The sequence below is a fragment of the Catharus ustulatus genome, chromosome 5, assembly GCF_009819885.2.
Source record: "Catharus ustulatus isolate bCatUst1 chromosome 5, bCatUst1.pri.v2, whole genome shotgun sequence".
In the NCBI taxonomy this organism is placed as follows: Eukaryota; Metazoa; Chordata; class Aves; order Passeriformes; family Turdidae; genus Catharus; species Catharus ustulatus.
The window spans coordinates 35,349,990-35,638,347 of record NC_046225.1 but is presented as its reverse complement, the minus strand read 5'-3'; the positions used below and the strand labels follow the sequence as shown (position 1 = coordinate 35,638,347).

The 288,358-nt window shown below is 39.6% G+C and overlaps 1 protein-coding gene across 4 annotated transcripts; it reads left to right on the top strand.

Annotated features, from left to right (window-relative positions):
• The first annotated feature begins 75,997 nt into the window (after positions 1–75,997).
• On the top strand, positions 75,998–264,930 carry SPOCK3 (SPARC (osteonectin), cwcv and kazal like domains proteoglycan 3). Of its 4 annotated transcripts, none has more exons than XM_033059612.1 (12): positions 75,998–76,062; positions 76,219–76,389; positions 152,227–152,235; positions 152,327–152,372; positions 164,691–164,805; positions 193,398–193,524; positions 206,456–206,570; positions 244,703–244,822; positions 256,501–256,722; positions 260,563–260,625; positions 261,768–261,905; positions 262,908–264,930. In XM_033059612.1, the coding sequence occupies exons 2-12, from the start codon at positions 76,219–76,221 to the stop codon at positions 263,078–263,080; spliced, it is 1,299 nt and encodes a 432-aa protein (XP_032915503.1). In that variant the 5' UTR covers positions 75,998–76,062; the 3' UTR covers positions 263,081–264,930. The 4 variants fall into 4 exon arrangements, with proteins under 4 accessions (XP_032915503.1, XP_032915505.1, XP_032915504.1 ...); XM_033059614.2 differs by having other exon boundaries at positions 262,316–262,988; XM_033059613.1 differs by lacking the exon at positions 152,227–152,235.
• The last annotated feature ends 23,428 nt before the right edge of the window (positions 264,931–288,358 follow it).

Below are 288,358 nucleotides of genomic sequence, written 5' to 3'. Positions count from 1 at the left end.
TCCCAAAATACTGTCAGACTAAGGTATATTATCTTATATATCATCCATGGACAGTTCAAGATTAATTAGCCTTTCACCCATTTTAAAGATACCATCTATATCCTGAAGGCAGAGTATGGTATTTGGCAACCTCTTCAATCATTTCAAATTCTTCTCTGTGTACTGTATAAATAATCTGTGGAAAAATTGCGCAGTTCTGTGAATAGAATAGCTAAAGGTGGCATATTCTGTAAAATTCCACAGCCTGAATCCATACAGATTACTCTATTCGAACATTATACGAAGGATTAGAAATATTTTTTACGTGTCCTATAATCCTACCACAAATCTGACATACTAGCATTCATTCTGTCATTTTAGGGCTTCATGCATTTTTTATTTACCTAGTAAATGCTATTAAGTGCATGCGTATGCTCGTTATTGAAGGCACCTGGTGGGAGGGTATACTCCGAAGTTTTTCTCCCTGAGAACTTCTGTGAGTTGATGGGACCAATCAGAGGCTGGTTTGGTTATTGACAGCCTGAGAAACCAATTGGTAAAGTTAGTTCTCTTCAGTGAACCCACGTTTTGAAGCAAGTAAAGCCCGGCAAAAGCCCTCTTTGGTTTCTGGCCTCTCACAAGGTGAGACCGAGCGGCCCGGGCCCCCTCCCATGCTGCCAGGGCCAGGCAGGGGTGGGCTTGGGAAGCCACCAGGCCCCGATAGCCAGGAGGAGGATAGGCCCATTGCTAAGATCCTAGCACTCCCTCCCTCGCTTCCGGCATGCCCACTGCTTGGCAAAACCTTGCCCTGCCACCGGCTTGGAGCAGCCGTGGTGTGGCTGAGCCCACCCAGCTGCCCTCACGGCCTGGGGCAGGCGGCTGGGCCCCGTTTTGGCGGAGACCCTGCATGCCCTTGCTTGCTGGGCAAGGTGGAAAGAGGATCCCTGGCCTGCTGGGTGCTGTCGGCGCTGCAGGGCAGCTGTGGAGCCAGAGACTTGTCACCATTTTTTTTTTCCCTGGCTGGACTTTGCAGCTTTCATCCAGGCCCCGGAAGCACGGCCTGGGTGGCCTGAGATCCTAACACAGTTCCAGCATGGCCTGGCCTAGCCCCTGCATCTTTTATGTGAGATTTTAACCTATCCAATGCTCAGATAAGACTTGCAGACCTTCAGTTCTCCCTTGAGTGAGAGGAAAAAGAATGGAGAGGATACACCAAAGTAGGTGAAACAGGAGCCAAGTTCTAGATGGCTCTAGATGGAAGGAGAATGAGGAGACGCCGTGAATTCAGGCTGAAAATCTTTTGTGGGCTATAGGGATGGGCTGTACTACACTAAAAATTCCTATAAACCTCGGAGAAAGAAATGGGGGCGTTGAAGTGTTCGGAATATCCTTTACCCCAAGGGATAAAGGGGATCTCTCTTCCTGGGAATGAATTATGAACAGAGGGAAGAGTGATGAAGAGAACTTTTGTTTTTGAACAGTTCATTTTTAAAAGTAAATATCCCATGAGTTTAACATGGCCCATAAACACAGTTTGGGAGAGCTGTGAAGATGGGAGGAGTTAGTGGAAAATAAAGCCACGAGAGAATGGTGTTTCTTTCTTCTTCTGGAAAAAATCCCTATACCCGAAGAAGAAGAGACTCCTCTCCCTAGAGTGAACTGAGGAAGATTATTTAAGTTGGGAACTGACTGAAGTGTTTATGTTGTTAAGAAGGTGTGGAAGGGAGGAGGAGGGGGTGGTGTAAAGGTCTTATTCTGAATTTATTATTTTCTTTGTGTTGTTAATAAAGTTTTTCTGTACACCCTTCTTCAGTTTTAGGCTTGCCTTGCTTTTGCTACTAATTCTATGTCACAACAGAAAATGAATACATTGAAATTGGCAAACATAAACTATAACATTTATTGCTGCATTGGCTGGAAAATCAGACTAAACCAAGACAATGTGGAAAAAATGGGAGAGCAAATGATAATTGGTTGCAGTGACGATGTCTGGGTGCCTTACCTGTATGAGGATTATTAGCTACTGTTGTAAGCAGATTTAATAATCTGCTTGTTTACTTCCTGAAATTCCATCTTATTAGTTCTATTTCTTGTGAATTTAAATATCTGCTCAATATCCACAAATATGAAAATATGCTGTTTGCTGTAATGGTTGTGTCTGCAGTCTGAAAGTACACAGAACACTTTATCTAATGACTTCAGTTTCGTCTATCACTTGTTTGTGATGTTGAGATTTTACCTCCCTTAACAGCCAACAGCGTACAGGGAGCAAAATGGAGACATGCTTTTTTCCTGTGTAATGCACTGGCACCTTATTATCTCACTGTACACTAGGATAAGACCTATATTGGGCTTAGCTGTTTACATTAAACATTGGTAACCATTGCCTGAGGGAAAAATTGTCAGTAAAAGCCTCAGAGATCAGTAAAATCTGGAGCAAAATGCTGAAAGGAAGAAAACGGTGACTACAGAAATGTTTTAAGACTAGTGATTCTGGGAGAAGTCTTTACCACAAAGGTGCATTTTACAACCTCATCTGACACCATAAGGGTTGGATTTAACCTCATTTCTGTCTTGGCCCTTGTGTGTGCAGGATTTTCTGCCAGGATGTGCTGTGACCCCAGCGTCTGTGAGTCAACTGGTTGTTGCTGCCTGACAATACTGCAGTTGGTAGAATCGAAACTGTCACTTATAAATAAATAAAGAGGCTTCCTGCATTGCAAAACCAGCATTCATAATGTGAACTGATGTACCACTTTCTCGATAAACTGCCTTTGTGAAAAATCTTTGTGAGCCAAACAGTAGAATACTCAAAGTATGAGCTTAATTACTTTATGTTTCAATATTGCTCTTACTTCAAAGCTATTTAAACAAGTTATACTATTATGCAAAAAAATGTTATTTTTTCCCAAATGACTTGTACATTAGTCAGAATGTCTTGGCCCAGTAAAGAAATGGAATACATGACTTAGTGCATATTCTCTATTCTTAATGACTAAGAACTATTGTTGGAATCACTAGGAAGAACAGAACTTACTTCTTTGTTACTTTACTTCTATATTTTTGGTTAAAGCATACCTAGGTTCTTCTCTGAGGTCAATGTAAAACCAGCTAACATCCAATACTTTTCTGTTATTCTCTTACAGAAATTGTTTTACTTAATTTCCATCATATTTGGACATTTTTTTCTGTTCTGCTGTGATTCAATCAATACCATTTTTAAAGTGAGGTCATGAGGCAGTCTGAATTTTTTTTTACATGTAAATGAGTTTTGAGCCTCCCTGCCTTTTTAATATCCATTTTAAAGATGAGATTGTGAACTATCTTGGAGCTTTATATAGTGACATTGATATATTCAGCACAACTTTTCTTTGCATTGATGCAAATATTATAAAACTGTCTTAAAGTTATGCATGAGAGAAGTGGTTGAAACCTTTCGAGAATATACCAAGAAACAAAGGAGACATTTATATTAATAAGTCCCAAGAATACAAGCATACATACCTTTCATCCTGGATTGGATTATTTTTAAAACTCCTGGTGAAAACTCACTGAACAGAAAACAGGAAATTTACCTGCACCCACTGTGGAGATCACAGCCTTTGAGTTAGTGTGTCCATGCATTTCAACTGTGTCTCTTCTCCCAGCAAGCTGAGATAACAGCTGGTAAGATTACTCAACCTAAGGTTTGTAGCTCTCAGTTTTCCTGACTATTTCTGCTGGAAGTGAATGGCCACATGTGAGTATACTGGGGTGAAAGCAACAGAAGGTCATCTCGTTGCACAGTGCACAACTCTCATTTCAGGGGAATATAAAATTCAGTCGTGTGGATTTGGACACTTTCCACAAAACTACCAGAAGAAGGCCATGGCCTTTAATGATCACCAGCATCTATGCTCAATTGATTGTGACTAGATGAAACAAGAATTCAAGCTGAGTCTATTCAGTGAATTGTCTGCTGATTAAGGTGTAGGTCAGTGAGAGTAAAATGGTCCCATGAGAACAAACTTCTCTTGAAAAACCAAGTGGAAAACCTGATTTGAGGCTAGGAAGTATTTTCTGGACAGGCTATGATGCAGAATTCTGATAAAGATGGAAGGGAGAGTGATAACAAAATGCTTGTTTACAGTTACTATTTTTTTAGAAAGAAATATATGCATCACTTGTTTATACAAGCCCCCTCCCCCCAAGTTTTCAGTTTATTTCTTTTCCTATGCAGATATATTCTGTATAATCTGCACATAGAACTCATGAAAATTCCCATAACTCATGTTGCTCAGACTTTAAATATTCCTTTTGTAAGATGTTTCAGATTAGCAACTGGCACCTTGTGTTGAATTAAAGAGCAGCTTTCAAGTCACACAGTCAGCATTGCTAACTTCGCTAGGCACCTTATTGGGTGAGAATTGGCAGAATTTCCCTTAATTTCTACCTTTCTGTTATTCTATATTAGATCATAAAATATTAGAAAATATATCAGGGAATAAAAAGAAAAAAAGAGCCACATGAGGAGAGTTTATTTTACAGTAAAGGAAAATTCCCCAAAGAGACCATCTCTGTTTACGCAGAGAGAAAAATACTGTCTACCTAAAACAGCATAGCACATTCAAGCCTCTGCAAACCAGCTTCTCACAGACTGAGAAAGGGCCTCAGAAAAGGATGAGCTTTTGGGGTGAATGATGATCTGTTCTGAAGTTCCTTCCACACAAGGAAAATTCTTAGACCCAGTCATTTCCCTCATCACCCCAAATCAGAGGTGTTTGGGAGAGAGCCTGTTTGACATGAATGATGTCTGCAATGGTTTTTTTACTTTTCTAGCCGAAATATTGCCAGCAATTTTCTAGATCAATTTAACAATAATTTTTTTAAGAAGTCTGACCATTCCAATTCTTTTTTGAGTATGGATGCTTCTGAGTAAAAATCTATTGGAATTCTATCTGCCTTTCTTTTTTTGTAATGAGCATATTGTAAATGTGTAAGTGTCTGCCCTGAAGTATGCAAGAGATAAATGCAGACAGAGCATAGGTAATGAGAATGGTTTGTCATAGCCTTATAGTCTTCAGGGGCCTAGTATAAATCAAGAGCTAACTCATCCCAGGGGTCTTGTAATTTTTAGAGTATAGTTTTATTTTCCATTTGTATTCTGATAACAAGTCATACTTATTATGATCTTGCTAATGGCACATCTTCACTCAAGTATTAAAGAATATATAATGCACAGGTGTCTAGAATTGAAAATAAATAGGCCCTGAAGAATATCATCCCTATATCATTACTCAAACCATTTTAATGAAAAAATGTACATTTCGATGAGAAAAATAAAAAAGATGCAAATTAAGACAGGGGGATTGAAAATTTACAGCACACAAACAATATTTGCATACAGGCAACCAACTTATAGGTGATTTACATTTTTTTTCAGAAATTATAACAGAAAAATTGTACAGTTTTTTTCAAACAGTTAATTACCTAACTATACAGCAAGTGGTTTTATTATTATATTAAGTCATTTAAAGGTTGTCTGCTACACAAGTGATATATATTTGGATTAAACCCAGTTTTAAATCAAGGTTAAACTGCACAGTGGATGCCAGCTGAAACTGTATCAAGAGCTTTAATCTGGAAAATGTACTTTTGGAAAAGTAAATACCTGAGCTGGGAAGAACCAGTCAGTTGTCCAGGCCAGCATTAAGGCTTCAGAGGAAAGGAATATGACTTTGTACATAAAGCCAATTATCCTTCCATATTTGGTTTATAATAGCATTAAGTCCCACAGCAGCAGATTCAGTACTGCTCTGCAAAGTTCAACAATAATCTTGACAATGCTGTAGTGTCCTGTAAAAATTACTGTGAAGCCCTTAAGTTGCAACACTTAGATGGTGCAAGGCTATTTTTTATTTCAGTTGCACTCTGCTCCAATTGCTTTTGTACACTCTAAGGTAGGATCAAGTTCAAACCTCAGACATAAACCTGCAAACTCAAAAAAATTGTTTATAAAAACTGTATTATTCCCATGCTTCACTCAAATTTCTGCAAATGGCAGCCCCATTTCATTTGGGTCCCAGGGCTGAGATTCTGAGATGTTTCGCCCTAAACTAGGGTTAGTAGAAGGAAAGTTGTGATGCTACTACTGCTACTACACCTACAACTACGACTACGATACTACTACTACTACTTTTACTAGTGATTACAAGAAAGAAGTGCATTTGTTCAGATTATATGACTCAGAACTTTCCTAGGGATGTTTATCTATCTGTAACCTATTCATACTGCCATTTTTTCCTGATGGAGGAGATTACTGCTATGGTATGAAACATTTTAGTACAAATGCCTTCTAAAATAAAACATGCAATACTGGTTGAGAAGTATTTCTAGTAATTCATCAACTTTTTATAAGGAGTGCTGAATATGTAACTCTTTCTTCATGCCAGCAGACCTAAGTGTCTTTCTAAACAAAAATGATGATTTTCAGATTAAAAAAATAAATGTTTTTCTGTGACTCATGAATATTTATATCCATAAGATAATTAGTCTAATGGGCTGTCATTCACATTGCTAATATTCTTAATATATGTTTGAATGTTCAGGAATTTCCTCAACAGTGCAAATATTTCTTATAATCATGATGAACATTTACTTTAAAAGAAAATAATATGTAGTCAGTAAATTTGTTCCATTCTAAAAATTCAGAGAACACTTTCTAATTCACAACTGAATTTGTACTTATATATGGTGAAATAAGTGCATAAGACTAAACACATAGATACATTTTAAGAAATACACCTTTTTGTAGTATTCCACAGTTTTTCTTGTTCTTGCAAGCAGAATTAAATTGCCTTTCTTGTAGGCAGCACACACTGTATATTTTAAATCTCAAATATAATATATAATTCCCAGAAGCATAAAGAACATTCAGTTGTAATACACTATCCCAGTTAACATCTGCTCTAGAGGATTACCAAAACCTGATATAACTGCATCTTGGAAATATTTGTTCACATTTGTCTATTTACATATATATATATATTCTCATCTACCATGCTCACACACATTTATTGCTCACTTTTACCAAATATTTATTCAGCTGGATCTCTTAAATGTACAGGACAACATGTTCATTGAATCAAAGTCGATTTGACGCTGTTGTCAGCAAATACGAGGCCTTACCACACACATTGTGTTGGACTAAAACTGGGTAGGAGTTGAGAGAATAGCCGTGAGACACATGTAGAACTGTCAGTTTGCATGAATTTACATTCATCTGTCCTCACTCATAAAATTCTGTTATCTATTCCTGTAGTTTTCTTTTTCTTTTGCCTCTTCTGCTTATTTTTCTTGATTTTTTTATGGTGAAATTTTCCTTTCCACTCTAATATTTTTTAGAAGTTTTTATTTTTTACTGTTAAAGTGAAGTTTGTACCAAATAGAATGTTACATAAATGCAAAAGCAAATAATGGTCTTTTGCCATTAATGACTCATTGAAGTTATTTATGATAATTAAGCAGAGTCCTTGTATTGATTTTTATGCTAATTAGTTCCCCTGGAGAAGATAGGGGATTGTCATGCTCTTAGTGGAGACCCTGTATCTATTGGAAGCATTTCACAGGAAGGTCACAGCAGAAGAAATTACAGCTAAATGACAGGGTTAGAGATAAGCTTCTGCTTTTCAGTTTTAGTCTTTTTGCATATCTAAATCACAGACTTCCCTAATTGAATGTCTTAACCTTGCTAACCAAAGTTTACTGTAACCGAGGATGGGCTCTTCATTCTTTAAGCTTGTGAATCTGTTGGAGTGATAGAACGCTGTGCCATCCTCTAGGAGTATTTCAAGTGGAAGACACCAAAATGTCACAACTGGACTCCAGAAGACTGAGACATGACTTCAGTGTCTCTTCAGCAACTCTCTATCATGTTGGCTGTGTGTGTGTGTTGGATAAGAACTATAAAAATGATTGCTGTTTAAAGAGACTTGGAGATTTCTTTCTCCCCACAGATGGAAGACATCGACGGATGATCCGAGGACGTCCCATCTGTTGGTAGCTGTTCCCCTCATTCTCTCTCTCTCTCTCTACTTCATCACGTTTATCTCTCTTCCTCTTACCACTACCCCAAAACTGAGTTGTTGACCCTCAATAAACTGCTTTGCTGCTTCTTGCTGAACAAAACCTTAGTCTCTTGCTGTTGTCTTTTGCACCCTGTGGTCAAACAAACGATCATAACCCCCATGCATGTTGTGCGGACTGTGACACAAGGGTAGCTGTGGGGGAAGTGGGACAGCAGGGCCTGCACCTCTGTGGGTAACCTGCATTTCCTCCGAAGTGAGAGGTGCTGCCAGGAGGGAGCCCTTGTTACCTTGCCTGAGCATTGCTCCAATGAGCCTTACACTGAAGAAGCCAAACTTTCTGATGGAGCACATTAACAATTGAACATTATGGATGTGTTTTGGTTGCTTTCCTCCCCTGGCTGTTACCCCCTGAAAAGTAGCATCTCCCTGAAAAGTAGGATCTTGATAACTGAACAAAACTCAAGACATCTTAAACAGAGGGTGAAAATGAATCATGTTTTTAGTGCCATAAGGTGTTAAAAAACATCTGTCTGTGGATATTCTTGTATGTAACACAGTGAGTAGGGATCAGAAAAGATCTAGTGGGTTGGGGGGTAGGTCTCTGTTCATCTAGTGCAGGATTGTTTCTCATTAAACATTTCTTAAAAATACATTCTTGTTTTGCTTGCTCAGGAGTCTCATGCAGTAGGAAATAAAGAGAAACAGCATTTGAAAGGCTAATTGGCAACTTGATTTTTATGAATCAGGAAAGTTTGTATAATGGGATTTTTAACTCTCTCCTTTCTTAAGAATATTTGGTGCATCATACGAAAAATTTTTCATACTGTGTTGCACATCCTCCTTTAGATACTCACAGGGTCTTCCTACTAACCATCAGCTATTGCCAGAGTTTCACAGCCAAGGGTTCTATTTGCCATGGTAGGGACACAATACTCTGGCTTCCTTAACCTCATTTGGAAAAAGATCATTTTAAAGGTGAGTGAGCAGGTCAAGTTCCTTTATTCTTCCATCTTTGCTTTCTTTCCTAAGGGTGAAATTTGACTTCCCATAAACATTGGCATCTAGTGATTGTTTAGATATAATAAAGCATCTTGCCTCCCCTCCAGTCACCGCTGCAAAGTAGTGCAGGTCTCCCCTGCCCTATTTACTTATGCTGTATGGGTCATTGTTCCCCAAGGATGTATCAGAAAAGAATAGATAGCTAAATAAGAATCAAAATATCTGGAGTAGAGATGGACAATACTATGAAACAACACACTTAAAATTTAGTAAAATTTTTTAAAATTTAGTGTTAAGGACAGTGATTCAGAAGTATCCATTTGGAGCAATAGCTGATGGTAACCAGTGAAGACCCAGTAAGTATGCTAATTCAGAGACATCTAATTGGCTAGGGAAAAGAAAAAAGCATTAAATGTGGAAGTCCAGACTAACTATGCCCTGCCCCCACCCCCTCTCCCCCTTCTCCTCTTCTCCCCCCTCTCCCCTTCACCTCAATTTCTATGGGTCAGTTTTGACCCATATGTGTCCTTTCAAGTGCAAAATTTAGTGATTTCTGTTACCCATCTATGGATTATAATTCACTTCATAATTACTATTAATAACAAGTGTTAGCATTCATTTGGATAAGTTCAGGTAAAGACAGTATTTGAAGAAGTGTCATGGCTATTGATAATAGCATTAAAACCTAAATTTTACAAAAAAGTGAAATTAACCTGTATCTTGTAGGAAATCTTGTAAGACAATTGAAATGACAAAAATAGTATTCTTTAGCTCAATACTGAATTGAAAGCATGTCCCCCAATAAAAGTGTTCATGCCAATCGATACATTAATGTAGCAATTTTACCCCCTGTGGTAATTATTTTTTTGTTCTGCAAATCATACCAAATCATTAATTTGATATAAAATAGTGCTGATGGGGAAAAATAAGAAATTATATCCCTGCACTACTGAATAGTAGGATCAACACTTTTTCCACTTTTGCTGTAAATTTGACAGCTATATCTTTGCAAAAACCAAACTAATAAGGTCAAAGTAAAACATCTGTGAAAAGAAAACTGCTAGTCCAGCAATATTTCATGGTGCTGACAAAGCTATGAGGTACCTTTTCAGCTTGCTTAGTGCATATATCATTTTCTATTGATACTGATATTATTTTGTTACCTTTTTTTAGTTATACTGCTTTTCTCACATTTTGCCTGCATTTAATTTTGATGGTAACCAACAGTATGCTTTATATATGTGGGATATTATTAGAACCTATTATTTTTCTCTTCAAAACTATTGTCTATTTGTTATAAACTTTCCACTGAAGCAACTATTTCATCCAAGTATTTTTTCTAAAACAGTTGGCACAGTTACACCTATCTATCCACTGAAAAATGCCAGCAATACTCTACAATAATACAAATATTGTTTATTATTTTCTTCAGGAGCTATTAGTGTCTCCCTCAAAACATAAAAGGCTATGAGTTCCCTGTACTGAAAGAGTTGATTCAATTGCAGTAATTTCACAAATACAAGCTGCACGGAGTATAAGCCGCACTTCCGGTGCGTTGACAATGTTGATATCTTTGTCAATAAATAAACCGCACCCGAATATTAGCCGCACTTTCGTTCGCGGCGAACTTGCACAAAGTCATTGTTTAGTAACACAATCGCAGATCGCTGGGGCTTACTGGTTTACTGCCGACCTTGGAAACATTGTTTCCAAGTGAAAAAAGACACGGACAATAGCTGTGGCACCGTTCCCTGCAAGTTTTATTTACAAGTCGAAAAAGACATGAACAATAGCGTGGTCATTTTGCGAGCATTCCCAATGGATCCGCGTTGCCTTTAAACAGCTTCTCAGCCGTGTGGGCTGGCAGCCAAGCACCGAGCGGAGCCACATCTCCCCCCGCTCATCTGTGCGAGCCCAGGGCCCCGCCCCTCCTGTGAGCTCAGCGCCGCCCGCCCCTCCTGTGAGCTCAGCGCCAGCCCCTCCTGTGAGCTCAGCGCCGCCCGCCCCTCCTGTGAGCTCGCCACCCGCCCCCACTGTGAGCTCGTCGCCCGCCCCTCCTGTGAGCTCGCCTCCCGAACTCAGCGCCCCCCCAACCCCGCGCGAGCCCAGCTAGCCGCGCAGCCGCTCAAGGAGGGCCAACCGCGCAGCCATACAAGATTGAAAACACTTAAAAAATACAGAAAAATATCACACACTTTTATTAAACTTTTAAACATCTTCATTTTTCATTCATCAGCTGCTTCATCAGTGGCTTCATCTTCCATGAAACCTTCAAAGTCCTCGTCCTCCGTATCGGAAACCAGCAGTTGGGCAATGGTGGGATCCAGCGAACCTGAGCCAGTATCGACCGTACCTTCACCGTCAGAGTTACCACTTTCGGTACTCGCGATGGCATTGCTGGTAAGTCCTGGAATGATGTCAGCTTTGGCGAACCCTCAGATGATAGTTGTGGCAGTTACTTTACCCCAGGCATCTAGTATCCACTGACAGACTGTAGCGTAAGTTGCTCTGTGCAGCCTCCCGGTGTTGGTGTAGGAATGCTCGCCTTCCATCATCCACTTTTCCCACAGAAATCGCACTTTAGCCTTGAAGGAATGAATAATACCTATGTCCAGAGGCTGCAGTTCTTTGGTCAAACCACCCGGTATTACAACAAGTTCCGACTTCTTCATTTTCACGATTTCTTTCACGCTTTCCGTTGTGTGGGCACGCATGGAATCCAAAATTAGCAGTCCCGGTAACTGATTAAAGAACCTATGCAGTGTGCCACCATAAACTTCCGTTAGCCAAATCTGCATTGCGTCTTCATCCATCCAGCCTTTTGAATTAACGGCAACCTTTACTCCATTTGGAAATCTGTCTTTAGGGAGGGTTTTTCTTTTAAAAATTACCATGGGGCATAATTTCTGCCCAGTTGACGAAACGCTGAGGATGACCGTAAATGATGTCTTTTCGTTCCCTGTGGTTCTTATTGGTACCGTCGGTGTTCCAGTGTGCTCCACGGTCCTCGTCAACGGCATATTGAATGTGAGGGGTACTTCGTCCATGTTAATTATACAATGCGGCTGTATATTTTTTTCAGAGATCTTGTTTTTGCAGTAACTCCGGAAGCTGGCTACCTTTTCCTTGTAGTCCGCCGGCAACTGCTGACACACCATGGTCCTTGTACGAATGGAGAGCTGCTGTCGCTTCATAAAACAGAAGCACCAAGTCGCTCCTGCTTTAAATTCTTCTATATGCAATTGATTTGCAATTGCTTTGACTTGTATCCAAATGGCGACAGTTGATAAGCTTCGGCCAGCTGCCCTTCGCTCAGAAATCCAGTGGTAAAGTCTGTCTTCCAGCTCTGGCCATCTTGCTTTACGGCCACGGAAACTTTTCTTTGTCTTTCTTGTAAGACGAAGTTCATACTCCTGCTGTCTCCATCTGTGTACCATGCATTCATTAATGCTGAATGCTCTAACTGCAGGTCTATTCCCATGTTCTTTTGCATAGTTAATCGCTTTCAATTTAAACTCCGCGTCGTACGCTACTCTCTTCTCCGCAGCCATGCTGAGGAAAGAACTCGCCGAGAAGAGAACGCGTCGAGAAGAGAACGTGCCGTGGGAACTCACCCTGATAAAATACCCCCCGCCCCTCAGTAAAGCCGTCATCCACAAGCAGGCAATAAGCTGTTGTCTGATTGGTTCATCGTCGGAACAACGGGAAACCATGGATTTCAAACTGTTTTGGCTCGGGACCAGACCGGCACGGTACTAAGTAAGGGCTAATATCACATTTTTGTTCATAAATTAGCCGCTCCCGAGTATTAGCCGCACTTCCAGGTTTCCACCAAAATTTTGTTCAAAACGCTGTGGCTTGTATTCATGAAATTACTGTAATTTCTGGCAATAACAACTTTGTAATAAAAAGGAATTGCAACTTAGGAACATAAGAAGTAAAATAACCATTGAAATACTCTTGTACAATATTTTTATTGTATAGAAATATCGTTGAATTTTAAAATCCCCTGCTTTCTTCAGTACTTGAACTTTAGTCTCTTGGTTTTTGTTTTTATTTTTTTCCTCAAAGAAATACAATAATATTTTTAATTTCCTTGATGGTATATTGAGAATGTTACTGAAAGTCTACTAAAAATGTTGTTCATAATGCTGTTGAACAGCTAAAATAGCCCTGATCTTGTGATAGGCACACACAGTACAAAACATAAAGAAAATATTGCTTCTAGTGTTTGAGGAAAGGGGAAATATATCAGCTGAACATATACAAAGCACTGACAAAGCTTATGCAGTAATTCAATACTGTTCCTTGAAAGACAAACTCAATGACAGTTGAAAAAATCTATGTGATTCACTTGTTTCCACTGAAACTGTAGGCTGAGGAACACCACTTTTCAGACACTTGTGGACAACTTCATTAGAAAAGGAACAAGCAGCTGATTAGAGTGTCTGGTGTCCAAAAAGTGGTGCTTGTTAACAAGGAGAGTTTAAATAGGTACGGTAGAAGTCATTCCTGCATTTCTGTTTCCATCATGGTGTGTTAGCTGGTAATGCTGGCAGAGCAAAAAATGGAACTGTGGTTAAAGCACAGCTTCTTCACGTCCAGGTTTTCCTTACTGTGTGCGTTCATCTCACTGCAATGTCTGGGTAACTTTGGAAATGGGTCATTGACCTCTTTTCTGGAGGTGTGTCGACCCATAGGGGTTTCTGAAGCTAGTCAATACTTTTCCTCTTTAAAGATCATAAAGAAAAGGTTAAGGGATGTACTGAAACTATGGTGAAAGTTAGTTGCTAAAAAAAGGGGTGCATTTTTTGTAATTTCTCAAACATGTTCTTTTTGTCTGAAAGACAAATCAATCTATTGCAATAGAATCACTGGGGAACTGTAATAATACAATTATTTTAAGAGGAAAAGGATTGTGAAAACTGACTCGGATAAAAAAGTATTTCAATACATGTTCTTATCTAATTAGTCATAAGTTCTGTTTTTATAATTACGTGAATGGCCATCTTTTGTGGATCTGTTGAAGCTTAGACTCTGTTGGAAAAAGTTACATCCTGAAAAAATTCAGATGACTACTGCATATACAAATGCCTGGATAATCTAAAAGGGAGATGTGTTCCTCTACGGCACTCCACAAAAACCTGCTTCCGAGCTATTAAAATGCAAATTGCCCACCAGATTTCTAGCTTAATATGTGATATCTTTATTGAGCACACAAAATCACAAGAATTAGATTCCAAGAAGTGAGTACACTTTTTTTAATTGAAATCCTCCAAATAATTACAATATAACTTCCACTCCAATTAATATTTTTCTCTTATATTTTAATTAAGTAAAATCAAGCTCAATTTTGTTCTCTTTGCAGTCTGTGTACTTCCCCAAGGAAGCATCATCATCTTTACAACAACTGAAAATTAAATGTCTGTCATTCTACCTTTCAAAGATAAAACCTTAGATTATTATCTTCAAACTCATAATCACCTCAAATTTTCTGATTAACATAATGTCTAGACCCAGTACTAAAACAGTACCAGAATATTAGACTGTGCAGGTGAAAAATTCTACTCATCATCAAAATGGGCTAAGAATCTGCTCAGTGCTTTGTCAAACACCAGCACTTTCTGAAAAAAAAAAAAAAAAAAAAAAAAAAAAGGTCAATCTGATGATGTTTGGACTGAGAAAGGGTCAAAAATTGAGATGAATTGACTTCAAGGCACTCATGGTTTTAACATTCGCCACAAAATGCACACATGGAATGCCGGGTATGTTTTGGAATGAACTCCTGTCCTATATATCTGAATGCCTGAAATTTGTCAGGTGGAGATAGAGCTGTGGATCAGAAGTTGAAAAAATGTGGTCTGGTCTTCTTTCCTGGCAAGCACCTGCTTCTGTAAGTCTTTGTTACTTTATATTTATGAAAGTCAAATTTACAGAAATATATTGTCTTATACTCTTGTACATCAACAATGACATACAATGATTCTAGCAGAGTAAGATAAGCTTGTCTTTAGAGCACTTCATCTCACTGATTGTTTCAACCTTCAAACTCTGTTTTGGAAGGATTGTTGATTTTGGCTTAAGACTCTCATCTTGCATTCTTGATTTTCCACACTGGCCAAGAAGGCAATGATCTGGTGGTGACTGCTCTGAACATGTAAATTCATTGGTGGAAGCAAGGGTGTTTACTGAGATGGGGGTTCAGTGAAAGCAGACATCCTGTTGACCTGATTTTAGTATGTTTGCACCCTTTATCATACTTGTATTTTGAAAGTGATCATTATATAAGAAATTATTATGCATTTAAAGTTAATCTGTAGACTATTTGCAAAAAGTCTGTTAGATATAGATTCTTTTCCCACAATATTATTTTCCCATGCAATTTTCTGATCCCTCTCTGATTATTACTTTTTGTTCAGCTGATAGAACATTCCCCATGTCCAGAAACATAAAAAATACTTCATATTGATATTCATGCTTTTATTGTTTGTATATGAGGTTTTATAGCTTTTGGCCAAATTATGCTCTTGCTTATACTGCAGACAAACTTTGAACTAGATATGAAAACCCATAAATGCTTCTTAGTGATTTTTTTCCCCTAAGAATTTTTCTGAATAGTAATAGATCATTTTGTTTCTGTCATGTTTGTGGAAGATGTCATAGTCATTCGCATGGATTAGAAGAGCATATTAGAAGAGTGATATTCAATAAAGCAATACAGAAGGTGTATCTCCAAATTTGTCTTCCAGAGTTCTGAAATGGTTGTGCCTCAGCCACCTGCCTTGCATAATTTAGTGAAACAACATGGCACTGGTATTTTTGACTTCTGAAAAAGCATTATTTAGGATGAGTTGTATTTATCACTAAGTCAATGTATTTTTCAATATATTTTCAGCTTTTTCCAGTTCTAAGATCATTCTCTTTACATTTGAATGTATGTAATTTATGTTGGTAGCAAGTTTACTTTGGAGAAATATGATATTCTTAAAATAGAGAGAGTTGTAAAATCCACATCAAATATGTAATTTCTTTAAGCTTAGTGATGCCACAAGGAGAGAAATGCTGAAGAATAAGGCCTGTAAATACTAAATGTTTGTACTTTTATTGTGACTGGAAAAACCTACATCAGGAGTGAAACTGTGGCCTGTCTGTAATGCCTGGAGTTTCTACCACTAGCTTCAAGCAGTCAGAAGTTCACATAAGAAGTCAGGAGCTAATGGATTAAAAGCATCACATGTTCTTAACAGTGTCACTTCCAAAGATGCTTTTGAAAGTCCTGCTCTCCTTCATTATGTCAGTTGTATAACAGCAATGCACTCAAGCATATTTTTCATTAAAAAATAACCATTCCGAACTCCTTGATTTGCCATGTGTTCATTAAAAAAGAATAAACTGCTTTCATATTGTGCAAGACATGCTTGAATGAAAAAATTAAGGGTTTTAAAGTGAGCTGCAACTGTCGATGACCCCAGCCAAAGGACACAATTGTCACCTGCTAATTCACACTTGCCACAGGTGAAGTTTAGGGACCCTGACTGTAGGTGACAGCCAAAAAGCAGCTAAAAGCAAACCTGTGCATGATGCAGGGTTCAAATCTCAGCTGTGTTACTGCTGCCTGACAAGATCTTGTTTGTCTCATTTAGACTACAGGAACAGGCTGCATGAATTTCCTTCAGCTGTCTCAGCTGCAGAGTGAAGCAGGCTAACTGAAATTCAGGTTAAGGAAGTCTCAGCTTTGCAATTTGACAGCCAGTGGAGCAGCTCAGGGGACACAGACCTACCACTCAGCTTGGGAACACTGTTTCTCTTTATAGTGGACCACTCTGGCAGTCTGCTGTAAACATAAAAGAGCATTGTCAGGAAATACTCTTTTTGTGCCAACTCTACTTCCTCATATTCTTCCACAAGAGAACCCCAGTCTTCCTAGTCAGATAACTAAAGCAGTAGATCACAGAAATTTGCCCTTTACACTTAAAAAACCTAACATAGTGAAATAAATTGGTTTCTTCCTAAGCTGTTACAAGTGTTAAATAGCATTCTAGTTGTATTTTCATGCAATTATCTCACTCAGGCCTGCCTGGGAACAAAAAGGGAATTCAAAAGAGATGTTTACTACTAATTTCCTGATTTTTCTCATACTGAAGACTAGGTTTTAAAGTTATAAAACTACAACTTTGTTCTAAATATATTATCATTTTATTATGACAGCTGATTAACTTAGTGCTTTTTGATGACAATTATTAAAAACTATTTTATACAAAACCTGCAAAAAATACCACTGTTTCTGAACACTTACTCAGCGGTTTATTTACTGTCCCTTCCCTTGAGTACTACAAATGATAATGACAGATTTTTCTCTTAGAAATCATTCATCATTGCCTTGAGTTTGTCAAGATGAATAAGGCTGTGCCCTGCTCTTCTATAGTGGCAATCATATTTTTAAAGCCAAAGATTTCACAAAGATAAGTCTCTTGGAGGTAGAGAAATTTGATCATATTTTTTGAAATGTGTAAAATCACTCCTTAACTACATATGTTAACTCTAGAAACACAATTGTTGTAATTTCTAATAGCTCCTAAAGAAGAGTTTAATGTTACTTATTACTTTCTTTTAGAATGGCATAGTAAGTAAATCTCAGTTATCGATACTGTGAAATGACAATAGGTAAAATATGCCCTTTTAGCTGCTTTTTAGTCTTTGAATTTTATACCAAATTCATTTTCATATTTATGTTGAATCTAGAGATGCAACATGACAAATCAGAATTCTGAGGAAGAGACGATCATAGATGACAAAGTATATTAAGAATAATGTAATTGTTCATTGAGGATGTTTGGGCATGGAGCCAGTGCATAGGCATTCCCTGTAACAGTGATGGCCATGCAGGGCCCCATATTATTGCTGAGTGTTCAGCCGCGGGGAGACCAGAATCCACTTCACCGTACTCCTCTCCCATGACAAATCTGTCCACATGCTGAATATGAATGGAGTGGGTAGCTTTGCCCTGTTCATGTGAGGTCTCAGACCCATAGACTGAAGATTTGGTTCTCTGCATTAAACAAAACAGGCAGGGAGTACATGGTTTGCTTAGATTTCCAGTGGGTATCAGCATCAATAAACAGCATGCATCTTACTTCTTATGTAACCTTCATTAAGAGGCAATTTATGCTGGAAATCGGGAAATCAGGTAACCTTATTTGGTAAAGATATACAGCTAAGAACCTGAAACAGTTCCTCTTGGGTTTCAAAAACATAAATAGCTTTATGGGAACAGCAGCAGCTGGCTGTGCGTGAGGTTGTTCCAAGTAATAAGAGCCGTTCCTGGGGAGGAGACAACAGGTCAGCAGCCACCAGATCACTCAGTTCTAGACTGGTCCTTCCTTTCTGTCTCTAGCAGAGAAAAAATGATCCCAGAATACTGTGAGCACATTAGATAAGGCTCTCTAAGTTGCATCTAGGTGTCATGTTGCATTCCATTACATAAAATTTTTCCTTTTTCTCTGACAGATATGAATTCACTCAGATGGAAAACCCCTCAGAGTCTGAGGTATGTGTGTTCATGGCAGGCATTGCACTTGCTCCAGATGGCTACAGCTGTAGGTTTGTAACGTTTTTTAGGAGTTCTTTTTTGAGTTCTTTGAATATGTCTCCACATTTTTGAGAACATGTACTAATATAGAGCAATGATATCAGCCAGCAGGCAGAGCCCCTCCGTCCTCCCGACCCCAAAACACTTAATTTCACATTATTTATTTAAACATAAAAGAATGGAATTGAAGAACGGATGCTTTTGAAAGAGTGAAAATAGAATGAATGAAATCTATAAGTACAGCATATGATACAGACAGGAGAGAAATGAGAGTGTTACAGAAAAGGTAATATTTTAGTCTATTTCTAGTAGTTTTACAGATGCCATTTTTCCTATTGGGAATAAAGTAAACAAATTATCAACACCACCATGGTTTTTAAAAGTGGAATTCAAAGACAATTCTGTGATTATCTCCATTAATGTGTTTATAAATACAGATGATAGAACCACTTATCATCTGTACACTCTTTACCAATATAATATCTAAACCCGTCAGCCTTTAATATACTGTAGTACTAACATTCCTGTCAAGTTTGAAAATGTGATTTTTGCCATGTAACAAATGAGAAACTGAGGCACAGAAGGACAAAAATTTTGTCAGTTACAGATACAACACTGAGGTTGGTAGAGAACAGATTAAGTATACCCTTACAAGGAGGAGAATATAAAGTAAAGGAATATTTGTTTTAGAGAATGTCTGGAGGCAACAAGGCTTATGTATTTTCAATGAAAGATTTTGAGAAAGAAATTAATTTTCCAGGTGTCTTAAAAATGCCTTCTGACTAATGGGAATCTGGGCTATTTATCAACTGTAAATTCCTCCTTATTTTCATCTTTTGTCTTTTGAGCTACCTAGATAAGCCCCAGTAGTGACCCTGCATTTACTGGCTCCAGAGAGTTTTGGTCCTCCACGTAATGTTTTTCACCATTTGATATAATTTGGCTTAAATTTTTACTTTATCCTTTTCCTCTTTGCCTACAAGAATTGTAGTAGCTCTTTTGTACATATCCACAAAAGCAGACTTTAAGTGGTTTTAGGTAAGGCAGGAGACCCTTAGCTAATTTGAATTATTTTCACCTTGCTAATTCCTTCTCCCTGCTCAACCTCAATCTATCTGCCTAGGGAGCTTTTTAGGTTTTTACACTTGAATTTTGTCTGGAGATATATGCTTTACTTAAGATCTTTAGGTTAAAAATATATATATATATATGCATACAATATTAATACTTAGTTCATAGAATCACAGAATCACAAAGTGGTAAGTTGGGATGGGTCACCTGGATGTCTTCTAGTCCAGTCTCCCTGCACAGGGAGCCTGGCTCCTCTCCACAATTTTTTCTCATCGAGTGCTTGTGCACACTGAGATACCCCATGAGCCTTCTCTTTTCCAGGCTGAATGGTACCAGCCCATGTGAGAGATGCTCCAGTCTCTTAATCATCTTTGTAGTCCTGTATTGCCCTCACACAAAAAAGTCCATGTCTTGCTTCTACTCAGAAGCCCAGAACTGGACTCAGCACTTGAGATGTGGACTCATCTTTACCAAGAAGAGAGGAAGAATCACCTGAGAGGAAGGAACCTTGTGCAGCTGGGGATGCTTTTTGCCTCAAGGGTGTACTACTGGCTTCTATAGTTGTTCCCCAGGACTCTGAGGCCCTTCTTAGGAAAGCTGCTTTCCAGCTGGTGAGCCCACAGGATATACAGGTGCTTGAGGATATACAGGTGCTTGAGGATATTCCTCCCTGTGTCCAGGGCCCTGCATTTCTTCTTGAACTGCATGGTCTTCCCCTCAGCCACTCTCTGGCTTGTCCTCTGAAAGATGACACAACTATCTGGTGCACCAGCTACTCCTTCCTGTTTTGTATCCTCTGTGAACTTGCTGAGGCTTTCTCTGCCCCACTGTCCAGGCCATCAGTGATGATATTGAACAGCCCTGGCCCATTAGTGAGCCCTGAGATGCAGCACTCAGGACTTGCCTTTAGTTGGACCAAGGTCCCAATAAAATTGTGCTAAGCAACATCCCCAGCTCTCCTCTCATCCACCAGCCTCCGCATTGTAGAAGGTTATCAGGTTGGTCAAGTGGGATTTCCTCTTACTGAATTCAAGCTGACTATTCCCAATCGGTTTCTTGAGCTTCATGTGTTTGGAAATACTTCTCAGGAGTATTTTTTGCTGTAAAAGAGGAGTTAACAAGGCAGATTTTATCTGTGTTATTCTCTTCTGCATATTTCGCATATGAAGTCATAAGGTCAGAAAGTAGGTTTCTATTAAAGGGTGGCTTTTCTTGTATCAGAACATGACAGAAAATAATAGTTATTTTTTCCAGTGTTCTGTAGTTGAAGATATTACCAGACAATAGCTACAACATTATGGGCAAGAAGAAGGAACAGAAAAATACAGATACTTTTCAATCAAAGCCTCAATATTTATTTTAAAATGTCATTACCAAGATTAAACAACACGATTATCTCAAATTGCTGTGCTCTGTAGAGCCATCACTTTGGACATATTTTAGTTTGGGGGCAATCTGTCAGGCATGACCACACTGTTCTCTCTGCAAGTGTGTGTGGTTGTAGTTCATAACAACTTGAAAAGCAAAGAGGAAAATTGATGTGGCTGATTGTTGCAGAGGTAATGTTAAGCACTTGTCTGGGCTGTCTAAATTAAGAGTTACTAATTTGTGTAGCCTTTCTGTCGAGAGAGAAAAAAGAAAAATAAGCATCTTCAGAGGGTATTTTTGATCCCAGACTAACTCTTTTTCTTCCTTTGCAACCTTTCTCTCAGCAGACGATAAGAGCCATGAAGGGTCTCCATGTGGAGGTGGAGTTCTCAAAAACCTAGAAGAAGGAAGGAGAAAAATAAAGGCTCTGCTCAAATGAGAGACATAAATGTTAAAAGTGTTAAACATGTGGCTTCAGGCACATCATTGTCACACCACTGCCTCACAGGCCCGCAAACATCCTCACTTATTCAGTAAGGCTTTACTGCTGTGTGTTGGGATGCCTGTGTGAAAACTGAGTGACCTCAGAGCATCTCTGTGTAAGTCTGCAGCAGAGCTGGCTGCAGAATTAGGGGGGAAGGGGACTCAAACTTTGCAAGTGGAAAACAGAATCAATTAGGGCCCCCAACAATAATGTGCTTCTTCCAGGAGTGCTGAATTGAGAAAGAGCATGTTCAGTAATGGTGTGAAAAATGGAACAACTTTAAAGAAATAGAACACCTGTGACGATCTATAACAGAAGCTTTATTTTCTACCTATTGAACTGACCATTAGATATCCATTTGAAGTACAAAAAAAAAATTTGCTTTAAGTCTCTTCTACTTTGCCACAATCTAAAAGGGTCTATTTACTGTCTGCATTAGAGTTGACTAATTAGCAGCGCCAAGATTTTAACAGTATGTATCAGGTGGAGCCAATATAACCTCAAGCCTTCAAATATCACAGTTCTCCTTGGAATATCTAGAACACTTCAGTTTCTTTATCAATAACTGGGAACTTATTCTAGCCTCAAATTTCGGCAACATGTTTTTATATGTTTAATATTTTTTAATAAACTCTGAAACAGATATAGATTGTGGTGGTGTCCTTTCCTGCTCACATGGAGAACAGATATTTGTTTTTAGGATGTCTGGGTTTTATAATATACAGTAAATGACTGATAAGTGCTCTACAAAAATAAGTTGACAAAAGGTTTATGTCATAGACATAAATATTATGTCGTTCGCTAGTTTTCATGAGATGACCGAATAAATGAATTTCCTGTCATGGAAATCCACTTAGACCACATTCCTCAAGAAGGGACCTCAATCAGTCTTCTGTACAGGCACATTTCTGTATAATATGAGACATACTGTGGTTTTGGCTTAGCCAACCCAGTAAAACCTGTATCTTTTGCTATGCCTACTAATTCTATAGCTCAGTTTCATTCCTATGAACTTTAAGATTCTGAGCAGAATGTTTAAGTTGAGAACGAAAATGTTCTCTGCTTCTTCTGTACACTTTGGTGATGCAGCACTCGGGGAGTGACTCCCATAGAGGCAGGTGATGTTGGTGCTCCTTTGGTGACAGAGTCTGGGTAGCTACACTCAGTTCAAGGCACTTAATTAGATGTGGGTTGGAAATTATTAGCTAAATGCTAATTGATTGATAGAGATGACTAATTTAAATCTGCCGGTCTTAAACTCCTTGCAGTGTTTTATCATGATTTTGGTAGAAGTGTCCTTGGACTAGGACAACTGGTAGTTTGGGCTGAGGACCCTGACAGCAGCTTTCAGCCCTTCTGGTTCAATTCACATTTTTTCTTTTTTTTTTTTTTTTTTTTTTTTTGGTTTGGTATTTATTTTTTCTGTGAATTCTTTAACTACTGAAGACAAAATGGTGAGGTAGGTGAATAGAAGTACCTGTTTTCTATTTCATTTTGTTTTCTTGATTTTTTTTCTCTATTTAAAAAGATGTGTGCTGACAAGCCCATTCATACAGAGGGGCTCTTTCCTATAAATCAATGCCTAAACTTGGGAAAGGGTAGCATTACAGGTACATTCCTCTTTCTAGCTTCCTTTACTGGCCCATTCAGACAGCTTCCAGGTAAAATTTTGTAGAATGTAGGAAATCAACCATAAATTTAGTTATGAGTAACAAAGAAGGAAAAAAACGAAAAATAGAAATTACACAGAGTTCTTGCCCAGGGCTGTGGTGTCCCTTTTGGCAATGTGGCAATGATGGAAAAGCAGTTCTGAGCTGCCTTACTCTCTCACCTCTCAATTTCTTTGAACAGCTGTGGATATTGGCAAAAGAAGAGATGTGGCAGGTCATATCCTTTGTATCTCCAGAACATCATCTCAATTTCAAATCAATGAAGCAATGTGGGGTCCTTATTCCCTTCTTATATGACTAAAAGTGCCAAAGTAAAAGGGTTTGGTCATGCCAAATGTGTAACTTGATACCACACCGGTGCAAAGGATTTGTTGCTGGTTTAATGGTGCACAATACAGAGCTCTTGCTTTTAAGGTTAAAAACCCAAGAGGGCTTGGTTATGTCCAAATCTTGAGTGCTGCTTTTCAAAACAATACGCTGTTCAAATCACTGCCTCTTTGCTTTTTCTTATAATTACCAAAGTTTATGTTGGGTAAAGTTTCTGGAAATAAAATCACTGTAAATCTGTGGATTTTTAAGTCAAATTTTGCAGCTTTAAGAGCCTAAAGTTACTGTTTCTAAGGACAACCTATTCTCTCTTCCCTTTTTTTTTTTTTTAAATACACCTTTCCCCAGTTGTTTTGCCATAAATGTGGGTAGTGGGAGAATCTCATTTCAGCTTGCTTTGCCAATGCACTGCTTTGAATTTTTAATGATGACAACTAAATAATAAGCTTTCCCCAAAGGTAAAAAAATCACAGTAACATTCTGATGACTTCTCTGTAGTCTGCTTTGGAAACAAACATCTGTGAAAGATGATTTTCTTTAATGCTTCCTGACGGAGATGACCTTTAGAGTTATCACAAAAACAATGCTTTAACCACCTGCAGAGGAATAAAAAGGCAGATATTTGCATGGTAAATATTTTAACTACTGCTGGGAAAAATATCCAAAAAATTATTTAGGTAAGTCATCAAATGATATAAGAGTTGGAAATTGGGCATTAGGAGTTTCTCCAAAGCTAAATTGTTACAATTTGTGTTCATGTTTAGTAAGTTATAACAACACAAAGGAATAACTCAAAAAGTGCCAAATACATAGGATTTTAAATAGGCACACACAGTATTTTATCTGCAAATTGGGAGAGAACAGCATTTAAAAAATTAAATATTAATTTTAAAGTTACCAAGACTTTGTTAAGCTGTGCAAAGTAATGACTGCAGTATGGACTAAAGGAACCTGTGCCAGAGCAGCTCCAGGCTAGCAACTGGAAGTACACTAAGTGATGGTGATATGGGCTGATGCAAACAGCAAACGCCTTCTGAAAAATTTCCTGGGTTAACTTGAAATGCGAAGCAGAGTTTGCAGAAGACTTCCACAAAACACAGTGCAGAATAGAATTTGACATTTCCAATGTTCAGAACTGTAGATCAGTATGCTTTGAGTATATGAGAGTTTCATTGTTTCAAGGGGAAAAATTTTAAAAGACTTAAAATTAAGTTTGTATAGATCTTTACCAAAATCCAGTTACATTTGCACATAGGCAAAGTTATGCTGACATAACAACATAATTCCACGTAATATTCATAGAACATAATGGGTTGGAAGAAACCTTTAAGGTCACCTAGTCCCAACTCCCTCTGCAATGGGCAGGACGCCTCCCACTACACCAGGTTGCTCAAGGCTTTATCCAGCCTGACCTTGAGAAATATATTTACTTGACGTGCAGGAACAAAACCCACAAATTATTGATTTTATTGTGAGATTTAATTGTAATTTTCTACTAAATTATAATTTTCCTAAATCCACCATTCCACACACCTACAGTCAGAATTATTTTTGTTCTTTGAAAAAGTTTATACTCCCAGAAATGCATTTCTTCCAACATTAGTGGAGTTATTGATTAATTTGGCCTTGAAAACAATATGAGCCAAAAGTAAAGACTCAAGAGTTACTACATGTTGAGCTATTAACATTACTGGGAAATCTCTCCCTTCATGTTCTTGCTCATGTTGTTAGAAGGGATTGAGTCACAAAACATGACTCAATGGCTATCTTTGCTTCTTGAGGTTTTTTTGGGGGTTTTTTGGTGGGTTTTTTGTGTTGTTGTTTTTGGGGTTTTTTTGTTGGTGTTTTTTTTGTTTGTGGTTTTGTTGGGTTTTTTTCTTTTGTGTGGTATGTTTGGGTTTGGGTTTTTCGTCCTGTTTATTTCCCATCCAGATGGGACTGATTCCAAGTGAAGAGATGTAACAATCTCTAAAGTATCTGAGATATTTTCTAGTTTGGTTACGTTTTTCCCTATTAGCATATAGATTTGACTTTCACGAAGTGATCTTTAATACTTAAGGGACTATATTCTCAGCACAATATGTGGGGAGAATCCCTGTAATTATATAGAATAAAAAGAAATAAAAAATCTAAAAGGATGAAAACATATCTTTATTTTTCCCAGACATTTATTTAATGACTGGAAAAGAGGTAAATTTGATTTTTTGGGGGGTTTTATTGTTTGTTTTTTTCAGAGAAAAGCAATTATCAAAGTTGGTTAACTGTTAGCTGCAGGATTTAATAAACCTTAAATGATCCAGACAGAAGATAAAGCATTAAACTCAGCCTTTAATTATGAAGGCTGGGCACTTCTGGTAGGAGTTCATGCAAAATATCATCTCTATACAAATAGTGTAGATCTTTTTCTTTTAATATATCAAGTATGCTGTCAGATTTTGACAATGGTTTGCTTAGACTCATTGTAGGCAGATTAATATTAGTGGAGTTTTTATAAGGTTTCTTTTTGAGATATTCTTTCCTATCTCATAATTCAAACTGAGTTTAAATGATCTTGTCTGTGATTTTCCTGACCTGAGTTTTTACCAGTTTACAGTTTCTTTCAGCTGAGTTCATGGATAAAATTTTTCTGATATGCATGCAGCCCATTTAAATCTTGGTTCTACAGGGAATACATACTACAAGATCACCCATCTTCCCTCATAAGCTGTTCTAAATTTTGAGAGATAATTTCTGGATTTGCATGGACTCATTCTCAGAAAAGAAATAACTTCCTCTTTTTCGAAAGTTTTGAGAAGTGACTACTTGTATGATATTTGAATTTCAGTTTGAGTTACCCTGGAAGTGGTCTGGGTAGGTAAATAAAAGTTTCCTTTCAAGAGCCTAAAGTGAAGTAATTTAAGATCACTGGTATCTGTAGGTACGGGTTAATCCAGTCTCCAGACTAGAGACACTCTTTGCTTATGGGTAGCTTATGCTCATGAGAAGACTTTGGGGTTAAGATGAAATGTGTTACTCTGAGTTGCCAGAAATGAAGTGTTGCAGCTAATGTCAGAGGAATTTTAGAAAGTAAAAATTTCAAGTGCATCACATTATGTGGCAGATAATTGAAGCATGCTCTCAGCTTCTACCTTAATCATAAAACTAATAAAATTCAATTATCAGTTATCAGAAGCAAGAATGTGTGAAGTGTCTTCTTTAGGGATCAATCTAAATTTTAATGAAGGATTACATTTGGGACTTTGAAAACAATATAAAGCTCTGTCTGTTGGTCTATGGTGAGAAAAATCATGAGGGCTGAAATATTTGATGATTCAAGGATTTGGTGTTTAAGCAGTTTGTCTATACTGAAATTGTTTTACAAGAACTTCATTCAAATTCTGTTTGAACAGCTAAAGGAGAGAAATAGCATTGCTAAACCCATTTTCTTGTAGTAGGACTATTATATTATGATCCACTTTAATTGAAGCATTTAACCTGTTTAGGTCTGGGACATAGGCCCATATCCACAAGGCTATTTGAGAACCTAATTCTTATTTGACTACTTAATTGTCACTGATTTTGAGAGACCAGAGTTGCCAGAATGGGAGTTGAGTGCCTAAATACCTTGGAATAGCTGATCAGTAACTCTTTTCTTCAGAGCTGTAGTTTATCCAGGCACCTATGTTATAATTTTTGTTCAAACTTGGCAATACCTTTCTAACCTTTTCTATTCAAACAATACGTACCCACAAATTGCAGTCTGACACGGTTAAACAGGAAGGCTTTTATCACTTATTGTTGTCTACATTGATGCAGAAATATAAAAACTAGAAATTTATGTAAGCAAAGAATGCCTTGCCAGTCCATTTCTTCAGTATGCTTTGACTTTGTAGTTGTTAATGCTCTCTCTCTCTCTGAAATGTTGATACCAACAGCTAAATGAAGCTCTTGTGAATAAGCCGAGGATTTTTCTTAGCTGGAAGTGCAATATTCAGCCAGCAGAGCCACCTGATTAATTAATATCTTTATGTTTATGTAGCTTTACTCACTTCCATGTAATTGGGCTGCTACTATTAGTAGAAACCATCCAACCTTTATTAAACATATTTGTAAACCTAATTTTCATTAAATATGTGACATCTGCATTTTTGTCTGCTGGGTTCTGCCTTCCTACCTGAAACAATCAAAAGTATACACATTATACATCTGTCATCTTTCATAATCTAGACTGCCTCAAGCAGGAACAATACATTTATATTTTCTAATGAAAAGAAAGTCTCCGAATGCCAACTAGTACACACAAAAGATTATCTTTCTATTTGCCAGGCTCTGATTGTCAGACATTAAATTTTTTTAACAGCCACTTCCACTGAATTATTGATGTTCTCACTATTTAGAAAATGGATCACATCACTAGAGTAATTAGCACCCTGCCACTTCTGGCTATCATATTTAATGTGTCGCAAGAGAAGGCTGTGTTGAGCTATTTCCTTTTTAGTGAATGACTAGCATGGTTTCTCATCATTGCCCTGTTGCAAATCATCCAACTAGCATAGAGGTATGGTTTCCATAGGGTCAGAAGCCAACATGCATATGTGGCTTCCATTTAGTATAAGTATACATGTTTCTTGTCAGAATTTAATGACACGGATTTTTCCTCAGGAATAATTTCTACATGCAAGACAGATTGGATGCCTTCTGCAAGTGCTGAAGTTGCAGTAAAGGTAGTAATTGAGGTGTGTGCAAATTCATATAACAGAATGTTATCTCTTATATGCAAGATAACTCACTTCAGGACATCTAAATATTTAGAAATAATAATGATTAGCAGATTTTTATTCTTTCAAATGAATAAAACAGAATGCTGTATTGAGCTTTATATTCAACAAATAACACTTTGTGAAGAATTGTCTAGGTTCAAATGAAAAAAATCCCAAAGCCCTCAACAAAAATATAGAATCTCATCAGAGTAAAAGTTGCTTGCTGTGATTTTCTATCCTTTAGCAAAATTAAAATGCAATATTGGTGGTTTTGATTTATTCCTGATTTCTATACATCTATGCATTTTGGAATTTATGTGTTAGTCATCTGTTTCTTCCCAAGACCCTGCTAGAAATGTCTGAAAACAGAGCTAAATGTGTACCAGCAAAGTAATTTTATCAGGCCAGTAATTGATAAACATACTGCATGTTACTTAGAAATACAAAATTTAGAGCATATCTGGAATTGCATATTTGCATTTAACTGAGCACTCAATTATTCTCTGAATTTTATTTTCTGTATATCAATACCTGATACTTGGGAAAGCAGTAATAATAATGGAGGTACTTAAGAAAATAAGGAAGTGGGAAAAAAAATCTCATAGAGCTCATGCTTAGCAATTTTTTTTTTTTAATCAGTGTGTACCTAAATAAGAGACTGCTGAAAGAGAAACTGGCCTCATTCAGGTATTTAAATGGACAAGGGCATTGATCAACATAATTAGATGCTTAACTGGATGTGCTTAGTCCATGGATTTGAATGTGTAACTATGATACACAGGCAAGTTATTGAAGGTGTTCTGTTTCAAAGGATTTTGTTTTCTGGTTTCAGGCTATTTATATTACTGAAGAATGTAGATTATGTAACAAGGACAGTAGGGGCAAAAAAACACAGACACAAACAAGAATCTTCCACAGAATACATAAAAAAAAGCTGAAAAATAAAACTAAAACTAAGCAATCATAAACAGAGTAAACATAATGACCTCCTGGCATCTCTCTAAGATAGCTTTTTTTGTCAGTGATAGATATGCATTTAAATTGTGTCCTGCAATTGGAAAGTGAAATTTCATCCTTATTTCCAAGTTTAAGTGGATTTTTCTTGAAGAAATGAAGAAGCTGAAGAAATGGAAACTTTCCCTCTTGACATCTAGCACATTTGGGGCGGAAGAACTACCAGGCAATTCCTGAGATCACCTGGAAGGAATCTCCAATTTGAATGAATTAAGCCTTAGGACACATTTCATGCACTAAGGGAGGATAGAATCATAGAATCACTTAGGTTGGAAAAGACCTCTAAGAATATCGAGTCCCAGTGTGTTACCCAGCACTGCCACAGCCACCACAAACCATGGCTCTAGGTGCCCTCTCTATGTCTTTTAAACATCAGCAGGGATGGTGACTATACCACGGGGCAGCCTTCTCCAATACTTGATTGCCCTTTCAGTGAAAAAAATATCCCTTCCTAATATCTCATCTAAACCTTCCCTGACTAGGGGCCCTTTGCTCTTCTCCTGCCACTTCTTATCTCGAAGAAGAAACCAAGCCCCACCTGGCTACACCTTTCAGGCAGTTGTAGAGAGCAATGAGCTCTCCCCAGAGCCTTGTTTCTTCCAGGCTAAACCTCCCCAGCTCCCTCAGCTGCTTCTCAAGGGACTTGTGCTCCAGAGCCTTCCCCAGTTCCTTTGCACTCCAGTAGCTCAATGTATTTCTTGTGGTGAGGGAACCAGAACTGGCCACAGTATTTGAGGTGTAGCCTCACCAGTGCCAAGTGAAAAAAATGGGAAAATCCCTGCCCTGGTCCTGCTGCCCACACTATTGCTGATACAGGCTAGAATACCATTGGTCTTGTTTGCCATCTGGGCACAGCTGACTCATGTATTCTGATGCAACTGAGTTTATGGGTTGTGAAGCACTTGTAGTAGAAAAGCAGAGTATTTGATTTCTATGCATAAGGGAAAATACAGTAAATTCACGAATACAAGCCGCACTGAGTATAAGCCACATCACTGGGTGTTGGCAAACATTTTGGTTTTTGTCCATAGATAAGCCGCACCCGAATATAAGCCGCTTTGTCGTTCGCAGCGAGGACCCGCGTGCAATTAGTAACAGAACCGCGGGAGGGCGGGGTTTACTGGCTGAGCTAAGGCTGTGCAGGCTCGGCCCGCTAGGGGCCGCTGACGGGGCCAGGTGGCCCAGCACGGTGCTGCAGCTCGGGGCCGGCCGCCGCTGCCCCTGGGCTCGGTCACCCCGGGTCGGCGCTGCCCCGCGGTGGCAGGCAGGGACGGAGTTTCCCCGCTCCTGCCACGGCGGCGGCGGGCGGGGACAAAGCACCCCGTCGGCTCCCCGAGCCGTGGCAATGGCTGCGCGGGGCTCCCGTCGGCTCCCCGGGCCACAACAATGGCTTGCGCGGGGCTCCTGTCGGCTCCCCGGGCCGCAGCAATGGCGGCGCGGGCTTCCCCCCCCCTCCCCGAGCCGCAGCAATGGCGGCGCGGGCTTCCACCCCCTCCCCGGGCCGCAGCAATGGCGGCGCGGGCTTCCCCCCCCCTCCCCGGGCCGCAGTAGGGGCGGCCCGGGTCCCCCCTCTCCTCCCCGGGCCGCGGCAATGGCGGCGCCGGGCCTCCCCCGTCTCTCCCCTGGGCTGTGGCAGAGGAGGAAAGAGAGCTCTCCCGCCTCTCTCCCCGCCCCCCGTGCTGCCTGCAGGGAGCCAGGCTCCACCCGCGGTGCAACAGAGTAGCGATTTGTAACAATCGCAAAATGCCGACTTTACAGCTGCTCGGCTCAGCACTCTGGCAGGCACTTCTGAGGTTGTATTAGCCGCTCCTGATTATTAGCCGCATTTCCGGTTTAGGAGCAAAATCTTAGTCAAATTGGTGCGGCTTGTATTAGTGAAATTACTGTAAGTGGTAAACTGTATGTACACTGGCTGGTATCAGAGACAGATTGAGATATTTAATTGGGTAAGTCACTTGGCCTCTTTATCTTTCTCCCTTTCCTATTGTCCTTGCCCATACACTCTGTCATATGTACTAAATTTTCCTGAGCAGATCAGATTCAGTTTCTGCACCATGCTAAAAATCTCACCGTTCTGGATACCTTGTGCTTCCTGATTCTGTGGCTGAGCCTCTTGCTTGCTGACTCTCAGATCATTGCAGAGAAAAGTTTGCCTTCTGTTGTAGACTCAGTTTCTGGATTAAGATCTGAAAGTTCTCCTTTTCTTCCAGAAGTTGTAGCGTTGGCTACCAAACCAGAAAATAATTGGTACTTCCCACAAGGAAGTACCAATTGTTTTACAAATGTTTTACATTTCCTGTTTGTTTCAGAGTTCACAATTCAAAGCTGAAGTTCTTCTCCGGTAGCAAACTTCAGTAAGAAAGGAAAAAAAAAATTGAAATGTAGTGTATCTGAACTTCATGGTCTGCACTCCTGCAGGTAGCAACAGCAGGCTTATAGCACTGCAGTGGAATCTCCAATCAGTGGAGATCACAGAACAGGAGTCGCTTTGTGAGCTGTCGGTTGCTACACGCAGAACTTGGTTTATGTTCCAAAGTATGTACTACCAATACTTGCATACCATTTGAAATTCAGTCTGTAGGAGAAAAGGACTACTATTCCATAATAGCATAATCTCAGAATACAAATTGGAAAGTTCCAGAAGCAAAAATTAATATGTGTATGTGCTAAAAAATAGTTTGAATTATCTTAGGTTTATACTGTTGTTTGTGTAATTAGCTTGGATGTACTTCAAAGAACAATTGTGGTTTACAAATCCTTTTTCCCTAAGTACAGCCAAATAATAATGAACAAAAGATGTGTAGGAAAAATAATTTTAAAATTACTTCTGTTGCTTTTAAAAAGTAATTATATACACAGAAAAAAAAAAGTGACATTGCAGACTAATAATTGAATTTATTATTTTCATTTATCTTGGATAGTTGCAATAATCCAGAAGACTACTTAACTTCTCTTTCTATTAGGATTATAAAACTCATGTAACATTGTGTTTTTACTCACCTAATTTCAATATGAACTTCTTGTATCTCTCTGCTGTAAAAATCTTGCTGTGGTATTTGACTTAAATAATTACCTCACACCGTCTAATGGAAATAACAATAAAGAAAAAAGTACTTTGGTGACTCAGGACTTCCTTCTCATTGACTTTCAATAATACACAGGCGTCTGCAAGTCTTACTGAGTCATACAGAAAGACATTGAACATTAAAAAGTAATTTAAACAGACTTCAAACCCATACTTCTGTAAAAAAGTCCCATTTAGCAGTCACCTTCCCCTAAAACTCAATGCCTCCTCCTTATCTGATGTGGCATTTGCATTGCCTCTTATTTGATATAGCCATGCAGCTGCCCTAGTCTGACTCATACCTAAGCTTTGCAAAGATCTAGAAATTAGGGCAGGTGATGCTTTAGTCCTTTGGAGGACTTTTCTGGCACTTCTGCTCTAGTGGTGCCCCGCTGGCCTGAAACACTGGCTAGGCATGGCACCCTTTTTTAAATTTTTTTTTCTTTCTTTTATTTTTTTTCCACCTGTCAGACAACTTAGCTGCCTTTGGGAGAGCACCTCAGGGTAGAAGCTTCAGATGGCTTCTATAGTTTCAATGGTGAAAAAGCAATGGGAGGCTGTTAAATAGTGGCTTCCAATCTGAGTCCTCTAGGTCTCCCTGAACTCTCTTTAAAAAAGACTCCAAAAAAAGTAAATGTAAATTTAGCCTATTAGCCTACTCCTGCAGAAAAACAACAACAAAAAACCCAACAAAACAAAAACATGAAAAATAATTTATTTGCATCAATCTCACTTCTCTATGGACTTGATTATGAACTTAGATTTTTGGGTGGTCTTAAATGCCTCATCTCTTTAAGATCACAGTGAGAGATAAGGTATTTAGGGATAAACAGAGATCCTCTAACAGCACATCTAAATCCTACATGTAAGGACTCAAACCAGTGTATTTGGATCCTGAAATGCTATTTATGTGCTAAAGGATCATTTTGAGCTTTAAAATAGAGGACTAGAAAGACTATCAACATCCTGCAACATTAAAAGATGGCTTCCATGCATACCTGCAGTCATGCTTAGGAGCCTAACTTGCAGCTTTGCCTGTGTTCTCTGAGTGCAGACACAAACCTATGAAGATATCATATCCTGAAATAATGTTTAGTAAGTAATACAGACACTTTCCCTGCAAAACTGAATGAAAATAATGCTTGTGTTTTTCTCTTTTATAAACTTCCTGTGAAACAATGAGGATAAAATGTGTGTTTTCTGTGATAGGCTGCCAGGAGGGTAATGAAAAGATCTGAGTGTATAAAGCTGCTCAATTATTTCTGGATTTTGTGCACTGTACTTCTGCACCCATATGTTTATTGCTTTACATGGCTTATGTTCAAATGAAAACTATGTATGTGTGTGCTAAAATACTCGGCCTGGGGAATTCCAGTACAGAAACTAATTATTTCTTCAAACTGATCCGACCCCATTGTGGTGAGCTAGAAAGTTCACTCAGAAGACGTCGTTATGCACGAGGAGTTAGACCCCGCCCTCTCCATGCTGTTGGCCAATCAGAGCTGTATCGAAGTTACTTAAGCCCGTGTTTGCCGAGAAATAAACGCATTTCACCGTCGACTGCATCAGTGTAGCGAGTGATTTGTCCGGCGACTGGGATTGTAAGAGTATATGTGTGTGTGTTCGCCGTGGCCCGCTCTAGCCAGGTCGCCACTTGCCTTCGTTTCTCCCCCAACGAAGGCAGCATAGTGGTGCCGAAACCCGGGATCGCCCCCAGGTGTTCGGGTGAGGGAATAGCCCCTGATACACGCGACTGAGGGCGATCCGGGTGACGGGACTCGCGCTGGAGGAGGTGGGCGGTCGAGGCAGCTGGATCTGACCCCGACGGTGAGGACGCTCACGTACCGCCAAGAAATGGATGCGCTTGGCAAGGTAGTTTCCCCAATTGCTTAGGCAATGTGGCATCCAATGCAAATCAAGGAATTTTGATTACGTAATCATGCAGTTGTTAAAATCGAGGGCGATAGACCGTACCACAGACACCCTGCATTCAGGGTGCTGGAGGGAGTGTACTAACGCCTGTGCTAACAACGTGATTGTCTCCAGCTCTGGTAAACTTTTGGAGAGCTGGGGAGGAGTTGTGAGGACTCTGGAGGGAGCGTGGTTAAAACGGGAAACTTGGAGAGTGGCCCGGGACCGTTTGGAAATCACACCGAGGGTGGAGGTGGCCGCCACTCAGTCTGCGTCTGGTGATCGTGCGGGGTTGAAAACTGACAACCGCTCGTGGCCCCAGTCCCTTGTCTCAACCCCCGATCCAGCTACTAATTGGTCGCCAGACTGCAAGAGAATATGCGAGCCTCGGGGCATCTTTGGAGAGGCGAGCCCTGAAGAGGTTTTAAAAAAAAAAAAAAAAAAACAAAAAAAAACCCGCTGCTCTGCGCGTCGCAAGATGGCGCCGAGCCTGGGGGCGAAGGGCGGGGCCAACAGCTTTCTCGCGCCTCACACACGGGCAGTAACGAACATGAGGGGCCGTGGCGGAGCCGCGGGTGGAGGCTGTGGAAGCGCTGCTGCGGGAGCCGCTGAGGGAAGAGGCGCCGTCCCGCATTGCCGCCCTCGCCGAGGAGCTGTTCCAGGCGGCGGAGGGCATCTCTGAAGAGGATGGGAAGGTGGCGGAGGGAGAGTCCCCGCTCCCAGCCCGTCGGGAGGAACGGGGGATGCCTCACACCCCACAACCCTGGCCCAGGTTGGTGCCACAACTCCGTAAACACGAGCTGCTGCTGCTTCCCACCCTTCGCAGTGAAGCCAAACCTGTACCACTACTGAAACGTAAAGAAAAGAATTTCTATTTCTTCATCGTTCGCCCCAATAGCGTGGAAGTTCAAAATAAAGTGGGCAATGTTATTTTTAAATGTAAAAAAAAAAAAAAAAAAAAAAAAAAAAACACAGGGAAAAGAAGCAGGGAGAAAGACAGGAGACATCTGGGCATCGAACCAACCAGTCACAGAAGAAGAACATCTAGCTCCTATCCACGCAGCAGTCCCTCCATCAGCTTCTTCTCGCACCAGGACTGCAGGCGCTCCTCCTGGAGGGGCACCGGGTCCCCATCCAGCAGTCCAGGCAGGAGCGTGCCCACACATGCGAGAATTCCTCTGCCAGTGCCCTGGTGCACGGACTCAGTTGCAGGTAACAGGCAAGAGAAGAGGAAGAAATTCAGCCGAACTGGGTGTTACTGTGGAGGATGCACTGCTAAGACAGTGCCAGAGACTAGAAAGAATGTGAGTGATGACACCACAGCAAGTGAACTGGAGCTAACCTCTGAAACAGTGACTGCTCTGGAGACAGCAGAAGCTTCCTGCACTAAAGAAACGATGGAAGCTAGTTGTAATGGGCAGGAAAAAAAATGATGATGTCATCAAGTGGTGCCCATTAAAATCCATAAAGCCCATGCTGTCTAACAAAACCAATGAAACTAACGAAATCTCTTGAGTTTCTTTTGACAGGTTCGCTGCCGTGATCCATCTCATTAGCCTTGCGTTCCATCTTCGTGCTTCGGTGTCCTGTTGTTGCCAAACCCGCTTCATCGGCCAAGCGAACAACTCGAAGACAAGTTCCAGCGTCACGGCAAAATGCTCCAACAATGAAATCAGTTCGATTCCCCTGTTTATCCAACAGCCCTGTTTACCACCCATGTGTTCACCCTAGTGGGACTAGTTGCAGTTGTTGTACCCGTGTTAATGTTCGGTTCCCTTTTCATTGTTGGACTAGATAAGTTATAACCAAGTTGCGATTGCATTTAGACGTTTAAAATAGTTCGCGTGTTGTTACTAATATGTTTCACGAGTTGTTACTAACATCAGTTTAGCACACCTGCGAAGGCTTAATCGGTCATGGAGAGGGGGGAAATGTGGTGAGCTAGAAAGTTCGCTCAGAAGACGTCGTTATGCACGAGGAGTTAGACCCCGCCCTCTCCATGCTGTTGGCCAATCAGAGCTGTATCGAAGTTACTTAAGCCCGTGTTTGCCGAGAAATAAACGCATTTCACCGTCGACTGCATCAGTGTAGCGAGTGATTTGTCCGGCGACTGGGATTGTAAGAGTATATGTGTGTGTGTTCGCCGTGGCCCGCTCTAGCCAGGTCGCCACTTGCCTTCGTTTCTCCCCCAACGAAGGCAGCACCCCATGCACAATTGATACTGATGGTTGATGATATAATTTTCTTGTGACTAAACTGATTGTAAAAGTAGTGGTGTTTGTTAGTGGGTGAGGGTAGCTTGACGCTGTAATTGAGTGATGGCCATAAACTCATTTTCATGTGTAGTTGTTTGTTATCTGTTCACAATAAGATACTATTGGACTTAAAGTTCGATAGCAATTGATTTTTCTCTTTAACGTGCTGCCAAGCAGATACAAATTCTGGTTGTATTAACATGCCTACATTTCCAGGCAGTTGTGGTAAAATCATGTTGTCCATGTGGAAGCTAGGTCTGATATAACAACAGAGCCTTTTTTTCCATGGTTTTGATTATAAGTGCAAGCCTAATAGCAGTGGTGTGAGGGACAGAGAGCAGTGTATTTAGGATATGTTGCTGTCACCCTGAACATTCATAGATTTATTTATTTTTGCATTTAAATGGAGACAAGGGGGAAAAAAAGAGACCCTGAAATAACATAATCGTATATCTATTTTATCCTGATATAAGCTTCATTTTTCTTTCCTGTCAGCCATAGGTCTGCTACTGCACTGGCTCTGTAATACTTTTTTTTGGGTCTTTGTATGTCTGGAAGGTAATAGTATTGCATTTGGTTTATTTACATATTTTGGATTCAAGGGGAAATCTCTGCCCTTTGGGAAAATGCAAGGGTAGAGGATGAGGAGAAGAGCATCATAAAAATGTATTAGGAGGCAGACTGGCTTCCCTGCCATAGTTATGGCCTAACTTGTAGCCTTTGTAAGGAATTTAATATTATTTCTAGAATTGCAAAGTCAAATACCTCAGAATGGTTACTGCAAGGATCATTTCAACATTGTCATTTTGAACATATGAGTAGCAATGACCTTAATGTGGTTACACACTGCTCCCTTAACCCCTCTAGGTCCCTAGACTTATTCAATGTGCCTTGCAATTAAAAGGTAAGAACCATTAGTTAACCTCTTAATCTTATTGCTCAGTATATGGCACTCAAATTTACTGTTTGTTATTCTAACCTTCCCGGAGATATAAAATTATTTTACCCATATGCTTTTCTGTAAATCTTCATTATCCTATCCAAATGCATAAACTAATTTTCATTGTACTGAGAAAAGGGATATTTTTCCATTAACTCCATTTCCCAGATAGAGGACCTGGGACATCAAACAGCATCAATACTGGAACAGATTTTAGCTTTCTTTGGAAGATCTTGCTTTGGAAACTTCATGCCTTGAAAGCACAGTTCTGATCAGCTTCAGACACAGTTGTAACTATTTAGTGACACAAACTCCAGAGTCTCAAGATGCATCAGTATATCAGTAGAAAATATATTGGTATCCAGCAGTGAAGCTTAATATCAATGACTGTGAAAGCATCACATCAGCTTGAATCAGTGACCGAGTGGCCAGCAGGACCAGGGCAGTGATTGTCCCCCTGTCATTGTCCACACCTCGAGTGCTGTGTCCAGTTCTGGCCCCTCACTACAGGAAACACACTGAAGTGCTGGAGCCTGTCCAGAGAAGGGCAATGGAGTTGGTGAAGGGTCTGGAGCACAAGTCCTGTGAGGAGCAGCTGAGGTAGGTGGGGTTGTTTAGCCTGGAAAAAAAGGAAGTTTGGGAGAGATCTTGTTGCTGTCTGCAGCTGCCTGAAAGGAATGATGATGCAGAGGGGTCGATCTCTTCTCACAGCTCACAGGTGACAGGACAAGAGAAAAGGGCCTCAAGGTGTGTGAGAGGAGGCTTAGATTGGATCTTAGGAAACATTTCTTCACTGAAAGGAGGGTTTTGAAGCATTGGAACTACCAAGTGGTAGAATCACCATCCCTGGAGATATTTAAGATATATATATATAGCATTTAGGGGCATGGTTTTGTAGTGGCCTTGGGGGCACTGGGTTAATGGTCAGACTAGATGATCTTAGAGGCCATTTTTCAACTTAAATAATCCTATGATCCTGTGATTCTATCACATTAGTGTATTGCTGCAGAGTTTTATCTCTCTGCTTACGCGTAGAGTTCAGCATCTGTATTAGGATGTCATTCCCTCTTTGTCTGCTTTGTTTAGCCTCAGTGGAGCCAAGCACAATGCTGTGCTGTGGTCATAGATCCTGCCAGATGGAGCAATAGCATCCAGCTCAGCATTGTGCTTTTTGTGTCCTTGTTCACAGGAGCAGCTTCTGCCTCTGGGAAAGCCCTTGTCTTTATTCACTACACATGTTCTAAATCCCTGAAACCATGTAATATTTGGTAGAAAACAGGTCCACTGGTATATTTAAAGCCACATGGAGAAAACTAGTGCAAAACGAGGTCTTGGAAGATTTTACTTTTGTGCATTTGTGTGAGGTTCTTGGTTTAAAAAGCTTGACTTTATTCAGTGTCGTTTCTAGGAAAAAGCACTCTAGGGACTTCTGATACCACTTTCCTGATTTATTCCATATTTTCATCCTCTTCTTACAAAAATGTATTTGCTCTGCGGCTTACTGTGGCAATGCCATCTTGCTCACAATATTTTCTTTCTGTGTAAATCTCATGTGATCCTGTCTCTTTTCAAACAGTTGCCCCCACTTCCTAACAGGCTAGAACAAATCAATTTCTCTAAATGGATGCAAAATGGTAGACCTTTCCAATGCATTTTAAAATACTAATTTCCCTACTTTGACAATTTTAATTGAAAGTATCATACTTTAAAAATAATTACAACACAAGCATCAAGCTGTATTTTGGATTTGTGTTTGATGGTTGGGCTTATTAGTTATACTTTGTTTGGTTTTGTTTTCATTCCAATACATTTATTTGATCCTATAAACCCACCTTTGGCAATTCTGGTGCAGCTCTGTTCAGGACTCTGACAACTCATCAAACACTAGGAGGCCAGTGCTCAGTCCTGGCAAACAGCGGGGATCAGATGAGGACTGAATTGCAACTCACTTATTGCTTAACATCAGAGAGGAAGTAGCTTCTCTCATTCCTATTTGTGGGGTATCTCACATCTCCCTTTCCCTTAATTTGTGTCAGCTTCACCTCCCTATCTGGGAGCAAAAATGATACTCTGTCTGTTGCAGAAGTCTTTTGGTTCACATACGAAGTGCCTGGCATTCCCCCACACACAGATCAACAGAAAACCTTCTTTGCTTCCTCATGAGGACATGTGGCCTGGCCTGTATCCCAGTCACCAGCTTCTGTTTGCTTCAGCTCTGCTCTTACCTCACAAGATAGTGCTGGGATCTTTTGTTGTTCCTCCTTCTTTTCTTATGTGTTTTTTCAGTGATATTCAGGTTATGCTCTTATCAGATGCTTCTGAAACACTAAAGTATGCAATATTTTCACATGGCTGCTGTACTGGTAAGATCTTAAAAAATTTCCCGCACATCACTTATGACATTTAGCTCTTACATTCATGTTTGGTCTCTGTTAGAGCATGTTTTTCATTCACTGTGCAATATATCCTTTATACTAAATCTGATATTAATATGTCTATAGCTGTTCTTCCTCCTTTAGTAGTGTTCAGCTACTTTATAATTACACTGAACCTGTTTTTATACTGTAAATATGACATTATCCTTCTAAGAACAGTTTCTTAAAACTCTATCTTCTGTCATTTATGGGAGGGTGGCATTATATTTTATACAAAGAGAATCTTAACATATGGGATGTGAGCTTGTGCTATTAAATGCCTCAAACCTCCATTTACTTCTCTGCCAAATTAATAGTATGGAAAAATCAATACTAAAGGTTCAAGGTAAGAAAATCTAGCTACCAAGCTTTTCTCCCTCTGTTTTTTCTTCAAGCCAGACTATGGGTTGTATGTATCTGCTCTGCAACCATTAGACTTCCAGAAGTCAGAAGTTCTGTTGCCGTAATCTACTGATCAGTGGATGCACCAAATTTACCAGGGTAAATTAAGCTTATACCATGACAGCACAGGAGGCTTCTGGATTTTGTGCTCTGCTGTCAGGGAGATTACAAGTGCACATCTATTGTGGTATTTCAGGTAGTGCTAGAAGGTTCATTCTCCAGAAAGTTTTTCTTTTTCCTGGCTGTGAATTAAGAGGGTGCCATGATAGTTTTGTTTCGGACTGGGTAAAACCACCAGAGTCTCTTCTATGGCTATTTTCTGAGTAGTTGCAATGTTCTAATATTTTTCAGGCTTTTGATTAGTGTGACAAAAAAACTTTCTTCATTTCCATCTTCATTTCCTTCCAGTCTCTTAGCGATGTATCGCTAGACAGAGTACTTTGTCTATTTTAATACATGACTAATCTTTTCAGACCCATTTCCATTACTATCTGTGCACTACAATTGCTAAGTGTATTATACCATTCAATATGTTGCACAGCAGTCCATCAATTCTCTTTCTTCATCTAAAGGCAGAAAATATATAGTAATTGCTTAATAAATCTGCCATTCCTTTATCTTGGTCTCCCAATTCCCCATTTGCATTTTTAGTACTTTTATCTTTAGGGCTGGCTGGTCATCTAACCAAGACAGGACAATAGCTGACTTTTATAGTACAGAAAGCAATAGGATTCTATGGTGAATTAACATTTTTTTTTTATTAATAACAGATACTAAATCTTGATGGAATAGTTAGTGTCATGCATAGTTCCCAACCCCTGCAGAAATTGTCTTGGGTACCTGGGATGGATAATATTCTCTTCATTTGCCTCAGGCTTGTAATGCAAAGAGGTTTCCTGCATTTTCGTACAACTAATTTGAAAGCAAATTCAGGGCTGAATTCCAGCAAGATCAGCTCTTCTTGTATTCTTATCAATTATTCTTTTCAAGAGGATTACCACATTTTTAATGAAAATAGTAGCACTTTGTTGTTACAAGGAATTTTTTTTTTGTTTCTTGCTGAGCAGTGACATGCTCACCAGGTTTGATCTTATTTTTCTGCTACAGTATCAGAGATATCATATTAGTTGAAGCTATTAATGATTTCATTTTTTTAATGTATATAGTTATTTATGAATTGACAAGAATTGTTTGCCATGAAGATATCTAAAATTTCAGGCTAAGAAAAAGAAAGGAAAAGTACAAAGGGTTTCAGTTAGAATATTAACCACACTCATGTTTTACACCTCATTCTGTGCTGCACTGAAGCGTGAGAACACTCCATTCCCTAAGTTTAATTTTCAATTAATTGTTTGGCTTTTGAACTTTGAGCTGTCTGATAGGGAGGATGTGGAAGGAGGCATTTATCACTGGTGTTGATTATATATATGTATACTTCTTGCCATTTCTGAACTGAAGCTTTTGTTGTGCAAACCTTCTGATTTGACAGTAAAAAATTTCAGCATTTAGGAAACATGAACTTCTGCACACTCATAAAGCATATCTCATCAGCAAAACAGCTTTTTGTAAACATCTTTGAACCATCCCATCCTTCCTGTTCTTCAGGCTTAGGTCAGAAAGTGAAAGCAAGTTCAAGATCTCTGTCTTCATCCTGAGGGAACTCCATAAGATAAATCTTCAGATATCTTAATTTTTTAAATTTGAGAAATTACAGCATAAAACTTATTTTGGAAAACTGGCATGATGAACCATCCTACTTAGGATTAAATTTTATTTCTGATGACAGTGAAACTCTTAAATGCTCTGCTTAAGACTATGGATTAAACAGGCAATTTTGACAAATGCAAATCTCGCATCTCTTCTCTTTAAACTATGCCCTTGCTAGAATAAATACCTAGCAATAGATAGAAATGAAGAAAAAAATCCCCAAACCAAACACTTTTAAAAGCAAATTGGAGAAGTCACTAAGTCAAGACATTGACTGCCTGTGCTTCTGAGGGAGTATTAAACATAACCTTTGGAGGATTTCCATAGAACTGCCAAAATGTATTGCTGCTTGCTACTATTACAACCTACATCAACATTCAGGAGCAATATAAAATCCCTCATTTATTTTGAATTGAGTGCCAAAGTAATAGGAATAAGCAATTTTGAAATAAGTTAAGTACAATAATGTCACACACAGCTCTGGCTTTATGCTTCAAGGAACCAAGGAGTTTTTATTTCTGGGGGAGTAGAAGTACATAAGGGAGTATACAGTGGAAGAATTACTGCTTTAATGTTTACATTTTAAATATAATGGGAAAAATAAAAAGAGAAAAACTTTCATAGTTAAGCTGAACAAATATTTTCTCATGGAACCTTCTAGTGTAATTTTCTTTCACATATAGAATGGACCAAATAGTAAGTATGTGACATGAATCAGGCTTCATATGGCATTTGGTCCAACACATCTCAAATTAACATTTGAGACTATCTCAAATTTTAAAAGAAAATATTTTAATGCTAACAAATGAGCACAGCAAGAGACAGAACTGTTTTTTATGGAACAGAGTGTAGATCTTAAAAAGTAGTTGCAAGAACACTTAATCCAGACTCACTATATAATTCCTTCTTAAAGGTGGGATAGCCACATCCAGTTAATTTTCTGACTTTTAAAGAACTACATATGCATACTATAATCAAAGATCTTCCGGCAGTGAGATTGCTCTGTGTGTGTGAACATCTCTCTTTTCTCCCCTCCTACAATGAAGAGGTGACCTATTTCTTATTCCTCCGTCTACTTCTTATTCACCTAGGAATTTTAAATTTCTTTCAATTTTTCAGAGTATTCCATATTTAAAACTATTCTCATTGCTTCTATTGTTCTTGATTATTCAACTATACCTGATAAAATTGGTCTTTGTTGCCCTATTTTCTTTGAATTTCACCTTGGGTGAATTTCAGTTATCTTCTATTCTTGTTCTCCTTGCAAGTTTTGATCCTATTTTCTTAGACTAATTTACATTTTTAAAGATACTTATATTTTAAAAATAGCCTTTTTTTCATAGTGGATTTTTTGGTAATTTTTTTCTTTCTTGGATGTTATATTGAATGGCACTGCTTTATGGAAGTATTCTCTAATATTAAATTCACCTGCTTTACTTTTTCCCATTTGGCATATGAGTTCATGGGCAGCTTTTTCCACATTGCCTGGTCAGGAAAGTATCAATCTCACTCCTTTTTAAAGCCAGTGGCAGAAATCCTTCTGATTTATCTAAGGAGAAAATTGAGGCTTCTTGTAAATATTCCTAGAAATGTCTCCATTTGTTCCAAATGTGCAGTTCTTCTCCCAAACAATACCCTTGCATTTTTTACAGGTCTCATGAAACCTTTCTACAGACATTCAGCAGTATACATCATTCATCTAACAGTCAAAATGAACAGGGTAACTTCCCTGTATTTCTTGCCATCTATCATTCTTTACCTTTACAACTGACCTTTTTCCTGCCCTGCTTTTCTCTACATGTTTGATAAAATGTGCATTCTTGTATTTTTTCTTCCATACAATGTTTGTTCTTCAGTCAACCTTTGATATATTAGAGTGAGTAGAATATGTGGAAAAAAGGGCATGTTTAGGGTTTTTTCTTTCTTTTTTTTTTTTTCCTCTTTTTTTTTTAAGTAATCAGTGTTTTCTAAATGTCTTCATGTAGGTAAAAAGGAAGCCAGCCCTTGCTATCTGTGTAACTCTTGGATATCACGGCTTATACCTGTAGCTAAAGCACAGATGACTTCACTAAATAAAATCTCTGAAGTTTGTTTTAAATGGCTATGCTTCTGCAATGATAATGTCAGTAAAAGCTTGGAACTGCTATGAATAAAGCAAATACAAAATTGAATAATTTCTTTTTCTGTCCTGTAACAGAAAGCTATTTCTGGGAAAAAGAAAGTTAAAATTGTTCTGTGTCAGCAATTTATATGAAGTTGGCTTCTGTATTCAGGAGGGCAAAAGAAGACTGGAAGGCAGAAGGCAAAATAATAAAGTAGTATTTTGAATTATTGTTCTACATGACATGTCTATGAGCTACTTAATTCTGTATCTGCGTGAGATTTTAAAAAAAAAGGACCCACAAAACAATGAGAGAACTTGAGATTTGAATCATAAATTAGTTCAGAGATTTCTACAGAAATTGCCAGTGTATATACTTGGAAAAACCATTGTGCAGGATGTAGCTTGCTTTGGCTGATCAGCTACATAAATGCAAGATGTTTCAAGTAGAGACTCAATGGGGACAGAAGAGTTCTGATCCTAGTGAAGTGCTAAACTTTAACAGATCTCAGCAGAGCTCAGGTTTCACCTGAGGAGTCAGGAGACATTCCTAGTTGTCCTGGTTGCAGGCTTGGAGCTGAGGGTAGGTGAGATTAGTATGAACTGTACTAAGCTGCTGCAGATAGCGACACACAGTGATAGCAATAAACTTTCAATGATTTATTTTACTGTGTGGAGAGGGAATGCAGCAGGGAATGCATGTTCTCTCTTTCTCTCTACCCTGCATCACACCCCTCTTTCTCTCCTCCCAAACTGTCTTTTGTAGTGACCATAGGGGTACTATACTTATAAATAAATTTAAATTCTGATTTTAGAAAGAGCTGTTTCCCCAGCAGCTTCAGAAATGTTATTCCACTTTCCTAATCTTATTGTTGGAAGAGTAAGTTAATTTCTAAGGCATCAGGAAACATGTTATTTGGTATGGGGATTCTCTGAAGGTCTGGGAACAACAATTCTCCAAGAGGGAAGGATCCACTTGCTAACTAACTGTTCAGTGTCATCCCTGTAAAGTTTTTGCTTCTTGACAATGAGCAACAGCAGAAGGGTTCAGATCAGAAATCAGGCTGCACCCTTAGGTCATAGGTGATTTAAAAACCTAATGTCTATGGTCAGATATACCAGGCAAAGAACAGAATAGGACAACTATGAACCATAACCTGCTTTTGAACTATTTTGTAAACCCAGCATGGATATAAAATATTCTACCCTATAATGATACAGTATATATATATATAATGAAACAAAACATCCATCTAGATCATCTTTGTTTTGTTTAAACTGTTTTCAGTTTGGGCAAACGGGAATCTGGAAATCACTTTACTGTTGTCAGTGCATAATACTGTTCCTGGTTTTATTATATTTCCTTTACAGCTGTGATTTGTGACCATTTGCATTTTTGCTGACAGGTACTAAGGGTAAGTCAATATTTATAGCATACTTTTTCCTATGCCTTCCTTTTACTAGAGACTTTCCTGATTGTAATGAGCTCTTTTTTCAGAAAGTGAAATACAATTTGGGTGCACATGCCAACAATAATTGTACTTGTCAAAAGAAGCTGATAACATTATAACTGCCTGAAATTTAATAATAAGAAATGCGATAATTCATATGGGAAATCATATTTTATTCAATTTCTTTCTTTCCATGAGGTTTAGCATAGTTAAGGGAAAAAAAATTATTCTGTTTAGGCCAAGCATGCAGAATGGCATAGAAAGGCAATTTAATGCAAAGCTTTTCAAATATGTTGGTATTTCCTGCCAACAGAAACATACCTGAGACTACAACAATAAAAAACACCATATAAGAAGTTGGAAAAAAGTAATTATATTTAATACTTGTATAATATGCTTACTTGCATTTAATTTTGAATTTTAAGGTTTTTCTTTTAAAATTTTGGCAGTGCTACTGGGAGCAATTATATTGTAGTATATATAATAACATTTCAGCTGTGAAGTGTGAGATCTAGTTCTGTCATTAGTGTAACTGGGCTTACTTGTTACATCAGATTTGTTCCATATTGATAGCCATATAAGTGAAACTGGAATCTGGGCCAGATCTTGTATACTAAAATCCACTATAATTGAAAATTCTACTTTACAATAACAACAATCAAATTACTTTTTAACAGTATCAGCCCATTGCTCTAAAAACAAAGAACAAAAAACCCACACACAAATCACAAACTCAATACCTATCAACCAGTAAAACACAGCTAATTGATCAAAAAGTTATTAACAAAAGATTTTTTCATTTTTGCATTTTAATTATGTTTTCATATCAACCAAGATGTGTTCTTACTATGTTACTTGGAGAACCTCATAACCAGAATTTTTAGAGACACGCTTTAAATGTGTGAGCCTGGTTCGAGGGAAGAGCAGGGAGCTCCTGTCTGTGGTTACCCGACAGAAAGTCTAGCTAGAGTTCCAGCTAGGGTCAGGAACGATAGTTTAGCACTGAGTCTTGATTTGAATGTTCAGCTCCTCCCGGTGAATGTCTTTGTCATTTGTCATCTTCTGGTAGTATTTTGATAACTTGTGAGGTCCCTTTTTACTGGAGACGTCTTGGTTAGCAGAGGGAGTGGCTGATTCACTTGAGAGGCGTTTACAAACTTTAGAAAGAATGTGTAAAAGTGCAGTCATTACTCAGATATGTATCCAGCTTTTGCACGAATACAGTTGAGGGTTTGTACTCATTTGGGCACATGTATGTGTGTGTGTGTTTTCTTGGTTTGGTTTGGTTTTTGTCAGTGTTCTGCAAAGCAGTACTCCCATTGCACAGTCCAAATTAAACATAGGAGAAGAGTCAGTAAGTTGTTTATCATAGTGTTCCTCTCAGAAGCACAAAAAAAATGAATATGTCTTTTTGCCCTGGAATGATTTCCTTGAATTTGGTCAATGAGTAATAGGTAGTCCATATGGCTTGGAACTGTGACTCTGCCTACTTTGCTTGATTTGTCCTGCAAAAGGGGAAACTTAGCAATTCAACAATCTCTTGAAGTTTATATCATTGTGATGTTCCCTGCCTAGAAATGGAGTTCTGGAGTGGAGTGTGGAAATGAACAACAACAAGAAGCTTTAATGAAAACAGGCCATGGCAAAGAAAAGTAGGAAATTTAGAATGAAGATGATTTTAAATCCAGTTCAGAATAATGATTGTATATTTTTCATTAAGACTGATAGAGATTTCTTTGCCCAGCTAGGAAAATTATCAATAGTGCAATGCAGTAATCATGGCAGGTGATTCTTTGTACTCAATACTTGCTAATATGTAAAGAAAAAATAATGGCTTGTAGGCTAAGTCTTACCATACTGTGCTATAAATTCTTGGTTTTGTTCAACACTAAAAAAACACAGAAGATTCAGACTGAGATTTTTTTAATACTTCCATTTTTATTGTTAGATATAAAATATGAACAGTTCTACGTGAAAACCATTCTATAAATTGATGAATTTGAGTGTTGGTATGACCATAGTAACCCACCAAAGTTTATATTTCAAGGGAACTTTTCTAAGAAAAAAGTTTCCTGCTTTAGAAAGAAGGTCACAAGCAGTATACGGTGACTTGGAGTTGATATGCTAATATATCCCTAAAGGATCCAGCAAATAATTCTGAAGAAACCAGCTATTTATATTGCAATCTCATGAAGCAAGACCTCTGGAGATATAATCTAAGAGTTTTGAGCTCTGTACAAGTACTAATCACCAGAAGAGCTTGACGGCTCTGTAATTTTTCTTTCTGTGGGTTCCCACAGTATATTAGTAAGGTGATTCATAAAACAAGTCAGCTACAGATTGAGGAATATAAATATGAGCTAAAAGAGAACATAATAATTTTCCTCTGTATTTATATGTAGCTTTATTTACTATTGAATTTGAGGAACATATACCTAGAGAACAGTATCTCCTGTAAAACAGGCAATCTGATTTATCAGCAATAAATTTCCATTGTTGCAGAAGTTATATTACAATGTAGTTTTAAGTGAAGGCAAAGTGAAACCTCCTTCAGCCATCAAAAGTGCATAGAAAGTGGATATAAAGATTAAGCTTTTGCCATTTTGTCATGCTTTGGGTTCTTGAGCTTTATTGCTACGACCTTATTTTTAAGAGATGTCCACAGTGCTCTGTGATCTATTCATCATTATATGCAGCATTTAAGATATCACTAACTTTTACTTTGTCACGTGGTTATTACTTTTTCTTTCATAATTTTTGCTTCTATTAGTGACTCCTGAATTACTTGAAAGTGATGCCTCTTATGTTATCACTCCATTGGCAGTATTCATCTTCTGTCATGTTGGATGTAGACATGTTGGTTGTAATAATACTTTATGAGCGAAAAGAAGTTAAGAAATGTGAGAGAGTGTGTGTGTGTGTGTGTGTGTGTGCGCGCGTGCGTGTGTGTGTGTGTGTGATTTATAAATGCATCATTTGCATCCTGAACCATGCCCTGTGCATTTTAAATAGTGACACTTATTTCTAGCCAGCTGGTATGGAATATAAAGAAATCCACAAATGAAAGAATTTCTATTAGAAATTTCTCCTTCCATACCAAAATGAGAAAAAGCTTGCTGTTCCAACTGTTTCCCAGGTGGTTTGGGAGAGCAAATAAGAAGTGCTAGGGCTTAGGCAGGTATCAAAATTGATTTTTAAGCTATCTCGACAGTTTGAAAATACATTTAACTGGATCACTAGGAAACGAAATTCATTTGGGACATCAGTAAGTCCATTAAAATTTCTATATTGATTACATAAAGCAACAGGGAGCAAGAGCATCTAATTTAGACCCACATATTCCAAATTCAGCAATAAAAAGTGAAACACCTTTTTTCCATTTCTAATGCCTGTTGGAAGTAGATAAGGGAGAGACTCATGTGCTTTCCATCCATTTGTATTCCTTCCTCCTATTACCTCTGAGTTGCTTTAGTACTTCAGGATGCTGTGTTCCAATAAACAGTAGGTCTTTCCACTGTATGGCCTCCGCAGGGGTTAGTTACACAGTGCTTTTCAGCCTCTTTCATAGGTGGACTGGAATAAAAGAAAAGAGATCTTTCTCTGGAGATCAGCATACTACTACATGGGAGTATGAACTTCTCCCCAGGGAGTTGAAGTAGGTGAAAGAAGTGCAGTGCTTGACAGGAACAATTGGCATATGGAACTGGAGAAGTGAGGAAGGAGACTTGAGTCTGGTTGGTTTTGTGTATGAGGGTCAATGGAGTTTATTTAACTTACTTGAAAAATAAAAATACACTATGTTTTCCCCTCCATGAAATAAAGATCGGTCAAAGAAAGTGGGGAAGAAAGCAAGGTGGAAATTTTAAGCAAGTGAGACATGTGTGTGAAAGGTCGGCCATCAGCTATGTGTGTATGCATACAGGTAGGGAAGTTTTCCCTGCAGCACTTGGGAGATGGTGGATGTTACTTAAAGAAACCTTTTAGCCTGAATATGTCATGGATAACTTTTGATATCTTTCAATTACAGATGTTTAGAATAAAACTGAAGGTCCAAATATCCTGGTTCAATTTAGAAATTCAGAACTGAATCTAATGCAATTTAGTACTAAGACTTTCACCTGTCCTTAATTGCCTGATCAGCTCTAATGAAAAATTTCTTAATTTATATTATTAATTAATGTAGTAAAGACCAAATCTCTTTCCAACTATGTAAAAATTAATCAAATACATACAAATAATTTTGGTAGAATATACATTTATTGAGCAAATTATTAAAGAACTTTGCAATAAAATTTAAAATAATTGGAAAATTAAATAACAAACAAAATCCCTGAAGAAATAAGGGAAAACTAATTTTTCAGGACTGTGATTTCAACATGTCCTTTCAGTGATGGAAAGCTGCAAGGAAGATAAAGCAAATTTTATGGCAACTTCTGTGATAAATTCTTTGCAATCAGATAAACCCAGATGAAGAAGAGCCATATGCAATTTTAATTTGGTGTTTAATGCTGGGATGAGCCACCTACCTCAACAGAGTATGACAGAAGCAGTGCACAACATTACAATGCTAACATGCTATGATGATAAGTGACTGGAGATACCAGACACTGACTCTGAGCAAGGTCTTCTGACTAGAGCTTCTTCAGTAGAGCTGAGTAGAGTTTTGGTGCCAGAACTGTGTGAAATGTCGATTGTATTTGAAAAGCAAAGCATATCTCTTAGGTCTGCACTGATCCAGGCCAATTAAGACTGATGTCCAGGTGACAGTGGATTGTTCCATGCTCATGAACCATTTGCTAATGGGATATATGTTAATGGATACTCCTCTCTTCACAATGCAGGGAACCAATACTGTTGTCTCCCAGCTCAGCTATTGTGAGAAAATATTTTTTTTAATTTAAAAACTTCATGTCATATTTTGATGCTAACTTACATATATATTTAAAGAGAGAAAGAAAGAAAGAAAGAAAGAAAGAGAAAGAAAGAAAGAAAGAAAGAAAGAAAGAAAGAAAGAAAGAAAGAAAGAAAGAAAGAAAGAAAGAAAGAAAGAAAGAAAGAAAGAAAGAAAGAAAGAAAGAAAGAAAGAAAGAAAGAAAGAAAGAAAGAGGTTGTTTGGTGCTTGGATAAGTATAGAAATATTTCAGTGTTCAACTTCAAGTGTGGAGTTACCAGATATTCAGTTTTTTAACTTTGCTCACCTTTCTTTAGAATGAGTTTTACACATTATTCACAGTAACTCTCTACTTCAACTATTTTTTCCTTTTGATGTAGAAAGAAGTGATGAAATGCTATCTGATTACTTCAGAGAGCTATTTTTCTTAGTTTCCCTTATCTATATTAACAGTTACATGTTCAAAGAATTTGAAGAAGAATGGGGTACCTGTTCATTCTGAACTCATCTTTGAACATGTTAGTTTTTTTCAGTTTCCAGTCATTACCAAAGCCATAGTTTCCTTTCTAAGAAATTCCCTAAAATTGATAGAAAACTTGTAGGTTTATGGATTCATCTGTCTTTACACAGTCAAAACCCAGTGCAATTGCATGGCATTTTCTCCCTCATCTTCAGTCCCTTTGCTGCACAACAGCCTTACTAAAGGAAATGCAAAATATGAAATCCCTCAAATACAAGGAAGCATAGTGAACGATTTCCCCTTGGAAGACATTTTTCAGATAATCTGCTGGTCTGATTTAATATCTCTGAAACTTCTCAAACTATTCAGTAAAGTATGCTTTGTTCTGCTAAGTATATTTCTGTGCTCAATGTCTGCTGCTTTAAAATTTTTGCCATCGAGTAGAAATCTTTTTCATCCTTACTCCCCTAGCATGATAGTCTAAGAATGGCAAAAATTAAAATTTAGAATTATATTTTCAGAGTGAACCTTCTGTTCATGTTGTTGGGGTTTTTTTCTGCTCTAATAAACTCACCTTTTTGGTAGTTGTTCAGTATTTATGGGGAATCTCTGAAATGGCACCCCTGCACCGGTTGGTGCCTGTAGCAATGAGTACATACATATACACCATCCCTAGCACCATGCTCCAGCCTGATAATTTAGATAAGGGAATAGATAAGCTCTTTTATTTTAAAAGCTACCAATTATTATTGGCTGCACACAAACTCTTTATGTTTTGGGGTATTTTTTTCAGATATAAGGTTTAATAAATCAGGACTATAATTCTGACATTACTGTGACGGTGATCAGTGCTAAGGACCAATGCCCCAGGTAGCAACACCATTATAACATCTGTGAACTAGCAGAAATTTTGTGTAACTTCATATGCATCCTAGTCCTTTTCACTTTATTCCATATCCATAGAATAGTGATGCTAGTTAAGTCATAGGCTTCAGGTTTCAAATTGGATATTTTTCTTAATCGTGACATAATCTAATGGGTAAAACACTTTTTCCCCCCTTTAAGATACCTTTTAATTGAATTTATGGCATTTACTCGGGAATCATTCAGGTATAAATGATAACTTTAAACATCTTCCTCTTTTCTCAGGATTCCCTTGCCACCTCCAGAAGCATCTAAAAAAGTAAAACCTTCTGTATCTTGTCTTCATATCATATAAGAGTCCCTTATCTCCTCCTAACATGCACAATAGTGAGAAATTATTCACTTGGAGTAGAAAACTAAATCGGATTGTTGATATCTTAGGCACACTCTCTTCTCTGCAAAGGCTCAGTTAACACCAGTGAGTCACAGAAACAGCAGAGAAGGGAAGAAGTCAATTTTGCCATGGAAAGAGGAGGTAGAAACCAGGCCATCAAGGAAATGACGTCAGACGCCAGACCAGGGAAATATCAGCACTTCACCGGAGCAGCTTGTGGTGTTCAGAAGTTTTTTTCTATATATCTGTCTGCTAAGGTTAGAGAAGGAATTTAGAGACTTTATATAAAAGCTATATGAATTTAAATTTTAGAAATACTAGTGCCTTAAGAACTTTTAAAAATATAAAATGCATTAATTCTCAGGTTTATTTAATTGGCAATGCTAGAGCTGATGAATAGTTATTTAGAAGCTTAATCTTAATTTCACAGTCTTTTTGAATATAGATTTTTTTTTTGCTTTCTTAAAGTAACCTTTCCCTCCCCTCTCCCTCACCTCAGTGCAGCCTTCCTTTGAAGATTTTTAGGATGAGATAGCTTAAAAATGGATATTGAATGTGTATGAGTAAATGATGATTGGTTGTCATCATCAGTGCTGTGTGTTAGATGCTGTTATATCCTGGGTTAAAAGAGGGATTTGCCAATTTCAGGTACTAAAAGTGGAGAGGTAAGGCCAGAATAAGATGGACTAAGAGATGCCATTTGTCTTTCAAATAGATCAGTTTAAAGCATACGTAGATTCACTGACTGAGTTAGACAGTTCCACTTACATGTACAATAATGTAAGGAACAAGAATCAGGAGTCAAATGTCTTTTACACTCTTGGGAAATTTTCTTATTTTTTTAGAGACAGAAGCAAAAAAGTCACAAGTAGACCAAGACAAAGTAAAAAGAGGAAGCATAAATTAAATATAAAATTTTATTAAACAGTATACACTATCATCTTTTCATTGTTCTGTTGTAAGAAAGAAACTAAGCAAAGAAAACTAAACTGTTTAAAAGGAGGAAGAAAAATTGTCTTGAGTTACAATACAGAGTGTGATAAAAGGTATCTATTCTATCACCATCTGTTGAAATAGGGGCAGTGATCCTTATCTCCGTGGGAGATATTCTGCTAATGAGCCATCCATTGAAACCAGACAAGACATTGTTCTTTATCTTTTCACAACCCATCCTTCCTTCAGGGAGTCATTTTCTGCTAATCGCCCATTGAGTCCCACTGTGGGACTGATAAAATTTCTTCATCCCATTGGAAGTTCCCCCCCAGCCAGGGGGAAGAGTCCAACATTTCTTACCAAGATAAAACAGAGGTTTTGGGACACTAAAGTAGCCCCTTTCTCCACTGGACTCCTGAGGAAAATCAGATTTCTCCACATCACCACTGGATCTCTGGAGGGAAACTGCACCTTCTACAGGAGCACTGCTTCAACTGAATCACGTCTGTCACTGCAGGAGGATGCAGCCACCATTGAATGAGACTGCTACCAACACCCTGCCTGATGGGGTGTCAGGTTGTACTCTGACTTTGTCAGGGTTTGGGGTTTGTTTCTTTGTAGCACTGTATTTCTATTTTAATTTCCCTAGTAAAGAACTGTTATTCCTAATTCCCATATTTTTGCCTGAAAGCCCCTTGATTTCAAAATTATAGTAATTTGGAGGGAGCGGGTTTATATCATTTCAAAGAGAGGCTCCTGCCTTTCTTAGCAGACACCTGTCCTCTAGGACAGGACAAAAATATTTTTGTCCACTAGGACAAAAATAAAGTCAGAATATTGTGGCTTATAAAGAGCTAGTGCAGATAGACAGGTACCTTTCCACATTGGAAAATGCTACACAATATCTCTTTTCAGTTGTTTTATTTCCGAACTTTGTGATTAACATCCCTGTACAGAACATCATTCCACAGCTATTTATTAAACAAAACCTTTAGGATCAAATTGTTAGCTTATATTTTATAATGAATGGAGAAAGATGGGAGTATTTACTCTGCAAATCATAGTTATTTCCCTAGCTGCCTTCTAGTTCCTGGAAGGAAAGTTAATTGCTTTGGATCTAGATTGCCTCAGTGTCTTGAGTGGGCCAATTCAGACTGATTTACTGATTTATTTGCTAGTTTGTTCTCTTTGGCTAAGCATAATGCTTGCTTGCTTTGCTGAAAAATTCCGCATTCTTTCTCCTTCAGACTTTCAGGCACTATAACCTACTCACCAGGCATTCCAAGAACTATCTCAAAATGAATTTTCCAGTTGTGCATCAGATAGCAGTACTTGTTGTTTGCCATGCACAGCCTCCTCTCTGAAAAATCCATTTTGAATTGAGCTAATGGCCATTCAGCTGTGAAAAGAAATACAGCATAGAGCAATGCTAGAATTGATTGGACCATGGGATATCATCACAACCCGCACAACAATAAACAAAAATGTTCAACAAGCAGCATGACTTAAAGTCTGACCTACATTCACCACAACTTGGGAGAAAAAATCTGGAACTGTACAATCTGACTATGAGACAATTCACTGAAACTTTTAAAAAATAACTTTCTCAGAATATTTTGATCCTTTCCAAAATGGTACTATTTCTCTACTCAGCTGTCCCATTTTTCATTTTAAGAGTTCATTTACCCAGAAATGCAGGGAAGGTTCTTCCTATGACATCGTGCATATTCTGAATGTTTCATTAGGTACTTCAAAAACTCAACATGCAATAAACTTTCTCAAGGAGCATATTGAAGAAAAAAATATTGATTCTCTTTATTTCCTTTTAAATTCTGAATAATGCATTTTCTGCTTACATTGTGTTTCTCTTGCAGTGTTGCTTCACAGATTCACTATAGAATATTTAAGACTGACAAAGTACTCATATTCTCTTAGTAGATCCTGTGAATGCTTGGAGCCCCTTCAGTCGGTTTTGCTGTTGGCTGGGTTTTTGTCATTCTGATTGGGTTTCTTTTATTTTAATGACTGAAATAAGTTTTAATTCTGAATTATGTCTTCCCTTTTTCCTTCATTGTCTCTTCTGAATTGATACAGGTTCCTAGAATAATTTTTATCTTGGATTTCTCAAGCTTTCATAAGTCCCTTTTGTTACGTGTACACGTGGAGTATCTGAATACATAGAGTATAACAAAACATGTATCTGATGAAAAAGTACAGGTGAAATCAATGATAAATGTAGTCTTTAAAGTACCTTTTGTTTGAATGCAATGTCAGAGCCAGAGATGACTGAAGTCAGTAGAAAACACTGTCATTCAGGGACTAGGGTTTTTTTTCTACAATGTTTTAAAGGAAAATATATTTCTTTATTTTTAAACATTAAATTGATTTTACCAAGCTATAGTCTAAAAGATATATTGAAAATTAATTTCTGCTTTTCACAAGTATTCTTCTAAAAATTATAGGATTTCCAAAGTAAGTGAAGTGAGGTTGTTGACAGCTGTAACTTGTTTTATTATTACTGAAAAACTGCAAGATTTGAACAGCAGAATACCTGATGTGATAAACATCTCTGTGAAATCGATATACAAACACTAGATTAAAAAATATTAAGAAGCATTACAGTACAATGAAAAATATGAAAAGGAATAATTTTTGTATTGTAAGATCCCACTGATTTTATGCTGAAAATTATTGTATTTTTTTAAAGTCTATTTTGACAGGAAAAAGCATGCAGCATGGATTTTAGTAATGTTGTGTGGAAAACCTGAGCATCTTTTCAATAATATGCATGTTTTGTCTGTACATTATTGACTTTGGATTGAGTTACGCATTTGAAATGTCTGAATCTGTTTTGGACTCTGACTATGAAATTACTTTACATTGTTAATATAGATGTCATAATAAGTTTTGAAACATTAAATACTGACACTGAAGGAGGAAATTTGACTGAATTAGGAAATAAAACTGGTTAACCATGTTTATGTTAGGTTTAAGGCATTTCCAAATTGTGTAAGGAAAAAATGAACGTTGTCATTACATTTAAATAATAGTCATTGCAGTGTAATGCTGTTAACTCTCTTACCATCTGAGAGTTAATTTTTCCAGTTACAGTAACTAAAATAATCAAATGTCTAATTTCTGCTGACAGCTTTCAGACCTCTTCCATCTCTGTCACAGTGTCTTAAGACTTGCAAAGTCCTTACCTTATAGATGACTTTGTTGTCTCAAGAAATGAGGCTATCTATGAGAGACCGCTCCTCTTTAATTGGATGGTGGGATTGGAATTCATCTTAAAATGAGAGCATTTCAGAGGAAAGAAAAAGTAATCAAACCAATGGCAAAGAAGACAGAGAGAATGACAAGAGATTAAATTATGAATAATCCTTAAAAATGAAGCAGTGTAACTTCCTCTAAGATTGCACAGTATCTTTTTCCCCTTTTTTACAATCTTGATAAAGCATACCATGGCTGACAATCAGGAGCAAGGAACTCCTTGGAGGCCAAGTCTTTGAGTGCTGAAAATGACCTTACTGAGGGGCTAATGGAAAGAAAGCTAAAAAATCCTGTGGTGAATGAGCACTTTTTGAGATTTACTGCTTTTCAGTTCTGCTAGGTCAATTTCAGAACCATCAGTTAAACCATTAAGGTCGTGCTTAATGGAAAGCTTTGATGATCTTGTACTTTAGCACAAACATAGTGTAATATTTCTTCAAAATTCTTTAATTCACCTACATCTCTCAGACAGAAAACTGTCTGAGAGAAGGTCTTATTGTTCACAAACAATAATGCCCTTCAGACTTTTGTTAATGTTCATTTGCAAGGGGTGTTTGTAAAGCTCAATCAATGAAGACTGCATTAGGTGAGACACTGAAGGGATTAGGGGAACAGAGGGAAGTATGTATAGCACAGCTTATCTGGGAGGAAAAAAGCAGCTTAGTACTGCTGATGTACTTTTTCCACTCTCCAGAAGTTGTTTGAGACCAATAGCTGTGGACAGAAGTTCAACAAGAGGCCAACATTTTGGAAATGTGCCTCAGTGGAAGAACCCAGGTCCACTCAAACTGATTGCATTGCAAGTGACTTTCTGGAAGGTAAGCTGAGTCTGCTATGCACTGTTTCCTGTATTGTGTTCTGGGAGGATGGAGCTTCTTATTTCATTGCTTAATACTGCATCCACAATATGCAGAAGCTAAATTTAGCAATGCCAATTTGAACTCTTGGGTTTGGTTTGTTTGGTGTATTTTATTGACAAGAAAGAAAAACAGGGTAAAAATGTGTACCTTAAAAATAGTATTGCATTTGCAGAATCATAGTCTATTTTACAAACAATTTATTGAATTTCTGAAAATGCTATGTTCTTCTCCAAAGGCAAAATATAGAATATTTTGTGCAGCAAAAATAAATTGCACACTTGTGGTATGTTTTGCATTTTGTGATTGCATTGAGGGAACATCTGTTCTATGTGGACTATTCAAACTTTTTAAATGTCCTGTTAAAATCTTAGAGACTCTGAAGCATGTTATTCTTGAGCCAAAGAATGGGGTGAGGGAGGAAGAACTCGTTGCCTCTTTTAGTCGTGTTACTGTCCAGTGGCACTTGGGAAAAATATGTCCTGATATAAAGTCACTGACTATGTGGAAGAGGCATTACTTTAATGTAAGGAAACTGATGGACAGGCAAGTCCTTTCAAAAGTTGCATACTATTCTGGCAGCATGGAGGACAAAGTAAAGTGCCAATACAAGAAAAAAGGAAAGAAAGAGTTTTAGACTGCCATTTTACATTTAAGCAAAATTTGCTATACTAACTGCTTTTGTGATAGAAGTCCATAGTTTAAAAATAAATAAAGAAAAAAAGAACAAGTTCATGCACAGTACAACAGAACATAGTATCTATAAACTTCCTATTACCTCTGTCAAAATCTATGCTCTTCAGCCAGGGAAAGACAAACAGGAATCCGGGAAGATCCCCAAGGTTCTAAAAAGGCTCCTGCAGTTACAGTCACATCTGTACTGGGAAATTCTGCCAGTAAAGAGATAACAACAGCAGGTGCTGATCTAGCTGTTGTATTTATCTCCTTGTTAAAAATATCCTCCTCAAGAAAAATTCTGTCAGGAGATTTCTGTGCCTCCCATACCTTCACCTAGTTCACTGTCAGGTAGAAACACTTGACCTGAAAAATTCAGGGTGTTCTAATCCAAGGAGATATAGCTCCTTTTTCTGTTACAGTCTTATCCCATATCATCTAGGCCTTTCCTCTCATGGTCCCCTGTGACTGCCCTTTACCTTCACTATTCTCTCAAAGGTAGATCCTGTGCAGCTCAAAGTGTTCCCATCTCCATTTTAGAAACAAGATGTGTGGTTTCTACACCATTTCCATTACGAAACCATATGGATTTGCTTGGGAATGAGAAATTTGAAGATGGAGAAAACCTGCAACTGTTTCAGGTTCTATCAGACACTTGGCTACTCCTTCTGCACACTGTGAACTGGTGCTTCTAAATTTTTTAAAAACAGCTTGGCAGTATTAGGAAGTATTAACAATGTAATTACCTGTGTATGTGCAAATCTTTTAAGTGTGGAGCTTCCCTCATCTGAGACTCTTAAGGATGGAAACACTAAAAGGTGTAAAGGAAACTGGAGGCTCTGTACTGGTATGTGTCAGTGCCCAAGTGGTTTCAACTGGGATGAGAGTTGTGCAGATGGAGATACTGAGTCCTATAGAAAGGTGTTTCTAAACAATGCAGAAAATGCTAGAAAACAAGAGCATCCCAAGGCACAGGACCTGTGTTTATGGATACATTCAGCATGTCAATACGTTTGTGCGTATAAAGTATTTTTGCGAGTACAAGTGAAGCACTGAGAAATCTGGCTGATAATAATACTGCCTTTATGGACCTTGTCTGCTGTTCCACAAATGGGGAATATGATATTGCTATAAAGAAAAAAAAGATTAAAAGGTTAAGTGGAAAGAATAAATATAAAGCTGAGAGTGAGCTGCTCCTTCAACAGCTAGACAGAAGTTACCAAATCCTTTCACTTAGTGTGCTTGACTGAGGGTGACTTAAAAGAATGCTTTAGAGTGCCAGGCATCCCTCATGTATTGTGATGCAGCTCTAGCAGAGTCAAAAATGGGTAATCATTGTAATTGTTTGCTGTACTTGGCTCAAGCATGCATGGTAAATGATTTGCAAAAGCCCATTTTTGATTAGAGTTCTGATGCAGTATATCATTACACACAATAACATTGCCCAGGCACATTAACAGTAACAGTCAAAGCTTATGAAAAGTAGTCTTACATAAATTTCTTATTTTAAAAAAATTGACTGCGAGCTTTTTGCTTAACCTTATACTATATTTGAACTCAGTCCCGTTCTCTAAATGGTAGAGTTAGTGATCTGACTGTTGTCTTGGTTGGGGTGGATGGCTTTGCTGCTTTGAAATATATTTCCTAGGCAGCTCAAGTGTAAACATTTCCACAGATGTGGAGGTTTTGTGGGTGTCTTTGCAGAACTTGTCTTTGCTGTCTGAAAATGACAAACCATCCTGGTGCACTTCTCATTACATCTCTGGGCTGGGCTTCTTTCTCCAGAAATAATTTCTTTTGATCTTGCCTCTTTTGCTATGTCAGAATTATGACCTGTACATAAATTTTCCTTTTGTATTCCTTAAAGTGGATTTATTATTAACAATTAATTTGCTTTCCTTAAATCTTTCCCACAAAATATTATCTGTATGAAATAATATTAAAAAATGTTCAGTAATTTTCCATTAAACGGTCAACAACATTAACATAGCAATTGATTATATGACCTGTATATTTTCTTCATGAACAAGAGGCAGCCTTCCTCTTACCATATAATCTGGTTTGCTACACACACCTACATAGATCTATTAAGTTGTGACAGACTTACACTTTGAAAAATTGTTATATTTCCTTGGTGTCCATGGAGTAATTGCAGATGCTTTTCAAGAGCCTTAAGAAGATAAGCTGCTATCACAGTGCTTTAATTCCAGCTTCTGTTGTCTGCTAAGGAAGCACAGACTTGCAGGGAAGACTATTGGACTGGGTCTGCCATCATGTTACTGCAGGGTGGTAGCACTGCTTGCCAGCTTGCTGCACTGCTGTAGCAGGAAAATGTCATGCTGAGAGGAAACACAGCTGATTCTAAAGACAGATCTACAGAGTAGACTTCTATGGACATTAAAATGCTGGTGATTACAAGAATCTGCTACATGGTTCTTACTGATGCTCTTGCATTAGCTTTTCAAAAAACAGCAGTCCTAAAACATGTCTGCAGTCACACTGGGGTGCCAGAAAACCTTAGGATAATTCTAAAGGCACGGGTTCTGGTATCTGGAAACAAGGCTTTCAGGATCAAGAATTTTTATAGTTATAGCTAGTTATGGTGTAAGGGAGAAACAGAAACAGCCAGAAACACAAATAATATCCGGCTTCTCTAAATAAATAATTAGGAATTAAATTATATATTATATTTTTAATACGAGGAATGGAAAGAATTATTGCTAGAACGGCGAGCAAGTAGCAGAGTTATAATTACTCGGCTTTTATCCCCATCTCCACTGAGAGTCAATGGAATAAATGCGGTTCCCCGCCGCCACCGGGGGACGATCCTCTCCCAAGTACTTCGGAAAACTGGCACAAATTTCACATTTCGGGCTGTCCCGGTGAGATGTCAGCATGAGCATGGGTCTATTTAAAGAGGTTTCTGGAAGTAAATTTTAAAAGGTAAGAATATTTTTGCAGCTAACTTTTACTCACATTCCCAGAATTCTTGAACCTTGACTAAATTAAATTTAAAAATTAATTTAGAAATTAGTGTGTTTTAAGGAACTGGAATGTTTAATATATTCTCCTTGATTTCAGTTAATGCAGATTATTATTAAATATCTTATTCCTGCTTAGACCTCAAAGATACTCTCAGAAGTCGATCATGTTCTTAATTTTCATTGTCAGTTGTTACCATTAACCTAACATCAGCTAATACTTCCCTATTTATTATCTATATACTTTTGAAGAAATTTGCAATTTGCTACTCTTTGACTTAAAGGAACAAAAGATAAAAGCCTTCCAAATGTTCAGAGTATAGTATAACTCAGTATAGTATAGTATAGTATATAGTATAGTATAGTATAGTATAGTATAGTATAGTATAGTATAGTATAGTATAGTATAGTATAGTATTGTTAACCACTACTGTTCTTCAGACCTTTAACCCAGACCTGTATTTCATTCCCTGTGAGTGCGTTGGCATTGTATACGGGATGAAACAATTTCATTTCCAGCTGCATAAAGTGGTTGGCTAGTGAGTATCTGAGTAGGATCAAAGAAATGGAGAAATGAAAAGGGAAATACCTGTCATTCAAAAAATAATTAAAAAGGGAGTAGTAGCACTATAAAACACAAATTTGTTATAAATTAAAACCCCAAGTATTTAGCCATTTAGCTTTCAGTTTCATTTACTGTAACCTCTTAAAAACCTCACTCGAAAAATCCAATAAGAGATTAGAAAAATGGGCATTTTAATCTATATGTACACACACTTTTTCAGATTGGTAAAAACACTTTGAACAAGTTATGGAAAGGACAATTATATTTTAAATACCCGGTTTCTTATTAAGAGAAAAGCATTCATTACATGCTTTATAACCCTCTGTCTTTTTATATTGGCTGTGTACATGGCCTAGGTTCAGGAATAATCAGGTTCAAACACAATTTCAAGTCTTTAGCGATTAGTTCAACTTCTGGCATTCATAATGCAACTTGGTGTATATTGATCAATGCAGCCTATTCAATTAATGTGAAAGATACAATTTGCTTCTGTTGTTCCGATTCTATGCACATTTTCAGAACAATCTCTGACAGGAGGTATCAAGATGATTTCCCAGGCACAAGTTTTATGACACAGTCTAAAAATGTCTGTGCCAAGTCTCAAATTATTTATTATCTATCCCCGTAGCTTCTGTTTTGGTCTGAGAACTATGGTCTGTCTTGGAGCTAATTTTCATACTACTGACGTAGTTACAGGTTGATGTCAAAAATCAGAAAGCTATATGTCATTCAGTCATTGCTGGTTTTTGAAATTTTCTTTGTGCATGATTCTCTCCCTCTTGCAGGGGCACTTTAGGGGAAAATGTAATTGATTATTGTGAGTCTCTCTCAAAGAGAAACCCCAGTGTTATGACTGATATGTGGTCACCAATACAAAAGTTACAGAGTGGGGACATTCCTCCACCTTGGTTAAAAGGAAGTCTTCTATTATATGGCTAAACCAGCTCCTGTTCTGCAACTCTGAATCTGATCAGTGTCAGATGTTATTAGAATTAGGGGTTTCTTTGATATTGTTCTGATAAACATGGGGCTGGATGCTGTGCAGGATTTTGGAAAAACTTGGACATTGGTTTCCTACGATTAGTCTGGATTTGCATCCCCTAATGAATGCAATGCAACCCCTACTTCAAAGGTGTTAACATTGTGGGGTTTGGATTCTCTAAGATGCTGGGAAACTTCAGTTCCTATGTCCTTGACTCTCCTTTCTGCTACAGAGTGTATCATTCAGAGTTATACATGAAAGTTAAATTTCTGTATAAAATCCAGATCTGCACTTGCACAAAAGAGTAAAAAAATCTTGAAAGGACTAGCCTTCTTTTTCTCTTACAATTTAAGATATAGTCTCTCCAAATAACAAATATAAGTCATCACTTATAGTATTAGGGGTTTCTCTGAAAACCTTGTACTTATAGGTATTAGGGGTTTCTCTGAAACATAAGCAGCCTCCTTCAAATGAATCCTGGAGCAAGGAAGGAGCACTCTAGGTTATTATCTGTAATATGGGGAAATTATGTTACTCGTACAATGTTTGAAGATAAAAGGAAATTTGGAATCCTTTGTGTTTACCTTGATGATATGGAGGAGAGGAGAGCTATAAAAAATAAAAAAGCAAATCAAACAAAGAAAATCCCATAACAAATAGCAGTGAAAGATCAGAATTTCTTACTGTTGTACTCTTCTCAGTTGGTATGGTTAGGGTGGGTGTGATATATATTGCTATAATAAAAATATAAATCATAATAATTTATTATGGTGACATAGATATAATTATTTTCTTTTAATGCAAAGTATTATGTTATGTTTTTACATACCATTATCATACTCTAATAAAGTGGCAAACTACTGGACACATAATGTTTTAAGCTAACAAAATACCCCAACAATTATTCTTTGAAGAGCTATTACTGAAGGTCAACTTATGGTCTAGTATGCACATACAAAGTGAGAGAAAGGGAATAAGAAGTTTCATCAGCTGGGTCAATACATTTCTGCATTTCTGTTGAGCTCAATAAGAGTCTCTGGAGTACTGCTGAATCTAGGGGGTAGCTCAGTGGATTACTATCAGACTGACAGCATCTGCACTGCTGTCCAGAAAGACAACATAGGATAAGAAGATACACTGTGTAAAAACACTCATGATCCCTGTTTAAGAACAGAAAATTTAAGTAGAAATGTTAAACCTGTGACCTAACAAATCTATTTAAACCTAGCTGGATTAAATTCTGGGTAAATAACAGATGTTCAGAGCCCTACACTTGTCAAGGTAAATGGAAGAGATTGGGCAATGTCTTCTCCCCGCTTTCCTCTGTATGCACAGCCATTTGGCATGCTCTGTGTCTGTGCTAGGGAGAAAATGCTTTCTATGGATGCAGAAAAACTGCCATCTCAGAGGGATTTAGATTTGATATTGGAATTATGGTAATTCTCCCCACGGTGTCTTATGCCCTTAGAAACAAATCATCCTAATGGAAAATCATCTTAAAGTAAGGGGCATGCAAGTTTCCAATAGATTTATAAATTGCTTTCCAGACTCCTCACAATGTGTACAATATTTCATTCCTTTCACATTTTCCTCCATGTCAAATTGAGAGGAAATGTCAATGTCCTAAAACTATTTGTAGAATCCTAACTTTTAAAAGGATTTTTTATTTAATTTCAGTGTTTTAATTGCCTTGAATTGAAAAATTAATTTTAATTGAATGTCAAATTTCATCTACTGGTATCTCTAAATGACTTCTTTATTGTCTAAACACTATGTTCTTATTGTCTCTGTGGTATACCTAAGAAGTCAAATGGTTAGAAATTTCCAGGTCTTTGACCAGGCTCTGTGACAAAACTTCATCATCTGCAATTTGTTACGGTCTCCTTTGAGGTTTAGACATATCTGGCCCACAGAGTCTAAGACTCAGAAATTTAGTCTTTGAAATACAGAAACTACAAAGTGCAGCCAATTAATTATGATGGAAACTACTTTTTAGTAGGTCACTTAAATTTTGACAAAATTAAATCTTTCAATGTGGTTGGATAAATTGTTAAATTTTGCTGTGTGAAAATGCCCACAGAATAAGTAAAATTAGCTTCCTACAGGAAGAATTTATTTTGCACTAGTACATTTCAACTGTTTATGTGGATTATTTGTTGATTGGAATGCCATGGAAGTAGAGTTCCTTTCCTGTGTTCCTTGGGTTATTTTCTGGTGGTTTGTGGTTTATTTTGCTTGTTTGTGAGGTTTTTGTTTGATTGCTTTAGAACTTTCCCCCCTGATTTTTAATGTACAGTAATTTCACGACTATAAGGCGCACCCTTTTGACTAAAATTTTCCCCTGAACCCAGAAGTGCACCTTGTAGTCCAGTGCGCCTTATATAATGGACAAAATTGCGAAATTTGCCAACCCGGAAGTGCGAGCCTGCAGCAGTCCCGAGCCGAGCAGAGCCTGCCCCGAGGCAGCATTGGGCCAGCGCCGGGCCAGGGTGAGCTCGGCGGCATCAAGGCAGCACTGGTGCGGGGGGAAAGCAGGCGGCGGCGGAGCAGCCAGGGCATGGGAGGGAAAGCCTGGCGGCGCAGCCTGGGCAGGGGGGGAAAGCTGCTGGCATCGGGGCAGCGGTGGCATGGTGCGAGCCCGCTGACATTGGGACACTCGGAGCGCCGGAGCAGCGCGGGGCTCCTGGAGTGCCAGAGGGGCACGAGACTCCGGGAGTGCCAGGGGACTCCCAGAGCGCCCGGGCAGCACAGGACTCCCGGAGAGCCAGGGGACCCCCGGAGTGCCCAGGCAGCGCGGGACTCCTGGAGTGCCAGGGGACTCCCAGAGTGCCTGGGCAGTGCAGGACTCCCGGAATGCCGGGGGACTCCTGGAGCACCAGGGGGGCATCGGACCCCTGGAGCACCAGGGGACTCCTGGAGTGCCAGGGGGGCGCGGGGCTCCCGGAGCACCAGGGGGGCGTGGGACTCCCAGAGCGCCAGCGGGCTGCCGGAGTGCTGGGGCGGTGCGGGGAGGGAGGGAGCAGGCTGCTGCAGAAGCCACGAGCCGTGGTGGTGGCCCCGAAGTGCCACGAGCCGCCGCCGGCCCAAGCCCCACCTCGCCAGCTGGGGGTGGGCGGGAGTGCAGGGCCCCGCATATGGGGAGGGCGCTTGGCGCTGCATTTAAATGCTACACCAATCTGTGAAAAATGTTTGCATATTGAGCACCTACCAGTAAACTCCACGATCGCGGGATTCCATTACTAATTAGTTACTTTGTTGCGTGCGGCACGGATCTTCACGGCAAAAAAGAAGTGCGCCTTATAGTCCAGTGCGCCTCATATAATGTACAAAGTTGCGAAATTTGCTGACTCCCAGAGGTGCGCCTTATCGTCCGGTGCACCTTATGGTTGTGAAATTACTGTATGAAAGGTGATAAACAAAATCAAAATAGTTACAAGAATGATCATATGGTAAAAATATTTAGTTCCTAGATGTACCGATTAAGACAAGCTGCCAATTGTGAAACACTGCTGCCAATTCAAAATGTCCAGGTCAATACAAAGAGATTAGGCTGGAAACTGCAATAATCTATAAATCAGTACCAATCTACTCCCAATAGCTTCATCAATCCTGGTAATCTGGAAGGCCAACTCTACTCTAGAGCAGTCCTGTTTGTGGCTGTGATCTCCTTGTTCCACATCAATTTTCCATTTCTGAAATAGACCATACATATAACTGAAGAAAGTGAAAGAACAAAGGAGAGATGAAAAAAGATGAAAAGGAATAGACAAAAAAAGAAACCATGTACCTCTGTTCTGAAAACCGCAGAAAAGGAAATGAATTTGAAAGAAGTGATTTTGAAAGACAGGAAGTGGCAGAAAGATGAAATTGATATTGGTTGTTTTAATCAATGAAATTTACATGAAGATGTAAATTGAAGAATTGTAATAAATGATAAAATAAATAAATAAATACTATGCAATAAAATGAAAAATTGTGTCATTTTGAGTTTTTTTCCTGCAGTAAATTTGATATTTTCATATTTAAATGTTGGGTTGAAATGTGCAGAGGCTCTTCTGAGTTATATCCTAGAAATTCTATCTTGTTTTTTTGCAAGATTTATGATCAATTTAACTTACTTTAAAATTATAAAGATGGTTTAATGATTACAGCACATTCAAAAGAAAAAAAGAAATGTCATTTCAGAGACCTCAACTTTATGTGGAGGTTATTTGTAAAGAAATTGTACTTAATTGTGTAGCCTCCTCTCTCTTCTGAGTGAATTGGTAACAAGGTAAGACATACAGCATGTGTGATAATGCCTACAGGCCCGAAACAAATTAACGTAATGGGCACAAATGTGTACTCCTGTCAAATTACGTATTTGATTAGGAATGGACTTGGTTTCAACTGTGTATGTGGTTTTGCAGAAGAAAAATAAGCCAGTTAACCAATGGAATTCTGAAACGTCTTACACAGGTCTAGAAACAGAATAGATATGGTTGGTGATGAACTGTAAAACTGACTAAGATTCCTCTTCTGTTGAAATATGTATTCCTTTAATGCTTACACTACTCCAAAATCTATCATGTTAACTAAATAAAGCTTGAATTTTACGGCAAAAGTCTTCTGAATATGTGCAGTACTCCAGATTAACATCAAGTTGGGTGGGAGTGTTAATCTGCTGGAGGGTTGTGAGCTCTACAAAGGGATCTGAACTGGCTGAGTCAATGAGATGAGGCCAATTGTCTGAGGCTCAATAAGGCCAAGTACTGGGTCCTGCACTTCAGCCACAACCTCATGCAGCACTGCAGGCTTGGGGAAGAGCAGCTGGAAAGCTGCTGTTGGAAAAGGACCTGGGGTGCTGGTTGACCAGCAGTGTGCCCAGGTGGCCAAGAAGGCCATCCTGGCTTGTATCAGAAATAACGGCATCAGATTGTATCAGCAGGACTGTGGCAGTGATTGTCCCCCACTGGTGATGCCACACCTCAAATCCTGTGTTCAGTTCTGGGCCACTCACACAGAAAGGAGATTAGATGCTGGAGCAGGTCCAGAGAAGGGCAACGGAGCTGGTGAAGGGTCTTGAGCACAAATCTAATGAGGAGCAGCTGAGGTAATTGAGCCTGGAGAAGAGGAGACTCAGGGGAAACTTTATTGTTCTCTACAGCAGCCTGAGAGGCAGCTGTAGCCAGGTATGTGTTGCTCACCTCTCCCAGCTTCAAGCTGCACCAGGGGAGTTTAGACTGGATAGTAGGAAAAATTTCTTCATGGGAAGGGTCGTCAAGCAGTGGAACAGGCTGCTCAGGGAAGCATTGAGTCACCATCCCTGGAGGTATTTAAGACATGTAGATGTGGCACTTACAGCCATGGTTTGGGATGGGCTTGGCAGTGCTGGTTAATGACTGGACTTGATGACTTAAATGCTTTTTCTATGCTAAATGAGTCTATGATTCTGTAGTAAAGAGAGGTTTTAGGTGGAGGTGGCATGGTGAGTTCAACCAAACTCTAAGTAACGACTATCTCTGGCTAGTTCCACAGGTTAATTCATCAACCTGCAGTTAGTCAATAAAGTATTGCATGTAAACCTGTCATCGCTATAAAATACAGGATACATGTGGGGAAAGGCCTTTGCCCAATTTCTGACAGAAGAAAAGACAAGATGGTTCTATTTGACCAGCTTAGCTATTGCTTTTGTGAAGACTACTGTGAGGATGTTGGTCCTCTTTTAAGTTGTAAAGACTTACATCTTTCCGAGACACGACATTAGGCTGAATTTGTAGCTGCCCATCTTTGATGTCTAAAAACATGGACATTGCTTCTTTTATTTCTCACATAAAACATTTTGATAAAGGAAAGCTTTCTTCATAAATGACACCTTATTGTGAACATTTTTAGACATTATTAGAAATATTTAGATTTTATTAAATTCTCTGTAACAGTCTTGATGCCAATGAATACATTAGAAGTGTCTCATAATATGTGCCTTATTAAGAAGATAAAGCTTGATAGGATATTTGATATGCAATAACCAATATATATCCAATACATGTCCAGTGTATTTTAACCAGATACGTTATATTGTATCCAATTGCTTTGGACGTCATGCATAAAACATTTTACAGGAAATCATTGGTTTCTTAATAAGTAAGATTCAAAAAAGTCTGAAATAGGAACTAATATAAAGGAGAATGTTTCTGTATTGGATAAATTGGATTTAATTAGTTTAAGTGTTTGAGTAAACCTTGCCATTTTGATTGGTACTTTGGCAAAACAGAAAAAAACTAACCCCGGTTTTGCACAAAAAAACCAAAGTTTTTTTGTTTTGTGCAAACAAAGAAAAGCAAAGTCTTGTAATGCGTTTAAAAAAAAAAAAAACATTAAACCAGTCTCAAGGTTAGAAATTTATCATTAAATAATTTTTTTGCTTGCTACATTATGTATAGGCTAGAGCTATTGTTAAGAGAAGCATTCAAGAATTTCAAGGACCCTGTCTCTTCAAAATAAGATGTAAGAGCAGACAATGGCTTGTGGTCAGGGAGAGTAAATATTTGGAAGGAGATTAATTAGCATGCCAAAAGAACTCTACTAAGATGAGGAGGCTACAATGGGGCTGAAAATCTCCAGCTGTGCAGAACTCTTGGGAAGGAGGAGAAAGTGGTAAATGAAGAATCAAAAAGGGTCCCCTACCAGTTTAATCAACCATAATGATTAGAATAATTAATGCTTTTTCAAACTGTGTAGCAGAGACATTTCTTAAAAGATGCTGGTGATCTACATAGAAAAGAAAAAATAAGAGTGTGTTTCAGACAGAAAATTTAAAAAAAATACCCCAAACGCTTCTGCTATGTAATATGCATTTTTTCATGTTATTTTCATTCTTATTCAAAAGAATGAAGAGCTGAAAGTTTAATTACATACTTCATCTTCTAGTTTTGTCTGCACTAGAATTACTTGCCCAGATAAGTTATACAAGTGGATTAGCAAAATTTTTCTTATAATTTACTTCAGGCTTGAAAATCCACAGTGAAATAAGGTTACCCCAACCAAATATATCTTTCATACAATACTACCACCTACAGTACCTTTTGTTAAGCATAACTCAAATTGTACATCTATATTTCTGACCAACATATTTGAGCAAACAGAAAAATTTCAGTGGGTAAAAATAGGAGCAGTATTACATCCTCCTTGCTTACCCTTATTTCTCATATTTGCCAGAGAACAAAAAACGTGTGGAAGACCTTCTTCAGTCACATACTTTGGAAAATGTAAGCTATAGGGGGTATGAATTGGAAAACTCTTACCTACTCCATAAATTTCTGGAATACTTAATTATAGAAAACAGTGAGAAAGGCGAGAAAGAAATTTAGAGAAGTCAAAGCTCACAAAGGGTACCTATGTCCCACCCAACTTCTAAATTGCTTCTATTGAGATTTTATGGTGTGAGATGGTTAAAACACATCAACATCCAATACACAAATGTTAACTTGATACCCAACATTTTTTGGTGCTTAAATAAAGCCAGATCTGAAAATTCAGCCACAGCTCTTGAGGTTGAGTACTTCTGTATAAAGAACATGTGAAATAGAGATGCTTAAACTAGGAAAATATCTTCTCAAGGAGATTGTGAATAACACAGGAAGGTCTTAATAGGCAGTGGTTTAGAAGCTCCATCAATCTTATGATTTTACGACTGTTTTGTTCACAGAAAATCTACTGCATACAGTGTTTGATTTCAAAGGGTGCGTCTGGGACTAGGACACAAGGAGATATTTGCCTTTTTCCGGAAGCTGAGATGTGTGCCATATAAAACTCTGGGATATGAAAAGTTTCAGATTTTTTATGTCTACTGAGAACAGTCATGAGAAGAGTTCCCAATTTATAATTAATAAACTGTATCTAAAAGAACTGATATGTAGAGATAGAATATTGTCCTTGGAATCAAGGCTCTGCTTATTACTGTGTTGTAAATTTTACCATATAGTTTAAATTATTCACAGAAAAAAAAAGAGTCTTGAATTTTTGACCATCAGCAAATACAAACATTCATTGCATGCTTTCTAGAGACATAAACTTAATTTTGACAATGTCAGCTTAAAATATTCCATAGTCAATGTGAAAAATTAAGATTTTATCGCTAGACAAGGTACTTTTCTTGAATATGATTGATCAAACCTATGTTCCTGAGTTTGGTTAGGGAAGTTCTTCACTTTGTGTTATATAATAAGCCAGATCTTTCTGTGTTTAACAAATTTGGATGAAGAAGAAACTCTTATTTTTGAAGGCCTGAGTTCCAGGATTTATCTTTGTGAATTCTTGTTGCATCTGTTGTGGTTGTTGAGGCTATATAGAACATCAGAAAGATTAGATGCAATGTCAGGCAGAGATGTCACACCATTAAGATGTTTTCTGTTTCAGTTGTAAGCTTGAGAGGACTTTGCTTACACCTGTCTTGAGATGGTCTTCTGCCTCTGATCTTGGACAGGTCCACATAACAATGTCTTATTCTGAAGTAAATGTAAGCTGTCCATAAAAACAGATGGATGTGCCCTTAATGCTGACCATCTAAGCTATCATGCTTTCTGGATCTTTGTGGTTTCTGCCTTTGGGACAGCACTTGTATTAGCAGAGATCCACAGGTGTTTAGCAATCTAATCAAATTAATGAAGAATGAGAAATATGAGCACCTTGAAGCACCCAACAGGAAAAATATTGGCAATTAAATTGCAGTAATAGCAGAAGAATAGGGAAAGGCATAGAAGACAAATACATTAAATCTGAAGTCTGCAGTGGCCTGAAGTAGAAGATGAAAGTCAAAGAAGAATGAAAGATGAATACTTCAAAGCAGTTCAAGACACAAGTAGCAAACGTCAAGGAGAAGGTGAGACGCAGCTAGCATAATAGATCAAGGTTAATAAGAAATAAGTGCAAACATAGTATTACTATAAAGAAAATGAAAGGAAAGGATGAGTCCCATTGTGGAGGAAGAATGCAGCAAGGAGTGAAATGTAAGAAAAAGTAATTTAAAACCTATGCATCAATCATTAATGGCATGTAGTTGGTTAACTTAGTCATCACAGCAATTACAAGGAAAAAAAGGGCTTGGATAAGCTTTGTCTGTAATGAATCTATTTTGTAATTTTTGTAAAAATGAGATTGTTGTAATAATCTTATGAACTCTGCCCTAAATATTAACTGAATTGTTTGAAAGGGTCTCAGAATTGTTAGTCATCGCTTTTGGGAAACTGTAGAGAACAAGTAGGTACCAGATGACTGTAAAAAACCAAAGCAAATTAAAGGGTTCCTTTAAAAAAGGGACCTTCAAAAAAGTGGGTGAGAAAGGGTCAGAAAATGAAACACTTGTCGTTCTGCCTTCAGTTTCTGGAAAATACAGGGACAGGTAATTCAGTACACTATGTCTAAATGTCTGGAAGATACTAAAGAAGATGCTAATCCTATCAAACCAAAATCATATATATTTATGAAGTAAATCCTATCCTCTGTTCAATGGTGTTTTAGTGTTCTAGACATTGACAATGGAAAAAGCTTATAGCCCAATTCAGTGGGATAATAAAGTGATCAGAGATCTCAAAATAATGGTATAAGATAAAAAGAACAGGGTAAAAAATACGATAAAAAACATATCACTGAGATGAAATAGAGAGTGGGGTCACAATAGTTTCTGATATGGGAAAGACTGCTGATCAGAGGAAAAGAGTCATTTTTTCATGCTATTCATGTTCTTCATTAATAGGATTCACCATAAATTATAAGCCTTAATTGCAGCAAGATCAACTTGCTCAGGTACTGGAAACCTCTTCTAAAATTAGTCTAGTAAAACCCACTGACACACATCAGTGTGGAGTTTCTACGACTGACTCCACCAATGGTGATTATAGAAGTAGATTTGGACCAACATCTGACGGCAGTGACAAGGTGTATCTGGCTTCACCTGTGGGCAGTGGGATACCTTGATGTTCACTTGGGATTCCCTTCAACACAAGATTATTCAAATATAATAACATAGCCCTTACAGTTAAAACAGTTAAAAAAAAACCTTAATACTTAATTGCCTTAAATGAATATATTCTTCATTTGCAGGAAGTGAGTAAAGCACTTTTGTGACACAGTGTTCAGGGTATAAATTCCCTTGCATTTCCTAATAATTTTTCAGCATGTCCCTTCTGTTCCATCAATAACCTATGCATACAAACTTTTCCAATATATATCTCCTTACACATGTTACATAATTCCAATGCTCCTTCATATAATACACAGATGTGTACACAAAATACATATTTAAATGCATGCTCCCTCTTTTTTTCTCTTTCCATCCTTTTCCTTGTGCAATAACCATATTACTCATGCCACTATTGTAACTTTCAAGTATATTACCAGCTACACCATCTTCATTGCTACCTCCCTGTAGGATGCATCAGCTACTCAGACGGGAAGACACCTGTGCAGTTATTATTCTAAATTAGGAAGTCTTAATATTGAAATATTTGTCACCAAGAATTTGCAAAATAAATAATATTTTGGAATCAAGGAGAAAGAATTTTTTTTGTTAACAACAGTGCTTCTTGACTGGACAGTGATGAAGAGCTATGAGGCAGAGTTTTTAAACTCTCAGTACAAAATTATGTTCCTGTTACCATTAGTTTTACTCTCTTACCCCTGCTACAGTAACAGATTCCCTGTCACATCTTAAGGATGCTATTGTTAAAAACACATCAGTATGTAACAATACAGTTACATTTTCTGAAAGAAATGTATGCACATTTAAAATAAAGTGTATTTCACAAGGTACATAAGTTTAATCTTTGAGAAGAAGTGAAATTATTGAGGAAAAAAAAGAGAAAACTTCTTAGTTTTATATCTTCAAAATGTCATTTCAATCAAGTATCATCGTGTGCTTTAATAAAATGGAATTACCAACTTGTGTAAAGTCCTTCATCAGAATGAGGCTCTTAAACCAATTATGTGGAGATCAGAGGGCTTAAAATTATAAGGAATACATTTAGAATTATTAAAGGCTTCAAATAGCTTGGTTCAGGCAAAATTACATATAATTGATCATTAGTATATGTTGTCAGTAGAAACTGCAGTCATAGGTGTTGAAGATCACTTTTTAGACAAATTGCAGTGAAACTTTTATGAAACTCAAACCATAAGAGATTTCCCCTTTCTAAGGATTTTTACTGAATGCAAGTCTTAGCCACTTTTATTGCTCTTCTTTAAGTATGAAAAGATAAACAATAACTTAAAAGTACTAGCTAATATTATCTGGATGAAAATGTAAAACACAGATGAAGCAAACCAAAACAAAAACAGATCACCTTCAATGCTAGGAAAGTAAATACATTGGGGCACTGTCAAAAAAAGTTCAAGTAAGTAATTCTTAAAAAAAAACCCCAAAACCCCAACACATTAGTTTTGTAGAGAAATTTCTTTGCCAAAGGGCAAAGCAATTTGTAGGAAATCAACATTAAGACTGACAAATACCAACTGGATTGTCAGAGAGTGATTCTATAAAGCATTGACTCTATAACCCACCCTGAGAATAACGACTGTTTTATTGATTCTTATTTAGCCTCTATGCAGTCCTTCTATCGCTTTGCTTTGCATTTTATGATTCATTTGTTACAGAATATTGTATCATTCTGAATAGGTAGCATTTTTACAGTCAGGCACATAAATCCTAATCTGGCAATCATCCTCTCTGTCATACGGGTGAAAGAATTTTCATTGATTTTAGTGATACAAGTTTAGGAACAAAATGGCATGTATTATGTACTGTATGATGTAGGTTATTTTATTTAATTAATACTTTCTATCTGTCTGCAGTTACAGTTTATGATCAAAATCAAACCTTGCTAAAATTAGTGGCAATCTCATAATCACTTCTCTTTTTGCATGAAGTGGCGTTTTTCTGCCATCAGAGAATCTCTTGATGGACTTGACCCTGGTTCCAAATCTGAAAGTAACTCATATTTTTCCACAGAAAATATTTTCAGCAACTACACTGAGAGTGTTGTGTACTTGACATGCTTGGCTACCTCGTGGTGGGTTAGTCTTGGCTAACAGCCAAATGCTCACCCAGCTGCTCACAGCCCCTCACCCCAGCAGGACAAGTATAGGAAGACTGGAGTGGGAGGGCATGATAATGGGTTAATATAAAATCAGGAATACTGTTTACCGATTACTGTTGCAGACAAACGCGACTGGGAGAAGATTTATTGCCAATTAAAATAAAAATGTAGTAGCTAGTTTGAATAGTTGGAAAGAAGATGTGCGTTAAAATAACTTTTCTCCCCTCTTTTCTCAGGCTCGGCTTCATTCCAGGCTCGTCTCTCCCTGACCAGCACATGGAGAACTGAGGGCACAGTCAGCATTTAACAATTTCTCTTCACTGCTCATTCCTTCTCACACTTTTCCTCTGCTCTGGCTTTCCCATTGGCTGGATTTCTTCAGGAAAATGAGCTCTGGTCTGGGCTTGCCACAGTTTCTCTGGGGATATCGCTCTGCTCTGGCATGAGTCTTCCAGGGTCTGCAGCCTCTGCCATGGAGAGCACCTTCTCATCTCTCTCTGGCCGCGGCGTTCGTCTTGTTTCCTCACCGTTTCTGTTCCCACTTCCTCTCTCGCACAGCATTTTCTGCCCTTTCTTAGCTCTGCTTTCACAGAGGCACCGCCAGCTTTGCCGAAGGGCTTAGCTGTGGCCGCAATGTCTCCGCTGTGGAGCAGGTAGGAGCCAGCTGTTCCCAAAATGGGAGAGTCCCATACCTCTTCCCACAGGGGCCACCCCGCAGACCCTGCCCCGCTCCCTCCACAGAAACCTTGTAACACGCAGCTAACACGAACCTAAAAAGCAAAGTGTTACTCTAGAGAATAAAGCTAACATTAAAAATTAGATTAATTAGGTCAACAGCATGGCACATAGAACTTAAATATGGAGGTGGCTGTGCTGGAAAGGTAATTGAACTATTTATGCACCTTGCTCAATTCTAAATTAAATTTAACTAATTCGGGAAAGCAACCAAATGTCATTGAAGACTTTGAGTTAAGACGCTGTTACTGTTTAAAAGACAAAAGCCAGAAATAGAGGGAAGAGGGCACGATCCTTACAAAAGGGATAACACGGGCAGGCGGCATCACAACGTGCCTCCATCAGCGCTCAGGGCGATCTGCCAGCTTGTGTCTCTCCTTGTCCCGAAGGCGCGGGACGTTCTATCTTGACATGACTGGCTTTTGAAGGACCATGTCCGCCTAGGGGCTTCGGCCGATCTTACTCGGGGTGCGAGGCGCCAACGCAGCTGTGGCGAAGTTCCAGCGGCACCGCGGGGCTGCTGCGGGCTCGGGCGGGGCTCGGCGGAGCTGTGCCGGGGTTGTGCGGGGCTCTCGGCCCCGCGCGGTTCCCGGGGTGCCCGGCTCCGGGCGGGAGCGGCGGGCGCGCGCCCCTCCCGATGCGGCGCGAGGCGCGCGGCGCGGGGCGGGGGCGGGGCGGAGCGAGGGGCGGGCGGTGCGCGCGGTGCGCGCGGCGCGGGAGCGGGGCGGACGGACGGGCGGCCGCAGACGGCGGCGCGTGCGGGGAGCGAGCGGGCGCGGGGCCGCCTTTCCGGCCGCGGCGAGGAGCGCGGGTGCGGGGCTCGCAGCAAGGTGACGGGCTGGGCTGCCTCCCCTTCCCCTTTCCCCCGCCGGTCTCAGGCGGGCGAGGGCGCCCGCCGCGGGCGGCTGCCCTGTCCTCCGCCGGCAGCCCCTGGCCGGTTCGGCTCCGCTGTGGGTAACCCCCTGCCCGTGTCTCCTCTCGCCCAGATGCTCGCGGCAGCGGCAGCCTTGGTGTGCGTGTGTGCGGCAGCCTGGTGCAGCCCGGCGGCGGCGGCCGGGGGCAGACCGGACAGCGGCAATTTTCTGGACGATAAACAATGGCTCACGACCGTCTCTCAGTACGACAAGGAGGTCGGGCAGTGGAACAAATTCCGAGACGTAAGTTCAGCCCTTCGACCCTGCCAGCCGCGCCCAGCCCGCTCCCGCTGGTTCAGTTCCTGCAGGGTGTAGGGCATCCCTTGGGGAGCGGGGGCTGGGGTACAACCTCACTTTCCCCCTTCTCCCCGAATATTAATTCTTAATTAATTGCCTGCGGCGGCTCGGCGAGGAGGATGGGGGTCCCGCCGGCAGCTCCCGGTGCGCTGCCGCCGCGAGCGGCCAGGACCGCCCGGCCCGCACCTTCGGGGCCCACGGGCCGGGCCGCGGGAGCCGCTTCTCGCCCTGCGGGGCGCCAGGCGGTGGAGGGGGAGCGCCGCGTTTGTCCTGCCTCCTCCCGTTTCCCGCCCCGCTGCGGGAAGGGATGCTTTGGGGGCGCGAGGCCGGGGCGGGGGTTCGCCCGCCGCCGCTCCGCCAGTGCCGCCCGGGACAGAACCCCCTCCCCTCCTCCTCCCCGGGCACCTGGCAGCGGCACCGGGCTGCACGGCCGCGTCTCGCCGTGCCCTGTCAGAAGAGCGGTCAGGGAGGGCGGGGGAGAAGGGCAGCGCTCACGGCCGGGGTTGCGGTGTCAGGCGCGGGGCTCCAGCGCGGCGGTGCTCGGTGTCCGAGCGCCTGCTCGGAGCCCGGGAGCGGCAACCCCAGCCTGACCCGAATCTCCTCAGTTACGAAACCTGCCGCTGTAAGGTGGCTCTGTCCTCAACGTACTTCGTCTGTGCGCCTAGTTCGGGCTGCATTTGCTGCAAGTTGAGTGAAAGACAACCTATTTTCAAAAGACGCTCACATTTCTTTCAGTGGAAAAGATTTTCTTTGATCATCCAGTGTCCTGCGTCCCTTGGCGTCTCTTTTAAAAATCCGAATTCCATACATGCAAAATAATTTTCTGTTTTCTTTACTGTTTAACCTACTGGATTTGTTTGATTTGATGTAAAGCATTGATTTGGTTTGCAGCTTCAGAGGCAACAGGTTTGTTCTTGTTCTACAGCCTGCTGGTGACTGCAGTTTGCTGTAGCAAACTGAAGTAAATGTCTCCAAGAAGTCTCTTATTTTTCTGAGACCTGCAGTGTCTTGTGATGCATGTGTTTTCTAGCTTTATGTCTGTGTTGCATGTGGGATGCAAACTTGGCTATTTATCTTAACCAACTAGGAAAGACCTACTAGAGTTGTGGGAGAACTTATTTTCCCCAATAGTTTTTATTAAACAGAGTAATTCTGGTGTTTGGGAGCACTTCCAATCAGTAGTCAGATATTTTTGTTTGCCTTGAATATCTTAAAAGAAAGAGTTTAGGTTCATGTGAAAAATACCTGTTCAGTATGCTGTGCATTGGGACCTGTGAGTTTGGAAAGAAAAAGGACAAGTAAAAATCTGGTGCCACAGAAATGTTCTAGGATTAAAGGCTGCTGCTAGAAAACTCCAAAATACGTACATCAGTTATGTTTTGTAATTGGGCAAAGTCATTTATGTAAGGACTAACCTGCAAGGCTGAGGAAGCTAAGTGCACTCTTATGCCTGTCTCCTGGGTGCCCACTGACATGTACTGTAATATTGGATATTAGCCAGATAATTTATTCTGTGGCAAGTAGGTGTCCCCAGGGGTTTGAAGAGTGACTGCTTTGAGGAAGTACTGCATACTGATTCTTCTGAGGCAATTTGCAAATATACTGGCTTATTTTTACTCTGTGTAAGTTTTATAAGGCTGGTGCTTCGGTGAAGAGTATGCTTTTATTTCTTGTGCAGAATGCTTATGTGCTATTGATTGGTACCCGGTCTGGAATATTTATTTAATTTTACAAGGCTCTCCTTTTAAAGCATAGGTAGTTTAACTGTAAGAACCCCCCCAAAATTGTGTTAATCTAGCTATACAAGAATGCATTACAAAAATACCTTGTAAGAACACTTATCAATTATCATATTTAAATATAACATGGTGGAGAAGTTTTACTATCCTACATTTTTTATATAATTAGTAAATTTACTTGCATGACTGTAATTTGTTGGTTTTGAAATTATGATTAGCAATGTGATCAGTGATTCAGACGTGGCATCCTGTTAAGGAACAGGACAGTGGCATTTGAAACATATGTAGGGGTAGCTGTCTTGTAGAGATAAAATCAAGGAGTGCAAGGCCTGTGTTTGTAATTTAATTCCCTGGTCAGAGTAGGGTATTTTTTGCAGGCTTAAATACCCTACAGATGTTAGGGTGAGATGGAATTCTGGTGTGAAAATAAGTATTTAAAGGCTTAACTTAAGACTTAACTGACAGGACTGATTAATGTGAAAGATAATGACCCTGACTTCTGGCTCATTGACTCAGTTTCTTAAGAGTTTTAGATCACAGTAAGAAAGAACGCAGTCATTCAGCAAGGGAACCCTTACAAACCTGATAAACCAGGATATGATACTTTATTTATAAAAAACCAAAAAAACCAAGCCAACCCTCAAACCTATCTCCCTTAAGATCCTCTAAAATGTCAGTTTTGTCAGCAATTGTTACTAATATGAGATTATTAGCTAAGATTTTTTCAGTACTTTTTACAGGCAGAACTGTAACTGACTCTTCAATTATTTTGAAAGGTCTTGATCATGCTCACAAATCTGTTGGAATTAATGCAGTAGGTCTAGGTGCCTTAACATGTAACAGTAGGGAAACTACATGTGTGTTTGAGGCTACCTACCTTCCCATTTCTTTTTCTTGTGCAAAAATTGAGAATGGTCTTGTTTTTAAATAGGACACTTTCCGTCTAAAAGGTAGGGGATGGGATTTGTCAAATATCAACTCCCTTAAGTTGTATGTGCAAGTCAAACATTTTGAGTTCTATACTAGGGTACGTTTATTTTTTGCCTGAAGTGTGGGGGAGGAAGAGTTTTCCACCCCGTCTTAGTGCTGCTGCAGTCCAGTTGCTGAGCAGCTGTAACTATTCACATCTGTCACTAAAATAAGACTCAGGGTTGATGCGTTTGTTAAGGTTTTCCAAGTTGCCTGGTTAGGCTGCTTCAGCAGCCAGTGGTGTCACGATGCTGGGAGATTCTAGCCCATGGGAATGTATCCTCTTTATTTCAGGCTTGGGAGCTGAGGCTTTTCAGTAGATGCTGTTAGGGGTATCTTCTTCATTCATATTTTGTTATATTGGTGATGTTTCGTGTTAATGGTTTTATCTATGATGATAGCACTAAACATTTGATATATATACATATACCACAATTTGTCTGAAATAAAGAGTATCCTTTTTTGAAAAATGTGATCAAGAAATGGCATTATAGTAATTTCACAATTATAAGCCGCACTGAGTATAAGCCGCATCTCTGGGTGCCAGCAACTTTTCGTTCTTTGTCCATATATAAGCCGCACCTGATTATAAGCCCCACGTTACAATACAGAGTGTGATAAAAGGTATCTATGCTATCACTATCTGTTGAGGGTGGGGGCAGTGATCCTGGTCTCCGTGGGAGATACTCTGCTAATGGGCCATCCGTTGAAACCAGGTGGGGCATTGTTCTTTATCTTTTCACAACCCATCCTTCCTCCAGCGAGTCATTTTCTACTAATGGCCCATTGAGTCCCACTGTGTGACTGATAAAATTACTTCATCCCATTGGAAGTTGCTCCAGCCAGGGGGAAGAGCCCAACATTTCTTACCAAGATAAAACAGAGGTTTTGGGACACTAAGGGAGCCCCTTTCTCCACTGGACTCCAGAGGAAAACTGGATTTCTCCACATCACCACTGGACCTCCGGAGGGAAACTGCACCTTCTGCAGAACCACTGCTTCAACTGAACCACATCTGTCACTACAGGAGGATGCAGCCACCATTTAATGGGACTGCTACCAACACCCTGCCTGATGGGGGTGTCAGGTTGTACTCTGACTTTGTCAGGGTTTGGAGTTTGTTTCTTTGTAGCACTGTATTTCTATTTTAATTTCCCTAGAAAAGAACTGTTCTTCTTAATTCCCATATTTTTGCCTGAAAACCCATTGATTTCAAAATTATAATAATTTGGAGGGAGGGGGTTTACATTCTCCATTTCAAAGAGAAGCTCCTGCCTTTCTCAGCAGACACCTGTCCTCCAAACTAAAACAGCAACATTTTGTTCTTTGTCCGTATATAAACCGCACCTGATTATAAGCCGCACTTTGGGTTCGGACCAGAATTTTAGTCAAAATGGTGCGGCTTATAATCGTGAAATTACTGTACATTTATACCCTCCTAGTCTGAACATCCTAAATCTTATCTAGCAAACCTTCATTACTCATAATGCTGTAAATGTGTTGAGAAAAACAGAGTACCAGAATATAGGAATTATTTTTTCTTTCTGATTACTTTCCAAATAGTGGTGATGTTTTTAATCCTAGAGCAAAATACAGTGCCTTTTTAATTTAAAATAATTTTGTCTTTTTATATCATCTTTATAGTCAGTTGGACAAAATTGTATACAACCATAGTTGTCTGCTGTATTACTATCTGAAAATCTTTCAGACTTTCTTTTCTTTTCTTTAAAGTGAAGCAGGATTCTATAGTGTAGCTTATTTTAGTAATTGATATTTGTAAAGTGTATTGTGCATTTGTGCTCATTAAAAAGACTGTATTTTATATGGCAAATTTTATTTGCTGCTGGAAGAGAGATTTTGGGTTCTAACTTGCTTGTTGGTGATGCATACTTTTTCTTTTCAGAGGTCATAATTTAAGTGATTGCTGTATTTTCAAATTAAGGTTGATAAATGAACGCCGCAACTCAACTGTCTCATAGCATTGCTATGAAATAATAGGGTTGTTTGATCATTGTAACCAGCTGCATCATACTACAGTGTTAGCTATCATCTCACCATATTAATATAGTTATCAAGGGTAAAGATGGTAGAAGAAAATTGAAAAGACAGTAAAACAGGAAGTTTGCACTGGTAGTGCACTCCTTTTTACTCTGCTTTACTGTGAAGTGTCTCACACTGACTGTCAAATGTATTGCCTTCTACAAGATGTGACAAGTTTGGGCAGCTTGTGTTGGCTTCCCAGAGGAGTCTTTTGGAAGTATTCAAAGAGTGTGTTTTTTCAATGTTAGTGAAGACTAAAACTCTGTGTTTGGAAAGGAGATAAATCGAATATTAGGTCTCCATACCCATTCATTAAGAGCCAGCATTAATTATTTCCTAATTATTAAGGCTTCTCAAAAACAAGTATGGCCCCTCAGTTAAGCTCCATGCCAACTGTCATTACTGTTGTGAGCAGATCGTCTCTGTGTGAATCACAACTCCATCTTTGCTCAATTGAGCAAGCCAAAGGCTCTTTTAAAAGGGATTCATTACAAGTTCTTTGCACTTCATTGTGCGATTACCATGTAAATATTCGCAAGGTTTTCATGCTTCCAGAGTGGAGTACCAGTAGCTTTACTGGGGGAGGAAGAGGACTTCTGTTCAAAGCGATTTTTGCAATGGACAAGAAGCCCTCCTAATTTATGGAGGATCCTAAATGTGCTTTAGAGAAAGTCACTATTTAGGGTTGGATAGTGTAGCACTCATGGTCTTTTTTCCAACTCATGTTAACTCATTAGTTGTGAAAAAGGTTTGGTGGTCTTATTTCTCCAGTACTTTTTATGGTTCAGGGAAAACAACCTTATTATTGGGTATGGCAGCTCTCTTCCAACATACTTATGTCATGATCATGACGTCAGGAGAAAAAGGAATTGCAAAACATGGAAGATGAGCTGCTTCTTTATGTTGCCTTAAGCCTAAATTAAACGAAGGTCATGTAATAACGTAAAGTTACTTTTGCAAATAGGGCTTTGAATCTTTTCCACATGCCAGTCTGTTAACTGAAACTAGCAGGCCCTTCCGAAGTAGTGTAAGTCACTTTTTTCCATCACTTACTTTGTATGAACTGAGTTTTATTAATGTGATGGAGGAAAAATTTTGAAGAATAGGAGGTCAGACAGAAATAATAAATATTTTGTACCTTCACCTGTAATTACTGCCTTTGAAATGAAAGTAATAAGGACTTGACTGCTCTTTTTTAAACTGTAAAATATGGGAAAATGTTAGAAATTAGTATTAATTTTAATTAATTAAAGACTTTTAAGAAGCTATTGAATTGTTCATAACTTCTAGATTGAATGCTAATAATATGTAATGGGAAAGAGTAATGTAAATCTTAATTTTTCCTGTCTTCTGTACTATAGACAAAGGCTCCTAATTTTTATATTTGCTTTTAATTAATTCTCAAGTATGGATTCCTTTTTTTCTTTCACATGATTACTTTTCCTATAGTCTGTTTTTGCTGCCTGTTTCTAGTGCCAAATACTTTTTTCTCAGAAAAGGCCAGGTCTATGAATCTCAAACTATTGTTAACACTGAACTCTTAAATGTCTCTTGGAAGGCATTAACTTGGAAGCTCTTTATATAGCTACCATTTAGAAGTTAAGTAAATGGTAATGTGCTTTTCCTTAGACTGCCCTCATAATCTAAAGTAAAGCTGATAACATTGTTTCATCTTATCTTTATCTCCTTTCTCTGAAGAATAATCTTTATTTTATATGGTGTAGGTTATTTAGTGGATATGGATACCCAGTCTTCTCTTGTCTTTCCATTAAATCTTATTGAGATTGACTTTAGCCATCTGTGCTTATTATAGTGTAGTATAAATAGCTTTGTAATACACAAATAGATGGTAACAGTAACAGAAGCTGCATGGACTATCTTGGCTTTACCATCAGAATGGAAAGATGCCTAAGAGGTTTTGTAAGGGGTGGCAGAATGTAGAAAGCAGTGGATTGAGCAGAATTAGAATATTTTTAGACTGATGCCATTAATCCTTTCTTCCTCTCTTCTCTGCTTCTATTAGTTCGTGATAATTGAAGCATTTGATGTAACTGTCTGCAGAAAAGAGAAATAATAGCTTGGATTAGGATGTTTGCAAGTGTTGACCAGTTGCTGAGTGTGACTCTTACGACTGAGTTGAAGCAGTCGTGTGTTTCTGTGTTATGTCCATGTTGTCATGACTCCTGGTGTGCCTGTGTTGTCCCTCCTCCCTTCCCCGGAAGATATGCTGAAGGAAATAAGAAAATCTTTCAGCAGCTGGTTACTTTTTTTGGAGCCTAGCTTTAGAGCAACTCCCATGGATTCCAGCATAGGAAGCTTTTATTCTAACTGAGGTATTTCTATCACTTTTCTGTCAGTATTGAAAAAGTACTTTAGTAAAATAGCTGTAGTTTTGTTTCGTATTAATACTTCTAATGTAGACATTTTTAGAATTTTTGATAATGAGTTTGGAATGGTGTTTCTTCCATTGCTTCTTTTTCTATTATCCTGTTTGTCTTGACATATTTAAATGTCTTAGTAACCATAGAGCATTTCTTTTTCTGCATCTGTAAGTCCCACTATGCTTAATGCTAAAAATCTTGCCTGTTTGCTTTAGAAACAGGTACTATGGAGGCAATACTTGTAAATGCTGCCATAGGGGATTGCATTAAAAGTTTTTGTAATTTTCATATTTATTGAAATTTGATTTCTGAAAGAGAAAAGTTAGTGACTAGTTATATCAGTGATCACTTCACTGGGCATTCTTACCTAATTTGAACAGTCTTCAGTTATTTGTTAGATTTTTTTTTTTAGTCGTTTTTCACTTCTTTCCTATTTCACACTGATAGATGACAGTAGGGAAAATTATGTAGGAATGAATGATGTACCTAAAAAAGGTGGTGAAGTTTAAGGTAGCAACCTTGGACACAAGGAGAGATAGAATGAAATTATAACCCATGAAAAACTTTCACGTTACGATGGAAATGTGATTTCACTGTTCTGTTACTATCTGCTTTAACAGAACTGAATAGGAGAATGGGTTTAAAAGATTGAAATAATTCAAACTTTTTGGTATTTTACCACTTCCAAAAAGTTTTACTATTATTTTGCTGCAGAAAATTCTTACGAACTAATTTTTTATTTTCTCATGTGATACACAGTCATTGATTCAGAAGACTGTCAGTTTGCATCTTACTCAGTTCTCTCTCTAAAAAAGCCTGCAAGTCGTCAAACAATTTTATGTACTGCACTTACACCGGGTCCTACATGCAACTGAAAACAAACTCCTTTGACACTTTTGACCTTAGTCTTGATGATGAAGTTCATTCCAGTTGTTAAATCTTTGTAGCATAGCAGTGAGAAGTACAGAATTTACAGTAATTTCATGAATACAAACCGCAGCAATTTGACAAAAATTTTGGTGGAAACCCGGAAGTGCGGCTAATAGTCGGGGGCGGCTAATATGTGAATAATTTTCTGACATTTACAACCCCAGACGTGCCAGCCAGGGCACCGAGCCAAGCACTGGCCAGTAAAAGCCGGCATTCCACGATTGTTACAGTGTTACTGTGTTGCCCTGGCTCCCTGCAGGCAGCACGGGGGGCGGGGAGAGAGGCGGGAGAGCTCTCTTTCCTCCTCTGCCGCGGTTCGGGGAGGACGGGGGGAGGGGCGCGCTGCCATTGCCGCAGCCCGGGGAGCCGATGGGGGCCCTGTGCCGCCATTGCCGCGGCCCAGGGAGCCGACGGGGGCCCTGCGCCGCCATTGCCGCGGCCCGGGGAGGACGTGGGGAGGGCGCCGCCATTGCCGCGGCCTGGGGATGACAGGGGGGGGGCGCGCCGCCATTGCCACGGCCCGGGGAGGACCGGGGGGGGGGGGGCGGGCCGCCATTGCCGCGGCTCTGGGAGCCGACGGGAGCCCCGCGCAGCCATTGCCGCGGCCCGGGGAGGATGGGGGGGGGGGCGCCGCCATTGCCGCGGCTCGGGGACGACGGGGGGGGGTGCGCCGCCATTGCCACGGCCCGGGGAGGATGGGGGGGGGGGGCGCGCCGCCATTGCCGCGGCTCCGGGAGCCGACGGGAGCCCCGCGCAGCCATTGCCACGGCCTGGGGTGGGGGGGTAAGTGCGCACCGCCATTGCCGTGGCCCGGGGAGCCGACGTGGGGGGAGGCGCCGCCATTACCGCGGCCTGAGGAGGACGGGGGGTGGGGCGCGCCGCCATTGCCGCGGCCCGGGGAGCCAACGCGGGCCCTGCGCCGGCATTGCCGCGGCCCGGGGAGGACGTGGGGGGGGCGCCGCCATTGCCGCGGCTCCGGGAGCCGACGGGAGCCCCGCGCCGCCATTGCTGCGGCCCGCGGTGGGGGGGGAAGTGCACGCAGCCATTGCCGCGGCTCGGGGAGGAGGCGGGGTGCTTTGTCCGCGCCCGCCGCCGGCGCCACGGGCGCGGGAAAGGTCCGTCCCTGCCCGCCGCCACTGCCGTAGGAGCGGGGGAAGCTCCGTCCCTGCCTGCCACCGCGGGGCAGCACCGACCCGGGGTGACCGAGCCCAGTGGCAGCGACGGCCGGCCCTGAGCGGCAGCACTGGGCTGGGCCACTTGGCCCCGTCGGCAGCCCCTAGCGGGCTGAGCCTGCACAGCCGTAGCTCAGCCAGTAAACCCCGCCCTCCCGCGGTTCTGTTACTAATTGCACGCGGGTCCTCGCTGCGAACGACAGAGCGGCTTATATTCGGGTGCGGCTTATTTATGGACAAAAACCGAAATGTTTACCAACACCCAGAGATGCGGCTTATACTCAGTGCGGCTTGTGTTCGTGAATTTACTGTACTCCTTGTTATATGCTACTGCATGTGAAAAACGGTCTGTGTTTCACCAGCCATTCATTAAACCAGAGGGAAGCTATTAATATGAAGAGTGTGGGGATCGATATTTAATGGTGCATATGTGTTTGAGGATTTTGCAAGACTTGTGTTGGTGACTGGAACATCACTTTAGAAGAAAACCCAAGCAATGGTTCTTAGAAGTGAAAACAATTGATTGGTAGGTAGAGGAGCATTGACAAGAATCCATTGTAAAAAGTGGCCTTCTAGCCTTTTGCAAACAGAGTAAGTTAACCACTTTGGTCAGATTTAGAAAGTCCATGTCAAATTCTGAGAACTCTTTGTATTCATAAAGTTTAGGGCCAGAGTTGACCATGGGATTTGACAAGATACTTGCCTGTGTACAGTGTCTTATTTATATCCTGACAGATTATATTATGCCCAAAAATTCTACTTTGGCAAAAGCATTTCACGTTTCGGGAATCTTTGTGTGCTACTGGCACAGATTAAGGTTTGCTCTCTAAGGCCTGCACTGTGAGGAAATTAATTAGCTGCAGTATTTCCAGATCATCTAGGCAAAAGATTTATGCTGTTTTGCAGAAGAATAAGGAAGAATACCATTTAAATTCATATTGGTCTGATCGGGAGGTGTTTTCTTCTTTGGCCCGAATATGAAATGACTGAAATGAGTGCTTGATTTTTCTTATGCTAATTTGCTGTTTAAAAGGATTTCTGTTTACCGTCTTCATAGAATCTTCTTGTGTGTGTTGTCAATAAAAACCAATTGCTTTTATTTGAAAAATCACAGCTGATGTTGGAACGCAAGCCAATTCAAATCTTAAACAAGATAGATAAATGGCTTCAGAATTTTCATTAAGATAATCACCAGGATACATACTTGTTGTCTTAATCTGGTATTCAAGTCTTTCAGTGTATTAAGAAATAGGTAGGCAGTCTTGTTTCCAATATCTGGGAACAAAAAACACGAATGTGAAGAGCTCCTACTTTACAAAGCCAGCAAAGCACTGTCAGATTGCTCACTGTATTAGTGCACGATATTTCATATGTGAACTGGATTAAAGCACACTAAGTGTATAACTATTTTTCTAAATCTTAATCTAGCATTTCCCTCATAAACTGTTAAACTTCAGTTTTTCATACATGTGCTTCCTTTTACAGGTGTATCTACTTAACTTTAGTCAGGACTTCTTGGTAGGCAGTTACAAGGTCCTGTTTTGGTGAGCTCTGGTGCTTGAGGCATGAATGGACAGAATTTCTTTACACTGTTAAGAAAAAAACTGTTACGTTAGCAAAAAAGGCAATTGGTTCCACCTGTGAAGTCTGCTGATATTCGTGGGCTCCTCTCACGGCATGCAGGGATATATGCCCAAAACTGCCTTGTAGTTACTGTAAGTAATGTCTTAGCCAAGTTAAGTGTAACATGATTATGAATCACAAGGTTTCTCTGAGATCTGCCGGTGTAGTCTCAGTAAGATGGAGAGGGAGGGATATGCAGAAGTAGAATTAACTATGTAGGTTCATACTAAGTGAATAATATAGACATATAAAACCTCAAGACATTTCAGTGCTCTTCTCTGGGACTGATTGTGGATTTATAAACTGGGTTCTACACAGTGGTGGAACTGTGGTTTTGACAAAAGCTACCATACTCTTCTGTATTTGCATGCTTTTTACATATGCTGAATGTTTACAATTCCTCTCTTTCCTTTTTTTCATTCTTAAATAAAAATGATAGTTTCTTAGGGTGTATGAAACTATGTTTTTTTCTCCAAGTTTTCTAGATTTGGGTTGTAGCACAGCTTCTGTAAATAGAAGACATTTTTGAGTAACATAACTCATTGGAAGACAACATTTTTCCCACAAAAGGTTTTAAAGTACTAATATTATAGAGTATTTGATGTCTAGCACATGGAAAAGTTGAGCTGCTTGGTTTGTTGTTGTTGGTGTTTTTTGTTTTTTTTTTTAATAAGTGAATGAGGCTGTGTGTGTGAGGGCACACACATGCTTATGCTAACTGGTACCTCAGATCAATAAAAATGTAAAGTGATTTTGTGCTGTCCCTCATTCTGAGGAGCAAAATGCTTCACAGAATATAAGAAGTATTTTATTGCTCTAACCTTACCATGTCTGCAGTTTATCTTACCATTTGATATCCCGTTGAGCGCAGATGATTTTTGGATATATACTGAAGTTGCCATGAATTTAACAATGTGGTGTGCAGAATGAAATAATAATTCTGAATTCATGTCTCAGGTTTGTGAGGCAGTTACATGCAATAGTTTCAGCTCACTGACTGGAAGAACTACACCTTCTTTTTTACATTCCTATAAATATCATATAAGAACAAGGCGAGTATTGCTACAAACATGTAGAGATTGTCAAGAAAATGTTTGTTTGAACTCCAGCTTCTCCAGGAAATGTGGGAGAAGTTCTAAAAATAATACCTAAAGAAAATGTGAGAAATTATTCTGTGAAGCAAAGCTGATGTTTGATTCTAACAGTGCTTATCTGATTGTAAAATGTGATGGCATCTTACATAGTTAAGGTTTTAAAAAGATCTTTCTTGTCAAACAGATACTCGTTTAGCTGGAAAGTAAGGGGATCTTGAATTTTTTAAAAATTGGACTGTGGCTTTCTAGCCCAATTTGAGTGTAGTTGGACTATTCAACACCATAAATGTTAGGAAATCTTTTCCCTAAAATATTGTTAATTGCTGTCAAACATTATTAATAATAAAAAATTAATCTGGTTAGTAATATCTGTTTAGTGCTGCTGCTTCTACAGACATCTATGGTTTTTATTCTAATGGAGATAAAGGTTAGTAATTTGTACATGCCTAATTCCCACACACGCAGAACCTATTCTTGCTTAGTTATATCAGAAAGATGGTTTCTTGAATTACTGGGAAAAGTACTAGTTGAAGCCAAAATTTCTAGAGCTGTAAATTTTTTCACAGTATTTATGCAACTGAGTTAAAATATGCCAATGTGCATCATTCATTTATACTGCAATAAAACAAATTAAATTTGAAAATGAATTAGATGTATTTTCAGATTTGACAGAGTTTTTCAGTTGTTTTGACTAATGTAGCTGTTGCCAAACAGCTTGCTCATTAGACCAAAAAACCTGCCAAGAGTAATCAAACATAGGGATGAAACAAAAGATATGGTATGTATTATTTTATGTCCCGTGTTGATCAAGAGAAGTGGTTGATTGAAGGAAAAAGAAGGGAAAAGAAGAAAATAATCTTCATAATGCTGAATTAATTATAATTTCAAAGTGATGTGTAGTCAGTCAACCCTATAACGTCTGAATTGTTAAAGTTGTTCAAATAGTGTATTTTTAAGGAGTTTTTTGCTTGAAGATTTAGGATTACTTTTTCCACTTTATCAAATCTTCACTATAGGTTTCTCTGGGATGATGCTGTATTAGACTGGATCTGAACCTGGTTTGCAGCGAGTCTTGTGTAATTGAGGTCATTGAGGATAATTCACTGATGTTTGCGAGAAGTGGAATTATGCCAGTCTGCTTATTTTCAATCATCATTTGACCATTAAGTCTACAAAACAGACTTCTGGATATATATTGTGTCTTTGAAAGATGGAAAGAAAACAAACTTGAACTGGAGAACAAACTAAGTCATCCATCCAATAACTTCTTTTCATTGGAAAAAGCTCTCAACTGGTGAAAATGCTCTCTAGTGGTGTAAAGTGTTTTGGTTTTTTTGTTGTTCTTTTTTTTGTTTCTTTTTTTTCTTTTTGCTTTATTAGGTATAGGAGAATTACAAGTTCTTTGCAACTTATGGAGTACAATGAAAATATGTTTTCTTTATTTTTTTAAGTTACTACATTTGACTGGAGATTTTATTTTCATTTTCAATAAATTATTTTCCTGAATAAGTTGTTATTCTGCAACTCTTCCCCCTGCCTCCCCTCTTCAGCTATTTTTGAGGTGCGGGTACAGAATAATCTTTGGTTTCACTGACCTGGATCAAAGTATTTCATTTTGGCTTCATCTTGAAGGATATCTGTTTGTGTATTTAAAGTCTGTCTGATTCATTCACTGCGTTGCTTCATGGAGTTGTAAGGTAGGTGCCTCTGTGCTGCCTTTGCATGCCCAGCTCCTACAGTGAATTGCAGATTGCATGATCACTCTGCTTTCCCCTTTCGCTGCACTGTGCAAAACAGAACAGAAAGTCAAGTGAATTGGAGGGTGACAATAATGAAGTAGAAGCAAATGAAGTCAGACAAGCAATAAAAAAGCTTCACAGTGTATAGGAAGAAAATATTTCTGAGGCAAGACTTTCATCCTGTATCAGAAAGGCCATTTATATAGATAATAATATTGTTAAAAACTAAAGCTAAGTAACCTGTGTTGTCAGAGGTATTAAAGCATCTGTTGCATAGCTTAATTCTGTGGGAAATCGCAGGGTTGATGGCAAAACAAAGTACTGGGATGGATTTATACAGTAGTTGTTTCTTTCATCTGGTGCTAGCGTAGATTTATCATCTGGCATTATTAATTCTCAAATGTCCCAAGTAAGGTACAAATCTGTAGGTAGAAAAAGTCAAAACCAAGTTTGGGTAAGATATACCATTGTATAAATAGAACTAATTTTTTTGAAGTGTGTGTTTAATCTCTCTTCATATTATGGTATATTCTGCTTATTTTGCTCATCTTAAGTGAAGTTCTGTTATAGCTGTCTGAGATTTATTTTCTTAAAAAATTACTCAGTTATTTGATGTTCCTAACATTTGTATTTTTCCTCATCTTTATTTAGAAATCCGCAAAGCTATTTGTTATTTCCCTTGAATAGGCAACACAAAGGGTTGTTCATGTTTAAATATTTTCACTGAAATCAAAGTATTTTATGTCCCTTTCCTTTTATGACATTCACCAGAAAATTAAAAATGAGGGTAGGATGAGATGGAAGTAAAAAATTTATTGCTGTTATGTCAGCTGTAGGGATTTGCAGCAAGTACATTATGCATGTAGATATTTCTTTGACATTGGTCGCGGTGATAAATATCCCTTTCTATTCAACCTTTACACCAGGTTCAAGTCCCTGGTCAATCCCATAAACATCTCAAGTGTTAGTGTTGCTTGGACTCTCCAGGCGAGAACCAGTGATTTTATGCCTTTTCTACGCCAGTTTATTTTTAGGTATTTGGTATGACAGAATTGGAAAAATGGGTGAAGAAAACTTCCTCCTTTTTCAACCTGGAACTAAATCATCAAGATCACTTCTGTTTTAAACAGTTAAGTGCACGAGACTATAAACTCTGAAACTGAAGGTCAACAGTACCAGCCGTCCTTGGAGGGGTAGAGTTAGTGAGCGTGTAAACTCCCTGCCCTCCCTGAACCTAGATTAGTGGGAAGCTGGGCAGTACAGTTGCATTGTATCAGAAATAGAACATCTTACCTAAAAAACTTGAATATCAATTCAGATCAGAATTCCAGATCTTACCACTTAGGTCATGAATTTAGAAGAATGTTTCTGATTGTATTTTTGTCCTTTCTTCCAAGTAGACTGTGTTAAGTCTGGAAGTCCTCCTTCTTTCCTTTAAGAAAGTTTAAGTTTCTTGAAGAAGGATATGAGTGAATGGTGTGCTTGCTGAAGTTAAATATCTGTAACAAGAATCTGTTACACTTTTGTGTTTGTTCTGTGAAATTTGACTGTGACTCTAAGATAATGCCTTCTTGTTTTTCAAAATACAGGTGTTTTCATATTTTTGTTATTTGGTGAGGTTTTTTTTGTTTTATTTTTAATTTAGAAGGAATTACATCCTAATTTTTGTTACAAACCAGGGCAGTTTGGCACAGAAAATGTCCTATAAAATGTGTAGATTGTTCACTGGGAAAAAGATTCAAGAAGTAATCATGTTATAGAGGATTAAAAGGAGGTTAAGAGTTTCACTCCAACAGCATAAAATTATTTAAGGACATCATATTGTCCTTTTGCTCTCTATTGCTGTTCTGAGCTGTTTTTTGGCTTGAGGTGTTACAAACAGGTATTTTTAATGACTGGCTTCCAAGTAGATTTGTAGGACAGGGAAGAATCCTGAAATCTTCAAACATTGCATATTAGCTTTCTGAGAAAAGTTTCAGGAAAATATGTGAAGTTTTATGAAACATCAGAATACTTAAGCCTTTTGCTAAATATGAAGTAGTATTGCACCACCCTGCTAACTTTTGCTTTAAAGTTAAACAACCCCACAGATATGAAATAATTATTCCATATTGTCCTTTGATTTATTGTTTCTCACCTAACTTATTGTCACTGCTCAATTTATGTTGTTTTTTCTCTATTTAGTTTCTTGCACACAGCAATTAAATCAGTATTCTTGGGAGAAAACTTAAGAGCAATTCAGAAGGTTTCTAAAGAAAAATTGCTGGTTTATAAATCACATGAGTGTTGTTTCCTGATTTCTTCTGAGAATGGAGCAGCACAATTTGTGAGCAAATATTCATCCAAAGGCGTTTAAGTACCCAGAGTTCTTACCTCATGGATTTCTAGTTACCCTCTGTAGGCAGCCTACTGTGTGTGTTTGTTTGGAGAAGTGGAATTTATCTGATTCTTTTACTAGATGAGATTCCCAGTTAATTTCTAGGAGTCTGTATTTTACTACACTAAAAATAGCTTGCTTGTTTTCTTAAATCTTAGTAAGGTGATGAAAGTAAGAATGACTGCCAAGTCTTAATTTTCATAACAACCATTGATGTTTGAACATGTTAAGTGTATCCTGAAATATCAGTGATGAAATGGTCAGGTTTAATGATTTGTTAATATAGCATTTAACTCTGAAGATTCAATTTTAGTCCAGTACCATTGACCAATGCTTGGATAGGTTGATATCAGTCTTAGAGGGGATCTGACACTGGATTTCTCACTTGAACCAAACTGACAGTGTAGTTATCCTAGTTAATCACTACTGGGACTGATTTCTACCTACTGAATTTGAATTTCTCAAATCTTGATTGCTCTGTGTTCTGTCCAGCAAAGAGTTTAGGCCTGTGGCTAACGCAAACCTGTGAACCAGCTTCCTGTGAAATCACTTGTGATTCCGTTAAGTAAGATTATTAATTTGTGTTAAGGTCATTGCTACCTGGCCAGTTTCATTTTTTGCTGTTCATTCCAATAGTGTGGGGCTGTTTTTTAATAGATAAAATGGTTGAATTGTTTGCTTCTGGCATAGATAATGCCTTACTGGTGGGCTTGCTACGACGGTATTACTTGGACATTTCAGAAAGTTAAGCTCTGCCACTTTGGAAAGAATAATTGTTGCACCAGTTACTTTGACAGCCTAATTCACATTTCAGACACACAAAAAAAGGAAATATGATAAACTGTCAAACTACTGTAGTGTTGTAAATGATTTGGTTCTTTTTAAAGAAAATGTTAAAACCACTGGGTTTTTTGGCCACTGAGACTTGCAACCTTCCTTTAAATTAAGTTTCTCATTATTAATGTAGTATAAGTATCCAAAGCATAGAATTTGTGGAGGGATCTGCTGTGCAGGAGTAAATAATGTTAGTGCCAGCAAATATCAGATCAGGTGTGTAAAAACATGTAGATTAATTTCTCGAATGTTATTTTCAGATATAACTATCCTGAGAAAACATTATCCTTTCCAATATTTTAAAATTTATTCAAGAGGTATATACATCAAGAAACCCAAAATATATTAAGTAGTTAATGTACAGTAATTTCATGATTATAAGCCGCACCTGATTATAAGCCGCACTTCGGGGTGTCGGCAGCTTTTTGTTCTTTGTCCGTATATAAGCCACACCTGATTATTAGCCAAACGTCTGGGTGTTGGCAACTGTCTTGGGTTATGATACATAGTGTAATTAAAAGGTATCTATTCTATCACCATCTGTTGAGGGTGGGGGCAGTGATCCTTATCTCTGCGGGAGATATTCTGTTAATGGGCCATCCATTGAAACCAGGTGGGGCATTGTTCTTTATCTTTTTACAACCCGTCCTTCCTCCAGGGAGTAATTTTCTGCTAATGACCTATTGAGTCCCACTGTGTGACTGAGAAAATCACTTCATCCCATTGGAAGTTCCCCCCCAGCCAGGGGGAAGAGCCCAACATTTCTTACCAAGATAAAAACAGAGGTTTTGGGATACTAAGGGAGCCCTTTTCTCCACTGGACTCCAGAGGAAAACTGTATTTCTCCACATCACCACTGGACCTCCGGAGGGAAACTGTACCTTCTACAGGAGCACTGCTTCAACTGAATCACATCTGTCACTGTAAGAGCACTGCAACCACCATTTAATGGGACTGCTACCAACACCCTGCCTGACGGGGTGTCAGGTTGTAGTCTGACTTTGTCAGGGTTTGGAGTTTGTTTCTTTGTAGTACTGTGTTTCTATTTTAACTTCCCTAGAAAAGAACTGTTGTTCCTAATTCCCATATCTTTGCCTGAGAGCCCCTTGATTTCAAAATTACAATACACGATTACAAGCCGCACCTGACTAAAAGCCACACGTCCAGGTGTTGGCAACATTTAGGTCTTTGTCCATGTATAAGCCGCACCAGATTATAAACTGCATACTGGTTTACGGTATGTTAATTGTAGAAACTTGCCTTGTTTGTAAACTTGTTCTTCTGAAGATGTGTTTTTGTTGTAGATCTTTCACAATAATTTGCTGAAGAATAAGCAATAAATAATCAAGAACAGCAGAAATCAAGAGCATGACCTCAATTTTTTATATCCTGGGGGAGCACTTACTATATGAAATGTAACTTGAATATCATGAACTATGGGCCAGGTGTCTTTTGGCAGCCAACTCCCACAGTTTATGTGCTTGCATTCAGCTAGAGCTGTAGTTTGAAAACACTATCCTAAAATAGATTTGTATTTTTTTTTAGTATCTAGGGAAAGCTTTGTGTTAATAAGAAATTGTTTCAAGTTCTGTAGGACTATTGATGATTTCAGCAGAAGATGAAAGTAGCTTTTGCAGTAATTTCATGACCATAAGGCGCACCGGACTATAAGGCACACCCCCCGCGAGTCGGCAAATTTCTCAACTTTGTAGATCATATAAGGCGTACCGGACTATAAAGTGCACTTTTTTTTTGCTGTGAAGATCCATGTCACGCGCAACAAAGTAACGAATTGGTAACGGAATCCCACGATCGTGGAGTTTTACTGGCATGTGCTCAAATTGGAAACATTTTAACAGATTGGTGTAGCATTTAAACACAGCCCCAAGCACCCTTCCTGTGCGCGGGCAGGCCCCGGCACTCCCACCCACCCCTGGCTGGTGAGGCGGGGCCTCGGGGCGGCCACGGCTCGCAGCTGCTGCGGTTTGGGGTGGCCACGGCTCACACCTCGGGGTTGCTGCGGTTCAGAGCGGCTCGGGGCTGCTTGCGGCTCGGGGCAGTGCAGTGCTGCCCGCTCCCTCTCTCTCTGTGTGGCTCCTGCTGGCTGGGGGCTGCCCGCTCCTGCCCCCCCTCGCGGCTCAGTGCTCCCATGGTGCCACCCCCCCTCGTGGCTAGGCTCATGGCTCGCACTTTTTTTTTTGCAGTGAGGAGCTGCACCGCATGCAACAAAGTAACGAATTACTGGCAGGTACTCAGTTTGCAAACATTTTTCACAGATTGGCGTAGCCTTTAAACACAGCCACAGGTGCCCTCCCCGTGCCACGGGTCCTGGCTTCCCCTGCCCGGCACTGGCTGGATCAGCTCGGCTTGCGACTCGGCTGCCACGACCGCTGGCAGATCCTTCCCCCTACGACCGGGCTGCGGCCGCTGGTGACTCCTCGTTTACCCCGGGCCAGGGCCAGTGCCGCCGCCGCCCAGTGGCTTCTCATTCCCCCCATGCCTGGCGCTGCCCGATGGCTCCTCGATCCCCCTGTGCCCGGGCTGCGGCCGCCGCCACCCAGCGGCTCCTCATTCTCCCTGCGCTCGGCGCCGCCCGGCGGCTTCTTGTTTCCCGCACCCCAGAGCCGGGGCAGGGGGGCAGCTCCCTCCCTCCCCGCACAGCTCCTGCTGGCTGCAGCTGCCCGCTCCCGCCCCCGCTTGCGACTCAGCACTCCTGCGGCACTGCCCCCCCATTGCGGCTCACAGTTCCGGGTTTGCGAATTTCACAACTTTGTCCATTATATAAGGCGCACCAGACTATAAGGCGCACTTCTGGGTTCGGGGAAAAATTTTAGTCAAAAGGGTGCACCTTATAGTCGTGAAATTACTGTAAATTGAACATACAGAGAAAGCACTCAGTTTGTAGATAGAAAATAGCTTTATGTAGTGGGATTTCTGTATAGTTTTCTTATAAAATGTGGACTGTTTAATGTAAAATTAATTATTTTCAGCATCTGATCTGATGATTTTTGCTGAAATGTTTGAAACTGTAAACAGTCAATTGTCTTCATTCAGTCTTTTTTTGTAGGAAGTGAAGTTAGAGAAATGTGGTATGGAAAGTTAGTTGCGTGCTCATGGACTTGTGGTATTAACTGTTACACAGCAGTACCTGTGAGGAAAAAAAAATCACCAGAAGTACTGCTTCTATGTGAAAGATTCTCATGGGTTTTAGTGAGTTCAAGATAGAGCACACCATTTTTCTTCTCAATCAGACTATCAAAAAAAACCCTCTAAAATACCTGATGAGAACTAAATGTGCAGTATATTGCTGCGATGTATGAGTGCTGTTAGGCACTTCCAATTTTTACAGTTGTTTCACAATACTGCAATTTATTTGTGGTTAGTGCATTTCTTGGTAGTTTCTGTCAGTGCCTTGCTACCCCTTATCACTGATTTAGAACCAAAGTGATACTGCAGTGTGGTTTCATAGTAGGCATCGTATTTCTTGCTGGATTTTGGTGATTGATTATATCTAGAGATGTATGTGATTCTTATCTTCTATTTTAAAAATGCCCAAATGAACCCAATTTACTACATGAAATTTAGTTTTCTTGTTTTTAAGTTACCATTTAGATTTGGTTGCTTGGTGAATAATGCTTTATCTTTAGCATACATAGTCTATTTAAAAGGAGAAAGTAACTATGCTTAATGTTTCCTTTCTGGTTTAAGGAGTAGTTTCATACACTTTACATCTTCACATATTTTCCTGTTTGTTTTTATTGGTCTGCAATAATGTTTTTCATATCTTTGTGTCTTGTGTTTACGTTCATGTTGCTTTATTAGATAACTAATGGAACAAAAGAAACTGAATGCTTCTCTAGGGGAAACAGGAAAATAAAATGTTGATATATATGCAACAAGCACTAGAAGGATATTCTCACTGACGTAAAAAATTATAGCAACAGTATGCTAATCTCTTCATAGCTGGATTTTTAAAGCCAATGTTAGGTGTTCTAGATTTATTTAGGCACAAAACAGCAGTGGCTGTTTGCAGGAGGAACAGATTTTTTTTTAAATGTGTGCGTACATATTCACATGGTGGAATTTTTTGGTATACAATTCCTTGGACTGTTTACTATAGGACTGATTCATGAATATACTTCTCGTTTTTTTAGAGTACAAGAAGAAAAAGATGAGGCCGGATGCTCATTTTACAGTAATTTCATGAATACAAGCCGCAGTAATTTGACAAAAATTTTGGTGGAAACCCGGAAGTGCGGCTAATACTCGGGGGCGGCTAATATGTGAACAATTTTCTGACATTTACAACCCCAGACGTGCCAACCAGGGTGCCGAGCCAAGCACCTGCCGGCATTTCGTGATTGTTACAAAGTGTTACTCTGTTGCCCTGGCTCCCTGCAGGCAGCATGGGGGGGCGGGGAGAGAGGCAGGAGAGCTCTCTTCTTCCCTCCTCTGCTGCAGCCCGGGGGAGAGACAGGGGGACCCCGCGCCGCCATTGCCGCGGCTCGGGGAGGAGGGGGGGAGCCCGCGCCGCCATTGCCGCGGCTCGGGGAGGAGGGGGGGAGCCTGCGCTGCCATTGCCGCGGCTCGGGGAGGAGGTGGGGGGGCCCGCGCCGCCATTGCCGTGGCTCGGGGAGGGGAGGGGGGGCTCTATCCCCGCCCTCCGCCGCCGTGGCGGGAGCAGGGGGTGCTCCGTGCCTGGCCGACGCTGCGGCGTGAGCGGGGCGCGCTCTCCGTGCCCAGCCAGCGCCGCGGCAGGAGCGGGGCCAGGGCGAGCGAACCCAGAGGCGGCGGCCAGCCCCGAGCGGCACCACCGAGCTGGGCCACCTGACCCCGTCAGCAGCCCCTAGCGGGCCGAGCCTGCACAGCCTTAGTTGAGCCAGTAAACCCCCCGCCCTGCCGTGGTTCTGTTAGTATTTGGCAACTTTGTTGCACGTGGGTCCTCGCTGCGAACGACAGAACGACTTATATTCAGGTGCGGCTTATTTATGGACAAAGAACGAAATATTTGCCAACACCCAGAGATGCGGCTTATACTCAGTGCGGCTTGTATTCGTGAATTTACTGTATATCTTCTGTAATCTAATTATAGAGCTAAGCTTGAGGAAAGAGTGGTGTAGGTTCTTTTTATTGTATACCTTGCCATATATGATGTAGCATAAATTAAGTTAGTAGGAAAATGAAAAACTTTCTTATTTGTTTGGTTTTGTTGGGTTTTTTCTTTCTCTTGCAGTCAAAAATTATAAGTTTGCATTATTTTGCTTGAAAAGCACTCTAGCAAAATTACTGACTTATTAATTTTGTCATGTACAATTGAAACCTTTTGTCTCATATGGAAATACTTCATTTAAGTTAAGAATGTTAGGAAGACTTAGATCAGTTTGGGATAAATCAATAGCATATTATCCTTGCTGTATCAATTATAGCAAGTAAAGAGTGAACCTTGGAACAACTTTTCTCTCCAAATGAAAATGGAAGATCTTACTTTTAAATCAAATAATAAAGAATTTTAGTATTTGTCATCAGGGCATCTATCACTCCTATGGGTATTCATTTCTACTGAGCACTTTTTCTATTGGTGATGGAAATACATCTTTGACTTTCTTGTTGAAGCATTACGGAAACAGGTAGTATTTTTCTGAAGTAGGAGCAATCTTGTGACTTGAGTCCTGATTACAAAATTGCTATCAACAACTGATACATGTATATGATGATTAATGTAAAATAAGTAGGTATAGAGAGCAAATGCTTTAGCTGTTCCTTCTGGTATCTCCCTGTGGAGAGACTAAAGGTGCATCTGTGTGACAAAATGCTCTCAAGAGATGTGTAACAAGTGAGTAATAATATAGAAATAGCATAGCTCTAGTAATGCAGGGCATTAGGCAAGCAAGTTTATCCTCTTTCTGAGCGATGCCTAAAAAAGCAATATATGCTCACACTTTTAATGGTTTTGTTATTTGTATTTGTGCAGAGAGGATTTGAATGGATCTGTGTTTTACACATTTTGTATAAAAGTGCTTATGTGCCTTTGTATGAAGTAGCTTAGTATAAACCTCATTTTTAACACCTCCAAGTGAAAACTTAGTGCGGAACAGTTGACCAGCTTGCTTGTAGGCAGGAGTTGGTCCATTGAGCTTATTTTTGAACAACAACCACTAAACAATTGTGTGTATTGTGGCTAGCAGGATATGTATTACTGCTGCTTTCTGAAACCAAAAAATGTTCACTGGCAATGTTGTAAAAATAAGTTGTAAAAGACCGAAAATCACTGCTATTGTCAAAAAGGTTCATAATATATTTAGCTTATTTATTTTTAAATCTGAAACTTAAAAAAATATTTCAGTATTGGTGTTCTAATTTTTTTGACTTGGTAACTAAATTTTAATTCAAATGAAAAAGGGAGGTTTTTTTAAAGAATGTATTTGACACATTTCAGGTTTTTTTTTTTAGTAATGCTTCAGAGCTCTCCAAATGCTTATGAGTATCAAAGAACCCATGCAGATCAGGGACTCTGTTTCTTAATGCTGTTCATAAATCAACTATACTGCTGCAGAGATTTTGATATTTCGGCTGGGACTTAATTCAGGAGCCCCTAAAAGTTAGAATTGGCTATTTTTTGATTTTCACAGTACACATTTTCTTTGACTCATTTTTATTCTGAAGTAGGCATGGGAGAAGGAAAGAGTCCTTAATCTGTGGAGGAAAATTTGGTTAAGTATGTTTTTGGCCATTGTTAACCTCACTTCTGAGGTAAAAAATCAAAAGCAAAGAGAAGGATTAAACTGAGAGAGGAAAATAAGTGTACATACCCCAAAACCTTGAAAATAGAAGAGAGAGATGGGTTTTTCTTTGTCTGTTTCTGACAGTGATTGGAGAGAGATTAAAACTTCAAACTGAGTGAAAGCATTATTTGAGATGTTCATATCCTCTGCTATGTATGCACATGATATTGAAATAATTTGCCTGTTGAGCATCAAAATAGGAGCAGCATCTTCCTATTGATATATTTCTTCAAGGTTCTCAAAGATAAAAGCAGCCTAAGGGAAAAGAGACGTGTTCAAATACTATTAGAGGTGTAATTTAATTTGCTTGAGGCTATTGCATCTCCCCTTTTCTGGTAAGGATAGATGAGGAGCTTGACCTCAAAGTACCAAAATAAAAGAGCACAGTTAGGGAAAAGTACATGGTTGAGATTGGGTATTGTTATCTCTGTTCCATGACAGTTTATGATTAAAAGAGCATTTAAGACAAGCTTAAGACTCCTCAAGTGTGTATATAATAGTCTTGATATAATTTATGTTAAAATAGGAGGTATTAGTTAATATTACATTAGCCTTTCTACTTTGTTAACTGTTTCTGTACATTAGACTCTGTTTTCTGTTTTTCATTGTGAACTGGAAATGGAGGAACTAGTGAGACATTTTTAAGCCTTTTAAGCCTTTCAGCATTGATTAGTGTGACAGTTGGAGAGGGAGAAATTTTGCTAAAGCTTTATCTCCTGAAAGGTCATCCCTTTTCCACATAGTTTGAGCTGTAATTAAAAGGAAGGGTTGTTTAAAAGAGGAATGAACTTAATGGACACTATACTTGTTTGAAAGGGCAAATCTTCTGTGAGTAAAAATTCTGCTTCCCAAGTACCTGAGTTTCTTTCTCAAGAGGTGTTTCTTCGCTTTTCCTCCTTGCATGAGCCTTTTAAAACTATACTCGAGTTTCTTCCTCCATCCAAATCACTAAGGATACAGTCTAGGCAGGAGTAAATTGCTAACATTATCATCAGAGAAATAAAAAGACTTCAAGCTCTAGATGACCATCTTATTTTTACTGACTGGCTGTTACCCATCTGTGCCTTATATCAGATCATGTGGTATGTGCAAGGTCTGTGCTCTGTACCTTCACATCTCTAACCACGGTATCTTGGCCTCAAAGTGTACACATCATACAGCTACAAATAGTAAATATTTGACTTACTTTTACTATACCAAGATATGAAGATTTGACCAATGTTTCTGTCTTTCTTGCTCTTGTATTTCTTTCCTGTTTCCCTCCCCATCTCTTGCATGTCGATTTTTTTTTTTTGTCATTTACATGATCACACATGGCAGTGGTCAGTTGGCAGAATTATGTCGTGTCAAATTTTCCAGTGCTGAATAATTCTTGCTAGGATTGCTCTAGATTATTACTCTACAATAATTTGTTATCTTTCTTCATAGTTATGAATGTAGTCCCGGGGCAGTTTTGCTTTGATCTGAATATCAAGAGAGTTTCATGCATTTCTTTGTGCTAGGATGGAAGAAAGAGTCCTGTGATAAAGCAAGAGGAGATTTTAATTTTTATTTCAGAAAAGTTTTGGTAGAAGAAATAGAAGTGAAGAAAAAAAGCTATTTTCTATAACCCATTATGACTTCTGTCATAATTTGTGTCTTTGCCATTGGGATACAAATCCTTAAGCTGAGAAAAGAACCAGTTCAAGAAAAGTTTTGGTAACAAGAATGTTACTTCTCAAGGATGTTGGGATATTATGCAGTTCCTCATGGGTAGATACATATATCACTCTAATAGTGGAAAGATTTTGAGAATTTTCTTTGTATAATTCCCATTTCTTTATGTATTATTTTTTCTGTTAAAATTATTGCTGGGCAAGAAATAAAATTAGGATATAAATTCCATGGCTTTTATTGAACTAAGAAGGCTATTCAGTGCCAGGACACTTACCTTGGTTGCTTAAACAACCAGGAATTTCTTTCCCCTTATTTTCCTTACCTGATTTCTATCCTTATATTTCAGCTATTTCTCATTTTAAGTCTTGTAAATTATGAATATTATTTTCACCTGCACCTGAGGTTAGACATTAATTTGTCTTTCCTTAGGAATGGAATGTAAATTAGGTATTACTGTGTTACAAGTGGAGATAATGAACTGTTTTGCCTAAAAAAAATCAACATTAAAGATTTTTCAACATTTTTTTTCAGAGAAAAAATCCCAGATGGAAAGGAACAATTTTTGCTAGCTTGCAGAAAACCAATTCTGATGGAGATTGAATAAACTGTGATAGCAATTTATTTTTGTCACGTGGAGTTGCTTACTTTTCCAGCCTAAAACTGCTACCTAGATTTAAAATGCCACGGTACTGCAACTGGAAAGGAAGAAAAATGTGCTAACAAAAAGTATTTTTTCTTTTCCATTTCTTCTGAAATAGCCACTTTTGGGAAAGTAGTATTGTCTTTTTGGGTAACTTTTGCGAAAAAGAAAAACTTTTGTAAATCGTCCAGGTAAAGCACTGCTGGGTTTGTGCGTTGGGTGATAAATCAGGGTTTCCTTGCTTGACCAACTACAGTAATTTCACGAATACAAGCCGCACCAATTTGACTAAGATTTTGCTCCTAAACTGGAAATGCGGCTAATATTCAGGAGCAGCTAATATGTGAATAATTTTCTGACATTTACAACCTCAGAAGTGTCAGCCAGAGTGCCGAGCCAAGCTGCTGCAAAGTCGGCATTTTGCGATTGTTACAAATTGCTACTCTGTTGCACCGCGGGTGGAGCCTGGCGGCCTGCAGGCAGCACGGGGGGCGGGGAGAGAGGCGGGAGAGGTCCCTCCTTCCCTCCTCTACCACAGCCCGGGGTACAGACGGGGGGGCCCCGCGCCGCCATTGCCACAGCTCGGGGAGGCGGCGGGGGACCCGGGCCGCCCCTGCTGCGGCTCTGGGAGGCGGCGGGGGACCCGGGCCGCCCCTGCCGCAGCTCTGGGAGGCGGCGGGGGACCCGGGCCGCCCCTGCCGCGGCTCTGGGAGGCGGCGGGGGACCCGGACCGCCCCTGCCGCGGCTCTGGGAGGCGGCGGGGGGCTCCATCCCCATCCGCCGTCGCCGCCGCCACGGGAGCGAGGGGGGCTCCGTCCCTGCCTACCACAGGGCAGCACCGGGCTGTGGTGACTGAGCCCAGTGGCAGCGGCGGCTGGCCCCCAGTGGCCCAACCGAGCGGCAGCGCCGGGCTGGGCTACCTGGCCCCGTCAGCAGCCCCTAGTGGGCCGAGCCTGCACAGCCTTAGCTGAGCCAGTAAACCCCGCCCTGCCGCGGTTCTGTTAGTATTTGGCAACTTTGTTGCACGCGGGTCCTCGCTGTGAACGACAGAGCGGCTTATGTTCAGGTGCGGCTTATTTATGGACAAAAACCGAAATATTTGCCAACACCCAGAGATGCGGCTTATACTCAGTGCGGCTTGTATTCATGAATTTACTGTAACTACTGAGAAGTGAAATGGTTATTCAGAAGGTAAAGCTGGGACTGCTCTTGCCTAACTGCACTAGTGTAGAAGCTTAGCAGAAGCATTTTCTCTGCAGACTTACTTTATGTGGTGAGTGGAGACAGATATCTGCTTTAAATAGTTTTCTTGTTTTGATTTTGTTTGTGACATATCATCCTTTCAAAGTGGTCACCTTTTTCTGTTGGGAAGGCTCATTGTCCTAGATGCTTTGTTCAGATAGAAAAGCTAATGTTGAATTGCTGAAATTAGGTACAACTAGTCTCCAATTTTAGATGTTTTATACAAGTTGATGGAAAGACAGTTCTTTGTTATTCTGTAAATTCTGCATGTGAAGAATAAAGTATTGAACCTGCATGTAAAAGAGGTGTTTTATGTGTAGATTATTTTATTTTTATAGTGTGGCATTATAGTGCTAAAAGCAGTTGAAAGCCTTTAACCCTGACATGTTATGTAGTTAATAAAAATTTACAGTACTTCCACGGCTATAACGCGCACCCTTTTGACTACAATTTTGATCAAAACCCAGAAGTGCGCCTTATAATCAGGTGCACCTTATATATGGACAAAGTTTGGAAATTTTCCAACCCGGAAGTGTGAGATGAGCTGCGCACCGTGAGAGCCACGTGCCGAACCGCCCACCGAGCTGCGAGCCACACCAGCCGGCGCCGGGGGCGGGCAGAAGTGCTGGAGCCTGCAGCATGGGAAGGGTGCCTGGGGCTGTGTTTAAAGGCTACACAAATCTGTGAAAAATGTTTGCAAATTGAGCACCTACCAGTAAATCCCGCGATCACGCGATTCCGTTATTAATTCGTTGCTTTGTTGCGTGCAGATCCTTGTTGCATAAAAAAAGTGCGCCTTATAGTCCAGTGCACCTTATATACGGACAAAGTTCGGAAAATTGCCGACACTCGGAAATGCACCATATAATCCGGTGCGCCTTATAGTCGTGAAATTACTATAATTATTTTGTTTCAACATTCTTCTACTTAAAATCATATTTAAAGTTATTCCTGAAGAATAAAATAGAGTTGTCACCTACAGGAACTTTTCTAGATTTTTTTTCTATCCTTAGATATTCAGTAAAATTGTTGATAAATTGATATACTTTAGAAACACTGAGTACCTTATGATGACCACACTTCTGTTAGAGAAGTTACATTATAGCCTTTTGATCAATTGTTTCTAATTTTTTTTCACAGAAACATCTGATCTTCAGGTTAGCTTGTTTAAACATGAAATATTGCAGTGCGTTTTATGTATGGTGGAGGACTGATAAAGGGCATGGCCTGAAATTATTGGAAATATTTAGAGTACTTAAGTGTGCTTTGATCTGGTCCTTGAAGACCATGGTGATTAATGCATTCTGGATATGAGTATCTCAGAACACTGTCTCTCTTGCCCCATGTGAGCTGTGTTACAGTACTTTCTCTGAAGAAGGCATAGGTATATACATTTTGTTGAAAATTCTGTTTTTGCAGTAGTGCTGCAGTCTGCAGAGTGGGTGTTGGTTTCTCCAGGGAGCTACAGCAAGAGCATTTTTAGGTGTGCTGTAGTTTGTTAAGGAAATGTAGCTTTGTAGCTTGAATTGCTCTCCTGTCACTCAACAAACCACATCCATTTATATTCTGTAGTTTCAGGGAGAACATTCAAAAGCTGCTGATCAGAGTAATGAATTGAAGGATTGGTAGTAAGTTCTGAAGAGGAAATGAGAACAGATAAGGCCAGAGTTTAAAAAAACCTTTAAGTTCATAAATTATGTGAAAAGAACACAAATATAAGGTAAAATATACAGTATACCCATGCATAGGAAAGCCAGAAAGGCGAAAAAGAGAAAAATCTGAAAACAAGAAAAGGAGAAAAAAACTGAAAACAAGAAATGAAGTAAAAAACCCAGCTGTGCGTACAGTAGCTGCCATACTCCAGTTATCCAGGGATGTATTATGTAGCATGTATGAAGTTCCTACTGTACATACAAAAAAAAATGTGAAACCCATAGGCTTTGCACTGCAACTGTTTGTTTTTCAGTAAAAAGAAAAAGGAATTACACAGTGCATTAGACTACCTATTGAAAGATAAAAGCTTGACATTTTAGCCCAAATTGCCCCAAACACTGAAAAAAAATAGATGTCGTGACTATTTCACCATGTTTTCTGACATGAAGCAGCTTTCACTGCAGATTTTTTTTCTTGTCCTACATAGCTTTAGCCTGAGAGGCAATAAGAGTTCAAAGTGTGAGTTTTCTGAATGTAGAGTGTTGAGTGAGGGACTTTGTTTTAGAAAGGGGGATGGGAGTGAAGGCAGAGGCATCAGGCTAAGGATGGATTTTGGTGGCTTATTAACACCTGAAACATCTTGAATACAAACATTATTTCTCCTTCAGCCAAAATAGAAGAAGGATGTGTGAGTAGTTCTTTTAGCAAACATTCAGTGATTTGAATTTATTTTTTTAGCTAGTCGAAAGGTCTTTTCGTATGGAGCATAAGAATGCTTTAGCTTATAAAATTAAAGTGATTTTGGGCAACAGGATATACTCAGGAAGATATTCTGGAAAGAAGAATCCAAAGTAGACTGCATTATCTGTAAAATGTAAAATAATTTTAAAAAGTAATTTGAGTGCATTAAATGCAAGCTTTGCTTAATGGATTAAAGTGGGCAAAGAAATTTTGAACTGCTGGGAGTAAATGCTGTTTTAAATACAAAGTAATGCTTTTATATATACATGTGAATTAAAATTGCTGCTCTGTATTGTTCAGAGAAATTAAGATGTTGGTATGATCATCAATGATTTTGTGTTTAAAAGCAAAGAATAATTGGTACTGTATACTGCAGGAAAATCTAAGTTTATTTTTTATTTCTTTAGTGTTTCTTTCAGATGAACTTAGATATGGATGGGTACCTCTGGCAGGCTTGCTAAGCTGGTAGAGAGCTTTTGAGCTAAAGTTACTGGGAAAGGGGAACTGCAATCTATCCCCCTCTTAACACTTTGATACCAGAACTAGAGGAGAAGCCAGAGGCTTGGAGAGAGTATGCAGAGCAACAGGAGAGGACCTCAAGGGTAGCACAAAAGCATTCCAGTCAGTAAGTCAACTTCCTAGGGGCCCAGTTTAAATGCTTCTATGCTAGTGCATGCAACATAGAATTAAACAAGGAACTAAATGTGTGCACACCTGTAGGACTGTGATTGTCTTGGCTTCACAGAAATGTTTTTTTTTGACTCCTGTGACTGGATTGTTGGAATGGAAAGGTACAGGAAGATAGGGAGGGGGATGGGGAAGGGGTGTCACTTTCTGTGTCCATGATCATCTGGAGTGCATGCAACTCCACTTGGGGACAGATGAAGAGTTGAGTGAGAGTTTATGGTCAGGATTAAAGGGACGGCAGGGATAGGTAGCATTGCAGTGGGGGGCTGCTACAGGGCTCCTGACCTGGGTCAGAGTGGCCTCATTTTAACAAACCTGGTTCCCACACAGGACTTCAACCAACCCAATATCTGTTGGAAGGACGACACAGCAGGACATAAGCATACCAGGAGGTTCCTGGAATGTGTTGATGACAGCTTCCTTCTTCAAGTGATAGAGAAACCAATGAGGAGAGGTGTTCTGCTGAACCTTGTTCTCAGCTACAAGGAGGATCTGATGAGGAACGTGAATCTGAAAGGCGGTGTTGGCTGCAGTGACCATAAAGTGGTCAAGATCCTTAGGACAATGAGGAAGATGTACAGCAAGCTCGCTACCCTGGACTTCAGGAGAGCAGAGCTGGCCCTTTTTGGGGATGTGGTTGGCAGAGTACCTTGGAATAAAGCCCTGGAAGGAAGAGGAGCCTAAGAAAGCTGGTTGATATTCTAGGATGACATCAGGCAAGCTCAGGAGTGATGAATCTCAACAAAGAAAAATTTGGGCAAAATCACTGAGAACCTGCATAGATAAACAGGTTCCTTGGTAAACTCAAACACAAAAAGGAAACCTGTAGAAGGTTGATGCATGGATAAGTGCCTGGGAGTAAAACAGAAATTGTCTGAAGAGTCAGAGATCAGGTGAGGAAAGCTGAAGTCCTGATTACAGTAATTTCACGAATACAAGCCGCACCATTTTGACTAAAATTTTGCTCCCACACCGGAAATGCGGCTAACACTCAGGAGCGGCTAATATGTGAATAATTTTCTGACGTTTACAACCCCAGAAGTGGAAACCGAGGTGCCGAGTCGAGCAACCTGCCAGTAAAAGCCGGCATTTCGCGATTGTTACAAATTGTTACTCTGTTGCACCACGGGTGGAGCTGGCTCCTTGCAGGCAGCACGGCGGGGTGGGGGGAGAGGCAGGGGAGCTCTCTTCTTCCCTCCTCTCCTGCAGCCCGGGGAGAGACGGGGGGGCCCCGTGCTGCCATCCCTGCGGCCTGGGGGGAAGGCGGGGGGCTCCGCACTGCCATCCCTGTGGTCTGTGGGGTAAGCAGGGGGCGCCTGCCGTGGCAGGAGCAGGCAGACTCTGTCCCCGCCCGCCGCCACTGCCGCGGGAGCGGGGGGGCTCTGTCTCCGCCCGCTGCCGTGGGTGCCAGCAGGCTCCGTCCCTGCCTACCACCACGGGGCAGCGCCGGGCCAGGGCGAGCAAGTCCAGTGGCAGCGGTGGCCGGCCCCGAGCGGCCCCACCGAGCTGGGCCCCCTGGCCCTGTCGGCAGCCCCGAGCAGGCCGAGCCTGCACAGCCTCAGCCGAACCAGTAAACCCCCCGTCATCCTGCGATTCTGTTACTATTTGGCAACTTTGTTGCACGCGGGTCTTCGCTGCGAAAGACAGAGCGGCTTATACTCAGGTGCGCTTATTTATGGACAAAGAACAAAATGTTTTCCAACACCTGGCAATGCGGCTTATAGTCCGTGCGGCTTGTATTCGTGAAATTACTGTAATTTAAATCAGGCTGGGGACATCAAGGGCAACAGGAAAATCTGTCACTGATAAAAGAAAGACCAGAGAAAGTGTGTATTCTTTCAAGAATGGAAGCAGGGAACCAGGTCACACAGGATGTGAAGAAGGCTGACACATTCCACAATTTTCGCATATTCCACATCCATGCCTCAGTCTTCACTGGCAAGTGTGCCAGTCACACTGGTCTGAGTTGCAGGATACAAAGGCAGAGAAGGGAAGAATTAAGAGCCACCCACTGTAGAAGATCAGATATGAGACCATCTAAGGAAGCTGAGGGTCCATGAGACTTGATGAGATACAACAGTGGGTTCCCATGGGAACCATACAAGGAAGTGGCAAAGCCACTGCCCATCATATTTGGAGAAATTATGGCAGTTTGGTGAAGTTTCTTCTGAAAAAGGGGAAACATAACCCTAATTTAAAAAAAACGTAGCTAAGGAAGACCTTGGAAACAACAGGTCAGTCTTGCCTAAGTGTCCAGCAAGATCTTGGAGAAGTTCCTTCTGGAAACCAAGATCTTGGGGCAGTTCCTCCTGAAAACTCTGAGTGATTGGTGACAGCCCAAATGACCTTCTGTGATGGGATTACAATGTTGGTAGATGCAGTAAGAAGAACTGGTATCCTCTTCTTGGAACTGTGAAGAGTGTATAATACTGTCCTGAACAAAATTGTACTCTCTAAACTGGAGAGAAGTGCATTTGATGGGTGGATCACTCAGGAGATCAGGAATTATCAGGATGGCTGCACTGAAAGGGTTGTGGTCAACATCTTGATGTCCAAATGGAGATGACTGGCATTCCTCAGGGGTTGGTGTTGGCACTGGTGCTGTTTAACGTCATTGTTGTTGACATGGACAGTGGGACCCAGGAAACCCTCAGTAAGTTTGCCAACAACACCGAGGTGTGTGGTGTGATTGTAATACTAGAGGGAAGGAATGGCATCCAGAGAGACCTGGACAGGCTTGAGAGATAGGCGTGTGTGAACGTCATGAAGTTCACCAAGGCAGAGTGCAAGGTCTGGCACCTGGGTTGGGGCAGCCCTAAGCACAAATACAGGCTGGGAGGAGAATGAACTGAGAGCACACTGGAGAGGACTCAGTATGTTGGTGGATGAGAAGCTCAACATCACCCATCAATGTACACTTTCTGCCCAGAAAGCCAACCACATCCTGAACTGCATCACAAGAAGCATGGCCAGCAGATTGAGGAAGATGATTCTCCTACTCTACTCGATTCTACTCTCATGATACTCCACCTGGAATGCTGCATCCATGTCTGGGGCCCCCAGCATAAGAAGGATGTGGATGAGGGAGCGTCTTGGGTTGCAATACAGGGAGCAATTTGGGAGAAGAGTTGTGAAAATGATCAGGGGCCTGAAGTGCCTCTCGTGTGAAGACAGGCTGAGAGAGCTGAGGTTGTTTAGTTTGGAGACCTGAAGGCTCTGGAGGGAGCTTAGAGTAGTGTTCCAGTACCTAAAGAGGCTACCAAAGAGCTGGAAGAGGGACTTATTACAAGGGCCATGTAGTGATAGGAGAACTTTGTTTTCAAAGTGAAAGGGAGGAAGTTTAGATAAGATATTAAGAATAAATCCTTTACTGTGAGGTTAGTGAGACACTGGAAAATGCTGCTTGGAGCAGCTGTGGATGCGTCATCCCTGAAAGTGTTGAATGCTGTGCTGGACAGGGCTTTGAGCAACCTGGTCTATATAAGGTTCCCCATCTATGGCAGGAGAGTTAGACCCAGATGATCTTTAAGATCTCCTGCATTCCAAAACATTCTATGCTTCTATGATACCTTCTATTTTTTGAGTGTTTCAGCAACCTTTTCAAAAATCTGACTGGGATAGGAAGTGTTAACTGTAGATCCTGATGCCTCCGTTAAATGACGTTCATTTAACTTTGATACTCTTGCCAATTTGCTTTTTGACACTCTTGAAACTTCACTTTTTTGAATAAGTGTGGAGGAGGTTACAAGTAGATTTAGTCCCATCTTCCTATTTTCTCCAGTGAAACTAGATAAAACATGGTATTTATATGGAGTCACAAATTTTGTTAAAAACCTCCAGTGCCATTTAATTGCAATAATTTAAAATTAATGGATTACAGTTGTTCTTAGAGAGAATAGTTTATCCACTAATGCCACATGGCAAAGTAGTTTTGCAGCAAAGTAGTCTTTTATTCTGAAGTCTGACTGCTTTTTTAAATTCAAATTTAATGTACCCTCAGGCTTTAGATTTGTGACTTCTTCTATATTAGGGTAACCTGCAGATGAGCTTTCTAGTTCTTGGCAAATCCTAAGCTCTTTTTTTAGAGGTTTTGTCATACAGAGCCGTGACCATCTGGTGGTAGTTGTCTTATTTTTCCTTCTCGAAGTGTACTTTTCCCTAGTGAGCATAAATATTCTCTAATCCCATTGAGAGTAAATAACTCTGTTTTGAAGAGCCTGACAATACTTTTTGTCTGGATAGAATGCTCCTATTGTCTAACAGTATTCTGGAAAGAAAACTTACTTAATCAGTATTGCTAAGATGAACTCCAGTTTTCCAGTTTTACTTTTTTTTAATTTCAGTCAGTGGCCAGTTTCTTATTCTAGTTTATTATGCATCTAGATTCTAATCTGAGTTCTAAACAAAGGATTGCTTTTGACTGTGTGTGTGGGTATGTTTTTCTTGTAAAATGTGTATATGTTCAAAAAGAAAATGGTATTTTTTCTGCTTTATATTTTGAAGAACATCACAAAGTCCTATAGAATGGATGAGAAACAATGCCACACTTCTCCTGAAAGGAAAGATATGGAAAGTTTCAAAAGGTTACATATTAAAAAAGAAAGATATTTTGATGCTACAGTTAATGTGGCTGGTGAAGAAACCTTGAAGAAACCAGGACTATTAAAATGACTCCTCCCTGAATATTGGTTAGATTGTTGTATTTCAGAATTGTGTGAAGAAAAGCCAGGCAGCTATTCTGGGGCATTCCCCACTCTTCCCCTCCTCTGAATGTTTTACAGCAGCTTATATTGCTGGCAAGTTTCTGGCTTGTAATCCTTTTTGCATTTTCCCTTCCACCTGGAAAAGGAAGGCTTTGTGTAACTTGTATTCCCAAATCTGTTCTCGTGTGTTCTTACATGAGATTCTTTCCTGACTAAATATTGAAATATGTTTTTGAAATTATTTAGAAATTGTTTTTATGGGATTTCTACCATCTCCTGTCCAGTTTGAACTCTTATCTGTATTATTAATAAACATTTTTTTTCCCTCTCTTCTCCATCAGACTTTACCTACCTGCTTGTGCTCTTGAATAAATGCAGGCATGTCTACTCTAAATGACTCCTGTAGGGGAAAAGATTTTTTTAGTCACTGTAAAAATAGGAACTTGATGTGTTTATTAGTGTATTACTTAGGCTTCTCAAACAGGGTATAGTGAACAACTCTAAAGGAGGTGATTCATGGCACATTAATTGAATTACTGAAACAAATTAATTCCCTCTAAATGTTGCATTCACACAGTAACAGAGGATTTTCCAGAGACATCTCTGATGTATAGATGGCATTTCTTCCTCTGCCTTTTCTGTTCCAAATAGAAGTTCTTGTTGCCTCTGCATGAGATCGGTGACAGTTCAAGGAAAGAAATAATGTCTTCTCAATAATGGTGTTCCTTATGACTGCTTCAAATCTGGCTCAGATAAGTTGTTGACAACTTGAACCTTAATGACATAGAATGCATGGTTGCTTTGTTTTCATTTAAAAACCTGGTATTTTCAACTAATCTTGTTCTTCTATCATTATGGAGATGTGTTGTATATTTAACCATGTGATCCCGCCTTTTTGAAGGCAATTTTGCTCGTTTGTTTAACAAACTGTCCTACTTTCAAGGTTCTTTTTATTATTATTGTTTTAATAATGTGCACTTAGTGAATTGTAGACTGCACCTTAATGAAGAAATTATTGAGGAAAGAACAGTCTGCATCCACTGTATAATTGTCTTTTGCTGGGTAATGCAATCAGATTTGTAGTCACCCTCATTCAGCTTTTTGTGTCTTTTCTCTAGGGTCTTTTAAGTGGATTATTCTGAAAGTAAACTGGTTGATCTATTTGATATTGTAAATACTGTGGGAATTTAAAGTTCAAGGTCTTTTAGAGGAAAAAACCCCAATGCCATAATTGATAGACAGATCCACAGATACACGTTGCTTTTAGTGATACTGGCTATTAGCAGTCTGCTTTGTAGTTCTTCCACATTTGAATTGAATCTGGAGACTTTCAGGAGTCATTTATGAGCTTGACTTCTAATAAAACTTACTTGGACTTTATCTTCCTGAAAAGTAGTGTCTGAAGTAACTGTATGAATGTCTCTGAAATATTTTCTGTAAATGTACCACGAGTGACAGAAGAAATAAGATCAATTTTTCTTTCAATTATACAAGAATAAGACTATTTGGGACCAGTATGTTCTGGCATATATTAAACATTAGATATAGCTGTAATGTTTAGATTCTGATAGGACTGCATGCAAATTTCTATATTTTATTTCTCTCTTTTAAGTATTTCTTTCATAATGAAATAAGTTTTAAGGAATAGGTAAAGTATATGGCATATATGACATTGATTTGAAGATAGCTATCCTATTAGATTTAAACTGTGTCTTGCTTATACATTATAGCTTTGTATGAAAGATGTTTGAAGCATACACTATTTACTTGCAGAAGAGATGCCAATAATGCACAGTTGTAGAGATGTTAAGCTAGCCATTGGCCCTTTGTTCTTTCTTGCTCTTGTTTTGTCTCCAGTCTTCTTTTGTTTCTTTAGCATAAAAATACGGAGAAAATGAAAAATTGTACATGGTCAGCAACCTAATGATCCTAAAAAGAAATTCTCATACATCTGTAGTAATGATTTCTTTATATGAAATAAGTGAGAGAAAATAAAACAAGTTGAGGTCAATGTTTCTAGTCCAGCAGCTTATGTCTGATGGATGGCAAGAACAAACAACCAAAGTAGTAGATAAAAACATCAAGGTAGTTATAGAGGCTTCCTCTTTAAAAAAAAAAATCTCTAAAAATCTGTGGTGCTATAGTATCTTAATGTATTTCTGTAGTGTGCTATAGCTGCTCTCCTTTAGTGTGTTCTGTTTTGCCGTTCACAGCTGTAGTTGCAGCTTAGAATGCAAATTCTGGTGGGATAATGATTTTATTTTGTATTCCAGATCTTATTGTATGTGGATATTTAAAAATTAAGAACAACATTCTATGTAACTGAATTACATGAACCATACATAATCTGTATTTCCATAGATTTTAGCCTGGACCTGACTTGATCTTGTGGTTAAAATAGATCTTAAGATACTTCTGGGTTGAAAGGATTTCACCAGGTATGACTACATCATTTGGCTTCTACTTTAATGAGGGACAAAAATCATCTTGGATATTTTTGACTTTGATTTTCAACAGTTTACCAGCAAACATTTGCGTCCAAAACTGAAGGAAAAACATATTTAGTTAAACAAATTACTTTTGGATTTTGGTCTTAATATAAAGCTACTCCTACTTTTCTTAAGTTTGACCATATTTTTTTTTTTTCCTTCTTCATCAGTTATTTTAGATTTCCTAGCACTGTATCTGTCAGTGATCCCTTTTCCTTCTTCTGAAAACTTAAAAAAAGATTAGTCTTCTTTTCCTCTAACATTAAAGGGTTTTTCAACTATTATAAGTGACTGTGGAATCTCTGCTATTTGGAAAACAGTGATATTCTTAAGAAATCTCAGTTGTCACTTATTGCTTGTTTAGGTTTTGTTGTGTACCAATACAGTAATTCTAACATTTCTGATCAAGCTACAATAAATTCTGCAGGGTTTTTTTTTTTTTGTTTTTGTTTTTTTCTCTGTTTTCCCTCAGGTTAACAGTTACTTTAGTTTGTTAGACGCAGGGCTTACAAGTTAGGAGGTACTGCTGTACTTACAATCTCTGAAGATGTTTGAATTTTATCAGTGCTGTTTCCTCATCAGATTAACAGATAAGAAAAAGGATAAAACAGCAATTTATCAGGAAGCTTGTTAACTGAATAGTTAGCTCTTCATATCCTACATTCATATAATTCTTGTGTAGTCTCTCCTCTAATCTTTAGTCTTCAGTAAAGAATAATGTTATGGTGCATATTTTGAGAGTGAATTTCACAGTCACATTGAACTTAGCTCTCATTAGGCACTATCATGGTACTTTACTTTCCACCTTGTTTTGTGGGGAAAGTTATCTTGAGCAAAAAATTGGATTGTGATAGTTATGACTGAATTTAGAGTTTGTGGGCTATATTTAAGCATTTTTTATAAGGTAGGCTCTCCTGTACTTGGCAACAGATTTAACTAGAATGAACTGATGTATTGCTGCTACAAAAAACAGGAGAAATGTAGAACAATTTAGGTAGAAATACAAATGAGTATCTCCAGAAACATGTTCTGATGTGGGCTGGTCCATTTTATTTAAAGGCAAATTGTACACTTTCATCACAAGTATTTGAGATGGAATAATTTCATAAAGTGATCTACATTTTTAAGCAGCTAAGTATTACAGTAATTTCATGATTACAAGCTGCACTGACTATAAGCCGCATCTCTGGGTGTTAGCAAACATTTCGTTCTTTGTCCATACACAAACTGCACCCAATTATAAGCTGCCCTGTCATTTGTAGGGAGGACCCACATGCAACAAAGTTGCCAAATAGTAACAGAATCGCGGGATGGCGGGGTTTACTGGCTTGGCTCGGGCTGTGAGGGCTCAGGGCTGCCGATGGGGCCAGGTGGCCCAGCGCGGCACTGCTGCTTGGCGGGGCCGCTCGGGGCTGGCCGCCACTGCCGCTGGGCTTGCTTGCCCCAGCCCGGCGCTGCGCCACGGTGGCAGGGGGGCACGGAGCCTGCCGGCACCCGCGGTGGTGGTGGGAGGCAGGGATGGAGCCCACTCGCACCCACGGTGGCAGCGGAAGGAGGGGAAGGAGTCCCCTGCCTCCCCCCGAGCCGCGGGGCCAGCAGGAGGGAGCCCCCTGCCTCTCCCTGGGCCGCAGGGCCAGCAGGTGGGAGCCCCCCGCCTCCCCCGGGCTGCGCTGCCTGAAGGAGGGAACTCCCCTGCCTCCTCCCCCCCCACCTCCCGTGCTGCCACCATGGAGCCCGGCTCCACCCGCCGCGAAACAGAGTAACCAATTTGTAACGATCATGTAAAACTGGTTTTACTGGCAGGTGCTCAACTCGGCACCTCGGTTTGCACTTCTGGGGTTGGAAATGTCAGAAAATTATTCACATATTAGCCGCTCCGGAGTATAAGCCGCATTTCCAGTGTGGGAGCAAAATTTTAGTCAAAATGGTGTGGCTTGTAATCGTGAAATTACTGTACTTTTTTTCTTCATAAATCACTGATCTTCAAAAAATTAGCATTAATGAAGTTGCCATTTTCTGAAAATTTAGGCAACAGTCAGACAGTTAGAGGAATCTAAAATACTGAGGCTGTTGAAAGCACCTTAGTAGTTATGGGTCCCCAGTGATCATGTTGTACAATAGCGAGTTTATGAAATGTGGAAAAACTGTGGGTAGAAATCTTAATGGTGCCCTGTGTTTTGGAGTACACAGGCTTCATTTAGGAGACAAGAAAATTTTAAGATTGTGCAGAACACCTGAAGGGTTGCAAAATTAATATTCTACACTTTTACTCTTTAGTTCTTTTATCTTTTTAAGAGGATTTATATAAATGAAATGACACACAGTTTTCAGTAACTCCCATGTAATTCAGAGTGTGAGCATATGAAGTATATTTGTAGAATATGATCAATAATTCTGGATTTATATCTTGTTTAGGTTTAATGTGGGCATAATTGAAGCTGATGTTATGGAACCATTTTATAGACAGTTATCTAAAATATAGATACAATTTGGCAGATGGTGATGGCAAAATGGAATGTGTAGGAATGTGCTGGAGCTTTGTTGCTCTTGAGCATATGGATATTTTCAGGTTAATCATATTCTGATACGTTTTTATTGTCTAGTGAAAAAATGTTAGCATGGACTTGGAGCAGTGCATGCTGCTGTATGAGAATGAACTCCATCCCAGCCAGCCTCAGTACAGCCTACTGCCAGTTCCTATTTGCATGGCTTCTGTCTTTGAGTGCTTCTATTCTGTATTGCTGGGGTTCTTCCTCCTCCTGTTTGCTTTGCTTTCACTGCTATCCTGCTATGAAGTCTGTCTCTTCTGAGAGACAAGATAGTCACAAAATTTGTCGTTATTCTATCTATAACAGCTCTTTTCAAACTTTGATTTGCTACTGTAATCATACTCTGCTCATGAATTGTGGAAGTCAGAGGTAGCTGCTTCTCCCAGACTCCCATTTTGCTTCTAATTTAGAAGCATTACATGATGAATTAGTGCTGAAGTACTCTCCCACATGTATGCCTCTCTTAGGACAATTACACACTTCATCAGTGTAGATTGAGTTGAGTACTTAGTCTTCTTTCCCACTCAGTTTGCATTACTTTTTTTTCCCCCTTTTTTCTTCTTTTGGACTGTTTAATGTCTTTTTAACCACAATAGCTGTAGTCAAGGCAGATTAATTCTAACTGTATTTAATACATGTGTAAATATATATGTACAATTTGTTTTTTGATGAACTTAATTATGGTTTAATTTTTTAAAATTATTATTGTCCTTTCCCTGATTCAAAATCAGTACTTGATTTGGCAAACAGACAAAACAAAGGATGACTCAGACATTTTAAAATCTTAATGAGAACAGCTGTAAAGGAAACACTATGAGATATGGTATTTCTTAATGGAATTGTGCTGAATACTTAAAATTGTTGACTTGAGAATGGTTGCTTAGCTCTTTATGGGATTTTAAAATTACGGTGTTGGGTAAGGTATGCATGAAGACTTAAGTTGCAATTAGTTTTTTTTTTTTTTTTAAGACAAAGTATAAATCAGCGTGCAGCTATCAGATGTTCACACTCATTATTGCACATCAGAATTATTGGAGGGGACTTTTGGGTTTTGGTGCACTTGGCAGATTCTTGCTTTACATAAATTTGATGTTACAGAAACCATACTTGAAAACTTTTGCTGTAATTAATAACATGTTGCAGTGTTGTGTGCCTGAACAGCTTCAAGAATTGACACTTTTCAGGTATTTATGTATTAAGGCTGCTATGTACCCTGTTTCTTTGCCAAGGATCCTGTTAAAATTGCACTATTGAAGGCTTTATCCTTTTTCATTGTTAGGTGTGTTTCTTGTGTCACTATTGATTAATTTGGATTTTATTTGCTGTTTGTGAGTGAACTGAAAACACTGGAGAGAGACCTAACTAAAACTTTTATTTGTAACATTTGTTACAATACAGTGCTGTTTAAATTACATTTAGGCATTCTTTTGCATTTTCTCTCTTTTCACTTGCTTGTAACCTTGGGGGATAATTCCATAGAATAAAGGAGAGAGCACAAAACAGTGTAAACTTCTAATTAATTTTGAGTAGTGTTTTTTCTGTAAGTAGTCCAGTTAGAATTTAGGTGATGAGTTACAGGACATTACTATTACTAATAGGAACCAGCTGATCAAAAAGTAAGTCAAATCATATGTTAACAACTATTAGAAAATAATAAAAAAAAATTGAAAGATGTGGTTAAGTTCCTGTATAATTCTGTGGGGTACATTATCATTCCCCCTCTTCTTACTCCTCAAGATATAGTATAGAATTAGAATAAATATTATGAAGAGAAAAATAAGTGATAAAGGGTATGAAAAAGTAGATTTTCATTAAAAAAGTAATATTTGAGGACTCTGATAGGGAGAAGGGATGGTAATGAGAGGATGTTGCTTTGCTTTCTTTCTCTGAGGGCCTCTATCTTTATTGATTAGTCAGTATATCTTCAATAACAGACTACAGGTGTTCTTTGGCTTCAGCTGGAGATGGAAATTGGGGTAGATGGTTCCATGTGGCAGGGTTAGTTGCATACATTCAGTGGCATACATTATAAAACCAGAAACGTTTATGTCAATGGAAGTATTTAAATGCACAGGAACTCTAGTGGAATAAATACAAGATGGATTCACTTGAAATTTAAAGCCAAAGACAGTGGAAGAGTTTTAACAAAGAAAATGGAAAAGTCTTTGTACTATAAGTAATGGAAATGTTGGAGGGTTCTTAGTCTTGTGGGTGGCCATGGATTTTGAGAGCAGAAAAGAGGTACTTCTTGTTGAATTTGTTTCAATTTAATTGAATTTCAGCTTCACAGGAGGAACAGTTAGGGTCACAAGGAAATGGAAAGATTTATTTTCCACAGCTTATGCCAGTCCTAGCAAACATACAAGCTGGGTGAATCTTTTATTTAATCTACCTCCAAAACCAACACTAGTGACCAAAAAGAACTCTGAAAAACAGGTGGTGATATCACGTTTTTGAAATGTATTGCTAAAACTATTATTTTATAATTACAGTCATGTTCTGTGGACACATTATTTGCTTCCAGTGCATTAAAGACGCAAATCGTCTATAGTTCATTATGTAATTATCCTTACTACTGGATGGAAATCAAGATGGCAATTAAAAACCACAATTCACCTCAGAAAAAAAATAGAAACAAAACTAAGGAAAAAACTAAACCTGTCATGACTTTTCCTTCACCTTTTATTGTCTTCACTTCCACTGATTCTGGCTTTTCTACTTTTGTCTGAGTTTTTAAAAAAAGATCTGCTGATCAGTGAGCACAACCAGCACCTCTGTTAATGAACTGGGATTTATCAGCCCTGTTCTGAGTAGTTCCAGTCTCCCATATTTATTACTGTATGTTCTATGAATAGAATTATTGTGGTAGGTTTTATTAATTGAGATAGGCTGGAGCTGGAAGTATGGAATATCACTGCTGCAACACTTTTCGTTCAGGAACTGCTGACAAAACTGCCAGCTGGTGACTGGTATAGAGAAGGAGCATTTGTTCTGTGATTGTAGATTGCTTTGTTCTTATCATTAAGATCTCAGTATCTTTCAGGAATTTCATAATACGGCACAAGTAGGGCTTGATGTGATTATTTTTTTATTTCACTAAGTGTGGTTTTAAACTTTATTTTTGCAGTGCTTATTTTTCATAGTTTGTGATGATTATCTTTTTCTTTTCTGGTAAGGTATGGCCAGATAGTGGCTATTGCATTTTAGAAAGGCAAGCAGCAGTGCCTTTAAAATTCTGTTGCTGTTAATGATTTTACAAGATAAAGAAAGATCAAAATAGAAATAACCTGGAGTAACAATCTTCTAGGATACGTTGGGCACCACCAAAAACTCAGCCTGAGCAATGAGCACTGAAGCTCATTGCAGAGAGATGGAAGGACTGGGACTTGGCATAAAATGATAAGTTGCCTAAAGAATTAATTTCTTCCTGGTGTGCTTGTTGGAAATAGATGCAGTAACAGAATGAGTACAGTAATTTCATGAATACAAGCAACACCGTTTTGACCAAAATTTTGCTCCCATACTGGAAATGCGGCTAATACTCAGGAGCGGCCAATATGTGAATAATTTTCTGACATTTTCAACCCTGGGAGTGCAAACCAAGTCAGTGCAAACTGCAAAGTCGAGCTCCTGCCAGTAAAACCCTGCATTTACGCGGTTGTTGCAAATTGGTTACTCTGTTGCACGGCAGGTGGAGCTGCTCCGTGCAGGCAGCACAGGGGGTGGGGAAGGCGGGGCAACTCTCTCCTGCTGGCCCCGTGGCTTGGGGGAAGGCGAGGCAGCTCTCTCCTGCTTAGCCCCGCAGCTCGGGGGAAGTAGGGACTCTCTCCTGCTTGGCCCCGTGGCCCAGGGGTAAGGTGGGGGGCTCCATGCTGCTGGCCCCGCAGCTCAGGGGGCTCCCGTCCCCGCATGCCACCGCCGCAGGAGCAGGCAGGCTCCATCCCCGCCTCCCATGGCCTCGCAGGTGTCGGCAGGCTCTGTGCACACCCTGCCACCGCGAGGCAGCGCCGGGCCGGGGTGACTGAGCCCAGTGGTGGTGGCGGCCGGCCCCGAGCGGCCCCGCCGAGTGGCAGCGCCGAGCTGGGCCACCCAGCCCTGTCAGCAGCCCCGAGCCCTCATGGCCTGAGCCAAGCCAGTAAACCCTGCCCTGCCGTGGTTCTGTTACTATTTGGCAACTTTGTTGCACGTGGGTCCTCACTGCAAACGACAGAGTGGCTTGTACTCAGGTGCGGCTTATTTATGGACAAAAAACAAAATGTTTGCCAACACCCGGTGATGCGGCTTATACTCAGTGCAGCTTGTATTTGTGAATTTACTGTAATTGGCTTTGTCCGTCAAAGCATGCACATTTTGTACAAAATATTCAAAGGAAATCTAACCCAAGCCCTAAGATGTTTGAAACTTTCAGATTTACAGTAAACTGAATTGGCAGAAGAGAAGTTAGCTGGCAGAAAGGAGCTGAGCATGTGAAGTGTAAAATTGGTTTGTTTTGGAGTAATTTCAGGGATACCATTTTCAAAATTAATTTGTTCCCCTTTTGATTTACCTTGTTCCTTGCAGTTAGAATGAGGTTGGGCCATGTGTGGCCATAATTTCTTCTTTCTTTCTCAAATTCTCTTGGAGGATTTTGTGGAAATAGGCTGCGGATCTTGTATTATTTTGTCATGTTGATTCATATCTTCATGGTGGTGTATGTGAGAGAGCTGATGTTTAAAATTGCCTCCTTATAAAGGAGATGTTGTGGGTGTGGAGTATTTAAGACTGCTGAATGACTTGTTTAGAATCAGGGATAGGAAAAGGTTGGAAAAGATCCTTAAGATCAATCAAGTCTAACTGTACTATTGAATTATTCTGATCCTTCTCTGGTAAAGCAGGTCTGAGTCAGATCAGTGGAGTTTTCAGTATGCATTTTTATGGTATGAGTAAAGATAATGCCCCAAAACACTGTGTAAATAAGCAACATTGTGTTTAAAAAGTTCATATTTTGTTTTAAAATTGCGTAGTGCCATCCATGTTGTTTATAAAGTGCCCTAAGTTATAGGGGGAAAAAAAACAGAAAATGATGAAGATGTAAGGTAGCAGTGACATGTTGAAGATACCATTGATGTGCCTAGGGTTAGGAAATAGGTGATTAATGGAGAAAAAACTAGCTGGCTAGGAGTAAGGAGATTTTAGGTAGTAAAACAGGATGTCTTCTTCTATGTAGTACATTGAACGATATATTGAATGCATTGAATGATATATTGAATATATTGAATGACATACTGACATAAAAGAAATATGACAAATCACCCTTTCCTATTGAAACTGAACAAAAACATGCATTTAGCAAGGATATGACTGGCTAGTATGGCAAGAATTCAGTATGATAGACAAAGGGATTTCACAGTGAGCTCTTAGCAATTTTAGTTTGACTGCTGGGAGTACAAGGATTGATGCTGCTGGTTTTTTAAAATCTTGTTTAATGTAACTGAGTATTTTCACCCAGAAATATGCCTAACTCTGCTTGTACTTACTGTCTTAATCATTCTTTGCAGTGAATATAGGCAACCGGTAACTTTAGAACATCTGTCCAAATTTTCTTTTGTCAGATATTTCTAATAATGTAAACTTTTTTTTTTAACTTGATGGTGTCCAGTTTTCTGTATACTGTTCCTGTAATATGGTAAGCAGACCCTCAGAAGCAAAGATTCTTGGTTGATAAGTTTAAGGTCAGAATTACAGTAATTTCACGACCATAAGGCGCACCGGACTATAAGGCGCACCCCCCGGGAGTCGGTAAATTTTGCAACTTTGCAGATCAGATAAGGCGCACCGGACTATAAGGCGCACTTTTTTTTTTTTTTTTTTTTTTTTTTTTTTTTTTTTTTTAGCGAGGCTCCGCCCCCAGCTCCCCCAGCGCGGTTGCTGGCCAAGGCCCCGCCCCAACCCGGCAGCCATTGGCCCCCGGGCCTGCCTGTATCCGCTATGCCGTGCGGCGTCCCCGGGGCCGGAAAATGCCCGCCGCCGCTCCGTGCGGTGTCCCCGGGGCCGGAAAATGCCCGCCGCCGCTCCGTGTGGCGTCCCCGGGGCCGGAGAAAGCCCTCCACCGCTCCGTGCGGCGTCCCCAGGGCCCCGCTGCTCCAGAGTTCCCTGGTGCTCCGGGTGCCCCCATGTCGACGGGCTTGCCCCGCGCCGCCACTGCCCTGCCTCCCATCCCTCACTCGGCTCGGTGCACTGCGGCCCCGTCGGCCCCTATTGGGCTGTGGCCCCGCTGCCTCCAGCACCGCAGCCCCACTGGCTGCGCCTGCCCCTATCAGCTGTGGCGCCGCTGCCCCCAGCACTGTGGTCCCGTCGGCCCCTATCGGCCTGTGGCCCCGCTGCCGCCAGCACTGCAGCCCCGCTGGCTGCGCCTGCCCCTATCAGCTGTGGCGCCGCTGCCCCCAGCACTGTGGTCCCGTCGGCCCCTATCGGGCTGTGGCGCCACTGCCGCCAGCACCGCAGCCCCGCTGGCTGCGCCTGCCCCTATCAGCTGTGGCGCCGCTGCCCCCAGCACTGTGGTCCCGTCGGCCCCTATCGGCCTGTGGCCCCGCTGCCGCCAGCACCGCAGCCCCGCTGGCTGCGCCTGCCCCTATCAGCTGTGGCGCCGCTGCCCCCAGCACTGTGGTCCCGTCGGCCCCTATCGGCCTGTGGCCCCGCTGCTGCCAGCACCGCAGCCCCGCTGGCTGCGCCTGCCCCTATCAGCTGTGGCGCCGCTGCCCCCAGCACTGTGGTCCCGTCGGCCCCTATCGACCTGTGGCCCCGCTGCCGCCAGCACCGCAGCCCCGCTGGCTGCGCCTGCCCCTATCAGCTGTGGCGCCGCTGCCCCCAGCACTGTGGTCCCGTCGGCCCCTATCGGCCTGTGGCCCCGCTGCCGCCAGCACCGCAGCCCCGCTGGCTGCGCCTGCCCCTATCAGCTGTGGCGCCGCTGCCCCCAGCACTGTGGTCCCGTCGGCCCCTATCGGCCTGTGGCCCCGCTGCCGCCAGCACCGCAGCCCCGCTGGCTGTGCCTGCCCCTATCAGCTGTGGCGCCGCTGCCCCCAGCACTGTGGTCCCGTCGGCCCCTATCGGGCTGTGGCCCCGCTGCTGCCAGCACCGCAGCCCCGCTGGCTGCGCCTGCCCCTATCAGCTGTGGCGCCGCTGCCCCCAGCACTGTGGTCCCGTCGGCCCCTATCGGCCTGTGGCGCCGCTGCCGCCAGCACCGCAGCCCCGCTGGCTGCGCCTGCCCCTATCAGCTGTGGCGCCGCTGCCCCCAGCACTGTGGTCCCGTCGGCCCCTATCAGCTGTGGCGCCGCTGCCGCCAGCACCGCAGCCCCGCTGGCTGCGCCTGCCCCTATCAGCTGTGGCGCCGCTGCCCCCAGCACTGTGGTCCCGTCGGCCCCTATCAGCTGTGGCGCCGCTGCCCCCAGCACTGTGGTCCCGTCGGCTCATGCCGCTGCACACAACAAAGTTACAAAGTAGTAACACCTCCCTGCCCGCGCTGCTCCCGGTACCTGGGGCACCCAGGGCCGCCCCCTGCCTTCCAGCCCGCACTGCTCCCCGTGCCCGGGGCTGCCCGGGGCCACGCCCCGCCTTCCAGTCCACGCTGCTCCCTGTGCCTGGGGCTGCCCGGGGCCACGCCCCGCCTTCCAGTCCACGCTGCTCCCCGTGCCCGGGGCTGCCCGGGGCCACGCCCCGCCTTCCAGTCCATGCTGCTCCCTGTGCCTGGGGCTGCCCGGGGCCACGCCCCGCCTTCCAGTCCATGCTGCTCCCTGTGCCCGGAGCCGCCGGGGGCCGTCCCCCGCCTTCCAGCCCGCACTGGTCCCCGTGCCCGGGGCTGCCCGGGGCCACGCCCCGCCTTCCAGTCCACGCTGCTCCCTGTGCCCGGAGCCGCCGGGGGCCGTCCCCCGCCTTCCAGCCCGCACTGCTCCCCGTGCCTGGGGCTGCCCGGGGCCACGCCCCGCCTTCCAGTCCACGCTGCTCCCTGTGCCCGGGGCCGCCGGGGGCCGTCCCCCGCCTTCCAGCCCGCACTGCTCCCCGTGCCCGGGGCTGCCCGGGGCCACGCCCCGCCTTCCAGTCCACGCTGCTCCCTGTGCCTGGGGCTGCCCGGGGCCACGCCCCGCCTTCCAGTCCACGCTGCTCCCTGTGCCCGGAGCCGCCGGGGGCCGTCCCCCGCCTTCCAGCCCGCACTGCTCCCCGTGCCCGGGGCTGCCCGGGGCCACGCCCCGCCTTCCAGTCCACGCTGCTCCCTGTGCCCGGAGCCGCCGGGGGCCGTCCCCCGCCTTCCAGCCCACGCTGCTCCCTGTGCCCGGGGCTGCCCGGGGCCACGCCCCGCCTTCCAGTCCACGCTGCTCCCTGTGCCCGGAGCCGCCGGGGCCACGCCCCGCCTTCCAGCCCGCACTGCTCCCCGTGCCCGGGGCTGCCCGGGGCCACGCCCCGCCTTCCAGCCGCGCTGCTCCCCATGCCTGGGGCTGCCCGGGGCCGCCCTCTGCCTTCCAGCCCGCGCTGCTCCCTGTGCCTGGGACTGCCCGCGGCTGCCCCACCATGGCTACTCGGCGCTCCCGCGGCGCCGCCCCCCCTCGCGGCTCTCACTTCCGGGGTGGAAAATTTTGCAACTTTGTAGATCAGATAAGGCGCACCGGACTATAAGGCGCACTTCCGGGTTTAGGGAAAAATTTTAGTCATAAGGGTGCGCCTTATAGTCGTGAAATTACTGTACTTACTCTAATGTCCTGTGTGTTACAGAGGCCAAGTAATTTCACCACCAAGCTCTGGAAAAAACCCAGATTCCTTAATACTCTCAATCTGATGTACAGATCTCGGGCTGGTCCTTAAAATATGGTGGTTATGAAATCAAGTTACTGACCCTGTTGTTGCTGCACAGTATGATACAGCCTTGTACCTGTGTGCTTATATCTTGGGCCTATTAAGTGGAAGGGATTTTCTGTGAACCATGCTTGATTTCAAGGTCAAATGAGTCATTATACTTCTGTTTTAGTCATGTTTCAAAGAATAGGTAGTGAGGGCACAGAACTGCAGGAAGAAAAAGGAAGGTAAATTTAGTTTATGCTTCAACTTATGTAAATTTAATCTCTTATTTTTGTGTTTATTTTTAAACATTCAAGCTTTCTAACTTGAAGCAAGTAATAGTATTCTGAGTGTAAAATTTAAAAAAAGTTATTAAAAGTTAATTATTAGCACAGAACAGGCTTGTAAATATTTAGTGAAATAGAAGTGATGCATCAATACTGTAGCATTGTCATGTGTAATGGAACATACACTGAAGAGAATATGTGAAGAGAATGTTACACGTAGAAACCTGACTACTCTTATTCAAAGACTTCAAGTGAGGTCCCATGTAGGTTTTCTGTCTGTGAACTCAGAGAAAGGTTGTGTATCCCCCAGAGTGAGCAATACCATAAATCAGTTTAAGTTCATAAACTTGATCCTACTTCAAAATATGTCAATTGCTTAATCTGTAATGTTTTGCTTTAGAATAAACTGCAGATATTACATGTAAAGTCTCAATGAAGTTTCTTTCATGCAAGCTGTCATAGTAAATTAAAGAATGAAAATCCAAAGTGAACATGGCTCTGAGCAATCTGCTCTGCTTGACCCTGCTTTGAAGCGTGGGTGAAATTAAAAGTATTCAGTTGTTCGTGCCAACTTGGCCTTCTCTTTCTCTGATCCTACAAAATGCAGATGCCAATAGTTCTCTGAATTAACAGGTGATGCTGTTAGTCATTGTTTTTAAGGTCATGTCTTAAAGTAGGCTGTTGGTAAACTCTAGAATGTCTTCTTCTGTGTTTTGGGGTTTGGTAATTTTTGAGTGGGTTATTTTTTGGTTGTTTTTTTTTTTTCTCTATTATGCTTTTTAAGGCATTTTGATTTGTCCCAGTTATAAGCCTAGCACACAGCTCTTTGGTAGAATTCTGTTGCAATTCAAGTCACAGCGGTGCAAGTATATGCTACATGTACACACACAAATATTAAAAAATAAATGATCCAACTCCTAAAGTTGTTTTGTGTTGTCCTAAATACTTTTTGTTTTGTAAAGAGTAAGAAAATGGGCTTTTGGATTCTGTCCAGTGTTTCCTTCTTGCAGACCCGAATATTGACTTTCTTTGTGCATTTCCTGTGACAATTCTGTTTCTGTGTTCAATAGTTTAATGTGAGCAGTTGCTTAAGTGGGCGCCTTAACTTGTTTAATCTGCTTCGTTTTCATATTCCTCAATTTTTAAGGAAAAAATATTTCCTAGTTAAATATAATATTTACAAGCTAAAATGCTGATTATTACAAAAAAATATAACATGATCTATGTAGAGGCACATATTCCTGTTAGTAATGCTGCTTATACATGTATGTGTGTATCTGTGTACCTCATAACAAAACTGCATGATTTGTCTTATTTTACTGTGGAGTTAAGTACACAGTTTGAAAGAAAAGCTAATTTGTTTACCTGAATTTGTATATGGACTTTGCTACATAGTTCTGAAACAGGATTTATGTGGTTTCAGTAGATCTCTGAAAAATAATTGGCTTGATATATCTTATAAGCAGGTTTATAAGAGCGCTTTCTTGGATTTGTGTGCATGTACATGGTAAGCCATCAAACTTTAGTAAATCAGTAGTTTTTACTGACCACCTTAGACACAGTCTCTACTTTCTAGTGAAAACCAAAACAAAGCATACTATTACAAGATTGATAATTTTTTTCCAAAAATGTCTTAACTTGTTTATTCTGTAAGTACTTCAGTACTTTAGTGAAGATTTCTTGATGACAATAAGATATAGTGGAACTTTTTGTATTCGACTTTTATGTGTGAGAACTCTCTAAAACGTGCTTGTTCACAGTCAGATGTCTGTAAATATTCCAGGAGTAGTCTTAATATTTCTGCATAAGTAAGAAAGCTGCAGTGAGGCTAATGATACATGTAGTGGGAGGATAGGTGTTGAAAAGCACTTTGCCCCCCAGTACCTGCTTTAAAATCTGGAACGGAACTCTAGCTCTGAGATAATGAATTCCTTAGTATCAGCCAAAGCTATTCAGGCAGTAAATCTGTATGCAGGTATGCATCCAAATGGAAAGTTCAGTATTGTTTTTCCCTCTTCCTTCACTGTAAAGCAAAGCAGATAAGGTCCAGTCTCCCATTCCCTGTGTTGAAAACTGAAAGATGGCTTAGTATAAACGGACTTGGGGTAAAAAGTCCAAGGAGTTTTAACAATATGGGAGTCTCTTCAACAGGGTATTATGATTAAGTTCAAATATGTTGTTTGCCACTTTCAGAGGATGCACAGAATTGGGATCTGGAAGGTGACAAGAGAGCTCAAGTTTGCAAATGGGCTTGCAGCCATTGGTCCTTACGTAGCTCCAAGTGGTACTGTCAAGCCAGAAAGAACATGGAAATACATGCTTTTCTTCTCTGAACAGATTTCGTCATAAAAGGCAATCAAAACTCCGCCATGTGCTGAGTAGAGGTTTGCAGTAAAGATGATTAGCATCATAGAACAATTCTCCTCATAATTTTGATTAAGGATTATTTTACTTAAGTATAGTATATTGTATAGTAGCATACAGTTCTTAAAAAAAGGTTTCTGTGCATGTCATAGACTCATAAAATAGTTTAGTTTTAAAGAGACCTTTTAAAGGTCTTTAGTCCAAACTTCCTGCCATGAGTAAAGACATCTTCAACTAGATCAGGTTGCTCAGAGTCCCATCCAACCTGGCTTTGAATGTTTTCAGACAGGGCATCTGCCACCAGGGTCTCACTACCCTCATTGAAAAAATATCTATATATACCTTATATGTAGTCTGTATTTGTGTTCTTATCAGTTTAAAACCATTAATCCTTGTCTAATCACTACAGATGCATTTGTTGGGCTTCTGTTCTTTTATAGGTAATTTTAAAATTATTATCTAAGTATGTCAGCTGTCATACAAAATATCATGCATGAAATACTTAATTAAAATAAATTGATGGGCTGTAATCTTCTTGAAAATGTTGTGTGTGGCTGAAAATAAAGGTTGTAGAAGCTAACACACGGTAACAACTTGGAAATTGGCAGGATATTCAAGCTCCAATATTTAATCTTTGCTGTAGAAGAGCTGACTTGACTATATTCTAGGGCCTAACAGGCAGAAAATATCTGTGGGTTTTTTTGTTTCTTTTTATTTTGGTTTGGTTTTTTGTTTTGTTTTCTAAGCTATATGTGGAGGGTCAAAGATGAATTTTTTAGGTTGTGATCCTCATTTATATGCTACAGATATTTTTTTTAAATCCCGGAGTTGGAAATATGTTTTAATATTGACTATCTAGTGCATTAGAATAAAAAAAGTATGGATTTACTTGATTTTTTGCCTATTGTCTCTCAAAAAATGTTTAGAATGTCCTTGAAAAATGTTTGCATGAGGGGAGGATAAGCAAATAATCTTAAATAGTGAAGACTAGACAAATTTTGTTGCTGTTTACAACTGCCCTTTGTGGTAGTTTAGACAAGGTAGAGACAGGCTGTTCTCCATACTGATAGGCAGGATGGGTTTGAGGTAAAGGACATGCTATAGTATGAAATCCCTAATTAAGTAAAATAAAAAGAATTTCTTGTAAGAGCAGACAAACAGTGGAATGGGTTGCCTGAACTAGGAGTAGGGATCTATTCCTAGAGATACTCAAAGTTTGACTGGGCATGACTGTGCAAACTTTTATAACTGGACATACAGTAGTTACGATTGGATGACTGCCAGAGGTTGTTTACAACCTAGATTTATTTTATAATTATATGGAAAATTACAGTAATTTCACGAATACAAGCTGCACGGAGTATAAGCTGCATTTCCGGTGTGTTGGCAACGTTGATGTCTTTGTCAGTAAAAAAGCCGCACCCAAATATTAGCTGCACTTTCATTCGCGGTGAACTTTCACAAAGTCGTCATAAATATTAGCCGCACTTTCGTTTGCAGTGAACTTTCACAAAGTCGTCATTTAGTAACAGAATCGCGGATCACCGATCTTGGAAACATTGTTTCCAAGTGAAAAAAGACACAGACCATAGCTGCGGCAGCATACCCTTTATTTACAAGCCGAAAAAGACATGAACAATAGTGTGGTCATTTTGTGAGCATTCCCAATGGATCCGCGTTGCCTTTAAACAGCAGCTCAGCCGCGCGGGCTCGGCCCGGTCCGGCCCCTCCGCTCCCCTTCCCTCCTTTCCCCTGATCCGCGGGAGCACAGCACAGCACAGCCCGGCCTGGCCCGGCGCGGCCCCTCCCCTCCTTTCCCCTGATCCACGGGAGCACAGCACAGCCCAGCCCGGCCCGGCGCGGCCCCTCCCCTCCCCTCCTTTCCCCTGATCCGCGGGAGCACAGCACAGCACAGCCCAGCCCGGCGCCTCCCCTCCCCTCCCCTCCCCTCCCCTCCCCTCCCCTCCCCTCCCCTCCCCTCCCCTCCCCTCCCCTCCCCTCCCCTCCCCTCCCCTCCCCTCCCCTCCCCTCCCCTCCCCTCTTCCACGCGAGCATGGCCAACCATGCAGCCACACAAGATTGAAAACACTTAAAAAAGTACAGAGAAATATCACATACTTTTACCAAACTGCTGAGAGAACGCGCCGAGGGAACTCACCCCGATAACACCCCCCGCCCCTCAGTAACGCCGCCATCCACAGGCAGGCAATAAGGTGTTCTCTGATTGGTTCATCGTCGGAACACTTAGAAACCATGGATTTCAAACTATTTTTGCTCAGGACAGGACCGGCACGGTACCAGGTAAGGGTAGATATCACATTTTTGTTAATAAATTAGCCGCCCTGGAGTACTAGCTGCACTTCCGGGTTTCCACCAGTGCAGCTTGTATTCGTGAAATTACTGTAATATTAAATAGGAGACTTTGCTATTCTTAAGAGCTACAAAGGAGTTATTAAAACCTTGTTCACTAAACAGTTTGTGATAATATTTTGTGTAATTTGCAAATGCAAATTGCAAGCTTTTTAAGTATTAGATCTGGTTCTGTTGCGGAACTTTACAAGATGTTCAGTTCTTTTCTAAGTCAGCATGTGCAACTATCCGTTATTTGCGGTTTATTTAATCTGCAGGGTTCAGGAAATATTGAGGGAGAATGATACAATAAATAAGTAATTTTCTTTTTGGATGTAACACACATGATACATAGTTACAGAAGTTAAATTCCAGAATGTGTTTGAGAGAAATTATGTGTATTTATGTGTATTTACCACAAACACATAATCTGTGCACTGGTTTACAAATTTAGAAATTGTTGCTAAGTGTCACTGCCAGACTAGGAAACTTGCTTTCTAGTCTAGTTAAAAAGAATATAGAATGGAGGATGGGCAATTTTTTTATATCTTACAAAGACAGTCTCCTTTTCTATTGTGATTGTCTTACTGTCTCGCTTTATCTGTGTGCACAGTGGTTTTGGTGTAGTAATTTCCTTATCTCCTAGGAGTAAATACATCTCTTTCTGTGTTGATCATAATAGCGAAGAGTAGACTAATTCTACTTCCTTTCTTTTATCAGTAGGTTTTTTGTTAGAATTGCTCAGCAGGATAGCTTAGACACATATTTCTCCTCTGAGCCTTTTAAATGTTTTAGCACTGATGCTGCTGAGGCAACACTTTATTTTTTCAATTGTTTTACATTTCACTTCATTTACAGTGACAAGAGGAGGGGCTGGAGGAAAACAATCTCAGGCCTGTGAGGCTGGTGCAGTGTTACCAACTTAGGGATCTAACAGCGTTTTAGTATTTCTCCTGAAATCTGAGACATGCTCTAGTAGAGTATTTAGGACAAAATGTTCAAAGGCACCATGATTTTCCTAACGTGTTTCAAGGTCCATAGGAAAGTGGAGTCTAGATGCAGAGGCTTGGTGTAAGGATTAAGATCCCAACTGACCTTACCATCCAAAGCAGACAGGTTCTCTCAAGTATTTAAGAGGGAAGACTGTCGCTTCAATGCAGTAGGTTATAGCTGTTGACCTGGAAAACATTATGCCTTTTTTGCGTCTATCACCAAAGTGAACTACGTCTGATCCTGACAAAATGTAACTAGTTGAGAATGGGAACTCAATCTGTCTTTAAAGTATCACTGAGAAGAAATGAACTGAAATGTTAATGTACTCAAGTACCCTTTCAGTCTGTTGTTTTTCTTTTCAGCAGAAGGAAGGTGGCACATACAGGCCACTAAAAATAATGAAAGATGGTCTTCAGCTATGATTGCAATTTATATGTAAAGTGTGTTACTACTGAACAATTCCATAGACTGAGGAAGGGAGTTGGCCTCTAATCTTAAATGTTAGCTGTAGTTCTTGTTAATTGAATTTACTGCAAAGACTTGGTATGTTGCTTTGTTTTCTGTCACTAGTATATTGACAGCCGTGGCGTTCTGCTGCTGCTTGTTTGTCACTGTAACTAAGACAACTTGACATATACAGAGTTTGTTGGTAAACACACAGTAAGGGCACTAAGGATTTGATCCTTAGTCTTGGTTTGTAACTTTTTTATTGCAAAACTTACATGACAGAGAAAGGCAGTGATAGGCACAGTGTATTAGAGATTAGTTTTATGGTAGATCAGGATTTTCTACATTGTCATTAGCACTGTACCAGCTGCAGTGGACTGTCATTCTCTGTAAATATAGCGGTTTTTTTATTCCAAAGTGCTTCTGGTTTTAGTTGCTGTACTCTTCTGTCTACTTGATAGCTGCAAAACCTGTGCTCTTTACACAACAAATTGGAATAAAATGTTAACGTCAGCATTTCAAGGAAATGTCAGGCAAAGAGGACATGCAGACAAAAAGTCTGATTCTCCTCCCACTTATATAATATACTTCTTTCAGAATCAAAATGGAATTAAATTAACAGAATAGTTATCCATGATGTTTTCTTTTTAATCTCGTTTCCCTGTTTGGAAATGGGAGGTCTCCACTGTTTTTTACTAGATCAGTCTCCTCTGTGCATGGGCAGGGAATCTATTGACAGACACATATAGTGCTTTGCTGAATTTGACATGTCAGTGTTTAGAAAAATACTTCATTTCTATAGCAATATGCCTGTAATATGGAAAGAAGAGAATGTGTTCAATTAGTGATAGAAGTATTATTTAATGCTGGTCTTTTAATAAGGCAGGTCATGCTACTTGGTATTTCCTCATGAAGTAAGCTCTGAATACACATCCTCTGTGTTACAGAAAAAGTAGTGGTAAGTAATTCCACCCTCTTCCAGCTACTAAAAGATCAGTAATTATTTTTTGTGTTAGAGTTTAGGATATTAGAAAAATTCAACAGCAGACAGACTGGATATGCTCAACAGATCGTTATAATTTTTTGTATATCAAAGTCTCTTTCTCTGCATACTTTAGATTGTTATTTTTTTTTTTTTAATAGTGATTAAAATAATGGTGACGCTTGGTCCCAAGGTGAGTAAAATATTTGGAAAAGCTTTAATGGGCTTATGTGGATTTTGGTTCAAGTCTGTGGGGAAATATTCCCGAAATCTAGGCTTAGAAATTTGATATAGTAAAATGAAAAATGAGGCGAGGTGATTTGCAGTGGATTTTTTTTTTGGCAGTGTAAGGCTATGGAAGCTCTTACAGGAATGTGGACTGCAGTTTAAAGGTTCTATAAAAAGAACATTTAATTTGATCTTCTATAATTTTGCCTCAGTTTAGGTTTTTAACAAAGATAACTCTTATTAAAGTACTACAGAAAAATTCTGAACAGAAAAGACAATAGCTTTTTTGTGAGAAGGAGTAGAGAGGAGTAGATGTTTTGTCATCCTTCGTACAGAGCACTGCATCAGGGCTTAACTCAGAAACCAAGAGAGAAAGGAAGATTAGGAAGAGGCTGAAATTCAAAAACTGCCTTTTATTTTGCCTTCTGTTTGGAAAGATTGCAAAATAAATTGCACTGTATTTTGTACAAATGATTAACATTTGGCAACATTGAAATTAATCTCATTCTGGGGCAGGATACAGCAGATTTTTAGTGCTCAGCAATAAAATTCTATTTTAAGGCAAATTGAAGACTCTTGCTGTTCTTGAAGCACAGGGAAAACTCAAGAATGCAGAATTCAATTTCCTAATTGGATACCAAAAAGGCTAATCTTCCCTTTTGGGGGTGGGGGGTGTGTGCGTGCCCATGCATGTGTGAAGAGTTGAGTCAGTTGTAATTGCAGCTGCTAAGAATTCAGCCCAAGTAAAATAGTCGAGTCTTCAGTGTTAAGTCCCTTAGAAATAAAAATGTTTCAAACAGCACAGTCCTTTCTAATACACTGCTCCTCTGTGAGTTCAGCATGGACTTGGTGTGTCACATACTGAAGCATCAGCAGGGTTTCTTGCAGGCAGTGGGATTATCCTTTCTCACTCATCCTGGCAAGTTCCGAATCTGCTATGTTTGAGATTAAAGTCCATAATAACCTGACATCAGACCTGAGGGACTGAGATAACACAATGCTCTTGTAGATGGGAAAGGACGACGATGCTAGGAGTGCAGTAAGGTTGTGAAAGTAGCATGATGTAATTTCTTTGACTGTTAAATAATAATTTGTCTTGGTCATGGATTTTTATTGTAATAGTTCACAGATACTTGGTATTGGCAGTTTGCAGTTAAGATGCAAACACTGTGATAAACATAACTTTTTAATTTTGATGTGTGTAAACTAGTCCTTTAGTTGGATCAATGAAAGGGAGTTAGTATTCAAATATTTGCCTAGTCTGAAAATATTTCTGCTGATGTCCTTGAGATCTGGAGAAGACCTAAAGACTGAAATAAGCAAATTGTAACTTTTAAAGAAAGGTGAAAAATTTTAAGAAAAAATTCAAAAGATAATGACTAAGAGTAAGGAGTAGGTGATAAATTAATGAAGTTTGGAGACTATGGTAGAGGCATTAGTGCACATTGTAAGATGCTGCTGCAGCAAGGATACAAGCCAATAGACGTTTTTCTTTCAAAAGTTTCTAGTCTTAAATTTAGGGTAGTTTTTCCTTCATCAGTTCCCAACACAGGTAATGAGACTTTACTTGAGCTTGGTCTTTGCTGACATTTCTTACCGTAGAACTTTGGTCTGCCCTGTTTCACGTTGAGGATGTCTGCTATAAGAGGATCTATACCAATGTTCTGGGAAGCTTTTAGGAATTGACTGCTTCTTGATCCACATTCTGCCCTTCTATAAGGGATGCATTGCAGGGCATCTTACAGCACCGTAGGCTGAAGTTGGTTGGAGGTTTTCATATAAAGCAGGAACTTCATAGTATAGTGCATATGCAAATATATTTCGGAATAATACATCAGTAAGATCTACAAGAAATGGGTCAATTACTTTGAGTTAAATTTAGGCAGTAAGTAAGAATAATTCCTTTGAGAAATTCAGCACTTGGTGATATACTTGTTCATTATCCTGTGTGAATTTATTAAAAGAATAATGCTGGTATTTCTAAACTTCCATTTGTGCTTAAAATCCTGTAGATCCCTTTACTGATCTTTTGTATGCTTTTATTTATTCTTGAAGCTTCATCAGTAGAAGTTACGGCTTTAGTGTCTGAGAAATAATATTGTCTTATGAAGCCCTGCATATTGAATTGTTATTTTTCTGAATAGTTGCTGTTATTCACAATGAGAATGAAACCAGTCTTTGAAACAGCACTCTGGGGGCCTGGCCCTGTACCTCAAATATCCTGCAGAGCTGGCCTGGGGTGCTGTTTCATGTAGAACAGACGAGATATTAGAGGCTCTTATCCCAGGGTTGGTATTCTGCTTTATTCTTAGGCTTCCATGTGGTCACAGCGGGAGAGCAGGATAAAGAGGAAGTTCCAAACTGGGGCACAGGTTTTTAAGGGTCAGGAAAGGGGAGGGGTCAGCCTTGGCTTCAGGCCAATCCCATCGCAGGGGTCAGTCCATTGGTCTTGCAGGGGTTACAGGGTTAAAGGGACATACCATTCTTAAAACAGTAGGGTATTGGGTTACAACATCTCACCCTTTTTTTGTTTAAAAGAAGAGAGAAAGGTATTAGGTTGTTAAAAGGAAAACAAACATTTTAAAACACGTTAAAAGTCTCTGAGTCTGCCGGAAGGTTGTCTTGTGTGTTGGTTCTCTCTCCTCTCCGGCGGCGTCTTCTTTTCGAAGCAACTGCGACTTGCTTCTCTCCCTCTTCAGCTGGAGCTGGCTGTTTGGGGACAAAAGGCTTCACCCATTTCTGAGGAATCCACCGAGGGCCTGAGGAAGTGGATACGCACGCATAACCACGTCCCCAGGTAACAAGCTCATAGGGACCTTTGGTTTCCCAGGTTTCTGGATCTCTAATCAAAACTGGTGGATGCTGAGACAGTTTGAACTGTTTGCCACTGTTAAAATGACAAACCACAGGTGGATTCATGTTTTCAAATGAACAGTTCAAGAAATTGATAGTGAACAGGGCTTTACACAGTTTCTGCTGTGGAGACATCCACACAGTTGAACTGCTCTGTCTAGCCAGAACGTGCTTGAGTGTCTGATGTGCACGCTCAATCACAGCTTGGCCTGTGGGGGAGTGGGGGATGCCGGTCTTATGTTCCACTCCCCACTGCTGGACAAATTCCAGAAACTCCCTGGACACATACGCTGGGCCATTATCTGTTTTGATTTCCTTAGGGATCCCCAATACTGAAAAAGCTTGCACTAGGTGTTGTTTGGCATGCACAGCTCTTTCTCCTGCGTGGGCAGAGGCATAAACCGCACCTGAATATGTGTCAATGCTTACATGAACGTATTTGAGGCAACCAAAACTGGGAATGTGTGTGATGTCTGTCTGCCACACCTCACAGCTGCCAAGGCCTCGGGGGTTAACCCCTGCACCTAGTGATGGCATGGCCTGGAGCTGGCAGCTGGGACAGGTGGCCACAATGGCTCAAGCCTGACTCCGTGTTAGCTTGAACTGACGGATCAGACCTGGCACATTCTGATGGTATTGCTGGTGGCTCAGCTTTACCTGTTGGAAAATGTCTGGGAGGCGTGCTTGTTCTGCTGGGGTGGCAAGGGAGTCTGCCTGACGATTCCCTTCTGCGATCTCATCTGGTAAATCGGTGTGTGACCTCACATGCATCACATAAAACGGATGTTCTCTATGAGAAATCAGATAGATTAGTTTTGACAGCAACCTGAAAAGCTGCTCATTGTCAACCTCTTTGAGCACTGCCTGCTCCGCCCTGGACACTACCCCCGCTACATAAGCTGAGTGTGTTACCAAGTTGATTGGCTCTGAGAACTTCTCAAAAGCTCTTACCACTGCAGCCAGTTCAGCTACCTGAGGCGAACCCTCCACAAACTCAACATCAGCTTCCCAATGCTGAGTCTGAGGATTTCTCCAAGTCATCACCAACTTGTGGGAAGCCCCAGAAGCGTCTGTGAACACTGTGAGAGCTTTGAGTGGTCTCTGACTCCTCTTCTCGCGAGGAATGAGGTGGAATTCCTCATTGAACAGCTTGTGAGACGGGGCGTGGACTGATACTTGTCCACTGTAGCTGTCCAGAGACAACTGGAGACTGGCATTGCTCTGGAGCAAGTGCTTGAATACCTCCTTTGTCAGCCTCTCAGGAGAGTTCCTTCCCTCCTCAGAGAGTTTGACTGGAAGGTGAATACATGTAAAGTCACAACCTGCCAGCTCATACAGTCTCATCCTTGCCTTACGAATCAGCTGAGCTATGAGTTCTTGTGGCTTTGTGATGGTTTTGGATCTTTGGTGGGAGAGGAAGACCCGCTCTATGATTAAGAGCGAATGTCTCTGCCTCTCGATCCATTGGAATATCAAACCGTGTAAGTGTGGTAGTTTTCCCAGAATTATGAATTTGAAAGGCAGTTCAGGCTTGTAGCGATGAGCCTGCCTCTCTGCTAGAGCTTTCTGTACCTTTTTGATTGCAGTTTTTGCCTCTGGGGTCAGTTCCCTGGGAGAAATCAGCTCTCTCTCCCCCTTCAATAAATAGAAAAGGGGCTCTAGGTCCTCATTAGTGAGGCCTAGCCAGGGCCTAACCCAATTCAAAGACCCACACAAGGAATGGAGATCTGCTAAGGTTTTTGGGTTACAATTAATGTCCAATTTCTGAGGAACAATGGTCCTTGCAGTGATTTCCAGGCCCAGGTACTTCCAAGGTGGCATCCTTTGGACTTTATCCTCCTGCAATTGAAATCCAGCAGAGGTTAAAACCTTAACCACTAGGTCAAGCGTGTGTTGGAGTATAGAGTCATCAGGGGCACGCACAAGCAAGTAATCTACATAATGTAGGATAGGATGAGAGCTTCCTTTCTCTGAGCATGCACTGGAGACAGCAATGAGGCCACATACCACTGGCATATGAAAGGACTACACTTCATCCCTTGAGGGAGCACCTTCCAGGGGTAGCGCTTCATTGGGGCTTCTCTGTTGATGGTAGGAACAGAGAAGGCAAACCGTGGAGCATCTGCTGGGTGTAAAGGGATTTGAAAGAAACAGTCCTTAATATCTAAAACTGCCAATTTCCAATTTTGAGGGAGCATCGTTGGAGAGGGCATCCCTGGTTGAAGTGATCCCATGTCTGCTATAATTTTGTTTATTTCCCGGAGATCATGTAACAATCTCCATTTCTCCTTCCTTTATTTCTTAATTACAAATACCGGGAAATTCCAAGGGCTTGTAGTTTCTTCTATGTGTCCTTTTGCCAATTGTTCTGCTACAAGCTCCTCCAGCGCCTTAAGTTTTTCTTTACTCATCGACCACTGAGCTGTCCAGACTGGTGAATCATCTAACCATGTCAATTTGTGGGCAGGGCGCTCCTCAGTGGCCGCCTTTAAAAATCCTGAGAACTTTTGGGGATTACCATTTTCATTCCCCACTGAGACATGGTATCTCTTCCCCACAGGGGGCGCTTATAGTCTGTAACAAACGGACGGACACTAGCTATTTTTCCATCCGGCCCCTCAATTTGCACGATGCTTTTTGATATTTTAACCAATTTGATTCCTCCTATACCTTGGATTTTGCCTGCCACGGGTTGTAATTCCCATTGTGATGGCCACATCCTTTCAGGTATGATCGTCACATCTGCCCCTGTGTCCAGCACCCCCTCCACATGGAGATGGTCTGAACCATGGGTCAGATTGCATGCCAGAGAGGGTTTTTCCTCACCCACCACCTCTGCCCAATAGACTTCAGGTGATTTTCCTTCTGCTGTGATTTCCTTTGGAACAGGAATGGCCTGGGCGAGGATTTGCCCCTCGTTCAGGTAATAAGGTGGTTGTGAGCAGCGTGCTAAGAGAATGAAACCTGAGACATTTTCCTTCTTGGATAATGGAAGTAATTCCATCTCCAAGGGTGTGTGTGCTGTGTCCCCCATAACTAAATACTCACAGTGCAGTTCCAAATGCAACAATGTCAGGTCCAGTGAAGTGCTAGACAGATCCACTGTAATTGCTGTCCACTCTGTTGACATAAAACAAACACCTTTAGTGGTCTTAAGACTGAGACGACCAAAAGGCGTCCAACCCTTGCTAATTGAATATTTAACCTTAATGCTATCATTAATCCCCACACCATTTGTCCCGTCCTCCCCCTTATTTTTAAAGAGAGAGGTTTTTTCCCGTGTGGAACCCGCAGTATTTATATCTTCACGCGTGATGATATTTATGGCGGGTACGCACTGTACACCTAGTTTTTTTGTTTGTTGGTCTTCTTCTGTTTCTGGCTGTGTGGGCAGTCCCTTGCATAGTGTCCTGTTTTCTTGCACTGGAAGCAGGTGATGTGCTGCAGCTGCTGTGGTGGTACCGGTTGCTTCCTTGGTCCTGGTGTCATAGCTGCTGCAGATCGTGAGTGTGCTGGTCCTGGATTTCTCTCTGGTGCACTGAACAGTTCTGCTTTTCTGGTGCAGGCTTCTATCATCTGTGCTAAGCTAGGTGGTGGGTCGAGGGGAAGACTAAGTATGACCCTGCGACATGATTCATTAGCGTTTTTCTGAGCCATCTCCTTTAATATCTCTGCCTGCACCTTTGGGTCCGAGACTTGTCTCTCCACCTGTGCACGGAGGTGATCCAGAAACTGCAAGAAACTTTCTGAAGGAAACTGTTTAATATTAACATAACTACCTGTAACTTCAGCAGTAGGTAATTGATGGAAAGCTTTTTCTGCTGCTAGAGAGATCTTATCCAAAACAAATTGAGTTAATAAACGTGCCTGTTTATCAGGGTTTTCAAATTGTCCCTCTCCTGTTAGGTGTTCCTGTGTAATATCATTATTATCCTCATCTTTTGCACTTTCTGGGCTTTGTTGTAGTTCTTGCAAAAGCACTCTTAAAGATCTTTTCCAAATACTTTCCCATAAATCGAATTCAGAAGGGGATAACAAACATCTGAATAAATCCTTAATATCATTAGGTACCATCTCATTAGAACTAAATGTTGCTCTTAAAAATCCTTTAAACATTTCACTGTGTCTGCCAAATTCTCTTTGAACCTTACAAATTTCCTTTTTATCTTGGTATGTTAGTGGTTGATATGTTCTCCTGCCATTTCTCCTACCCATATAAATGACAGGAGCCACAGACGGAATCTGGGTTTCCAGATCCAGGGTTTTAGGGATCAGCACTACTCCTCTCTCTGCTCTGGGCTGTGTTATCTGTTGATAATGTGCCTCCACAGAGACAGTGTCCTCAGCGATGGGCGGTGCCGAGGGCCTTATCTCAGAGGGAGGTTGTGTAAAAGCTGTAGAACCAGTTCTCCCACACCCACCCCCACCCCCCTCTGTGCTCACCTGATAGCTTGGGGGAAGGGATGGCAAAACCTGAATAGAGTGAGAATTGCCCTGAAAACCCAGGGGCCAGGATGGGTTTGGGGAGGGGTTTGAGGGTGTTAGCAGGGGAGAAGGAGTATTATGGGAAGAAGAAGAGTTGAGAGCCATGTGGCTGGAGCCATGTTGGGGTTTGCTTTCAGCCTCAGTAGTAAAAGACACGTGGCTGTCAGCCTGAGTTAGAGAGACAGAGGAGTCAGATTTCTTAGGTGAAGAGGGGATAACACATGCAGAGGGACAGATACAAGAACTGGTTGACTCTGAAGCAGTTTGCTGTGGCTGGCTGTTATTTTCTGTTTGGAGTAACAGTTTTCTAATTTGCAAAAATATTGGGATGAATATTAAGGCTTTTTTATCTCCATTTTCGACTTTTAAAGTTAATAAATCTCCAATTTCATTCCAAAATAAAACCGAATTAATATCTTCCAAATTAAGATCAGATCTTTCTACAGACAGCTACTTAGCAAAGCATTCTAGTTTTCTGTTAGTAATATGCACATTTACAATCTTTAAAAGTTCTCTAATTTGTGAAGCCACGCTCTTTTTCAAATTAGAATGCTGGGAGCTCATATTTCCACAGCAAGTTACTCTAATATCTCACTACAATGCACAGTTAAAACACAGTAAGAGAAGGCTGCTAGCTGCTGGCAAAACTGGCACCTCCCCCACAGAGACTGTCTGGCTGCAGCAAAAACAGCGCCTCTCTTTGAAATCAGTTGTCTGGCGTGATACTGTACACACGGCAGAAACTGTTTCAAGGCGGCCTTGCTACCTCCACCAGTGTCTCCGGCTGCATACAGCTCCAAACCCCCAGGGAGGACGCTGTGCAGCCCAGCTCCCCGCACCTCAATGTTACAGAAAAAGCACCTCAAAATCCTCCTCCCCACGGAGGAAAATTTATACTTACCAATCTCTGCGAAGTACCAAGGAGCTGAAAAACTGTACTTTGTAATCTGTTCCGAAATCTGCTCACCCTTGGGCTGGATGAGTTGTAGATTCCCCCCCTGTAAGCTAGACCTGCTAGAAAGCAAGTTTCGCCCACAGGGCAGTTGACTTCCTGTCGGCTTCCTAACCCTTCAAGGGTCACAGCCTCTCACGTGGGTTTTAATTTAAAAAGCCCCACGGACCGGGCGCTAACTGAAACAGCACTCTGGGGGCCTGGCCCTGTACCTCAAATATCCTGCAGAGCTGGCCTGGGGTGCTGTTTCATGTAGAACAGACGAGATATTAGAGGCTCTTTATCCCAGGGTTGGTATCCTGTTTTATTCTTAGGCTTCCATGTGGTCAGAGTGGGAGATGAGGATAAAGAGGAAGTTCCAAACCGGGGCACAGGTTTTTAAGGGTCAGGAAAGGGGAGGGGTCAGCCTTGGCTTCAGGCCAATCCCATCACAGGGGTCAGTCCATTGGTCTTGCAGGGGTTACAGGGTTAAAGGGACATACCATTCTTAAAACAGTAGGGTATTGGGTTACAACAAGTCTTTACTCTTAAAAACTGAGTAATGGCTTTATTTTCTTTAGAACCAATGGAAGATACCTATTTTGGAGGAGAACTGTTCTTCAGTAATTTCCCTGAGGAAGGCTATTCTGATGCAGCAGATTTGACAGATAACTTTTAGTGATTAAAATCAGCCATAGAAAACACATGGTACCAAAGTGTGGTTTTGTGCATATTGTCACCTCTGCTCAATAAAGATGTTAAGGATGATGATAAGTAGAATCTCTGTATATATTTAGGAGAAAGACAAACTCTCATTTTCTTTTCCTTACTTGCTGAGCTAAGATGTGTGTAAATAAACAGATGATGCCTGGTACATTTACATCCCTAAGAGGAGCTGACTTAGAGAAACTTCTTTAGAACTATTCCCAAACACTTGGACTAAAACTAGGGCTGGATCAGCTTCTCTGAAAAGTGAGGGATCAGGAGGACAAAGCAAATGTGTCACATGCACAGATTTCTTGTTGTATCTGGGAGTATTAATAGAGGAAGCTGAACCAGTCTGAACCCTTTTTGCTGCTGCGGCCCCTGCAGTTGGTAAGCCTACAGCTGCAGTTTGAAAGACAGAGGAAGGCCACTGTTTCTCAGCTATTTTATGTTTTTTGTAGATGTACAGTAAGTAGGCTGTTTTGACTCATATTCTCTGTAACATATCCTGATTTTTCATGGTATCTTAGGAAAGTTATTATATAATAGAATAGTTTTAATACATGTTAGTTAATTTAATACATGTTAATGAATTAGGATATAGAGTATCCTAGGGAGTATTTACTTCATATGTGAGTTTCTTACATGTCTTTCACCACACATGGTTAAGATATCGAAACACCCTTAACTCTCCATAACACAGGCATAGTGGCTAGAGTTAGGAAACATAACATCCATGATTTCTTTAACATTAATTTACTGTTATTTGGGATTCTTAAACTTCACTGTCGGTAGGATTCAGCCTAAACTTCTTGCCTTGTTTATCCACCTGGTATCACCATTATGGTTTTTATTTGAAACTGTTGCAACTTTCTTGCCTTAGCATAGGTTTTGTCAAGGGAAAAAATAATTGGAATGTGCAGTGTTCTCAAAATTTTTGCTATTTGCAGATACAATAATAAAAATGTCACAAGACACGTGTTTTTTAAGGGATGAGGAAAAACACTTAAATTATGGACATGATAGAACTAGTGTTTGAAAAATTGGAACATTAGAAAGCTTCTTGAGACAGCAGCCTCTCTTGATTTATCTGAGAAATATTGTAGTGTTATATTAATCTCCACTAATATAAACAGAGCTTTTCTTGGAAGTATCTAATTAGGCAAAGTTCAGAATAGGTAAGTAATATAGCAATATTGTAAATTTTAGACTTAAATTTCACATTAAATATAGATTGAATGAGCACAATTCTTGCCATTTCTTCCTACAAAGACTGGCATGTTTTTAAAAAGAAGTTGAAGTTGTAAAGCACATGCCTTAAGGAAATAAACTAAAGCCTAAATTTCTTCTTAAGCACCATAGGATGTTTGGCTTGCAAATATTTTTCTAAGAAATAAACCCTTACTTGGTTCTGTTTAAACAAAGACATGCCAGTGAAATCCCTTTCATCTGTAGAATAACCATTTCCTTTCAGTGAGACAACTGATCTTTTCCAAGTGTATCTAATAATTAAGCCTAATTCAAAAATATATTGCTTGCTGAAATATGTATTTTCCCAAATCACATGATAGGTCATTGCTGTACTAAATTGTCCTGGTTTAGGGGACCGTATTGCCAGAAAATAAAAAGGCGAGAGCTTTTTCCAAAAATGGAGTGGGAAAATTCCCTCCCTCCCAGTTTACTATAATTTGAAAATTAAGGGTTTCTCAGGCAAAAGGTATGGGTTTAGGAATAACAGTTCTTTACTGATATATCTACAAGATGAAACAAGAACAACATCAGCTATGAAAAGATCAGTGACAAAACAGAACGAAACTCAGTCTTTTGTCCAGTCAGACGCTCTTTCTCCTCCGCACGGTCCCGGTGGAGTGGGGGCGGAGTGGCCTTCTCTCTTCTCTCAGTCGTGGGAACTGCAGGAGCAGGCAGGCGGCAGCGGCAGGGGTGAGTCCCAGGTGGGAGAAGGGCGAAGGCAAAAAAACCTCCTGTCACCGTTTGCATCCAGGTTCTCAGCGCTGTTCTCAGAAGCAGGAAGCTGTAGCAGTGTCGGAGTGCAGGGGCCTGGTCACACCATGGAGAAAAGGAACTTCTCTCCTCCATGTTCTGGCCCAGCGAGCACGAGTGGCCCCAGGACAAAGCAACTTACAGCTATTCATCCCCACCCCCTCTTTTGTCTTGAGTAATTAGAAACCAGGGAGTTGCCTGGCCAGGTTCCTTTAACATGCTAATGAAAAAAATTTTCTCCACCAAGGGAAAGAGTAAAAACTCCCCCAACCCCCAACATAAATCACCTATCACTCTGAAATCTGTGTGTGCTTCTTCTGTCTTGTTCTTCAATTTGCTAAATTTGTAATTTTCTAATTACAAATTAGATTACAAATGTTGACAAGAAGTGGGGTCATTTCTTTGTATCCTACCAGTCAAAAGGGATGACTGAATTACTTAGAGTTATTTTTTAAGGTTTACAAACTTTATTTTTTCTTGTCTATATACTTGTTCTGTTATTGTTATTAAACTTCATGACATCTTATTTAAATTCCTTAATTGTAGATATCAATTATTTTCTTAGTATTTGTGTAGCACTCTTTTAACTGAGACCAGTAATTTTAACTGCTTGCCTCTATTAAGTTGCAAATATGTTGTGTACGTGTGTTTTTCCTTCCATCCCATTTTTTTGTTGACGCATCTGTTCTTATTTCTTTGTAGTGACAATAACACTCTAATTACTCTCTCATAATATTTTGTATTCCTTAATTTCTCCCATTTTGGACTTTTCTCACTAGGGTGTTCTTTGTCTCCATGGCAGTGAAAGGTAGACTAGAACATTGTTCTGAGCCTTAGCATGAGATATTTTTTTTTCTCCTCTGATGGGAGAAACATACCAACATTCTTTCCATGCAACTGGCGTGATATGGTAGTTCTCATGATTATATTTGTAATTAATTTTCTCCAGGCTGAAAAATGAAACAAGTAAACAAAAACAATGTCAGCAAAAGTATAGTATCTGTTTTGTGAGTGAATCCAGGTTTTTATCCCTGACATGCTTGCTGAAAAGACATAAATTTTCCCCTTCCTGAATGAAAATTAATGAGTAGCACTTTTTTCCCCTCTTGCTGTGATTGAAAAAATGTTTTCCAAAAACTGCATAAGAGGATAGGCCTTTTAAAATCCTTTCTTTGACATTTAGTAGACCTTTAAAACCTAGAGTGTTACTGTCCTTGTGCCCTCCGTGTGTCCTTCACATCTTACAGGGCTGAATATAATGTAAGTTTCTATTGCTGCATTATACAAAAAAAGGTGGGTGGAGGGAGTGAGAGAGAACAGTTTGAAAAGATGAATTGCATGAGCTCCTATTGCTTGTGGAGTAGTGCAGCATTTGATGCAGAAGGTGCACCACAGCCCCCATTGTCTCCTTGTTCACAAAACTGTTACTTCATTGTACAAAGCTCTCTGGCTGGTCAAGCACCCTTGGTGGGGCTCTGCACTGAGTATTTCTTTCTCAGCTTTTATTTTTTAAGAAGTTAGCTGTTTATTCCAGTTTCCAGAGATCTCCTTTACACAGTTCACCATTTTTTTATCAATCCAACCCATAGTGTCACAATCATACTGTCCTTCTCCTTCAACATACCAGGGTAAATTCCCTTCAGCCCCACCTGTGATCTGAGCTCCCGTTACAATCTGCTGTTTTTCTGCTCTTGGCTATCTGTGGAGCTGTATGCAGAAGATCAGGGAGTAATTTTTGCCCTTGTTGCCTTGGGCTGGTGCATTAGTGAAGTTGCACCTGAGGAAATGGAGCAGCAACAGGTCTGTGAAATGCCTGAGGAGGCATATGAAAGCCCCATGGATGGTCTTTTACCTCACATATATAATGTACTTTTTTTCTCCTGTTGTCTAGCAAATGTATTTTAAGGCCTTCATAAGTTGAATCTTAAAAGCATAATATGATGAGCATGACCAGAACTTTTTGTATTTGTAGTGAAAAGGTGGTTCATTACTTCTTTTATTCATTATGAGAAATATGAGATGCACTTTTAAAGAAACAATGTATTAAATTTAATATTTTAAATTTTATGTTTTAAATTTTATGTTTTAAATTTTACTGGGATTTGGAAGGCTATAGTGTTTATGCTTTGGTATTAGTTCCTTCCTTTTCAAAATGTTTTTCAGTATTTTCTCTGTATTTCTGAATATATGCTTTATGAGCATTTGTTATTTATTGGCAAATGATTTCGAGTACTGTGCTATTCGAACTTGCTGTTAGTAATGCTGCTAGTACCAAATAGACAGCATCCGCAGAAATCTTACCTGAATGGGAGCTGTGCAGCAGAGAGGGCTGAAAAGCGGTGGCTCCTAGCCCGGTGTCATCTATGGTACTAAAAACACGAGGCAAAGGAAGGGAGCAGGACAAACATTAAATATGGGGAGCTGAGTGCCAGAGTCTCTGGAAGCAGCTATTGATTCTAATTGTGCTTTGCCAGCCCCATGAATACAGGCCCCAGGAGCACACAGCCCAGGAGCCGGAGCCCTGGAGGAAGCTGATGTCGGCCTCCCTGGAGGCTGGCACTGAGCAGCAAACCAGGAAAAATGTCCTTTCACCTGTCAGTCCTGCACCCCGCTTGTGGGGGCTGGGTGCCAGACAAGCAGGAAAGGAGTTTCTGCAGCAAGGCTCTGTCTTGCCTGCAGGTGTTTAGGTCTTTCTCTGCCAGATGAGCAATGCTTTTTAACCTCTGGGGGTGGTTCATTATTTTTGAGTTTTTCTGATCTTGGTTCTTTGAGTTACTAAACTGATTATTACCTTGACTTCTTGATTCTCAGAAGTATTGTTGCGAAGGGCCACTACCTTTATCTGTGTCCGAGTCCTTTGTGCACTGAACTCTTGGTGGTTTTGGCTAAACTAATTAAGTTTATATAACTAATATATATAACTATCTAATATATAACTAATTATGTTTTATATAACTGGAGACTTAATCTGGAGTCAAAGCTGGCAGAACTCACCATTTTGCTAGCCTATAAATATCTTCTGGACTTGTATTCTAATTTCACATGTGTAATAAATGCGATTTTAATTTTTTTTATCTGGTTCAGGTTTCCTCCAGAAGGGTTCCTGCTCTGTACAGTTCTTAAATGTGGCTTTATGGGAAGCATAGCAGGTATTTCAACTGATGAGAAAAGGGAGATCCCGTTGAGTGGAAAGTAATAAGCCAAAAAATGTCCTAGATAATCCCTGCCCTCCTGAGACTAGTTCTGTCCTTAGTTCTTCTGTAGACCTGTAGCTTTATGACATCATGTAAGGTCTGACAGATCAAGCAGCCTCCTGAATGCATCTGGGACAATCAATAAAAAATGTGCTAAGGAGGCCGTGGTCCATCCTGACTTCTTGCCTTCACAGATGTTCTGAGATACATGAGGTGCTGTGATAGTAAATAGGGTTCTGGCTAGTGTGGTATCTGCCTTATTCTCATGTGTGCACGATCCTGCATTTAATGGGCTGAGCTCACACTCCACATTTGTACAGCAGAGAGCTCACACGGCTTGTGATAGATCGGGTGCCTGTGCACGTCAGCAGAGATGAAAAACAGCATCTGATAGGCAAGTGAGTATCCATATGCTGCTGAACAGCTTGTCTGCATCCTGGATGAGAATTCCAGACTGGCTCAGGTTTCAGAGTGAGGAATTTTCCAGTACATAAGCATTATGTGTTTTCCTGGTGCAACTTACGGTTCCTCAGTTATGGTTTATGTTTTGGGGTAGTCCTCTCATTAGACGTGTTTCCTAGTTACTCTGTGTATGCTGTCTGTGGCCCTCATTTATTTAAGGAAACGACTGAATTTAGGCCTGGTGGATTTCCCATATGATGGCAGCTTTGTTGTTGTCTCATCCTTTTATTCCTGTAACAGTTCTCCATGTGACCAGCAATTTAATGCTTCGTAGGATAATGACAATCTCACTGACATTAGACCGAAGGTCCTGGAGCAAAATACAAGTGGAAAAAGATTTCTGCACAACGTTTTGTGCTTTCATTTTCCAGCACTGGGAAGAGGTTGCAGAGATACCAGATGACAACCCTACCTCTGCTCTTTCAGTGAGACTTAGGATACAAGTATCTGTTACTGAGTCACTGGGGAGGTTTGGCGTGGGGCAGATGAGTGAAATCCTCTGCTATTGGACTGGTGCAAAGATGTGAAGAGGAGATACTTAGTGAGCTCATTTGCTGCAGAAGTGAGGCAAAGGGAGAGAGAGCTGTGGTGTGGGACAGTTGGCTGAACTGAATTGGCTTGTTGGAGTCTGAAAACAGCATAGCAACCAAATAGCAAAGTCCTAACCTAAAAGAGGTAAAGAGCTTTCATGTCAGATGAGAAGCAGATGTGTGTACTTGAGATGCAGATAGAAGAATTGGAATGGAAAGCCCATTAAGAACTCCTTGAAATTAAAAAGAGTGAAATACTCAATAGGAAAACAGCTAATGGCAGTGAGGAAAAAAATCTGAATCTAATACTGTAGGTTTTAAGTTTTTAGGGAGCATGTGCAGCCAGAAAAACTTTTGCTTCTAAAATTGTCAGACGCAATTCCATGTCCCCCATATTGAAGTATGTAACTCTTCTTTGTGAAAAATAAGCTGACCCCTCTGTAGGAGTAGGGAGATGTTTTGTATGTATATAAATACATGCAGATTTATTTTTTGCATTATGGAAAGTCGTATAAAATCTGAGTGGAATTTTATATAGGCAGAATTAAGTTTGCTGTAGAACAATGTTCAGGAAATCTTGTATTTCCTGCTTTGGAAATTGTTAGAAGTATTGTTTCTTGAAAGGTTATTACAAATAAAGCCTGACATTTTGCAGTTGCCTGTTAGACTTCTTCTAAAATTGGTGGTTTGCAAGTCACATAACAATATCCCTGTGCTGCAGTAGTGAAGTTGTATTTCAATAAAATATAAAGATAATTATAAGTTCAGAAAACTGCTTCAGTTTTAGTAAATTCTCTGTTACAAATCAGCTTTTATTTTAATATATTAGCTTTTATTGTATAGGCCATACTAGAGGTAAAATATTGAATATAAAACAAGGGCTGAGTTTTTTTAATCCAGTTTTTCAGGTCAACCTTGGTTTGAAAATGTGAGGAAACTTCCTTATCCATGGACACTTGCTATTCTCTGAGTCACTCATCAAGTGTGTATTACTGTGTTCTCTGGAATTTAGGTTTCTCTTCAAATTATGGCAGTATCTACAGAAAATGTTGTAGAGGAGAGATCAGTTAAATATTGTAACTAATGTGCTGAAGAGAAAAGTAATAGGATCATAGATTCTGTGTCTATTGAAAGATGAAAACCTCTGCTGCATAACTACATTGCTGTGCATGGGATAGGTTTTTTGTTGACTGATTAATATTTTTTTTTCATTAAGCTTTTTTTTCTTTTAGCTTAATTAAATATGATTTTTTAAAACTTATGTAATAACTAATTTTTAAGAATATGTAAGAGTACATATAGAAGAATATTGAAGTCCAAAAAACGCAATAAAATGTTTAAGGCATATTTTTTCCCCCTATTTTTTAATATATTTTCTGATTTAGCTGCTGTTCTGGTTCTTTTTGTAGGGTTGTCAGATTTCCAGATGACACAGATTTTTTTTTTATAGTAAGACCTTTTCAGGAAAAAAAAAATTAGTCTCAAAGTGTATTTATAATTGTAGCATGAGCTTAAGTTCTTAGAAACACTTCATCACTCTGACCCTGAATGAGTGTAATGCTTAAACATGCATAATTTTAAGACATGGGTATTAAGCTCATTGAAATCCATCATGCCTAGCTATTAGAAGTGCTTTGTGTCTTTCAAAGAGACACTTGAAAGAAATCCTGACATTTGACATGGTTTCAAGTAGAGCAGTAAGGATGAATTTTCTGTTTAAAATGTATGAATACTTTTAGCTGGAAAATGTTGGAAAAGTAGAATGACTGCTGTTACAGATCTGTGACTTTATTCTTCATACTTTTACAACTTGTCCTTCAGCATGCTCAGGACAAAGGCAAGGAAACCCCTAAAGAAATTCTGAAGACTTAGACTTTGTCCTGAGATCCTGAGACATTGACTTTTGCATTTATAGATTGTTAAAGGATACTTCACCTAGAGATGGTGTGATGCTACGCAGCATTCGCAGTAAACTGTGTATTCCTTTAATCTGTTTTTATATTAAAATTATGAAAATAAGGCTTTGACGTTATATAATGATCTTGATTACATTCTGCAGAGACATTGAACATTATTATCATCAGACTTACTGACTGAAGATCATGAAAGGTCTGAATGTAAGAGGAAGCCAGGTTCTTATGCAGAAGGTTAAAGCGCTTCAGGAATAATTGTGAAATTGTGAAGCTGTAATTTTTTGAAACAATTTCTTTACTTAATCTGACAATTGATTAACAATTTTAATTGTTTGTAGAGGCACTTAGGGATTTTGTTCAACATATCCAATAGTGGATTTTAGTTAAGTTGCAGCTGACTGGAAAAGTTAATTCTTAAGGAAAATCAGCATAGGTATATATGGTTTATGGGTGTTCATATTTTGGATTTAAGATAGAAAACTCCATGCAAACCATTCAAACCATACAATTAAAAAGAACAAAACCGCAGACACAACCTACAAGGACAATAGAGGGGTAGGGATGTTGGGGAGAAGAATACAGAACAAAGTAGTGTTGTGTATAGATCCATACTGCTGCTTCGTCTTGAATGCTCAGCACAATTCTAGTTGTCAAGAAAACAGACTTGGAAGAGATACAGAAGGGTAACAAGAAAAGTACAGAGTTGCTTTGTAGACAGAAGTAAGCCAGCAAGACTTGTAGCAATGCCTGAGGAATATTATATTTGGGATCTGTGAAGTTGTCTGCAGTATAGAGATGAACAAGAATTGATTTATCTTCTGGATGGTTTGAGGCCAACTTGAGAACATGTAATTTATACAAGCCCCACTTGTACATTCTTCCTTAAGCAAAATGCAGGATGCTTTGCCTTAAAGGGCATATTTGTCACATTCAGGATGACTTTTATTTGAATAGCTTTATGTTCTAGATAGTCTAATTTGTGACAATTTTGATTATAACAGTCCAATTTTCTGCATGGGCTTATTGTGGATGAACATTGTTGGTTTAGTAGACATAGAAAGAGAATCTTCCACTTTGATTTTTTTTTTCAAGAATTATGAGTTTTGCCACTGTGGTGTGACTCCTGGAGCAGCATTGCCTTACAACTGGTTCAAACCTGTTCAGAACACCACTGTAGGAATAACATCATGGTGAATATTTGAAAAATATTATCATAATTGTACTTTCTGCTTACTTCTTGTGTGATTAAAAAAAATTACACACCTGTGTGTATTTTATTACCTTAAAAATATGGTAATTAAAAAGGCGAATCACATATACTGATTTGTAGATTGTTGATCTGCGCAGCACCAGAGTAAAGGAATGGGTAAGTATTGGTACAGAAATACAGCTCTATTTTACACTTCCAGATTCTGCTCATTTCTTTTTCTCTCTTTCAAAGCACAAGTTTTTGTAACGGCATTTTTACTAATAGGATATGAGCAGTCAAATACAGTTTAGGCTGCAACCCCTTTTTTTTCCTTCTCTTTTGGGATAAATACTCAAAGAGTGTTCTCTGGTTGCAAAGGGGTATTTGATGTTTGATTTTTTTTAACTTCTGACTGTGTGGCTTTGACAACTGTGTGAGATTTACATATTCTTAGTAGTTAAAATTTGTATAAATGGATTGTTTTTTACAGTGATCCTTTAGCAAGTGGGATGGAACTGCTGGTTTTGACACACACCCACTGTGTTTTGTTAAGTTTAATTTATGCAGACTTTAAAATGTTTGGTAGTGTTTTAAATATTTTGTTCTAGAGAATAGTTGGATTAAGACATAATAAAAAATAATTCCAGCCATTTTTTCGTGACACCTGTTATCTGAGATGTGCAGGTCTTGCCTATGAATTTGTAATTTGTTATCAAATTTCTCATTTTTTGAGAAATCATGCATTGAAAATATAATTAAGTTTTTCAATATCTTTGAAGTTAAAGGGCAGAAAAACTATCATAATATTTAAAAAACAATGTTGGAAACATTACCTATGTGAGTACTGTAAGACATTTTCTATTTTAAATGCTAGTGAGTAATATTTTTGAATGGTATTTTTACTTTATGAGTGATGCAAATGACCTCTGAATTGCACTGTTTTATTCTTTATAAGTAATTTGTCCCATTATGATAACTGTAATATTTTTCTCTCCTTTTTTTATTTTGCTGCTTACCTTTTCTAGGAAGTAGAGGTTGGTATGCTTCTTCTGTCTTTTATGATACTGTGTCCTTTTAATGGATTCCTTATGTTTTACTAAATTTAGATTGTTTCTCCCCCTCTAGGATGATTATTTTCGTACGTGGAGTCCGGGTAAACCGTTTGATCAAGGTAAGATTCTGCTCCTAGGTACTTGTGTGGAATAAAATTTAAGTAATTACATTTGTACTCCTGTTCTAGAATACCAACAGAATTTTGTTAATTTGTGTAATTTTCTCTGTCTTCAAAGAATTAATTTAAAGAGGACCAGAAATCATAGTTTTATGTCTGTGATATTTTCAAACATTTATTGATTATGCAAAGAGATGGAAGCATTAGAAGCCTCCAAAGTAGCTTAATGTTTCCCTTGGAAAAACATGAGGTTTCAAAGATTTTGTTTTATTTGTGTGTTTAAGTTAGGACCTCATGTCTCTCCAGTATGACATTAGATGAAAAACAGGTATGCAGTCCAATACTTGTCTTTTGCGGTCAAGAAAAAGCATTCTTAAGATTTTGAATGTCTCTATATGTATCGGATAAAAAATAATCTAGGAAACCAGTTTTGGGAGTCTGTCATGTTCAAGTGATCTGTCTTGAGGCAAAATGCAGCTGGAGCTTTGGGAATGCTGCAGTACAACAGTTTTAGGCTAAGAATACTATGAGCAAATGCAGCAAATATTCCCATTACACATTCTCTCCCCAGGCTTGAAACATAGAATTTACTGACAATATAATCCCCCTTATGTATGTTGTTTCAAAGTGTGTTGCTGCCATTTTAAACCTGCTGAGAATCTTGATACTTTTTTAAATTGCTCTGAGAAATGCTTCAGGGACTTTTTCTTTTCTAATAGTATCAGTAGCATAAATGCAACGAAAAAATGGTGCAGGGGCTTGTAAACAAGCGGCCAAGATAAAAATATTTTACGAAGATAGTGTTTATTCAATTTCAAGAACTTTCTCCATAATGGATATTGACTTGTGAGGGATATTCTTTTGTGTTAATATTAGAAAAATCTGTGGTTCACGGAATTGGTAGTTGTGCATATTATAAAAGCAAAGAATGTCTTAAATTTAAGCCCTCCAGTCCCTGAAGGCACCTGCATGAAAGCTGGTGAGAAGGGACTTTTTACAAGGACGTAGGATAGGAAAAGAGGCCTTAAGCTGGAGGAAGCTAGCTTTAAACTTGATATTAGGAAGAAATTCCTTACTATAAGGTGGGGTGAGGCACTGGAACAAGTTGCCCAGAGAGACTGTGAATTTTCCTTTCCTGGAGGTGTTGAAGACTAGGCTGCATGGGGCTCTGAGTAACATGGTGAAGTGGAAGGTTCACTGCCAGCAGTGAACAGGGACATTGTAACTAGATGATACTTAAGATCCTTTCCAACCTTAACTATTTCATGATTCTAGCAGTAGTGTTTTAATTCATGCTTCCATACTTCAGCACATTTTGAAAGGCCTTTTTGTGTTAATGTGTCAAAGTATGTCCAAATTGCTCATGTAGACATATCTGCGTAATTCTATTTGTATTAACCAAAGTTTCTATATGGAAATATATGTGTCCAAGCATACTAGGAGGGTAGCCCTTACTGTGAAAATGTATAATGGTATTTATTCCTGGGCTGCAAAATCTATTTGAAAAGATGGAAAAAATACTGTGAGTTACACTGCAATCTAGTAAAACCATTTCTTAAAGCAACATCTGACATTTGTTTTAAAAAGAGGAACTTGTTCCCATTGAACTCTTGTTTGCTTATATCCTTATAAGACAAAAAAAAAATTTAAATATTTAATTATGTGGGGCAGATATTACTGTTGGAATAAATCTGAGTGTTCTGTTGCCATATTTCATTACTGCTAAAGGGCAGGTTTTGGTCTTTCAGTGGTTTTAGAAATAAGTAGAATGTTTTGTGTCTAGGACTATTCAAAGTTGACTACTTTAGTAGCTTTATCAATATTTTATCAATACTTACTCAAATTTACCTCCCCCTATGCACACAATATTTTCTGACACATTTTCTTCATACACCACTTTTACATCAGATGCAAATATACAGAATACTTCTGGTACATTTTATTTTTTAGACTATAGATGGTAGCAGAGCTTGGAGGGTGTAAGTATTGAATGAAATTGCATACTCGAAGACACTGGTGTAATTTTGTGAAGTGGAAAGAATGTTTTCCTTTGCTCAATAGAAATACCTTGGAGGAAAAGTGGAGTATATTCATGTAATTGAAAAAATGCAGCATGACATTTCTGTGGAGGTTGAACACCCTGAAGGTATAGTTGGTTTGTAGATGCATTTATAACATTTCTTGTAGACCATTCCACTGAATTATTTTTGGCTTTTGTAGTATCAGGTTATATTAGATGTCTGTTTACAGCAGGAATTTTGTAGATACTGTTGTACAAAAAAAACAGATTTTGAAACTATTTCACTTATATGAGTTTAATGTTTGCCTTTTAACTCTCTGTATTTCATTTACCTAGTTCTGTAATAATTTGGGTAACTAAGGATATCTAAATATATGCAAACACATATCTATAATTTGTAAATACATTTCTGTACTGTGAACTGAAATAATTTAGAGTCATATTCAATAAAATTTTATTACTCATTTGCAAGCCCTGGGAAGTCATAAGGGAGTTTAATGAAGATCCATTAGTTGAAGACTGAAAACAGTAATGTTAAAATTAACTTTTCTGCATTTGGTATGTGCTCTCATGATCTAGTTTTTATAGTAGAACTGCTAATGTTTTTAAACTAGAAATATATGTCCATCACTTTCAATATAAGTTTGCAGTTCTTTGTAGTTAAGATGTATCACATAGCACTTTAAAATGTCTCAGATAAAGAAATAATAGTGTCTTTGTAGGAGGACACTATGAATTTCAAAAAGAGCAGAACTAAAAAGCTTTTTAAAATATTTCATGCTTATTTACTATTAAGACTAAACTATATTTAATCTGGTCAACAGTTTCCAGTTTCAGGTATTTAGGTATGCTTAGGAATCTTGCTCGCTAATGAAGTACATTAAATCCTGTGTTAAAGAGATTACCACTGCTTTTCAGCTAGACCTTGCCTATAATTTCTCTTGTACATTTCTAAGGAATGCTTTCATGGTGCTTTTTCTTAATTATCTGATGCTGTGTTTAAATGATTCTTTTATTATTGCTCTTTTATAGGTTTATCTGTTGTGGTAACATCACAAAAGTACCTTGTCCTGTACAATTCACAGACTTGGTTCCTAACTAAGGTTCACTGGATAATACACATCTGCTTCTGTGGTTACAGCTTGCAAATTGTTTCAGTATTTATTTCTGTGGGATTGTCAAATGGATTCTAAATTTTATATCTATTTTTAAAAGAGGCTGTAGAAAGGATTTTTGTTGACGGCTATATTGAGCCCATAATAAGAGATTTTGCTTGCCTTCAGTAGCAGTCTAGCCTGCTGTCCTGACATCTTTGTTTGATGCCCTGATGTTAGGTCTAGAGTCACCATATTGACGATTATTGTAAGATAAAGTAAGAAGTGGGGTTTTGCTTGTTTTTTAACTTGGCCAAATCCTGGATTCAGGTGGCTGTTCAGACCCCCAAATAATTATGTCAGAAAAGTGGAAATGCGTCGCAGGATGATGGTGACTGGCCAGAGCAACAGCACCAGAGCTTCTTGATCTGGCAGTATGCTAAGCAAAGGGTATGTGGAACTGTTTCTTTGCAGTTACTAACCTGCTAAAATTTAGTCCTGCAAACCTCTCACTTTAGAAGTACAGCTCTCTACTGTGCTGGCATGTCCCAGGTAATGGTCAAGTCCATGAACATTGTGTACCTGAAAATATTTTGGTGTGTACTAGGACTGCTTCTTTTTCACAGGCTCACTTAAGGGCCTAATTTGCTTATGTTTGCCACAGAAATGCAATATGAAGGCATGTAAAGCAGCTAATAAAGGTATGTGTTAAGGATATGAAATTGGAAATAACATTAGAGTTTAATGGTGAGGGAAAAAGAAATAGTTCAATAAATTCCTTTAAAAGAACCAAACAATAAGCAAGAGTATTGTCTTAGGTTGCAATACAAGATGTAATCAGAGGTCTGTATTCTATCACCATCTGTTAAAACCAAGTGGAGCAGTGTTCCTTATCTCTTTCATAACTCATCCCTCATTACTCCGAGGGGATATCCTCTGTTGATGGACCAGCTGTTAAAACCAGGTGGAGCAGTTTTCTTTATCTCTTCTACAACCCATCTTTTATCCAGAAAGATATCTTCTGTTAATGGGACAACCTTTTTCTACTAAATTCCCAGAAGAAAACTAGGCCCATCTTCACCACCAACTGAACCTTCAGAAGAAAACTACACCCTTCTCCAGAACCATCGCTTCAACAGAACCACATCTGTCACTCCATGAGGACTGCAGCCACCATGGAATCGGACTACTACCAAAACCCTGACCAAGATGGTGTCGGGTTGTATTCTGACTCTGTCAGTGTTTTGTTTATTGTATTATTGTATTTTTAATTTTTCTAGTAAAGAACTATTATTCCTATTCATGTCTTTCTGAGATGTTCTTAATTTCATAATTATAATAATTTGGAGAGAGGGGGTTTACATCTTCCATTTCAAAAAAAGTGCCTATCTTCCTTTAAAAGCACGTATTTTTCAAACCATAACACCTGTAAAGAAGAAAGCAGAACTGTACATAATTTTACTAGAACAGAAGAATGAAACCTGAAATATTACAAGTTGCCTTTTTGACCTATTTAACTTCTTGTATTTAAAAACCTGTTAATTTTTAAAATGACAAAAATAAAGAATGTAAAGATGTATTCTTTACAGAATGTATTTTATGTGGAGGCTATCACAAGTACATTTCCTGGTCATTTTTGTTATTCCAGGCTTCCTCAAAATGCAGATGTGTATATGTTTCTGATGTATTAGACGCTTCATATGCATAGTCTACTGGATTGGTTTAGTTGGTTTAAAACCTTTAAATGCTGAAGTTGATTACAGTAAAATGAAATTATGATTAAAATTTCCTATGTAAGTTAAGAATACATAATGTAATGCAGAAATTAGAGTTTTCCAAGAGATAAAAACCTCTAAGATCATCGAGTTCAACCTTTAACTGTCATTTCCAAACCATGTTGCTGAGTGCCACATCTACACATCTTTTACCTGCAGGGACAGTGGCTCACCCGCTTCCCTTAGCAGCCTCTTCCAATGCTTGACAACCCTTTCAGGGGAAAAAAAAAGTCCTAGTATCCAATCTAAACTTCCCTGGTGGAATTTGAGGTCATTTCCTTTTTGTCCTATTGCTTGTTAGCTGGGAGAAAAGACCAACTCCCACTTTAATGCAGTCTCTTGTCAGGGAGTTATAAAGGGTGATAAGGTCTCCCCTGAGCTTCCTTTTCTCCAGGCTAAAAAACCCCAGCTCCCTTAGATGTTCCTCATCAGATCTATGATCCACACCCGTCCCCAGTTCTGTTGCCCTTCTGTGGACATGCTTTAGCACCTCAATGTAGACAGGGGCCCGAAACTAAACACAGGATTCGAGGCACGGTTTCACCAGTACTGTATCTTACATAGCATGTTGTTTTGCAAGAATAATCATCTTGGCAAGTGAGACAATAGGTGGGAGAATTTTCAGGGAGATGCAGTTCTGGTCTTACGGGTCTTACAGCAAATTTTTCTTTTGCACTCGTTGCCCAGTTTGAAGAACCTAGAAGTCACTTCTAGCAGAGCCAGCGTTTCTCTAAATTATGATTTAGTGTATTTAGGAAAGGATAATATATATAATACTTAACTGTTGGCTAGTGATATATCACTATTGTGAATGTTCAGGTAGTCTTAAGGAGTTACTTATTTTCTGCCAAATCAAGAAAGTGAACATTTTGATATAAATTTTTTCTAAAAAGTGCTTTACTAAAGCTGTTGAAAACCTAAAAAAGTATGCCAGGAAAGTGTGCACTTGAATTTCTCCTTGTCTTAGTGTTTTTGGATGTCTTTGCTGAATATTTGAGGGTTCTTTCTATATATAAGAAAGTCAATATATTTGTCTTACTTTTGTTGTCACTTCCATCAGTCTGAGCCAAAAATAACTGTTTTTCAGCAATTTAAATAAACAGAATCATTTCTGAATTGTCACAGATAATGATAAGGGAGGCATTTGACTCTGTCTATGTGGAATTTCTCATTGACGTCTGTTTTTGAACTGTGTGGAACCTATTCTCTTGTAAACTTTCAAGAAATATCCAAAAGACAAAACCCAGAATAACAGGAATGTTTTTGAAGCAGAGATCATAGGTATTTGTGAGGGGGAGAATTTCTTATAATTTAGTCACTGCACAAATGGCTTAAAAAGTGTGGCTCAGTGAAGATGATTGTTTTAAAGGGAGTGGCGAAACAATGAGTGAAATATTTGAAATTTTGAAAAAGAGATCAAGCTTTAGTGGGTTTGTTCCAGAGATAAAACTGACAGATTCAACTTTATTTTTTTAGCACTTATTTTAACTTATTAGTACCTAGAATACCAGGTACTATGTTATGAATCAGTATAATGGCATTTTCAAGTCCTTTTTAGAAAAAACTTTATTTACGGCCGTGAGCAAAATGGAAGTATGCAAATGGTTGTAACCGGTATCAGATGGTTATAAATTGGTATTAGATGTTTCTTTATCACAACTTTTGTGTAGCATAACTACAACCATTGCAGGGCAGTTAGAAACTCAGTGCTGACAGCTTTGTAATATAGAACATTAGGAACAGTGGTGCTTTTTTACAGAAGCCTAATAAAGAGGCTTTACTCAATTGTCCTTGAGTCATCAGTATGAAGAGTTCTAAGCACTGATGAGAGAAGAATTTCTTGGGTAGAAGCTACCTCCACACACATAGCCATCTTAATAATTGAAACGCTTACAAGTTAGAAACCAGACTAGACAACCAATGATATTCAAGGATTTGACTCTTTTAATTACTTCTTTGACCACTTACAGAAAAATCTCCTTCTGGCCTTCTCACTGAAGTTGTAGATTCATGTGTCCAGATGGAACTAGTGTTCAGGAAGATTCCTCTTGTGAACATCCAGCTGTTGTTACTCATTCTGCTTTTTATGCGATATGGTGAATTTTATATGCAAATACGGTCCCTGGGAAAAGAAAGAAAAATTTGAGATTCTTCTTTTTCAGAACATTCTCATCAAGTCACTGACGTGGGCTATTTCTTGTTTATTCTCTCATTTTTATTTATTGTTTTCAGATTTCTAGCTGTACAGTGATTCATTTTCATGTTGAAATTAAAAGGTGTTTATTCTCAGTAGATATATTGCATAGTAAGATGCATCAGCTTTTCTTGTTATAAATCCGCAGCAGTGTGAATTCGAACCATCTGTGATTGAGGAGGGTCTATGTGTGTGCATGCAAATTTTAAATGCTGATCACTGTACAATTTAGGCAAAAGACAACCATTTCCACTATTAATTTTAATTAAACATTTATCTGGGCTCCGTGTTAGCTGACAATATCAACTGAGTGTTTATGTACTCTACCTTACTGTCCTACCCACTGTTACTGGAAACAATGGTGCTGGGATTCTGCAATTATCTAGACCTACAACACTTGTCAGTGAGAAATCCTGCTGTAGCAGGTGAGAAATTGTCATCTTTCGTAATAGAGAAGTAAAGATACTCATGGTCTTTAGGTACCTTCAGGAATTGTGTGAAATATCAAAAGAGGCAGTATGAGTCATTCCCTTCTGTGACTCTGTCTGCCTTGGGTTATAACCTAGGCATTTGACCTGATTATTGTCATTTTAGTTAAAACTTTCAGATGATTTAGGTTTTTTTCCCTGCATTGTCAAATCTGAAAACTTTTTAGGCAAAGTTTACTTGCCTTTTGAAGTAGTGGAATTAAATGACTCATAGGATGCACAAAGCATAGCTGAAATTTTGGTAAATGGAAACAGAAGTTGCTTCTTATTTTGTCCATCACAAATGAATCAGAACAGTGGAGTAAGAAGATAAACTTTAACTCTGAAAACTTTGTCCTTAACCTTTTTCACCTGTAATTTTACTTGGAGTGGAAAGTAAGGAACATGTTAGAAACATTGTGGAACAATGATAATTTACTCCGATTTCTGCCGCAGCGCTAGCATTAAAAATATTCCTATGTTATGGCTTGCTGGTCTTTATTTCATGTTATATTCGCTATAAAAATGATGTTCTGACTAATGTCAGTTTTCAGGATTACTAGCTGTAAATTAGCTTACAGAAGGGATGATGAGAAGCTTTTCTTAATTACTTTACCAAATTTGAGTTATAAATAAATAGATCCTTTTGTAATTGTTGAATCAAGTTTTTGAATATTAATTGCTTCCTTATTATGTGAGTAGAACAGATCCATACTAATCTATAAAAGTCAGCAGAAGTTGCTAATTGTGCTCCATAATTTTTTGGCAGAGCAACTTACTTGCCATTTACAATGTAAGTTCTTAGAGAAATAGTAGGTGTTAAAAAACATTTTATAATTTTGATATGCTTTTTGTAACAGTTATATTTTTCTGTTTGTTGAAATTTAGTTAATGTGACATTTCATTGGTATTGTAGCCAGATACACAGACAAATGTAAAGCAGGCATGCAAATAACCTAAAGCAAGTACACTTTTCTGGATATTAGAAGCTGTGTATAACTGAACATTATCAAGTTGTTAAAGCTAAGATCAGACCTGAGTCTTTATATGCTGGTTATATATCACATTGTAGGAAGTCAGCTGATAGAGTAGAGTAGTAAAGAGATGATTTCTGACAGGGCTTGCATAAATACATTTCTTACGTCTCGTCTCCTCTCCGTAGTGCAAACCTTTATGTGTTTTCAATAGCAGTGTAATTGTGCTGTACAACTGATGTTTTCACTTCAATTATGGGGGGCAAAAACCTATAATTTTCATAACTATGATATTTTAGTAAATGTTAATTGGATACAAACTTGGATTGATACCTGTTTCATGTTGAAGACAATAGCTGTGAGGAATACATCAGTCCCGCTGGGGAATTTTGATGCTTGTGATGATTTGGGTGTGATTATCGTACTTTTTCAAAGATGCTTATTTTGGCAGAAGTGGAAAGAAACATGCAGTGTCATCTGTGGAAGTCTGCATACTCTGAATGAGGCGGGGGAATGCCAGGAATGTTTTGTTAGGGGTAGCTAGAAGATGGACTGAAGAAGTAAAGACTTAGTGCCGTATATTTATTTATATAAATGAGTTACATGCTTAGCGAAAATCTGATACTGGTCCTGGAATAAATTTATGCATTTTCATAGCATTTTAAGATATTTAGGATGACTCCTTTTAGAGACCAGATACATAGTCAGAGGTGTCCCTGCATTGTAAAGAGAGTACAGTTCTTCCCCAGCATGAAGAACTTCAGACTCTGGTTTTGAAAACGGCTTTTCTTGTGGTTCAGCCTTTATTTCTCATGAAAATTACTCATGTGTGAGTTCCAAGTATAAAATAAAAGAGGCTCACAAGAATGTCAAGCCATTTCCATGCTTTTGTAAATATAAATTTTTTTTAGTCCTTTTAAAACTGGCAATATCACTAATGCAATCTGATGTGGGTGCTATGTACTTTATAGTGTAGGATTGACTAGAGCATGTGGTATTCAAAGAAAAAAGATGACATGGTTTTCATGATTTCTACCAACATTTCTTACTGTATTCTTTCTTGTTTTATCCCCTGGCATGTTGTTAGTCCAGGCAGATATTTACCCTTCAGTTAGTTCACTTTTTCGCATTCCAAAAATCTGCATTTTTTAGTCAATTATTTATCTGATCTCTTCCTTGCTGTTTAATTAAAATGTTTCCAAGGATATACATTCTCCTCTGACTTCTGGATCAGTAAAACTTAGTTTGGTAACTAAGAAAGTTTCATTAAAAAGTACTGGGAAAAGGGAGGTCTTGTCATCCACAAGGCAAGGAAAAAACACTTCTACAGAAAGCTCATAACTGACAGAGAACAAGTTCAGCAGGTCATGGAGTGATAATGTGTGTTAGTGTCAGTGGCAAGACCGTGAGTGCTGAATGTGCTTTTGAATATAAGAATGGTCTTGTGATTTTGGCACCCATTGCTTAGTTAGTGTGTACCTCACCTGAGGGGATCAAAGGTTACGTACGGGGCATAATAACCATTGAGTCAGCAAGTAGTAAAGGCTTATATTACTTATATTTGTATACTGGAAGACCTGGTTCCCATTTCATACCCATCTTCATATTGTCATAAAGACAAAGTGGGAAATTACCAGCTCTTGATTGTAAATTTGGGTTCTGTCTGTAATGTTTTGCCAAAATGTAACATATTGCCAAAACTGTGTTTTATGTCTAGTTAAATTTGATGGAATTGCCAAAACATACCTTCAGAGTCCCATGAACTTTAGAAATTAAGTAACCATTTCATTGGAAATGGTTACATGATCTCCCCTGTTCATCCTTTTTCCTGAAACCTGTTTTCTTCTTGGTATTAAACTCAGCCTCCTTACATGATTCCAGGTTTCTGTTACTCATGTTTTTTTAATTTCATTAACCTATTCTATTCTACAGAAGAGTTGCCTGAAGACAGACCATATTCTAGTATTGCTACTTTAGTGTCTCCCTCAGGGAACATTCTGGGAAGTGGTACTTAGACCAGCACCTTAAATGATTACTAGTCGCCGGCATTACATTCTGGCTAACTTAAAGCAGAGAAAGTATTTTAAATGGAATCTAACATCTAAAGTACTACAGTAATTTCACTATTATAAGCCGCACCTGATTATAAGCCCCACTTTGGGTTTGGACCAACATTTTAGTCAAAATGGTGCGGCTTATAATAGTGAAATTACTGTAAATTGGAGAAGGTTATGCTCTCCTTAATTTTGACTCAGACTCTCTATCCCTAGTTCAATTTTTTTTCCCCTTTTTTTTCCCCTGCAGTTTCTTCCCATTCATATAGAATTGTTCTAATCTGATTTATTCTGGATTACTTGTAGTGTTTTTATGGATAGTTTGCTATAGAAATAAAAATGTGTGGAAGACGTATACATCTTTTCATATGTCTTTTGCTGCAATTAACAAAATACTTATTTTTTGTCTGCATTGAATTATTATACTAATGATTCCATCACTTTTCTGCTTTGATAATGTGATGTATTTGTTTTTCACAACTGAATGTATTACTAAAAAAACCTGAAAAAGTCACTGCTCAGACTATATTTAATCACACCTAGCACTACAACATCATGCGTCAAAACTGCAACTAATGATCAACTCGGTTCTTGTTTTCTGGGTACATGCATGGTTAACTGGCTTGGTTAATACACTCTGTCAGATCACATAGAGATGTGGTTAAAAGATTACTTTCGATTGTGAAGAACAGAAGAAACAAAGTTTCTTTCAGAAAATATGTATGCAAATATGTGCTCTCAGGGCCATGGTGTGATTGTTAGGAATGTCCTTTGCAGGGCTGAAAATTGGACTTGATGGTGCTTATGGTCCCTTGCAAATCAGAATATTCTGTGAATCTGTGATATATATAAGCAGATGCAAGAAATGGGGAAAGAGCATTTCTGAAATATAACTGAATACTGGCCAGTAATATGCTAATATGAAGAGGAACACAGGAAAACGGAATTTCAGTTGTTCATAGCTTTCTTGATTTAAAAACAAGTACCAATAGGGGTAAAAACCCCATTTTGGACTACTTAGATTACTTGAAAGGACACCATGGAGATCAGAGAAGGGAGAATTTGATTGTGTGTTGTGAGAGCTTAAATTTGCAGATGCTTTACTATTTTATAGCCATGTAGGCATGGCTACTCCAGAAAAATGCAAATTTAGTAGGAAGCAACAAACAGCATTTATTTGGGTCTTCCAATATTACAACCAGAAATCGCTGTAGTTGGAATTGTACTTCAAAAATGAGTATGGATAATGACTAAAGGACCACTTAAAAAAAAACAAAGCAAAAAAGGAAGCACAAAGAAGAGGTGGAGGACAAGGAGCTAGAATGTGTGTTTAAAGATGGAGTCACACAAATCACTCCCCTGAATATTTTAGTTTCCTTTTTCTTCTACTGAAATCTCATCTGAGTAATAATTTCACAGTAAATTCAGGGTCATTGTTCACCACTTAATGTTGAGTAGGAAGAACCCAGTTTGAGTAAGCACTTAAGGGAAGCTGCTTTCAAGGTGGAAATACCATTATTTGGGGATTGCAGTCAGAGAGTGGCAATTGTTGAAGGAGTATAGCAGGGACTACTTTCTTACCTAAGTAATACAGCAGCTCTATTTTTTCTGGTTCCTTTCAGTCCAGCACTGTACAAGCAGCAGCCAACCCCCTCCACATACTGGGTGGGTTTTATGTGTGGTGTTACCTTAATTTTGCATTCTAGATAACTGTTAACAACTTTCTAAAACTATTTTCAGCTTTAGATCCAGCTAAAGATCCATGTTTGAAGATGAAATGTAGTCGCCATAAAGTCTGTGTTGCACAGGATCAACAAACTGCAGTTTGCATTAGTCATCGAAGACTTACGCACAGGTAAATACTTCAAAAATTAATCCTACAGACATTTTTGTAGTGTTCATGACTGACTTGTAAACCATAAATCCATTATACTTAATTTAATTACTTAACAACATATTAGCAGGGTAGAGGTGGATTTTAGAAGTCATTATGTATACATAATTTGGTTATAATGTTTACTATTTTATTTTTTTGAGCTAGAAGGTATACATATTTAAATATTGCAAGCTTCTGGTACAAATACATTTCGGGACATACCCCCTGTGCCAGTACCAAATGAATATAATTATTGTGATAGTATCCTACTGCTATACATTGCTTTGACATCATCACTTCTTATATGAAGCTGGAGAACTCAAAACTGCCTGATGAAGTGTAGGTAACAGCTTGATATGGTAAGTTGTTTGAGATTAGTGGGGTTTTTTTCCCCCTCTTCTTTTTCTCCTGTGCATTCTGATTTTCTTTGCATGCTGGAATGGTTAAATGTAAGGAGAAAATATATAACAAATTCATGTATTTTTGTGGCTTTATCTGAGGCAGAAATATGAAGGACCTGAACCATACACTTAGTTGAAACATGACTGTTGTGTGTTAAGGAGATGGTGTCAAATTGCATTTTCGACTTGAGATTGTTCTTTTTTACCACACTTCATTGTGGGAAACAGGACACAGTAGAATAGCTAAATTTCAATAAATTGATTTAAATAAGTGTCTGTTAAGTGCTTTACTCAGTAGGGGCTGAAAAAAGCTGAGGAAAATAAGACTTCCTTGTGTGTTGGAAGAGGATCATTTCAAGTACAGTTTAATGAATGATACAAGGAATGTTCCTCTGAGTATCTAGTTATGTTAAATACATTCATCTGGAGCTTTTCAAACAAGCAAGATAGTACATAATGAAAGGAAAAGTTTAAACTGTTCTCGATCTGTAGTTGTACTTAACAAAAAAAACCCCAGTATTTGTGGAGTTACACCATTTATATTAAACAATTTCAATGCAGAGCTAGACATTTTAGTTTGATAAGGTACTATATATGGTGCAAGAATTATTATCAGACAAAGGTAGCCTGCTTTCAACTGAAGTGTCAGGAATATATGAGTGTTAATTGTGAAGACACAACATAATTCAAAATCCTGAGGTATTACATGTCATGGAAAAGAATGAAAATAATGACAGTTATAATTAAGTATACATGCAGTAGGTGACAACAGAAAACTCTTTTAGATTAGATGAACATGTGTACTTCTTGTTGAATTAAGGAAGTTTTTGACATCAGCCTTCATCCCTGTATTATTCCTCTCACAATTCTTAGTACTTTTTAGAAAGGTAGTACTTTAAAAGACAAAACTTGCCTGAATATAATGCAGTCAATAATGGGAAACTTTGGAATGGCAGAAACTTGGTGGTTGTAAACCTAGTCTTGTAAGGTAGATGAAGCAATTTTCTACCTACCTATGCTGAGTCCAGGCAGGGTTTTCCCAAGCTTAGATCTCCCTATTCCCCCAAATTACCACATACAAGGAGAAATCATTTGCTTTGTCCTTTCTGTCTAAAAAGGTTCTTCATTCAGTTTCTGACCTTTTTGTGACATGGTGGGATTAAAATATAAATATCATAAACACAAGCAGTCATGTCTACTGGGTCTCTTTACCACTACTGATTTTCTTTGCCCAACATGTTATTCCTTCAGATGTATCTAGGAACTCTTTATAAATAACTTGCCCATATATTTTAATTTGGACATTACTGCTGTATAAATCCACAGACATTCAAGAGATTTTTTTTTCAAGACTCTTGCACAGGAAAAGTAGTTTAAAGTATGTGAATTGATACAATGGCAAAGATAATCTTCAGGAGACTGTCAGGGGAGAGGAGAATGCACACTTCCAAGATAAATAAAAAGTTTATGTGCACCTTTAGGCTACCCTCTGGTAAAGAGGCATGAAATACAGTTACAGCTGAATAGATTTTTCTGTAGTGTCATCAAGTTGAAATGTTCTGATTCATAGTTGAATTCTCTATTACTAGAAACAGGATTCCCAAGCAACCCTGTTACCTAGTTCATAATTCTCTGTTTATAAATTCTGTTACTTTCTTTAGGTAATAGCATTAACTGAGAAGTTGCTAATCAGTGGAGACTGATAATTGTATCAAATGGAGGACTCAATTTAGTAATTTCTTTTGCTGTTTGTAAGAAATTAACTTGCAGGAAAAACACATAGGCATAGACATATTATTCAGTCTGTGCTGTCCTGGGTGTTGTTCTCAATCTCCAAACTGTTGTGGACAAGTTTGGATTACTGAGGGCCCCTCAGTACCACACAGTGAAGCATAGGTGCATATCCCAGTTACCTGCAAGGCTGGTAGTGATGTGATATGACAAGGTCCCAACAGGATTAATTAATGTGACAGCACGCTTTAGGGATGATTCTACCTGTGCTTGCAGAAGTACTAAAATTTCTATCAGCTTGGGGATCTCAGCACTGTGATCTTGCTGCAGTGTGCTTGCATTTGTATGGTTTAAAAACCAGTTACTGTGTCTGACTGTCCTTTACATGGAGCTGTGGGTCAGGCAAGCCTATGGTTTTGCTCTTTCCTCAGTTTCCATGGCAGCTGAGGTCATGATCTCCCCTCTGTCTCCTCTCAAGGCTCATTTCCTTTCCTGGTAGACTGCCAAGATGGCAAGTCCTCTTCTAGCACACTCCTGCAGGGCCACAGCACAAGAGCTTCCTTTATGTACTGTCCTGGAAAGGCTAAATAGCATTTGGCAAAAAGATTAAATGTGTTGTAGATCGTTGGTCATGAAAATAGTTGGAAGTACCAGGACTCTGAAGACACAGGGACATGCTTAAAGGAGCAGCATTTTTGTTGGTAGCAGGTAACAGCATTTGCATCTCTGCTGGCTTTAGCTGTGTTGGGAGCTGTGTTCTATGTGCTACACGCTTAACTCTGTGCTGTGAAAGGAAGATAATGTACTTGAGGGAGAAAACATGCAGGATGTGTATATAAACATAGTTCACATTATTCCCATGTGAATTGCTGTGGAAAGGGAGTATCTGTCAGCACTAGAGTGCATCACAAATGTGTAATTCAAACTATGGTGTAAAATAGAATTTTCATTGATTCTTTGAAATCTGGGAATTTGTCATTAACTTTTCCTTTTGGCTGAATGGTGTTTTACCTTATTGTGCTTTCCAGTTTATCTTCCTTGGTTAAGTGAAAAGGCTTTATGAGTAAAAAATCCTGTAAAGGGTCTTTACATGAAATAATGAAATGCTATGGAGTATACCTTATTCAGTTACAAATACAACTTGCAGAATATGAAATATGATATTGTTTATGCTGGGATGTGTTTATGGGAGTGTTATGGTGACAGGCAGGATATTCATCCCACTAAGAGAAATCATCTACTCATCTTAGTTTCCAGTCTCTTCACTCTCAGGAGATTTAGTTATTAGCGTCTGTGGTACTAAGAATCTCTGGCAACTGTGAGTTCACCCCTGTGAGCTTTGGGAAGAGGAAGGAAGTTATGTGAGTGTTCCACCAGAAGATAGTTGGGCAGGAATAAAAAGGGATGAGTTAGAGCAGAGGGCTGTAGGTGGTAATGGACATGTCATAATGCCCTCAATGGAATGTGTATTTTTGTATATTTAACTTTTTGTATATTTAGCGCAGCAGGTGGTAGAGATAAATCCTTAAATCTCCATGTATTTCTTGTTGCCACTTTTGAGTGAGGAAGCAAAGCATATGTGCAGACACCACGACATGTAGGAGCTCATTAAGGCCCTGCTAGCTGGTGACTAACCAGACTCAGAAAACTGGAAAAGTTAGTCCAGTGGTGACCTCTCCTAGATTTACAGGTCCTGATGATAATGTGTTAACTTTCTTTTAGATTTGAAACAGACAATTATGATATTGACACATACTATAATTTTCACTAAGACTGACATTCTGTGAATAGTAGGCTGCAGTACTAAGCAGTGTATAGGTGAAGTTCTAAGCCAGTAGGTTAGCTGCAGGTGAAGAGCAGAAAAACTTGAAAAAATGGGAAGGATTACTCCCTAGCAGAGAATTTTAATTTTAATTTTAATTTTAAGCATAACAATAAACATGGGGCAGTGCCTATGGTTTCAGGTTAATTACTTTTATTGGAATCCTTTTTGTACTCATGTTTGTCAGAAATATTTAAGCCTAATACTTAAAGGTGAAAGAAAGGAAATATGGGCTCTGTCTTCTTCAAATGTTTCTATTTGCTTTTGTTGCAAATCAGATGCAGGAGAGAATTTATAAAGGAGATGAATTCAGTTGAGACTTAGTTATTGTACAGCCAATTCCAGGAAACTGGTGAAGACTCTCTCAATATGATTTGTCTAAAAGTTCTGAAAATTAGGAAATTGTGAAACAGTTTTGGGCCAAAAATCACGTTTCAAGTAAATCCCAGTGTCTTTGATATATTAGAACCTGGTGACTAATCTTGTACTTACTCATTGATCCTGGTGGAATCTCATGAAAACCAGTCTCTTTTTCTTCTTCCATGAGTAGAAGAAAAGTACTGTGTGAAATTGTTTGCATACATTTAGCCAATCAATGCTTGGAGGTATTAAATTATTCAGTGCATTCAAGGTGTGTGTAGTTTTTCTAGGCAGATGTAAATCTGTCTTTTTTATGAATTCCCCACAAGGCACAATACCCTCTTGCCTCCATTGTGAAGGTCCTGCTATAATCTTATAGTTTGTTTATGTGAATTGTGCAGATCAGCACCACAACTCTCTGCTATGGCAGAAATAGATTGCATTTGTCTCCGCCATAGCATGTTAAGATGGAATAACAGTGTTTAAAGACCTGAGAGCACTTACCTGTGTGATGATATCAAACTCCCTATTTCTTTGGATTTTTTACTTTCTCCAATCGTTTATTCTTAGTGTTCGGAGCAGACAGCAGTAGTAACTGGTTCCCAGTAAATATTAACTAAACCACAAATTCTGGTGATACTAGCAATTTTAAAAAGACCCTCACCCCATTTTATTAAAGTAAAGGTTGAGGTAGGAGTGGTGACTTTTTCATAGTAAAAACATTTCAGTTAGATGTTGATCAACTTGAAAATAATAAGACTTCACCAGTCCTGAATAGACAGTCTCAATAAGAAAGCATTTCTCTAAGTTTAAAGTAAGAAATAAAAAGTAGCTCTTCTTCTATTAGAGTTCCACAAGGCAGGTTCTAGAGAAGTGTGCAAACTGGACATCTGTAAGGTGCTCAGCTGAGTAGAGGTGAGCAGTATAAAAGGCCTAATGATATAGAATTCACTCTCTAAGAATGAGTGATTCTTCAGAGTTTTGTGAAATGAAGTTAGACTTAGTGACAATAGTTCCTTGCCCCAAGGCTTTGTGGAGTAGGACCTGAATTTAGAGATTAATAAAAATTCTGTAATATTTCTGCCTATGGGTGCAGTCAGCAAGTTATAGCAGTTTCACTATTAAAGTGTATTAAAGAGTGTCACTTTATTACAGACTCACTGAAGCTGATAGTGGTAAAGGTATTACATCACCTAATCCAGTTCATGAAGGTAGAGGAGTTGGATAGCTTAATAGATTTTGTGGCAGCATTTAACTTCCTTCAGGGTTTTGGTTTAAATGACATTTTGAAGTGCTTATTTAGTTCAAGTCATTGGTCATCTAGACTATTATCTTACCTTGGACTCTGTCCTCTTCCAGTTTTCTCAAGAATGTGGAAAATCAGTCTAAATACATTTTACATGGGGCAGATTATCTGAAATTTTTCCCTGTGTTTGGTCACTTTAGTGTTTTAATTTGAGGAAAATGTTCCATCTCAGCTTGGAAGTGATGCATGTTGGACATTGGATGGAGCATGATGTGGATTAGCCTGGATGATGTGACAAGCTCAGAGTAACAACGTGAAAGAAAGCAAAAACCTCTTCTATTTCTATTTGTGCATGGCTGAGATTATGCTCCCAAGCAGAAAAGGTGAAGAAGTCAAAATATTTGGGAGGCTTATTTGTGTCTATATGTGAGAAAAATTCACACACATAATGCATACATGTACATATGTATGTGCACATGCATATATATGAATATATGTGTACACATGCATATGTATTGTTTTTGTTTACAGTGTATGGATACCTGTATCCCAGATTTCCAAAGCATCATACTTTTGAACCTGAGGTATTTATTTTGCTATCTTTGCTCCTTTGCAACAAACTAAATTTCTGATTAGAAAAAGAAAATGGATGTAACTGCAAATCTGTAGTTGTATTAAAGTAGTCCGAGCAGTTTTGAAAATAAATCTATTAGAGATGATATGGAAGATTTTCTCATTTGATTGGAAAAGAAGGAAAAAGAGTAGAGAAGAAGGAACTGTATAGCTTTGTAGCTTTCCTGTAATTTAGGTGCTGCAATGTTTTATTATTTAAATAAAAGCCCAACAAAACAAGCTTTCAAAAAACTGAAGGAAAACAAAGGACTTGCTTTGGTGAGATTTTGTGAAAGTTGCAAACACCACTATTTAGGATGTCATCATTTCACATTATAATGCTGCTGAAGAAGACCAGCTGGTGCAGTTAAGTCCCTTATTGGAAATTTTAGTCTGATTCATTACTGTGATTTGTGGTTGTACACAGAAACACTTAATCATTCTTATCCTCCAAACTCTATTGAATTTACTGAAGGCTTTCTGTTTCTTTGCATAATTTGTGCTGCCAGTCTGTCAGCTTGGCAGTGTTTCAAGCTTTTTGCATTATCTGTGTTTGCACAGGAAGTGATGCTGCACGTAGGCTGAATTTACAGTAATTCTTTTGTAATAGGCTAATGAGCAACACTACTTCATTCACCATACTAACATTATATAGCTTTGATTAGACCAATTATTGTGTAACTATGCCATTGTGATCATACTTGCACTCTACAAAGTACTGAAAAAGAAATTTGATTAGCTGTAGCTTAGTTGAACTTGCTGAGGAAATAATTTGGATTTTGTGTACTTAAAAGACATGAAAATTTGCATATGTTGGAGGTTTTCATAGCTAAGAAATTTAATTCATTAAAGTGAGAAAAATGAAGCTTCTTTTTTTACTCTCCGTTTCATTGGACTGGGGAGGAAAAAAGGTGACTAACACTGTGCATCATACATTCTGCATTGTGTATACATTCTGTATTGTGAAGGCCTGTTAATTCATTGGTAAGCTTGTGTTTCCTCGATAATTGTTAGTAGGGTTTATGGGTTCACAGCTGAAGGAAAACAGGGTCATCTCATGGAATTCCTTCTCTCTCTGTATGGAGCTTTTGCTAAGACTACTGGAAGAGTGGAAGACACCTGTGTCAATTGGATTGTATATTGCAGTATCAGTGTTGTCCCTATCAGCCTTACTATTTATTAAGGTTTTTACTAAGCCATACGGTATTTATACTTCTCGATGTCCAACTTCAAAACTCAAAAATTGCTGTCCTTATGGAAAAAAAAACCCAAAAACGTATCTAACCCCTGGCATCCTCAAACTGTTTCTGTAAAAATTGAAAATATTAATGTATTGCTGTTTTGATTTTTTGGTTGGTTGGTTGGTTGGTTGGTTTTTTAAGTATGTAAAGCAGACTTTAAATAAAAGAGACCTAAACAGAACCTTTGTATTCTATTTGTTGGCAGAACAGGAGTTGTCCACTATACTTTCTCCATTCAAGAATGTCTGATATGCCTTTTTTAAGTAAAATGTGGAGCCCTGTGCTAGACTAAATCATATGGACTTCAGTTAATTTAGTAAGTCCTGGACCTACTCATTTTCTACCTGCTCCAGCAAGAAGCTTGTTCAGCTTCTCAGTTGCCTGTAGGAGAAAGAGGGTGCACTGGATAATCAGTGTGCATGATGATTTTTTTGTGATCATGAGAGTTCTACTTAAAAATTCTGCAATGACATTATAAATTAGGATTGGATTTTTTTTTTCAGGAATTTGGATTTTTCAGGAAATGGATTTCAGCTTCTTGTATTTCTCTCTTGCTTTAGGTGGCTGAAGGCACACTCAGTTCTACCATCTCCTAAGAAGCAGTGAGTTAGGAATTTCTGTTCATAAACTAGATAACAGGAAAGAATGTGGCTAGGAAGCATGACTGTTTAGGAAAGCTTTGCTGGTAGAGTGTACAATTTGACTAATCCTGAGGCATGTTGATGTACTGTCATATTTGTGAAAAATGGTGTGTCATCTTTTGTTGTGTTGTTTCAAAATGGTCTTTTTCCTTACAGTATTCCTGAGAATCGACTTTAAAAGATGGGTTTTTTTGCTAAAAAGATTAGGAAGAATGATGAAGACAGTGCTTTTAAATTATGTCTCTGCCCCTAACTGTGAAGTTGTGATTGCAGTCCACAGCAATGACTCACTGTACAACTGTACAATGTACAACTGTACAACTGTAAACAATGAAATAATACAAAATTACAAGAATAAAATCTTTGAATATTCCTTTATTAGAAAATATAAGTAAAGTGAATCCAGAAACATTTGTTCGAGGCCCCTTGTAATCAGTTAATGCTTAATTTGGAGTTTCTTTGTGGGTTGTGTTTTCAGGGGTTTGATTTTGTTTTTTTCTTCTTTCAGTATTACTAAAATACTGTAGTACTAGGTAATGGAACACAGTAGAACTTCAGGATGCTTGTATATGAAGGGTTCTTTCACAGGTTTTGAAATTTGATTTTGGTTACAATGAGGTGCTTTTATTACTACCTAACTTCAGTTCTTATGCGTTTCATTTTATGTGAAAGTTGTGGTTCATAAGTTGTTTTTACAGGCTCTGAATACATCTGTTGTTTTGCTTATGTATCAGTGGTGGGAAAAAGATAGTGTATGAAACTGAATAGGAGTGCTGTTCAGGGAATAGAAAGCATTGTACTAATTTCCATTTATGTAAAACAATACATTTAAGGTTTCCAATGTTGAGAAACACATTAAGTGTAGTAGCTGAAGGTGTTTGTTATCATCAAATGAAGTATGTGCATATATTGCAGTAAAATGTATTTACAGTAAAATGTATTACTGCTTTTGGAAATCAGTGTACTCAGGATGCTAAAGGCGTGTCTGAAGTCTCTAAATGTTTGTGTTTGTTACATGGTGAATTATATAAGGGGGATTTTCTGTCTGGTAGTATTTTTGTCTTTTGTTTAAAATCAAATGCTAAAACCCTTAAAACGTGTCCAGATTGTCTAAGGTAGGTTTGCTTTACAAAATGTTGTAGTCTGCTACAGGAGAACAGAAGTATTTTGCTTAGGTATGTAACTTTTGCTACAGACTACTATATCTTTTATATTAGATTCTTATTACCTAAAAAACAAGTGTCTTTTTTTTGTCTTCATTTTGTGTCAAAATCTACATACTGTAACACTTACATCATGCAAATACTTTTCCTAAAACACCTATGCATCTTCTGTATTAGTACTACCACTAATAATAATAATGATAATGAAAAAGTCTTACAATCACAGTACAGTTGAGGCTGGATTTAAAGCTTCCTAAATCTGTGGGATCTGCTGCCTTAATTCAGGCACTGTCTGTCCAGAGGTTTCAAGAGTAACTTTGCATTTATTGCACATGCACAGACTATCCACATGATGTGTGGCACTGTAGATTCCGTGTCCAGAAATCTCAGAGAAATACTCAAATTCTGTTTAAACAGAACTCCTGAGGGAGGCAAAGAAGAGATTACACCTCAGGAAACCTGAACTCAGAGTAGCTGTGACTCTAGTGTATTCTGGTTCAATTCCTTTGAGGGATATTTCTTTCAAATAAAGGCCTTCAATGATATTTTTGAACATTCAAGTGCAGGTACACTTTAAGGGTAAAATTTATATAAGCATTTTATAATAGTAGAGTGTGATTTTTTTGCAAGATTGCAAAAGTGCAAAACATTCAGGATGTGTCCTAGTTTTGCAGACTGAGGTTGCAAATGCAATAGCAACAATGCTATCACTTTCCTAATACACGAAGCCTTGCAATTCCTAGACTGTCCCATAAAACAATAAAAAGCAAACAAACAAAACCACTCCAAATCAAACTAACAAAATTATAAATAAAAAGAAGCATCAATTCTCTCCTGTGTTCAGGACGACTTTTCTCCACTAACAAAATGAAATAGAAAGATCAAGAGACTGCTGAACTGGTTCATAGCACCTATGGATCAAGCCATCCAAAATTACCATCTTGGAGGATATGTATTCATCGATGCTTAATTTTTTCACTGTGATTTAAAATTATTTAGTTCAGTGTGTCTTTGAGCATGACTGTGTATGGGACATAATTTTTTTTTCTGCTTTCTAATTACTATTCTTTCTCCCTTAACTGTAGATTATTTTAATTCAGAGTCTAAAATATCAACTGTTGTAGAATACAACCTTTTGAATCTTAGAAATAATGCCTCTGGGAGAGATGTTTCACAGAGAAATATACCAGTGTGGGCTTTTTCTTGTCAGAGAGTTTCATATGTGTCAACATTTAAGATAATTACTGTAATTTAGGGATTACAGTAATTTCACGAATACAAGCCGCACCATTTTCACCAAAATTTTGGTGGAAACCCGGAAGTGCGGCTAGTACTCTAGGGCGGCTAATATATTAACAATATTCTAAAAGCTGCCAACACGGAAGTGAGAGCCCGCGGCAGCCCCAAGCCAAGCTGGAGCCTGGCCAACCCCCACAGAGGTGGGAAAGCCTGGCAGAGGCGGGTCCAGCGATGTGGGGGGCGGGTGGCAGAGCCCGGGTCAGCAGCGCAGGGGAGCCCAGCAGAACCGGGGCCAGCAACGTGGGGGAGCCTGGAGATGCGGGGGCCTGCAGTGCCGGCCAGGGCGAGCAAACATGGCGGCGGCGGTGCAGATGGGAGGGGGGGGCGAGCGAGCCTGGCGACAGCAGCGGCAGCACCACCTGGCTGACCCCGAGCAGCCCCGCCGAGCCGTAGCGCCGAGCTGGGCCACCCGGCCCCGTCGGCAACCATGAGTGGGCCAAGCCTGCCTGGTCCCGCCCCGAGCCAGTAAACCCCGCTATGCCGCGATCCTGTTACTAATTGGCAAATTTGTGAAAGTTGCACATGGATCCTCGCTACGAATGAAAGTGCGGCTAATATTCGGGGTGCAGCTTATTTATTGACAAAGACAGCAACGTTGTTGACACACTGGAAGTGCGGCTTATACTCCGTGCGGCTTGTATTAGTGAAATTACTGTACTTCATTTCTTGATCAGCTGCAGGACACGTAAGGGTTTCTGAAAACATTTGCACATATTGAATGCATTCCGCTTGCCTTTACCTTCACCATTTGCACATTAATTGCAGATGAATGTTTGTAGTACTAAGATTTGCATACTTACGAAAGCTGATTTGAAGTTTTGTTTCTTAGATTCAGCACAAATTATGTTTCTTTTTCTTTTGGACCTTCATGTTAAAGATAACCTCAGACATCATCTCTTCAACCCTAAACTCATTGGTGCAAGGTAGAAGCAAGTAAGAGAAAAGATTGTCTGAGAGGAGATTTAAACTGGGCAGTAGGGTGATAAACATAAGACTACAGGAAAGTGGTATCCTGAGGTTATCAGTGATTGATTTTGCATATTTGGAGTATGCTACTAGCATCTCTAAAAGGTATAAAGGCACAGCCAAGATCCTCTGATAAAACATACATGCTAGGAAGTAGGAGGTGAAGGCTCGCTGTTCCCTTATTCATTATTAGTGATCACTGGAGACCTCTATACTGTTGAGCTTCCTACCCATACAGTGCTTTCACTGAGAACTCACAATAGTAACATTTCTAGAGTAATTACAGCACTTTTTTTGTACACATTTGAGATATCTAGAAAACTGAATTTCTTTCGTATTCTAGGTGTGTACTGATATCTAGAATTTGTATGACATCCTATAACTTTTTATTTCAAAGTGAAAAATGCTGGAGGTCTTTTACCTACACTGCAATATTTTTGTCATGCTCTAATTCATCTCTCCTGTCTTCAAATTGTAAACCAAGATAATTTCTGATAGAATCAGTAATTGGTTGTGTGTTCAACTGAGAAGCAAACACAAGGGGTCATTATGCAGACATTGGATAACTTATGCAGATGCAGTGGTTATAAAAGCAAACAAAACAATGGAAATTTGTAAAGGATGGTAAAGAGAATAGTCTGTAAATGTGAAGAAATAGTTTTGAGTGAGGTCTCACAATGTCCTAGTTTAGGGCAAATTTAGGGAAAAATTCCTGGAGGAGTCCCCAGGAAAAAAAAAACAAACCCCCCAAGACTCCTCCCCCACCACCGGGTTCGGGAAGAATTTCCTCAGAGGAAAAAGTGGAAAAAAACCTGTTCATTAATCAAACAAAACACTCCCCAACGCAAGAGAAGAAAATTAACAACCCCGGATGACAAAAAAAAACTCTTTCACCGGTGTAAGAGGGTGACAAACTCAGAAAGTCTTTATTGCGGATGGTGTCAGTCTCCGGCACTGGGGATAACTGCAGATCTCAAATTGCAGAGTCCCGGTACCTTGGTGTTCCAGGTCCGGTCCAAACAGGTTCAGAAGGTATACAGAAAGGGAAAAAGGAAAGAACAAAAATAAACAGTCCAGGGAAAGAGATTGGACTGCCTAAACTAAAGTAACTAATTAGCAAAAGCCAGCAAAACTAAGGCTAGCAAGCGAAGCAAAGCAAGCAAAGCTAAGCAAAAGCAAAGCGAGCCAGCAAGCCAGTAAGCAGCCAGAGCCAGCCTGAGCCAGCAGAGCTAGCCTCCCAAGCACAGACGATGGGGGAGGGGAGCCAACTGAAAAGCAGACAAAACAAACCTTTGCTTAAACAGAACACACGATTGGACATACAAGCCACCATAATGTCACCCCAGGACACATAATTTATTTAATAGCCCTGTTATCTATGACCACCTTGATAAATGACACATACCAGAAACAAACACTTCTGAGCTGCTGAAAATAGGATTAAAGACCTAAAGAGATGTCTGGATGAAGACACTGGAAAATGGGCACTTAACTAAGAGCTAACTTAGTAATAATGACTACGACAAGATTTTATTTCTGTAATCAATGCTCAGTTACTTAAATTTACTCTCATAATGAAGGAAAGGGGAGAATACATGAGGCAGCAGATTCCAAAAAAAATTTAAGAACCTATTTAATTTTGAAAGACACTACTGCCTCAGAGCTCTTGATCCGCATTGTGGTTGAAAGGAAGGTTGGAAAATGTGTGAATGAAGAGCTAAAGACATCCTCTAAGCTGACATGCAGGTAAGACAACTGATTTTTCTGGCATGTGATAAATCTGTTCTTCACAATAGAGTTGTAAGTTTTGCTTCTGGTCTCTTTCTTCCCGAGTTCCTTTTAGCTGTTCCATTTAGCTGTTCTTTCCAGCTGATTTCTACAAGGAGGTTCTATATTTCATCAGCAGACTGGATGCTAGTCCAATTAGAGACCACAATTTGCTGTCTTACTAAAGTAATTTAGATACCAAAAGATGCAGTTATTTATGCATGTCGAGCTAAATGAAGTAGAGAAGGAAAAATGCTACTTGAAAAAGTAGCACCGTGTGCTCTCAGGATTTTTAAAATAAAAAAATCCTTCTTTTGTGCAAACAGATGCTTTCCCAAGCACATTAGGAAATGCTTTTTTTTGCCCCACAGTGGGGACAGAAAATATCTATTATCATTTGTCATCTCTCAATAGATTATTTTTTTCTTTTTCCATGTAACCATAGTGTTTTTATCACTCTTACTGCATTGTGATTTTGTGACTTCAAAGCTGAAATTGTGGCTGGTCTTCTAAAGCAAAGTATTTAGGAACACATTCAGCTGTGAGACTGAGTGGTGATTTTTTTGTTTTGCAGAGTCATGACTTTGATGATGAAACTAGGCAGCTAAATCAGGATCAATATTGTGTTATGGTATGCAGAGTGCCAGGGGTGTCCAGCTGAGACGCCAGCAAGGGCCCTGGTTGTATGAAAATGTAGACCGTCTAAGAGTGATTAGGCAGAGGAAGAGGTGAAGCCTTAGGTATCTGATTTTTCAGTTTTTCTGAACAGTTGGAAATATTTTTGAATTACTCAGAGAATTTTCCAAATTTTGTGTGGCGCAGAATGAAGGCATCAAAGTACAGAGCCCTGAAAGCTGAACCGCAATTCCTTTTCTGTTACCATCCCAGAAATATTGATTATTGCTGTTTTACCTTTTGTAACATGCTTTTTTGTATATTTAAGAATTTCTTTTAGCATTTTTGTTGTAATTCTGTTTACTTTTTCTTCTCTCACTTTAAATAACTCTTCTCCATTTTTCTGTATTACTTTTCTTCATCACAGTACTTGGTGTTTTCACTCAGGATGACTTATTATTTATTCAGTCATATCCAGTAAGAGATGCTTTATGCGGGCTTGAATGAAGAAATAGATGATGTATTATCCTGTAGGTACCGTTTTATGGGACCCACATTAGAGTAATTGAGGAAGGAAGAAAGAAAAAGTGAGAAAGGAAGAAAGAAAAAGTAAGGAAGAGTCTATGCTGTTGATGTTTGTAAACATTAATAGAAAAGGAAAAGGTATTAAAATTGAAACATTACTGACTTCTTAATGGCAGAAAAAGAAGTTATGTCCAGTTGTTTGCCTATCAGATTATTTTATGGAATCGAGTTTGTTTTTTTTAATAGATGTAAAGGGAAATATAGCACCAGCATAAATAATAAAAGAGAACTTCTGTCATGCTAGGCTAAATAATGTAAAATAACATTACAGTAGTTAGTAAAACTACTTTTGGCAGTATTATTGACAATTTGTTTTTCAGTGATATTCTGGCACACATATTTCATCATGGATATGTCTGTTTTGTATTAAATTTTCATCTCCAAAATGATCTATTTATATGTGTGAATTATCAGACTTTATCACACTTTAAGTCTTTGATTTTCTTGTCTTGAGCAATTGCACAAATAATCTTTTATGTTTTAAAAATACCTTCATTTATAGATGGCAATGAAAGTAGCAAAGTTTTGTTTTAAACTGTTTTATTTCCAATGCAACAATGACTGTATCTATCTCTGAGGGTTTAATATGTCTATGACAAAAGCAGATTAATAAGTAAAACAAACTGCATATTATTTAAATTTTGAATATTTTCAAGCTGTAAAAATCATCACTTGCAATATATAAAAAAGCTAAATTGCTTCCTAATTGTGAAGGGAACTTTTTCCCCCAGTGAAAGTCGCTGTTCATGATCTTTGGATTTGATCAGAGATAAAAGAATATTACAAATTGAAACTAGCGCTTAGGGAACAACAAGTATTATTGCAAAATATGGCCAAGTTTTTAAGAACAAAGGCAAACAAAAGCAATATGCAACCAAATGGAGTCTGTGCAGGTGTTGCTCTTTCTTTTAGTACATTTAGCTGGTGCAATGCTTTGTTGAACTGGGTTTTGTATTTTATCTGTTTTGCCCTCTTCTCCCATGAAGTTTATATAAACAGATCTTGATACTAGTTTAGTGAATTTCTGCATATTTGCGAATATGAGTGACCACAGTGTACAGGTATGTTGCACAGTGAGTGTGTAATAGAAGCTCTCTGATGGTTTGGACTTATCATGGCATGCATGGATGTCATTGTCTAGGCAGGTTTTGCCCTGATCTAACTGAGTGAGATCTGAGGAGAAACACTCCTGACCTATGACAAACTGAGTCTTCAGTAGTAAGCAAGGAGATAAAAGAAAAAGGAAATGCTTTATGTTCTTTCAATATAAAAGAATATCAATAGAATGAGTTAGTATATTGCAACAGATGATCCTCCATGGCTAATTGTTTGACAATCCATTTTTGGTCATTTATCATCTTACTATATACTTGTTGCTATATGTTTTGTCTGAGCAGACCTCTACATGATAAAAGCTTGTAAGCTCTATCTTCCCATCTTCTGATATTATCAGACATAATTCATAAACCCAGAAGACATCATACTGGCAGGAAAGATAATATCAAGCTGAAAAACCTTTCTGTTTCTTTTTTGTTTTTTCTCCTCTTCCTCTGCAGGAGTGAGAAAATCGGTGCTGATAGGTGCTCTTCCATCTAAGGAGCACTTAGAAGATTACAGCACAGTAAGCTGACAGTTGTTTGCATGATCTAAAAGAATTCTCTCTTTCACAGACATACCATAGCTATTAACCAGTGCCAGAATACAGAACTTTTGTGAGGTACTGATTCACAGATATAGATAATTCTATTAAAAACTCATGAACTGGAAAGCAGTGCTCTTTTAGCACCTGATTAACACCGCCATCTGAAAACATCACAGCCTTTGTCAAAAGTGACCTAGAGTAAACACAGTAGCAAAACTAGTTTGAGATAATAGTTCTTTAGTTTTAATTTAAATACCATATAGATGGTACTTGTAATCCTGAGCACCACTGCATAACACAATTTTCTGTCCGTGTGTGCTATGTCTTAGAATTTGTAACCACAGACAAGTTATTATCTTTATAATTTTGAACTTATTTTGGCTGTAGAATTAAGGGCAAATAATACTAGCAGTAGAGTTATCAAGACAGCTGCCTCTTTGAAGCTTTGTTCATAGAATCGTTTGGATTGGAAGGAACCATAAAATCATGTAGTACAACCCCCCTGCAATGGACAGGAGCACCCTCTACTAGACCAAGTTTCTTAAAGTCCTATCCAACCTTGAACACTTTCAGGGACAGACCATCCACAACTTCTCTGGGCAGCGTGTTCCAGTGCCTCACCACTCTCATAGTGAGGAATTTCTTTCTGTATCTGATCTAAACCTAACTTCTTTCAGTATAAAGACATTAACCCTTGTCCTATTCCTACATGCCTCTTCATTGCTCCTCAGCACCAGGCAGTAAATAATACATAAAGAGGTCTTTTACATGGTTTTCTTGTTTAGCAGAATTATTCTTGATTTAGATGAGTATGAGTCCGGTTTAGAGTTGTTTAATGTAAATGGGTGTCCAGGGTAGGTAGAATTATCCTACACAGTTCCTGTAATATAGCAGTTTAAAATAAAAAATCCCACTTTTACTGTTTAAGCAAATGAGTTGTGGTACTTTTGGAGGAAGGGAGAACAATAAATTAAACCTGGCAGATTACGAAGCTGAGTTGTGGGTGGTGGGTGCAGCATCAACCACACAGATGGACACACTGATGATTAGAGTTAAGTACTGTACAATAAAAGCTGAAACAGGGGTTGGGGAACAGGGAAGTATCACTCACTCTAAAGCTGTGCTAAAGAGCAAAGAAAATTTATTAAAATGGATGGCTGCAAAATTTTGTACCACAAAGGGACTCTGAAGCAACCCTGAATAACTTACGCAGTTAAGGGATATTCAGATCCCTGAATATGAATACTTTGAATGTATTCTTTGTAAAAGTGTCTTATTATTCCTCACAGGTGTAATGAGGAACTCAGAATTGTTAAATACAATCTGGAGAGACATACAGCTCCTTATGTCCCTCCTTAAGTTTTTCAGTTTTGGTTCAAAGAATGTTTCTTTAGTTACCTTCTTACTATTCAGAAATTGATCAATAACTGATATTTTCTACCTGTAATCCTACCAAAAGAGTTGAGTATAGAGAAGATAAATTTAAGTCATTGATAGAGCAGACATACATTGATAATATTAAAGGAAGAAAATAGAAATCCTTCTTTCGGATATTGATTACTGTGATGCTTGTAAATGGATTTTTCTTCCTCCTTTTCTGTCTTTATTTTTAAGCAGACACTGTTACTGATCCTGCATGAGGGAAGAAAACTGTGGACAGCAGGGGTGCAACCTGAACTTGCCAAACAATGAGAAAGATAAATTGCATGAGAATCACTCTGCAGGGTTCTGAATCTGATGAGCGGAATATCATTTTATTCTTATAGTGGTGAAAGAACATTTTTGTGGCAGCCAGTGTTTTGACCCAATAGGAGAAGTAGCTATTTTCTAGTGAAAATTATTCTGTAATTATGTTCACCATAAAATAGTGAGTGTTGCAGGAGTAGACATCCTCATAGTAATATCAGTCAAAATACTGTTACTATTTGTCTACTTTGGGTTGTAGAAGTGATTATTATTTATTTGACTGTTTCATTTGTTTTAATTTGTTTGGGGTTTTTTGTGTTTAAATTATTTTTATTCACTCAGTTTTTATAAATCAGAAGCATTAAGGTGCTCTCTAATGAAAACTGTGCCTTTAATTGGACTATCAAATGTAGGTTAGAGAAAGCATCATATTATGCAAAATAGATTCTGAATTAATAACTTTGAATTCTCTCAGTAGTAGATATATAATCATTGAAAAATTTAAACCATTACCTTACTTGGAGTTTTGCAATTGCTAAACATGTTGATACATAAAACCCCCATTTAAGTGATGATAATCAAATGAAATTATTGTGCTTTTCTTACTGTTAGGGAATTTTGGATTCCTGTCAGAAAACTACTAAGAATTTAAGATCTGACATAATACCCCGCTTATTAGATTTAGTTCTTAAAATTATGTCTATTGACTGAAGAGAAATATTTGCTGTCTTAAAAAAAAAGGTTTCTGCTTTATTAAATAATGTGTAAGAGAAAAAAGAAATTACTCTTACTTCTGTATAATCTGTTTTAGAAAATGTTGAAAAATGTCTGCTTTCCTTTGGAACACAAATTGATGTCTTTTTCCAATAGAATGAATACATATTGAATATATTTATATTCAAAGAGGTAAAGTATAAACTGGGTAAACACAAAATCTATATAATGTTCAGTCTTTGCAAAGTAGAAAATGATTGGTTTAAAATGTGTTTAGTAATTCTTTTGGCTTTATGAAATTATAACAGTTCTGAGAAAAAATAATAAATATCTCTAGGAAATTATTAAAATTGCATTATGACAAGGCCAAGCACTTAGATTAGCGTAGAAAGTGGTTATGAAAGACATTTGCATATCTTGGTGATCAAAGGTGAAGTCTAAGTTCATAAGTTAATATACACTATTAAAAATCTTTTTAAAATAATGCATAATTGCTTTACAAAAGTGGGATGTATGTGTATGAATCTCAATTTCTTTTGTAATATTGAGTACAGTAATTTTACTATTATAAGCCACACCTCATGGTAAGCTGCACGTCTGGGTGTCAGCAACGTTTAGGTCTTCGTCTATATATAAGCCGCACCTGATTATAAGCTGCACTTTCGTTTGCAGCAAGGACCTGTGTGTAACAAAGTAACGAATTAGTAAGGGAATTATGTGGTTTGGGTTTACTGGCTCGGCTCAGGGCTGGGCAGGCTCAGCACTGCGGCTCGATGGGGTCACTTGGAGCCAGCCAGGCGGCGCTGCCGCGGCTACCACGGCTACTCGGCAAACGAGCCCGGTGCTGCCCCGACCGCTCGGTGGCACAGAGGCGGCTGGCACTGCCCTAGCTGCTCAGCGGCAAAGAGACACGCACCGCTACCAAGACCGCTCGGCACAGAGATGGCCCGCGCTGCCGCCGCCGCTGCTCGGCAGAGCTGCCCGGCACTGCCATGACCACCAGGCTCGCTCGCCCCGGCCCAGCGCTGCCCTGCGGTGCTGGTAGGAGTCCGCTCCCCTCGCCACGTAATAGAGTAACCAATTTCTAACAATTGCGCGATTGCAGCTTTTACTGGCAGGTGCTCAATTCCCAAACTCGGCTCGGCCCATGGCTCGCAGTTCCAGGTTGGGAAATTTCAGAACTTTGTTTGTATATTGGCCACTCCGAAATATAAGCCACACTTTCGGGTTGTGACCAAAATTTTAGTCAAAAGGGTGTGGCTTATATTCGTGAAATTACTGGGTATATATTATATCAGCTAAAATGTTGATTAAATTTTTGAGGCTTCAATTCTGGAATGACTTAAAATTGTGAGGATCTCGTGTAGTCACTGAAGCTATTAAAACTTTATTTCTATCAGTTTATGTTGTGAAAAATTTAACTTGATTATTACTGAGCTATGTCATGGAATGTTTAACAACACTTAAGTAACTTTTGTAAGTTAGGAGATCCTTAGTTTCTTACCATTTGTTGAATGAGTAAAAGTGCATATATCCACTGAGAAGAAAGAAGTCATGCTTAGGTCAGTTCTTATAAAAAGTACAAGAAGTCCTCTAAAAATTTGAATTAGGAAAAACAGTAGGTGAGTTGATAAGCTTAAAAATTATGAAGTCAATGGTAATTTTGTATGATTTCTAATATGTGAAAACAATATATAGTAAAGAGAGCATCTTTATCATTTATATTATTATACTTTTTCATACAATTTCAAAATAATTGAAAGACCTTTTTCTCTAACCTTACTGTTCTCCAACCTCTACATTGGAGGCCAAAATAACTATGCTAAAGAGCCAAATTAGACATGCTGTGATAGGTGGATCATTCTGCTGTGTGTAAACAAACACCTGCTTCATCAAAGGCTTCCTTCCAGCTTATGCTTAACTTATGAAACTATCATGATCTTTGCTCTCTGGACCACTTCATTCAAGTAGTTTTTACATGGCACAAAGGCCCTGTAGGCAGAATACGGAAAAGTATAAAATTATTTGTTGCCAAATGGACACAACATTTATCTGGGACTAATTTGCTGTTCGACTGTACTGATGATGCTTTCCACCTCTTTCCAGATACTCAGTGGGTCTTTGCTGGCCAGAGAGTTCCAAGTATAACATGTTGACTTCCATGGCTCATTGAAATGGATTGATCCTCAATGTTGTTTAAAATTCTGTCTCTGTTTTTACTTTTATGATTTTATAACTTTCCATGTTTGTCGCTTGTTTTCCCTCCACTCCTGACTGACCTTGTTCAACAATCTTTGTTCTGTCTGCAGTTTTACCTTTCTTACGTTACATGGTTCTACACTACCTAGTTTCTGATAGTTCTTCCTCACAATTTAGTGGTTTCCTCAGTAGTGTGTGCCAAGGTTATTCATCCATTTCCTATTAAAACCTCAATCATTAGGAGGAAGGCTAGGTACTTAGCTGTGAGTTAACTGGGATATATATTCCATTCTTCCCTATTCTCATGGTCTGAACTGCAGATGTTTGTGGGGTGATGGAATGTGTTTTGCTACTTCATTGACCAGCATACCTAGATTTCCTAGAGACAGTGAGAATATGGTTTATGCTTAACTCTTACCTTTAGTGGATGAGTCTAAAGTTTTGACAGAGTCTGTAGCTCAGGACTTCCAATTGGGGTTTGTAGAGTAGGTAGGAGTAAAAGGCAAAACATTCACAGAAGTCATACAGCAAATGAAAGTGTGGGGTAAAAGTGGTAAATACTAATTTGTTTAGTAGTCTTATTATCTAGATATTGTTTATGCAAATGTGCTTCACTTGTTTATCTTGAAGTACAGTAATTTCACGAATACAAGCCGCAGCAATTTGACAAAAATTTTGGTGGAAACCCGGAAGTGCGGCTAATAGTCAGGTGCGGCTAATATATTAATAATTTTCTGACATTTACAACCCCAGACGTGCCAGCCAGAGTGCCGAACCAAGCACCGGCCAGTAAAAGCCGGCATTTCGCAATTGTTACAGTGTTACCGTGTTGCTCTGGCTCCCTGCAGGCAGCACGGGGGGGGCGGGGAGAGAGGCGGGAGAGCTCTCTTCTTCCCTCCTCTGCCGCAGCCCAGGGGAGGTGGGGGGGGGGGCGCCGCCATTGCCGCGGCCCGGGGAGGAGAGGTGGGGGGGGGGGGGGGGGCGGGGGGGTGCCGCCATTGCCGCGGCCCGGGGAGCCGACGGGGGGGGGGCGCCGCCATTGCCGCGGCTTGGGGAGGACGTGGGGGGGCCGCGCCGCCATTGCCGCGGCTCGGGGAGGACGGGGGGGGGGCGCCGCCATTGCCGCAGCTCGGGGAGGACGGGGGGGGGCACCACCATTGCCGCGGCTCGGGGGGGCCGCGCCGCCATTGCCGCGGCCCGGGGAGCCGACGTGGGGGGGGCGCCGCCATTGCCGCGGCTCCGGGAGCCGATGGGAGCCCTGCGCGGCCATTGCCGCGGCCCGGGGAGGGGGGGGGAAGTGCGCACCGCCATTGCCGCGTCTCGGGGGGGGGGCGGGAAGTGCGCGCCACCATTGCCGCGGCTCGGGGAGGAGGCGGGGTGCTTTGTCCGCGCCCACCGCCGGTGCCGTAGGAGTGGGGGAAACTCCGTCCCTGCCTGCCACCGTGGGGCAGCGCCGACCCGGGGTGACCGAGCCCAGGGGCAGCGGCGGCCGGCCCCGAGCGGCAGCACCGGGCTGTGCCACCTGGCCCCGTCAGCGGCCCCTAGCGGGCCGAGCCTGCACAGCCTTAACTCAACCAGTAAACCCCGCCCTCCCGTGGTTCTGTTACTAATTGCACGCGGGTCCTCGCTGCGAATGACAGAGCGGCTTATATTCGGGTGCGGCTTATCTATGGACAAAAACCGAAATATTTGCCAACACCCAGAGATGCGGCTTATACTCAGTGCGACTTGTATTCGTGAATTTACTGTAATTTTATCAGTCTGCTAATTTAAACAGATATTGTGATAGAGTTATTACAGATGTTAAGGGTGTTAAGGGTCAGCTTGCATCTCTGTCTCTAGAAAAAACTGAGTGCACGGTTTCTGTGACAGAAAATGAGGTCTTGTTATATACAGGATTGCTTTCCACATCTCTGGCATTTGCTAAGCAAAATCTGCTTCCGCTATATGTATGTATCAATTTCTGGTTAAATATATAGGAAATGCATGGAACTATGTCAGATCTGTAGTAAGCATAATCCATAAATAATGTTGGACAGGCAGTTCCACCTGAATTTGTCTCAGTAAACTTGTAGATGACACTAAGCTGTATGGTGCCGTTGACACTCCTGAAGGGCAGGGTGCCATCCAGAAGGTCCTGGACAAGCTCCAGAAGTGGGCACATGGGAATCTCATGAGGTTTAACAAGACCAAGTGTGAGCTACTGCACCTGGGTCAGGGGAAACCCTGACATCAGCACAGGCTGGGGGATGGACAGTTCGAGAGCAGCCCTGCCCAGAAGCACTTGGGAGTGCTGGGCATGGGCTGGCAGTGTGTACTCTCAGCCCAGAAATCCAGCTATATCCTGGGCTGCATCCAAAGCAGCATAGCCACTAGTTGAGGGAGGTGATTCTCCCCCTCCACTCCATTCTTGTTAGATCCCACATGGAGTGGTGCATCCAGCTGTGGGGCCTCCGATGTAAGAAGGATGTGGATGGGATGGAGCAGATTCAGAGAAGGGCTACAAAGATACTCAGAAGGCTGGAGCACCTCTCCAACAGAGACAGGCTGAGAGAGATGGGGATTGTTCAGACCGGAGAAGAGAAGGCTCTGGGGAGACCTTGTAGTACCCCCTAAAGGGAGCCTGCAAGAGATCACATCTGGAGAGGGACTTTTTGCAATGGCATTTAGGGATGGGACTGAAAAATAGTAGGTTTCGATTAGATAATAGCAAAGAATTAATCACTGTGAGAGTAATGAGGCACTGGAACAGGTTGTCCAGAGCAGTTGTGGATGCCCCATCCCTGGCAGTGTTCAAGGCCAGGCTGGATGGAGCTCTGAGCAACCTTGTGTAGGGTAAGATGTCCCTGCCGATAGCAGGGGCATTGGAATGAAATGATCTTTAAGTTCCTTCAAACCTAAAACATTCTATGATCCTATGATTTCTGTGTTGGGGTGCAGTCTTTGTTTTTCTGTCTTATTAAAATGGTACACTTTCTAACTCATTCCGTCTACACTAAGATTGATTATCAATAAATACAAATGTCTTAGCAACAATTTTAATTTTTAAGTTGCTAAGATATATTTTATTTGGATTCTCACATCAATCTTACTAAATTTTCTTCTATTTATCTCAGTATAATTCAGCTGTTATTAGTTTATTCAGATGTTTTTTTCTTCTATTTGTTAAAAATAGTGCAAAGTAAATAAACAAGTGAAAACAATATACTCAAAAAGACCGGTAGTAATGAATTAAGAGGTTTTTGACATTTGAAAGGAAGATCTTAGTAGTAAATTGGCAACTATGGTTTTCTTCTAAGTGAAAAGGCAACTTTGAAGGAAATTCAGGCAACTCTAAAGAAAACAATTTAGATTTTATGATACAAGTGTTTTTTCTGATTATGTTAATCTGACACAGCCTGATTGTGTCCCCCAAAGGCCATGGCAAAACATAATCAGGCAGACTGTCTAAATTGGAATAACTCTAAAATCTCCTAAGGATGCAGAGTAGTTATCAGAGAAGAGTTACATGACTTATTTCAAAGATTAGTTTTTAGTAACTCAGACTTTTTTCCACCAGTTTGTATTTGGAAAAAATGTGTTTGAAGATGATCAAATCTAGCTATAAAAGACCATTTTTCAATTGAATTGGGCACTCATGCATTTTATAGATATCATTAAATAAGTCATGTTGCCAAAGAGTTGCTCGAAGCTAAATTTTAAATGGATTACATTAAGTATTCTCAAAGTATTTGCAGGCACAATCACTGTGTATACAGGAAGGTAAGTTTATGTATGCAAACAGGTACATAGGCTAGAGTAATTGGACAGATTGGTTAATTATGTTTCTAGGCAGGCATGCACAGTTTGGTATATGCAAATTAATGCAATCAGAAACATTGCTGGTAAATTAAGCCCATATATTTAATTTTACCCTTTAGGTGTCAACAATATCAGATAAGGCAGAGCTTGCATTGAGTAATAGTTACTTTATTACAAGACAGGTACCAAAGCCTTTTCAGGAAATTTTTGGTGGAAGAGGTTGACTTTCTCATGACATCATATTTAATGTGACAACATACTAACAAGTGCAAGAACATTTATAGTGATTGCAGTAGAATTGCAAAATTAAATGACAAAATTTAATTAGCTGCAAGTTGCAGTAATCTAGGTCCTCTTGCATATTGAGTTAAATACAAGGAAGAAACAAGTGATTTATTAAAATGAAATAACTACTTTGTTTGCTATTTTTTCATGGCTTAACATTTTAAAATGTACAGTAATTTCACAATTATAAGCTACACTGAGTATTAGCCGCGCTTCCGGGTGCCAACGACTTTTCATTCTTTGTCCGTACATAAGCCACACCTGATTATAAGCTGCATGTTACAATACAGTGTGATAAAAGGTATCTATTCTATCATCATCTGTTGAGGGTGGGGGCAGTGATCCTTGTCTCAACGGCAGAAACTCTGCTAATGGGCCATCCACTGAAACCAGGCGGGGCATTGTTCTTTATCTTTTCACAACCCATTCTTCCTACAGCAAGTCATTTTCTGCTAATGGCCCATTGAGTCCCACTATGTGACTGATAAAATTACTGCATCCCATTGGAAGTTGCTTCAGCCAGGGAGAAGAACCCAACATTTCTTACCAAGATAAAAACAGAGGTTTTGGGACACTAAGGGAGCTCCTTTCTCCACTGGGCTCCAGAGGAAAACCAAATTTCTCCACATCAGCGCTGGACTTCTGGAGGGAAACTGCACCTTCTACAGGAGCACTGCTTCAACTAAACCACATCTGTCACTGCAGGAGGATGCAGCCACCACTTAATGGGACTGCTGCCAACACCCTGCCTGATGGGGTGTCAGGTTGTACTCTGACTTTGTCAGGGTTTGGAGTTTGTTTCTTTGTAGTACTGTATTTCTATTTTAATTTCCCTAGTAAAGAACTGTTATTCCTAATTCCCATATCTTTGCCTGAGAGCGCCTTGATTTCAAAATTATAATAATTTTGGAGGAGGGGGTTTACATTCTTCATTTCAAAGAGAAGTTCCTGCCTTTCTCAGCAGACACCTGTCCTCCAAACTAAAACAGGAACTTTTTGTTCTTTGTCCCTATATAAACCGCACCTGATTATGAGCCGCACTCTGGGTTTGGACCAAAATTTTAGTCAAAATGGTGCAGCTTATAATCATGAAATTATTGTAAATATCTATTGCTTTATCTACATAGCTCACATAAGTAATGATTAATTATATATATATTACAGTTTTGTGCCTGTTTCAGGATATTGTTGACATACACCAATGATCATATCTCAAGGTAATTTTTGTCATCATGGTAGTTTCTCAGTTATTTCCAGTAGTTTCTCAGTTATTCCCATGTCAAAAGTTTGTATGTATGATAGTTGCCTAACTGCAAAAACATAGCTCCAACACCTGGTTACAAACAAATCAACAGAAAGAAATCTGATGCAGTTAAATAATGGTGAAAGGAAAATTTGAATACATAAGTAAAATGCATTTTTCAGGTATTTTTGAAGTGCACATACCTACTATAACTAGTGCTAAAAATATTTTTAATTGACTTTTCATATTTGCCTGTCAGTGACTGACAGTCAAAAAAAGCTGTTCAGCAGCTTTGATAATGCAGTCCACTTTCAGCATCATTGTACTAAAGCTTCTGAATAGATATCCATACAGACCATTCCCATGACCAGGCCTCTGGATTGGTACCTTCAAAGTATCTTTTTTTAATAATTTCTTCATCCTTGTGCCTTTCATTACAATTTTCGAAAAATACAGATCTATGTGGGTTTTTTTGCAAAAATATTGTTATATAGAAGAAAATTTTGGTAACAGTTTCTACTCCAAGTCCCCCTGTATGTCTCACAAATTCTGCTTCCAGTCTGGTTTTTGCTGATGATGATGAGCTTCTCTCTGTTGATGTCTGGAACTTCTGCAATTGATTTGTACAACATTTTAAAGTTACTGTATTTCTAATAATCAGAAATTGCATCAAGTTGATAGTTGGGATGCTGGTCCTGTCAGTAGCCTCAGGCTACTGGGGCACTTCTGGATAATGGTAAACTATAAAAGTAACAAGAAGTTAGAGAAAGATGCAGTCATCTATACAATCTAATGATGCTGGAAGTCATGTGAATGATTGGAAAACTTTGTCAAGTGAAAGGAGCAGCAATAGTCCGATTATCTATTGTACATAAGCAAAGATACAGTTCAGCTTTTCTTTACTCTAATAGAAATTAGATGATTTTTACTTTGTCTTCAAATTATGCAACTCATCAGAAAGGGTTGTTACTTGTTAATTAAGGTGGTATATTTGAGTTGTTTCCTTTTTAGTTCTTCCTGGTGAACATACAAACTTCCTTCATTGATATTTTATTGCTCATTATGCTACATATAACTAAAGCTATTTCTGGATTTTTCAATAGTAACTGACAGCTTCTGTGTACAGCATCTGATTCCTGTTTAAACTGTAAAAAAATATATGCAGTTCAAAATTTCATTACACAGCATAACCTGAATGTAAACTTCTGTGATTCCTGTGGGGGTTTTTTGTTGTTTTTTTTTCTTGTCTAAAAGACCATGTTTACAGCAAAATTATTCACAGCATGTAAACATTAGCATGGCTTGGAAATGGACTTTTATTTTTTGTCATCACCTGTTTACTGTTAGGTGAATGTTTTTAGCCTTTTACTCTGCTCATAAAACCAGAAGATGAGGAGTTTGTTTTCTCATATTTATTTTTCTTTCTCCAGACAAGTTCTTCTCAAACAGTGATTCATTACTAGCAAAAATAGTTCTTGATTATCTGTAGGTGAAAGAGTTGAAAGTGTTCTGAGAGAGTTCTGCTCCATTAAAGAATACTTGATTTGATATTTTATAAGTTGGAACAATTTGTGTGACCTGATAAGTCATCACTGTATTCTAAGTATAGTCAATTTTAGGTTCCTCATTAGGATCCCAAGAATCAAAAACCCAGTATAAAAATAATGCATTATTGTTTACTTTTTATTTATATGCAAGAAGTAACTTCTTTATATATTTTTAGGTCTTAATGGAGCTGTTTCAGGTTACAGTGGCTGCTAAATGCTTTCATAGTTGAAAAAAAAATTGGAAAATTAATGAATAAGAATTAATTGAAAGATACAGAGAAAAAAAGTATGTCTGTCTCAAGATGCCATATACCACAAACTGAAAACTATAAAAGTATTTTTGAGAAGCATCAGTAATGTATTTTAGACTTTCAGTCTTTTTCTAAATTGAAATAATCCATCTAGCTCTACATATGTTTATATGAGGATACACATTTATGCTTGTGTAGATTGATTCTGTGCTCCAGTGGATTTGCATGGGTTTTTTATCTTTAAACTTTATATTGAGTGTTGACTGAATTTTGCAAATTTGTAAACAGTGAAAGATAGTATTCAGAGTGGGCAAACAGTAGGACCACCTCCTTGTTTCTGCAGAAATATTTATGATGCAGTTCTCTAAAACCTTAGTGTTGCCTCATAAAATATCAGTGGTGGTACAACAGTTCTATTCATATTGTTTAATTACAAAAAGAGTAAGTGCCATGTAATTCCAACGTTATTTTACTATAAGTGTAACAATGCCCAAAGCATCATCTTAATCATCTTCTTCTACTCATATGTTTTAGAAAGTGGAATAATATGCAGGCATCAAGTATCACTACAGTGAGTAAAGTGCAAGGGTAAAGACGTTTATGCCAAAGACATTGGCAGCCGTTTACGTTGCAGAAAACTTTATGGGTCAAATTTTGTATGGCTTACTGTTTGTAAAGGCTCATTAAAATACCCTGAACGTGTTCTATTTTCACTACTGCTTATCAGAATTACATACTTTTTGTTTACTTACAGTATGAAAGAGGCTGGTTTAGGCCATAAACAGTGGAGGGGTGGTCCCATTTCATCAAACTGCAAGCAGTGTCCAGTAGTTTATACCAATCCTGTTTGTGGATCAGATGGTCACACATATTCTTCTCAGGTAAGAATTGAATAAAGAACTAAATTAATCTTTTATGGTTCCAGTCAACTCCAGCTCTTGCAAAATAAAATAATGTATTGTAACACAAACCAATATTTATTTGTTTTGGCTAAAATATGTATTGCAGAATACAACATACAACAATTCTAGTGTTTTGCATGATGTAAAAGCAAAATGGTAGCAAACCCTAAACAGCATAAGCCAGTAATACCCAGAACAGCAGAGTGTAAGGGTGCTCCACAATGTAACCAAGCACATGGAGTCTCTGCAGTGTGACAAGACACCATGGCAGGGTTTTGAGTAAGCAAGAAAGTATTGGGTGTCCCGAGATGGGGGTAGAATAGACATTTTGAGTCAGATTTTCCAGTTGAACATTGGAGGTATGCTTCAAGTTCCAGACACTTAAACATAGATGTAACATACCTGGAAAAAAATTGAATAATATAAGCAATTGTTGCATATCTTTCTTTGCAACAGCATTTTGTGAGTTTTAAGATCATAATAAAAATCTTCCTTTTCTAGTCCTTAACCCTCCTGTCTTTTCTCTCATACATATTTGGAGATAAAATAATAATTTTAAAATGTTGCTTTCAGTTTACCCAGTCTTGTTTGGATTAAATATTTTGTGCTGCTCCTGCTGAGGTCCAAAAATCCTGGGACTGCATTAGTACAGTGCAAAGGTGAAATTGTGAGATGAGGGGCTTCATAATGCTGAAAACAGATTAATTTGTTTAGCATCCTTCATTAAAACTTTGAGGATAAGAATACTCAGGCAATACTAACAACTGAGTCTTCTTTAATGGAAAAATGTGTGGGCTCTTGATAAACCCATTTTTCTCCAAAACAACATATAATTCAGTAGCATGAAAAGAACCTACTGTATTCTGTCTTACTGACACTGTGTCCTTACACTAACAAATTATTTCATTAGTAGATAATATCCAGTGCTTGAAGAGAAGTATAATAATAGGTTAAGTTGATGGAGATGAAAAAGCTCTCTGTTTGTTATTTATGAAGAAAAAACCCATACTGCATTTTAAACAAAATATTTTAAGGATATTTCCCAGTATCTAAAGATTTTTAGAGTTTCCATATTTTTTTTTAATGTAATCACAAATTAATCACATCTGAAGTTTACACATTTGTAGTCACATGTGACGTTTACAAAAAAGTAGTTTCCAGGAGGGAGGGGATGTTGGATTGAACACCAAGTGTCTTCTCCAAAGACATTTTATTCTTGGTAAAACAAAAACATCATCTTTAACAAGTGCTTCCTAAACCCTGACAATACTTAGGCTTTTATCCTAAATCTTACATTAAAAAATGTTTTTTTTCTATTAACTTGAATATTTAACTGTAGGGATTTGGTTTAGAATCCTAGTTTTTCTTTAAAGAAAGCAATTAAAAATTTCTAATGCTTACACCGGGTTATCTGAGGTGAATGAATTCTGGACTCTTTGGTGTAATTAAAAAATACTTCATTTCATTAACACAATGACTTTAAATTAGGAATTTGAAAAGTGTTCTGGTTTTCATTAACTGTAATCTCTTGCCTATGTTTTTTTTTATGAGCTAAAAGTGTGCTGACATCTTACTAGACATTAGGTGATGCTGTCATTTGGTACTTACTTTACCTTGCCATTCGAAGGTTCAGGCAGTCTTTCAATCTCAAGTCCAGGCTGCTCAAAGACATAATACAGATTGTACTCTCTACAATTTTGCAATTTAAATAGATGAGGTAGGTAAGTTAACATAGTTAATACTTGCCAAACAACTTTTTTATTTTTAAATACTATATACTTCACTTATTGCAATCTCTCCCTATGTTCTTCCTAATGTAATACAAAATTCCCCCCACTTTAACCTCATTGCTTATTTCCTATTTTACCATATAGGAATGCTGTGTTCTAAATAGCTCCACAGGTTGAAGTGATCTTTCTGGCCTCTCATGGTCTGGTCTGGAGTAGGTGCACAAAAGTCTATAAACATTGATGAGATGCAGATATTTCAAAATCAGTTCATGTGCTAAAAGTGCAGCTGTTTAAAGGGAATGATGGGAAATGAGTGGATTAAATAGACACACTGTGCTCCCATTCCAGTGCATTGTCAGTGCTGCAGTCAGTGCAGCAGTGTGTGTTATCCAACCCCAATATCCCTTGCATGCAAACAATGCAGATGTAACCTTCCATCGGAGATATTCTGCAGGATTGTGCTTTTGTCTTCCGCTACCTTGTAATGGTATATTTCAAATCTCAGCTTATGGAAGAAAAATGCTGAAAATGTTTATTGCCACAGAAATACCTATATTATCCTGTAAATATGTATTTTTATTGCTTTTCATTTCTTTTTTCATGATTAGCGATGTGAGGTTTTCATATTCTTTGATTCCAGTTGCATCAAACTATAGGTCCTTGCCTGGTTGTTTCAAAAGCAATATTCTTAAAAATCGACTAAAGATAAATATTTGTGTTCCTGTACTACAGGCAAACTTTGTTTCATTGTGTCATCAAGCTCCAGTAGGAATTTATACAGCACTTTTTTTGTATTTAGAAAGCATTCCTCAATAACTCTGGAAAATTGTATCATACATTTTCTGAAAATAAGTCATTAAATAGTAATAGTATTGTAGAACACAGCCAGGCAGATGACATTTGTCAGATGGATGCTCTTTTGGAAGTATATCCTTGCTTTTCAGGACACGCTCATGAAATGCTTGAATTAAGTTATGTAACTATAGCTATTTCATACATGTTTTTTGCTTTGGAAAGTAAACAAGAAAAAAAAAGATTATATAGTTAGGTGGACTATCTAGAAAGAAAAGTTATCTCCTAAATTGACTTTTCCATAATCGCGTAAGGATATTTTGTTTCCATGCTGAAATGTTGAGTAATCAAAGTGAGCATGAATCATTATGTGAGAAGAAATTCAGTATAAAGAGATCCTACCATTTTCTTGGCATGGTGGTGGTACAATTTTTACTTAATGGCCTTTAAATAATCTGACATGTGTTCTACACTTTATCTGTTTTTACCTTCTGTGTTTTTCTAAACTTTGGCACTTGAAAGTGCACCATGCATTTTTAGACTAGGAATTCTCAAACAGTGCTGTCTCCTAAGGTTTTAGTACCCCTATATACTTGACACTCTTCATGAAAAACACAGCCTATCTGTAACTTCATCTTTCTTGGGATTAATAGGGAAATAAAAGAGCATGAAGTGCAGCTCAGATTGGTTGTTTTGCTGTCATTCTTTCACCCAGAGAGGCAACTCACTGCTGTGCAGCACACACTGTAAAGCTGGTGTAACTGGGATGAGATGGTGACGCTCTGTTGGAACAATTGGCTTCTGTTGGAACAATTCTCCCATATTGCGCTATATTGTAACTGAACTTTCAGAAAAAATGACCAAGAAGAAGAAACAAATACGGTCATGCAGATGAATCTTCTTTTGAGTGGGTTTTGCATATTTTGATTTCAGCACTGATATTTGGTGTAATACCAAATTATAGGCTGAAGTTTTCTCTCTTAAGTTGAATGCAGTTGTTAGTTAGTCCCACTTCAACAAAATCTAACCTTAAATAAGATGAATGAACAGTGCTTGCAGTATTTTGAAAACACAGCAGAAACAACTTAATCTTTAAATTTTGCCCATTGCACCACGGTTTTATGCCAGAATCGCTTTGGCAGTTCTATTGTTAGCAACAATTTCCTCAAGATAGCTTCATTTTTATAGTGAATTTTTAATGAAATATATTTTCTCCTACCTATGAAAGCTTCATGATATTGCTGACATCCCTACATGTATAAGCAACAATAACAATTGTTTCTCGAAAGTAGTGAGTCTAAACTAACTTTCAGACTAAAATGCAAACTGTGTAGAGCAATAGTCAAAAATCTATAAAAATCATGGAAGACTCCACAGATAGACAGGTATGTGGATTTAGATATTTTTAATATTCAGATTCTTTCTTCAGTCTGCCAAGTTACAATTTCTTTCTCTGAGGAAGTTTGAAAGAGTTGGGGATAAAATTGCACTGTGTGAAGGAGTGAGTTTAATACTCCAAGTTTTGTTTATCATTTTGCATGTGTCTGAAATAGTTTTTTATTCTCAGTGCATCCCTTGTTTAACTTTTTTCTTTATAAAATTCTTGTTATTTTATTAATTTCAGGTATTTTTAAAATTTTAATTTAATCTACATCTCTTAGCAGTGTGTTTAGTCTAAGACAACTTGTTGGGAAGAAACATAAAAAATATGTATTGACATTTTTAATCTTTGGTGTTATTTTAGAATTGTGATTTTATATAACTTACATTGATTTAAATATATTAACTAGCGTATTGTGAGCTTTCAGGTCGCATGCCTGAGCTGTTGAAAATTCTTTTCTACTTTAGGAGAGACTTGTAGAAACAGAATTGCTATTACAAAATAGATGTTTTGTAATAGTAAACAAAAGTATTTTTCACAAGCTTGATTCAATGTATGTCAGTCTTACTTCTTAAATTGGGCTAATCCATTATGCCTTTCCCTTTTTATCTGCCTTGTTACTAAGCAATCTGCTGTAGACTTAACTGTCAGTTGAAATGTAGCCAAAAATAATAAGGTTAAATCATTGCCTGCCACCTTTAGTAATAAAATAATGTAATTTCTCTGAAATAAATTGTTTGACAGCATACAGTGTACTTTTGCAGCTGAAGAACCAAAAGTGCTGCTTCCAGGTGCTCTACCAGCACTGATTTGTTTTTCTAATAAAGGTAGATTGTGTCAAAAGGGGCATCTCAAAATTAAGATTTGTGTCTCTTGCCCAAGCAATGCTCAGCCAAAATCACCCAATTCTAAGTGGAAAAATTTAAAAACTTCTAGAGACCTGATCTGGGTAGTACTGTTACAATGAACTTGTTGCTGAGGTACATTGACAAATAAAAAAAGTTGTTGGTAAATGGGGAGCAAAGAAAAAACAACCCCCACAAAAAAAGCCAACAAACCATGGCTGGCCCTTCTGCCCCATTCTCTCCCCTTGAGAAATCCCACAAAGAAAACCCTGTAAAAAACTTTTCTTGAACAAGACTAATGAATAGACAGTGATAAAAATGTAACATGCTTGATTGATCCTGAAGTATTCTTTGGGTCTTTACAGAAATAGATGGTCTCTAAGGTCTCTTCCAACCCTCAAACATGGAGTCATACTGTGATTCTGTGTGTGTTTTTTTTTTAAGTAGTTTTATATTTTTCCTAAAATAGAAAGCATCTAGGCTGTAAGGAAAAGTTAATAAAAGGATAGGACAAACAGGTAAATTAAAGAAGTACCAGTGTTTATTAAAGAACTCTCCTGTCACAGCAGTAGGATACAGATACAAAATTCTGTATGTAAATTTGTATGTTAACTTTCAAATGGGATGGCCAGTAAAACAAGAGAAGTCACATTTCTGAAAGTGCAGTGGAGATTATAGTTAAATATTCAGGTTTCTTAAACTTTAGATTTAATTTTGTCATGAAAATAACATTCTCTAATTCATAGTTTCATATAACCAATGTATCATCAGTTGTCTTTCAACCACGCAAGATTTTCTTTGCTCAGAGTCTTGGTTCAATAGACACATCTCCTGTTTTTCTCTGATCAAAATGCTAGTTGCATGTCTTTATTGTTAATTTATTCAACAGTTGTTTTCATTTTAAATAGTAGTACTTGTTTGCTGAAAAGCTTTTTATCCAGACTCCTGGTTTTTAGGTAATATACATGCTTAGCAGGTTACTGATGAGATAAAAAGGCATCTGTAGATCTGGTTGATGCTTCATGGATAGATTTGCACATTAATTGTTCTTTTCTTAAGCTTGAGTTAGTTGAAAATGTGGTCTCTTGGCATTATGCCTAGCTGCATTTGGCTTGAAATTCTATACCTTCTTGGCTACTTTTTGTAAAGAAATTCAAAATTACATAAAAATTTCAAAATTAAGTTTACCATATCACTAACTTTGGCCATATTTTCACCTTCATTTTAAGCCAACCTAAAGTGATTGCATGAAGCAGTCCTTTACCTCTCTTCCATGTTCTTTATCAGGTAATGATCTGTGTTGAAGTTGGCGTGGAACACACCTGATCAACACTCACCCTACCCTCCCTGGCCCCCTGTGTTTGTGATAGGAACCACCTTTGTCTAAAAAGTAATTTACTAAATGCTCAGTATTGAATATGATGGTATTCTAGAAAGCATTTCTGTAAGTTTCAGCACCTCAGCAGATGAAAATATCTGACTCTTAAAACTGAATTCATACTTTGTCCAATATTACAGATACGCTTCTGTTTAGAAAAGGGTGTGTTGGTGTATCTGGCCAAAGTTCAGTCTTTCAGTGTGAAGGACTTGAAGCACATAATGGACACAGTATTCACTGGACATCTAGATGAATATCCTGTCAGCTAATTTCTGCTGACTTGTGTGCTGTAGGGGTGTACCAGATCTGCTTCCAGCTGCCCAGGATGTATACAGATGGAAAAGAAGGATTGGAGGGGAGTGTCTGCAGATTGTACCTCAAGGCTTCTGTTCATGAGCTTCTGTTCTGTACTTGCCAGAGAAGTCACAGGTATCCTCATTACTTAGTTTGAGTTAGTTTTGTTTAAAAACCACTAGATATTCCTTGCAAGACAGTACTGTTGTGAAAAAATGTTATCTTGCACTGAGGTTGTAGCATTCTCCAAAAGAAAGAGTTAAGTCTATGATAAAAAGCAGATTGATAAAATGGTAGGAAATGCCAGAGCCAATGCTATACAAGAACTTTATCTTTCTTTTTGGATAGGTTTATAATGCAATCCTAATTCTGTTGCTTTCTTCCAGGGGATCTTCAGTCACATAACACACCAAATGGACATACTTCCCTTTTATTGTGTCAGGAAATTGTTGTCAGTGCACTCTTACGTCTTTTATTATATGACAGCCAGACAGTTAAACTAAATTTCTCATCTATTTTAATATGTCTTTATTCCCTGTACTTTTTGAGAAGTCTGCAAATAGCAAGTAATTTACAACTGTCTCACACATTGTCCCTCTGTGTGATATGTCTTTTTACAGATAGATGATTGTTCTGCAGATGAAAGCAAATAAATTACATGTGGGATGTGGATATCCAAGGATTTTTTGGTTCATATTTCACATTGCACAGCATTTATATATTCAACTAATTTTTTGTTTTAGTTTATCAAATAATTTTTACCCAAATTGTACGTCAGGTTCTGAAGAACTCAGGAGAGCACAAATATACTCAGTGCAAAACAGAACTTTGCTGAAGTTATCTAAGATCAATAAAGCATTACTTTCCTTTCCATCTCCCTAGTTCATTCATTACACATCTTTCAAATTCTTCAGTAAATGAACAAGATTTATGCAAGCATTAATCTCTTGACACTGGTTCATTCCTGTAGTGGGTCTGTACTGCCCAACTGAGTAAACTTGATGCCATCTGATCCACCCATGTTCTTAAAGCAAGATAAGCTAACAAGTGTAATTCCTGATGGACTTATCTAAGCCTGCTTGCAAAGACAATTATTCAGATTCGAAAAGCTTCTCCAATGATTTAAGATGTCACTGCCCTTCTTAAAAAGTCTTCCTAGTATCTATCTTAATACTTCTTTGCAATTTTAGACAATTACTTCTTGTAACATTGATTGTGGTATTCTTTTCAGGTACCTTTCAGATGTCTTTTGCTTATTTCACAGCTGTTATGTGAATCATCTTTTCTTAAAACCCAGTCCTTCAGACACTTTTTGATGACTATTTTCTGGGTTTCTTACTCTCGTTGCTCCTTTTTCATTTAATTCCTGTCGTGTTTGAAACCTTGTCACAAGCTGTGCAGTGCTGCCAGAGTTATGTAAAATTATCTTACATGTTTTGTAGGTTGCACTAGCATTTATATAACATTTATCAACACCACTCAATTGTTCTTAATGATCACTAGACTTCTATTTTTCATTTAAAATGGATGTCTAGCCAGTTACTCCAGCTTGTTTTTAATGTCTTATTTTGTCTATGTAGCATAGCAGTTTTCTGTTTTGAATTACATTTTATTTTAGCCTATTTTAATATTACAACTATTTTAATTATATTTCTATCTTCTAAAATTCTTCCATGTTTAATAAGATATCCTTTAGCTCATCTTCCACCCCTCTAGAATCATGGAATAGATAAGAGTTGTAAGGGACCCAGAAGAATCCTCATGTCCGGTTCCTGGCTTACACAAAATATTCCCAAGAGTCATACCATGTGTCTGAGAGCCTTCTTGAACTCTGTCAGGCTGGTGCTGCGACCACTTCTCTGGGGAGCCTGTTCCAGTGTCCAGCCAGCCTTTGGGTGAAGAACCTTGTCCTAATATCCAGCCTAAACCTCCCGTAACACAACACAGACCATTCCCTTAAGTCCTGTCACTGGTCACCACAGAGGAGAGACCAGTACCTGCTCATCCTTTTCCCTCATGAGGAAGCTGCAGGCTGCAGTGAAGTCTCCCCTCAGTCTTCTCCAGGCTGAACAGACCAAGTGACCTCAGCTCTCTTCACACAGCTTCCCCTCAAGGCCCTTCACCATCTTTGTGACTCTCCTTTGAGAGGCTCTCTAATAGCTTAATATCTTTTTTATGTTGTGGCACCCAAAACTGCCCCCAGCACTGGAGTGAGGCTGCCCTAGTGCAGAGCAGAGCAGGGCAATCCTCTCCTTGCCTGGCTGACCATGCTGCACCTGATGCCTGCCAAAGCATGGTTGGCTCTCCTGGCTGCCAGGCCAAAATGACTCAAATTTAACTTGCCACCAGCCAGGACTCCCAGTTTCCTTTTCACAGCACTGCTTTCCAGCATTTCATTCTCCAGTTCATCTGTACATCCAGGGTTGCTTCCCCCATTCTGGGTACAGAATCTGGTACTTTCCTTTTCTGATCTTCATACAGTTGGTGATTGCCCGTCCCTCTTATTTGTCCAGATCTCTCTGCAGGACCTCTCTGCCTTGGAGGGAGTTAGCAGCTCCTCCCAGCTGAATATCATTGGCAAACTTACTTCATATGCTTTTGAGTCCTGCATCCAATTGTTTATGAGGACCTTGAAGAGCACTGGCCCTGCAGTAGAGCTGTGTGGAACCCCAGTAGTAGCACCAGGGTGATGTACCCCACAGCACTTTGTGTCCAACCCATGAACCAGGTGCTCACCCATGGCATGATGGGTTTATCCTACTGTCTGCTGGACATTTTATTCAGAAGGGCACTGTGAGAGACAGTATTGAAAGCATGACTGAAATCCAGAAAGATTATATCAACTGGCTTCCTTTGGTCATTGTAAAAGGAAATTGTCAAGTTGGACTTCCATCTCATCTTTATCTTCCATCCTCATTAAACTGTCCTGGCTGTGATTGCATTGTCCTTCATATGTCTTCCTGGAACTCCCAGAATAATCATCTCCGTAATTTTACCAGGCATGGAAGTGAGACTGGGTCAGCATTTGCCGGCTTCCTGTTAATTCTCCAGGTTCCCAAGACCATTGAAAGGTTGTGGAGAGGGATCTGGTTTGGAAATTGGGTAGCTCTTTGAGTACTGCCCTGGCATGAATCCCCTCACACTGCCTCTCATTTTGGGCCACTATTTCTCATTGTGTCCTCATAGCATGCATGTCGTTGATTTATTTTTCTGTGGAATTTTTCAGGTATGTTGCTTGGTCTTCTACCAGTTTAAGATTAATATTGAAGGACGTTTGACCCGCATTTATTTAACTGGGCTATCTTTACAGTATCCTAGTGCACTGTTAATTTGGGGAATGATGTCAGAGAACTGAACCAGAGTTCAGTTCCTGGTGTTGTTAGCTGCTGATAGGAAATTGTCAGAACTGCCTTGATTCATTACCAGGTTGTGCAAGCACTATGATGTTACTTTGTTTCTGAAAACAATGAATATGTCTCTGCTGCCTGCCTGTCCTTAAAATGAGTTTAACCAGAGTAAAATTTTATCATACCATATCATCATGGGAGTACTGATTTGGAAGTGTTGTGTGCTGACCTTGCACTAAGTATTTATGTATCTCTACCTGTGCCAAGTGTTGAACATTAAGGTTTTTTAACATTTGAAAGGATAGTGTTATTTGCAGATAGGACTGAGTAGACAACTTAAAAATAAATCAAAAAGACTAAACTTGGAACTCAGGATACTAGCTGAAGTACCTATGAAGTATCTGCTAGTGTCTTCAAGAACATTTGAGTGAATCAAAGTTAGGAGCATTGGAGTCTATAAAAAATAATCTCTGCAAGAAAGTATTAAAGAATCTTCAGAAATTAAAGTACTACTCTTTTTTTCTTTACTCTTCATACTCTGTTTCTCAGTAAATCAAACCTGGAATGGTTTTATGTGTCAAATCTTAAGTGGTGGTCTCACCAAGTGGAGTAATCAAAGCCTAAAACACAAGTATCTATAGGTTTGAATCCTTAAACAACTACAGTAATTTCATGAATACAAGCCGCACTGAGTATAAGCCGCATCTCTGGGTGTTGGCAAATATTTCGTTTTTGTCCATAAATAAGCCACACCCGAGTATAAGCCGCTCTGTCATTCGCAGTGAGGACCCACGTGCAACAAAGTTGCCAAGTAGTAACAGAACCGCGGCAGGACGGGGTTTACTGGCTTGGCTCAGGCTGTGCAGGCTCGACCCGCTCGGGGCTGCCAACGGGGCCAGGTGGCCCAGCTCGGCACTACCGCTCGGGGCTGGCTGCCACCATCACTGGGCTTGGTCACCACGGCCCGGCGCTGCCCCGCCTCCTCCCCAAACCACGGCAATGGTGGCCCGGGGCCCCCACCGCCTCCCCGAGCTGCGGCAATGGCCGCACGGACCCCCCCGTCTCTTCCCCGGGCTGCGGCAGAGGAGGGAAGGAGAGAGCTCTCCCGCCTCTCTCCCCGCCCCCCATGCTGCCTGCAGGGAGCCAGGCTCCACCCGCGGCACAACAGAGTAACAATTTGTAACAATCGCGAAATGCCGGCTTTTACTGGCAGCTGCTTGGCTCGACACTCTGTCTGGCACTTCTGAGCTTGTAAATGTCAGAAAATTTTTCACATATTAGCCGCTCCTGAGTATAAGCCGCATTTCCGGTTTGGGAGAAAAATCTTAGTCAAAATGGTGCGGCTTTTATTCATGAAATTACTGTAAGTTTGAATAATAAAAACTCTCTGATCTTAAAAAATGAAAGGCATCTCTTTTTAACTGAGACAAGTATTAAATTTGAGTGATATAATCCATCCCACAAACTCCAGATATTGGTTTGAACTTTAAAATATGAATTAGGTCATGTACTTTCTGGAGAGAGGGCTGGTGGGCATCATAGTAATGCAAATACTCTCCTGTACAACCAGGATAACTGAGATAGAAAAAGTATTCAGTTGTTTCAAAATCAGCAAGGGCAGGTGCTTGCTTTGGTTCCATTTCTAGTCCTTTATGGAATATTAAGGCTGTATAGCTTTCAGTTATGTTGGGTTTTTCTTGGGAGAATTAAAAGGTTCTATTAGTGTAATTTTCCTTTAACCATGCCTTTTTGGCAAAAGGTGACGCATTCAAAACTGAAGTGCAATAATGATTTTTTTTAAGTACCCAAAATTTAAAGTATTAATCTCTGTCTTTTTAGTACTGGCAATGGTGCAAAAATGTACAGTTTTGATACAGAGATGCACTTCAGGTTATGCAAGATATAGAACTGCATAAGAATGTGACAAGACTGGAAGTCTGCTTAAAAAGTTGATAAAGTTCTGTAAATTCACAGTGCTTACAACTGCATACTAGTAGAAATCTCAAGTGCAGTCTTTCAGGAGGCTCCTTAACTACAGTGCTCCCACCCCTTACATATTTTTAGGAGAGAGAGAAACTTTGACTTTAGCATTCTCTGGAAATCATGAGACTCATATAATGGAACTGCATTACAGTGAATTCATGTGCCCCAGCAAAATATGACTCAGGGAATAAGACCCAAATTCTGGTGAGATTGCTCTGAAGTATTGTGATACATAGAAAACACTTAATATTTTTGTTACTTTGACTGGTTTTCTGACTCATATGCTTCTGTGTCCTTTACCTATTTAATGAGACATTTGGCGTCTTGTTTTCAAATATGAAGTGTTCTCCATGTAACAATCTTTCTTTTTTCACTTTTTGAAAAAGCACTTTGTAGATGCTCCCCTCTCCTTGATTTTTTGTTTGTTTATCCTTATAATACATTGACAAAAGATCCCAGAGAAAGGTCTCTATGCAAAGAACTGTTTTATTGGAAGAAAAATTCAGCTTTTCAGTAAGAGTGACAATGTTTACAATGATATTATTATCTCTGTATGTGGTTTTTAACTACATTATTTTTATGTGCTTGAAACAACAATTTTGTTTCTCAGATAGAGTTAGCTTCTAAGTGGTTTCTGGATTGGAGCTGTAAGTACACAGATCAAAACCTCAGAAATTAATCTGTTTCTGTATCAATAAAGATAGTCACTATGTAGAATTACATTAGGCACTGGTTTTCATTTTATTCATTAATGCTTTTTTACCAGGATACTGTAATCCTAAAGATAAAAATTCATTATAAATTCTATAAAAATTGACTGTTTATTGCTTCCTATCAATAATGAATATTGCTGCTATATTTATTTGCTCATAGAATACAGATAAAACCAATGCAGTCTACTTCCATTTAGCATGGATATTCAAATCAGTCTCACACCACAAGTGCATTCATGCTTGAATTGAGTCTGAAACTGTAGCCAGGTTAGGAACCAAAAGCTTTCTTTATTTTTCTAATGAAAGTAGCATATACTGCAGAAGACTTTTCTTCACAAATGTATATGAAGATAGAAGCATTTAATGAAGGATTGCTTCAAATTTCTTAGAGCTAGATATTTTTTAAAATATTTTTATATTAATAATAGTCATTCTGTCTCCTTACAGTGCAAATTAGACTATCAAGCCTGTGTCTCAGCAAAACAAATTTCAGTGAAATGTGAAGGACGTTGCCCTTGCCCTTCTGACAAATCCACAAATGCAGGCAGAAATGACAGGAGAGGTGAGTGATGGCAATTTGTGTAATATTTTTAATACTCATTTCCAGAAGGAAGGAAGATTTTGGACACAGAATAATACAGTTATCAGAAGCACTCATTATTCTTGAAGAAAACCAGCTTTATTTTGTTCAAGGTCGTTTCTTTGCCAAGGGTTTTGAAATTGTTCCTACAGTAAAATACCATAATATTTTTCAAATGAGTTATTGTAGTATGAGTTACTGCTGTTCTCTTTTTCATTTGCTGTTTAATACTCCTTGTATTTAGGATAAGAAATTACAGTAATTTCACACGTATAAGCCGCACCCTTTTGGCTAACATTTTGGTCCCAACCCGGAAGTGTGGCTTACACTCCGGAGCATCCAATATATGGACAAAATTCTGAAATTTACCAACCTGGAAGTGCGAACCACGGGCCGAGCCAAGCTCACGAATTGAGCACCTGCCCATAAAACCCACGATCGTGTGATTGTTACAAATTGGTTACTTTGTTGCTCAAGCATCCTTGCTGCGAACGAAAGTGTGGTGTGCCTTATATATGGACAAAGTATGAAAAATTGCTGACACCCAGAAGTGCGGCTTATACTCCGGTGCACATTATACTCATGAAATTACTGTAATTCCTTGCTCCTCAGTGTTTTCAGTTGAATGTTCAAGAAAACAAAGTGTGGTGGAAAGGAAAGAAACTTAGAGGTCCTTTTTGGTCATAGGAGCAAGCAGTTGAGCTGTAGAACTGTTAGTAATGACAGTGAGTAATATGCAAGTGAGTTCATTTGAAAAGTGCATGATAGGAGTAAATCAGCTTCCTTTTGGACATCAAATGAGATTATACTACTAGAAAATGAAGTTGCTTTGCAGTGCTTCTTAGTCATTGGAGCAACTGGAACAAACTGGGGAGAAAAAATGGTGGCTAAGCATATTTGTATTTCAGTGGCTCCCAGGTGATTATGGAAGGTGGTTGTTAAACAAAACATGATACCATATTTGGTGCTTCTGAAGAGAGAGCTGTCCTGAAGTTTTAGGCTACCATGGACCTGAATCTGTCAAGAAAAGCATGATTGGAGGTCTGCAATTTTAAAATTTCTTTAGACTGGTCTCTGTTAGATGCATTGTTTTGTTCTTTCTGTATAGGAACAGTTTTGATGAGTAAAATACATTGCAAATACAGCGAAATTAGTTTTAAAGATGATGTTTTTTTCCTGTAGCAACCTTATAACAAGAAAGGAAATAAATTCTGCATTCTTGCATTGAGATTGATATTTCATTATAGTTTGAAGCACTGTTCCAGATTTATTGTGCAGGATAGTCTTACTTTCCATTATAAGCTACTGCCCAAACTATATTTTTTTTCCTAGTTTAAGAAACAAATTGATGTTCTTTTAACAATGAGTGAAAATGGCCACTATAAAGATTAAACTGTATGTAGGCATACAAGTCAATTAAAAAAACTGCTTTGAAACACTTCCTTAGGTCCCTTTTTTTGTCTTTGTCAATATAATTGATTATGTAATTAAATATTAATTGAATATTTGGAATTAAATACTCCCTGTGCTGTAACCCCTCTGCAAAATGATAGTCTTGACGTTTTTTAAAGCATTAATTTACAATTTCATGTAGTATCTTGAAAATAAATAGATAAATATGTCATCTTCTCACATTTTTCAACAAAATGAAAAGTACTGGGAGACCCAGCAGCCTCTGGCTAATGTGGCCCCTTTGATAAGATACACAGTGAATGTAACCTTAATGTGGTTGCAGCATCCTCTAGCAATAGTTTCTGTATCTCCAGGACAGATGTGAGAATATTGCTTAACAATGGGCATGAAGCGAAATTAAGATAATGAGGCGAAAAGCATCTCTCTCTGAGTAGTGGGGCTACCATTCTCCATTGTTAGTCTTTTAATATGTTATCATTGCCTTTAGTTTTTACCAAAATAAGATCAGCATTTTCTCTCCTGGCAGCTGTTTTATCTGATGCAGTTATTTTTGTCCTTGTGTGTATTCTATCAAGCATATTTAATTTTTCATACTCCTGTGCTAAAATGCTTTAAAAAATCTGGTGACAACTTTTTTTTGCTTCAAATACTGGATTTTTTAAAAATTAAGAATGAATTCTTCTTGATTATTTAAGTTACCAAGAAGTCAAGACTACTTGTGCCTGTTTATATAAAAGAGAAGGAATAAAGGTCTCATAGGTATAGGAATTAACTCTAATCCTATCCTGACAGATTGTCAGAGCAAGCAAAATACAGGGCTTTTCCAAATGCTACATTTTGTTGCAATGCTGAAATTTGTTAATACATTTTCTTTACAAGGCCAAAAGCCAGGAGACTTGAAAAACATGAGAATGAGCTGAGTATCACTAGTGAAATTTCAGCTTTTATTGTGACAGAATGCAAAATTTCTTGCAACAGAAATTCTGGTAACAAAAGTTATAAGAACACAATTTTTGTCTTTAAATGGAACTCTGTAAAATGTTGTGGTGATTGAACTTGATGATCTTGGATCTTTCCAAACTTAATGTTTCTATGGTTCCATGATTCTAAGCTGCATATGTCAGTTGCTTACAAATCTGATGAAGCCAAACAGGCAAAGTAAAGTTACTATTGCTTTTTCAGGGATAACTTAAGTAAGGGTTTCCTAAAACAGCCCTGCCTGGGCTGTTTAAGACAATTTTTCATCTTTCAGATTGAAATTACTAATTTTTTTTTTTTTTTTTTTTGGGACGGGTGAATCTGGAGAGCAAACTATGTGTATAAACTTGACACAAATAGTCTTAGTGTGGATCCCTATACTCTTTTGGGAAGCAACATTAAACCACTATTCAGAAAAACATACTTTCTTTTTTAAGTGGATGTTAACTTAATAATGAAATCATAGGGTCTTTTTAGTTGGAAGCCGACTATGAAGTTTGTCTAATTCTTATCTCTGATGAATGCATGAGGTGAGGGAATCCAGGCTTTTGCAAAGGCTGTCTCATTTTAATGACACATTTAGAAACATTGAACCCAGATGATGTGCAGGGTCTCTTAGGTTAAATCTGTAAATGAAAGGGCTAAGAACTTGATTTGGCTCTGGATATGTAAGTTGTTAAGAAAAACAAAAGTTACAAGCAAAGAAAACCACAAACCCTATAACAAAAAAGCCCACAATAAAATAAAAACCTTTACCATCTCTGTCTTGAATGTAATTTAGATAAAACCATGGGTATCATATATACTATAAACTACAACAGGTACTCCAGTAATTTTTAAAAAGAGACAGAAAAGACAAATGTTTACAAATGAGAGAGGGACATCTGCATAGCATTAGAGGCAGTGTTAGGGGAAGACCAAGTTAGAAATAAATGAATATGGGGAATACAGAAGTGAGGGAGGGATTTGCAAGTTATGTAGAAGCACATAGAGAAAAGGTAAAGCAGAGTGAATGGGAAGCAGTACCACTTGGGACAGAGGTGTTCAATAAGAGACATGTGAGGAAGCATCTTGTTTTCCAGGCATAACCATTGCCTCATGTCCTACTTTTGCCCCAGTCTCCTTTTCAAGTACAGTAATTTCATTACTATAAGGCGAACCCTTTTTACTAGATTTTTTCCCCGAAACCTGGCCCGGGCGCAGTGGGAACAAGAAGCGCGAGCCCACAATAGCCGCAAGCAGAGCCCACCCAGCGGTGGCATCGGAGCAACGGCAGCATGGCCGGGCGGCCGAGGCGGCGAAGCCCCCGGGGGCCGCCGATAAGTGGCACCGGCGAAGTCCCCACAGCCACCGAAAAGCAGCGCCGGCAAAGCCCCTGCGGCCGTGGCAAAGCAGCGACAAGTGGCGCAGCCACGGGGAAGCGGGGAGAAGCCGCGACGCCTCCACCAACTGCGGGGAAGTGGCGACAAGCGCCACCGCCGCTGGCCAGGGGGAAGCTGGGACACAGCGCAGCCATACGGTGGGAGCTGTGAGCCATGAGCCGTGCCAGTCGGCACTGGGGGTGGGCGGGAGTGCCAGGGCCCGCTGCATGGGGAGGGAGCCTGGGCCTGCATTTAAAGGCTACACCGATCTTTGAAAAATGTTTGCAAATTGAGCACCTGCCTGTAATTCGTTACTTTGTTGCGCGCCGTGCGGATCCTCACTGCAAAAAAAAGTGCGCCTTATAGTCCGGTGCACCTTATATGATCAACGAAGTTGCGAAATTTGCCAACTCCCGGGGGGTGCGCCTTATAGTCTGGTGTGCCTTATGGTCGTGAAATTACTGTATGTACCAGGATTTGGGGTATCCGGGTCATACTGAGCTGCACAGCTGTAATGAAAAGATTTCATTGAGCTGGAATCTGCAGATCTTTATTTTCCTAAGCACTTCTGAGGCTTTTTTCAGTGGTTATGTGGAACCAGAATCTAGGAAGGATTCTATACACTTTGGTTTTTATGAAACTGAGGAGTCTGTTGTCCTTTTGGCAGTGTCTGGGTACATTTTTTTCTTTCAAGTAGTGGTCATAGTCCTTTTTCTCTGAGATGCCCTGTCCCTTGCTTATCCTGCTCTTCAGTCTTATGGGTAAGAACAAATGCAGATGATGCAAAGTGTGTTCAGTGAAGACCGCTGGCATTTCTGCAGAAATTTTGTCAGCAGATGAGCATATACCTGACAACTCTTAGATATGGTTAAATACCTTCAAAGGTATTCAAGAAAAGCATTCATTGTCAGTTGTCTTAAATTTGCTCTACTCCAGAGTACATACATTGGGAAAGTTTAATTATTCTTAAAACTAAAAATCTTGTCAGAGTGCTTTGTTTTATTACCCTGTCAAGCTGCACTAACATTCTGACAAATGCCCAGGATCCTGGTCTCTCAAACAGTCTCTTTCAAAGATTTGGCTGTGTACTACAGCATCCTTCTCAATTATGTCTTTGGGTATCTTCATCATAGAAATAAGGCTGTGGGTCAAGAATTGGCTGGGACATGTAGTCACACCCAAAAGCTCAGGGCCAGCTGAATACCCTGCAGTTTAAACGGCAAAAGCTGTATCACTGTTGGTAAAATACTGACTATGCATTTTTATTAGCTATTGAAATACAAGATTCAGTCTCAATAATTTTAGATTTTCTAATAAATCCTGTGCTAGGAACTCACTTGATATTTTTTCACTAAAATAAGAAATTTTTTAGGCTTGTATTCATGGAAATCAAAAAGGACTTCTCTTCCTTTCAGCATCTCAGGAGGACTTTGTAGGTAACAAGGAAGCTCTTACAAATGTCATACTCTTTGACTCTAAGCTTTTGCCAGAAGGTGGTGAAAAGGCAACATTGCATGCTCAGAGTATTTTCAGTTAGCATATCTGAAAGACTTTTAATCACAGAATATGACTATTCTCTCAGTTGCATCCTGTTTTATACTGAGTACTGCTAAATTGTTAATTGCTTTGTAGAGATGGGGAAAATAACAGTAGGATTAAAGACACTGGGTACTGGTTCATTCTGTGTGCATCAGTGCTTGAAAAATAAATAGAGGGACAAACAGTCAAGCAGAACTCTCTCAGATCCTCTGGTTTAATTTGCATAGCATCATCTTTTCAATAAATGACCTCCACTACTCTTCATATAGTACAGGTTTAGATGCCAAAAAAGAGCTTTTGTTTTGTTTACATTCAGACAGAACACTGACTGGTTTCAAGACTCCACAAATAAAGAGATTGAAGGCCAAGAATACTATTTGTTTTAGCTCCTTAATCTCTACTTTGTATTCCTTGCTGTCAATGACAGATACTACTGTTTTGTAATGCCGTCTTTCTCTTTTGAAAAAGTAACTACAGGACATCAATAGAATAAAACTCCCATGTTCCAGCCAACATGTACTAGGCCAATTAGGCCTGATATTATCAGTTATGGGGTAGCCAGAAGAGGCCATTTGTAGGAGACAGTGAGCAAAATTCCCATCTGTAAGTTGAAGAGGTTCATGCTTTGTGGTTGAGGATAAAATTTAACTTTTAAACTTGGAATATGACAGAAAATAACCTACCTAAGAGAATTGCTGTTATATTATAGTGCTGTTTGAGCTTTATTTACAAATATGGTAGTATGTTCTAAATTTTTTTTAAAATATCTAATTGTGACATTTAATTTCACACTGTCATGCTTGTTACAGAAAATAAAGCCTATAAAAAGAAGCGCAAAGGGAAATGTTTTGGTTGTCATCACGTGCAAGCTGCTCTCAATTAACTTTCTCTGAGGAATATGCACAATAAATGGAAGGAGGTAGTCTCAGTAGTCTTGGAGTATAGGTGGCAGCAACATTTATCATATGTGAGTTAAATTTTCACTAGCTAATTGTCAGCTTTCTAGTTTACTGTTCTTCTTAGTCATATTCAGTAAGGTTTTTTTAATGTAATTCCTACTATAGTTTTATAGAATGCAACAATAAAAGAAATTCTCTATGCTTTTCTGGTTGCTTAATTTTCATTAGAAAATTTTGCTGATTTTTCTCAATATAGTCTTTAGATGAAGCCTGAAATACAAGAGCATAGCATAATGATGAGTGGTATCAGTGGAAGCACTCAGATCCAGGAGTTTGTCTTATGGTGTACTGATATACACTGCTTCAGCTTGGTGTCATTGTGGGCTCACAAAAAAAAAAAATTGAATCCGGGCTAATATTTCTGTTCTTGCCTTTACTGCTGGCATCAGTGTGAATCATACTATTGATTGAAATGTAAATAGGCTATAACACTGTGACTCCATTTCCTTGTTGGAGGAAAAGACATTATCCATAGCTAAGCCTTCTTATTCTACTGTTTCTGAATACCATTTTATTACTGTTTCTGAAACCTTTTGATTTTAAAAGTGCTGTGAAATTAAGATGTATTATTGTATATACATTGTAGTTCTTCAGAGGGTATTGACCTATAAGTACAGTAAATTCACGAATACAAGCCGCACGGAATATAAGCCGCACTGCTGGTGTGTTGGCAACATTGTTGCCTTTGTTAATAGATAAGCCGCACCCGGAATATTAGCCGCACTTTCGTTCGCAGCGAACTTTCACAAAATCGTCATTTAGTAACACAATCGCGGGATCGCTGGGGCTTACTGGCTTACTGCCGACCTCGGAAACATTGTTTCCAAGTGAAAAAAGACACACCCTTTATTTACAAGCTGAAAAAGACAGGAACAATAGTGTGGCCATTTTGCGAGCATTCCCAATGGATCCGCGTTGCCTTTAAACAGCCGCTCAGCCGCGTGGGCAGGCAGCTGAGCTCCAAGCAGAGCCACATCTCTGTGCTGGCACAGGAGCGGCCGTTGTAGCCCTTGCGGCCCGCGGGGGGAGCGGCCCCGTTGTAGCCCTCGCGGCCCGCGGGGGGAGCGCCACTCTGGCCCTCGCAGCCCCGCGGGGGGAGCGGCCCCGTTGTAGCCCTTGCGGCCCGCGGTGGGAGCGGCCCCGTTGTAGCCCTCGCGGCCCGCGGGGGGAGCGGCCCCGTTGTAGCCCCCGCGACCCGCGGGGCAAGCGCCGCTCTGGCCCTCGCGGCCCGCGGGGGGGGCGGCCCCGTTGTAGCCCTCGCGGCCCGCAGGGCGAGCGGCCGTTGTAGCCCTCTCCCTGCGGGCTGAGCAGCTCCCCCAGCCCTCTCCCTGCGAGCCGATTGCCCGCTTCATCCCTCTCCCTGCGGGGAGAGAGGCTCCCCCAGCCCTCTCCCTGCAAGCCCAGCCAGCCCCGTAGCCGCACAAGACTGAAAACACTTTCAAAAGTACAGAGAAATATCACACACTTTTATCGAACTGCCGAGGTAACTCACCCCGATAACAACCCCCGCCCCTCAGTAACGCCGCCATCCACAGGCAGGCAATAAGCTGTTCTCTGATTGTTTCATCGTCGGAACAACGGGAAACCATGGATTTCAGACTGTTTTGGCTCGGGACTGGACCAGCATGATACTAGGTAAGGGCAGATATCACATTTTTGTCCATAGATTAACCGCACCGGAATATTGGCCGCATTTCCGGGTTTCCACCAAAATTTTAGTCTTCTTGCTGCGGCTTGTATTCGTGAAATTACTGTAAATGTCCATCTTGCTTTTATTGCTTTTTTTTTTACTAGAATACGTAGCTTTTACTTTTCATTCTCAATGCTATTCATCTTAGACCTGTATTTGTCCAAGCATCCAAACTACTGTTTTTCACCATTTTTACTTGTTACACACATTTACAGGAATGGTGAGCTCTATGTATACATTATGTATAATTCGAAGCTGTTTGAAGATAAAGTGAAAATTGATGCATTGTGGATTTATATGCTTTGATATTTGGTCAACCTGATTCATTAAGAATGTCCTTTTTTTCTTTGTTGTATATAAGATGATGATAGACCATTTTTTTCCTTGATCTTTAATAAGATCAAGTAAATAAGATAATATTTTTTTACCAGTTTTTTAGATTTACCAGATTTTAGACCTTTACTAGATATTTTATAAATGGTAGGTTATTTCTGATATAACAGACTAATAATCTTAGCAACAATTCATTTGTATAATTAAATTATTTCCATATCTATGTTAAAAGTTTGATTTGTTAGCACAAAAATACTGCGTTACTGTATTTGTTAAAGGCATTTATTTAGAATTCATTACTGTGTTTGGGTAATAACAGAAACTCAGTGGAGCTTATTTTCTTGGCTGTTTTTTCAATGCTAAAATAATTTTTTTGCATGAGTCTTTTAAATTTTTTAACTGAATAGTTTTTTTTCCTCAAGTGACACCAAGGCAAGTAAAATTGTCAGCAGTATCTTCTTTTCATTAATCAAACTCCTTGCTAAGACTTTCTAAAAAAAGACTTATCCATCATAATTAGTTGTAATTGAATGCAGTGTGATTAGTAGCAATCTAATGTGGTGTAGAATGACAGAGAATGTGTTTGGGTTGAGAGCAATTTGACCTGTGTACCCACAATCCCTGTTCCCTTGTCAACTAGCCTGGACTTAGCTAGATACCTGGGCTTCCTTCCCCTGGAAGCTGGGAAAGGTTGGAAAGGAACTTTCTAGGCTACTTGTCAGGTATTGTCCATGAATGATGTGGAAGTGATCAGGGACCTGTGGCTGTGAAGGACTGGAGAAATGGAGATGCAGTGTATAAGCTATTTTTAGGCTCTAGAAGTGACTCAGTTTTGCTCCAGATGCCTGTTTCTCCTATAATTTCAAACTTCTCCTGCATGGAATAGTGTGTATTCACTTTGTTTGAAAAACCTTTGTAGTTTGAAAAGGATAACTAGAATTGGTGAGTATACTGCTAGCTGACCTTTCAGCTAAACCTTTTTTTGCTTTTTCTTTCTGTTCTTACAGGGATTAGAATATTTGGGAACACACATTAGAAGTATGTGTTGTGCAGAAAGAAAGTGATATCACAAATGCAGGTAGAGCAATGAGGCAGAGACATTCTAGTAAAAAGAATACTATTAATTCAGATCAGAGTGGAACTGATAGTGTAAAAAATATAAAGGTAGAATGTGCTTGAGCAGTGATCTATATTTTTGATATTCTGTGCAACTAAGTCATAATTGGAGAATGAATTAAAATTTGAACTGGACTGTTACAAGGAACAAGTGAAGGATTAAGGGAAGGTTGTCCATTCCATAATAATACTGTTTATGTAAAAATGCTAGAGTGTATACTCTGTGTTTATGAAAAATAATCCCCATAATAGTGCAGAACATGCTTAAAGATGCTTTGAAGAACTTTTTATTGTTTACAGGATGAAGTGTAATACTGAGAAAGGATTGTTAGCTGAGTGCTTGTTGTCAGTATTGCAAAGAGCTATGACACTAAAAAGATGAGAATATTACATACCCATCACTGGAAACATCTCTTTGTTCAAAATTACAAGCACCTTTGCAACAGCAATCTTCTCTAGAACCACCTTGGTTTTGCTCCTCCTTTGGCCTGTTTTTTTCCAAGTCATTCTGCTTTTTATGACTACTTTTGGAAAATTTTAGTACTCAAATCCATAGAGTTTTTCAAATCCCAGTATTTATGTTGAATCCACAAATTTACTTTTAAATGGAAAATTCCTAAGGTCTCAATGCTGTGGAAAGCACTTCTATCCTAACATGGTGGACTGCACTTGGAGAATTTGCTTCTCCTATTTCTTTTTACCAGCAGGTGAGTGTTAAACTAGCAGATCTGACCTTGTGTTAAAAATACAGTAATTTCACGATTATAAGCCACACCATTTTGACTAAAATGTTGGTCCGAACCTGAAAGTGCAGCTTATAATCAGGTGTGACTTATATATGGACAAAGAAAGAAAAGTTGCTGTTTTAGTTTGGAGGACAGATGTCTGCTGAGAAAGGCAGGAGCTTCTCTGTGAAATGGAGAATGTAAACCCCCTCCCTCAAAATTATTATAATTTTGAAATCAGGGGGCTTTCAGGCAAAGATATGGGAATTAAGAAGAACAGTTCTTTTCTAGGGAAATTAAAATAGAAATACAGTACTACAAAGAAACAAACTCCAAACCCTGACAAAGTCAGAGTACAACCTGACACCCCATTAGGTAGGGTGTTGTTAGCAGTCCTGTTAAATGGTGGTTGCAGTCCTCCTGCAGGGACAGATGTGATTCAGTTGAAGCAGTGATTCTGTAGAAGGTGCAGTTTCCCTCTGAGGGTCCAATGGTGATGTGGAGAAATCCGGTTTTCCTCTGGAGTCCAGTAGAGAAAGGGGCTCCCTTAGTGTCCCAAAACCTCTGCTTTTATTTTAGTAAGAAATGTTGGGCTCTTCCCCCTGGCTGGAGTGACTTCCAATGGGATGAAGTAATTTTATCAGTCACACAGTGGGACTCAGTGGGCCATTAGCAGAAAATGACTCGCTGGAGGAAGGATGGGTTGTGAAAAGATAAAGAACAATGCCTCGCCCGGTTTCAATGGATGGCTCATTAGCAGAATATCTCCTGCAGAGATAAGGATCACTGCCCCCACCCTCAACAGATGGTGATAGAATAGATACCTTTTATCACACTCTGTATTGTAACATGCACCTTATAATCAGGTGCGGCTTATATATGAACAAAGAACAAAAAGTTGGTGACACCCGGAGGTGCGGCTTATAATCAGGTGCGGCTTCTAATCATGAAATTACTGTTTTGTAATACAGTTTTTGAGTTCTAAAATAATGTCAGTGTTGCATATTTGCTCCCTGTGTGCGTACTGTTATCACAGGACACCGAGGACATGTATGTCCTGTGCAAGTTGTGGCTTAGACAATAGGTGTGCATGTTTGAGGAGCTGGACACAGCATGGGACTCCTTGTCCATCCTGTGTATAGGGGCCAGTTCAGGGCAAACTTCCCAAAGTCTATCACAAGCAAAGCTAGCTGGTTCACTATGATTTGTGGGAGTGAGCTTATATACATGGGGTGAATGCTTAGAATGCTTTTTTGTAATCCTTGATTTTTGTGGGATTGTTCCAACACTTGGTTCTTTTTAGGTAAAGACTCACTATATACAACATGAATAATCAGTCATTCAGAGTTGTATTCTGACTACTACAAAGTATTCACATACTTTTCACGGGGGAAAAGATTGTTCTATAGGAGGTTGCTTTAAAATGATTTATTATGAAAGTTTTGATCAGTTTAATTGATTTCTTTACTTGCTTTCACCTTGTGTTTTAGTAGGAGGGGAAGCTCCCATGAACCCAATGGTGAATATGCCTTTAGAGGTGAAAAAGTTATCTACCGTGTATTAGCCTGTGGTTTTGTGTGTGTTCCTGCAATTTTAAGAGAGTTAGGCAAACTGTTACAGTGAAAGAAGATAATTAATGTTGTTTTCATTTTAGGTTTTATAATCATTAATTTTAACTTAGATCTTGAAACAGTTCATGAACAAATTCTGTTCTAGAGTCCCCAAAACATGCAAATTATTTTGAAAGCTTAGTCTGTGTAGCACAACAAACTCATTGAGCTATTTTAGGTAGTCATGAGAGCATGCTTATTTAGGATATGTTCATTATCTTCTTTTGCACTTTGCCAACCAACTTCCATGGATTATAAAGCAGAAGCTTAAATATAGTCCAGCACATTAAAATGGTGCTGCATTCGATTATAATGGCTATAATTGCCCTAATTATGTAAATGAAGGGGCCTTGCCAATCTTACGGTACATTAAAGGTTTTAAAAGTGTGTCACAGTAGTTGTATTGAGAATAAATCACCAAAGAGATGCAGATCATATACTAAGTATCTGGATCAGCATTATCTTTCTGTTCATGCCGTGTACAAATAAGCTAAGGATGCCTTTCAGTTTGTGTCTCAATTACCGATGTGATGGTAATATTTTTTTAGTGATACTATTTTATACCATCAATCTGCAGTAGTATTTAAAAGTCTTTCATTACTCAACAGTGGAAGATAACTGCTAGAAAAAACAGATTTTTTTGTAAATCAAGTAATTACAGTAAATTCACGAATACAAGCCGCACTGAGTATAAGCCGCATCTCTGGGTGTTGGCGAACATTTCGGTTTTTGTCCATAAATAAGCCGCACCCGAGTATAAGCCGCTCTGTCGTTCGCAGCGGAGACCCGCGTGCAACAAAGTTGCCAATTAGCAACAGAACCGCAGGAGGGTGGGGTTTACTGGCTCGGTCCGCTCGGGGCTGCCGACAGGGCCAGGTGGCCAAGCCCGGCGCCGCTGCTCAGCGGGGCCGCTCGGCGGGGCCACTCGGCGTGATCGCTCGGCGGGGCCGCTTGGCAGGGCCACTCGACGCGATCGCTCAGCAGGGCCGCTCGGCGCCGCCGCTCGATGGCGCCGCTTGGCGCCGACCGCCGCTACCACTGCGCTCGGTCACCCCTGCCCGGCGCTGCTCCGCGGTGGCAGGCAGGGACGGAGCTTCCCCTGCTCCTACGGCAGCGGCGGCGGGCGGGGACGGAGCTTTTTCATGCCCGTGGTGGCGGCAGGGGACGGGGACGGAGTTTCCCCGCTCCTACCGTGGCGGCAGCGGGCCAGGATGGAGCCTGCCTGCTCCTGCCGCGGCGGGTGGGGACGGAGCATCCCGCCTCCTCCCCGAGCCGTGGCAATGGCGGCGTGGGGCCCCCGCTGGCTCCCCGAGCTGCGGCAAAGGCAGCGCAGGGCCCCCGCCGGCTCCCCGAGCCGCGGCAATGGCGGCGTGGGGCCCCACCGTCTCTCCCCTGGGCTACAGCAGAGGAGTGAAGGAGGGAGCTCTCCCGCCTCTCTCCCCGCCCCCCGTGCTGCCTGCAGGGATCCAGGCTCCACCCGCGGCGCAACAGAGTAGCAATTTGTAACAATCGCGAAATGCCGACTTTGCAGCTGCTCGACTCGGCACTCTGCCTGGCACTTCTGAGGTTGCAAATGTCAGAAAATTATTCACATATTAGCCGCTCCTGAATATTAACCGCATTTCCAGTTTGGGAGAAAAATCTTAGTCAAAATGATGCGGCTTGTATTCGTGAAATTACTGTACTTTAAATTAATTTACTCCTCCTTCTTATTTATTGAAGATAAAATTGTGGTGCTAATTGCATAACCTACAGTAATTTCACGACCATAAGGCGCACTGGACTATAAGGCGCACCCTCCGGGAGCTGGCACATTTCGCAACTTTGTAGATCAGATAAGGCACACCGGACTATAAGACACACTTTTGTTTTGCAGCGAGGAGCCGCGCGGCGCACAAAAAAGTAACGAATTTGTAACAGAATCGCGCCATTGCGGGTTTACTGGCATGTGCTCAAATTGGAAACATTTTAACAGACTGGTGTAGCCTTTAAATGCAGCCCCAGGCTTCCTCCCCATGCGCGGGCAGGCCCCGGCACTCCTGCACGCCGCTAACGCCAGCTGGCGCGGCTCAGGGCTGCCTGCGGTTTGGGGCGACTGGGGACTGCCCACGGCCACCGGGCGGGAGCCGGGAAAGAGCTGGGAGAGAGCCAACAGAGAGTGGGGACACAGCCGGGACAGAGCGGGGAGAGAACGGAGGCAGGCAACCGGCAGACAGCAGGGACACAGCCGGGAAAGAGCGGGCAGAAAGCAGAGGCAGGCAGCTGGCAGACAGCGGGGATACAACCCCAACAGAGTGGGCAGAAAGCAGAGGCAGGCAGCCGGCAGACAGCGGGGACACAGTCAGGACAGAGCGGGCAGAAAGCAGAGGCAGACAGCGGGGATACAGCCCCGACCGAGCAGGCAGAAAGCAGAGGCAGACGCCCCCAGACAGTGGGGACACAACCGGGACCAACCGGGAGCTGCAACCACGGGGAGGGAGCCGGACTGCCCATGGGGAGGGACTGCCCATGGGGAGGGACTGCTCGCCGGCAGCTGGGATCTGGTGTGGTCCATGTCAAACTCATTCTCGCCGTTAACAACCACCCTCAGTAACGCCTTCACCCATGGGTGGGCAAGAAGCTTTTCTCTGATTGGTTTATTGTGGTCAGAAACGCGGGTCCCAGCTTCCCCCGGGATTCTTTGGGCGTGGAGATTTAGACAAATCCTGCATTTCTGACCACGATAAACCAATCAGAGAAAAGCTTCTTGCCTGCGTGAGGGGTGAAGGCGTTACTGAGGGTGAGTGTTACCGGCAAACGTAAGCTCGGCATGCCTCCACAGAGGAGACTAGCTTACAACGCAGATTTTAAATTAAAAGCAATCAACCATGCAAAACAACATGGAAATAGAGATGCAGCTAGGGAGTTTTTTTGGGGAGTTTTTTTCCCTTCACTCTTCTCAAACCTGGGACGACCGCCCTGGTGGTGCCATCTCGCTTCACTGCTCCAGTGGCTGCAACACCCGAGGGGACAACCAGGTCCCTTGGTGTAATGAAATGCCCTTTGTTATGTAGTCCTGGTAATTAGGTGCTTACAGACGCTGAGTGCAATACTCATTAGCACGTCTTCTGTTGAGTAAACGAAAAGCAACTCCCAGGAGACTACAGAGGCAGACCAATACCAGAGGACATGCTAAGAAGGGCGACCACACCAGATCCCAACCGCGGACGAGTAGCCCTGAACCACGGCAATCCCAAACCACGGGCAGTCCGGGTCCCTCCCTGCAGCTGCAGTTCCCAGTGGGTCTCGGCTCCCGCTCTGCGGCCGTACCTCCTGCGGGTCCCGGCTCTCTCCCCTGTGGCGGCCGGCTCGCACAACTTTGTCCATCAGATAAGGCGCACCAGACTATAAGGTGCACTTCCGGGTTCGAGGGAAAACTTTAGTCAAAAGGGTGTGCCTTGTAGTCATGAAATTACTGTAATTCTGAATTATTTTTTTCTGTAAATATGTCAGTTTATTCAACAGTGAAGCTACTTGAGATCCTTAGGAAGCTCAGGAATGGACTGATGTTGGTTCAGTAGTGTTCTGAAGGTGGATCAGTGAGATTCATGGAGTCCTGTTCAAGTAGGATGTAAGCTAAGTGGTATTTAAAGAGCATGTGATAACCTTTTGGCAACAAATTCTCAATAATATTAATTGAGTCTTTATTACTTCAATATCCCATTTGCTTTGCTACTTCAACTGTGCTTTCTGTGCTTCCTGTTAAATAGTTGCAGTATCACTTTTCTGAAATGACTGTTCTAATAGCTGCCAGAATTTTAGCATTTTCTTTAAAATATCAAAATCCTTTAGAAGTCAGGGATTGAAATGTCTGGTTTTGGCAATTATTGCTGATTTTTCTGCAGCTGCTACACTGAAATTGACAGAAATTTGTTAATATCCTGGTAATATGGTGGCCTTTGCAATTTTAACTTTTTTTAACATATTGTATCTCATTTCTTCTTTTTAGCTGACCTGTCATGGTAAATAGTTTCTACTTGGGCTAATTTTAAGCAAATATTCCAGTGACTTATTACACAAGGAAAAAAGTTTACTTGGTATCACAATATCCTCTTTCTTTCAATAGTAAATGTATAATCAGTTCTTACACATAAAAGTGGAAGTTTTCTCCAAAAAAATCTTTCTCACCTCTCCTGATCACACAGACAGAACAATATTGATTTACTGTTTCACTTTTGCTTTTCTCGCATAAATGTTTGAACACTCTTTTACAGTTGAGATCCATTTTTCTCTTGGTTGGTGTCAGGTTTTGAGGTACTACTGAACATACTGATGTGGTTGTGTGTATTCACTGATACTCTGAAAATGTCTGTCTGTACATTGAAGGTATGATGACGTGTTCACATCACTCATTTCTAGCTGTGATAATTCGTAAAAGTTTGAAATGATGATGCAGTGTTAGAAAAAAAATTAAACAGTATTTGAAGAACCCCAACCCCCCATCCTTATTTTTCACACAAAATAGTTCTGCTACCTTTGAGTCTTTATGTAGGTTACTACAGCTTTACTCAGGGTCTTGGTAAGAATACGTACTAGTGTCAGCATGATCTAAATCTATTTCCAGAGATACCTTTTCATATCTTGAATGTTTTTACTGCCAAGAAGGCAAGTTTTGTATTTGTAAATGCAGATTTATTTTGTATTGTTGATGAACCAGCATTACAAAAACATGTTTTAATAAAATTATTGGATCAATCCTTTGTGCCTCAAAGTATAGTAATTACAACTGTGTTGCTTTTTATCTGCATCACAAAATACAATACTTATTATATATTTTCTTAATATTTTTATTTTATATCACAGATGCAGATTACAGTAATTTCACAAGTATAAGGCGCACCAGAGTATAAGGCGCACTTCCAGGTTGCCGACAAGTCCCCGTACTTTGTCCATATATAAGGCACACTGGCGTATAAAGCACACTTTTTTTTTGCAGTGAGGATCCGTGCGCAACAAAGTAACAAATTAGTAATGGAATCGTGCGATCGCGGGGTTTACTGTCAGGTGATTGATTTGCAAACAGTTTTCACGGATTGGCGTAAACCTTTAAATGCAGGCCCGGGTGCCCTCCCTGTGCTGTGGACCCTGGCACTCCCTCCCGCCCCCAGCCCCGCCTGCTTGGGGCGTGCGGGCTTGGCTCAGCTCAGGGCTCAGGGCTGCTGTGGGCTCACACTTCCGGGTTGGGAATTTTCCGAACTTTGTCCATATATAAGGCGCACCAGCGTTTAAGGCGCAACAGCGTATAAGGCGCACTTCTGAGTTTGGATCAAAACTTCCATTATAAAGGTGCACCTTATACACGTGAAATTACTGTACTTTACATGTTAGAAATTCTCTAAATAAAATGTTAAAGTCTTCATGGAAAGTGAAAAACCCAACTTCTTTCCTGAAGGCACCATGATCCATGAAATTAGCTGTGGCATCTGTTTTAACTGTTGTGCTGATGCTGCAGCATCAAGTGCTACAGGCGCCTCACATGTAGGCATCAACTCGTTCAGTTTTGTCAAATTGTTAAGCTTTGACTCATTAGCATGGTGGCACCTTTAAAACTTAACGACCCTCTAAAATTAAACGGCTTTATACTGTGATTTACTAGTACTTGAACTATGTTTTTGTAGGGAAAAAATCCAGCAAACAAATCTTGAATTCACCATTTCTAAGAGTAAAAGTCTTAAGAAATCCTGTGTTGATTCATCTTTGGTAGTAATTCATGTCAATCGTTTTTGCATTGTTTATCTTCTTTTTAGTAGAAGTTTGTTAGAATACTGAGAACAGTAGTAGAGCACAAAACATTTTAAAAGAGATATTTTAAAACCAGTTTAAGCAGAACCTAAGTAATTAGGAAAGTTTTGTTCTGGTTAGTCTTTTCAGCAGGATTGTCTCCAATTCAGGTGTGGTTGCAGGTTTTAAGATAATTTACTATACCTCCTAGGAATCTGATTTTTTGGTCTAGTTTTCTTTTAAGGTGATTACTAGAAGCTGATCAAACTCTGTAGTATTTCTGTATATACAGTTTAAGAGGACTAAAAGATACATCAAAGACAGAAGCCACTGAATTGCTGGTATTATATAATTACCTTCTTTCTAAAGGTTGGTTTAGCTTTGGAAAAGGAATACAAAAAGGGTGTATAGTTTTAGCAAAGTGAACAAAATACTGCTGTGACTCAGAAAAATAAAGAAAATAGTAATACTCTCTGGTTTTGTGTTTCACCCTGTTTAAATCTACTAAAGGGGAAATAAAAAAGAGTTTGGACATGTATATCCATGTCAATTGGGATGCTTCTGACTGTTTCATTGAGCACTGGATCGTAACTAGACTTCATAGCAAACAGGATACATAACATTAAGAAAGCAAGTTTAAAAGAAAATTACTATAGATTGGAATAGTTAAGAAGAGTTGTCCACCAGCTTTAAAGATTACTGATCGATAGCTTAAAAGTTTTTTCTGAGTCAAAAGCTGACAATAGACAGCAGTATATAGTGTGTCAAGGCTAAAGGATGCAGAGAATTGTCAGAGAGAAGTGACAATTTTTTGCTTAGGAAAAGAAAGCTAGAGATCAATGCAGTTACCTACAAGATTATTGTGTACACGTGTTTATTTCTTGATGTCTCTAGAATTTCATTCACTAGGGTTAAAGGTAGATTTTGTAATGCAAGCACTGATTGACTATGTCTGTAGTTCATCCAGATGGCCTTTTAATTATTATTGAGAGCTCTCACTGATTGTAAGGATTAGCAGCCTGCACCTGTTACAGCCAGCATCTCTGTAAGTGTTCATTTGTGGGCAACATGAATCTTGTCATGTAAGATGCTAGTCTGTCAGTATGTTTTTACTGCATTGCATGAGGGGCTGTTAGAAGTTCATTGATGTAAGTGAGTGATACCAGGCAGCTGATTTCTTTAGCTTCTTGAAAAAGGTTCTCAAAAGTGGCAGGAATGTAGCGCTCAGTACAGAGTAAATATAGTAATTCATCTTTCTAGCTGAAGTATATATTCCCTTTCCAGAGAACATCCTAATTTTCTTACGGTGAAGAACTGTATATTGCTACTTTTTTTGTCTTTCTCTCTAGGTCGCTTGGTACTATTTTTGCACATATGACAAGTCTAAGGTATTAGTCCTTGTAAGTTAGGGTAGGAGAATTAATGATAAGCAGTTAGTTACTCATTTTTCTTAAATTGTTTCATTTGCTATTGTAGTTTGAAATTACAGTAATTTCAGAACTATAAGGTGCACCTTTTTGACTAAAATTTTAATTGAAACCCAGAAGTGCACCTTATAATCCGGTGTGCCTTATATATGGACAAAGTTTGGAAATTTGCCAACCCGGAAGTGCGAGCCGCGAGCCACGGCAGCCATGGGAGCCACGCCAGCCAGTGCCAGGGGCGGGCGGGAGTGCCAGGGCCCGTGGCATGGGGAGGGCACCTGGGGCTGCGTTTAAAGGCTACGCCAATCCATGAAAAATGTTTGCAAATTGAACACCTGCCAGTAAACCCCGCGATTGCACGACTCCATTACTAACTGGTTACTTTGTTGTGCGCAGATCCTTGCTGCAAAAAAAAAAGTGTACCTTATAGTCCGGTGCTCCTTATAGTCGTGAAATTATTGTAATTCTGATTTTTGCATAAGTGATACCCAGTGTCATAAAGATTTTTCATTTTTTCTTTTAAATCTGTTTCTAAATTCCTCCAGTGTATTGGGAGAGATTAAGATCAGTTGGTGTTTTATAAGAACAGACTTCGGTATGACAAAGGGATCAGGCTTTTGACTTGCTCTATTTCTCTTTTCAAAATCAGAAACAAATATAGAAATAAGCTTGGAGGTGAGGGGAGGTGGAGTGGAAAACTTTGCTTTCTGTAAAAGGAGTAATAAAGGAATATTTTTTTGTCCTGAAATAATCTGTGCTACTAGAGAATCTGAATAAATATCCAGTAAATGAAGAATTAAATTTTACCATCACTTGAATTGATTTTTGTTGAGATATTTGAAATTATCGATAAAATACTTCTGCTACCAAACTTTTACCAAGCTACACACCAGTATTACAGAATCACAGACTGGCAGAATGGTTGAGTTTGAAAGTGACATCTTGCTCAAGAGGGGCCACCTAGAAGAGGTTGCTCAGGACCATGTTTAGACAACTTTAAAGTGTCTCTGAGGATGGAACCTCTACAACTTCTCTGGACAACTCAGTCACTCTCACAGCAAACAACTCTTTCCTCATGTTCAGCAGAAACCTCCTGTTTCATTTTGTGCCCTTTACTTCCTGCCCTGTCAGTGGGAACCACTAAAAAGAGCCTGGTTCTTTTTTTATGTCCTCCCTCCAGGTATTTATTCACATTTATAAGATCCCATTGTTTTCTTATCCAGCAGAAATGATCCAAGTGCTTTCAACATTTCATCATATGAAATTCTATTGATCCACAAAATGTAAAATGAAAAGCCAACCAAAATTGTATAAATAGCTAACCAAAATTGTCTATCATAATAGAACCTCATGAGTGCTTTTGTCATTTTCAGTGGCAGTAAATGAGACAGTTTGGTTAGCTGGGAAGACTGTGAAATAGAAAAAGTTTTTAAATAGTCTGAGAACTATAGCACATGCATGTCTCTTAAGGAATACTGCACTTGCTTCTGTGTACAAATGCATGTTTTCATTTTTTAGCCAAAATATAAAGAAATACAGTCTGATTTCATGCATTTGAGGAGCAAGTTGAGAAATGTGTAGCTTAACATATAGCATGAAACATAGTCATGAAAATGTGATTTATAGCTCAAAATGTATTTATCAGAAAAAATTCTTTGTCCTTTTAAAGTGGTGATGTAAATCCATACATTTCTTAGCGAACTTTATACAGTTTACAGTGATTCTAGATTTTATATGCTAACTCATGTTAAGAGAAATCACTTAGAAAAAATACTGTTTGCCTACATGCACACACAATGCAGATGATGTAGTACTTCATATATAAATATGAAGCATATTTTATATATATATGAAGCACATATAACATTGAAACTATTCTGTGAAACTTAGTGTGGTTTTTTGTAGGGTGACATGCTAATGTACAAGATACACTGAAGACTATGACCAGTAGTAGTAGTCTAGAAACCAAACATATTTTACAGAACATGAACTCATAAAAACTGTTTGCAAATCATAAAGCCTGCAAACAGCCTTTACTTTCCATCTGCTTCAGGCATAGTGATGTAATGTTCTATTCAATCTGAAAAAAGCATTTTAGTGGGTAATGATTTATTCTTGACATTTGGACAAAGGACAAAAGGAGCCTTGGAAGTAATTTTTAAATTCCTAGCTATATATATGTAGAACAAGTTAATTATACACAACGTAAAGATAAAACTGTACTGAATTTCATTACTACAGAGGTCATGGAGTAATTGCACCATCTACTATTCCTTTTTTTTTCTATTGCTCTACCTCGAAGCCAGATTTGTTCAGACTGGAAGAAGGGTCTTTTTTAGTTTAAGGACTTCCATAATGGAAATATAAATACAGATATCCATTAAGAAGGTGTTTTCAAAGGGATTGATTAGTATTGGCCTGTGTTTGCTAGGCACCAGGCAAACAAGCAGTCCATATGTGCAGATTGCCTGCCCTGCACACGCTGTGAGTCTGGTGTGTCCTGGAGGCTTGAAACTTAATGACTTGAAACTTGTATGGAAGAGCTGAACATGAAATGATCTGGTCAGAGCTTCTGCTCTTGTTCTGTTATAATCTGAATTTCCTTTTGATTTCCAGCATTTTGGGGTAGATAAAGAACAGTGTTCTAAAAAGTTGAAACATGGGAACTCTTTTCCTACGTGATTGAGCAATTTGTTCCAGTGTATCACATGGCCATTGGGTCATTCTCTTACATAAATCAAAATGGAATATAAAATCCCTATCAATCATTATAAAAGCTTATTAGTGTTATTTTGAGTGATGAGAAATTTCTTTTGCAATGGAAGCCAAACAGTAACTGTGAAAACAAAGTACATCTGTCTACTGCAGTCTTTACAGAGGTCTTTATTTTGCTATCAGTGTCTGTGTTAGCCTGCATTATTTTATTTTTTAAAAATTTGAATTTACTTTATCTGTGCAATACCAGGCCATACAAGAAATGGATGTTTTCCTGAAGACAATTTCCTCACTTCTTTCAGTGCTATAAGAGAACAGGGTTGTATGTAGACTCAAAAATTACACATATGTGCATTTCTTTGTAGCAATTGGATAAATATCAATCAATTAATTTAGATTGAAATGTTCAGCATTCTGAAAAAAAAATGTTTTACATTGCAGTATTTTTCAAAAAATTAAGACCTATTATTTTCTCAAAAAAGAAATCATTCAGTAACAGTAAGATAATGATAAAAGATAAAAGATATTTTGCTACAGAAATATGTGCTGAGTGACAAATACTTCATTTCATGAGAAAGTTTTCAACACCAAAGTGATTAAATGGGACACCTTGAATATGTGTTGTACAATGAAATACAAATAATGTGTGGTTCATTAGCTCTCAACACTTCAAAATGTGAGGGAATAAAAAAAGAAACAGCCTAGAAAGGGAGAAAAGAGGAAAAAAGAAAAATGTGAACAGCAAGGAGATGATGATTCTTTAATTACATCTTTGGCTTGGGAGCATAGTTTTGTGCCCACCAGGCAGGTGCTTGGCTGCCTTGTCTGGATAGAAGAGATTATAGAAACTCACGTTTATTTTTGTGCCTGTATTCAGCCATATATTTATGTACAGTAAATTCACGAATACAAGCCGCACTGAGTATAAGCCGCATCGCTGGGTGTTGGCAAACATTTCGTTTTTTGTCCGTAAATAAACCGCACCTGAATATAAGCTGCTCTGTCGTTCGCAGCGAGGACCCGCGTGCAACAAAGTTGCCAAATAGTGACAGAACCGCGGCAGAGCGGGGTTTACTGGCTCAGCTAAGGCTGTGCAGGCTCGGTCCGCTAGGGACTGCTGACGGGGCCAGGTAGCCTAGCCCAGCCTGGCACTGCTGCTCAGCGGGGCCACTAGGGGCCAGCCACCGCTGCCACTGGGGTCGGTCACCACGGCCCGGCGCTGCCCTGTGATGGCAGGCAGGGACGGAGCCCCCCCCACTCCCGTGGTGGCAGCGGCGGGCGGGGACGGAGCCCCCCACCGCCTCCCAGAGCCGCGGCAGGGGCGGCACAGGTCCCCCACCGCCTCCCAGAGCCACGGCAGTGGCGGCCCAGGTCTTCCACCGCCTCCCAGAGCCGCGGCAGGGGCGGCGCGGGGCGCCCCCCGTCTCTCCCCCGGGCTGTGGTAGGGAACCCTCCCACCTCTCTCCCCGCCCCCCGTGCTGCCTGCAGGCCGCCAGGCTCCAGCCGCGGTGCAACAGAGTAGCAATTTGTAACAATCGCAAAATGCCGACTTTGCAGGAGCTCGGCTCGGCACTCTGGCTGGCACTTCTGAGGTTGTAAATGTCAGAAAATTATTCACATATTAGCTGCTCCTGAGTATTAGCCGCATTTCCGGTTTAGAAGCAAAATTTTAGTCAAATTGGCGCGGCTTGTATTCGTGAAATTACTGTATGTTCCTGTCTTCTGCTGAAGAGCTGACCTATTTTGTGTGTGTGTGTGTGTGTGTGTGTGTAGTAAAGGAGAAACAAGTAAAATCTAGATACCTGATATACCTAGTTGACTACCTTTCAGACCTTTCAGGGGGATTCTGGAGAGTTTGTGTGAATTGTTCCCCTGTGGGCTATTACCACTGCCTATATCCTCAGGAAGTTTCTTCTAATTATCATCACTGTTTAATGACTGAATAATCAGAGGAACTGTTGCCTGCATCTTCTTCACAGGTGATCGGTATTAGTGTGCTGAAAATGTCATGTTTGTTCTTCTAAGAGACTTACCTAACACTTGGGCATTTTTGAACTTTAGGTAGTGACTAGGCATTCAGTATTCATTTAATTTATTTTGGTCAACTATTTGTTTACATCAGATATTTTACACAACTGTGTCATGAAGGTAGCAGGAGTGGTTTTGAGTTCAGTGGACCAGGTGTTGTACACTGATACTGTTTACTCACAGCTCCCTCATGCTGACTCTTATTGAAATAAACAGTATTATTGAGTAATGCTGGGTGCAAGTCTAAACTGAGAGAGGAGTGGCTGTAGAGCAGCCCTGCCAAGAGGAATCTAGGGTGCTGGGTCCTTGGATGCATCCAGAGGAGGGAAACAAAGCTGGTGACAGGGCTAGAAGCAATGTACTGTGAGGAGAGGATGAGAATTTTGGGCTTGTCAAGCTTAAAGAGGAGGCTGAAGGGTGACTTCATTGTTCTCTACAACTCCATGAGGAGGTGGTTCTAAGCTCTTCTCCCTGGTATCGAGTGATAGGACACATGGGAATGCTTCAGAGCTGCACCACAGGAGGGTTAGACTGGACATTTGGAAGCATTTTGTTACTGAGAAGGTGATCAAACATCTTGTCAGTGTTTAAGAGGCATTTGGATAATGCCTTCAATAACACACTTTGGGTTATGGTCAACCCTGATCTGGTCAGATAGCTGTACTATTGTAGGTCCCTTCTAAGAGAAATACTATTCTAAGTGAGTAGGCATTATTTTAATTTGATTGTTAAGTTATGATTCTATTTAGGAGCCTGCCCACTTACTTGCTAGTTTAATAGATTTACCTCAAATGCAGTATAACATGCCTTGAGGCACAAACAGCAAATTTTGCACATTGAATTTCTAGTATCTGGAGGATAATAAAAACAAATTATTTTTCTATGTTTTTTATATGTTTTCTTCTTCTGAGTCTGTACAAGAAAGTCAGTTTCTTGTAAAGTTTGAAGATTTAATGAGTTTATTTCTGTGTTCTGAGGCTTAAACAACAGTTTTGATACCATTTTAAATTGCACATTCAGTGCCTTCAGGTTTGGTGGGAAGCCTGTTCTTATTGTAACTTCCCTTGTCAACTTGGAAACATTAGGGTTCAGTGTAATTTTGTTTTTTAAGAAATTATTTCAGCTCGTGTTACTGGCTGATTTCAAAATACTGGTTGAAGTTGTACTAAAGTTTTTTAATTTGGAATGTTAAACTACATTACCACAGTTGCAACTGCTGACTATACTGTATCATGTCCTGCAAAAGTTTATGTACTCACGGCCATCAACTCTGGGCCCCCAGCATAAGAAGGACATGGACCTGCTGGAGTGAGTCCAGGGGAGGGCCACAAAGGTACTCAGAAGTGCTGAGACCTGTGGTTTTTCAGTCTGGAGAAGAGAAGGCTCTAGGGAGAGCTTAACCTTCCGATATCTAAAGGAGAGCAGGATGCTCAAGGCCTTATCCAACTTGGCCTTGAACCTTTCAGGGTTGGAGCATCTACAACCTTCCTGGGCAACCACTTCCAGTATCTTATCACCTTTACAGAAAATAATTTTTTCCTAATTGTCTAACCTAAATTTCCCTTCTTTCAGTTTGTACCTATTAGTCCTTCTCCCATCACTACATTTTATGATGAAAAGTCCCTCTCCATCTTCCCTGTACCCTCTCTTGAGATACTGGAAGATTCCTGTGAGGTCTCCATACAACCATCTTTTCTCCAGGGACTGAACAGCCCCAGCTGTCTCAGCCATGCTCATAGGAGAATTGCTCCAGTCCTCTTTTCAACCTCGTGGCCCTCCTCTAGATTTGCTCCAACAACTCCATGTCCTTCTTGTGTTGGGGACACTGGAGCTGAATGCGCTACTCAGATGGGATCTCACAAGATCAGAGTAGAGAGGGAGTATAATCAATTTGCTGGCCATGCTCCTTTTAGTGCAGCCAGGGTTCCCTTGGCTTTCTGGCCTGTGACTGCATACTGATGGCTCATGCTGAGTTTTTCATCAATCACCACTCTGAAGTCCTTCTCTGCAACCCTCCTCTAAATCCCTTCACCACTCAGCTTGTAGGTGTGCCTGGGATTGCTGCAACACAAGACCTTGCACTTGGCCTTGCTGAACTTCATGACGTCTTTGTCAATAAAAAAGCTGCACCCAAATATTAGCCACACTTTTGTTCGTAGTGAGGATCCGTGTGCAACTTTCACAAATTTGCCAATTAGTAACGGGATCGCGGCATAGCGGGGCTTACTGGCTCGGGGCGGGGCCAGGTAGGCTCGACCCACTCATGATTGCCGACGGGGCCGGGTGGCCCAGCTCGGCGCCACAGCTTGGCGGGGTTGCTCAGGGCCGGCTGGGTGGTGCTACTGCTGCCGCTGTCAGGCTCGCTCGCCCCCCACTCCCGTCTGCACCGCCGCCACCGCGTTTGCTTGCCCTGACCGCCACTGCCAGCCCCCGCACTGCCGGGCTCCCCCACGCTGCTGGCCCTGGTTCTGCTGGGCTCCCCCACACTGCTAGCCACAGTTCTGCTGGGCTCCCCTGCACTGCTAGCCCCAGTTCTGCTGGGCTTTCCCGCGCCCTCGGGCTTCCTGCTTCTGCCATGCTCCCCTGCGCCATCGGGCTCCCCCGCACTGCTAGCTACGATTCTGCTCAGCTCCCCTGCACTGCTAGCCCAGGTTCTGCCGGGCTTCCCCGCACCGCCGGGTTTCCCCGCGCTGCTGGCTCGGATTCTGCTGCCCCCCCCCACCCCGCGCTGCTGGCCCGGGCTCTGCCACCTGCCCCCTGCACCGCTGGCCCCACCTCTGCCAGGCTTTCCCACCTCTGCCAGGGCTGGCCGGGCTCCAGCTTGGCTTGGGGCTGCCGCGGGCTCTCACTTCCGTGTTGGCAGCTTTTAGAATATTGTTAATATATTAGCCACTCCGGAGTACTAGCCACACTTCCGGGTTTCCACCTAAATTTTGGTGAAAATGGAGCGGCTTGTATTTGTGAAATTACTGTAAATGTTCTCTACATTTAATGACCTTTTAAAATTACACAGTACATCCAGTCCAATTACACTTCCAGGTGTGGCTATAAATTATAAAAGATACTCTCTGCCATGTGCAGTATGTTGTAGGATTATGTTATATTTAAATTTCATCAGTTACCAACTCTTACTGATCTGTGAACAGCCCTAGAAACTCAGAAACTTTTATTTCTAAAACAGGAATTCAATATAAAATGAGACTAAACTATTGTAAGTTGATTGCATATTAAGAAATAATTGCAGTGTTGATTCTTAAAGTAGAAACATCTAAAAGTTGATGTCCTTTGAATTAATTACAGTAATTTCACGAATACAAGCCGCACCAATTTGACCAAAATTTTGGTGGAAACCCGGAAGTGTGGCCAATATTCCGGGGCGGCTAATACATTAACAAAATTCTAAAAGCTGCCAACACGGAAGTGAGACCCCGCGGCAGCCCCAAGCCAAGCTGGAGCCCGGCCGGCCCCGGCAGAGGTGGGAAAGCCTGGCAGAGGCGGGGCCAGCAGTGTGGGGGGCGGGCGGCAGAGCCTGAGCCAGCAGGGCGGGGCAGGGGGGCGGCAGAGCCCGGGCCAGCAGGGCGGGGGAGCCCGGGAGAACTGGGGCTAGCAGTGCAGGGGAGCATGGCAGAAGCAGGAAGGCCGGCGGGTGGGGCTGCCTGGCAGCGGGGGAAGCCCAGCAGAATCGGGGCCAGCAGCGTGGGGGAGCCCAGCGGTGCGGGGGCCTGCAGTGCCGGCCAGGGCGAGGAAACGCGGCGGCGGTGCAGACGGGAGGGGGCGGCCGGCGAGCCTGGCGGCGGCGGCAGCCCTGCCGACGGGGCGAGCGAACGCGGCGCGGGGCAAGCGAACGCGGCGTGGGGCGAGCAAGGCGCGGGGCGAGCGAATGCGGCGCGGGGCGAGCGAGGCGCGGCGCGGGGCGAGCGAGGCGCGGCGCGAGCGAACGCGGCGCGGGGCGAGCGAGGCGCGGCGCGGGGCGAGCGAGGCGCGGCACGGGGCGAACGCGGCGCGGGGCGAGCGGCGAGCCCGGCGGCGGCAGCAGCAGCAGCCCGCTGACCGGGCGAGCGAACGCGGCAGCGGGGCAGTGCTGACGGGAGAGGGGGGCCAGCGAGCCCGGCGGCAGCACCACCCGGCCAGCCCCGCCGAGCCGTGGCGCTGAGCTGGGCCACCCGGCCCCGTCAGCAACCATGAGCGGGCCGAGCCTGCCTGGCCCCGCCCTGAGCCAGTAAAGCCCGCTATGCCGTGATCCTGTTACTAATTGGCCAATTTGTGAAAGCTGCGCACGGATTCTCGCGACGAACGAAAGTGCGGCTAATATTCGGGGTGCGGCTTATCTATTGACAAAGACAGCAACATTGTCGAGGCACCGGGGGTGTGGCTTATAATCCGTGCGGCTTGTATTTGTGAAACTACTGTAATTAATATATGCAGATAGCAGAAAGAAAATAAAATCCCAAGTCTGCTCCGGCATGCAAGGAATAGCCTTCAAATTACAACTGTGAAACTAGGAGGAAGTTTTGAGTTTTTATGCAGTAGCAGTAAGGGTTTTTCATCTTCGTTGAATGCAAAACTGGTATTGAAATCAGTGACAGAACTCCCATAAAATGGAACCAAGGTTTCTGTTTGTTTAATGAAATATGAGCCATGGAGTAACTCTTAAACTTGGACCCGTTCCACTGCAAGTTAATTTTTTTGGTGGTGGTGCCTACTGGTGAGTCCAGTAATCTCTGCACACATTTACTGTGCCTCAGCTTCACCTTGATGAATGTGAATTTGCTATTTGAAAGTCATTGAGGAGCAATATTAACATCTTGAAAGTGAGGCAATGAGCCATGCAGCCAGGAAGGCAACAACTTTCTGAGCTCTGTACAGTGGTAGCAAAACATGGGACTTCACATGTCAAGTTTTAAAACTACCTAAATAGCCCAGTGATGCAGCTGGTCTTATAGAATAGAATAATCTGGCAGGACCCTGTAGTACCGTGTTGATTTAATGGTGATGGTTTTTGAAGAAATGAGGAACTTTTGTGTGACCACTGAAATTCAGATATCACTATGATATATTTCTGCATTTCTCTGTAGTTATTGATGTGTTTTCAGAAATACAAAATACTTCTATGAGCATGGCCCAAAATGGGCAGAAGAGAAACATGCATGAAATTGAATTTCAGTAACAAAAGGAATAACAGTTAGAAAATTATGTTCAAAATCTTTTAATAGAGAATGGAAGAATTTATGTGAGAAATAGACATAATTTCACACTATAAATGTTTCTTACTGTTCTTACTAGGATGTCTTCAAAACCATTATCAGTAGGTATTTCATTATTTCTTAAAATAATTAAAGTACTGATTTTGTTTTTCACTTTTAGTTTCAGGTACTGATGCAATATTTTCAGACTCTTGCTGATGTCACTGACGGTTTAAAGACTTCTACAGGTTTTGTAAACAGTACAAAACAGTGATGCCATTGTTAGGGATAGTAGTTTGGAAGTCTCCGATGCAGTGGTGGAGAGGATCACAGTTGATGATACTTGGCAGTTCTTTTCAGCTGTAGGCAATGGTGCTGATAATCAGCACAACCAGTTAGTATAAGTGCCTTTCATGGCTTATCATTAACAAGTATAATTATAACTGAATAGATTGCTACCTGGCATCTCTAATTGCCCATACTCTTTTTGCCTTGAAAGGTTCTTAATCACCATGTGGAAAAACAATGTACACTCTAATTATATAGAATTTGTCTAAAATCCAACACATTTTCCTGTATAGATTTTTTCAACATGTAATGCCATATTTCTTTATAGAAGAAGATTATATTTTTCTTTTCTTTTAATAGATTGCAAAATTTATTAAATGTTACTTTTTATTGTGAAAAATGTCAACAGAATTGTTTAAACAGTCATCACTGTGTTTATCAGTGTTAGCATTCCTTTCCTCTTCAAAGAACCAAGTAGTTGGTCTAGACAGCATCAAATTGAGGGCGAAATTCTGGCTGTACTGAAGTCAGCAAGAATTTTACTACCGATTTTAATAGTGTAAGGATTTTAAAAGAGCTTTGTTCTGTTCTGCATACACATGGTGCTGATTTGTGCCTTCTGTAAGCAGCTCGTTTTGAAAACTTCTGTACATGCAAAGTTGACATGCAGACACTGCATGCAGGTAGCCAGCAGAAAGACTATGGCTGGAAAAGAATTTTCTGAAACCTATCACGATACCAAAACTGATCCTTCACGGTGTCTGGTTTGGATCTGATGTCGATTTATGTCACACACAGTATACTCCCGCTGCCACTGCCACGGGCGCAGGGAAGCTCCGTCCCCACCCGCGACTGCTGCCGTAGGAGCGGGGTGGGCTCTGTCCCTGCCTGCCACCGTGGGGCAGCGCCGGGCCGTGGTGACCGAGCCCAGTGGCAGCGGCGGCCGGCCCCGAATGGCCCCGCCGAGTGGCAGCGCCGAGTTGGGCCACCTAGCCCCGTCGGCAGCCCCGAGCGGGCCGAGCCTGCACAGCCTTAGCTCAACCAGTAAACCCCGCTCTGCCACGGTTCTGTTACTAATTGGCATCTTTGTTGCACGCGGGTCCTCGCTGCGAACGATAGAACAGCTTATACTGGGGTGCGGCTTATTTATGGACAAAAACCGAAATGTTTGCCAACACCCAGAGATGCAACTTATACTCAGTGCGGCTTGTATTCATGAAATTACTGTAAATTAAAATTGTTTAAAGCATCAGATCACAATCTAAATATGAAAAAAGTAAATTGCTGCAATGCAGCCTTGGATCTAACAGATCTGTTAGACTTCAGGGGGATCCAATATGATGTAAGATTCCTTTATGCCAGACACTTGCAGAACAGATTGTAGTTTATTTCTGTTAAAGGGTAGTTGTTCAGCCCACTGTTCAATTCTCTTGCCCTTCTGTGCCAGGGAAAGGGTGAAAATGAGTAGCCATAATGAGGAGCAATTATTTTCTCTCACAACAGAAATAAAAGTCTATCAGTCCCTTCTAGGTTCTGTGCATGGTTACCTGATGGTTACACTTTTAAAGTCTTTTATCAGGACAGAACATTTCTGATTTCAGAAAATACCTAATTTGAAATGGTGAAATAATATATACATATTTTCAAACTTTCTTTATAAAGAGCACTGTTCAGTCGTCTTTTTACCTTTGTCTACCATCTTTCAAGGGGTTCAAGGGTGTGAAATGCAAGAAGTCTTTGCAGGTCTCTGTCAGTCATGATCTTCCACGGAAGAAAATGTCCAGACGTTGTCCCAGAGCTGTGTAGTGCTTTCAGGAATCCTTAAAATTGAATTTTGAAAACTACCATACCTTTGGGTTAGGGTTTCCTTAAAAACTTTCTACACTAACACAATTTTTGGTCTTTTCCTATTTGATACTTCCCATATCTTTTATTACACGAAATACTGGATTCAATTGAATATGCAGAAATATTTGAAAATCATCTTGGAATATAGCATATTACAGTGGAACATGTCTTTGCTGACTTCTTTTGCTCTGTTCATAACTACACAATTTACAGATTAATAACATAATTTTCATCTTCAGAAATGAATAGTTTGGAATAACAGAGCAGGATGAGAAATGATAGCCAACTCTAAAGGTTAGCAGCAGTTAGCAAAGGAAGACATATACATTAAATGTCCTTCAGAAAATAAATTACAGTAAATTCACGAATACAAGCCGCACTGAGTATAAGCCGCATCTCTGGGTGTTGGCAAATATTTCGATTTTTGTCCATAAATAAGCCACACCCGAGTATAAGCCGCTCTGTCATTCGCAGCGAGGACCCGCGTGCAACAAAGTTGCCAAATAGTAACAGAACCACGGCAGGGCGGGGTTTACTGGCTCGGCTCAGGCTGTGCAGGCTCGGCCCGCTCGGGGCTGCTGATGGGGCCAGGTGGCCCAGCCCGGCGCTGTCGCTCGGCAGGACCACTGGGGGCCAGCCGCCGCTGCCACTGGGCTTGGTCACCATGGCCCGGCGCTGCCCTGTGGTGCCAGGCAGGGACGGAGCCCCCCCTACTCCTGCGGCGGCGGGCAGGGATGGAGCCCCCCGCCGCCTCCCAGAGCCTGCAGCAGTGGCGGCCGCGGGTCCCCCACCTGCCTCCCAGAGCCGCAGGCAGGGGCGGCCCAGGTCCCTCCCCTCCTCCCCGGGCCGCAGCAGTGGTGGCGCGGGTCCCCTGCCGCTGCCCAGAGCCGCGGCAGGGCTGGCCCGGGTCCCCCACCGCCTCCCAGAGCCGCGGCAGTGGCGGCCCGGGTCCCCCTCTCCTCCCAGAGCCACGGCAGTGGCGGCGCGGGTCCCTCCCCTCCTCCCCGGGCCACGGCAATGGCGGCCCGGGTCCCCCCCCTTCTCCCTGAGCCGCGGCAATGGCGGCGTGGGGCCCCCCCGTCTCTTCCCCGGGCTGTGGCAGAGGAGGGAAGGAAAGACCTCTCCCTCCTCTCTCCCCGCCCCCCGTGCTGCCTGCAGGCCGCCAGGCTCCACCCGCGGTGTAACAGAGTAACGATTTGTAACAATCGCAAAATACCGACTTTGCAGCTGCTTGGGTCGGCACTCTGGCAGGCACTTCTGAGGTTGTAAATGTCAGAAAATTATTCACATATTAGCCGCTCCTGTTTATTAGCCACATTTCCGGTTTAGGAGCAAAATCTTAGTCAAATTGGTGCGGCTTGTATTCGTGAAATTACTGTAGCTAATTCCGTAGTAGGTCTGTGATACTTCTCAGAGACTAAAGAATCAGTATTGTCTTACTTAACTACAATGTCTCTTTAAATCCACTTCTTTAAGTCAACTTAAGTGGAAGACAGTAACTTGGCACATAAATTCTGTGTGTTGTGGTTACTACTATTCTTCCTGCACTCAGAAATCACAGTAATTTCACGATTATAAGCCCCACCTGATTATAAGCCGCACTTCCGGGTGTTGGCAACTTTTCGTTCTTTGTCCATATATGAGCTGCACCTGATTATAAGCCGCATGTCCGGGTGTCAGGGTGGATTACGATGCGGATGTGATAAAAGGTATCTATTCTATCACCATCTGTTGATGGTGGGGGCAGTGATCCTTATCTCCGTGGGAGGATATTCTGCTAATGGGCCATCCATTGAAACCAGGCGGGGCATTGTTCTTCATCTTTTCACAACCCATCCTTCCTCTAGGGAGTTATCTTCTGCTAATGACCCATTGAGTCCCACTGTGTGACTGATAAAATTACTGCATCCCATTGGAAGTTGCTCCAGCCAGGGGGAAGAGCCCAACATTTCTTACCAAGATAAAAACAGAGGTTTTGGGACACTAGGGTTGCCCTTTCTCCACTGAACTCCAAAGGAAAACTGAATTTCTCCACATCACCACTGGACCTCCAGAGGGAAACTGCACCTTCTACAGGAGCACTGCTTCAACTGAATCACATCTGTCACTACAAGAGGACTACAACCATCCTTTAATTGAACTGCTACCAACACCCTGCCTGACGGGGTGTCAGTTTGTACTCTGACTTTACCAGGGCTTGGAGTTTGTTTCTTTGTAGTACTGTATTTCTATTTTAATTTCCCTAGTAAAGAACTGTTCTTCTTAATTCCCATATCTTTACCTGAGAGCCCCTTGATTTCAAAATTATAATAATTTGGAGGGAGGGCGTTTGCCTTCTCCATTTCACAGAGAAGCTCCTGCCTTTCTCAGCAGACACCTGTCCTCCAAACTAAAACAGCAACTTTTCCTTCTTTGTCCATATATAAGCTGCACCTGATTATAAGCCACACTTCTGAGTTCGGACCAGAATTTTAGTCAAAATGGTGCAGCTTATAATCATGAAATTAGTGTATTATTATTATTATTATATTTAAATATAGAGTCTTTAAAAACTGTGAGGACACAAAAAGATCAGATTTATTTTGTGAAAAAGTAATTTATTGACATAATTTTGCATTTTATGGAGCATTAATCGTGCAGAATGTCTGTACGCAACACTAATTTGGGGCAGTAAGAATAAGCAGCTGCAATTCTCTGATATGGTATCTACAGCATTTGTATTAATTATCTCATAACGTAGACTAACCGCAGTAGAAAATTCATTTTGTTTAGTTAAATAGTAAGGAAATCAGAATGCTTTTATTTGTTAATTTCAAGGTATTATCTTCCTAAAATTACTGGCCCTAGAGTTACAGATGGCTCATAAACATCAGCTTATAGAAATAAAAATATAAGCATGATCTTTTTTTTTTTCAGTTTACAACCTTTTTTTAAAAAAAAGCAAACCAATTCTAACTGTACATTCGGGATGGTGAAAAGATGACTGAAATGTCTGTCCCATCCTTTAATTACAGGTTTGGAGGGATTTTTGTCTTTCTGCCAGATTTATAGGGTATATTTCTTTTTGCTGTATGCTACTTTTCCCATTTGTGACAGATGATGCAGAGCTAAAAGTGCTGCTCTATATTGCAGGAATTGTAAGTCACTTGTATACAATTCTTAGACATTTAGAGTTAGCCACATGGGTACTAGGCCTTATTCTGGAGCCAGGAATTCTCACTCCAAGTAATTAGTTCCTCAGGGCTACATTCACAAACCTCCGCAGAATGGCAGCCTTGCAGAGTACTGTCACGGAGTAGTTACGTGTGCTATAATGTTCCAGCTTACTATAGTAGATAATGTCTTTAAAGGTAACACTGAGTTCTGATGGCAGTTTTAGGTTTACTGTATTTTCAGAAGAATGTTTAAATGCCCATGGCCATGCTGGAACAGATGCTCAGCATTTCCTGTGCAGCCATATGATAAGACATGATTGGTAGGTAAGGCTTTGAAAGGGCATTGGGCTACATGAGCATCAGCTGTGGACAGCTCCTAATAATCCCGCTCACAGCAGATTCAGAATTGCTGCTCTAACCAGATTTCTGGGTGTCTAGCAATCCTGGACAGATGGCTGCAATCCTCAAGTTACAGCATGAGGAAATACTCTTGCGCTTTTCAGGGAGAACAGTATAGAGCTACAAAGCAGTTGATAGTAGTTCCTTTCAAAGAGGGGCTGTCTCTCAAACACTAAGGAGCCCTCACATGAATTGCATGATGATCACAGGATATGAAAGAATGAACACTGCCCTGAGCAGGCTGATGTAGTTAGACCTACTTTTAGAAGAGAGTGAGACTAACCTACTTCTGGAGGTCCCTTTCAACATGTATTATTGTTTGATTCTGTGAATCAAACAATATAATATTGTTTTTTAATTGCAATGCTTTTCTAAGTCATATGCAGTGGTTCTAATAAGTTGAAAAAGTTTGAATAGCAAGTCTTGCTTCAGCACACACTGACTGATCAGTTACCCATCCCACATGGAGTAATTACTAGTTGACTCTAAAACCTGGTTGATGTGTACTCCATTCTGAAAGTTTTTTATATACTCCTCTTTATATTTACTTCCTGGTTGTTTATCATATACATGAATTTATGAGTACAGTTCTGCCTGATTGAATGAGATTGTATGTGCTGAGGAAGATCATCTGCATAGCTTGTGGTGTGTTTCTTGCTTTTTTATTTTTCCAAATAATTTTTTTGGCGCCTTGCTTAGCAAAAGCTGCTCCTTGATACACAATATTGCAGTGTGCTCATTATGTCCATGTCTGTTCAATATTTACTAAACTACAGATAATTTTTTTGTGTCTGTGTTTACATAAAAAAGAAGCACTGTTAAAATAACTTACCTTCTCTTATGTCATGAAGCTAAGACTGGTTTAAATATGTTAGGGAATTCAGTACATTATGCTAGTGCTAAAACACGCCCTGCATATCTTTGCAGCTTTCAGTAACACTATTTTTACTTTATTAATTATTTTGAGTTGAAAGGCACTAAAAGAACTCAGGCTGATACAGCATATTCAAATATTTTACTTCCAATCTGTAAAGTATATTCAAATGCCATCACATTTACATATGTTAAAACAGATTGAACAGTTGGTTCCACCTAACATTTAAATAATATTTATCATAAAAATATATCTTGATTAAGTACCTATAATTTTTCAGATTTTATTTTTTTGCATAATCATAGCTGTTAGTTTTAGAGACAGTCTCATTGCTTGAAATGACAGTAGACTCCAGTAACCTTTGAGCTAGTGACTTCTTATTACCTTGTACTAATTCTCTTAATGGCTACTAACATTGATTGTAATAGCAGGATTGTCTTGCATTGACATTATGCAAAAACAGAAGTACTTCTTGGCAGGTTCCTAAGTGGATTCATGGGATTTAATATGCATTTTTTGATTACTGTGTAACCTTCTACAACCTCTGCTGTCTGTCTTTCACCATTAAAGATTCATCTCCCAGTCTATCAGGTGAAATAATAGTCTGAATAAATCTCAATTACCTCATCTTAACCTATTTTAAATCAGTACAGACAAATTTGCACAATAATTTCGCTACTCTGTATTTCTACAAGCTCATCACCAGGATGAAAAGTTCCTAAACATTTTTTAGTATGTATCAACTAATTAATATAATTTTTCATCATACAATATTACCTCGAGCAAGCGTGTTTCAATGGCATTCTAGTGAATGAATTGTTAGGTTCTTCTCTGGATTGTTAGGTTCATCTCTGTTAAAGAACATTAAGTTTAACATGAATATACCATCTCATTCCCAATTGGCTTGGCCTTGGCCAGCAGTCGATCTGTCCTGGAGCCAGCTGACATCGGCTCTGCTGTACATGGAGGAAACTTCTGGCAGCTTCTCACTGAGGCCGCCCCTGTAGCCTCCTGCTACCAAAACCTGGCTATACAAACCCAGTATGCAGCTGCAATGGAAGGAGAAATTAAAGAGGAGCAGTGTCCGTAAGTTAATAGCTGATTCTTTGTGCTAATCTGTCAGCTGATTGCAAGAGTTTGTATAGGTGTCATTATAGCAATCATAGAAATCCTATGGGTTTGACTTACACTATGTAGTCTTGGATCAGGAGACCATTTTCATCTGATTGTTGTAATATATTTTTTAGTACACATGCCTATTTATCATTATTTTTTCCCAGTTTCCTATGGATTATTAGAAAATAAATAGTTCTGTTACACAAAAGACAAACACAAATACAATTTTTATTAAAATGTCAGTCCATAACATATGCAAATGTATGTATGGATTAATTGTACTTTAATCTCTCATGGACAGAATCAAACTTCAGTAAAGAATAAATAATCCCATGCTTAGATGCATGCAGTTGTACGGGCATTGATAGTTGTTGACATAATGACATGTTTCTATCTTATTCCAAAATACAAAATACAACAGTGTTGTTCAATTTAATGAAGTGCTAAAGAAGCTATATATCACTAAATGGATTGGATTGCTACACAGTAAAGGAAAAGAAAGCAAACCAAAGATTTATTTTCAAGAGTGTCACTGTGAAACTCTGCCAACTTAAGTATGAGCTCTTCAGGTTATAGCTTATTCAGTTACTGGTATACCTGTAAAGTGATCTCAGTTTGCAAATGACAGCTATTGAGAATGGCAGTGCAAGGTGTTTCGTTACATGAGCAGGGGTACAGCTGGTGTCTTTTCTGCTCTTGTCATCTTCCAGAAACTGTTATTTCTTTTATTTCTTTTAGCTTTTCCCAAACAAATGGGAAGATGGAGTTCTGGGAGGGATATCTACTTGCTTCAAGCATGCCCTTCCTTTGTCTTCTCAGTGAATAAGCCTCTTGACTGCACATCTCTCTCTGATACCTACTTCTGTTCTGGCTTCTGTACGAACTGCCAGTACTGTACAGCACTTCAGCCAGTCTGCCATTAATCTGCTGCCCTTCTTGCTACAGATGCTCCCTTTGGTCTGGTGTCCTTTTTCTGCCTTTGCTGTTTCTGGTCAAAGAATCCACCCTTTCCATCACCAAGTGGCTGTACAATTTCCTGTTTTCTGTTCCATGCTCCCAGGTTTGCCTTGTGAAACTCAATTCCATGGTATAAACTTGCAGCACGCTGTTGAAACACTTCTGCTGTCAATCCTACCTTCTCTTTTCATACCTCAGCATAGAAAAGCAGGTTTGGTGTTCATGGTTATCTGCCTGTATTACACCTCTGACCTGTTCTGGAAGGGCTTGGATTTGTATTGCCTTAATGAACTTGGAAATGAAAAGACAAAAGACTGTCATGGGTGTCTCAACCATGTCTACATTAAGATGTGAAAATACTTGTGCTACAACTGTTTATAGTAGTTTGTTTTTTGGCATCTAATTTTATAATTCCTCTATACAGCAGCTATCTATTTCTGAGGACCTTCACTGGGTTTTGAAGGCATACCTAAGCAATGCAGCTGAATTAAATTAATTTAAACAGCTGTGGAACATATATTTTTGTATTATTATATAGGGTTTGGTTTTTGTGGGAGTCTGGGGGACTTTTTAGCATAATTTGAAAAGTTCTATTTAGCACCCTGGAGAAAAACATTAAACAACTCTGAATATTGTTTTTCAGTGTGCAGTGACTTGGAATTCAGGGAAGTTGCAAACAGATTGAGAGACTGGTTTAAGGCACTTCACGAAAGTGGAATTCAGAATAAGAAGACTAGGATTGTTCAAAGGCCTGAAAGAAGCAGTAAGTGATTTCTGCTTGTCTTACTTGATGGTTTTTTTGATCCTTTTCTGTTGTTTTTCAGTTGCTAAGACCTACCCTATTCTTGTGTGCTTTAAATAGGCATGGGTACAAAACTGTAACTTTGGGCTTTTCTGAAGTTGGTTTCCTATTTATGGCTTAGTACTAATGCAAGATGTTCACTTTAGACTTTAAATATAATTTGGCAGGACAGCTACCATTCACAATGCTTTAATTTATGAATGCCATCAAATTAAAAGAAATAAAAGATCTTAAATTATGTGTGACTCATGTTTGCGAGTCGATGTCACTGTAGGTAGTGGTACAGAAAAACAGATGGAAAAGAAACTTGTAAGTAAAAAGGAATTTTTAAGGTTACATTTGAAATTGGAAAAGACTCAGGAGTGCTAATGAAGTGGAAACTGTAGGGGGCATAATTTGCTTTAACACCCTCAAATATTTAAATGGAGTTTTTTTGTTGTGGAAAGTAGTTATATTTTAAAATGTAATCATCAAAGGGCTTATTTAGCAGAGCAGTTGAAGTGTGCATTAATAGTTCCAGAAGTGAAGTCCTACTGTGAGGGGAGTCAAATTGGATTTCATAAGCCATAAAACCCTAGCTTTCATTAATATGAAGAGCAAACTATGAATTCTTCCAGAGTACAATAATTTCACGAATACAAGCCACGCAGGCTATAAGCTGCATCTCTGGGTGTTGGCAAATATTTCGTTTTTTGTCCATAAATAAGCTGCACCTGAGTATAAGCCGCTCTGTCGTTCGCAGCGAGGACCCGCATGCAACAAAGTTGCCAATTAGTAACAGAACCATGGCAGGGCAGGGTTTACTGGCTCAGCTCAGGCTGTGCAGGCTCGGCCCGCTCAGGGCTGCCAATGGGGCCAGGTGACCCAACACGGTGCTGCCACTCGGCGGGGCCGCTCGGGGCCGGCCGCCGCCTCTGGGCTCACTCGCCCTGGCCCGGCGCTGCCCTGTGGTGGCAGGCAGGGACGGAGCGCCCCCCACTCCCGCAGCGGCGGAGGCAGGTGGGGACATAGCCCCCCACCTCCTCCCCGAGCCGCGGCAATGGCAGCACGGGGACCCCGCCGCCTCCTCGAGCCCTGGCAATGGCGGTACGGGGCCCCCCCGTCTCTCCCCCGGGGTGCGGCAGAGGAGGGAAGGAGAGATCTCTCCCGCCTCTCTCCCTGCCCCCCGTGCTGCCTGCAGGGAGCCAGGCTCCACCCACAGCGCAACAGAGTAACAATTTGTAACAGTCACGAAATGCCGGCTTTTACTGGCAGGTGCTCGGCTCGGCACCCTGGTTGGCACTTCTGAGGTTGTAAATGTCAGAAAATTATTCACATATTAGCCGCTCCTGAGTATAAGCCGAATTTCCAGTGTAGGAGCAAAATTTTAGTCAAAATGGTGCGGCTTGTATTCGTGAAATTACTGTATGTTTCAAAGAACTTGGCCACAATTGACTTCTTACCTTCCTTGTTTTATTATTAGCCTTTTTAATATTTGAGATTTATTTTTTTAGCTTTTGTTTGTTTCAGTTGACAGCTTTACTTTTTCTTTTTTTATCAAGAAATTCATTAATTTCATTTAATTGGAAATGACATTTCATTGTGTGATTCTTTCATGCTAAGAAAATGAGAATAATTCTGTAGAACGGAGTGCATTAAAGATCGTTCTGTCTTATCTGGGAATACTTTTCTTAACATTGAGAAAATTTTTTTCTGAGGTAAGGTGGTAGTACAGTAATGCCGTTTTTTATTGATATTGAAAAAAAGACATTTCAACTCATATATTTCCAGTTTACATTCTGGTTGGTGCCCATGTGATATGCTTCTCATGCAGTAGTGAAAACAATAGAAATACAAAGTTTGCAGCTCTTAAGTAAGAATTTATTGTATGGTTTAAAAATATATGTACCTCATTATGTAGGTTACTGCATTGCTCAGTTGAATGCAAATTGAAATATCATGTAGGGTCCTGTTTCTTGTTGAATGCTAGCTAAAATTTGGGCATTGATAAAAGAAGCAACTGTAGAGTTATTAGGCATTACATCCTGCATAAATGACAAGTCAGTGTTTCAAGAAATTAGATTCCATATATTGCAAGAAAGTAAAGTTCATAATTAATACTTTGAATACAGTGAGATGTAGTGCAAACACAAAGTTCTTAAAAGTGAGATTTTTCCTTTGCTTTTTTTCCTTTTTTATGCACACAGGGGGTTTTGATAAGACCTACGATCTCCACTTGAAGGAGACATTTGTAGTGTGATGTCTATTTGCATATAATATAATCATAATTATTATGTCACTTGTTTGTTTGTAAATTTTTACTTTAAAATAGCAACCAAAGACTATATTTAGACTTAAGATCCAAGATTTTAAAATGTGAGGCTAAAATTGCAAAAATCTTGTGAATTTTTGGACTCAGATTTGGAAACCTTCAAAGTCACGAGTCTCCTTTGGCATTGTACAGAATCTGCACATATTTTAGGAGGTACAGTAAATTCACGAATACAAGCCGCACTGAGTATAAGCCACATCTCTGGGTGTTGGCAAATATTTCGCTTTTTGGCCATAAATAAGCCGCAACCGAGTATAAGCCGCTCTGTTGTTTGCAGCGAGGACCCGCGTGCAACAAAGTTGCCAATTAGTAACAGAACCGCGGCAGAGCAGGTTTTACTGGCTTGGCTCGGGCTGTGCAGGCTCGGCCCGCTCGGGGCTGCTGACGGGACCAGGTGGCCCAGCCCGGTGCTGCCGTTCGGTGGGGCCGCTGGGGGCCAGCCACCGCTGCCACTGGGCTCGGTCACCACGGCCCGGCGCTGCCCTGTGGTGGCAGGCAGGGACGGAGCATCCCTCGCTCCCGCGGCGGCGGCGGCAGGCGGGGACGGAGCCCCCCGCCTCCTCCCCGAGCCGCAGCAATGGCGGCGCGGGGACCCAGCCGCCTCCCCGGGCCGCGACAATGGCAGCACGGGGCCCCCCCATCTCTCCCCCGGGCTGCAGCAGAGGAGGGAAGGAGAGAGCTCTCCCTCCTCTCTCCCCACCCCCTGTGCTGCCTGCAGGGAGCCAGGCTCCACCCGCAGCGCAACAGAGTATCAATTTGTAACAATCGCGAAATGCCGGCTTTGCAGCTGCTCGACTCGGCACCCTGGTTGGCACTTCTGAGGTTGTAAATGTCAGAAAATTATTCACATATTAGCTGCTCCTGAGCATTAACCACATTTCCGGTTTGGGAGAAAAATCTTAGTCAAAACGGTGCAGCTTGTATTCGTGAAATTACTGTACATGAAATTTAGATTGCATGCTAATCTACTAATTTTTAAGTGATAGAATCAAGAGTTGATTTGGATGGCTAAGAACAGCCTTTGCAAGGCTCTTTCTCATCAACGGGTGGAAGATTACAATCTCTGTGGAAAATTCTGTTTCCTGTATATTATTGACGTTAAATTACTTGTCAACGTTGTGCTGTCATAAATGTTTGACTTAGGTTTTTATTGTGGTGCCAGAATTTGGAAAGTTTACTAAGTATTAATTTATTACTGGTTCTAAATTTGATCGAAGTTTGGTGATAGGCTCTGGGATGTTTATTTTCTTTTTATTAAAATAAAGCAAATAAAGTTTTACAAAATGGTTAGATGTGAGACATTCAGTTTATCTTATATTTTCTTCCTTTTCTTTTTACCAAAGAGGTATTCTACAGAAACCTACATTTTTTCACAACAATAACTGTTCAGTGGGTAATGTTTCAGAACTGTGGTCAGTTACTCAAATTGCATATAGCTAATTGCGGAAAAATACTGGGTTGAGACAGTAAACATCTTATTTGTGCAGTATTTACTCGATTTTATAAATAACCAATATTTACATATTTTTAATAATTTGACAGGCTACTGCATGCAGTCTATTTATAGACAGAAAGCAATTGAATGAGTGTTCGTACAGTAGTGAGGCTTTTTGTTTGTAGATTTGGGGATGCACAAATGTGTTGTGTGTGCTGTATGTTTTTCCTGTCACATAAATTTCTGTACTTCAAAATTTCTCATTTAAGACAGCAAAATACCTACTGCATTTTATGAGAATTGAACACATCTGTTGTTTAGAAGAAAATATTGTGTCACTATATCCCAGTAAACACATAAAGAAACATAAAATATGATAACCATTTAACATGATAATGTCCATTCTAATACCATTTAGAAATTCTTAAAACTGTTCTTGAAGAGCAAGGTTCTCAAGTAATGTCCCTCAGTGTCTGTTTCCAAAGTCGTAGGAGGTCCAAGACATCAGGCCTATTGATATCTAAGTATATAAGGTATCCATCCATATTGATATCTTAGTATACCAGGGCAGTCCATTCCCTTTCGTGGAGATGCCAGAAAGCTACAACTACAAATAAAACTTGCCAAGAACTTCTTATCATGTATAATGACTTTACACTGAGCACATGAGACTTGGTGGTCTGTGCGGAGTAACAGCTGCACCAAAAAGCCACCTGAATGCAACTTCCCCATTCAGAGTCCCATCTAACAGATCCCTGGAGTTGTTCATTACCCTTGGGGAGTTAAAAATCTGATTTGTCACCCTTTTCCCCTAGGCTTTCCTATATGCTTATCATAAAGTTCCTTCCTCACTGAAAAATCATTTGCAGTATCCTCTCTGGTTGGGTCTTTGTATTTTAGGTTTTTCTCGTAGCATTTAGGATGGGATATATTAAAAGATTTGGGCACAGTCCTTCCGACCAAGGCAGATGTGGTGCAAGTTTATAGTTTAAGCCTTACTGATGCTTTTTGGAATTGTTCCAGCTATTAAATAATCCACTTTGTTCCATAAAATCATTAATATACTTAAATAAACCAAACAATAGTGTTCTGCTAGATCGTCAATATGCTGTTAACAAGATAAAAATGTCAGGTGCTTACATTGCTGTGTTTCTACAAAAGAAAGGTAATTTTGTCTTACTGACACTTTTTTCAAAGCAGAATGTTATTAGTAATCTAGAGTAGGATATTTCAAAAAATAATAGGGTATTATTTTCAAAATCCCTTTTGGGTCCAGATGTGGTTAAATGTAATATATGTAAAAGTATCAATAATATAGATGCTGCATATACACTTAAATCCTCAGGCCATTTATGATCTAAATGGATGACATAAAGGGGAAAAGTATATATGATCCCCACACTACAATTATACCCTCATTATTTTTTACTTGTGGATCAGAATAGGTGGAGTTAAAAAATTAGGAGATGTTTTATATACCAGTTTAAAGTCTATTGGAATATTTGTTCTATGTCTATATTAATTTTGTGTGATAAAACACAAAATTAATGTATCATATGCAAAGCACAAAAAAATACCATAGTCCCACAAATATTTCTGCTAACAGGCAGTCTATTTCTGAAGAATACTTATGCATTTTATTGTGTTAGAAGATAAATGACCAGAGACCAAAGGTAATAAATAGAGAATCTTCTTATGGCTTGGAAATAGTATGATGATTTGGAGTCTAAAGCACAAATAACGTTGAAAATAACCTAAAAATGCAAGAAATATGAAAGAAAATTACTTATAAGTGGCTTGTCTGGAATTAGCATAGGAAAATATTACTGCACTGAAATAGGAACATATTATTACACTATATAAAATTGAGGGAGGAAAAGACTAATTTTGTAAAGAAAAGTAAATAAAATAAGCAACTTCTGATTTTTGCTTGAAGATTTTAATTTCATTCTGACTATCCTAAATTCCTTATTGATGAAGAGACAAGCTGATATTATGCAGTGATAAATTATATTTCCCTGATCTTCAATGCCAAAGCATATTTAAAAACCCTGAGGTACAGACAGAACTCTTGAGAACAAGAGGGTTTTCCTTACTCCTAGAGTAAGGAAAGAACTAGATCTGAAAATAATTGTACTTTTAAACAATATTTTTGAAGTCTTCAATACACTGATGGCTTGAGAATTTGTCTAATTCCTGAGATTATTTCAGAAAATGTTCCATGAAGCTGAACTGCAAAGTTGAACAGGCTGACAACCTGAACCATAGTTCTAGTTTGCTAGAAAGGAAAGGTTCTTCCAATGAATTTTTGCATGTGTCAGGTTAGCTTATGCAAAGGCATCCTCAATGAAAGAGTCTGGAAGAAGAAATCCAGCCTAGAATTAATTCTGCGCAGGAATTTTAATGAAGCCATCTCTACTTAAAATTAAGTCTCTAAATGAACCACATCACTGTTGTTGACTGAAATTGGTTTTGACTCGATCTTTTGTACAGAATTATTCTTATACACAATGAAATATGGGTCTTTATTATTTTATTTTAAAATTTCTTTCTTTATCCTCAGTTATCTGCTTTCCTCTAACAGTCACCCCTGTTAATAAAATGGTAAATCTGGTGTCCCAAAATAACAAATTTAATCTGATCTGTCAATCTATTAGGAAACTGATAGCTTCTAGGAATAGGATTTATGTTACTTCCCCTGCCAACCCCACCCCCACCCCCCAACTTCCATATAAAATAGTTTTACAAACTTCCTGGAAGAGACTTCAGAATGCAGATTTTCACAGGGACATTGCAGTTGTGCTTTATTTCTTTCTCTTGTACCTTTTGGTGTGACATGACACTCAGTTTTCCTGGGTTTACTAAAACACGTTTGGTACCTTCTGCATTTTCCCCAGGGCCAGGAGTTGGTCTTTGGTGATTCTTATGAGTTCCTTCCAACTTAGGATATTCTGTGATCCTGTGTCTTGCCCTAACCTGGGCTCTCTTATGTCTGTGTAATCATAGTGAACAGGAATGTACTACAGCCTCAGACAGGAGACAGAGAGTGTTATGTGTGCCTAAATCTGTCTCCCAGTTCTTCTGAAGCCAGATGAGGCTCACCAAGATCACCACTTTTGTGATCCAGTACAGAAGCATTCACCTCTGCTTAGTCCTCTTTATTTCAGTCTTTCCTGCTGTGCTCTCCCCTGACTGCATTAGGAAGGGAAACATTTTCCCAGCTTGTACACAGTAGGCCTCAGCTGAGATGCTGTTCACTGAAGGTTTTCTGCTAACCAGAATATTACAGAAATACATTTCAAAAGAAAACCTTCTTGCTATGCAGCTTGCACACTGAACAGGTAAAATCCATGATCTAGACGTCAGCTAGGAGTCTGGCAAACAGTGCATGTGTGTTGATTCACATGTGTGATTTGCCAGCATGTTTTATTTCTTCAGAGAGCACATTGGTATTGGAGAAAAATATGCGCTTCTTGGCATATTAGATAAAAAATACCTATATAATACAATATGTGAGCCCTGTGTATGTATGCTGTTTTGATTTCCACATGGTTTCAAAAGCTGTCTTCCTCAATGTCCACTTACGGGCCTAGTAAGCAGGCAAGTGATAGTTTTACTTTGGAAAGCAGATGAGAGTTTAAATTATCCACAGAGAAATAACCAGAAAGAGGAGTATTTCTGATGCCTCCTTTTGAGCAAATGTTTTGAATGCCCAGTATGTAAACCATGGAGGATGGTTATATTTCTTAATAATTTTTCCCTTAGGATTGTTTGGATACTTCATCTTTTTTAGGTAGTGTTCCGAAATAGCTGCATAAAAGTTCACTTCATTATAGTATATGGAAATAGATTTTGAGCAAGTGATTAAAATGAAAGAGAAAAACATCTTTCATAATTTAGTCATCTGAGCAGCAGTTTTTGCTCTTCTCAGCATAATGTCCTGTGCTTAATCATAAAGAATAAATTACTTTCATTCAGTTATAATAATTATTCCTTAGTTTCTGCTTATTGCTTTGTGTTACAACTGTGAAAAATGTGTAAAACCAGCATTCTAGTTGTCATTCCAAGTGATAATATATGTAGTATGTAATTTGGGCGATAATTTCCTAGGTCTAAGTCACTGGGTGATTTTTTGATTCTTTGTTCTGTATCACCTGACACCTTCATGTGTCAAACTATGTTAGCAGATATTAAAGTCTAGATATATACTTCAAGGCTTTTCTTTTACTCAAATATATCACCTTCAAGATGTATTATTTATCAATATTATTATAGAGGAAGCAAGTAATTGTTGAGAGAAATACTTCAGATAATTTTAAGTTTGGAAAGTTCAGTAAAATTTCTTTTAAAATGAACCAAGAATTTTACCACAATAATCTCTAAAAGAGTTGGTAATGTGTATATAGACTAGAAGTGATGATCTTTTTGTGGTATAGCAGTTCTGGAAGAGGTTAGTGCTCCATTTTATATCAAACAAAGCTGCTTCTATCTCTGTCAACACCTACCTGGTTTACTTCTGAAATACTTGAGCCATTTTTATTTTTTTTATTTATTTGAGTAAAACTAATATTTTACCCACATTTCAGACATTTCTATATTGCAGTGTCTGTTGGCTGTGAAAGACTTTGGCTTGATGAAACAAGACCAATGAAAACTAAGAAGAAATGTGATTTTTCTCTATTTGCAACATTAAAATTGTATATTCTAACCAAAAGGAAGAACAAAAAACTAGTAAAAACTGCAAATATACCTGTGCTGTAAATGAAAATGCAAGCTACTTCAGAGTTGAACTCTGAAAAAAGAAACATAAATTACTTTCAAGATAAAGCATGATTCGTTTTAGAAATTATTAAATCGAACAGTTATTTAGTAGAAAGTTAGACCCCATGATCCATAGTACTTTTTTCCTGCAGTAGCTGATGCTATTTAACAGATAGGTTATGACAGTTTTAATAAATGTAAGCTTTTCTTATTTGAAATGTTACTTTTTGAAGTAGTTTCATTATTCTGATGTACTAGAATAATAGGAAGAGGGTGTCATGAATATCAGACTTCATACTCTATATTTAAATATTCAGCTATGGTTATGTTGAACTTTGACAGGATTTACTGAAAATATTAGAACATAATAACATTTTCTAGTGCTATCCTGTTGGTATCAGTGATCTGTAATAAAATGATCTGCCTTTCAATTATATTGCTGACTCCAGTGCAATTTTTTTAAATTTCAAGCTTTGTCCCTAATTATGAAAAATGCAATAGAGAAGATAGTGGTGGGACATCACTTTTAAAAAAAATCTAAAGGCTACCTAGAAAGAAGTGTGAAAAAAATTTGAGGAACAGAGAATGAACTCCAGTCACAGGTTGATGCTAGTCAAGAAAATCAAGAAAAAAATATGGATTAAATCTTATACAGTTGTACAATATTGTTCCAACCTTAATTTAGTGGTGCATGCACCTTTGAAATGTTCAGTTCTCCTCCATGGTTCTTCAGATAAATTTATTTCTTTTTAGAGTATAATTTGAAACTAACTGAGGAGTTGGACTTGATGATCCTTGTGAGTCCCTTCCAACTCAGCTGATTCTGTAAAATAGGCAGGTGTTTGGGGGGGTTTCTGCTTTTCTTTAGTATAGTTTATTGAAAACATAAAACTGTCTTCTAGTATACTAAAACAGAAATTCTTTATGATGTGACCTTTGCCAGCATGAACCACAAATTCTAATTTAAAAATATCTTGTCTCAAATTTGAAAGTGATGCCTCTTTCAATAAACTGAAGCTGGAGTTTCCACATGCAGAGGTATCATCTTCAATTAATTTGGCCCTCAAGGTCTATCCTTAAATACACCTTGTAAGTGGTTCTTACCTTAAATTTCCTTCTAGTTAGCATCTTAATAATGAAAATAATAGTTGCTCTATTTCTGCCCTGTCTGTTAGACTTCGGAGCTGGCCAGCGTGCTAAATTCAGAAAAAAAATGTGAGTACAAGAATAATTTCTCCTGTCATGCAGGTACACAAAAGGCAGGATAGGTAGCAGTGTGTTTCATGTTCACCTCTTTTGGTATCCAAGGTCATGAAGAGAATCTCTAGCTAAAAGCAGAATTAAGAGAGCAATTGTTAAGAGGCCTTCAGGAACAGAGCCTTACAGGTAAATAATGTTGCACTGAACATTAATCCTTAGAAAAAAATGTTTTAAGATGAAGGAACTTTCTAGATTTTTTCTTAATCAGAAACACCTGCTGAATAATTCTGATACCTTTTACAGATGAAGTTGCATAAGATATTTACTCTCTATCCTTATTTATTCAGTTGGGTCCTGTACCTCACTGCTCTTCATAATCCACAGAAAATAAATTTTGACCTGATGTTTTATCAGGGGCTGAAGAGGAAAAGAAAGAGATATTTGGCTCAATGCTCGGGTATGTCTTTAAATTGTAATAAACACATGAAAACTTCATAAATATGAAATGGTTGGCTTATTCTTTTTCTTTATTTTGTCTTCTTTCTATCAAAAAAAAAAAATAATTACTGCAATAGACCATCAGCGAACTAGAAAAAATGACATCATTAGCTATGACCCTGGTGGAAAGTCATTGTTTATTTTAGAATTTTTGGAGAAAGGGATTTTATGTGTTGGTCTGACTTGTACAGGGAGTTTTGATGCTATCAGCTTTCTTGTCCTTTCTGAAATGGTCATTATACCACAGAGTAGGCATTTGTATATATAGATATGTATCTAAAAGGACATCTAATGACTTCTAAATACAATTACTGAATTAATCCTGTTTAGCAGTATAGAAGCACTTTTCAGATTTCTTTGCTGTTGTCAGAACAACAGCAAAAGCAGGCAGCCCTGATTTTTAACAGTCATAGAAATTGGGAATTCCTGCGTGCTCTCATATCAGCTTTTCTGTAACCATATCTACCAATCTCATTTGTTCAGTGCTCAGTTATAACTTAAAATTTTTTAGAAGAATGATGTATAGGAGCACTAAATCTTGTTCTGTATTACTGTATACTCAACTGCCTGGCCACATCAGCCTGTGGCATGACCCACAGCACATGAACCAGAAGAAGAAGGTTTGTATCATCTACAGCTCACAACTTCAACAGACAAGAGGCTGCTGGTTTCTGCATTTCCCTCTCATATACATAGGCAAGTCTGCATGTACTTTAAAGTTCATACTGGAAACATAAATAGGAGGTGTGAGGTCTTGGTACAGGAATAATTAACTCAGCCTGTTCCATTTGTTAATTTTTTCAAGCACTGATTTAGGAAGATGCAAGCCATATAGGTAAGTACAGTCATCTTTCACATGGCCTCCTCCAAAATAGAAAGTACACCAGTAAAGATAAAATACAGTTTTCAAACCATTGCTGAGACTATCATGTTCCTTTTTCATAGATTTAAATGTAGGTTACCAGAAGATAAAAAACAAAAAAAAAACCACCCAAGGACGGACTCCTACAAGTTCCCTGGAAGTTGTTCTCTCCTTAGTTCTGTAAATTTTGCAAACTACTTAAGTTTCGTTCTCCTGATTTATAGTATCACTTCAATTCCTCATCACTATTACTTTCCACGAAATCATTATATATCATTTATTACTATGCATAATATATGTGCTATATGTATAACATGAAATTTGACACGAAAACTCTTACTTCTAAATGTTTTTAGGCTGTCTGTAGGATTTATTTTTTAGCAGGTTAATTTAGTGACTTTTAAAGTGAATCTGACATACAATTTCTATGTGCATTTCAATAGCATACATTGTTTATTTATATGCTACCAGAGCTGTTTCCATGATGCAACATTCTTTTGTGGTGGCTGGGATCAGCAGCTGCTCCAGCTTTCCTCCTATATAATTTATGTTATTTTTGGTTTTCCTCTTAGGATTTGATACCAGCATTTTGCCAATTTGCAAAGACTCCCTTGGCTGGATGTTTAATAGGCTCGATACAAACTATGACCTGTTGTTGGACCAGTCAGAACTTGGAAGCATTTACCTTGACAAGAACGAGCCGTGCACGAGGGCATTCTTCAATTCTTGTGACACATACAAAGACAGTTTGATATCTAACAATGAGTGGTGCTACTGCTTCCAAAGACAGCAAGGTAAAAGCTGAGATCAACCTGCATATGTATATGACTGACCTTTTTTGTTGGGCTTTATAGTTATTTTTTTAACATATTAAGAAGATAACAGTGAACTACAAGCTCTTAAATGCTGTGCAATGAATTTGTGTTAAGGTTTGTGACATATGGTGAATACCTAAAATGAAATAAAAAAACACCAAACAAAAAAAAAAAAAGCCAAACAATTCAAGCTAAATGGAAAAACTTGTTAGAAATTCAAGGATTGTAAGTAAAGTGCAACGCTGCCAGTAATGCTTTTACAGCTATTTAGTTCCTCATGACAGAATTTAGTACGCAGAGGAAAAGAGATAAAAATAAAGAACAAAATTACTTAAATTATTTCTTTCCCAATCTACTTTGCCTACATTATAAAATAAACTTTTTAATTACTAATTTAGGGTCTCTAAATGTTCCTAATAAAATAACTGAATGAACATTATGGATAAAGTCCTTTCCAGTCATTTAGACCTAAAACCAGTTGGTTTTTATTGAATTTCTTGAATCTAGTTGAATCTCTTGTTAATGTTCTGATGTGATTTTGGTTAGACAAATAAATACAACCTATAAGCATTGTTTTCCTAAGTAATACATAGCAATTTTAGGCACAGGTGAGACATCACATATATGATATAATCAAGCTAGTTGTAATGTATCAAGGAATTCACTCATTGAATATTGTCTGAAATTGGTCGGAATAACCCATGCATTTTTCCTACTAATATGAGAGAGTTTTTCTAAAGTATAAACAGCAATTAGGGTTCAAATTTCTACTGCCTATAGAGTAGCTAAAACTGATTTGGTGAAAAGTTTGCTAAGCTAATTCAGCCTTTTGGAAAGTTTTATTATCAGTATTTAAATCTCACTTGTACCCTTAAAACTCTCATGATAAATTCCCATTAGCATTCAACATTTATGATTTCATTCTGATTTCTGTGGAAATAAAGGTTTCCATCATGCCACATCTGCCAGTTGTAAATCTAAGTAAAAATAAAGCTGTATTTCTGTACAGAAATACTAAATAGCAGATATCTTTTCTTTGGTAAATTTCTTGTTTAAAAGTTAGCATTTAAAATTTCAAAATTCCTTGTATGTTTTATAGTAGAAGAATAACTTTTGCATGATTTTTATAAGCATGTAAGTACTGCTACCAAGACTAGGAAATTAAAAATAAACCATCCCAGAAGTAATGTAGTTCTTAAAGAACATATAATAATTTCAGCTTAATATATAAATACCCTTAGTCTTTGGAGGGCAGTATAATTATTTTCTATTGCCAGAGGAAGTAGAACAAATTACATGTGGCCTATTATGGTCGGAATTTGGTTCACCAATTTCATATAATATATGCATGGTATAACTGGGGCATTAAGGAAACCCTTCCACAGATCAGTTTCAAAAAATTTTGCATTTTCTTATCTATAAACACATTTTGTGCATAGTATTTGCTCATTGGACTGTTAGAACCTCAGGATGAGGTATTGTAAATACTGATCTAAACACTACAGAAATTTACTAATGGTACCCCAACAGATCCATCTTTCAGTGACACTAGTTCTTCACATTGCAGAACCCAACATTATTAAGCTTTCTTCCCCTTTTTACCAATTTCCTCATTGTCTTGATATTGGTGTTGAGATAAGGTGGTGATTTCAAACAGATAGTCTTTGATACCACAGTATGTTTGAGTATATAGTAAAAACAATGTCTCCTCGACATTGTCGATGACGTGAAATCTCAGGTTCAGCAACCCTTGCAGATTAAACATGCACTTCATCCTTCAAAATTAACGTCATCAAAATCTGTATACTCTGGTTTTTGGTGTAAGGAGTAAAAAAATCTTATAGTCTTCTTTTGCCATGTCTTATTATTAGCTGTTGCACAACTGTTTGGGCCCTATTTCCCTAGTGTATTAGTGACCAATTGAATTCTCTGTTTGTCTCATATTGTTATGCTGAACCGTAGAATATGTTTATGTCTGGTTATGTTTTACTTGATGGAATGACCTAATAAGACCTTTAACTAAGCCCTTAATAGCTGAAAGATGGAAAAGCTGAGAAATTCAGCAACTTCTTTCTGATGTTTATTAAAATAAGTTGGTATTAAGAGAATGCTTCAAGCCATGTAGAGCAGTTCTCTCTATTCATTGAGCTTAGTAGTGCTTGCTGGGCAGATCAGTGATTTTAGAGTACTGTTGTTGATTAATGTTGTTCTAAAGGGAATACAAACTCTAGTCAACCATACTGGGTTAGCAATTTCATTGTGCTTTTTAAAAGTACACAGTAAGTATTTGCTTGAGTCTTTATCTGAGAAGCCCTCATGGTCTTTGATCTTAGTTTTACTGTACAAGACTGTCAGGATTAGATAAGTACTTGAAACTCTTCTTCATTCTTTCTTGCTGTTTGATTACAATACACTAGACCTGTTACTGCACATTGCTAACAACTTCTAGGCAATATAGGCAACTTTTTTATGAATCCTGAAGTCAAATCTTTCTTGTGGAGAAGATCATTCTGTAGTACTTGTCCCACCTTGACTAATGGTTAAACACATAGGTACAGTCCAGTAATGCTTATTGCATTTTTTCTTACTCTTACTCTGCTTTAAATGTAGTTTAGAATTTCTGAGGTATAACAAAGGCATTTAAATGGATTTCTGCAATATGTCAAAAAATCTGCACCATGCCAGTGCTCTTTGCAAGTCTTTTTGTACACTTTGGTCACTAGGGCCCTCTAGTTTCAAAAATCCATGCAAAGTGTTTCAGCACCCTTTTTCAGAAATTACTTTCTTAGTTTCTTAGTTTCAATGCTAATGTGGCACTCTAGTGCTTACTGAAATGCTGAGGCCTTGGCAATGTTGGCCTTTTTATAGGCTGAATTTTTTTTCTGCCGGTAATTGATTACTGCAGTCTTGTTTTGTTTCATCTCTGATTCAGAGTAGGAGAGTAGCCAATTTTGCTGAGAGTATTATTTCTTAGCAGAAAAGTATTTCTTTACTACAGGCCTCTGCATGGATCTATTAGTCCAGCACTTCTCTCAATGTGTTTTCTTAGAGGCTCTTCTGTCTGTTATGCCTGGAAGACATCTTCATGACTTTAAAAACTGTCCCTCTTACAGAAGAATGATAATTATCATGATTTGTATTTGCCAGTCTTAAGATTTCAGGGACTGAAAATATATTTAGAGATAGTTACAAAGAAAGATGTAACATGCTTTTATCAAGATAAATGATGATAATAAATGAGATCCCCTGGCAGACTTCTTGAAGTGTAGTATTGATGCTTGAGATCCCTGAAGTACAAACCTTGGATGTCCAACAATTATAATGCTTGATCCCAAGTACAGGAAAGACATCTCTGGAGCCTTATCCGCAGTGAGCCATATTCTAGAACTTAGGGGCTCATGACTTAGGGGAACATGACTTCTAAAAAGGACAAAAGGAAGGAAATTAAGAGAGCCATCCTTTTTTTGGCTAATACATGAGACAAACTCCTCAGTTGCACTGATTTTTATAGACCAGTAAAGTAGGATGTGATAGAGTTACTATTTTAGTCTAGCATTCCTCCACCTCCAGACTAGTGACTAGATGCTCACTTGGAGATGAGTTAACTGGGAGTGGTGTTCTGCACAAATCCATGGTGGTGTACAGATTCATAATTCTGAAGCTGTAGAAGGTGTGGTAATTCTTTTGTTTCAGATGTGTGTGTTTGATAAGATCAGTAGTTCGAGTGACCTTATAACACAGCAAACTGTGAAAACATAGGCATGTGTTTTTTATCCTAGATGCTGTGTAACCTGTTTAACATTTTTTATGTCGTTTTAGACCCACCTTGCCAGACAGAACTCAGCAACATTGAGAAGCAGCAAGGAGGAAAGAAGCTCCTAGGTGAGCCATAGATCATTCTTTTGAAGGTTTTATTACTTACATGAATAACCCTAGTTAAACAGCAACACAAAATCGATATTAATCCAATGAAAATAGACCACAGTAAATCTCAGCAACAAAATTTATGAAATTTTTGAAAGCTATTAAACTTGGTTTTATTACGTTACCTACCAAAAGCTCTCACATCTGTTTTATTACCCTGATAGAATGTACATTTTTACAGTTACAGAGGGGACAGCATAAGGTACTCCTAAAGTAGTATTTCTGCTGATCCTTTAACTGTAATATTCTGCAAGTAATTGAAATCTTTGTTGTGAATCAGTTTATACTGCATCACTATTTCTGAAGCATAAAGTCTTCATTTACCACTAGCCACTGTGTAAAAGCTGCAATAAAAGGCTTGGCCTGAAGCAGGCAAAACTGTATTTCTCATAAGTATGAACTATACACTTCAAATTTCATAGGAATATTTTGTTCTTTGTAGTCTCCAGTTGGTGATTCAGTGGATTATTGAGCTGTAGACAAATCACTGCCTCACAAAATATGCCCCTCTTGTACATATAAATGCAAGTTTAGTAATAATTTTTATAATTTTTTATGGTGTGTTCTGCATTTGTCTTCTGTGGTGGAATAATTAAATATTAGTCTGTAAATAAGTGGTTTGTACAATGCATATTAAACACAACTCCTTGTAGCAGATAGTTTGTTAGTCAGGAAGTCTGGCCTTTACTATTCAGACTTATTTGTACTCTACAGGTTATAGAGCTTCCCATTCAGAAGTGGGTCCTACATTTGAGTCTTTTTCACCAGAATACTGTGAAAATCTGGACTGAGATATTCAGGGAGTAAGAAATACATATCACAGGATCAAGAAAAAATTTAAAGGAAGATTACCCACCTTATTTCTTGAAATCAGTCCAAGATTGATATGTGTTATTTTCCCTCCCACATTTGATACTTTCAGTCACTTTGAATCAACAGAATTTAGTACTACAAAAGCAGCCAGTGTAGAGTCTGAAATGATGGAATAGGAAAAGATAGTTGCTTTCTTCTATAATTGTGACGTTGGCCAAGACAAGGACTTCAGTATACTTATATAACATATATATCTATATCTATCTATCTATCCATCTGTCTTGCAGGGCAGTACATCCCCTTCTGTGATGAGGATGGGTATTACAAACCAAGTCAGTGCCATGGAGGCCTAGGGCAATGCTGGTGTGTGGACAGATATGGCAATGAGGTGTCAGGATCCAGAACAAATGGCGCAGCAGAATGTGGTAAGTTAAGAACCTTCTGTGGTGTTTGGTTTGGAGGTGTTATTCCCTTTGATTACCAATCACGTTAAACTTCTTCAGTAAGAAGTGTGGGACTAAACTACATGGATTTTGATACAAAACCCAACAAATGATAGTTTATTATTGTTATTTCTTCATTATTTTTTGGAACTCCTGTCACTGTGTCCACTGTTAGTAGATCCCTTACATGGGCTTAGTATAGTGTATATAAACCCAGGAAAAATTAATTTTCTAGAGCAGCATTAGATAAGTCCCAGAATGTTTAATGAAATTCCTTTGGGTCATCAGCATGCAAGTGAATTCGGTTTGACATGTTTTTCACTTTATATTTGAGGAAATTGCCAAAAGTTTTTAGCACACTAAATCTTCCCTTATTTTTCCCTTCCCTACAGCACTGTGCAGCTTCTTCCAAGAATTCCCATGTCACCTTTATTTGATGTCCCAGATATAAAAGATGAAAAAAAGTATTTTTACTCTTAAAAAAAAAAAGTCATTTATAACTCCTTTTCACTTCTTCTCCAACAAAAGAACATAGCCTGAAGCAGGGAGTAAATTGCACACAGTATTTGAGGTACAAGCTCAGGCCTATTGTCCATCTGATCCAGGATCATTTGTAGATAAATGAACAGTTTGATATAGTTCAAGACAGTATGTAAGAAGTGAAAATAGTCAGAGTATATTGTCAGTAGTCCTTACTGTCATCCATAATGTAATTAAATTTTTTTCACTTGTTCCTGGCACTCATTATAGTTCTACAAATCCATAAAATTTGTCTCCTTTTGTTAATATTGAGAAATTAATTCAATATTGAGGTGGACTTTTTACAACAAAAGAATCTTCATATTATTTATATTTTTATGTAATACTCTGTAGTTGTCCTGAAAGTAAATATTCTGATGTGCCTTTCATATGATTATGTAAAATATACTATAAATAAGTTGCTGTATCCTGTGAGTCTTTTCTATAACTGTCATACCTTTTTAGCTATTGATTTAGAGACTTCAGGTGATTTTGCCTCTGGTGATTTCCATGAATGGACAGATGATGAAGATGATGAAGATGAAATAATGAATGATGAAGATGAAATTGAAGATGATGATGAAGATGAAGGGGATGATGACGATGATGATGATGATGATCATGATGGATATATCTGATAATATTTAGAGGTCCATATGTTGTACCTTTCTAAATTTCACAAGATGATGTTTCATAAAATCCCTTTGCTCTCTGAGATCAAAAGGGTTCTAACAAATATGTATATTTTGTATGATTATTTCAAACATTGCAGCTGGAGTCATAGACTTCTTTTTGTTTAAATAAGAATAATTATATCATGTGCTTTTGAGTTTTTATATGCCATTGTGCTGAAGAAAACACATTGGAATTCTAGCCTGAAGAAAAAAATGTTATGTGCTACCAAAAATATATATATTTGCAAAACACACTAGAAAGCCAGACACTATCTTCAAAATTCTGCTGAAAAGATATTTGCCCTTACTTAGAACTATGCATGTCCTCTTCAAAATACATACTGTGACTTAACTTCAGTTCTGTCAGTGTTTTAGACCCTGCAATTGTCCATTTAATGAATCAGAAATGTATTAAAGTAGAAGAATATTGATGCACAAGTAGCATCTCAACCAGCCTTTAATTAACCAAAGGTATGGAGAAAAATCAGGAGGAAAAACTAGCAAAGTCCTCCTTTGGGTTTGCATTTGTAATTATGTTTTTATTTGGAAATGACTAGGTTATTGAAAGAATTTTTCAAAAACAATAGCATGGACAAGCCAGTTCTGTAATTCTAAAATGTTCTTGTCCCTCCTTTCTTTTTGATTTAATGTCAAGGTCATATAAGCTTTATCATTATTTACTTAAACATTGCTTCATTTGTGGATTCTCTGTATTTCTCTCTAATCAGACTAGCATAAAATATTTACATTGAGAAAAATATTTGCTTAAAATTGTATTACCTTTATACATGACTGTATTTCAAAGTATTGCCACTTGCCCCGAGGTAGTTTTTAATAAATGTATAATGATGCTTTTTATTTTCCTATTTCAGGAAATAGTTTTGCTCTTTATCTTAATTCATGTTATTTTCTGTTACTAGTGCAGAAACTTTTAGAACGTATTGTAAAGGTGCCTTGCAAAATAGAACTAGAGAGGTTTTAGCATGCATACCAGTATAGGATGTTAGGCAATAGCTAAGCACACCCAGTTACCAAATTAATACCAGTATAGGTACTGCTGCTGGAATGAAGAAAATGGATTATTTTAATTTTTTCTTATTATTATGAAATTATCATTTGGTCCAGATTATACTTGTGTAGAGTAGCACTTAAGATTTGACTGTAGAAAAAATTACTTTAATCACTGTATTTATGTTAGCATGTTAATTTTGGGACTCATTCATATCCTATCTGTTTCTTTCAGCCCACAATAGAATTGACATGACCTGTATAATGTATTGCTACAGGTTGTATAATTTAAAAATGAATCACTGATTTCCCATCATTAATAAAAATTATATTCTTATTTGAATTAATTTCTACATAGTAAATACTAAATCTAATGTTTATCTTATGTAATATTTAAAAGTATAAAGCATTTTCTTTTTTACTGTTTCTGTATAGTTTGCAAAATAAAAATTCTTGTAACCAACCTTTGGCTAGTATAGCCCATCATTTTGACTTTTTACATAGTCTGAAATCTAGAGTCAGGAAGAATTAATGTTTCAGATGCATTTTACCTATTAAAATATGTATTTATTTGAATTAAATAATTAATGGTTTATATCCATTAAAAATATTTGAATAGGGCAAAACACATACAGCACTTCTGTTTTTCTGTAATTTCCCTGATTTTTCTATAGCTTTGTTGTGTATTTTTATGACATTGTCTTCATTACATAGTAAAGAAAGAGAGAGAGAGAGACTTCAAGCTCTGTCATAATTTGTGGGGCATAGTTGTGTTATTTTCCTAAATAAAGATAGTTAAGAGTTTACCATTCTGATAGTGGGATTTTGTCAGAGAACAGTTTCTTATGACTGAAATTCACTGATATATAAACTGATTTTAAATAAAGAAGCTAAAGAAAAAGTGTTGTCATTATTGGCTAATACAGTAAGTACTGTTGTGGGGAATTTTTTGTATGTGACAAACTAAAAATGCATTTCATTAAAACTTGTGATATTAGGAGAATTAAAGAGAATTCATAATGTGTTTTGTCTAAAGGGATTACAATATGAAGACCTTTCTGCAAACAACTGTCATGCAGAAGAGCCTGAAAGAAGTTTATATTCTTTATTCCCTGAAAATTCCCCAATGAGCTGATAGAGGAGAATAGTAGATGCATTTTAGTCCCTGAGTATTAAAGCTACTTAGCATAAATTCAGAAGTAAGTTAAGATAGTTAAACTCACTAAAGAACAGTTACAATGCGGAATATGGATAATTCTGTGTATTTTTTGTGGTCCAAAATAAAAAACAGCAGCAACAAAAAATGGAGTTGTTACATATTCCTGAGGAAAAGCCAGACAAGAGGCCAGTACAGTGTAAGTCTTCCTTTGAAAACATCCTTTAGTTTTGTAAAAGATAGGTAACTCTCTATTGATTAATATGGGGGCATTGCTTACCACTCGTGATACCAAAGGAGTTGGAAATGCTTCACTGTGCACTTCTTTCCTGCAGTAAAGAAAGGCAAGAAATCAGGAGCAGCTAGAATAAATAAAGGCAAAGGCTGATAATGTAAATGTACTAAATACCTAAACCATTCAGAAGGCTTTTCCTGCTTTCCACAAAATGCAACACTTTGCACAGATGTCTGTCCTCATGACTACAGTCATGCAGAAAGCAGTCAGGAGCCCTTGACTATTTTTACAGTGTTGTTTTTTTCTTGATCTTACAGTTCTGCACATGTATTTATAGACTGGCAAAGATCATGATACAAATTTGGGGATTTTCAGACACAGTGATTAATCCTTGTGCTCTTCTGAGAATGTGTGGAATTACAAATCTCACTTTCATTGAAAAGTAAGGAATACAAAGCTAAATGCAATAAAATATTATGTAGTCCTTGAAAAAAGTATTTTGGGTTGAGGCACTGATGTGCTTAGTTTAGAAGGAAATGAATTAGTGTTATTAGTTTGCTGATATGAAAATTGGATTATTGTACAAGACTGAGGAAGGTGGAGCATAATGATAGGAGAAAAAATTGTGCCTATTTTGTGCATGTGGACAAGAACTGAATTTCCTTTTTTCTTACTTAAAAATTCTACTGCTCATGTAGAATAATAAAAGTTTATCAGGATGTGGATTAGCTTTATGTTTCATAGGAAATTAAAAACTCTTTTTATTTACAGATTCTTCATTAAAGCAGTGAACGTATTTCTAACTACCAAAAGCTTTTGAAAACTGTGTTTAAATAAAGACATGGCAGCACAAATTAATTTGAAAAACTGTAATTCTTTTTACTGATTTTTTAACTAATTTATTTATATTGGTTGCAAATCATTCACAATTTCATTTCAGCAAGTGCAGTGGACACTCGAGTAGTTTGTCAGCAAATTCCTGTGTGAAGTGAGATTGGTACTAGCGTGAGGAAGAATACAATGGATTGGAATCTCTAACTTAACCAGGTACCAGTGGGCGAGTAATTAAAACACCAAGTTCTAAAAACCTCGACCACCTCCTGAAGGGAAATACAATGCTGGACATGCTGAATTAAACCTTTTGTGACAATTGAATATTTGTAAATGCAGTGTCTCTGTACTTGCTGTGCAGGAGGGGTGCTAATTTGTTGATTCATCCAGTCAATTGGCAATAGAAATTACTCTGAAGTTAAGGAACCAGAGCAAGAACGGGAAACGAGTTGCCTAGCCTAAAAGATGACACCTCCCCTTGAATTTTATGTTGTGTTTCAGATGCTAATTGAATCAAATCTTGAAAAAGAGACTTCTGCAGAGTATATATTCTCCTTGAAGGTGAGTTTTACAAGTGAAATATGTGTGCCTATTTTTAAAAAGAATCTCCATGCCATAATGTTAGCAATAAACATTTTTGCACCAGTTTTCCACACAACTCCATAGAAAAATTTGATCAAAACTTCACACAGGGATATGCACAAAACTGGTGTTCATGCCTGTAATCATTTTTACCAAGGTGGTTAAAATTTACCAGTTAAAATCGAATGAACAGAGAGGTCACCTGTTCACCCTCTCTGCCCATAACATGTACAGCTGTTTTGTAAACTCATGGAGCATCCAGCAGTCTGTTGAATTAAAAAAAATATATATATTATTGCACATCTTTCCAAGTCAGGTCATTATTCTGTGCATCAGGCAAGTGTAGTTTTGAAACAGCTGGTTGTATCCAGCACAAGGCACTGAGGATCTGCTCTAGAGGTCTTGTCATTGATGTTAAATACACATTTTTGGGAAGACTCTCCAATTCCTTTCTCTTTTCATAGTTTATTTTTTTCACAGACTTACATACTGACATATTTCTGTGAGATTATCTGCTGGTCTATGGTTTCTGTGAAGAAGAAGAGATTTGATCTCTTCTACTGTAAATCTAATGCTTCTGATTGATTCCATATGCCTGAGGGAGCTGGAGGGCCACCAGAAGATTTCTCAAGTTTGGGGTGTAAGGAGAGACTATTTGCTAATAAAATATGTTGATTTTGTTTGAAAGCTAGCAAAGATTACTGAGTTTTTCATTTGTTTTTAAAAACAGCTGGCAATAGCAATGTATAGGAAGAATCCAGTTTTAGTCATAATACCATTATTCTTTTTCCTTGTTTCTTAAGAAAATGCGGTTCTTTGAAAATACATAGTAAGTCACATTTGATTGGTTGTGTACATTCTGCAAAACATCTTCAGAACTTGTTCAATTTTATTGTGCTTCTGTAGTAAATTTTATTAATGCACATTAATTCTGTTATGCTGCATTAGTGTTAAGGAACTGAAACATGCTTTAATCCGAAATGTGTTGGGCTTTTACTTTTTTTTTTTTTTTTTTTTTTAATAAGTTTTTGTTATTGAACTGAACAAAACTTAGGGATGGTTTTGCAGATGCCTCCAGTAAAATCCAAGCCAATTCACCCAAAGTAAAAAATTACTGTAAAAACCATGCGTGGTTCATAGGAGGCATACATTTTAGTATTGAGTATGAAGTGGTTAAAACTGGTTTAAGAATTCTTAAGGCTCTAACATCTGTGGCAGCTACCTGAACAAAACAAATGAATCTATAGGAAGTTTATGTACAGTAATTTCACAATTACAAGCTGCACCTGATTATAAGCCACACCTCCGGGTGTCGGCAACTTTTAGGTCTTTGTGCGTATATAAGCCACACCTGATTATAAACCGCACTTTCGTTTGCAGCGAGGACCCGTGTGCAACAAATTTGCCAATTAGTAACAGAATCGTGGGATCATGGGGTTTACTGCCTCAGCTCGGGGCTGGGTGAGCTTGGCCTGCTCAGGGGCTGCCAACGGGGCCAGGTGGCCCAGCTTGGCGCTGCCGCTCAGCAGGGCCACTCAGGGCTGGCCGCCGCTGCCGCTGCTGCCAAGCTCACTTGCCCCGGCCTGGCGCTGCCCCATGGCAGCAAGCGGGGACAGAGCCCACCAGCACCCAGGGTGGCGGCGGCAGGCGGGGATGGAGGCCTGCCTGCTCCTGCGGTGCCGGTGGGAGGGAGGCACAGGGCCCCCAACCTCTCCCCCCTGTCATGGGGCTGGCAGGAGGGAGACCCACACCTTCCCCCCCCGGGCTTGTGAAGCCGGCAGGAGGGAACTCTCCGCCTACCCCCCCCCGCACTACCGGCACAGAGCCAGCCTCCACCCACTGCGCAACAGAGTAACCAATTCATAACAATCGCGCAATCCCAGGTTTTACTGGCAGGTGCTCAGCTCGGCACTTCACCTTGCACTTCCGGGTTGGGAAATTTCAGAACTTTTTCTCATATATTGGCCGCTCCTGAGTGTAAGCCGCATTTCCGGGTTGGGAGCAAAATTTTAGTCAAAATGATGCGCCATATAATCGTGAAAATATTGTATTTATTTTGTGTTGGGAAGTTTTCATTTCACATTTTGTTCTTAGTACGATGAAGATTTCTGCAAAGCTAGTGTGTCTATGCTGTTATCACTGTGATTAACTGTGTCCCAATGGATGATACCAGTTTATAGGTTAGTGTAACTTAGAGTACGCATAATGTGAAATGACACTGAAACAGCACAAGGTGATGGTACCAGCCTGTATTTCTTCATGTGCAAGTGAACTTGTAGCCATCAATTTCCTCATGTGTTCGGCAACATAGTCTAGTTTCCAGTGAAAGATGGGAATCAAATGTTGAGCAGAGCTACTACCTTCAGCAGTAAGAACTTTAGGATCTGTCCCTAGAAATCCTGCCAGAATATAGGAAGGAGGTTCTATTGAAGGCACAGCAGCTTCAAATGTGTGATTTAAATAAGACTGATTAGTCTTAATAATTTGGTGAAGAAAACCTACCTATATTTTAATATATGCATTGAAAATGTACCTGAATATAATGTACCTGAATATAATCTTTACTCACGGGAAGACAATTTCTAGTTAAAAAAAAAAAACAAAAAACAACTCAAGACAGTAATGCTGAAAGTAAGGCAAGTTCAAAAGAAATGAAGGGCAGGAGAAACATTAGAATGTGACAGCATTGGGACAGCATCTTTGTATCTGAGTAGCTGACTGATCCTGTCATTGAATTAAAAAGTGTGAGGATTCTAATTTCATTGCTTATGTTGCTCTTTCTCTTCAGAATTTCACCACATATGTTTTTATTAGGCTATGTAGCCTTCTAGCATGTTTTCACATCAGAAATTACACATAAATGCTGAAATTAGTTCAGTTCCCACAGTGGTATCTGTAGGAATTGCACCATTAAGCAGCCCAGAAACTGAGGGTGTTACTGAGACGTTAGGTGGTTCCTCAGAAGGAGTTTTATAGCAGGTATTTGTCCAGATGTACTTTAGTATATCCATTACAAGTGCTTCTTTGACTCAGTACAAGGAAGTGCCCGGAGTTTTTGTTATATAAATGGTAATTTACTCAGATTTTGACATAAAAGTGGACTAATACCATTGATAGTTGTATCTCTTGTCCATTAAGAGAGTTTGACTTTCATGTAGTGGAAATGGTGTTACTGTTTTATCTCTCTGCGTAGTTACTTTCATTTGAATCAGCAATAATAGCAAAAGTATTGCCTTAGAAGTAATTTCCTATATCAGTTTTGTAAAAATAAAAAATGTCAGTGTTGACACAAGGGATGTGTTAAGGCTGAAGAGGTAATGAGTAGATCCCCTAATTTACAATTCACTTATATGATTCATAGATCTGACTTCCACCATTAAGCACTAGCTGCCTGGTTAGCCGTAGTCTGACCATACTTAGAATTCAATTATAATGCAAGAGTGAGTGAAAGAAGCTCTCTTTTTTCCCCTTTCAAATCTGTAACACATCTGCTGCTGTTAATTAGAGGTCAGCTTGTATTAAATTGTCTCCCATTGCAATGCTTTCTTAAATACGATCTTGTAAAAATGGGAAAAAAGGGCCTAATAATCTTCAATACCAGGAATGAAATTGCACAAAATTCCCATTATTTGCTGCTGTATGGAGATAGGTCCATTTCTTTCTATGTGCAGACAGGAACCTTGCAGTGTAACCTCTGTGTCCTTTGAGTGAATGGTGCTGTCATGAGCAGGGCAGGGTTTTGGAAAGCTCTGCTGCCTGTCCAGTTCATCTCTGTGCTGCCCTCCCTGATGGCTCAGCTGATCTGCGAGCTGGCTGCAGAGGATTTGGCTGTGCACAGACTGTGTTTGCTGAAAGGGAACTGCACGTGCCTGCTGAAAGGTTTTGTGGTAGTGCTACTGCTCATGCTTGCCCGCGTGTGGTGGAAGAAAGGGAAAGATTTTTCTCTTTTGGCATAGTGAGGTTATACAGATTGGATAGTCCCACAGCAGTGGCCCCTCTGGTGTCTGTACTTCATCTTCACAAAAAATATTTACTCTGTCAGGTGTATCAACTTTTCATTTCTCTAGGTTTTACCAGCTCAAAATAGCTAACTGCTTTTCTACCATTTTATCTGTTTCAAAAAGAAATAAATATTGTGCTTGTGAGATTTTTCTATTTTTTCTAAAGTGTTCTTGGTCCAGCTCTTGTTAAAAAAATATTCTAAACAGGAGAAGAAAAGAAGGCAGAAGTGTAAAAATAGTAAGCTACTAACACAGAATTGTGGAAAAGAGTAACATGTTGAGGGTGAGAAAGTCTCACGCTGCTCTTATTCCTCATTATTTCAACTAATGGCTCTTTGTGATCTTTGTCTGCATCAGTCTGTAGCCAACATTTAGTTTAAACACCTCTGGGATTAAACCAGCTCATGGAGAAAACATCTGTTAATCGCCAAAGCTACATTTTTCTCATGGGAAGAAATTCCAGTCACTCTCCATGAAGACAGTTATTGCAATGGATAATTCTCAACATGTGATTTTTTTTTTTGAGAGTTTAATTCGCACATTAATATGCTGCAGTATAATTTCTTCCATTCCCTTGAGTTCCGTAGAACCAATTTCACATGCCACGAAATGTAATCATCAACTCAGTATAAGAATACCAGAGCATCTAAGATGTGATGCATGGATCCAAAGGAACTGATGTCCACTGAGCTTTGCCTTTACCCTATGGAAGACCATCACACAGCTGTGATTTACTGAAGGTACATTGTAGTGCTGTCTAGCAGACACCACCCAGCAAAAAGTAAAAAGGGAAATAAATGTAAATTGCTAGTGGTTATGATAATAGTTACTGTTTCTCTTTGACCTGTACAACAACATGTTCTTCAGGATATGGTCTATTTGTAGTGCTAATCTGGCCCTTCCCTCTGAATCTTACCAGACCGGATTTTAGACAAGGTACTGTCACTGCTTCCCTAAAATAGATTCAGAAGGAATCATGGACTACACGCACACGTAAACAAATTATCAATGGCCATTAATGACATCTATAAGACTGTCCTTTCTTTGAGAAAATTAATTTCTATAAATATGCTTCTAGGCGTTGCTCAGGTTTATTGGTTCATTGTTCTATAAAGTGACTTTTAATTCTTTTTCAAACTGTGAAAACATATCTTGATTTTCCTTATTGAAGCTCTTGAAAAGAACCAAACCAGAACTTTTTTTTAACACATTCTTCCTAACCTACAAGTGGCATCTGCTTAGCAGGATCAAAGCATTCAAACACATGCTCTGAAGAATTGGCCTTGCCTACTAAAAGAGCAGGTATGACTTTCAATTCTGTATCTTCTTACTTAGCTAAACTGTAATATCTTTTTCCCGTTTTTAAATGTGATTTTATTGGTGAGACTTCTTTTTCTTTGTGAAGAGCCTGATCGTTTTTCTTCTACTCTTAAGCTAGTATCTACTGAAAATTATCACAGCTGATAGATGTCTGCTGCACAAATCAATTCTCCATGCATCTACATCTATTCTACGCCTTCATTTTATCCTTTTTGCCACTAAATTCCACTCTTCTCATAATTACAGCAGCAGTCAGGAGGCTCCAAGGTTGCTCTTGGTCTCAGTTTTTCATATGTTCAATAGATCTCTTTAAGCAGAAGACTCTTGGCATATGATTTGTGCAGCAGCAGATGGCCTTCTTCACATTCCTTGAGAATTAGCAATTGACTCAGAAAAGTTTACACTATTCTTTTCCCTCTTATACTACCTGTTTGCTGTCACACTTGTTTCTTTGGAATGCTCCTTGAAAGGAGGCTTATCTAGTGGAAATTTGTCAAATTCATTGTAAGTCCAAATAATCAGGTTGTATGTCTTGCCATTGTTGACTTTCATTGTAAATTCTTCAAAGGGAAACTTAATGATAGGCAAGTGCTCCTGAGGGGCTTATTACCCTTTACTTGTCAAACAAGACTGGGAAACCCACATCTGGATCCTCAGGGAAAAAAATATTATATGACCTGTTGGCTGGGATTTGTATTCTGTGTAAAGAATTACATAGAATCCCAGAACGGGCTGGAAATCCCAGGCTGGAAGGGACCACAGTTCCCTCGGTCTGGTCCAGCTTCCCTGCCCAAGCAGGGTCATCCCAGAGCACATGGTGCAGGATTGATTCCAGACAGTTCTTGACTATTTTTAGTGAGGGAGACTCCACACCCTCTCTGGACAATTTGTTCCAGTGCTCACTCACCTGTGTGGTAAAAAAGTTCTTGCTCAAGTTCAGACAGAATTTCCTGTGCATTTGTTTCTGCCCCTTGCCTCTTGTCCCATTGCTCGCTTTATCCTACCTAAGGATCCCATCCAGCAGTATTTAAAAAAATGGATGTAAAAATAGTACCCTTTCTTTCACCAAGGTTTTCGACATTAATAGCATTTGACTGACATAAAGGAATCACTGATAATTTACTCTAACATAGTTGACAAGAAAAAGACCTTTATAACAATTCAAATGTAATTCTATTTTTTCATGAGAAATTACTTAATACTGCACTCCTGTTAGAACCTAGATTTTTATGTCAATGTTAAATGCTAATTTCAAATTATTTGAAACTCGTTTATTTAATTTTTTTTTTTTTAATTACTGGGTAAAAAGTAATCCATGCCTTTTTAACTAAGGTAGTTTTAAGAGATTTTTTTCCTCCTTTTTTTTTCTTTTTTTTTTCCCTTTTTTTTTTTTTTTCCATAGAGGGTGAAATGTGTACATACAAAATATCTATCTCATAGTTACCTTAATTTAATTTAAAACTGCACTTTCTACCACCTGCCAAATCCCATAATGGAAGTAGTATAATGCCATAGTGACTATGCTAGCAGTGTTGTAACTAACATGAGTTTATCGCTAACATTGATTATACTAGGAAACACTGCAAATTTCACCTGGAAACCTTCTCATTCATTTTCTAGATCTAAATTTTTTTAACAGCTGCCAAAATTCTTTCATCTCAGAGTCAATGCTCAGAATTTTGTCATTTGGCACCTACTCGTTTCAGATTACAGTAATTTCACGACCATAAGGCGCATTGGACTATAAGGCGCACCTTTTATTTTGCCGCGAAGATCCGTGCCGTGCACAACAAAGTAACGAATTAGTAACGGAAACCTGCGATCGTGGAGTTTACTGGCAGGGGCTCAATTTGGAAACATTTTTCACAGATCAGCATAGGCTTTCAAAGGCAGCCCCAGGTGCCTTCCCCGTGCAGTGGGCCCTGGCACTCCCGCCCACCCCCAGTGCCGGCTGGTGCAGCTTGGCACAGCCGCGGGGCTGCCTCCCCCTTGCGGCTCCATGCTGCCACAGTGCTGCTTCCCCTCATGGCTCCACAGAGCCGCCGTGGCGTTCCCTCGCTCGGCTCAGCGCTCCTGCCATGCCGCCCGTCCCTCGCTCGGCTCGGCGCTCCCGCCGTGCTGCCTGTCCCTCGCTCGGCTCAGTGCATTGCGGCCCTGCCTGCCCCTATCAAGGGTGGCCCCGTTGCCCCCAGCACCGCGGTCCGGCTGGCCCCTATCGGCTGTGGTCCCACTGGCCCCATCAGCTGTGGTCCCGCTGGCCCGTGCTGGCCGCAGCCCTGCTAGCCGCACCTGCTGTGGCACCGCTGCCCCCAGCACTGCGGCCCTGCCGGCCCCTATCGGCTGTGGCCCCTCGGCTCAGGCAGCGCTCAACAAAGTAATGAAGTAGTAATGCCTCCCTACCCGCGCTGCTCCTGGTGCCTGGGGCCGCCCAGGCCGCCCCCCTGCCTTCCTGCCCGCACTGCTCCCGGTGCCTGGGGCCACCCCCTGCCTTCCTGCCCACGCTGCTCCCGGTGCCTGGGGCCACCCGGGCCCCCCCCCACCTTCCTGCCCATGCTGCTCCCTGTGCCTGGGGCTGCCTGCAGCTGCCCCCCATCACTACTCAGCGCTCCCATGGCGCCGCCCCCCCCTCGCATCTCTCACTTCCAGGATGGCAAATATCACAACTTTGTAGATCATATAAGGCGCACCGGACTATAAGGCGCACTTCTGGGTTTGGGGAAAAATTTTAGTCAAAAGGGTGCGCCTTATAGTTGTGAAATTACTGTAAATATGTTTCCTCAGTCTGCACAGTGTGTATTTAGGGACAAGGCCTAGTGCAGCTAGGGTCAAATCCCATTTATGTCCCCAGAGGGACATTTCAGGAAAAGGAGACAGATCTTTCCCCAAACTTTCTGATTTAATTGTTTTTATTTAGTCCTTTCAGGCTTCTTATTTTCCTTGGGGAATTACTGTAGTTTCACGATCATAAGCCGCACTGAGTATAATACACACTTCCGGGCATCAACAACTATTCATTCTTTGTCCATACATAAGACGCACCCGATTATAAGCCACACATTACAATACAGAGTGTGATAAAAGGTATCTGTTCTATCATCATCTGTTGAAGGTGAGGGCAGTGATCCTTATCTCAATGGCAGATATTCTGCTAATGGGCCATCCATTGAAACCAGGTGGGGCATTGTTCTTTACCTTTTCATAACCCATCCTTCCTCCAGCGAGTCATTTTCTGCTAATGACCCATTGAGTCCCATTGTGTGACTGATAAAATTACTTCATCCCATTGGAAGTTACTCCAGCCAGGGGGAAGAGCCCAACATTTCTTACCAAGATAAAAACAGAGGTTTTGGGACATTAGGGTTGCCCTTTTTCCACTGGACTCCAGAGGAAAACCGGATTTTCCACATCACCACTGGGGAAACTGCACCCTCTACAGAACCACTGCCTCAACTGAATCACATCTGTCACTGCAGGAGGATGCAGCCACCATTTAATCGAACTGCTACCGACACCCTGCCTGACGGGGTGTCAGGTTGTACTCTGACTTTGTCAGGGTTTGGAGTTTGTTCCTTTGTAATACTGTATTTCTATTTTAATTTCCCTAGAAAAGAACTGTTATTCCTAATTCCCATATTTTGCCTGAGAGCTGCTTGATTTCAAAATTATAATAATTTGGAGGGAGGGGGTTTACATTCTCCATTTCAAAGAGAAGTCCCTGCCTTTCTTAGAAGACACCTGTCTTCCAAACTAAAACAGCAACTTTTCTTTCTTTGTCCATATATAAGCTGCACCTGATTATAAGCTGCACTCTGGGTTTGGACCAAAATTTTAGTCAAAATGGTGCGGCTTATAATCGTGAAATTTGTCTATTTGTAGAAGAGAGGAAGGATTAATATTTCCTTCAGATGTGCTCTTTTATATGCATTTTTCAGAAGCTGTTTCCTTTGATATCGGACTTTACCCATGAAGTAACTTCTAAATTTCCTTTAGATATGTTTCTTTGGGCTTTTTTACACTTGTGTCTTTCCTTTTTACTTGTTGGCTTGAAGAGTAGTGGTACACTAGTTTGTTCTTAGGATTTGTTCTTTCTTAGTAGTCCACAAAAAAATTAGTGATAGGACATGTAGCTATTTACAACGATAGTGTCATTCCACAAAAGTATCACTAAGCATCTTCCTGCACTTTAGAGATTTAGGTATTTTTTATATGCAACCTCTGGGACACCAAAATTTATCATCTTCATTTTTAATTAATGTAATTAAAATATTTTCATTTTATTTGATATTGTGAGGTTAGGACGAGGTATATGATCAGTGCTATCTGTGAAAACAATGTTTAATGAAAATTTTCATTCAACCGAGTATATTGCTATGGTTATTTCTTCAGAATGGAGTTCATTCTATGAAGAATGGATTCCAGAAAAGCTGTGGTAGTGGCTACTCTTGGATGGACACTGGATGACAGAACTAACAGAACTTACATGCATGTGTTTGCACACAAAAGATAAATTTTAACTTCTGCTTACAAAAGGGTGATCGTAAATCCTCCATTGCAACACACAAACAGGAAGGCCTTGTTTCTTAACAGAGAATTGAATAAAAAGAAACAATTGCAGTAAGTAAAGTTTTTATTATATAGCATATGTTCCAGATTTTGGTAAAATTTAGTCACATAGTTTCCTGTTTTGCTTTTAATATCTGCACTGCACAAGGGTAATTATATTAAATATTATATGTGTGTTATGCAATAATTTGGAAAAACCTATCAATATTCTATTTGTATTTAAATTCTTCTCCTGATCATACAAACCACTAATCTTGTTAAAAATCTTAACCATCAGCAATCTTGATCCTAATAACAATTTAAAACACAACAAAGCCTTTTGGCAAAAATTTTAGATTTAGTCTTCATTAGAAATTTTAAAAAGAAAAACAAAACACAATTATTCTCCTTTTTGCACCATTTTAAAGATGTAATTTTTCTGATTAATATAATTTTTCTGAAATTAGCATAGAGGAGTGTTAGAATCTCCATCCTTGGAGACGTTCAAAAGCCACCCTACATGGTCCTGGGCAACCTGTTCAAGGTGATCCCGCTTGAATAGATTAGGAAGGACTGGGACGAGGTGAAGTCTGGAGGTCCCTTCCAACCTCAGCCATTCTGTAATTCTATGAAACTGAAATAAGAAAAAGATTTTCTATTCACTCTTCATCATTGATCTTAAGTGGGTTTTACAGAATTACAGAATCATGAGATTGGAAGAGACCTTCAAGATCATCAAGTCCAACCCATGCCCTAATACCTCAACTAAACCATGGCACTGAGTGCCACATCCAGTCTTTTTTTAAACACATCCAGGGATGGTGACTCCACCACCTCCCCAGGCAAAACATTCCAGTACTTTATCACTCTTTCTGTAAAAAAATTTTTCCTAACTGATATCTCCCTGGGTGCAGCTTGAGACTGTGCCCTCTGGTTCAGTCAGTTGCTGCCTGCAGAAAAAGACCAATTCCCACCTGACTACAAACACTTTTCAGGAAGTTGTAGAGTGTAATAGTGCTTGTCAGCGCTTCTTCCTCACCTGTTTGCTGTTAGAGAGTGCTGGAAAACAGCATGCATTATTTAGGGCCCTCATTATTTAAGTAGCACTTACTGAAATGGAGTCACGATCTTTCTGAGCCATCCCTGTGTTGATGGGATACAGATCAGAGTAATCAACTGTTTAATACATAAAGCAGATGCATACTCCAAATTGATGAGAGTTTCTGGGCCCTGGTGAATTCCAGAGAATAATTTTTTATTACTTTTCTGGGGAGAAGGGAGTTTTGGTGGAGACAGGATACAGGGGTAACATGAGATTTATAGACAGAAGTTTGAATTGATAGGCCAAAAGTTGGCATGAATACTCTCACAAGACTTCCCTCTCCCAAAAATAGGACTGTTCTATATAACACGTCATTTATTATTTTTAACTCAAGAATACAAGCAGACTCTTGTCCTTGTCAAGAATTACTGTAGGATCACTACTGTTCAACAAAACTTTATTCTAATTCATGATTTTTTTCTCAATTTATACTTTTTATTGATCTAACTTTTTCTTCTTACATGTAAAAAAGAAACTTTTCTTCTCACAATGTAAAAAAAAGTTGTGAGTTTTTACCATTTCCATATTGGTGAAAGTTACTGCAAAATTTTTCCATGTCATTGTTTTAGGTCTATGCATCCTGTCTGCTAATGGCTTTAGCAATCAGTTTCTTTCTCCTGCTGCTTTATTTATTTCACTACCAATCTGACCTTAAAATAATTCTGGGATTAAAAGCGTCATTAAGTTTCACCATTCAGAAACAGATAACCATAGTTTCATTAGACTACTTGCAAAAGTAATTTGGATTTCACCCAGAAATATTGAAGGAAATGTCACCAGGAAGCCCAGTCACAGGAGAAACAAATCCTGTCCTTATTTCTTTCACACATTTTTTAGCCAATTTTTAGCCAGTTTTTCAGCTTGAAACCACTAGAGAAATCTTTGAATTTTTTTCCTGCTGCCTCTCTTTATTAGGTAGCTTAAATATTTATTGTATGTTGTCTGTCTGGAAAGAAAGGTTATTGTGACTAATCAGTAAAAAGAATCAGGATTTGAGTAACTCCACACTTGTGACAGAAAAAGATATATTTGCTAGTGACAGCAGGGACTGGAGCTGGCTGCTGCAAGATCTCTGATTAAGTGAGTAGTTACAATGTGATGTGGCACCTTAAGGATAAGAGAAGCTCTTTTTGTATTATTTCCATGGTAAAGGATGATTGATGGTATACCAGATGTTTTTTTGGCCTATTCTCTACGAGTTCTTGTGATTCAGAAGTAAAACAGAAGTCTTTACAAAATTTGAAAATAATTCTTCATTGTCTAGTAAATAGTATTTTTGTCTGAGAAAGAAGAGAAAATGTCCTGAGTAAAAGTTAGTCTTGCCTTATTGTCTAAATATTGTAGGATGCATTTAATAAATTTTTGTCATCTAAGCGATGAAGATCGTGATTCCTCTAAGGTCATGTTCCTTCACATTAGATATTTTTTAGTGCTAATCTTGAACCTCAGCCTCCCCCATGGTATCTGGATGAGTTAGTATTGGACAGGCAAGAAAGCAAATTTCTAAACCCTTTTGCCATCCTAAAAAAAGGTCCTTAAAGGGTTTAGGAAACTTTCACTTGCTTTGCAGTAAAAAAAAAAAATTAATGACAACATGCAGAGGGACATTTTATCAGTGAAGACTTCACAGTCTCGCAAAGCTGATTTGTCTGTCAAATGTAAGAAATAGAAGTTTAACTAATCCCCTAAACACATAATAATAAGCAAGTTCTCGCATTTTTACACCTGAATTGCTGTAAAAAAAAAATTAAGGAGCCTAAAAATAAAATCACTCTTTGTCTCTTAATTTGGAAATGCCCTGTAATGAAGTTACTGGCAAATGACTCTACGTGGTGTCTAGAATATATCAGCAGAGAAGCAATGATTATCTTTTACAGGCAGATTTATATTCATTCTTGCTGTGACAAGGTGACTGTGCTGTAAAATCAAATTAAAAATGGACATTAACATGTGGGATCCACATTTGTTGCCACATGACACTTCTGGAGTCCATGGGCAGCGTGTGTACCTTCAGCTGTAGGTCAGCTCTACAGTCGCTCTCAGCTGTCAACACCTAACAGTTCAGTGGGTTTTTTATCCCCCAGGCTATTCTGCTGCAGGGAAATGAAGTTGCATTGAATGGGAAGTTTCATCCTACTCCTCTTTGGAGCCAATACCAGGTTTAGAAAATATTTTTTGTTCCAGATATCCAACTTCTGTCTGCTAGTGAAAGTATTCTATGAATTACAAGGGAACAAAAGCTCTGTACTTTAAAGACTGAATCATGATGTGCAAGGACAGAAATACAGGACAAGGGTGTAATGGCATTTTTGTTTGTTGAGTGAAAAATTTCAGATAGATTGGTCTAATTATAGTTAAATACCAATGTGAGTGGGAAGTCATTTGAATTCCCTAAACCAGATGGTGTAATTCATCTCATTTAAAGCACTTTGATATAAAAATTTTGAATGGGTCTAATGCTCAATTTTACCATATTTAATTCTATAGAAAGGTGGGAGAGCAATGTATTGCCATGTAGGATTTTACAGTCTGGGTGTGTGAAAGGAGAACTTAACCACAAAGAAGTGCCAGCATCTTGCTATTATGTAATAAGCCAGACATGCTTTCCTGCTTGTGCACTTCTAGCTCTAGACGAAAACCATTAGGAAATTAAAATCTTAGCCACTCTCTTCAACAAATGTGCGCATTTCTTTCTCATCTACCAGTCCTTCAGTTGCTGGGGAGCTGGACATCTCCCCTTAGCAGGTTGACTGGCCTTTCTTCTGATTGTTTTGTAGTCAATGAAGTTTGAAGCCCAGAGAGACTAAGGGATTAAATCTGTTGTCTGAGGCTTCTTTTCCCCAAATGTGTGTCATGTACAAATGTGTTTATCTGGGAAAAAAACACCATTGGGGAAAAGGATTTTGTATTCTCTATAGTTGTGAGGATTTTGAAAGGTTTACTGAAGCTTTCAGCAAAGTGATTGGTTGAAATGAGATTTCTGTGATCATCCATTTATACTGGTTCAACATGAAACATTTGACAGTGTTGTGGTTTAGGAATAGGATTCTCCAATTTAGTACTCCCACCATGCCCCACTCTCCCCCTCCAACTGCAGGAACAAAAGGCAAAGAGCACAGGTTGAGATAAGTACAATTTACTTGAAATACCAATGAGATAAGAAAACAGACAGTAACAGCAAAAATAGTAATAAAAAATTGTACAAAAGAGATAGTGTTTCATATGCAAGGATGTTCACTGTAGAGCCCGTGACAATAAGCAGTACTAGACATCTTTCCATGCCACATTTTCTTGACTATAAGGAACCTCTTCTTCTTGGAAGATTCGATTTCCCTGACACTGGCATTAACATCAAGCGGTTTCCCTGTCCTAACCACGTTCCCTGCCAGCTACTGCAAAAGATTAACCCTGTCCTGCCTGGAAGCAGGGCAAATAGGTACAGTAGTTTCACGAATACAAGCCGCACGGATTATAAGCCGCACTTCCGGTGCCTCGACAATGTTGCTGTCTTTGTCAATAGATAAGCCGCACCCCGAATATTAGCCGCACTTTCGTTCATCGCGAGAATCCGTGCGCAGCTTTCACAAATTGGCCAATTAGTAACAGGATCGCGGCATAGCGGGCTTTACTGGCTCGGGGCGGGGCCAGGAAGGCTCGGCCCGCTCATGGTTGCCGACGGGGCCGGGTAGCCCAGCTCAGCGCCACGGCTCGGCGGGGCTGGCCGGGTGGTGCTGCCGCCGCCGCCGGGCTCGCTGGCCCCCCTCTCCCGTCGGCACCGCCCCACTGCCGCGTTCGCTAGCCCTGCCGGCGGGCTGCTGCCGCCGCCGCCCGGCTCGCCGGCCGCGCCGCGTTCCCTAGCCCTGCCGGCAGGGCTGCCGCCGCCGCCGCCGGGCTCACCGGCCGCGCCGCGTTCCCTAGCCCTGCGGGCGGGCTGCCACCGCCCGGCTCGCCGGCCGCGCCGCGCCGCGTTCCCTAGCCCTGCGGGCGGGCTGCCGCCGCCGCCGCCCGGCTCGCCGGCCGCGCCGCGTTCCCTAGCCCTGCGGGCGGGCTGCCACCCGCCCGGCTCGCCGGCCGCGCCGCGCCGCGTTCCCTAGCCCTGCGGGCGGGCTGCCGCCGCCGCCGCCCGGCTCGCCGGCCGCGCCGCGTTCCCTAGCCGTGCCGGCGGGCTGCTGCCCGCCGCCGCCCGGCTCCCTGGCCGCCCCCTCCCGTCTGCACCGCCGCCGCGTTTCCTCGCCCTGGCCGGCACTGTAGGCCCCCCGCACCGCTGGGCTCCCCCACGCTGCTGGCCCCGATTCTGCTGGGCTTCCCCCGCTGCCAGGCAGCCCCACCCGCCGGCCTTCCTGTTTCTGCCATGCTCCCCTGCACTGCTAGCCCCAGTTCTCCCAGGCTCCCCCGCCCTACTGACCCGGCTCTGCCGCCCCCCTGCCCCGCCCTGCTGGCTCAGGCTCAGCCGCCCGCCCCCCACACTGCTGACCCCGCCTCTGCAGGCTTTCCCACCTCAGCCGGGGCCGGCCGGCTCCAGCTTGGCTTGGGGCTGCCGCGGGCTCTCACTTCCGTGTTGGCAGCTTTTAGAATTTTGTTAATGTATTAGCCGCCCCGGAATATTGGCCGCACTTGCGGGTTTCCACCAAAATTTTGGTCAAATTGGTGCGGCTTGTATTCGTGAAATTACTGTACTAAATCTACAATTAAAAAATTATCATTTGTTACCCTGAACTACTCTGTTTCCAGTCAGACAAGGTGTATTATCTGAAAGAGATTACTAATTCAGATACACATGCACTGAAGCAAAAATTCCTGGATGTTTTATGCATTCTTGTTCAGTTATTCAGGCTCAAACTTTGATACTGAATATTTACATGAACCTCAATTCTTGGCTTCTTAGGTAGTTTTCATCGTGGAGTCACTGTTCAGCTTTAAATTTTGTGCTATTTTGGCACCTTTGCAAACATGGAGGGACAATTTTACTGGAATTTTTTTTCAAAATAATTACCTGACCTTGAATTTTTGGGCTTAGGATGCAATAATTTCTCAATTGGTTTCAATAAAAAGCTTCTAAACTTTTTTTTTTTCTAGTGGAAATACTCCACACTCAGATTTACTGTGGAATTCAAGAAGATTGCTGCTTTCTGCTTAACTTTCTCCTACGACAGATTTGCTAGGTAACAACATTGATAACATTCCGCTGTCTCAGCCTGACAGGCTTAGCACCTTTTTCTCTTCCTCTGAACTTCCTTAACTGCCAGACTAGTATATTTCAGGCTTAGATACTTAAAAGTCATTTTAAAGGCAAACTTATAATGATGTACTGGGAGAAATAGTTTTCAGAAGAACTGTGAGAGCTAGTGGTCATAAGAATGTATAGATCTCTTCAGTAGTAGGATGGCATCTATCTGAATGGAGCTGAATGGGGATAAAAATGAATTTTGTGAAGTGAGTTCTGTACTAGTTTCCAAAAGCTGTTTCCCCGAATCCATATTTTAAATCATTGATTTGTTACTTACAAGTATCACTTACTATTGATGGTCATGATCCTCAGGGGCTCTGCCTTGCCTCTAACTCTACTTTTTCCTAGTGCATATGTGAGTATGTCAAACTAAACCCCAGTGTTTTGTGGTTTCTGCTGTTACAAGTTACTGTATTGCTGACACAAATTCTATAAAACTGTATTGTAGAGAAATGAAACAACAAAGTTACTAACAATGGCATTAACATTGTGACCTATCATTGACGCCAGCTAAGGGGTGCATGATGATAACAGAACCTCTAGAAACATTTTTTCACCAGCTTATTAAGTACACAAAAACATTGACGGTATCTGTTTGTTTTGTCACTATCATATTACCTTTCTATTTATTTTCTCATCTAGAAATATTAAAGGAAGGCAGAATAGACACAGACATTATTACAATCTATCCATAACGTAAAAGATGTGTGAACCCTTCAAGCCCAGTCTTCATTAGTATCTTCATCTGTGGCTGGTGATTATGTAACAAGGAGGTGTTCTCAATAAGCTCTTGCTAAGCAGCCTTGATGAGCCTCCTTGTAACCATGCCATACCATCGGGGATGAGGACAAACATACTCCTTCTCCAGCACTAATGGCAAAATCAGATAATACTGATACAGGTCAGAACAGTCCTACCTGTGCTGAGCCTGAACACAGCAGACTTTCATCTGCTGTTTCTAGCTTGGTAGCGTTCTAATATGGTAAAGGCCTCTGGCTTTATATGGCAATTCAAAAAACAGGTTAATATGGAAGCCCAGGCACTTCTCTCAATTTATTGTTTGTTTTGGGGATGAGTATAGAACATCAGTAATTTTTCACATGTGGTTTTGAGTGTAGCCAAGAAGTAAAATCTATGCTAGGCTGAATTATTGTTTCTCTGAATTTGGTAACTATGGCAGCTGGGCATTTCATAACATTAAAATATATATTTTTATGTGCATTCACAAAAAAGAAGGTGTGCTTGTGTGCCTCAGGATAGTTGCCTTTGGGCACAGGTCAGCATCTGAGGACAAACAAGATGTCCTTGTGCAGTACTTCAGGTCTGAACATAGATCTACTTCAGCTACTGCTTACGTTGTTCTATTGTCTGACAGAGTGCCTTCAAGCACATTCTGAAGTGTCTGTGCACAGGAAGTTTTTATTTTTTTCTGTAACATAGGTGAAATATTTATGATAGTTGCTGGACTATGGTATTCATTCCCCATCTATCTTCCTGAAATGAGATCTCACCTGAAAAAAAACCACAAAAGAAGGGCTTATAGTGGGAGAGTGAACAAGGAATGTTTCTCCTTTGGTTACTTTTTTTTCAGTATTTGGTAGCACAGACACATAAGCTGTAAAGAATTGACAGTTGTGACAGCAGAATACGGTGTTTTGTTGAAGTTATTGATGTTGAAGATGCATTCTTCGTCTTCTGAAGTTCAATAACACTTCTTAAAATAGGATCAGTTTGAAAAATCCTTCACCGCAGAAAATGATTTATCTGTATGAAGGCTGAATTGCAACAGGTTAGAGTTTACATTTAACCCAGAATGATAAAAACTTATTGTATATTTGGTCTCATGTAAGTAGAGATGTGCTCAAAACTGAGAGTTAATAGAAATTTCTGGAAAGCGCTCCCTTTTTTTGGCATATCAAAGACCTATTTTGTGGTCAGCAGCTGACATCTGTTCCTCTTTCCTGGTATATCATAAGTAGCTTTTCCTACTTTCATCTAAAGATTAGAAGATAATGCTGTAGGGTCAAAGCTTGTTCTAACTTAAACCACTGAAGTTAATGAGCAAAACTCTCCTCTGTCACGTTAGTACACCTGCTACCCTGAAGTGTGTGTCAGCGATGGAGCTTATGAAACCACAGAATGTATTACTCTTTTGTTGTGTTTTTTTTCCTCTCAGCAGCATGGATACATCTCTAGAAAATAATGAAAGTAAACTATGAGGTTATTCATGGTGTAAATTCAGCGGATATTTTTTTCGCTGAAGTTGCCATAACGCTTTAGAACTAACTTTTAGACAAGTCAGCTTCTCATTATACCCTTTTTAAAATAGTGTATCAGGCATAAGAAGAGTCCAAAACAGTAGCATATTCATGTGGAAACAGAAAAACAGACTGAGAAATAAAGATACTAAATATTTTGTTTTCCTTGAACCCTGAGAGAATAAGTATATATTTTAAAAAGATTCCCAGCTGAAAAAGAATTGCAGTAATATCTATATTAATTAATAATAAATTGTTTGCAGAAGTTTAAAAAACCAGACTTGTTAACTTTAGTCAGCTAAGAACATCTTATTAAAAGAAAGAAGTTTTGAACCAACATTTCAGAAGGATTATAAATGGATTAGTCATTATAATTTATTTCTGTGCAGGGAATGGTAGGAATCACCTTGATTGATAATGGTATGAATCTTTTAATACAGCATTTCTAAATTCTGATGAAATCAGAAATTAATTGGTAGGGATTACTGAAGTACATTTGATAGAGACTCAAAATGCTGAGCATTTATTATTTTACCTTTCATTAATTCTTTGTTGTTGGGGACCTGTATCAACTATTTAGGCATTGGGGTTTTTTTTCTCTTATTTGTTGGATTTTTGCAAGAGAACTGAAATTCTCCAAATGACACAAAGACTGGCAGAGTCATAAGCAGTGGACAGGCCACAGTTCCCTTGTTAGTCAGACTCAAACTCCCTGAAATAATTTTTATACAGGCGAAGAAGAAGGAAGGAGAAGAGGCCTCCAAACAATATTCTGTATGGTGATCCCCATAAGCAGAGTTCTATGCCCTCTGCACAGTGCTCATCACAGCATCACATACAGGGATCACCAGGTACCACAGAAACTGTCTGATACATTTGTGTCTACTCAGAGATGTTTGGGTGATAGCTCTGAAGAACTACGATAGGATTGTGACTTTTTTGGATAGAAAACCATTCCTGAGCTTTCTTGGAGATTGTATTGTCACTTCTACTTAAATCAATTCAATAGGGAGCACTTTTAACTCTTGCTATTTGATTACTAAAGAAAGGGCGTGTGAAGCAGTGTGATGCAGAGTCCTCAGGCAGGTGCAAGGGAGAGAGAGTTTATTGCAAAAACCAGGCCTTTTAAAGCAGTTAGGCCTTTATCAGTTACATAGTTTTAAATCATAACAAACTTAATTCAGCCAACCACTGTGTACCACCATGTTGAACACACAATGGTTATATAACTTGTTTTCTACCTCTAACTCAGCTGAATCACTTTCCCAATGTCCTTTTCTGCTTACCAAAGTAACAGGCGTGACCTATGGTCTTACAGGGCCTTCCTTTTGTAAGGTTTTATCTGTATTCAACAGAAAGGTAGTCTTAATGAATTCTAGATACATAAATTAATCTAGTTTATGCTCTGTTGGTAATGGATTATTGTTTCATATCAGTAGGCATTTTTACTGCATCTGAATAATAGAAGGACAGGTTGCTACAGAAAAATGAGGTATCTTTGCTTACCTGCTCTTAGGGGCAAAAGCATTTATATAAAAGAGAGAGACAAGAAAGGAGGGAGGAAAACAAAATGTGTGCACTTACTGTCTACTTTATTACTCTTTTTTAAAATCTGTCCAATATGTGGCTTCTCTAAAATACTTTTATTCAACTTATGGCTTTTAAAATAATATACCTGATACATTGGTTCTGGAAAAGGCTGACTACTAACAATGTTACCTTCTCTGCGCTAATATGAGTGAAGAAACTTAGTCAACACAACCTAAATCCAGAGAAATGAAGTAAAGTAAAACCTGCAGAGCACAGAATAATGAACATGTAGGGGGGAAGGGCAGTTAGCTCTGGAAAGCTGAAATGGATTCAGAAGACAATTAGACTGTTTACCTTAGAAGCAGAGCTAAAAAACAGTCTGGTAACACAGAAATGAGTGAATATCAACATAAACAGAAAAAGGGAAACCATTTTACCCAGATGTACTTACCCCCATCCCTAAAATTATTTGCAATCTGCAATGTAGTACATACTTTGAGTAGGAAGTGATGAGGGGAGAAGGAAAAGAATACATAATTTGTTAACATCTGAAATTTGTGTTGCAGTTTATAATATGCCTGCTACTATATTTTACATGCAGAATCCATGATCCCTGCAGGCTCAAGTTGCTGCACTTCTCTAGTAAAGTCGGTCTACCTTTCTTCAACCAGATGAGGCATGTACAGCAATTTCATGATTATAAACCGCACCATTTTGACTAAAATTTTGGTCCATACCCAGAGTGCGGCTTATAATCAGGTACGGCTTATATACAAAGAAAGAAAAGTTGCTGTTTTAGTTTGGAGGACAGGTGTCTGCTGAAAAAGGCAGGAACTTCTCTTTGAAATGGAGAATGTGAACCCCCTCCCTCCAAATTATTATAATTTTGAAATCAAGCAGCTCTCAGGCACAAACATGGAATAACAGTTCTTTTCTAGGGAAATTAAAATAGAAATACAGTACTACAAAGAAACAACTGCAAACCATGACAAAGTCAGAGTCCAACCTGACACCCCATCAGGCAGGTTGTTGGTAGCAGTCCCATTGAATGGTGGCTGCATCCTCTTGCAGGGACAGATGTGGTTCAGTTGAGGCAGTGGTTCTGTAGAAGGTGCAGTTTCCCTCCGGAGGTCCAGTGGTGATGTGGAAAATCCGGTTTTCCTCTGGAGTCCAGTGGAGAAAGGGGCTCCCTTAGTGTCCTCAAACCTCTGCTTTTATCTTGGTAAGAAATGTTGGGTTCTTCCCCCTGGCTGGAGCAACTTTCAATGGGATGCAGTAATTTTATCAGTCACACAGTGGGACTCAATGGGCCATTAGCAGAAAATGACTTGCTGGAGGAAGGATGGGTTGTGAAAAGATAAAGAACAATTCCCCACCTGGTTTCGATGGATGGCCCATTAGCAGAATATCTGCCATTGAGATAAGGATCACTGCCCCCACCCTCAACAGA

Bases quoted from the DNA above. Each gene is read 5' to 3' on its own strand.
- SPOCK3 (XM_033059612.1), top strand. From the start codon at position 76,219: ATGCTCGCGGCAGCGGCAGCCTTGGTGTGCGTGTGTGCGGCAGCCTGG. The intron at 256,723-260,562 runs GTAAAAGCTGAG...ATGTCGTTTTAG, and splicing joins CTGCTTCCAAAGACAGCAAG to ACCCACCTTGCCAGACAGAA. The intron at 260,626-261,767 runs GTGAGCCATAGA...TCTGTCTTGCAG, and splicing joins AGGAGGAAAGAAGCTCCTAG to GGCAGTACATCCCCTTCTGT.